At 42.5% G+C, this 288358-nt stretch overlaps 1 protein-coding gene and 1 pseudogene across 3 annotated transcripts; one reads left to right on the top strand and one right to left on the bottom strand.

The window, feature by feature from the left end:
* The first annotated feature begins 18731 nt into the window (after positions 1-18731).
* On the top strand, positions 18732-205565 carry SYNDIG1 (synapse differentiation inducing 1). 3 transcript variants are annotated; one of them, XM_047853322.1, is made up of 4 exons: positions 18732-18860; positions 99490-100049; positions 131242-131379; positions 204398-205565. In XM_047853322.1, exons 2-4 carry the CDS (start codon positions 99570-99572, stop codon positions 204554-204556), a joined length of 777 nt encoding a protein of 258 aa, XP_047709278.1. In that variant the 5' UTR covers positions 18732-18860; positions 99490-99569; the 3' UTR covers positions 204557-205565. The 3 variants fall into 3 exon arrangements, with proteins under 3 accessions (XP_047709278.1, XP_047709279.1, XP_047709280.1); XM_047853323.1 differs by lacking the exon at positions 18732-18860 and adding an exon at positions 18894-19018; XM_047853324.1 differs by lacking the exon at positions 18732-18860 and adding an exon at positions 19232-19336.
* Positions 205566-284171: 78606 nt separating this feature from the next.
* On the bottom strand, positions 284172-285202 carry LOC125162915 (transcription elongation factor A protein 3-like; annotated as a pseudogene).
* Between the last annotated feature and the right edge of the window lie 3156 nt (positions 285203-288358).

Raw genomic sequence — 288358 nt, forward strand, 5'->3', positions numbered from 1 at the left:
AAGTTAAAAAAAGGAAAAAATAAAAAAAAAAGAAATTTGAATTGATGTATGTACCTACATTTTGATGTATATTTTATATGTATATTTGATGTACCTATGTAATTGATGTATATTACCTGCGTTTCATTTTGGAAGAGCAGATGGGTGTTAGTTATTTCTTCTATATGAGTTGAGGACCAGCTGGTTGTGCCTGCTTAGGTGTAAGTTCCTTTTGTGGCAAAGGTGTATGAAGCCTTGTTTTTGCCTCAACTTCAACTCACATTCTCTGGGTCAGCTTTTACCAACAAAAAACTGAAATGTTGCTATGTACTTGGCCCCTGGGTGTCTGTCAGATGGTCCAAAAGCTAGAAGACTGGGTCCTCTTCACCAATGTTGGTCTTCCAACAAGGAATATGATACAAGGTTAAAGCAAGCTGGAAGGTCATCAAGAAACCTTAACTGTGAAAAGGAGAGATGTGATACAACCTCTGTTCACCCCCTTTCATTTGCTCACTACACTGTTCTTGGTAAGTAACTGAGACCCTACTGCGCTTTGCATGGCCAGGGCCAAGAGTGCCTGACAGCTACTGAGGTTTTCCTTCACCTTTCCCTTGTAAAACTCTGCTAGGTGTTGGAAATCATTAGAATACTTAAAATCATACTACAGATGAGGAAATGGAGGCAAAGAGAAGTTAAATGACTCCTTCAGAGTCACACAGCCTTGGATGTGAACGTGAGTCTTCTACTGTCTCCAGTATGAGGGTGTTTTCACATTCCCCATTTACAGAACTTTGGCTTTCTCACTATTAGTTCAACAATAAAATCTTTGAGTTGAAAGGGCCTGAGTACTTTCAGCCACTTAGGACAAGGACACCCTCGGTGGCCCATTCAGAACCAGACTTGCAGGTGCAGGCCTTCCCTCAGGAGCTGTTGACACTGTTGAGGCTGACTCCTTCCCTGCAGCCACTGGCACTTTTGACTCAGCTAGAAGCAGAACAGGTCCAGTCCTCAAGCTGAGCACACATGTAGATACTGCTGCCCTGCTCTTCTGGCCATGTCTCTTTTGTGGGCTAAAAGTGCCAGGTCATGTCCCTTGCCCTCCTGACCGGAGTGCTCATTTATGCATCCCTCCCACGTGTGACTACCCTCTGTACCAGAGTCAGATTTATCAGTGTCCCTCTCAACACAGAGAAGCCAGGGTTATCCTCTTAAATTTGTTCCTTTCAATTCAGGGCCAGCTTCTGGCTTTTCAAGGCCACTTTGAATCCTGCAAGGTGGTAGAGAAAATCAGCAATGCATTTCTATCCTCCATGCCCAGAATTTGTGTTTGTGTCTAAATATGGTAAGTTTGCCTCATACCAGTTGTTTGTGAAGAAGGTAGACTGGACAGACCAGGGACTGAGTCTGTGGCATGAGGCCAAAGACCTCCTTTCTGCGACCATGGCTATTACTCATGACCACCCACAATCCCCTGAATACTCACACACACCTCCAACGTTCCACCGTGGGCACTGTGCCCCCACATACTCTGTGTGCCCCTCCTGAGGGCACTCACTCCTTAATTCTTTCTGCCACCTCTGCTCTGTCTGCTGCTCCAGATCCTCTTCCAGCCTCACTCCAGATTTGTCTTGAAAAGAGTCCAACACATAACCCACTTTCCAAGGGCAGATATAGGTGGAAATAATTGCTTTTATATAGGACATGGCTCTGGTTGCACTTGGGAGATGCCCTCCTTTTAGATAGAGGCCACTATCTCTCACCCCACTGCAATGGTGTTCTGGCCTCACCCCTGCCCTGACCCTGCTGTCACCCAGGCCACAGTGACCTCTTTGAGACCCAGCTCAAAGCTGTTCATGTCCAGGGAATACCTCTCGCATGGCACTCTGGGGTGTCACAGAGAGGTGTGCTGGTGCCCCATGGAGTTGGGTAAGACAAGCGACTGGCAGGCTGCATCCTCCTTAGTCCAGGGGTCTCCTTTCTGCTTAGGTTATTCAACATTTACTGCTTGTAGAAATACTCTCTCTTCTTGGTTGTGAGGATGGCTCACCCCTGCCTCCCCCTTATCCTCATGGTCACCCACCCTCCACCTCTTCTGTTGATCTCTCATTTTCTGTCCCTCTGGAGACATGTCTATTCTAGCTCTTGGTCCCAGACCCTGTCCTGTGCCCCATCTTCATTCTTAGTCAAGGTGATGTCATCAAGCAAGATGGGTGTCAATGCATTGAGATGCCCGTGGCAACTCCCACACCTCCCATATTCCAGTCTGGTTTAGAAGGCCACCTGAATTCTCATATTAGCACCTGCCTCTCTGACACCCTCCCCCCTTGAGGTGGAAAGACACCTGGAACTCAGCCCAGATGCCCTCTGCCCCTCATCAGTGCTGACAGTCACAGTGATGGGCAGCATCAGCATCAGGTTTCTGTGGCCACAAACCCAGGATTCCTCCTGATTGTTCTCCTTCCCTCAAGCCCTGCTTTCACCATCAGCTGAGTTCCATGACTCTGCTGCATGTACATGTCAGACAGGTCCACTCTCCCTACCACCTCCACTGCCCCATCTTGGTCAATGTCCCTATCATCCCACACTGGGCCTTTGAAGTGGCCTCACGACTATTTTCACAGCTCCATCCCCTGCTCCCTCTCATCCATTCTCTGAGCAGCAACCTGTGTGGTTGCATTAGAGATGTCAGATCAGGGCACGAGCCTTGTTGAGAACCCTCCCTGAACCTGAATTTCTGCAAAGGTCTCTCACTGGACTTGCTGTACCATGCAACCTTCTTACCATGGCCTATGAGGTTCTTGTAGGCCACTTTTCTCTTGGCCCCATGTAGTCCAGCTGTATTGACCTGCTTTCTGTAAATAATCCAGGCTCACACCTGATTTAGTTTCTCCCCATGCCCTTCCTTCTGCCTGTGTGTTATCCCCAGATGTTCACATGACAGCTCCTTCTAACAGGAGGCCTCAGCTCCCAGGGTGTCTCCTCATAGAGGTTTCTGACCATGTGAGGTAGAGCAGAAGCTTACCCCACTCATCAATCACCCACCACTCTGTCTTTATTGTCCTCATAGATACTTATAACCATGGGACTGTGTTCTTTCTTCCCCCAATGTAATGTAAGTTCCTTGAGTACAGGGACTAAGCTGCTTTTGTTTAGATTTTATTTCCAGTGCCAGAAAGTGACCTGGCATGTATAAGGTAGCCACTATCATTTGTTAAGTGAATGACTCAATAATCAAGAGATAAATGTAGACCTTCTGTTTCTGTATTTCTCAACCCTGGAGGTACAAAAGAGTCAACTAGGAGCTTTACAAAAATATGAATACTAGAGCCCCATACACAGAATTGCTGATTTAATTGTTTGGGGGAAGGTCCAGGCATTAATGTCTGTTAAAGCTACAAACGTGAACCAGTTGTGCATCCAAGGCTGGAGGTTTCAGACCTGGGTCCAAATACTGTCCACTACCAACTTCTCAAAAAGCCTCCAGGAGAAGCCCTGAAACAGTAAGGCAGGCCCACTTGCATGGTGTCTGCAGCGATCTGCAGAGCAGAGTCAGGGACAGCATTTCTCCGTCTCAGGGTCTGAGCTCAGGGATTCTTAGGCAGGTCTTGAAAAGTGAGGAACTGACTGGAATTGGGCAGAGTTGACAAAACAGCCTTGGACTGTGGGCACAGCAAACAGATGGTGTTGAAGGGAGTCCTGATGAGCAGAATCTTTGTGGTGTTTTGCATTCCAGGAGGAGGAATTTCCTGGAGCACCCACCTTGTTGTCACCTGTCTGGGCTTCTTTGGCTGCCTCCACCACTCTCACATGGGACCAGAAATCATGTTGGTTTCAGTTCTCAGCATTAATCACAAGGAAGGCAAGGTTGAATGGGTGCAAAAAGAAGTCTTTTCAGAAAAGGATAAATGGCAAAAAGGATCAGAGATTCAGCAGATGTAGCTGACTCCACAGTCCCCAGGGGAGGAGACCTGAAAGACTTCTTGCTTCTCTGGGTTAGCTACTAATTTTTATTCCAATGTTAAACCATTGCATGATTAATGATATAACTCAATCTATTAAGCATAGTTTAATGAATCAATCTAATGCTTTTACAATGAGTGAAACATATTAACAATATGAATGTATTAGTGAATCAAATGATTTGTTCTAAATAATGCAACATAATGATGCTGAATCTAATTAAAAATTGAAATCAAGAAACTGATTAGAGAAAATCATAAAAAAATATTGATTTTGTTAAATACGTAGAAGGTTGAAGCTAGGAAAATACACAGTTATTTACCTAGTGTTCCGCCAAGAGAAAACACGCACAGAGGTGACCCTGTGGAAATAAGTATCATCAGCCACTTGTGCCATGTCCAGAAAGACTAGCATGAGCATGTGATGTTGTAGCTGAGAAGCCAATCGGGAAAGTTTTGGTAAATGCTTTCTCCAAATTGAGCTACAACAACAGCTAACTGACCACTTCACTGAGTCGGAGCTCCCAATCAAGTCATCTTGATTCAGACCTTTACTTTCTGTATTCATGATGCAATGAAATGGAATCTTCTTTCTGGGAAGGACATTTATATCATGAAAATATTTAAATTGATCACAAAGCTACATGAAAATAAAACAAAACACTATCTCTGCAAGAATGCATACTTTTAAAGTTTTTATGCCACATGTTGAATTAAAAGGTTCTGTGGGGAGATAAGCAGTATGACCCCAGAGGCTCCTTCCAGCTGCCTGGAAACCAGCTGGTGTGGGGGTGGGGTAGGCAGAGGTGGTGAGGTAGGGGCTGTGCACAGCCCAGCCCTCAGGTCAGGCACAACTTCCCTTTCTTTGACCCCACGTCTCCCACTTGGCAATTCCTTCATAGCACTTTCTCCCTTTACTTTGGATGTTTTGGGAGCCTCTGTTGTAGTCATCTTTATATCCTCTGTAACATTTAAGACATTTTCACCCACTAAATGTTTGAGCGAACTGAGTTTCTTGCCTGCCTACTGATCTGAAGGCAGGGTGCTTTCTGTAGATGCAGAATCTACATTCTCAAGGCATGGTTTTATGACTACTCAGGAGTTCCTGCTGATCAATAGCCAGAGATTCAGTCATCCCTTCAAAAGTGTGGCCTGACTGGGGCAAAGAAAAGAGACAGGATAGTATAGTAGAAAAAAATAGCAATTGTCTTCTGCCAATTGAAATTCAAAAGATTCCCCAGGGATTTATTTTCTAAATGGTTTCTAATTTCCCTAAGTGTTTTGTCCTTTTTTTCTCTTATATGTGAGCATCCAATGAGCAGACACTAGTGCCATAAATTTCTGACATTCCTTTCCTGGCAAAATCCTCTAATTATAAAGCACTGCTTGCTGTGTGAGCCAAAGGGAAGGGTAAATTACTTCACTTTTGTTTTTACTATTGACCCCACAGATGGATGTGTTCATGTGCCTCATAGAGCTGAAGCCATCCTTCTTCTGACCCTTTGCAAAAGCAGGTGACAGAAGCTTGTGCCCACCCCACAGCCCATGAGTTGGGTTTCTGTCTCCTTCACCCTCGGAATGGGCTGTGCATCTCCTGGCTCCCAGTGTGCCTTTACAGAATGCCAGGGACAGCATCTTCTTGATGTATGAGTCTCTCCACCTGTTCCAACCCCAGGGAATAAGACAGGGCCTCAGAGATTCATGACTGGGAGAGAGATCCCCTAGAAACATTACCAGATGCCTTCAGGCCTATGAATTCAATGGGAAAAGTGTAAAGGATAGGGTGTTTAATGCATATTGAACGCTAGCATGAGGCTCTATGCCACAGACATATTATATGGGTGATCCCATTTAATCATCCCAAATGGTGAAGATGGTATTATTATCCCCATTTTGCAGTTTAGACCGGAGGCCTGAAGAGATTAAGCAGCTTGCCCAAGATGTCTCCCTCACTCTCATAGACATAAACATACATGTATACATGTGTGCACACACTCACACACAGCAATAAGGCAGAGCAGCCTTTTGTCTTGGAGATCTACCTCCAGAGTAGGATGTTATAAGGCCTTCATAAAGCAGTCTCCTTTTATGTTCCTTAGGTGTAGAGTCTTAGGAAGTTAGAACTGGCAGACTCTAGGTCAAGTGAGAAATCTGAGCATAGCAGCGCTGAACAAAGTGCCCAAGGTCACACAGAGGAAGTTAACTAGACAGCCTTCCAGACCTTGATCCAGTCTTGAAACCCAAGTGTCTTATGCAAGCTCTTCCAGAATCAGACCCCAGGTGAGGATCAATGGGCCAGTGACTGATTATGGAAGAAGTCCCCCAGGGGAGGCAGTAAGGGATCAGGATGGGAGGCTGGAAAGGGAGGGATGCAAGCTTGTGCAGGATGTCAGGAAAATCCCAGAGAGGTTTCAGCCTGACCCTGCAGAGGGCTTTGGAGGGTAAGCAATGCCTCTGAGTCCATCCTGCCTTGAGGCAAGGGAGCTGGACTCTCACACCCCTACTGGTCTGTTACTGGTTACTGGCCACAGGGGAGGACATCAACCCATAAGCATTCCCAGCTCTCCGAGCTCCAGTGGACCAAGTTCTCTGAAGACAGTGCACATGCTGGAGTTAGGAGAAAAGCATATAGAAACTGCAGGGTGGGTACACAGGTGAGATAAAGAAGTGAGGGGTGTCTGGATGGAGACTGCTGCACTGGACCCCTGGTGATTAGTATGGTGTTTTCACATGGAGCCAGAGGCAGGCCCCATAACCACACAGCCCCACAGCCTCATGAGGGAGTGAAGGAAGGGAAAGGCATCTGAAATCATGCAGAGAAGTTGGTCAGGAATATTGGAAATAGATTTTGAAAGAAAGGTTGACAGAATTAGAATGGTTAATAGCTTCAAAAGCAGACTAATAATGATCCAGTGACATGCAAGTAAACAGAGGCTTACTACAAAGACAATAACCACTGATTCAGCAACCAAGATATATAACTGGATGTACAAGAAAATGTCTGACATTAGAATGGGCAGCCTCAGAAGGCACTAAGGAGATGGGCACTCATCACACCTGGGATCTGTTCTGCGGGTGACACGGGGTCCCTCTGAAGTGATTGGCTGTGAACATACAAAGCATGACCACAAAGACATTTCTTTTTTTTTTAAGTTTATTCATTTATTTTGAGACAGACAAAAAGAATGTGAGTAGTGGAGGGCAGAGAGCAAGAAAGAATCCCAAGCAGGCTCTACCCTGCCAGTTCAGAACCCCATGTGGGGTTTGAACCCACAAAACTGTGAGATCATGACCTGAGCTGAAACCAAGAATTGGATGCTCAACAGACTGAGCCACCCAGGTGCCCCAACAAAGACATTTCTGAGCATCTCTGAAGGATGCATATTTGGGAATAGAAGTACATGAAGACAAGGCTACAACAAAAACAGGAATAGAAGACCTTTTACACCCACCCTGGGCCCTGAGTGAGGGGAGTGGAAGCACTTTTATCCTTCCAAGCATGGGCCTGATATCAGGATGCTCCAGATCATGACCTTTGCCAGCTGAGTGACCTCAGGACATTATTTAACCTCTGTGGACCTCATTCCCCTCCATTGTGTGAGCAATGTCAGCAGCTGTGGTCCCTGCCTTGCTAGGCTTCTGCCAGATGCCATCAGTGGGCACAGACACACTTAGAGGTGGGAACAAATCACAGAACAACTAGGAGGGCTCTTTAAATGTGAATGCATGCCCATGTCTGGTGGAAAGGTGGTGTTCGTTGCTTAAAAAACTCATCTGTTAGAGCAGAATTTATTTTGATTCAATACAGTATCATCAAGGGACACCCAAGCATCCTGAATATCTGGTTCATACCCTACTTATATTTCTTCCAGCTATTGACATAGCACCTTTCATCACATCAGTGCTGTGTGGAAATGCAAGTTCATTCATCCTCCTGACGTCCTTGGATGTGAGCTAAAATCTGTAAATTAGCATCTCCATTTTGCAGATACAGAAACTGAGAAACAGATCAAGTCACCACTTCCTGAATGTGGAGCAAAAGCAGGCTTTGCTGCTGGTTTCCTTCCTTGAATCTCCAGTCTCCACTTTGTAAGCCACGCTTGCAAGGCACTTTGTTCCTCAGCCTGCTCTGATATGTATTTTTTCTTTCTTCATGTTTTCGTAAAAATGAATGGAGCTTTCTTTGATAGGAGTGACAAATGAGCATGGAGGAGAGGTATGGAAATCTCAGAACTCAGGCCAGGGATCTGGCATACAGAATCTGACACTGCGCCCTGATTTATACCCCGAGCCCTGCCCCGTGAGCAGTAAACAAATGGCATATAGCAGGTTGGGCACATTATCACCCATCCAATCAGCTCACTGGGTGCAAGAGTAGGCATCAACTGTGGGGAATTTTCAGTCTTAAGCACAGCTTTCCAAGGTGAATGGGTACACGTGCAGGCCACCTCTGAACTACAGCTGAGGATGGGAGAAAACCCATGGTCTGGAGGCCTGGATGCAATACCGTCTCTGCCTCTTTGCAAATGGGACTTTTGGCACCCCCCACTCTGGGTCCTGTGGGCCACAGGGAGGTCTGAGTGCTGCCCCCTCCCCTGCTCACACAGATTGTGCTATGAGAGTGGTTGGCCAAGGCAGGACAGCTGGTGTCCAGCATCAGATATAGGGCTGGGAGAAGCTGAGGTCTGAAACAGGGAAAACGATGTTAAGTCCAAAGACTTCCCAATGAGGATAATGGACGTAAATAACTAGGTCAGTAGCTAGGAAAGTAAAAGTCAAGAAGAGTCAGGGGCAAAAACAGGTTTTGGAGTGTGGTTCAGAGCAAAGCTTCTCGCACAGCAAGGCAGCAACCAGGAGCCAGATATCCCCTTCAAACGGGGTCAATGATACCAGTGAAAGGGGCCACCCCTGAGGAGCAGAGACAACAGGTATGAGTGGCCTCTGCTAAGTGCTGGTGGACAGGGAGGCTCTGGGTTCCTTGGAGAAGGCAGAGACTCCCCTGTCACCACCCAGCCATTCCCAGAAACTGCAGATGTTCTCAACTGTATATTGTGGGCTCTTGTACTAGTCTTACATCCTCGGATTCACTCACTCTTCACAACACAGAATGTGGGAAGGGAAAGAACTGACTCATCCAAGGTCACTCTGCAGCAGGTGGAGGTAAGATAGCATCTGGCCTGGCCCTGCTTCTGTCCACCAGGTGGCCCTTCAAGCCCCTCTTGCCCCCTCAAGGAGGATATGGCTAAGCTGTGAGGGGATCCCCACCAGATCCTTCCTTTTAAGTTATAGTGCAAGTTATCGTTGGCATTTGCATCTGAAGACACTGGTGACTCTCTTGTTACTATTTTGGTTTTGGCTAGCAGCTATTTCTGTGACAGTGAGAGCTCAGGGGTCTGCAGACTGTGTCAAGGAAAGATGTGAACATCCTTTGTTTCTCAGGCAAACAAGCTTTGTGGGTCTTGCTTCTTTAAACTTCCCATCCACTCAGCTGGGAGGATTAGCTTATTGTGCCACTGGGGGTAGGGGGTAGCAGACATAAGGCCACCTGAAAGATCCTGACTTTTCCTTTTCTTTTCTCCTTGAACTTGTCAGAAGGGCAGTGGGAGGCGGGGGGCAGTGAGGTGATCTGGAGAGGCTGGAGCGACAGAGCACTGGAGCAGAAATAATCAGACGAGATTCCAGAGAAAGACAGAGATTAGAATGCCCTAAGCACAAATTGCTGCTAGTTCTAGAAGGTGTGGGGAGGCTGCCAGCCTGCCAGCAGCTTCCTCTCAGCATGATGCCACCATGGCCTCTGGTCACCCCATATCATGCTGTGGTTTCTATGCCATGAGACTGTCGCGGGTGCCAACCTACAGCCTCCACCCTGCATGTCCCTTCCATCTGCACACCGTCTTGAGAACAGACACAGAGGAGAGGGCAGCAACGGGATGCAGGCTTACAGGTGCCACTTCCAAGCAGCTGCCTTGGCATCCTTTGCTTCTCCAGAATTTGCCTTTGTCTTGATAATTAGGGAATAGTTGATTTGCAGGAAAAAGACATGTTTCTATTAAAAAGTGTTTTCAGTGTCTTTAGTGAAGCAACAAAATGTATTTTTCTACCTGTTGACATTTTTGGTACCTAGACAGGATTTCTTGACAAGACGAAATACATTATCCTGGATGCAGCCAGTCTATGTGGGTGAGTAAGAGAGGGCGGGCTCAATTCCAGCAGGCCCCGCTGACTATTCCAGTGTCTCAGAGGTGAACTGCCTGTTGCTGGCTTAGCGGGAGATCAGTGCCCCTGCTGAAAGCCTGCAGCAACGAAAACCTTGACAAAAAATTGTTAAAATTATTGTTACAGTTTTTAATTATCAAATATATTTGTGTAGGAAAGAAAGAGCCAAGTAATATATACAAATTCTAGGAAATAAGTAATTTTGTTTGCAGTTAGAATGTCCTGCAGTTTTCAATGGTATGCACTCAGCTCTAATGCTTTGTAGGTTTTACCATAAACAGGGTTCAGGGCAGCTGCTGCTGGGAATATGCAGATACATAGCTCAAAAAGTCCAGACACCACCAAATGTTGCTGAACCAATGACAAACACACAGACTAGGAAAGACCCATCCAGTTACTTGGCTGCCCAGAGCAGTCTACTATATCAGATACTGCCGCTTTCTATTATTTGTTAAATCATTTTATTTTGTTATTCTTTCCATGTCTGTGGGGATATAATTTAAGTACATTTGGCAAGCTGCACCTTAGCTGACAAAACCTGTTTTGGCGTATATTTTGGATTGTCAGGTGGCCCTTAAACCAACGGAGCTCTTTCCTTCATGCCACCAGCCAGGGTTTATTTGTCCTGCACTTCCAAGCTGTATAGATTGTGTGTGGCCATGCTCAATCTCTGCTGTGGGAGGAGATCCTCATGGCATCCTAGTGCCCTGATATCAAAGAAACCACATTTTAGTGACCCTGGGAAGGGCTAGCTGCCAGGACAGCTGTGGCCCTGCTTCTCTGGGCCCCTACTCATGTGTAGGACAACCACCCAGGGTATACACATAGAGTGCAGAGGAGAATGCCATATGGTTTGGTTCTGGCACTTGCCTAGTAAGGTTCTTTGTTTAAGAGGTGTTCTTTTCTTGAAATATGAGTGATAAACTGGGAATCGCAAAAGTGAAATTGCTTACCTTTGTGCTTTTCCCTCCACTTCCACATCCTGCAAAATTACAGAAGTGCTTATTTTTACAATAGAACTCTTTCTTTTTGCAGAAAAAAAGAGCACATGCAGCAAAAAATATTTTTTCTTATGCCAAAAACAAGTTCTTAGACCTTTTAGAAAGTGCCAGAAATCATGCTAATAATTAATGACATGTTTAAATGCTTAGTTCTGCACCAGCAATGCTTTCAATGACCAACCTCTTAGTTCGTCATTATGTTAGAGCTGCACTAGTACATGTAGTTCTTTTGTACAGCAAGGAAAACATGCTCTCTTTCCATTTAAGTGAAGGTACATCGCTCTGTCCACTTCAGCATGTAGACTGAAGTGGACAACTGAATCTATTTTTTGAGGCTAGTGCTCTGAGCACATGCTAAAAATTCTGGCCTCATTGTTGATCCTGATAGTAAGGTTTTGCAAAGCTAACCTCTTTTCTAATTTCTCTTCTCTTTAACAGTCTTGGAAACAGCCATATTTTCCAATGTTTGACAAATACATTTTCTCAAAGATACTGATTATTCTGATACTGCACTCTGTCATAATAATAGATTTATGTTATGGATCATTAATTAGATCATAGAAATTAGTAACTAGATAAAATTCAAGTAGGAGTTGTCTGCCAAGACAGGACAGGGTTATGTCAGGAGATATGAGGGCAAGCTACATCAGGGACACAGGGAGTAAGTGCTGGAGGCTCTGGTGTGAACAGGCTGGATTGTTACCTGACATCTCCAGAAATGCCCAAGAGAATGTGTGACAGTCTAGGAAAAAGAAATGAACTGTCGAAGTCAGTAGAAGGAATAAATTCAGGGTGGGAAACAAGCAGATAACAGCGGTAAGGATCCACAATATTTGCAGTGAGCACAGAGGGAGCATTGAACTTGACCTCTCTTTACTGATTGATCTCTGGCTGCATGGTGTGTATGGCCTGTTTGCTGGGAAAGGAAGAGGGCCTATATCAACTGGATAGCGTAACCAAACCTGTCTCTGTGTTTGTCAGTTGTCACCCACAAAAATGACCAGCCTCTGGCTGAGTCTCAACACAAGGGCCACATTCAAATAAACAGCAATTTGACATCTAACATCTTGAAGTAAAAGACACATCCTTAAAGTACACACAAATGATATAAGAATTTCACACACTAAATCATGCAGCAAAATTTTCCAGGATCCTACTTAGTCACTTCTCTTGTGCCAGAGGAAGCCTGTTTGATACACAGACACCGCCCAGAAATGTGGGGTGGATGGAGGCTTCTGGACACACACATCCTCTTCATCCCTCTCCTGGGTGATTCTAAGAAATACTTTTTGTCCAAGGGGAGAGAGAGCTGGTTGCTACCTACTGTGACCACCTGAGGAATTAATTCCTCCTTAGACTGGCTCCCCCTTCCTCCCCATGGACCATGCAGGTGGTCCTTCACTTTTTGCTCCTGGGATCCATTCCCCAGTAAACTGCCTGATTGCACTGTTGGGCTCTGGTTTCCGAAAAGGAGACCCAGACCAAGGTACCTTTCTCTATATTGCAGCACCTCTGCTTTATTGAGGTGTGACAGTTTTTGTAATTCAGGTGTGTGAAATCATGAGCTCCACTGAGGAAAACTATGCCAACAGTGGATGGGCAGATTTCAGTTTCAGTGGGTCTTGAGGGAAGCGGGGAGAACTCTCTCGCCAGCACAATTCATCATGCTCACAACAACCCAGCTCTTCCTTGGCATCTCCACTCCTATAACTGCCCTGGACTAGCTCTCCATGGCAAATGTTGTCATACCCATTTTGTAGATGGAGAAACTGACATTTCAAGAGGTTGAGGAGTTGGGTGAATGTCCACTATACCATGGTCCCAGACGTGCTCAGGTGTCTCTCCAGGCTCTGGCTTTAAAGGCCTGGGGTGGAGTGGAGCAGGAAACTCATATTTTCATGCTCTTACAAGAGAAATTAAGGCTGTCTCAGGAATTGGCATAACATCAAAATATGTAGGTATGAGTCATTATCAGCAAGGTCCACAGAACTGGAGAGTGGGCAGATGGAATCAGTCAGCTAAAGGGATCTGGGAGAACCTGAAGGAATACAGCTGTGTTGGCCACACCCAGCCTCTGCCCCCTCAAAACAAGAAGAAACTTGGATGAGAGAGATAGCATCAATCACACCTCTTATGTAGCGTTTTGGGGGGCTTCCAATCACCAGCATAGGTTTTGTGTTAAAAATGTAGAATTTGGGGCGCCTGGGTGGCGCAGTCGGTTAAGCGTCCGACTTCAGCCAGGTCATGATCTCGCGGTCCGTGAGTTCGAGCCCCGCATCGGGCGCTGGGCTGATGGCTCGGAGCCTGGAGCCTGTTTCCGATTCTGTGTCTCCCTCTCTCTCTGCCCCTCCCCCGTTCATGCTCTATCTCTCTCTGTCCCAAAAATAAATAAACGTTGAAAAAAAAAAAAATTAAAAAAAAAATGTAGAATTTGCCATTCCCCTCAACTACCTTGGAAAAAAAGTACCCAGCAACTTTGTCTTCGAAGCTATCTTTAAGAATAATAACCAGGGGCGCCTGGGTGGCTCAGTCGGTTGAGCGTCTGACTTCGGCTCAGGTCATGATCTCACGGTTCGTGAGTTCGAGCCCCGCGTTGGGTTCTGTGCTGACAGCTCAGAGCCTGGAGCCTGTTTTGGATTCTGTGTCTCCCTCTCTCTCTCTGACCCTCCCCCGTTCATGCTCTGTCTCTCTCTGTCTCAAAAATAAATAAACATTAAAAAAAATTTTAAAAAAAAGAATAATAACCAGCCAACTGTGGTCAGGAAAACATGCTGAGTGCATTGAACCACATTCATGCCTCATACAATGTCAGGTGACAGATATTATAATTATGCTTATATTAGATATGCAGGAATCCAGGCTCTGGAGTAAGTGAGGACAAAGTGATAGGAAGTAGAAAATGCTTACTTGGAGCCTAGGTAAATGTCTGAGCTCATAACCTTGATGGTAAGCATTCCTCCGACTCCTAACAGACACCTTCTATTAACGTTGGCTACTAGGGAAGTAGGAGACAGGCTGGATCTGCACCTCACTCCTCCTCTCACTAGCTATATGATGACAGGTGAACTATTCAGTCCCTAACACTCAGCCTCTTCAGCTCCTGGGATCACTCCTACCAGGCCCATTGAGCTCAGATCAGAATTCAGTGAGCTTTTATGTATAAAGAACCTATCTCATTTCTAGGTGCAGTAGATAGCAAAAATGGTTCCTAATTCCTCCCATCCCTCATCACATGCCTATTTCTAATGTGACTTTATGGCTCCACCCATCAAAAGTAAAAGCTATTTCCCCATCTCCTATATCTGAGCTGGGCCACCTGACCTGCTTTGGTCAATGACACATTAGCTAATGTGAAGTCAGCTTGAAATCTGTGTGCATTGAAGCCTGTTGCCATTGAGTGTCCTGCAGCCACCACTTTGTAAGGAATGCTGGGCCAGCCTTCTGGAGGGCAGACTTATAGCCCTGTCAGCCCATCACCAAGTCCACAACCAACCTATCCCCAGACAGGTGAGTAAGGCTTTTGGCTGCCAGCTGACTACAGATGCCTAAGTGAGCCCAGGAAACATCATGTGAAAAAGAGGCAATCCATCCCAGTGGACTTAGCCCTCATTGTCAACCCTCAAAATTGTGAGCAAGTAAGTAGTTGCCATTTTAAGCCACTGAGTTTGGGGGAAGTTTGTTATGTAGCAGTAGACAAGGGATATTCTGGCACTATAGGGTTGCTTATAACACATTAACTTTGTGTTTTCTTTGATTCTTTCCAAGTGATGTAATGGATGCAGAGGCAAGACCTGCTAATATGGAAATCAGTAACCTAGATGTGGGTTGACTGTTCCTCCATGCAGCCCTTCTGGAACTGTCTCCTTACAGGAAGAATCAGAGGATGGGCCTAGGTGGTCACCAAGAATTCCTCCAGCTACAACGTTCTGACATTCTACTGCATCTTTTTTTTTTTCTTATTCTAAACTTTCATGTCAACACAGCCTCGGAAATTATCCTAGGTTTTGGTTCTTTCTCCCTTTATTTCTGATTACAGTTCATGTTTTTTTTTCTTAGAATCTTGCCCATCATGTTTACATTGAATATCTGAATGCTCATCTCCCCATCTTTCTAAGTCAGAAAGATTCTACTATCATAAGACACTGCAGCTTTTCAATTCCCAGATGTCATCAACTTAAGAAAAACAATTTAGTAATAGATTTGGGGGACAGAAAAGGGAAAAAACCGTATGATATTAATTAGATTGCTTTAAAATTGCATATACTATTCATCATCTTTAATACTACAATTGACATTTGGGGCAGACCATTTTATACATTTCATCTTACAATGGTTTCTGAATGAGCACTGTTGACCTCCAGACACCATGCACAGCACTATAGCCCCTGGGCTAATGGCTTTCAGTTTGAGACATTTTAAGAAATATTTATTATTTGAAAAACTCAAATATATATTTCCTCTCATCAAGCCCACCTATCTCTAGGGAGGTAACAGCTTCTCTGGAAAGTTGCTGAGAAGACTGACCGCTAGCTCAATGCTTTAGTGACAGCTCTTCACAACATGTGAATTGGGCCCACCGATCTTGCCTAGCTCTGAAAGTTCTAGAATCTCTTCTAAGAGGTAAGCATCGTTGAGAAGGATTCCCATTTTCCAGGAAAATTGGCAATACCTACTGTGTCCCACTGCCCAACTCTTGGCAACCCCTCATTCCCTTTCTCATTGTAATGTTACATCATGGTGTAATTGTTATGATCACACTCCAGTCAACAAGTAGGGAGGCACACTTCAAACAAACTGCCCTATGTGTGTAGCTACCATTCCAGATCAGCCAAGGTGCCCACCAGGAGCCCTGGATCCCTCCCTGAGCTGTCACATTTGCTGTAAGCAGGTGACATTCCTCTCTTCAAGTTTGAAATGCCTGGTCCTGGCAAGATCCTTTTGCAGTAAAGTGTAAGGTCAATTAGGATTGCAGAAATACTTAAGTGTGTGTGTGTGTGTGTGTGTGTGTGTGTGTGTGTGTGTGTGTAGGGGGTAGTGTCAAGAAAGAATACATCTGTAGATCTTGAAGCTCTGTGAGTGGCATGGGAGAATAAGAAGAGGCAGGGAACAGGAGGAGGAAGAGAAGAAATAAACTCACCACATTGTGAACTGTTCCTTTTTCTTTCAAATTACCCTGTTTTTTCAGACATCTGGTTTTTGACCCCACAATCCAATGTGGTTTTTTTGACAACTATCAATCATTGAGTATTTGGTCAGTATTGTGAATGCAGTAACCTATCGGAGCCCACCCATAACTTTCAGAAAGAAGTTACATATTCATTCCACAACAAAAATAAATGTGAATATTTAAATATTACACCAAATGAGGCGCATTATGAAAACCAACTCTTAGAAAATTTTAGCAAATACAAGCATACAACCCCTATACCCCCATCAATGTATCCATGCTCAATCCATCACCCAGATGAGCCAGGGCATACATATAGTTCCAAAACATCAACCTACAAAGTTTCAAAGCACCTAGGACATGAAGACAGTTCACAACACTCAATACAAAGGCATTTTCTTCTTTTAAATTCTGCAACACTCACTTTTGGAAGGAACACTTCACAGGCAACCAGCAGTGACCAGTGATCATGTTTTACACTGCAAAAGAGGATGCCTGACTACTCTATTAGGACAAACCCAATTTAAAATTCAAACATTACCTAGAGTCAGAGGCAAGTCACAGCTGCAACCCAGGCTGGTGCTCTCTTAGCAAAACAAAACTGTCCTCCAAAGCCCAACCCAAAGACCAGTAAGCAAAAGTTCACTGGCTGAAAGGCAGGAACCTGAGTTCCAGGCTACTTCTGCATATTCTGTAGCTATAGAAATCTTAGTTAACTTTTGTAAAGAAAAACCTCAGCTGCTTCATCTGATAAACGGGAATAATGATTCTCCAACTCAAATGAGTCTAACAACGTCTTCTCAGCCCAGTGGTTCAGATGAGAGAATTTTCTGTTTAGGGAAGGACTTCAGGAACAACTAGCAACGTTACTAAGGCAAGGGCAAGGGGGGGCATTTTCCTCCCATTTGAGAAGTTCTCCTAGATGAGAGAGATGCACAATGCTCTTTTCTGAGTGTTGCAGACCAGGGACTTGCAGCTCTGGGGATCTAGAGGAAGAATCCCCAGTTGTGCTTTGCCATGCTGCAGAGTTGCAGATGGAACACAGTTCAAGTTGATAAAGGGAAACCACAGATGCCCCTGGTTCGGCTGACCTGCTCCTCCACCCATTTGCCTTTTTACAGCCCCACTCTGACTTTAGCATTCTCTTTGTGGGGCTGATGCTCCACAGGTGCCAAGTCCCCCACAAAGGCAAGACAGGGTGGACCTGTGGTTCTGGCACCACCTGCAATGCTTGCCCTTTGCAAAGTCTAACAGAGGCAGCCTGGCAGTGGAAGTAGTGCTTTCTGAGGGGATGAGGGGGGCAAAGCGTTGGTTACTAGGTCAGGAGGAGGCAGGGCTCCTCACCAAGCAGGGTTTCATCGGGGTATAACCAGCCTTGATTATCAAAGCCTAGGCTGGCAAGGCTAGACTGTGGCAGGTCTGCCCCTGGGGTAGAAATGGGCTAACATTTTTTTCCTAAATCACTTTCGACCCCCTTTCTGACACACCTTTCTTTCCTGGTTCTTTCTCTATGGAATTCACACTGAAAACACTATTTCCCCCATCCCCCAACACTTGAAATTGATACTATCTTGGGAGGTGGCCTTTCCTTGGCTCTACTTCCCTCTATTCACTCTGCTCACCACAGTTATGCCCTCTACCCACCCATCCCCACAGCCCTAGCTCCTTTTAATTCCAACAGCCAAGAGGCTGCCTGGTGAGAAAAACAAACCGGTTTGGGGCTGGGCAGGGGGTCTGAGAGTCTGAGCCCGCGCCTGGTTTCTCCTGGGTAGCTGGTTGGTCAGGACGTGAACAGATGCCAGGCCTATAAAGTGGGTCCTAGGAACGTCAAAACGAACAAGAGCCTGGGGAGGCCTTTAGGACCGAGGGGAACCATCTCAGAGCCAGGCTGCAAATCCCTGTCCACTGAGTACCCAGCGGATGCTCCCCTCCCCCAGTCTCTGTCGCCTTCACAGTCCCAGACAGCGGCCCCAGGCCAACCGCCTGACGTGGTCACCCGCGGGGCCCGATAGGCCTGGGGCAAAGTTGGCGGCCGCCTTCTCACCGAGCCATTCCCTTCTCCTCCTCGCTCATTCTCCCTCGGAGCCCGTGGCCACCTCCTCCAGCACGCGTGTCGCCAGGCTTGGCCAACCAAGCGGCGCGTCCCGGGACGGCCCTTGCCCAACCAGCCCTCCAGGCGTGCGCCGCGGGAGTCTCCCCGCACCTTTTTTTTTTTTTTTTCCCCCTGGGGGCTGGAGCGCCGGGCTCCGCCCTATCGTCGCCTCGAGCGAGCTCCCCGCAGCCCCGGGCTGCCGCCGCTGCCCCTAGCCCGGCGCTCCTGCACGCTCGGGGCAGCCTGGGGAGCGGGTGGCGAGTGCAGGGCGGGGAGCGGCGCGGAGGGGAGGGGAAGGGAAAGAAGAGGAGGGCAGAGGAGGAGAGAGCTGGGGAGCTGAGGAGCAGAGGCGGGCGCCGCACCGCCCCGCGCCCCGCACGCTCACTGGCTCCGGAGACGCGCGGGCGGGCTCCTGGGCGCACTGGCTGGGTCACCTTGTCCGGGAGGTAAGTCCCGACCGTCCCGGCAGCGCCGGCTGGCGGAGGGGCTGGCAGGAGCCGGGCGGGGGCCGCGGGCGGGCGGGCGCAGGAGGCGGCTCTCACGCGGGAGGGCGCCCAGGCTCCGCCTCGGAGCGCGCAGACCCAGCGGCGGCGCGACGCCCGCGGTGAGTTGGGGTGGTCGCTGTGGCGGGACCTAGGAGGCTCGGGGTCGCCAGGATCTAGGGGAGAACGGAACTGGCGAGGAAGATGCGGAGGAAGGGGTCGGGTGCTGTGAACCCCGGCTGCAGCTTGGCGCCTCGCCACCCCAGTCGCCCCGGCGACGCGGAAGGGCTGTTGTGCAAAGTCGGTGGGAGCTAGTGAGACCTAGACCTCGGAGCGCAGTGGAGCGGGACTGCCCAAGGCCTTGACGGTGCGGGGCTGACGTTGGCTCTGCAGGTTCGGGCGACCCCCTGAAGCGACCCAAAGGAGACCAGCTGGGGCTGGTGAGCGGGGCAGCCGCGGAGCTGGGGACCGAGGTCCAACTGGGACTGGGAAGGGTAACCGGCTTGGATTGTCTTTGCCAAACCAAGGGAAAAAGGAAGGCGAGGGTGCGAGAGCATTGGGATGGGGACTCCCAACCCGAGACCGGGACGGAGGTGGGGACTCCGGGAGACCCCGTGTCCGCGAGCTGTCTGGTCCCTGGCAACCACGACAGCCCGCAGCCTTGGGAGCCGCCAGCCCCGCGCAGAAAGGGGACCGAGTGAGTGGACGCGCTTTTGGAGATCAAGTTCTAGTTTCGCATTCCCTAGGCATGATTTCTGCCCCTTGGTGTACGCTCTCCGAGCTGCTGCGGAGGAAGGAATGGATTGCAGGCAGAGTTGGGCACTTTTCTTAGGGAAGGGGCTTTGATCGCTGTGCGTTTTCTGAAAGACTCCAACAGAGTGGGTGCTTGCATCCTTGCTTTTGAGAGGCTGTCAGTGGGGTCGCTTGGCTTTTCTGAAAGACTAGAGGAAGGCGTCATCTGGTCGCCTTCATTTCCTTGTGGGGGGATCCCCTTGAATGCAGAGGCGTGGGCGCCTGGCACCCAGACTTCAGGTGAGCGCAGCCTTTCTGCGGCGTCAGATGCTCTGGCGCCTCGTGGCTAGTGGCCCGGACTCAATGTCTGTGCCTTCTCTGGCCTCGTTCCGGTGTTTAGTGCAGCAGACGCAAATCGAGGACTCGGTTGTTTTGAGGGATAGAGGGTGGATAGCTCCGTTTTCAGGTTAGAATCAGGCTCAGGCGGTGGTGCGTGCGCGCGTGTCTGTGTATCTGTCCGTTTCCCTCCTACTGGCCAGCGTGTTTAGTCAGAGCCCAAAGGGAGAGGCGTGCTGCTGCGCAGACCTGCAGCCTGTGGGGTGAGCAGCCTGGTAACGAACCCCAGAGCGGGCCAACTTTTCCTTGCCGAGGTGTGATCTCCAGGACAGTCTGCGTGGTGCTGGGATGTGGTCCTCCTCTGAGAGGGGTCCGGTTCAAAAATCCTCACAGCAGCAGAACCGAAGACGTGCCACCGAGGTGGCACCGCAGCAGTCTGATGTCCCTTCTTGCTAGGACAGGAAGTAGCAGGAGCCAAATTTTCAGATGAATTATTGCATGCTGTGTGCCTGGTGGTTGTGTGGAGTGTCTTTTTGGAGATCAGACCACAGGTGCCACCAGGTCTGTGAGAAGGTGTGAGGAAGAGCCCTCCACCTCCTTCCTTCCCTCCCTCTCTCCAACACCCCTGGCACATTTTCATGGAGCAAAAGTTGGTTTGTAGCTGGTCTGGTCGCCTCTTCCACCCCTCCCAAACCCACTGCATAAAAATGGAATTGCCATAATCAAGAGGACCTTGTTAAATAAAGGGGAAAAATAGGAAAATCTATGCTTAAAGGTTTTTTTTTTTTTTTTAAGATTGAAAATTTCAATAGTACACCAAAGTTGAGAGAATAATACACTGAACCCCAGGTGTACCCCTCATCCAGTACCACACTCACTGGCCCTTTGTCCTGGCCTCTTTTCAACCACCTCTCCTCAGAGTTTTGGAGGCCGTGTTTGATGAAATTTTAAGAACCCATTCCAAGCCCACTTCATCTCTAAATGCAACCCCAGGTATCTCCAGTTGATATTTCATTCCATTTCACCTATCACCAGAAACGACTGCTTTAAATGATTCCATTAGAACGGGTGCTATCTTAAAATAGAAATGAAGGCAACCCCATTTCCATTTTGGGGTAGTCAAACTTGCTGATGTTCCCTAAGGTATGGGGGGGGGGGTGAATTGAAGGAAGAAAAAGAAATCTAGATCCTGAGAAAAAGAGACATTTGAAACCATTAGATTTCACTTATACCAGTTGATATTCAGGGAATAAACAAGATTCCAGCTGAACTATGAGAGGCAAAATAATTTTTTTTCGTAAAAACTTTAAACTCAATTCATAAATCATAGGCAATTAATTAATTCCATATTTAGCATGACATAAATTAAAAGTGCTACACACTGGACTTGACTCATCTTCCTCATTAACTCTGACCTGTATTTTCTAGGGAATTATTTCTATTATAAGAGAATAAAAAGGTATTTTCTTATGTAAGTTTTCTATCCAAGACACTTGCCAGTGCTATTCAGGGGTTCATGAGCAGTACTGAATATTTCATCTCTCAAATAGAAAATAAATGTTTGGTCATCACACTAGCCACATCTGATACACCCTCTGGAGAGACACTAGCTTGCTCAGATTTGAGCTCAAGTGTAGTTTCTGGTGGCTGGAGGAGAATACCATGGTGAGGCCTCTAGAGACAATGGGAGGGTGCTCCCCCCACATTTGTACATGGCTCCCTCCCACCCTGCCACCTCTGTGCCTTCCCTTTATATAAAAGCTGTTCCTAAAAATTGTCAATGTTCTTAGAGGATTCAGTCAGACATTTGAATACCTTTATGAAGTGCATTATTTAAAGGCATCCTTAGTTAACCTTTCGTAATATGAATAACCATCCTGTAAGTGAGCAGTTTTAAGTAAAACCTTATCTTTCTGTGATACCAGTATGGCCCTGAGCCCCTCACTTTGGCCTTTGCAGATCCCCATGCACATTGGAGAATCTCATGACCCACATGGACTGATTGTAATAGTGTGATCTGTAGCTTGAGCAGACTTCATGTTACCAGCAAAATTATTTGAGTAAGTGGGCAAAGGTGGCAAGGATTGAAGGGTGGGGTGTTCATTTGTCAGCATCAGCAAAGCACTGGGGCAAAATGAGTAGAAAAACAGCCTGTACATTCAGTGGGAAGTCCTGAAGCTGTTTTGCTGAAACATACTGATATGAGGAGGTATTGGAGCCATAGCTTTTGACTTGGCATCACCACACTTGAGACATTGTGCCAACATGTCAAAAAAAGCAAAACGTTGAAGATGTGCATATATTAAATATCCCAAATATTGAAGGTGGACTTACCAGGTCCCTGCCTGTGTCACCAAAATTGGAATAATGAAGGTAGTAGCAGGTGGTTTTTAACAAATATGATTTTAAGCATTCTCTGTGCAAGATACTTAGACATTTCCAATTATTCCTGAGAGTTCATAAATTTGTGTGTGTTTTTTAATTTTAAGAAAGATTTATTTATTTATTTTGAGGGAGGGAGAGACAGAGAGAGAGAGAGAGAGAGAGAGAGAGAGAGAGAGAGAGAGAATGGGGGAGGGGCAGAGAAAGAGGGACAGTGGGAGAGAGAGGATCCTAAGCAGGTTCTGCATTGTCAGTGCAGAGCCCGATATGGGGCTTGAACTCACAAACTGCGAGATCATGCCCCAAGCCAAAATCAGGGGCTGAACACAACTGACTGAGCCACCCAGGTGCCCCTCATAAATGTGTTTTAAAGAGGGGCTGAGTAACTTTTTTAGTCATTGGGCTACAATCAGTGTCCCCACAGTGGTTTACTTTGCCATCCAGTGTACTGGATTTCAGCTGGATGTATAGGGGGAGACAGTGGGGGGTGATTTGGAATTTTCCCAGTCCTGTGATTGCCCACCCAACAGGCTTTTCCTGAAGGTCCTGTGAGGAGGCTTGCTTGTTGGGTGATTTTAGAGACTTCACTTAGCTTTTCTGAGCTTCTTCTGTTTCTTTTCATCTGCTTCTTTTTGGGATTTTGAAAACAATGTTTATAGTTGACACAGTGTTTTTTTTTAATGGGGAAGGCGGGACTGAGAACACTTTGATGTCTTAACTGTATGTGTCTTCAGGTGAAGTACCCCCCCCCCCCCCACCATCCCTCTGAGTCCCTCTGAGCGCTGGGAGTGAGTCCAGCCCTTGCTCTGTACCTGCAGCAAAAGTCAGAATGGGGACATTGTGCGTTCTTCCTTGTGAGCCTGCGTTCCCATGTAGGAATGTGTTTGGGTGATGTAGACATTCATGTCAGGGAATTGAAAGGGAATGTACAAGAAAAGCTTGTGAGCAGAAATATATCCTTAACACAACTCAATTTAGACTCATATCACATTTAAGAAATTACATGGTGCATGTTCTCTAGGAGAAAACATTTTGAAGCAGATTATCAACAAGCTACAAAGTACCAAACCTGTTAAGTTGCATTAAATAAAATACTGAAGACCCAAACCTGTTAAGTTTCATTAAATAAAATACTGAAGACCAACAACAACAAATAAGCATTGGGATCCAAGATAACTGTTAGAACCAAGAATAACATGACCAGGAAAAAATATACATACATAGAAAATAATGAAGATAAAGCATGCTTCTGAAAGCATGCTTCAGACCAACCCAGGGGACAGCTTTGCATATTTACTTGCATGAGAATGATTTATCTAGGAGTTCAATTAACATTATTCCAGAAAGATGGAGAGTTTTGCCCTTGAGGTTAAAATCAATGTTCAGTCAGCGTGAAACATTTTGAGTTTTTAGTTCTCAATTGATTCTCAAGTTGTTCAAAGATATTTGAAACTTAGGTCTCGATAATGCTATAATGTGATGGCATTTAGGGCGTGTGACTCCGAGGAAGAGGAAACAGAGTGATTTACTGATTGCATGGTGAGTCTCTCAGAAAGGGCCCGCCTAGTTTAAATTCTTATTTTATCTTATTAATGTTTATTTATTCTGTGTGTGTGTGTGTGTGTGTGTGAGAGAGAGAGAGAGAGAGAGAGAGAGAGAGAGCAAGCAGGAGAAGGACAGAGAGAGGATGTTGGGGGAGAGAATCCCAAGCAGGCTCCACACTATTAGTGCTGAGCCTGACTCAGGGCTTGATCTCATGAACGGTGAGATCATAACCTGAACCAAAATCAAGAGTCAGATGCTTAACCGACTTAGCTACCCAGTTGCCTCTAAATTCCTATTTAAAAAAATTTTTGCTTCTCAAACCTTCGACCTCATTGGGTAACTACTTTCACATGTATCTTCTATCTGTCCCTTTTTAATCTTCTAGAATGAGGAATGTCATTGTTGAAAACAAACCAAAAAACAAACATTTCAGATGTCAGAACTACAAGCATTGTATTCCATTGCCTCAACTTTAAATTAAAGATACTTCTGAAAGAGAAAAATATATTTTACCTCAAATATCCTAGAGCTTCACCTCTGCTTAGGGAAGCAAAGAAAAAAATGTTACATAAACTCACGTTTCTGCCATGTGTACAATATGCAGTTTTTTTACTTATTCTTATGACCTTATCCTCAGACCTTGGTGGCATAGACTTATAGCTGGTGTAGGTGTTTGAAGTAAGAGGGTTTGTTTTTGGGGTCCTAATGGGATTAAGTCCTGGGACAGGATTAGCAAACCCTGTAGTATTGCTGAGGGGTAGGCTCAGCTTCTGTGTAGCATTGGAATGGACCCCAAGGATGCCTAACTCATCCTACCATTGATGGCTACTAATTCTTTTGTTATTTGCAGTGTCTAAAATTGCCTTTAAATACAGTCCTCCCTTATCTGCAGGGGATGCGTTCCAAGACACCCAGTGGATACCTGAAACAGTGAATAGTACCAAGTCCTCTATATACTCCTTTTTTCCTATACATACATTCCATACATATCTATGGTAAAGTTTAATTTATCAGTTAGGTACAAGAAGAGATTAACAACAATAGCTAATAGTAAAACAGAAGATTTATAAAAACATACTGTAATAGCAGTTATGTGGATGTGGTCTCTCTCTCTCAAAATATCTTACCGAACTGTACTCACCCTTGTTGTGATGATGTGAGATGATAACATGCCCAGGTGATGAGATGAAGTGAGGTGAATGGTGTAGGCATTGTGATGGAGGCTACCGTTGACCTTCTCACTATGTCAGTATGAGAGGGTCATCTACTTCTGGACCTCAGTTGATGGTTTGTAAATAAAACTGCAAAAAGTGAAACCAGGGATCAGGGAGAGCATTTCTGAAGGCAACCTTAATACCTGAAATCTGAGCATTAGCCCCTAAGCGTTTCCTGTAGAAGGGACCTTATGCTTACCAGTTGGGATAATGGGGCTGTGTCCTGTATGGCAGTCAGAAAAGTTGACATGTGACAGGTAAACAGTGTGCACCGTCTAACCTCAGGGTATGGCCTGTGCTAGTAGCTCAGACATTTATGCACGTATTTTGAGAGCCACTCAGACATTCACAGATATATTTTAAGAGCCCCAGGTCTCCTGTAGCCCCTGCATGCTCACAGACAGTGGACAGGACCCTGCACTGGTCAGTCCCTTCACTCCCAGCCTAGTCCTGAAATGCGTTCCAGCATTCCTTGCCTGCATGCAATCCTATTTTCACTTTTCTCCCCCAATCTCTTTCCTTTCCCATAATGCTCTTTGGTATAAAAGCAGTTCCTCCACAAAGAACCATGAGCGGATTAATTAACGGGCATACTGTCCCACAGCTTTTCTTTCATACACTAAACCCAGAGACATAACACATTCATTATCAGTACTGCCACATAGTACAGTACTCTAAATTCCCTCACAAAGATGGATTTCCGCTGAAAGCCAATTTTAAGTAAAGGGGAATCATCTGTTTTGTTATTTCTAAGTTCATTCTCTTCCTTTTATTCTTATATTGATTTTTTTTTAAGCCGCGAACATAAGGGTCCCACCTTTGCACAGGGGCAACTGCTTTGTCTTTCTTTACTCAGAATTAGATCATTGGGGTTCTTTTTGGAAATCCCTTGTAACTGCATCTGGGCTCAGTAAGGGCCATGCTACCTGCAACCATGTCCCACTCACTAACTCAGAATAAGGAAGATGGTGGTCACTGTTTTGATGGTCTTGGTCCTTCTGTCATGCCCTGTGACCCCTCTTGTTGGGGTCCTCTTGCATAATATTCATTGGCACAATTGCTAATCTAAATGTTCTTGGTGTAGGTATATTAACTGTGAATAGGAGCATTGAATATATTTTGGAACATCACAGTCTATTCTAAAGCACAAGGAAAAATATATGTCTTGATTCAAAATGTGCACAACAATGTAGTTTCCTGTCCTGATAGTAGGCCTTGAGTAGCTGAATTGCCAAGTACCTTTCCAGGAAAAGTATGTACTTCAGATTCTTGGGTCCCAAACATATATTTGCAATCCAGATTCCAGTAATTACTCTGTTGTTCATTGCAGGCCAACAGGACCATAGTACGTATCAACACAGTGAGTGTCCCTGGTGCAAGGTGTGAACAGCATGGTGATGCCTTCTCTCGGTTAGTGTTTGGCCATGGTCCAGCCTCAAAGACCCTCTTTCTTTGCCAGAGAAGAGATGTTTTGCCATGTTTGATAACTTCATGACACCAGCATTCTATTTTGGAAAGGTCATGCTTTATAATACCACACCTGGCTTGCACTTCCTTCCTCCCTTCCTTTTTGCCTTCCCCCAATTGGAAGCTCCTTTGCAAGCAAAGACTACCTCCCGTTGATGGTCCACTGCCATTATTTCCCACTCAGAGTTCAGCACTGCCTGTCTCCAGTTGCTCTGTGTACCCAGCACTGTAGCAACCAAACTCACAGATGGTGTGAGCAAGGGACTTCCTGGTGACCCCTTGAGAAGAGATGAGTTAGCTGTGCTATAACCCATGTAGAACTCCCCTACCTCCCCATGTCTTGTTCTGTAGCTATTCTAATATCCATTGGGACCGGCAAAACTTTCTGGTGTCCTTCAGATAGTCAATTGCCTAGTCCAATTTAGAATTGCAAGTTACATCTAATTTTAGGCTTACTTCTAGGGCTGGAGAAGCTTTGCCTGGTGAGAGGGACCCTCGGCCCTCAGGCACCTAGATGAACCAGTAGATCCTTCTGGTAACTTTTGAGGGCCTTCCCATACCACAGTCCCTGACTCTAGCCCTAGGTTCCACCGTCTCAAGCTTCTCTGCTCCTGACAGGCAACCCGAAACTCAGGATTGAAGCTCCTGGGCTTGCCTTGTCAGCTCCCAGGAGAAAGCCATGTGGCCTCCCTGGGAATTTCATCCTCAGACCTGGAAGGGGTCTCTTCATATTCCAGGTGAGGGGCCAGAGGCCTATGTATGTATGTATGTATATGTGCTCTCTGCATGCCAGAGACTGGGGAGTGGCAGTGTCAAGGTGAAATGGGCCTACTTTAGGAGCAGAAGAAGTACTCCATGATGACCATGAGTTTCCAGACTGTGCTTGTGGCTGGTGGCAGAGGTCTGACCATCAGGGAGAATGGGAGACAGTGAGTCTCAATGGAGCACATAGCATTCCACTTCCCCTTGACTACAGTGTGTCTTGGGTACCAGAGGAGGAGCTGGAGGCAGCCATGGGCTCTGGGGCATTAGCACTTCAGTGGAAATTGAGGCTGTCTGGTAGTGAGGGGTGAGTGATGCAGGGGCTCATGAAAGCTGAACCCTGGACCATTCCAGACTGAGGAATGACCTCACTTCTGTATGGCTGCAGATATTCCAGATGCCAGGGGCTGGCCCATCTGGACCTATGACACCAATGCTGTCTTCTAGCCTTCCTGACTTCAGGATTTGGCTCTCAGGGCTAGATCTGGACACCACTCCACGAGTGGTGGACCTCCACTTTACATTTCTCTCTGAGGGGAGATGTTGCACCACACATAAACTGGGGCCATCTACATTGAAAGGAGAAGCCTCATCCTTCTGTTTTCCAGATGAAATTTAGGGAAGTGAATGTATTTGCAGAAGCAGAGTAAGCTCAGGTCTGAAGGGCCAGATTCAGGCTTGCAGAGCTTTTTTGGAGCTTGTCATGAGGATTATCAGGATAACCAATGGATGCCTCCTACTGCTTGTGCCTTCTTGTACTATCTGTGCCTCTCTCCCAGGAAAGAAGAGGAAGGGAAGAGAAGGGAGGGGAAGGATGAAGATTTGAAACATGTGTATTATTCCATTTCATTTCCTTAGCAACCTCCTAAGATGCCCCCATTATACACTTGGTGGGATGAGACTCGGAGGGATTACTCAACCTGCTCTGTAATGTCACTGCTGGTTGTAGGGCCTCTGGGCATGGACAGAGTTTATCAGGGTTTATTTATTTCTGTGTTTGTCTCCAAAGTTCATGTTTTCTCACGCATGATACTCAGGGATTTGTTGTTGTTGTTGTTGTTGTTTTGCATTGCTAGTATCTGATGTATTGTCCTAAGACAATAACATATCCTATGCAATAGTTGGACAGACAAACAGAGACAGAAACTTCCATTTTGCAGCAAAGACCAAGGAGGACAAAATGTAATTAGGTCATTTCTCCATCTGTGCTTTTTGATAGTTTCCTTGGAGGACAGTGCCCAGAGCATGTCAGCAAACTGTGACCCATGGTGCGGGGGAAGGGGGAGTTGGGTTGGGCCAGACCAGGGAGTTGTGTGCCTAGAAAAGTTCAGAACAGAAATCTCCTGCAGAATATACAGCAGTCAGGGTGGCGGGGGGGGGGGGGGGTGTGGGGAGAGGGGGAACCCATTCCCTCTAAATGCCATGGGCCCCAGACATTTATAGAGAACATAAAAATAAACTAAACAGGATAGCAGATTGCCTAGTGAGACCTTGTGGGCACTCAAGGCTTTTCCCAGAAGATACAACTGTCCTGTCTCCTTCGATGCTACCCAGAAATGCTGGTCTTCCTGGCATTTGTATTCAGAACTGTATATTTCAGGAATATATTTTGGTGAGTTGGACTCTATCCATTGCTTATGTTTCCCTCCTTAGGACCAAGTTGGTGCCTTTATTAGAGAATGAAACACAGATGAACTCCATTGTTTCTTGTGGCACAAATCAAAGGGACTCTGCACTGTGGTGTGGCTTAGCCCTGGAAGATGTTTTGGGAGCATAGTCCTGATGGTGCACTTCCCTCTTTTCTGACACCTCCTTTCCCTCTTTTACCCTCCTTGATTTCACTGACCAGGCCTTTTCTGGCAGAATGGCCTGAGCCCTGGCAAGAGCCCACTGTTTTTCATACTCCCCATACTCTAACTAAACTGTCCTGTGGTCTTGCTTTTGGCTGTGATTTATATGCACCTGGCTCCCAGATTTCTTTCTCTATTCCTAAACCCTCCCAAGGCTCAGCCTTGTCTATCCACATGCCCACTAGCATCTCACTTGGGGACGTCTGCCTCAGAGAACCTCCCTCTGCCTTCCCCAGGCCCTCACACTCCCTGCCCATGCCCTTCCTCTAGTGATGACACACAGCAACCTAGATATCCAGAAAATTGCTCACCTCTTAGGCTCCTACCTCTTCCTTGTCACCAGATTTCTTACCTTCTCAATATTTTTTACCTCTCCCTTGCATATCTTCCACCATTAGCTCCATCTGGACATTCACCTCCTTCCAGGTTCTCTCAGCAGCTTCCTGCAAGGTCTCATTACCTGCTCCCATGTGCTTCTCATTTCCAGTCTCCAGGACTGTTGGAAGAATTAGCTTTCTAAAATGCACATCTCATCTCGAAGGCCTTCATTGGCTTCTCATCTCCAGTTAAATAGGAAGGCTGCCTGAAGAGGATAGCAAGCTGTCCATGACAGTCCTGTCCACCCTCCAGCTTCTTCCCCAACTCCATAGGTTCCTATAACACTGGCCATTCATACCCCCACCAACATACCACATGTTTTCATGCCTCTCCCCATGTTGGTTGTCATCTCCTGCTAATCTTCTTCAAGGCTCAGCTTGGCCATACCTGGTGCCTTTCCTTCAAAGTTCAGTGTCCCTGCCTCTGGGTTCCTTGTTACCTGGGCCCACCCCATTCTGGTGTGGCATGAGCAAAACAACCAAAGTAAGAGATACCTGGAAATAATTTTGGCAAGAAATATGTGGAACCATACAAAATAACTGTAGAATTTTACTCATGGAATAAGGGAAGATTTGAATAAATGGAGAGAAATACAATGCTCTGGGATAAGAACACTCAACAGTAACAAGATGACATTATTTTCACCAAGTTAATTTACAAGTTTAATGCCATTTCAATCAGAATCCTGATGTTATAATTGCCTTTTGAACTTCACACAATTATTCAAAACCTCATGAAAGAATAATCAGGCTGTGATGCTAAGTTTATTTAAGTGTAGTGGAATGAAGGAGGGCTTATCCTCCCAGATAATGAAACTGAGCATCAAACTATACCCATTAGGATGTCTATCATAAAATTTTAAAAAAGCAAATAATAAGTGTTGGCGAGGTCGTGGAGGAACTGGAAGTCTTGTACATTGCTGGTGGGACTGTAAAATGGTGCAGTTGTTATGGAAAATAGTATGGAGGTTCCTCAAAAAAATCAACATGGAATTATAATATGATCCAGCAATCTCATTTCTAAGTATATTTCCTAAAGAATTGAAAGCACAATCTTGAAGAGATATTTGCATAATCATGTTAATAGCAGTGTTATTCATGAGAGCCAAGAGGTAGAGTCCAAGTATGCAGCCCAAATGTCCATTGATAGATGAATTGATTTAAAAGGGTGTGGTGGGTATACAATGAGATACCACCTCACACCTGTTGGAATGGCTAAAATTAACAACACAAGAAACAAGTGTTGGCAAGGATGCAGTCAAAGGGGAACCATCTTGCACTTTTGGTTGAAATGCAAACTGGTATAGCCACTCTGGAGAACAATATACAGGTTCCTTAAAAAACTGTATATATATATATATATATATACACACACACACACACAATACTGTATATATATACATATATATACATAATATATGTATATGTATATACATACATGTATGTATATACATATATATGTGTATATACATATATATATACTGTATATATATACATATATATACATAATATATGTATATGTATATACATACATATATGTATATACATATATATGTATATATACATAGGTATATACATATGTATATACATACATGTATATATACATATATATACATGTATATATACATGTATGTATATACATATATACATGTATGTATATATATACATATATGTATATATACATATACATATGTGTGTATACATATATGTATATATATAATGTATATATATACATATATATACATATATGTGTATATATATATGTATATACATATATATACATATATGTATATACATATATATGTATATATACATGTGTATATACATATGTATATATACATGTATATATGTATATATACATGTATATATGTATATATACATGTATGTATATACACATGTATATATACATATATATGTATATACATATATGTATATATATGTATATACATATATGTATATATATATACACATATATATGTATATATATTATATATATACATATATACATTATATATATACATATATGTATATATATATATACACACACACATATACATATACACACACACAATGGAATATTACTCAACCATCAGAAAGAATGAAATCTTGTCATTTGTGATGACGTGGATGGAGCTAGAATGTATTATGCTAGGAGAAATAAGTCAATCAGAGAAAGACAAATACCATATGATTTCACTGATATGTGAAATCTAAGAAACAAAACAGATGGACATATGGGATATGGGGCAGAGAGGAGCGAAGGAAACAAACCACAAGATATTCTTAATGATAGAGAACAAGCTGAGGGTTGATGGAGGGAGGTGGGTGGAGGTGGGAGGTGGGGGGGATGGGCTAGATGGGTGATGGGTATTAAGGAAGACACTTGTGATGATCACTGTGTTCTATGTAAATGATGAATCACTGAATTCTACTCCTAAAATCAATGTTGCACTGTGTGTTAACTAAAAGTTAAATTTAAAAAATTAAAAAAAATAAAAGGATATGGTATATGCATGCAATGGAATATTATTTAACCTTAAGAAGGAGGAAAATTCTGACACATGCTACAACATGGATGAACTTTGAGGATTTATAAGAAGTGAAATAAGCCAGTCGTAAAAAGACAAATATTGTATGATTCTGTTTATGTGAGGTTCCCAAAAGAGTCAAATATATAAATACAAAATATAGATCAATGGTTACTAGGACATGGGGGCAAGGAAGAGGAAGAATTGTTTAATGGATATGGAGTTACAGATTTGTGAAATGAAAAGATTCTAGAATCTCCCAAAAAGCAGAAGTCCAAGACCAGATGACTTCACTGATAATTCTACCAAACTTTAAGAATAATTAATACCAGTACTTCCCAAACTCTTCCCAAAAAAGAAGAGGGGGAATACTTCCAAACTGATTGTATAAGGCCAACACTACCCGATGCCAAAACTAGACAAGGATGCCACAAGAAGAAATTCACAATATCCCTGATGATCTTAGAGGCAAAAATCCTCAGCAGAATACTAGCAAATTGACTTCAACAATACATTAAAAGAATCATACACCATGATTGAGTGGGATTTATTTCTGGGATGCAAGGATGGTTCAGCATCTGCAAATCAATGTGATACATTACATTAACAAAATGAAGGAGAAAAATTATATGATCATCTAAATAGATGCCGAAAATGCAGATGCATTTGTCAAACTTTAACATCCATTTATGATAAAACCTCTCAACAAAATGGGTGTAGGTGGAACATATTTCAACATAATAAAGACCATATATGAGTCCACAGCTAACATCATACTTAACAGTGAAAACCTGAAAACTTTTCCTCTAAGATAAGGAACAAGACAGAGATTCCCATTCTCACCACTTTTATTCAATATAGCAGATATTCTAACAAGAGCAATTAGACAAGAAAAAGAAATAAAAGACATCCAAACTGGGAAGAAGTAAAACTGTCACTACTTGCAGGTGACATGATATCATGTATAGAAAACACTAAATCCTACACACACACACACACACACACACACAATCAGTAAAGTTGTAGGATACAAAAATTGATATACAAAAATCTGTTGCCTTTCTATGTACTAATAACAAACTATAAGAAATAGAAATTAAGAAAAAAGTTGATTTACAATTGCATCAAAAAGGATAAAATGGGGGCGCCTGGGTGGCGCAGTCGGTTAAGCGTCCGACTTCAGCCAGGTCACGATCTCGCGGTCCGTGAGTTCGAGCCCCGCGTCGGGCTCTGGGCTGATGGCTCAGAGCCTGGAGCCTGTTTCTGATTCTGTGTTTCCCTCTCTCTCTGCCCCTCCCCCGTTCATGCTCTGTCTCTCTCTGTCCCAAAAATAAATAAACGTTGAAAAAAAAAATTAAAAAAAAAAAAGGATAAAATGCCTATGAATAAATTTAAGCAAGGAGGTGAAAGACACGTACACTGAAAACTATAAGACATTGATGATAGAAATTGAAAAAGACACAAATAAATGGAAAGATAATTTGTGCACATGGATTGAAAAAATTAGTATTGTTAAAATGTCCATACTACACAAAGCAATCTACAGATTCAATGTACTCCCTATCAAATTCCAATGGCATTTTTCACATGGAGAACAAACAATCCTCAAATTTCTATGGAACTACAAAAGGCCCTAAATAGCAAAATAATCTTGAGAAAGGAACAAAGCTGGAAACATCATGCTTCCTGATTTCAAGCCCTATTACAAAATCTATAATAATTAAAACAGTATGATATTGGTACAAAATGCATAGATCAATGGAACAGAATAGAGAGCCCAGAAATAAATATTTGGTCCATTAATTATGACAAAGTAACCAAGAATATATAATGGCTAAAGAACTGTCTCTTCAGTAGGTGTTGTTGGGAAAACTAGACCACTGTCTTATGCCATACAGAGGAATTAACTCAAAATGGGCAAAAGATGTGAACATAAGACCTGAAACTACAAAATTTCTAGAATAAAATGCAGTTAGTCACCTCCTTTACATTGGTCTTGGCAATGATTTTTGGATTTGACACCAAAAGCAAAGTAAACAGAAGCAAATATTAATAAGTGGAACTATATCAAACTGAAAAGCTTCTTCACAGTAAAGGAAATCATCAACAAAATTAAAAAGAAGCCTACCAAATGGGAGAGAAGTTTCATAAATCATATATCTGATAAGGAGTTAATACTCAAAATATACAAAGGACTCATAAAATTCAACAGCAACAACAAAAACAATTTGATTAAAAATGGACATTTTTGCAAAAGACATATCACATAAAGGGTTAGTATCCAAAATCTATAAAGAACTTATCAAACTCAACACCCAAAAAGCAAATAATCCAGTGAAGAAATGGGCAAAAGACATGAATAGACACCTCTCCAAAGAAGACATCCAGACATCCAGACATCCAACACACAAGAAAATGGTCAACATCACTCATCATCAGGAAAATACAAATCAAAACCATAATGAGATACCACCTTACACCTGTCACAATGGCTAACATGAACAACTCAGGCAACAACAGATGTTGGCGAGGATGCAGAGAAAGAGGATCTCTTTTGCACTACTGGTGGAAATGCAAGCTGGTGCAGCCACTCTGGAAAACAGTGTGGAGGTTCCTCAAAAAATTAAAAATAGAACTACCCTACATCCCAGCAATTGCACTACTAGGTATTTATCCAAGAGATACAGATATACTGTTTTGAAGGGGCACATGCACTCCCATGTTTATAGCAGCACTATCAACAATAGCCAAAGTATGGAAAGAGCCCAAATATCCATCAATGGATGAATGGATAAAGAAGATGTGAGATACACACACACACACACACACACACACACACACACACACAATGGAGTATTACTTGGCAATCAAAAAGAATGAAATATTTCCGTTTGCAACTACGTGGATGAAACTAGAGGGTATTATGTTAAGCAAACTTAGAGAAAGACAAATATCATATGACTTCACTCATATGAGGACTTTAAGATACAAAACAGATGAACATAAGGGAAGGGAAGCAAAAATAATATAAAAACAGGGAGGGGGACAAAACAGAAGAGACTCTTAAATATGGAGAACAAACAGAGGGTTACTGGAGGGGTTGTGGGAAAGGGGATGGGCTGAATGGGTAAGGGGCATTAAGTAATCTACTCCTGAAATCATCGTTGCACTATATGCTAACTAATTTGGATGTAAATTTAAAAAATTTAAAAAATGGACACTTTTCCAAAGAAGAGATACAGATGATCAACAGGTACCTGAAAAGTTGCTCAACATCACTAATCATCAGGGAAATATAAATCAAATGCATTATGAGATATCACCTCACACCTAATAGAATTGCCATTACCAAAAAAACAAAAAAACAAAAAACAAAAAATAGCATGTGGAAAAGAGAACCCCTGTGCAGTATTGGTGGGAATGTAAATTAGTGCAACTACTATAGGAAGCAGTTTGGAGGTCCTCAAAAAATAAAAAATAAAAAATAAATAAATAAATAATAGAACCACATAATCCACCAATTCCACTTCTGGGTATTTGTCCAAAGAAAATTAGGTTATAACTCAAAAAGATATATGCATCTCCATGTGCATTTAAGCATTAGAAAGCAACTTAAGTGTCCATCAGTGAATAAATAATTTGTTACACACACACACACACACACACGAATATTATTCAGCCATAAAAAAGGAAATCCTGCTATTTGCAATAACATGGATAAAACTTGAGAGAATTATGGTAAGTGGAATAAGAAAAACAAATACTGTATGGTATCACTTGTATGTGAAATCTAAAAACAAAAACAAAAACTAAACTCCCTAAGAAACAAACACTGATCTTATAGATGCTAAAAACAGATTGGTGGTTGCCAGAGGAGGAGGGGGAGGGGAGTGGGGTAAATGGATGAAGAGAGTCAAAAAGTAAAAAGTTCCAGTTATAAAATCAATAAGTCCTGGGGATGTAATGTGCAGCATGGTGGCTATAGTTAATAATACCATGTTGAATATTTGAAAGTTGCTAAGACATCTTAAAAGTTCTCATCACAAGAAAATAAAGTGCAAGTATGCATGGTGATGGATGTTAACTAGACTTATTGAGGTTATTTTATAATAAATATAAATATTGAATCATTATGTTATACACCTGAAACTAACATAATGTTATATGCCAATTATATCTCAATTTAAAAACCCACAATGGTGAGACTAGTTGCTTGGCTGCTTATCAGGCTGATTACTCCATCTCTGGGCAAAATCTGTGGGCTCTCTGGTACCAAATGATCCAGATGCCTGTCACTTAAGATCCCAGGGGACAATATGAGGACATTGACTCTGGTTCTTTCTCATCTGTAAAATGGTGAGGGTACCTACCTGCGTCCTTCATGGAGTTACTACAAAATGCAAATAAAGGATAGAGTAGAGAAAAAAGTTCGGTGTGGGAAGTGGGGGGTCGGGGGGAGTCAGTGCCACAAAAATAAATTCTGGAGATCTGATTCACAATATGAATATAACACTGTTGAACTATACACATGAAAATGGTTAAGATGGTAAATTTTGTGTTATGTCTTTTTTTTATGTTTATTTTATTTATTTGAAAGAGAGAGAGAGAGCAGGGGAGGGGCAGAGAGAGACAGAGAGAGAGGATCCCAAGCAGGCTCCATACCATTAGCACAGAGACTGACACGGGGCTCAAACTCACAAGTCATGAGACTTACAAGTTACAAACTCACAAGTCATGAGACTCAAACTCACAAGTCATGAGCTGAAATCAAGAGTTGGACACTTAACTGAGTCACCCAGGTGCACCTACCGTTATGTTTTTGTCACAATAAAAACAATCTCACATTCATTGGAGCTCTAAGGTTCTAATTACTAGCAAATAATTGACAGACTGTTCTAGTTATCTATTGTTCATAACAAACTGCCTCCAGAATTTTGTGCTCATGGATACGTGGGTCAGAAATTCAGAAAAGGCACAGCACAGCAGAGATGCCTTGTATCTGCTCCATAATGTTTGGGGCTTCAGCTCTGAAGACTGATGGCTGGGGCTGAAGTCACTGGGGCTTCTTTGCTCTATATTGCAGGTGCCTGGGCTGGGCTCACTTGAAGGCTAAACCCAGATGGGACTGTCACCTGGAGTGCGTACACCTAGCCTTTGTCTGGAGCTTCCTCACAGCATGGCAGACTCAAGGTAGATTTTGTGTGCCTTAGCTGGCGCTCCAAGAGTGAGCATGAATGAGGCACAGAGTACAGGCTTATTCAGCCCAACTCCATTTTGTTTTAATAGGTGAGTGTCTAAACTAGCCCATATTAAAGAAGAGGTGAATTAGATCCAACTTCCTAAAGAGAGACATGTCAAAGAATTTGTGACCACATTCAGTTTGCCATTATAGGTAAGATAGAAAACTCTGGAATAGATTCCGATCCCAAGAGCTTATTGTATTGGCAAAGGCAGCATGGCAATCGGAAAGAGCTGGATTGATCAACAACTGGCATGTAGGAAGTTGGCTGTTTGGATATACAGTCAAATTATATCCCTCCACATTATGAAAATTTCTGAGTGAATATAAAGAGAAACATCGGTAAATAAATATAAAAAGCATAAATAAATTCAGCCTACAGTTGAATGTCTTAGTAGCATTTCCAAATGAGAATATTGATAAAGAATAACCAAATATATGTTACTCATTCTGTGCAATAAACACTGTAAGCAAAATTTAAAAAGCATAAAATAGCTTGGAAATAAACATTTATGACAAATGTAACAATGCTTAATCCTTGCAGAGTAAGCAATAAGAAACCAAACAACTTCATCGAAAACTGAGCATGTGCCATGGAGAAAAAGTTGAGATGAAATGGGAATGACTGATATATAAATATATGCAAAAGTGTTTATCCTTAGTTATAATTGTGAAAATAGAAAATTTAGTTTCGGAAGACATATCTTCCTTCGAAAACAATTGTGTAGATTCAAAGATGGTGCTGCTCAGGTCAGTAAGGATGCCTGAAGAAAACATGGGCTCTCTGATTCTCTGTGCAGGAGAGCTGAGTCAGCCCTTGTCTCAAAAGCTATTTGACATGTTCATCCAGGTCCTTCTGTTACCTCCTGGACCCCATGCATGAACCCATTAAGCTGCAGTTCTAAGGTACCTGCAAAACATGCACATGTGCACCTGAAGTAATGAAATATCAGGGAAAAAAACCCTAAATGCTTGTCATGAAGGGATTAAATATCATGTAGAAATGATGTTCTTCCAATAAATAGTAAGATAAACTCAGTACTTGGTTCATTGACCAGGGCCATGCCTGGTATCTATTTGTATGGATGCATGTCCATGATAGGCTAATAAAGATAGAAATCTAGAGAAAATATGTTAAAAAAATTGTGTGAATGTGTTATGCTGTGTGTGTGTGGTGGGGATAGTTTGTATATTCCTTCAAAAATTGCTGGAAGGCTATTTCCCAAATTATTAATAGTACATAGCTATGAGGAATAGGGCAGAAGTAGGAACTTTCATTTTTTACTTTATACATTGGTATAGTTTACATTTACAAAAGTAAATGTGTTGCCTTTACAATAAAAAATTAAACAAAAATCTATCCTATGGAAATAATAAGAGGTCTGGATAAAGTTTTTTAGTTACATGTTCATACACACTTTGGGGGAAGTGGGAAACCTAGGGCCTCCTAAGAGTGGAATAAAAGGTATGCAGAGCGAGTGATGCATGCTCAGGTTACAGTGACAAAGCAGGACTCAAAACCACATGTACTTACATGTAGAGGGAGAAAAATGCATATGTATTTGGGGAAGACTAGAGAAGAGGCCCCAACATTATATGCAGATTTTTCTTTATGTACTTTTCTAATGTTCTTATTGATTAATTATTACTGTTCGAAAAAACTAAAAAATCAGAAAAGACGTTATTTTGTATTCCTATACACTGTGCCTGGAGCCTGGCACCCAGTAGGAGGTGCTCAGTCCATGTTTGGCCTTCCTTGATTTCCACTCAACCCCATGCCCTCCTCTGGCAAAAGCTTTTCTGTTCCCCTGCCCACCATCCCCAGTTTGAGTGAGTTCTCATCCTTTCTGTGCACACTCATGCAAGCCCTCTCCCATGGCCCTATGCCCCACAACCGTGTAGACTCTTTAGAAGTAGTTCATTCAACATATCTCAAGTGCCTACCATGCACTCTATCTTGTGTTAAATGTCAGAGAGAAGAGGAACATTTGGGGACCTTCACTGTACCTTCAATGGCTTGTCTTGCTGGTGGGATGGGGCTTCATTTGCTCTAAATGCCTGCAAGTGAGATGATGCAGGTGAGTACACGGGCTGTGGGGCTTGGAAAGAGACCTCAGTCAGAGCGAGGGGTGGGGACATTCTGGCAAGGCTCAATCAAGACTGATCAGACCAGAGAAGTAGAAAGAAGGGATCTTCCAGGCAGAGAGTTCAGGATAAGGGTCAAAGATCAGATATGGCATTTCTGTATGGCCTCAGAACCTAATCTGCACCAATAGTGTTTATTGAGGTCTAGAGGACTGGATGGGAAACTGTAGACAGTCAAATTAGCTCACAAACAACTGTGGCTCTCTATTGCTGCATGCAGATTGCCCCAAAACTTACCACCATAAAATGCTCACAGTGTCTGAGGGTTGACAGTTTGGGAGAGAACAGCTGGCTGCATCCAATTCTGGTCTGTTGTTAGGGTGCAGACAGAGGGTATCTAGCACTGGGAGATTGGGGAATTTGGGCAGCTGGAGGTCAGCTGGGCAGCTCTGGAACTCTCCATGTGGCCTCTCCATGTGGGCTGTATTGGGCTTCTTTGCAGAATGGTGGCCTCAAGATGTTGGACTTCCTCAGTGACTTCTCAGCGTTCCAGTGTGAGTCTTCCAGCAGAAGACATAAGTCATGTGGACTTTTCTGCCTCAGGAGGCACATAATGGCACTCCCACCACATTTCATCAATTACACATGAATCACAAGCCCGCCTAGATTCAGGAAAGGGGACAGAGCCCCCACCTCCCAATGACAGGAGTGCCAAAGCAACATTGTGAAGTAATTGTGGGATGCAAAATACTGTTATGTCCATCTTTGGGAAATATGATCTGACACAAATACTTAAAAGCAAACTGACTTGGTAGGTCTTTAGATCACAGATAAAAGTGGAACCTTTCTCAACAGCAAATGATCCAGATCCATCTTTTTAGTATGTGGGTTCTTCCACACCTCATTACTTATTTTCCAGTATCAACATAAATTCTTAGTGTGTCAAATTATGTCTCAAAAGTATATTCTAGAGGGTGATGTTCTGTTAGGTCCATAATCATAAACTGGGGCATAGGTTAATAGCACCAATATTGCATGTTATATAGTGCATTAGTTATTGTGTAAGTGAATTCTAGGTCTTAGGAATTTTGCTCAATTCCATCATTCTCTAGTATTTTCACTCAAGAGATGGAAGGGAAAGGTGAGAAAAAGAATTAGAAGTTTCATGTCCTTGTATGTCTAATAACTTCTCTAGATTTATACAGAAATCAGTGGCAAAGCTGATTTGGATCTAGCTTTTTTGCTTTTTGATTTTTTTTGTCTTTTTTTTTTTTGAGGTGTAAAATACATAGACCTCTTTTTGCAACTGTGTGAGTACATAGGTTAGAGATTGTCAAGCTTAAAAATAAAACAGCCGGTTATTTTACCAACAACATAGGTTTATTTGAAAATGGCAGAAAAATTGTAATTTGAGACATGTAGGCTATGGCCAAACTAAAGGCAAGTCTGAAAGACAAAGGAGAGGAGCCATTACTTTATAGAGAAAAAGGAGGAAGTTGGGAGGGGCTGCTTTAATGAAAGTCCATGGAAGGAACATGAATTTAGGATAGTGATGATTTCTCATTGGCTGAGTTGTAGCAGTTTCTCATTGGCTGGACTGTTGCTGGGCAAGGAGAAAATCTTTCCTACTCCTTCTGGATCTAGTAAAGTAGGCTTCTTCCTGATGGAAAATGCAAGATACCTTCCTCCTGAGGTCTGCAATTGAGGGGTGGGAGGGCATGTGTGCTCCCCCTTCTGACTTCTTGGCTCTATTTTATTTTTATTTATTTTTTTCTTTTTTGTGATGACATGCATTCTGGCAGTTTGGCCTGTAAGTTGTCAGGCAACATGCAAGTAGTATATTACCTCATTAGAATTATAGAGTAGTTCTCTATACTTTTGTACAGTGAGCAAGTATTTATTTGTCTAGAATCTAGTTAATAACTATTAGAACTATTAAATACAGCTAAACTAAAATTATTCCTAATAGAGTGGCAATTCAGAAAGCACTGACTGTCTTGCATTGTGTTTGGTTTGTCATGATAGACATTATCACTTATAGTATTGACACTCTGGAAGAGGTAGAAGACTGGAAGGTCTCAAGCATCATGCTATGATTCTCTAACTTATCCAGGGCTTTGAGTGAAAACCATATTATTGTGTGTTTTTCACAAAGAACAAAATATTATGGAAATGATCATCTATTTGCAAGTTCAGATAGAATTATGATTATGCTACCATTTATTAGAATAATGTGGCCAGTCTGCAATTTTTTTTTACTTTTTAGATTTGATTTAATTTAATTTAATTTAATTTAATTTATTTTTTCATCATGATAAGTGTAATGTTTAATCCCCATAACATATTTCACCCATCCCTCCATTCCCCTTCCCACTGTTAACCATTAATCTGTTCTCTAAAGTGTCTCTTGTTTCTCTATTTTTTACTCTTGCTCATTTGTTTTGTTTCTTAATTCTACATATGAGTGAAATCATATGGTGTTTATCTTTTTGTAACTAACTTATTTCACTTATGATAATACTCTCTGGCTCCATCTCTGTGATTGAAAATGGCAGATTTCATTATTCTTTATGGCTGGATAATATTCCATTGCATATATATACTATATCTTCTTTATCCATTCATCTCTTGATGGACACTTGGGCTGCTTCCAAAATTTGGCTATTGTAAATAATGCTGAAATAAACATAAGGGGGCATATATCACTTTGAATTAGTGTTTTTGTATTTTGGGGTAAATACCCAGTTATGTGATTACTGGATCCGAGGACAGTTTTATTTTTAATATTTTGAGGAAACTCCATACTGTTTTCCACAGTAGCTGTACCAGTTTACATTCCCACCAACAGTGCATAAGGGTTCCTTCTTCTCCACATCCTCACCTCACTTGTTTCTTGTATTTTTGATATTAGCTCTTCTGACAGGTGTGAGGTGGTATCTCATTGTAGTTTTGATTTGCATTTCCCTGATGATGAGTGATTGAACATCCTTTCATGTGTCTGTTGGCCATCTGGATGTTTTCTTTGGAAAAATGTACATTCATGTGGTCTTCCCATATTTAAATTGAATTATTTGTTTTCAGAATGTTGAGTTTTATAAGTTCTTTATATGTTTTGGGTACTAACCCTGTATCAGATGTGATTTGCAAATATCTCCTCCCATTCCATAGTCTTTCTCTTGACCCTATTTTATTTTTTTATAATTTTTTTAAATTTTTTTAACATTTATTTATTTTTGAGACAGAGAGATACAGAGCATGAACGGGGGAGGGTCAGAGAGAGAGGGAGACACAGAATCCGAAACAGGCTCCAGGCTCTGAGTGGTCAGCACAGAGCCCGATCCGGGGCTTGAACTCACGGACCGCGAGATCATGACCTGAGCTGAAGTCGGACGCTTAACCGACTGAGTCACCCAGGCACCCCTCTTGACCCTATTTTAAATGAGGTTTCTTTTAGTTTCACAAACTGAAACAGCAAGAATAACAGAAAAGCAGGGACACAGGAGCTGAACACTGGGATTTCTTACTCTGACGAGCTACCAGCCTACTAGAGGAGGACTGCTTCTGCTATTTGGCCCAAGTGAAGGGAAGGTAGCAGTTTGTTAGCTGAAGATGCTGGAGGTGGGAGGGGCTGACTCAGCAGCTCAGTGCACTCAGGGCTGAAGCTCTGCCATCCTCCTGGGTCCCAGATGGCTGCTGCAACCCAAGACATCACATCTGAGATCAAGGCAAGGAGTGGGAGAGGTGGCCAGAGTCTCCCAAAGACATTTGTCCACAGGTTTCTTTGGCTAGACCATGTCTGCAGCCATTCTTGGTTAAAGGAATGCCTGGAGTAAGGGTGAGGAACTGCTTTTCCTGCCTCCAAGTGAAGGTGGGCCAAAGTGATATCCTAGAGTGCATTCTCCACTCAGCCTGTGATTGTCACCCACCCCAAGACACATGGGATAGATGTAAGGTGGGAAGTTCAGAACATGTGTGTTTCTGAACAAAAAAGAACAGTCACTGGTTTGCTGATGATTCTGAAATTGTGTATAGTGTGTGTGTGAGGGATGGCAGTGAGGTAGGTAAAAGAGAGGCAGTAAATCTTGAGCTTGGGTTGGGGAAGCCAAGCAGAGAACCTGGACTGAGGCCAAGCAGAACTTCTCAGCTTGAGTGAGCACATCTGGGTGCTGGTAAAGTGCAGGTTCTGAGGAAGCTGGGGTGGGGGATCCTGAACCTGCACCATGCTCCTACCTCATGATATTGCCTCATTCTAAGTAGCCCAGGTCCAGGTGGTGCTCAGACTTGACTGCACAGTAGGTTCACCTGAGGATATTGAAAAATTGGCTTGCATGCAAATCATGTAAAGAATATAAATTGATTTGGGTCAATAATATTAAAGGAGCAGCTGAATCACTTTTGCTTGCTGAAGCATCTGTTAAAGCTGTATTCCTCAAACTAATACATGCACAAAGCACCTGGGGATTTGCAGGCACACAGACCCTAGTTCATCAAGTCTGGGCTGGAGCCTGCAAGCCTGCATTCCTACCAAGTGTCAGGTGATAACAATGCTGCTGGTTCCTGGGCTGCACTTTAAGCAGCCAGGTAGCAAAGAGCTAAGGTAAAAGGAGTGGGTAGGGGGAAGAGATGGGGGTATTTGGAGCACAGAAGAGCATGACTACCTCTGTTGTCCCTGGTCTGAGCCAAGGGAGGGTAGCAGCTGTTCATCTGGAGATGCCAACAGTGTAGGCTTGCTGAAGACTCTTACATATGGTTTTACTTGTCTTAGGTAAACTTATATAACCTGGATTTGGGGTCAAGAAATATAATATGCTTAAATTTTGTCTTATGTAATACATAATAAAAATGAATTATGAGCATCCTTTTTATTTAAATCTTCAGAGATATAAAACAATGCAAGAGTTGGAGACAACTGCATCTTTGGGTTCATTGGAATGAATGTTGCAAGGAGACATAGTCAGAACCCAGGCTCAGAAGGGACCAGTCCATGACTCTCCTGACCTATTTAACCTCTATGCTCTAGTTTTTTCACTTCTAAATTGGAGACAAGTGCTGTTATCTCAAACAATGTGAAGTTTGCAGAGGGTCTAGCACACTTCTTGGTATGCATGAGGCTAAATGAATATGTACCTGCCTATATGGGTATGTTTATGCATGTATCTGCATGCACGCACATGTTCATGTATACATGTGCATGCATGCATGACCATACACATGCCAACCTCCCCTCCCTATCTTATCCCCTCTATAATATTTTGCCCTTGTGAGGTGTGGTAGATTGTTTGGAAAAATGGGTTGCAGTGACTCCTCTCATCTCCCCACATATCCTGCTTTGCACTGTGATACACTCACATCTCCCATCAAGTAGAGTCCATTTCTCCCCCCCTCGAAAATCCAGATGGCTGTATTTCTGACTTTGACCAACATAGTGAAGTGGGGGTGGCATTGCACTTTTTCTGAGTCCAAGCACCACAAAGCCTGCACAACCTGAACTCACTTGTTTGAACCTTACTCACTAGCCAGGCTGGATCATGCAAGTTGATGCATTCACACTGAAGTGGAAAACCAAAATAAACAGATATTTCTTATCCTTCCTACCTGCAAAGTGCTTAAAACAGTGCCTTGTGGAGAAACTATTCTTCTCGTCCATGCTTGATGTCCACTGTCACATAATTGCAGTTCATACTGCCTGATGGTATGTTGAGAACAAGGTAGACCAGATGTACAAGCACTTAAGCAGGGTGATGATAAATCACCACTTTGAACCCTTCTTCAGGCTCCAGACCATTCCTGGAACTCCAGTGACAAGCTGAAAAGGGGCAGGCTTCCTCTGTCCTGGTACCTATAGACATGGGTGCAAGGAGCCCTCCCCTATGCACTGCACAGGTTCCTGCTTTGGAAGATGAATTTCCATTTATGCAGCCTTTGATGAGAGCTTTCCATTCCTCAGGCAGGCCCAGGGTGTCATATCAATGAGGTAAGTGGTACCAAGGTGTGAGTGTTTTGCAGAATTGGAGGTAAATATGGAATAAGACTCTCTGCCAGGATTCTCAGCTAGAGACATCACCCCTGAACTTTCCACTGCCCTTAATGCCAGACCTGTGCCAGGGCATGACTGGGCTCTAGGATAAAAAAGAGTTGGCATTGCTTTGCTGTTCTAGAATGGGGCATTGATCTTTGGGTCAGGATTTCCCCCCTGTTGTATGTAAAAAGCCTTTTCTGTGTTAGTTCTCATTTCCCCTGCAGTGACTCAGCCCTGTTCGTGATCTTGGCAAGTCTAAGATGCCTGTGGAGGCCAAGATTCCTGCAGGTGCCCTGACCTAGAACTGGATGTCCAGCTTCTTTTATGAGACAATATTTTCTACATATGGAAGCCACCTTCCCATCCACATTCCTTCATACAGATACATAGGCAAACATGTGCATACACATGTTTACATGGGCAGTCACATACCAACATACATACATAGATACACCTACTCACACACACAGAGACATGAACACACACATTAACACTCACATGGACACACACACACACACACACATCCTGAGCAGTAAACCCAGTCACCGTGAACATCACTGCTGCCCTGGGATTCCCACTGGAAAGTCTGGCAGGCAATAAGCCAGTGTACAGCACTGGGGACACGGACAGCTGCAGGCACCTAGTCAAGGATGAGACTTTCTGTCCAGAGCCCCTGGACTGTTAAAAAGCCTCATGGCATGTTTCATGTCTTCACCAAGCAACACCCTCTGCCCTGGGGGAATCTGAGTCCCTGGTTCATCTAGCTGGCAGGATCTAAACACAGTACTCAAAGATGGGTCCACTGAACTTCTGCCTATAAATAATGGCAGAGAGGTGGCAGGGAGAGAGATAGGGCAGCCAGGAGCCTTAGAACACAAGCTGTCAGGTGAGGACCATGGGGTGAATTTGGGACCCCAGGCTTTTAATATGAGTGGATTCTTTCTATTTTGCTCCTAGTAATGACTGGGGTGGAGAGCAAAGAGGAATTCTTCTGTTGTGCCTGGTTCTTTTGGGGAGATCAGTTTGTTTCCATGACTGAATGAAAAGCACACAGGTTACAGTCCCTTGAGTACTTTAGAAAAAGCTTGTCTTTGTGGCTTCTTGATTTTTATTTATAGAGGGTTATTTCACCTAAAACTCCTATTTATGCTTTGCCTATGAGCCTGAAAGGATGGGATTTGCTTGTGGCATTTGGGACATGGAGAGAGGCAGAGAGGAGGGGAAACCAAGTCACAGCAGCTTGATGGAGGTTCAGCTGGGGCCTGGGCAGGGAGAAGGGGAAGGTATGGGGTGTAAATGAGTGTGTGCCTGGGGCCTCTGTAGTCACTCTGCCCAGGTATGAATCTGGCCTGTCCCTTGCCTTTTGGGAAATCATCATCCTCTCTGTACCTCAGTTTCTGTGTGAATGAAAAAGAGGCACCAGTTGCTCTGGTGTGTGTTGTCATGGAGATTACATGAGGTGAGAGATAAATAGCCCTTAGTAGGATCTGCCAATTTGGAGCCAGCATGCCATAGCTGTTACTACATTTGCTTGTATGGGGCCTTAGCAGAGGCAAGCTCCAGAGGATGGGCTGGTCAGAAGCCTTGGTATAGTGGATGAGGCAATGCTGCAGCATGGGAGCCAAGTTCCAGGTGGGCACAGAAGGTGAGGAGGCAGATGCCATGCCTGCATTCCATGAACTAAAACCATCTGAGTGGAAGCAGAGCCAGGGAGGAAGCAAATCCCAGAAGAGCTGGCTCAGACCAACCTTCCTGAGTCCAGCAAAGATGGCTGAGCCCCATAGTGAGGTGCCACAGGGTCATGGCCCTTCTCTCCCTAATGGGTCTAACTGCTGCAGCAGGTGAGGGTAGGTGGACCTGTTCATGTGGCTGATATCATAAAACTCACAGAAAATAAGGTTTCAATAGGCCAAATATGCTTTGTTCAACAGGCCCTGTGGATTTGCTCTTTAAGATGCCAACCAATTGGCTGGGGTGAATGTGAGGTTGGTTGCAATCAGTTTTGAGAGCTTTTTGAACATATAAGTGGTGACTAGTGGAATACTAAAAAGGTAGAGCATAATAAAGGATGCCCCTGAAGATTTGAGATCTCTACAGGCTGGGAGAATACCATTTGCAAACAGCTTGGAGAGGGCAGGACATTCGTGGGGTCTTTGTGCAGAACAAGTCATGTCAAAACAATGCACACTCACTCTCAGTAGGTTGACAGGTTGACAGGTTGACAGGTACAGTTGATTAAAGGGGGTAAGTCTCAGATGCTATTGCCTGAACATTATCAGCCCCTGATTATCACAGAGGTGGGCCCACTGCAGGGCCACAGGCAAGGCTAGTCATAGGAGCTGCTGCATGCAAAGGGGTTTTGGCATTATTCTCACAGTGGACCCAGGCAAAGTACATCAAGGATTCCTGAAACCTGGGGGTATAGACATATGTGGGGTACATCCTAGGAGTGGCTCCCAAGTGGGGACCCGACACTAACATTTATGTTAAGATTAAATGATGACACTAATCAACTGTTGGCAAAGGACATCACTTGACAGCATTTGGGAGTATTTGAAGAAAATTAGAGATATGGTTATGAGTAAAGATGTTTAATTCATTTGTTCACTGAGTGCCAAGTCATTGGGCACCCACTACGTGTTATGTGCTTTCTGGGAACACAATAAAATAAAAGATGCAGTACCTTCCCTCAGGAAGCTGATAGTTTTCTTTGATGCAAATACATTTTGGAAACAAAAACAAAAACACAAAAAGTATAAAAAGTAAGAAGAAAAAGAAATGGCAAAGATGGGTAAAAGGAACAAAAATAGAGTTAAAATAGATACTCCATTATGGGTGCGTTATGACATCCTGCTATTTCTGTTTAACAGACAGAGCACCTGATGCTCAGCGAGGCACAAGTCTGCTCAAAAGACCCAGGTAACAGGGCCCAGCTAGAGTTGATGCTGTTGACCACTGTGCTTCTCTGCCTTTGTGCTTGTGGTAAACTAGGCGCCCACACAGGCACTGAGTACCACCTTCTTCATCCACGCCCCTCAGAACATGCCCACTCCTTTTGCTGGTTCCTGGTAGACATTATGGTTTTCTGTCAGTGTCAGGGTCCTGCTAAGAGTGACACTGAACCCAGGAAGCAGCCCCCTAGCTCTGCTGTGAGAGGTCAGAGGTGGGCACTTGCTAGACAGGAGAGAGGTGAGCTGGGCAGGTGAGCGAGAGGAAGGGTAGGCTCAGCTCAGCTGCAGTGTTGGAGGCCTCTCCAATGTCTGGTCTGAGTTCTGCAGGGCCCACCCCAGGGGACATTTGTATTTCCATCCTGGCTTAGGAGACTTTGGTAAACCTCCAAGTCCCAAAGGAAAAACAAACAACAAAATGTCATCATCACCCCCTTGCAGGATAAAGGACAGCACCCACACCACTGAGTACAGAGAGTATAAGAACAGGGGCAGGTAGGACTGTTGAATAGTGCCCTCCCCCTCTCCGTGGAGGATGAAGATCCTCCCTGGTCATGGGGCTGACCAGGATGGGGCTTACTGACCAGCTCACCATCTTCAAGCAGCCCTGCCCTTCCCATAGCAGCACCTTTCCCTGCCATCCAGCAGGAACATCCTGCTGCCAGCCAGATCCTCCAAGCAAAGGGAAACCACGCATCTTGCGCAGTGGCAGGAGTACAGTGGGGATGTGGGTGACTCTGGTGTTGGCTTCATGTGAAATGGTGATTATGATAGTCCCACTGTGCTAACCCATTAGTAATGGAAGAGAACATCTATGACTTCAGGAAGGTTAGGCACTTTGCAATACAAGGCTATCCAAGTATTGAAATGTCCTCAGAAAAGTTAGGGAAGCCTTGAATACTTTGCCCCAAATCATTCTGTTTCCAATTTTTATCAAAGTCAGTTTCACTGGAAGAATTAAGTACACCAGCAAACCTAAACAACACTCTGTCATTCTTTGCTCTGAGAATTAGCACACATTTGTAATTATAATGTAAATCTTGTTAAAGATGGAATGAACTCACTTACATAGCTTTGGGTTTCTTTTTTTTTTTTTTTTTTTTTTTTTTGGCATAAAGCCCACATGTGCACCTGCACACTATTGTGAAGTTTGGTTGCTGGTTTAAGTGGACTTAAATTTTAACTGGATTTTCCCTCAATATCAAATATTCTTTGGAAACAGTAACCTCTTATATTAACACAGGTTACTGGAGATTTTCAGACCATCTTTCATAAAAGTTTCACATACAGGGCTACTTTGACTACTTTGGCTTGTGATTTTCTCACCTCCTGTGCTGGAGAAGATGCTGTGAGCTCACATTCTGTCCTGGTGGCATGCCGAGTGTGGGAGAATCGTGACAAAGTAAAGCTAGCACCACTGTCATCAAATGCTTGATGGACACTCACACTTATAACTAGACAGGTTAAGAGCAGACCCGAATGGGTGACCTCATGACCTGGGTGCCTAGTGTCCCTCTGGTCACTGCCATTTCCATGCCCACAAGTGGCTGGTCTGGATAAATCATGAACATGCCAGAGTCAATCAAAATGTTCAGAGTATGAAGTAAAAGCGGAAGTGAAAGAAGCATAGAAAAGTGTGGGCTGGTACCTTCCAAAAAGATTTAGTGTTTTCATCTGACCAACAGTCAAGTATTTTTATGTGCCAAGCTCTGTCCTGGGTGCATGGGATACAGAAGCAGTGGGTCAGACAAGGTCTCGGCTATCATGGAGTGCACACTCCCTTGGGGCAGGTAGAGAAACAGGTACAGAAAACAACCTAGAAGTTTTAGATTGTGATATGTGCTATGACGAAAAAGTGTTCAGGTGATAGGTTGACTGGGGAAGAGTGGAAAATATATGTGGTAGTCAGGGAGAGCATCTTTAAGGAAATGATTTTGGAGCTAAGATCCTGAAACAAGAAGGATCTAACCATGCCAGGATGTGTGCAAAGGGTCCAGGCACAAATACAAAGGCCTGAAGTGGGGCCCAACCAGGAACAAATGGACATTTCGGGAGCAGGTACCATGAGGCCAGTGTTGTAGATGCTGCTTTTGGAGGACCTCTAGGTGCAGGGGGTACAGAAATAGGAAGTGGGCCTGGGGCAGCTGGTAGAGGCCAGATTGTGCAGGAGTTCAGGCCAGGCTGATGGGCTTGGACTTCATTCTAAATACATATGGAGGCCCTTGCAGGCTCTAAGCAGAGGGGGGAGAAGGTCTGCTTAGCATTTCTAGAGACATCTTGTGCTCCAAGAGAACCAGATGTGGAGGCCCAAGGGGAAGCAAGTGACTTCCCTGGTCCAGGTGGGCATGGCTGTGGTTGAAGCTGGGTGTTGGGGATGCTGGAGATGGATGTGGTAGGATTGGGCTGCTGAGAATCAAGACAGAAAGAGACGAATGGAGACGAATGGAGGATGACTCTGGGGTTTGGCGTTGATGGACTTACTTATAAGATCCATGGGGCAGTGGTTCTGTCTAGCTTGCTCACTTCCCTGTGCCAGGCTGTGGGATTACATCTGGCATGTGGCATGTGCTCTAATGCTTGTGTGGAGTTGGTGAGTGGTGGAGGGAGACTGGGGTAGTGTCTATGGCTCTGAGACTGAGGGGCTCTCTCCCAGTGGGGTGCCAGGTGGCTGTATGCCCAGAGGGAGGCATGGTGGTGCTCCTGTGGACATCCACATCTGGAGGCCATTGAGCCCTAGGATTGGCTAGGCCTACTGAGACTGGAAGGGAAGAAGAAAAGATGAAGGAGGGACCCTGAAGTCATCCCAGCATGTGGAGATCTGGAAGAGGAGAATGGACCCTGGAAACTGGGAATAAAGAGCCACAGACATTGTGGGATCCCTTTGAGATCCTTTGTCCTGTGGACGCTCAGCTACGGTGTCTCAACCACAGTGTCTACTCACTCAGATGTGGGGCTTAGGGAGATGTGTTGGGGGGAGGTGAGGGAATTCAAGGGAGCTGGCCCAGCTAGAGAAGTGTATGTGGAGAGCAGAGTAGCAATGGAGGAAAAAGTCTTTAGGGTGGGAAGATAAAGCCCTTGAGAAGCCAGGGAGGAGGGTGAGCAGTAAAGTAACAAAATGGTGACATGAGTATGGGAAGGAGAAGAGATAGTGGCCAGGTGCTGACACTCTCCATGCCTATTTGTGAGTGATTCTGTTGAAGGTACTCTTGAGGTGGAGCCCTAGAGGATGGGTAGACCAGGACAGAGGAAGGAAGACCCAACTCTGGGAGGGTGGAAGTGGCAGAATAGGGACTGGCCACAGGGGTGGACCTGGGACCCTGGGGGTCCAATCTGGTTGCCCTGCTGCTTTGCCTATGGAAGGCCAGAGTGGCTGTCCCAGCAGAGCCCCCATTATGCTGGATGGTGTGACTGTGCACGTGGCAGACACCAAGTAGTCCTGGCTTTCATTCCATCCCTGAGGGAGGCACTTGGCAGCCCCTAATACCCTCTGATGTGACCCACAAATTCCCTTTTTCCTGCTGGCAGGTCCCACTGGTCACTCCATGGAGGTCCTGTTCAGTGCTCTTTCTGTGGCTGTATACGATCCCCTGATAAAAATGGTTTGCACTGTTTAATTCAAGGTCCCAGAAATGCCAATTGTCATTTGTTACATAACACTTACACTGATTAAAAAAATAGTTTTGAGGAATGCTCCAGCATATGGGGCACAGGAGATACCTGGATGGGATTTTCCAGTTAAATTTTTTTGGGGGCGGTAGGCATTTACAACATATTCTGAGACATGGAGAGATGGGATGGGTTCCTTGTCAGAAGTTTCAGACAACAGGTCTGCCCTCTGTACACAGTAAACCTACTTCAGACCATGCCTCCATGCTTGCTGAAGGTCAGCTACTTGATGACCATTACTGAGCTCCCATCTCTATCAGTGCTTTTTGGGTGGGAGGGATACAAAACACCCATCTCTGCTTGCCACACCTGCTCCTACCCCTACTTATGTCTCAGATATAACCCTGGTTTGTAATCTGAGACCATGTCTTTCTATTCCCCAAGTTGATTGATTCCCTGTAGGTTAATGGCAGTGAGGCTAGGGATGTCGCACAGGCAGGGTGGGAAGGGCAGCCCTGATACACTGCTTCTGTCTGAGACTTCCCAAATTGACAATCCAAATCCTAGATGGTGCTGGTCACACTTTCAGTAAACATGGTAGAGAGAGTCCCTCTGTAACAATGCCAGTGGGAATTTATTTGGACAGAATTAGGATCAAATCTAGGGACTTGAACCACACATTCTTTAAACATAAAATGAGTGATACAATCCTACGGATAGGGGGGGATTCAAGCAAGAACACATTGGTAGAGTGTGATAACTCCCTAGGCTAATAGTAGCTGCCTGATAAATGGGTATTGTTATTTTTTTTAATATTCAAAAGCTGTTAGGTTTAACTGCACATTGCAGGATCAGCAAGAAAGGAATCCTGTCTCTTGCATTTGTGTGAATTGTAAGGTAAGCTTGTCTTTTTCTACCAACATGCCAGCTGGGAGGTTGATAGGATTGCATTGAGTCTGTGGATCAATTTGCAGATTATTACCATCTTGGCAATGCTGTTTTCCAATTCGAGCACCCAGAATGCCTTTCCATTTATTTAACTCTTCTGTAATTTCTTTCAACAGTGTCTTAGAGTTTTTGGTGTACAAGTTTTCCATGTCTTTTTGTTAAGTGCATTCCTGAGGATTTTATTCAACTGGGTTCTGAAAGTGTGATGTTTTCAATAATGGAATGAGCATCAGCATATGACAAACCTGGGTGTAAATTCTGGCTCTGTTAATGGTCTTGTTTTGTCACCTTGGGCAAGATACTGGCTTCTCTGAACATCTGTTTCCTCATCTAAAAGGAGGCATCCCAATTCATTCTTGCTGAGGCAGGTAGGCTGCTCATGTGGGGTGATGCTCGTGAAAGCACGCAGCACAGTGCTACTGAATATTGGTTGTGTTCCTCCATTTATTAAGTCCACAGCAAGACCTATTATTTTCTCACACAGGATATCTTGTTTGCAAATGCTGCATTAAAATACCATCAACATCATTGGGGGACACACGCCTGCCTACTTTGTACTTTACATATTTAAAAATACTTTTTCACCCTTTTCAGTGATATAATTTTATCTATTTCTAATTCTCAATTTCTCCCCCTCAAAAAAATTCCCCTTGAGTTTTTTTGACCTACATCCACCTTTTGTGGGATTAGTAAAGAATTTTATCTTTCCAAAGTAGCACTAACGCAATTCACTTCATTTAATATCTCATTACTGGCTCATATGTTCTTAGAGGCATGGGATTTTATCATAATGTCATTCTTCTCTTCTTCTGTCTTTAAATATGTTTTATCATGTTTAAGAATATAATGAAATACCTGCGGTGATTGATGCCCAGTCCCTGTAAATCAAGACACCTTCTTTCCTTTCTTTTAATTCAGTGCTTTCTGTTCTGCATGAGACTCGGGTTTCAGCAGCATAGTGAAGGACTGACCCTCTGTCTTTGAAAGGACACGCCTTCTTCCCCTGTCCCACTCTACACACACCACCAGCACACAGGTGTATGGAATTGTAAAACCAGAACTTGTGCAGGAACTTTGGATCTCTTTTCCAAAATTAAATATAAATAGGGGTTTTTAACCAACACTGGGGACTGTTGCTGTTACAAAACCCATGAACTAGTGAAGAGTATCAGCAACAGGGGCTGACAAGCCAAGTTTAGCTGACCACACTGTTGAGAATTTGAAGATCATTCACTGTGCTGATTTTAAATGTAACATGTGCATTCACTTTGCTGCTGCAACTAAATGGAGAATGATGGCTAAGCACTAACAGGAATGGCTTTCCCCAAGTGCACTGTCAAAATCTGTGTTTTTTCATGGGAAATAATACACAATGTCATACAAGGTGGTGTTTGTCATCAGCCTGATACACCGACAGGTTATTGAAATAAACACCTAATGATCCTACAGCCTTTGCTCCCAGGGCTTTCCCCATGTGGTGACATCACAGCCTAGACCTTGAAGGAGCATGTTGATGGGCCTAAGCATTACCCTGTTAGGGAGAGATAGAAGGCCTTCCTGATATGATTTCACAGGCATGTGTGGTCAGAAGAGGAACAAAAGAATGAGGCGTCTCAGACCTAGTGACTCAGATTTAGTTTCAGGTAGAAGTGAAAGGTAATGGGCTCACATTCACCAGTGCTCACCTCGGCTGCTCCAGGCAAAGCTGCAGTAAACAGGCCATATGAGCACGTGAGAACTGCCAACATAAAACATTCTGTTGTGACATAAACCTCTATGTTACTTAGTGTTAATGATTAGAAATCACATGGAAAGGATGGGTCGGTACCAGTCCAGCTTTACAAGCTTTGCAGAGACTCTCAACTGTGCAAACAACAGCTCTTCCTGCCTTGGGCAGGCAGGGGCTGCTCTGGGGGCAGGAGAAAAGCAAGGGAAAGGGGTATTCCTGATAAAACAAACACTGACCACTCTCCTATCATTTAAAAAATCTGTAGAACGGTGTGCAAATCTTTACTAATATGAATGGTTGAAAAATATACAAAAAGCTGATTTCCGATTATCAGCTGAGGGAACAGGGATAATAGATGCCTGGTGAATCGTGTCATTAATTTTGATGATTCTGACCAAAGCATGTTTCTAATAGAAATACCTTAAGTTAGAAATGCCAGAGTCACACTCCCTGCATGCCCTGTCCTGTCCCGAGGTCAGGTGGGAAGGCAGAGGGCCAGACCAGCAAGTTCTCCTTTCACTATCCAGGCTGAGAAGCCAGTGTCTGTACCCCTGTACAGACAAAAGCATGGGGTCTGTGCTGTCATCCCTGCCCTCCAAGTAGTGCTTTGGTTTGCACATTTATGTCTCATGAATGGCATTTTAAAAGATGCCAAATAGTGACTGTAATGTTTCTTTAAAAATGAACAAATACTACTGGAAGGTGTTAATATAATTGGAATAAATATAATAGGAAGAAATGCCAGAAAAACTAGAAATACCTTATATACTACAAAAAAGGGACCCAGCACCTTCCTTTAAATCAAATTCTGTTTTTAATCCCTTTTCTGTGAGTTTTCACAAAATATTGGGCTATTTGGGCCTTTCTGTATCAACTTAGAGAATCAGATGTTTCTAGTTGGCAAACAGAAGCAAATATTCTTCTTCTGTTTGCTTTTGTGTTGATTGAAGTGATGTGCCCCTTCCTATTATTTATAATGCCATAGATGTGACTTTCCCGTCCAGCTCCACCACATGCTTAGTTAAAGTACAGCCTTTAAAATGCTTACCATATCAGACCTGTCTATCAGAGCATGAGACAAAGAATACAGGATTTCTACAGGAAGTCTGTGCTGTGGGAGATCTGTTTCCCATAAAGCAAAATGAATTGCACTCATGGTCTGACACTGACAGCTAGGACCTGTGCTCCAGACCCCAAGGGGGGGCCCATGGAAGGATTTTCTAATTAGTGAAGACAAATTGAAAATGGAAGCAGATAGCTTACCAAGTCTACTATATCAACATTTTAAAAAATTTTTTTTAACGTTTATTTATTTTTGAGACAGAGAGAGACAGAGCATGAACGGGGGAGGGGCAGAGAGAGAGGGAGACACAGAATCGGAAGCAGGCTCCAGGCTCTGAGCCATCAGCCCAGAGCCCGACGCGGGGCTCGAACTCACGGACTGCGAGATCATGACCTGAGCTGAAGTCAGACGCTTAACCGACTGAGCCACCCAGGTGCCCCTATCAACATTTTTAAAAGTGGAAAAAGTGAAATTTCCTCAAGCTAGCAAGAATCTGAAATAATTTGAAGCTTTAGAAAAAGAAATATATATATTTATCTACTAAATCAGGCAAATAACATACTTGCATATTTCATATATTTGATCATGTTATAAATTCTATTTTGTACTTTATATAGTAGTAGGTACTTTGCTTTGAGAACTATACTTCCATAGATGCCATATTAAGCCTCCTAAAAGTTGTTATCCCATTGTGCTATGGACAGAGTGTTTTACACACCTCCCCCACCCCCTGAAATCCTGTGTTGAAGCCCTAGCACCCAGTGTGATGGTATTTGGAAATGAAGCATTTGGAAGGTAAGTAGGGTTAGTTAAGGTCATAAGTGTGGGACCCTCACGATGGGATTGGTGCCTTATAACAAGAGGAAGGGAGAGAGCTGTTGCTGTCCCCCCACGTGCACATACCCAGGAAGGGCTATGTGAGGACAGAAGGAGAAAGAGGCCTTCTGCTAGCCAGAAAGAAAGCCCTCACCAGAAATCAAATCATCCGGCACCTTGACCTTGGACTTCCCAGCCTCCAGAACTGTGAGAAAATAAATGTATGTGGTTTAAGCCTCCTATTCTCTGGTGTTTTGATGGTAGCCCAAGAGGACTTTTGATCATCCATAGTACACTGGCCCCGGGTAGTGGCTACGGTGTTATATATGTGACACTGCTGACTAGGAGCAGCTAATGAAGGCTTTTCCCACTCATTTGCTTGATTCCACTTATTTCAGGCCCTAAGCTAAGCTGAGCAGAGCTGAGCTGTGTCCATTTGCATGGCCTACTGTGTGTGTGTGTGTGTGTGTGTATTTTTTTAAAATTTTTTAATGTTTATTTTTGAAGGAGAGAGAGACAGAGTGTGAGTGGGGGAGGGGCAGAGAGAGAGGGAGACACAGAATCGGAAGCAGGGTCCAATCTGTCAGCACACAGCTCGAGCTCTCAGCACAGAGCCCGACACGGGGCTAGAACTCACAAACCGCGAGATGATGACCTGAGCTGAAGTCGGATGCTCACCCGATTGAGCCACCCAGGCACCCCATGTATTTATAATTTTAAATGTTGATTTATTTACTTGGAGAGAGAGATAGAGAGAGAGCAGGGGAGGGACAGAGAGAGAGAAGGAGACAGAATCCCAACCAGGTTCCATGCTGTCAGTGCAGAGCCCGATGCAGGGCTTGAACCCACAAACTGTGAGATCGTGACCTGAGCCAAAATGAAGAGTCAGATACTTAATTGACTAAGCCACCCAGGCACCCCAGCCTACTGTATTTCTGATGGGGAGCAGTAAGGAGCAGAGGCTGGGGCAGCAGGTCTGAGGCCAGGCTGATTGGGTTCAAATTCCAGCTTTCCCACTTACTAGCTGTCTAACCATCAGATATGACTTTACCTCTATGTAACTAAGTTTCCTCTTCAGAAAATATCAGTGGTAATAACAAAAACCACTTTATAGGATGCTTGTGACATCCTGAATTGTGAGGTGTTTGGTCCATGTTGCCTCAGATATTATCCATCCATCACACTGTACCTTATGGAGTTAAAGAATTCCACCCATCGTGTCTCATCCAGGAGTTTTATGTGCAGTGTATCTTCTGCACACTTGCCTCTGTAAGCCCAAACTTCTTACAGCTAATGCCTGCGACTTTCTACCATTTTTCCAGAAGTGGAAACCCACTCAGCATACACCAGGGTAAGCTGCAAGGTCCAGGGAGTGAATGCCCTGGGATCAACTCTTGAACAATGATGGACAGGGAGTTGGCATACAAATGCCCCAGTTCCCTTGCCCCTTAGGTCAGATTACTCTGAGTGCACATTCAACACATTCTCTCAGACTTCCCCAGCAAGCCTGAGTCCCAGTTGCCTGCAGCAGAAACTGGCTTAATAGCACATAGTTTCTTGGCTTCTCTCTGTTCCTCACCTTACTTGCCATTACCTGTCCACCTCTTCCTGGAACTACCTCCCAAATAAACAATTTATATTCCAATCCTTGATTCAGAGCCTGCTAATGGGAAGTTGGGGATCACCGTGGACATAAGAATCATAGCCTTACTGAAATGATAGGACTGTTCTGCATATGTGCTTCTCTCCTACTCACTAAGTGAGTTCTGTCCCAGAACCAGTGGAAAACAGGGACTGGTGTCACACTGGGAGACAGTGTCATGTGGGAAGTGGCTTTGCTCATGAATCGATACTGCTCTGATCCACAGAGTGTCAAATCTCTTCAGGGTAAATCATATCCCAGGAATAAACAAGAGTGAATCTCAGGGAGGTAGAATCTCTCTGGATCTTCACAAATGAATGTTCTCCTGTAGAGTCTAATAAGAAAGAATATGACTTGGAGACAATCATTCATTTGGCCTCAGCAGCTATTTTAATAACTTTTAAGTGTCATTCCATGGATATCTCATCCAAAATCTGTTAAGAACTGCTTATTTGCTTTTCCAGATCAAATGCATATCCACCACAGTGTATTGCCATTTGGCTTCTGATCAGAAAAAAGTGAAGGCCTGTAGAACTGTGCTAGTTCTCCTGTGCTAGTAGAACTGTGCTAGTAAAGGTAATAATATACAAAGATCATTGAAGTAAGATAGCATGCCAGCAACCATGTTATAAAGTATCATCAGATCTATGTTTCTGATGTATCTGGAAAGCACCTTCAGGAGAGTTTTATCTGTATTTATATGTATTCTACTTTAAATTCTGACTAAGATCTTCAGTGGAGATGGACTTTTACAAAACTATGTTCAATGCTCATTTGGAAGTCATAGCATTTGTTTCTAGATTTCAAAGGTCCTTCATCCCAGATATGTGAATGGTCCTTTACCCAAGATTCATGGTCAGGTCTCGGAAGCAATGTGGCCAAGTGAGACTGGTGAGTGAACCAGGGCCTCTTCCCTTCCTCTCAGTGGCTGGGAGGACCTTCCTGAGGACCATGGAAGAAGGCTGGCTTCTGCTGCTAGAAGAAGGGCTGCTGATGTATGGAAATCTACCTCAGGAGTGGGTTGCTAACACATAGTATTTATCATCCAGGACATGACAAAGACATGTGGCAATATAATAAGATGGGTTAACCAATTAACTAAATAAATAGGTAATTCCAAAAAGGCTAAGGGAAAAGATGAGAGAAAAAATGAAATAAAACCAGGACAGAGGTGATACTCCAAATATATATTTTGAGGTCCAGAACTGGCTGTAAGCTCACCAGCAGCAATGCAAAGAGGGAGACACAATCAGAAACATGACTCACAGTGTCCAAGTGGTAAAAATAGACCAAGGACTCATGAGAAGCTCATCTATTTCTGTTCCTGAGATGAGATGCAAAGTTCTCATTGAAGCAACACTGCACTGCAATAAGCAGCATCCCCCAAAATACCCTAGCGGGAATACCTTCCCCAATTCTCCAGTCTCCCTAACCCTGCTCTAGCTTTCCATGACCCTTATCTACATAACTCACTAACTAAATTCATGGTCTGCATCCCATCCTTATGTAGAACATAAGCTTGGCAAGGACAGAGGCTTTAACTGGCTCCCTGATGCACCCCCAGCATGGGTAACAGCATCTGGTACAGGGCAGGTGGTCAGGGCATGTTTGTAGAATAATTGAACTGAAGAAATTTCATTTCATTAGGAATTTTCCTTACAGAGTGGATCCATGGGATTTGGCAAGGGTAGTTTTATGCTCTGCAGACATTCTTGGTGTGTAGGTCTCTGATGGCTTGTTTCAGTGCAATGTGGATTGTGGTGTATCTAGTCCAAGGATCAAATAAAAATGCACATGTGTAAATGGAGCACATAAATAACAAAAATGTTTAAAGAAGCCCCTTGAAAGAAAATGGGGGGTGGGTTTGGAGATTGAGAAAGGGAAGGGACCCACGCAAGCTGGACTGGGTAACTGTCAGGTACCTGTGTGCCAACCAGCCCTAGCCTTGGCTGTGGATCTCCATCTATGGCTATGAAGCTACTGGGGGCTGGGTCCTGGGGTTTATTTGCCCTGTTGTGAAGCATAGAAACTCTTAATTTTCAGTTTTCTTCAGGGTAGATCAAGCTCTAAACTTGGAAACTGTAGTTCATATGAAAAAGCTTTTACTTCAGAGTAGTAAAAGAAGGCCAGTGGGACCAACAGAAAGTTGCGGATGGAGATGGTGTCTAGGGGGTGGGGATGGAGGTAGAAAAACAGGGGTTGGCTTATTATGGGCCTCCTAAGCTACACTGAGGCCTTTGGACTGTACCCCAGGAGCACTGTCTCTAAAGGAACATGCACAGGGGTGTCACAAGATCAATTATATGTCTGAAAGACATAGGGGTAGATGTTGTGGAGGAGCTAAGAGATGTTGAGGTGGTCTGGGTGAGAGATGGTAACAGCTGGCTCTAGGGTGACAAGGGAGATGAGTGAAAGGATCAGCAGGACTTGTTGATGACACTATTTTGGTGGTGAGGAGGAGGTGGTGGTAATAGAGACTCCAAGGTTTGGGATTTAGATCAATAGTGATTCGTGGACACAGGGAGTGGGGAAGGGAACAAGTTAGGTTTTGGTGTGCATTGAATCTGATTCTTTTGAGAAGTCCTAGTGGGGATTCCAGTGGGTCTGGTGGTCATTGGCACATGGGCAGTAGTTGGCACCATGGGTTACAGGGAGACTGATGAGTGATAAAGGATCTAAACACAACACTTAAAGGCTGGACAGAGAAGGATGACCTGGTGGAGAATGGGTGGGAAGACCTGAGGAGGGGGCAGGAGAAGCAGGAAAAAGTGCAGCCAGAGAAGCCATGGGAAAAATTATCTGGAGGAGAAGGAAGTTGCCAAGGGGTCATATGTTTCTGAGAACTCAAGCATTGAGGAGGTGAGAACATATCCTCTTGGCTCATTGACATCTAGGCCATGGGTTTTCTCGGTGGAATGGCCAGGAGGGCACCAGATTGGTTCCTGCACACCCCTGCCCCAGATTTGCCCTCTTCACTCAACCTTGCAGCTCAATTTGGGTGGATCTGGTGCATCCACATTGGTTTCTTAAACCATGGGATTTGGTTTTCGGTGGCACTGCAAGATTTTTAACAGAATTTAAATTTAGTAGAATCCCAGGTGTTCTCCATGCATACTTGTTTCATAGTTTACTCCATCCACCAGGTTAAGGCATATCTGCTGATGGCTAATCAAAGCATCATCCTGAAGAACCAGACCATAGACATCAGAGCATAGGGAGGCTAGAGCTTACTGAGTGGGTCAGAAATCACAACACAGGAAGTAAGAGGCTAGATATTACCTTGTAACACCTGAAGCGAGTTTTTAAGTGTGTAGCTAGTGACATGTCACTAAAGTTTCATCCTTTCTTGGTGGTCTCACTGTCTCTATCCTGCTGAATGCCATGGCTTAGTGGTAACCAGCCAGAGGCTGGCCTCAGAACAGTGTTGCTACAGGGAAATGACTTATTTTAACCAGTCCAGAATAAGTGTGCCAGCATGACAGTAAATAAGAGAGTGCTATGACATAATCTCAATGCTGACCCTGAGGTTTGGGGTATGACTTAGTCCCTCCATACCATCAATTTAACTCAAGTGTTTCATTTTGGTACTACACGGTTCCATTTATCAGTAACCTCCCCCCACTGTGACTGGAAGGATTCCCAGCAAGGGGTCTGTCTTCTAGGCATCCTTATCTTCAGCAGGTTTTAAGACCAAGGACACATGGAATAAGGTAAAGTGAAATCTTTATGCGAAAACATGCCACACATCCAAACAGCAGCAGACCCACATACCCAGAAAAGAAAATGTAAGTGAGGGAGTACATCCAAGTCATCAGCAAACCAAGTCATCTTTGAGAGAAAGAAATCCTCCTGAAGATATGGACATTGTGATAGCAGTCCTGATGCCACCAGAGTGACCAATGGCCTGGTATATTGTCACCTTATTTTTCCTTGAAAGCTGGAGAAATGAGATCTCAACATATAAACTTTCTAAAATTCAAGTCTCTGGAAGTCACATAACATTAACACCCACCAGAAAAGGCCCTTATCTGGAAGCTCCAGACTGGCCTCTTTGTTGCAGCAGATCTGTGGCCAGCAATCCAGAAATTGTACTCCCCTAAACTAAAATGCTTACTGGTTTCATTCTGGCTTGTTTAAAGTCTGCTATGCTGTGATTTTCAGGGCAGTGGATCTTCCTTGACCTACTAAGCCAAATTAGCATGGCCCACAGCAGACCACACAGTTCCCAGAACTGACAGAGATGGCACCTTGTCACCCACATCACATGGGAGGGGCAGGTGCAAGTCCACTATACAAAGAGAGCAGCTGGGCAGAGGGCAAGACAGCCTGTAGCCTGGCCCCTCATTCAGTCCAGGGGAGAGATTGGGCTAAAGGGTTTGGGTGTGTGTGGCTTTCTTGGGAAATGATTAGGGTGAGAGTAGAAAAGTGAGAAGGGAAGAGAGGGCCAAATAATGGCTCTTTATCAAGAGTCACCACAGGCATGGGTGAGTGGTGGCTGGGGTCAGTCCTGCTGGGTGAGTTCTGGAAGACAGAGTAGGACCTCTTCAGAATTTTGACACCTGCAGTCCAGGGCTGGTGGATTCATTCTCCACCTCAGTCCACAGTGGCCAAGGCTGCTTCTGGGGACACTGACTCCCTCCTGAGCTTGCCAGCATGTGGACCAAGACAGCACCTTCATTTGCTTGCAGTAGGATGCATCAGTGCATGCTATGGGGATGAGTGCAAAGGGTATACAGGCAGGGACCATCACATCTGCAATGCCAGAAATGCCTCAACTTTCTGATTAATCATCTATATTCCCTAGAAGTTCCAGAGGGAGGAGCAAATAATAGTCATTATCATTTTGTCCCTGCTATTGAGACCCCTGGCTTTTCTGGAAGATGCTGTTGGAGCTCACTACTTAGGCTCTTCCTTTGTACAAAGGCATGTTCCCACTCCACCCCTGGGCACCAGCAGGAACACAAATCTTGCCATTATTGGGCTACTTTGAGCAGTACAGGAGCCCAGAGGGAGGAGAGCTGTAGGGCCCATGAGAAGGCACCTACTCAGCACACAGAGCAGGTGTCCACAGGGCTGTAGGTTCCTCCTGTAGCTTCTGAGGATTTCCCTGATGGAGAAAAGAAAGTGGACCGTCACAGGCATAAGCAGGACACCAGTGACTAAGCCAAGCCTTCTCCATCATCTGAACATGAGAGAAGCAGCCTCCAGTGGTCTCCTGCTGCTTGTCTGTCTCCTCCTTGTCCAGGACACGCTGTGGGCACAGTTTGCCCACAACCTGTGGATCCCACGCAAGGAACTCATTGCCAAGAAGAGCCAAGGGGGTTGGTTGGGAGGTGCACTGTTCACAAATACAAGAACCACTAAGTATGGAAGTAGGGAAGTAGGTCAGTGGACCCTCATAAGAGCCCCAGTCTGAAGTGGTCACTTGGGCAGAAGTAAAGAGAAGGATCTGCATCTTAATGTGTGCTTTAAAAAAAGCTAGAAAAAAAAAGAAAGAAAACTGCTAGAGAGGAAGAGGGCATAAAGAAAGGTGGGAGAAAGTTAAGAGATTAACACACAATAATGGGTGAGTAGAAAGTTAATATTAAGAGGGATAATATTTAAATGTCAGATGATTTAAAAGCTCCAAAGAAGAAAAAGATATATGAAATAAAAAAGATTAAAATGTAAAAAAGAAACCACAGAACCAGCAAAGGGGAAAGCCCAGAAGTTAAAGATTGTGTTTTAAAGAAAAAACAAAAATGAAACGAACAGGTAAATGTTAAAACAAGACTAGGAATTGGTAACAAAATGCATACAGTTCTTTAAAATGATAAAAAAAAAGTGTGATTTCTCTGGCTCCCAACTCACCTGCCTACAGGCACACAGTGGAATAATTGTGGGTATTGAAGGATAAAGGAAATAAATAGAGGTAGAAGGAAGGAGCCTGAAGATTAAATTAAGAGTATTGATATCAGGTCAATAAGAAATAAAAACCACAATTGCCTAGATTCCAAGTCCTACAACATAATGAATTTGTAGTTATTTAAGAAACCAATACAGTGTAAAAAGATAATACATAAAATATATGTAGTGTTTCACTGGCTTGATGTGTAAATCTCTCTGGAGTGAGTTATCAGTTTCCCATGAGATGTCCTTGGGTCCTTGTAACTTTTGCAGGAACTCTTGGCACAGACAACTGTCACTCAGAGTTTATGACCTGATGCTCTATAGACATGTTTTATTTAGTCCCTAGAGGGATTTAGGGGATTCACATGAATGCATGTGCACACACACACACACACACACACACACACACTTCAGCTGTCATTTTAAAATAAACCTGGATCCAAGTTTCTCTTGAGCTCTCTATTGTTTTCTTCTCTCTCAACTTACTTAAAATGTACACTTTTTATTTATATCATTAGTTATTAGTCTTAATTTTTTAATATGTGTTCCTTAATGTGCAAATTCCAGAATTAATGCTATCACCATCCTTCTCAGGAATATAAGGATCTTAGAATCCCCTTTCTGAGTTACATTATTGTTCAGTATTTTAGTTCCTTCTTACTTTTGTCACACCAGAATTCATCCTTGTTATTGTCATTATTGTTGCTATTTATATATTCAGTGCTTATTAAAGATGACTCATATTCCTCAATTACCTTATATTTGCATCTATTTCTGCCTTCTGTGATGGATCTCCTCTTGTCCAGAGAATATGGTTTAGCAATCCTTTTAGTGAAAATCTCTTAGTGGTTCATTCTTTCAGTCTTTGGCCAAATGCATTTTGTTCTTATTGGTGAATTAATAGTTCAACTAGGTATAGAATTCTAGGTTGAAAGTGTTTTTACCCTCAGGAAATTCGAAAGTATTTTTTTAATGTTTATTTATTTTGGAGAGAGAGGGAGAAAGAAAGCACAAGTAGGGGCTTGAACTCCTGAAACGTGAGAGATCATGACCTGAGCTGAAGTCAGATACTTAACCTATTGAGGCATCCAGACGCCCCTTTGAAACTACTTTTCATTTTTGTATGGTTTACATGGCAGTTACTGAGAAATCTATTCTTGGTTTGCTTTTTTCAAATAGGGAATGTACATATTTTTTCTTTAAGTCATATTTTTATATAGTTTTAATATAAGATCTATAGGTGTGGAATCCCTTTTGTTTAATTTGTATTATGTGTTTTTGGGTCTGCAAATTCACATCTTTCATTAGTTCTGATAAATTCTCAAATCTCTTTAGACATTGCCTCTTCCCCAATTTTAGTGTTATCTCATTCAGGAATCCCCAGTCTATTCTTCTAGAATTTCTATTGGTTGATTAAGAGACATTGCCATTTTTATCTTCATGCTTTTTACATTGTCTTTCATGTTTTCCATTTTATGCTGAATTCCAAGTAATAGCATTAGTTCCACATTCCAGTTCATTTATTCCCTCATGGGATAGTTCCAGTTTGCTCATTCACTTGTCCATCATGTTTTAAATTAAGTATATATTTTTATTTCAGGAAATTCCAATTTACCTTGACTCTTTTGATAGCATTTTCCCCTAGGTGGGTTTAGTTCCTTCCTGTATTCCTTGAAAAAAATCTTCAGAGAGACTTATTTTGTTACCTCTGTCTTAATGTTTATTATCTGAAGTTCTTGGGCAGCTGCTTAATCTGTTAACCCAGGCTCATGGTGGATTGTTTCTTAGTAAACTTTAGATTTCTGAATTGTGACCCTCTTAACCGGAACTCTAGCTGAAAATTTGGTTGATATCCTGAGGTGAAGGTGTGTCACACAGGTACCCCAGGGGTTCACTGACCTGAGCTTAGTTTTTCATGGGAGTTTCTCTGCTGTCCAGATCATGACATTAAAATCTCAAACCTCAGCTCCCCCTGGGGTTGAATTTCCAGCAGAGAACTTTCTCCAGTCTCAGGCCAAGTGGACCAAGCCCTGTTTTCTCCCTCATTGCACTGATGGGGCAGAGTGAGCACTTTTACTTGGGGTCCCATCTTTATGTGGGGTCTCAATTCCTGCTCCTTCTCTGAGGAGACCCAAGGCCTGTCTCCTCTCTCTACATGACCACTACAACCCAAGGCTTGTTTACTGAGACTTACCTCTCTCTTCAAAGATGCAGCAACATCAGTTTACATTTCTGGCTCTGTATTTCACTTCTCTCTTTAATTTTTGTCCCTGAATATTTCCCTAGCTTTCTTGTGAGCTCATCTATACCTTTAAAGGAATCTTTGCTGTATTATGCAACATGCTTAGATACTGTGTTTCAGGAGGCTTTCACATTGTATAGTCAGACTCCATGATTAAAGCAGATTTCTCCAGAGAGATCTGAAGATCTGGCAATACCAGGTCTGTTTCAGCAGGACTGAAATAGGCTAGAACCTTAAGCGGGGGAGTGTGCTCTGTTCAGTCTCTAAGTTATAACTTGCAATATTTTTCTCATCCCTGTGTTGGCATTTATGATCCAGCATTATATGGTGCCTACGTTGCCTAACTTTGAGGCTTCTTCTGTCAAAGCCCACCTGCTAAAGACCAACATGAGCACCTGTAGTCAAATGAAATTTCTTGTATTTAGCCCCCACAGCAAGCCAAATGGGCAACGTGGGATCTTGGGAGCATCCTCAGTAGGGAGGAAAAGGTCCTTAAAGGATTAGAGCTGTGCTAAATTATTCTTAGGAGCATTTGGGGCAGGAGCAGCCATAGGTGTGATACAGTGGAGAAGCATAAATACAGTTCAGTAATTGGATGTTTCAGTAACCTGTGTTCAAGAGGCAGAGGAACTAAGCAGAGTTGGAGCCACCACTGGTAAGAAGGGCACTTGCTCAGAAGCAAAGTTTGAAAGCACTTTTATAGCTGCAGTAGGTTTCTTGTGCAAGAACATGATTTGTGGGGTTTTTCCTGTCCTGTTGGAAACATTATATCAGTAGCAATCAGCAGGGTTGATTTTCAGTTTTCTTACTTCTTAGGGCTTAACTAACCTTTAAGTGAACTGTTTTTGTCAAAGAGAAATCCCTTGTTCCAAAAGAAACCTCAGTTCTTCTGAAGCTCCTGCAGAAGGGGTAGCTAGGTGCTTGGACCTTCCAGTGTCCCAGTCTCTGGTTTCCTGCCGGGTTGATTCATAAGGACCATAAAGCTGTCATATATGTGACTCACCACATTTCACCTCTTGAGTATATCTCTTAACACTGTTTTCACTCTTTAAAGCTCATTAAGGAATACACCTAAGAAAAAGCCAGCTCCCATCTGTTGACAATGTAATGAAATCAAGGAACCATCCCCACCCTATTCTTCTAAAGCCTTTATTCACCCTTTATCCGTCTAAACACCCCAGTATGAACCAAGGCTGGCCCAGCCTGTCCTTGGAGCATGCGCCTCATTCCAATTTGTACCCCTTGACCTTCACTAGGTTTGTGAAAGCCATCACTGATGGGCAGAGAATAACTGAAGAGTAAATGGCCATGGGAATAAACTTGAGATATTAGCCTAGGAATGCTGGGTTGAAATGTGACTCATTTTCTATGTCAGAGCTCTGATGAATTAATTTCAGCTGTTGATTTTTCTTATGTGTTTCTCAGGCTGAGCTTGTCCTCTGTCACATGAAAGTTCAAGAAGCAGCCTGAGAGTTTATTTTGCTAATTAATTCAAAGGTAGGCCATGTATGCCACCCATGAGATTGTGCATTCATTTCTGAATCTTTGTTATAAAGAAACCATGTTTCTATATTGAAGAAGCACTTGGTTATTGGAAAACTCTGGGGGGATATCATTTTTTAGTTTTTATACCTTCAGTTTATTTTAGCAAATCTGAGGTTTAGAAAAACCAATGCATGGGGAATAGCAAATCACTTCACTGTTTTGTTTTTGTGGATATTTGAGATCTCATGTTGTATCCTAAGTACCTTTTGGTAGATGATTTATGATGTGGATGATGACCTTGACCTGGCCATGTTTTCACTTTTGGGTTCATTTATGTGAACTTGGAAAAGTATAAAGCATATTACTCTTTTTTAAAATTAAATATATTTATTTATTTTGAGAGAGAGAGAGTGCAAGCCGAGGAGGGGCAGAGAAAGAGGAAGACAGAATCTGAAGCAGGCTCCAGGCTCTGAGCTGTCAGCACAGAGCCTTCGCGGGGCTCAAACCCACAAACTGTGAGACCATGACCTGAGCCAAAGTCAGACACTTAACCAACTGAGCCTCCCAGGCACCCCTGAAGCATATTATTCTTGTGAAATTCTCCAATTGTAGCATGCACATTCCTTTCACATTTTAACATTTCTTAAATTCTGAAATAGGGATGCATCTTACAATCAAAGCCTACTGAGACTTGATGAAATATGGCAAGGTTTTCCCCTGAACAAATCTTTATGTAAGTGAGTAAATCTAAATGAATATTGACTGTATAAAGCAATAACAATAAATTATTATGGGGCCTAACTATATGTATTAAATACAATTATATATATCTATTTAATAATATTTTATATATTATATACCATTTAAAATAAGGACAACAGCAGTGCTAGATTGAAAGACTGTGGTCAGACTTAACATGTAAGTTTCTTGTATTTTTCAGGAAATGGTGAAAGAACCAATTTATATTAAACCCAAATCAGTTCAAAGGTACCATATCTCATTGGCTTGGACACCAAAGTTATTGCTTATGTTTTTAAAGAAAGTCATTTTTTTATTATGGTAAAATATACATCACTTAAAATTTATCATTTTAGCTATTTTAAAGTATACAGTGAAATGACATTAAGTGCATTCACATTGCCCACAAACCATCTCTAGAACTTTTTCATCATTTCAAACTGAAACTGTGTACTCATTTCTCCCTTGCTTTGGTCCCAGGCAACCACCATTCTGTTTTCTCTCTTATAAATTTGATTATTCTAGGTACCTCATGTAAGTGGAATCATATAGTATTTGTTTTGTGTCTGGCTTATTTCACTTAGCATAATATTTTCACGGTTCATCAATATTGTAGCAAGTTGCTACATAAGCTGTGCTACATAGCAAGTTGTAGCATAAGTTGCTTCCTTTTTGAAACTGAATAATAATATTCCATTGTATGGGTAGCTCACATTTTGTTTATCCCTGAATCTGTTGGTAGGCAGTTAGGTCACTTCCATCTTGTGGCTATTGTGAATAATGCTGCTATGAACATGGGTCTACAAATACGTCTTTGAGACCTTGCTTTCAGTTCTTTGGGGTATATACCCAGAATGGAATTACTGGATCTTCTGGAAATTCTATGTCTGATGTTTAAGGAACCACCAAGCTGTTTTCCACAGGGGCCATGACATTTTATATTTCTACCAGAAATATATGAGGCTTCCAGTTTCTCCATGATGAAATTATTAAAAAATATTTTTGTTTGTGGTTATTTTGACTAGGATAAGAAGCTTAGGTAAAATATTAAGTAGTATGCAAAAATCAATAATGAAAATTCCAAACCTCTCACCTCGACTCCTAACATATTGTGCCATATCCCCAACCTGCTTCCCAGAGGCAACTCCTTTTCGCCTTTCTCTTTTGACAGTTATGCCATGCCTTGACTGCTATGTTCATCCAGTTATTTCTTGATCTGTTGAGTTTATATTCTGTCCAATGGGTTTCCTGCTTTGAAAAGGTAGAATTTAGGTCACTCAAGGTTAGCATTTAGTTCACTAACACTATTCCCCATCTCCTCCCCTCCTCTAACTTTCTGGCGTTGTATAATTTTGACTTCTCCCATAGGTTCCTATTATATCTTAAACTTCCATATCCTGTCTTCCTATGAGGCAGGATGAGGCTGTGGGTGGCAGTTTTTTTTCACGCTGCTTCCCTTGTTCCCATTTACCTTCCCATGGAGGTTGGCTATGTCCTCACTTTTACATTAGAAGTGAGTCTAGCTTAATGGCTATGAGTCAGACCCTAAAATCAGACTTCCAGGACATGATTCCGGCTCTGCTGCTTACAGGGGGAAGGCATTGTGCAGGTTACTTAGGTTTTTGGTGCCCCAGTTTGCACATCAGTGAAGTGAAGTAACAGCAATACCTACTTCACAGGGTTATTTAGAAAATTAAACATGATAAGCCTCATAAAGATCTTAGCACAGTGTCTGGCATTTAGGTGTCTGGTCAAAATGACAATTATGACTATGGAGTTGATGGTGACTTTGTCAGGACTGGTAACCTTTAAAATCTGCTTTTTAATTGTATAGATTCCAAATGTTAAATTATTAAACAGTTATTATCATGCTTCTATAAATGCTAGGACTATAAACCCAAGTTGTAGTGATAAAACAGTATTTCTTCTCTTCTGGTTTCCTGTATCATGACCACCTGTACTAGAAGAAAGAAAATATTTTTAGTATCTAGATCAAGTGCATTCTTTTATATTTCATAGCTGCTTAAAATAATGGGAAATTTTGTTTTGCTTTTGCGTTTAGATCCGTGGAATTCTTATACAATTTTTCTGCTGTGTGGAGTTTTTTCCCGGAGTTTCTAAATGACTTTCCTTTAATATTGAGGGAAGAAACCTGCATCTTCCTCCCAGAATAGCTGGTATCTTCCAGCTTTGTATTTGATCTTTCCTCCTCAGAAATATGGCCTTTGTGAAGCCCACACATGTTTGTTATAAATTGGACAGATTGTTGATGGACAGCTGCCATACGGGGATTTTTTTTATTCATTTCCGGAATTATTCACTGTATCTTTTGTCCCTGATTATCCACTTCCTTGGTGTCCATTATCATTTGTTTTTCCCTAGAGTGAATTTGTAAGTTACTTAATTAGGGAGAGTATATGTGAGAAAATTTTTATGAGTGCTGAAAATATTTGTTGTTGTTGTTTGATTTCCTTTTTTTGCTTTTGCTCACACTTGAATGATTGGTTGGGTGCATAAATTAAAAAGTGTTTTCTGCTTGCATGTTCATACATTGTGGAAGGATCACCACAGTCCAGCTAAATGACTTACCCACCACCTCTACTGGGTTACCTTTGTATGGTGTGTGCATGTGCACACATATGCGCACATATGCTGGGAAGATTTAAGATTTATCTTCTTAGAAAATTTCCAAAAAGTACAATACAGTATCATTAGCTGTCATCACCACCCTGTATTTAGATCTCCAAAACCTACTCACGCTCTAAACTGAAACTTTGCAACCTTTGACCAACATCTCCCCATTTCCCCCACACCTTCCATCCTTGACAACCATCATTCTACTCTCTGCTTTTATGAGTTCAACTTGTTTATATTTCACATGTAAGAGAGATCATGCAGAAATTAATGTAACATGTGTGTCAACTATACTCAAATTAAAAAGTTTTTTAATTAAAAATGTTAACCAAAAAATAGGAAAAAAAAGTTTTTTTTTTCTTCCAGCTCTCAAGGCATTTGCTGGTTATCTTTCCAACATGTGTTGTTGTAGTGGAAAGTTCAATGTCAGCCTGTATGCCTCTGCCCCCTTGGCCACCATCTACCTCCCCCACCAAGTCCTGGCTGCAGCTTCCACTGACTTTCCTTCAGCAATTTGAACCACTCCTCATCTACTGTGGCTTTTTAAGTCTTTATTTTCTTAAGTATTTGTTACTACTTTCACTTCTATTAAAATCTTTTTTTATTCTTTTGGAAACATTTTAATGAGGTCTTCTTCAAGAGACAGAAGAAAAATAATGTGTGCTCAGTGCTTCCTCTTGCATCAGAAGTAGGGCCCCATTATGGATGTATTCTCTGTCTCTCTGGTTAGTCTTATTAGAGCCTTGCTTTTAGAGAGCAAACTTCTGGCTTTGTTGTTTCTCCATGTTGTATCTTTGCTTTCTATTTCACTAGTTTCTGCTCTTATCTTTATTACCACCTGTCACATATATTACTTCCTTTTACTATTACTTTAGCTAATGTATTTATTTAGATGTCAACCCCTTACTTTTTGGCCTTTATTTCCCTGATAAATGAATTTAAGCCTCTATGTTTCTCTCTTGTATTGCTTCAGCTGCATCCCTTGGTTTTGACCCGTATTTTGTGTGGTTTGGTTTGGTTTTATTTTTTTTTTAATTTTTATTATTTAAAAAATATTTTAGTTAACATACAGTGCAATGTTGGTTTCAGGAGTAGAATTCAGTGACTCCTCACTTCTACACAACACCCAGTGCTCCTCACAAGTTCCCATCCTTACTACCCATCACCCATCTAGCCCATCCCCCACCCACCTCCCTCCATCAACCCTCAGTTCTCTATCATTTAGAGTCTCATGTGGTTTGTTTCCCTTTATTCTCTTCCCCCCTCTTCCCATATGTTCATCTGTTTTGCTTCTTAAATTCCACATATGAATGAAATAATAGGATATTTGTCTTTCCTTGATTGACTTATTATGCTTAGCATAATACATTCTAGCTCCATCCATATCATTTCAAATGGCAATATTTCTTTTTCTTTTTTTTTTTTTTTTTTTGGTGGCTGAGTAATACTTCATTGTATATAGTTTTGATGTGTAGTTGTTCAGTATGATTCATTTCTAAAAATTTTTTTTTCAACGTTTTTATTTATTTTTGGGACAGAGAGAGACAGAGCATGAACGGGGGAGGGGCAGAGAGAGAGGGAGACACAAAATCGGAAACAGGCTCCAGGCTCCGAGCCATCAGCCCAGAGCCTGACGCGGGGCTCAAACTCACGGACCGCGAGATCGTGACCTGGCTGAAGTCGGATGCTTAACCGACTGCACCACCCAGGCGCCCCAGTATGATTCATTTCTAAATAAGTTTTCATTTTGTTTTAATTCTTCTTTGGTCCCAACTAGGAAAGTATTATTACTACTACTAGGAAAGGTTACTCAGTTGGTTAAGCATCCGACTTCAGCTCAGGTCATGATCTCATGGCTCATGGGTTCAAGCCCTGTGTCAGGCTCTGTGCTGACAGCTCTGAGCCTTGGAGTCTGCTTCAGATTTTGTGTTTCCCTCTCTCTCTCTGCTCCTCCCTTGCTTGTGCTCTCTCTCTATCTTTCTCTCTCTTTCAAAAATAAATAAGTAAACATTTTTAAAAAGATATTAAAATTCCTTTGGTTTAAGTCTCAGTTTTTTTATTGATCTTTAAATGTCTTATTTCACTTTGTGAAAGATAGTTTTGTTGTACACTCTTCAAAGTCAACAGGTGATTTATCTCAATATAGTGAAGATGTTAGTCCATTGTCCTCTGGCTTCAATGATCGTCCATGTCTGTCACCATTTTCATCTTTATTGCTGTGTAAATTATCTTCCCTTTACCTTTCACCACATTTAGGATTGCCTTTCAATTCTGTGTGCATCAATTTAATGACAGCATGTCGATGTGGTGTTTATCAGTAAGTTTTTGTTACCTATCAGTTCTGAAAATATCATAGGTGACATTCCTTCAAGCATTACTTCTCTTTTCCCCAAGATTCTTCTCTTTTTCTGGAACTCCTCTGAGAAGTAGGTTAAATCTTCTTATTCCAAACTCCATTCTTTTAACTACCAATTCAATTTTTCTATTTTTTTTTCTGCTAATGATACATTCTGAATACAAGAATACCTCATTTTCTTGTTCTTCATAGGTACTGCATTTTTTTGCAGATTGATGGCTTGTGCCAACTCTGTGTCAAGAAAGTCTATTGGCACATTTTTCCAACACCATTTTCTCATTTTGTGTCTCTGTGTCACATTTTGGTAATTCTTACAATATTTCAAACTTTTTCTTTATTATATCTTCCCTTGAGCCAAAGCCTAATTCAGAGCAAAGCAAAGTAAATTCTGTGAAAGTTGAGAGAGGTGAGGAAGCTGCAAAAGAAAAGTTTGTAGTTCACAGGGGTTGGTTCATAAGGTTTAAAGAAAGAGTTGTCTCCATAACGTAAAAGTGCAAGGTGAAGCAGCAAGCTTTGCTATAGAAGCTTCAGCAAGTTCTCCAGAAGATGTAATGAAGATAATTAATAAAGATGGCTCCAATAACAATATATTTTAATATAGATAAAAATAGTATTTTATTGGAAGAAGATGCCATCTAGAATTTTCATAGCTAGAGAGGAGAAGTCAATGCCTGGGCTTCAAAGCTTCAAAGGTCAGGCTGACTTTATTAATGCAGCTGGGGACGTAAGTTTAAACCAATGCTCATTTAGCATTCCAAACCTCTAGGGCCCTTAAGATTTATGCTAAATCTGCTTGTTCTATCTAAATGAAACAAGAAAGCCTGGATAACAGCACATCTTTCACAACATGGTTTATTTTAAACACACTGTTGAGAACTACTGCTCAGAAAAAAAGATTCCTCTCAAAATACTATTGCTCACTGGCAGTGCACCTGACCACCCAAGACCTCTGATGGAGATATACAACAAGATCGATGTTTTTGTGCATGCTCACCCAACATCCATGGATCAAGAAGTAATTTCAACTTTTAAGTTTTATTATTTAAGAAATATTTCAGTAGGCTATAGCTGCCATAGAAGGTGATTCCTCTGATGGATCTGGGCAAAGTAAATAGCAAACCTTCTGGAAAGACTTGATCACTATAGATGCCACTAAAAACATTTGTGAGATTCATGGAAAGAGGTCAAAATATCAACATTATTGGGAGTTAGAAGAAGTTGATTTCAACTCTCATGGATGACTTTGAGGGGTTCAGGACTTTTAACAGAGGAGGTGACTGCAGATGTGGTGGAAACAGTGAGAGAAGTGGAAGCCTGAAGATGAGACTGAATTGCTACAATCTCGTGGTAAACTTTCACAGATAAGGAGTTGCTTCTTTTGAATAAACAAAGAAAGTTATACCTTGAGGTGGATACTACTCCTGGTGTAGAAGCTGTGAAGACTTTTGAAATGACAACAGAGGATTTAGAATATTACATAAACTTAGTTGATAAAGCAGCAGCAGGGTTTGAGAGGATTGATTCCAGTTGTTAGAAGTTCTGTATGTAAAATGCTATCAAATAGCATCATCTGCTACAGAGAAATCATTCATAGAAGAGTCAATCAATGTGACAAACTTCACTGTTGTCTTATTTTAAGAAATTGCCGCAGCCATCGTAGCTTTCAACACCCACCACCCTGTTCAGTCAGCAGCCATCAGCATTGAGGCAAAACCCTCTACTAGCAAAATGATTAAAACTCACTGAAAGCACAGATTATGGTTAGCATTTTTTATCAATAAATTATTGTTTAATTAAGGTATGTACATTGTTGTTTGCTTAAACATAATGCTGTTGCACACTTAATAGACTACAGTATAGTGTAAACATAACTTTTGTATGCACTGGGAAACAAAAATATTCACTTGACTCACTTTATTGCACATTCACTTTCTTTTTTTTTTTAATTTTTTTTTCAACGTTTATTTATTTTTGGGACAGAGAGAGACAGAGCATGAACGGGGGAGGGGCAGAGAGAGAGGGAGACACAGAATCAGAAACAGGTTCCAGGCTCTGAGCCATCAGCCCAGAGCCTGACGTGGGGCTCGAACTGCCAGACCGCGAGATCGTGACCTGGCTGAAGTCGGACGCTCAACCAACTGCGCCACCCAGGCGCCCCTGCACATTCACTTTCTTGCAGTGGTCTGGAACAAACCCACGATATCTCTGAGGTATCCCTATATTTTTCTTGAGTCCACCTTCTAGATTATCTTTTTTTCCCTCCATCTGTGTCTTTTTGCTCTATAAATTTTAGTTCTTCTTTTATATTTTTATTTCAATTGAATTTTTTTTCAGTTTTTGAAGTTCAATCCATTTTCATTTTTCTACTTATAGTCTCTTGCTACTTGCTCATTTTAAAATATTTCTATTTATCTGTTTCTGTAAATATTTTATAAATCATTTTTATATTTCTATCTCTTCTATATTTCCATAAATATTTTATAAATAATTGTTCTATATTCTTATGATTTCATTACCTAAAATCTTTGATTGCCCAAAGCTATTTTTTACCTACTGATTCTCACTCACAGTGACATGCATGCAGTCTTTTGTGCATGCTGATCTTTAATAGTCAGCTCATTGAGTGATTCGATTATGTGGTTAAATATGGGGATCTTTTCACCACAGAGGTTTGAATCTATATCTGCTGGTAGCCAGGGCTCATCACTTACTTGAAACTATGTCAGAACCTACAGAATGGCAGCTCTCAGAGCGTGATCTTTGGATCAGCATCATCAGCATCACCCAGGAACTGCTTAGCTATGAAAAATTTTTGATACCCTTCCACAGTGAATAAGAAACTGTTGGTGGAGCCTAGAAATCTATACTTAACAAGCCCTCCAGGCGATTCTAAGGCATGCTTAAATTTGAGAACTTTTATGAAGAATCGTAGCTGAGAATGAGGGTTCAGTCTCAACTTCTTCATCTTGTTTCTCTACCAAGCCTGTATAATTTACTATCAGTTACCGTTGGCATTGTAAATCAATGTAATTCTGCCCCTTCTAGAAATGTTTTATAGGATGGTGGTAATTTTGATGTTTTCCTTCACAACGAACAGTATCTCAAAGTATATTCTAATCCAGGGTCTTATTTTGTAGTAAGAGAAGCCCTCAGAGCCTCTAGTCATCTTTAATGCTAAAAGTGACACTCTGCCATTAAGGTTTTAATTTGACAAATGTATTTTTTTGTTTCTAAAGTTGTAAGTCCTTCATTTTTAAACATATTAAGCACATTTATTTTATAACCTTTATCTGATAATATCAATAGCTGCAGTCATTGAGACCTAATCTGGGTAATTTTACTCACCCTTACTAATTGTGACTTATTTCCTTATGTGTTTAATTTCAAACTGAGGTTTCTTTTAACATCGTCTATGGACATCTTCTGAAGCCTGTCTTTAACACATTCTTCCAGAAAGGATTTGCATTTGCCTCTGCCAAGAATCCAGGTGTGAGGTTTCAGCCCCAAACTCTCCAAAATAAGAGTTCAACTGCATTTTTCAAGGCACATTGAGAGTGGGAAATCTGAGTGTGAGTGCAGACTTGTGGTTAGAAATTCTCAGAGATAAAGTCATCCTAGCACCCTCTAGAAGCATCGGGTTACCCACAAGAATTTTAGAGACAAGAATACCTTCAAGGCTTTCTGTCTCTGTCACTCACTGATGGGGAGGAAGAATCTTGCTTGAGTCTGTGTCCACATTCAGTCTTCTCATTGAATTCGTTGATCACATGGGCAGCCTGTATATCTCCAAACCATAGAGTGGTATTTGAGTTGGAGGTGGGGGTGTCACTGCTGTTGATGGTAATGGTAGAGGTGGCATTATTTGTGCTAATGATAGTGGTGGTGTTAATGGTGGTGGCATGATGGTACTGATTGTGGGTGGTGGTGATGGTGATATTGGAGGGGTTATGGAATTAGTAAACTTTTTCTGTGAAAAGCCAGATAATAAATATTTCAGGCTTTACAAGCCATATGGCCTCTGCACAACTACTCAACTCTGCCTTTTTAGTGCAGAATAGCCATAGGCACATATGAATGAATGAATTTGGATGTGATTCAACAAAAATTGATTTATTGACACTGACATTTGAATATTTTATGGTTTTCATGTGTGTTGGAAAATACTTCTTTTCAGCCACTTGAAAATTTACAAAAATCATTCTTAGCTTTTGGGCAATACAAACAAGCTGGATTTGTCCTGTGGGCTAGTTTGCCAGTTCCTGGTGGTAGTATAGTGTTGAGAATGATGATGATGATGGTGGTAATGGTGGCTGTGATGACAGTGGTAGTGATAAAGGTTGTGAAGGTAGTAGTGAAGAAGGTGGTAAAGGTAGAGGTGGTGATGGTGGTGATGGAGATGATGGTAGTATTGATGATGGTGCTGAAGGTAGTGGTGATGGCAGTGGTAGGCAGATTGTGGTGGTGGTGGTGGTGGTGGTGGTGGTGGTGGTGATGATGATGGGTGGTCATGAAGATGATGGTGGTGGTGGTGATGGTGGTAGTGGTAAAGTGGTGGCAGTGAAGGTACTGGTAGTGACTGTAGGATGAGGATGTTCCTAAAGTGGTGGAATTGGTAGAAGTGGGTATGTAGGTTCTGTTGGTGAAGAAGTCACTTCCCACATCTTTCTTAAAACTGAGATGGGATTTCACAAAACTAAAGCAAGTTGGCAGAACTTTTATAGGCAGCAGTGGCCCTAATACACAGGTTTTTCTTATTTCCAGTACCACAGCATTTCCTCTGCACTTCTCTGACCATTAATGAATAAGATTTAGAATTCCTGCGGATCCTTTCCCGGAGGTATGGTAACAAAGCCTTGCTCACCAGAAGTTTGGATTGGCTTTGTGCACAGGAAGTCCCAGGTCACCAAAAGTGATAAGTTCGATGATGCAGCATTTTGCAATTGTAATGTTCCATTTAAATGTTAAATAACAATAACTGATCTGGTTCTGAATGCTTCATTAACTGTCTCCACTGCCAAATCACAGGCTTTTCTATGAGTTTCTGCCAAAGGCAAACTTTAATTGTTTTAATGAGGATTTGCAAGCAGCTCTTTTCTCTCAACACTTGGGCACTGGCGGAAACACATACATCATTTGCTTAGCAGGAGGGAAGTATTTCTGTTTACACAAAAGGCTTCTAACAGTGCTGGGGTTTAGGGAAGACCCAGCACCTGGTGCCCTAATGGTTTCCTTAATTGAGCTGTATGAGAAGGGATTAAAAGTGTTAGGAGCAATCCATGCCTGTCACACATCCCAAGCGTTCTGGCTAAACTAATCTGCTAATTAGTTAATTTTCCACATCAGTTGCATAGTTTGCTCTGTTCCGTTTTTACTTGGAGATGCTGCTCTAAAGGTTGTTTTATGTGTTAAATGTAACTGTTACTACACAAAATCCTTGGCATATAAAGGTTCTTAATCAGCCACAGAAGTACAGATATTAGATACTGCTTTGTAAAACTCCTTCTACTCCTCACTAAACATATCCTAAGCCCACAGTGCAGATGGTTCAATCTTCCTGTGGGAGGGGTGTGTGTGGGGGTGGGGTGGGGCAGGAGACAGAATCATTAAACATATAGAATTTTTCACAGACTCAGAAAAAAGAAAAATACGAGACAGAGTACTTCCGTTTGTCTCTGCTTCTGTGTTGATGCCTTTGTTTGGAAATCACTATACTTACAACACTGGTTCCCAAAATTTATATTTGATTTTTTCTAGTTATTTCCTCAGAGCAAAGCATCTATTAAACATTAGAGACAATCCCAATTTCTCCACGGATAGGTCCATGTGTAAGTCTGCTGTATTGATAGTACGTAATTCCTGGTGGAGCATGCTAGAATTCTTTTAAAAGGGTGTATGTTGTAGGGGCTAGAAGCAGACAGAACATAAAATTGCTCAGATCCTGTTCTTATTGAGGAAGAGGGAGGCTTTGGCTGCAGCATGGGCTGCCTTATTCTGACGAAACTCTGATATGTGTTTGGGTATCTGAGTATTCCATTTCACAGGGAGAAGGCAGGCTCAGTCTGCAGTGTTTTCTCCATTAGCAGGTCACATGGCCTGCCTGTCAGTGGGACTTCTCTGGTCCAGCTAGTGTTTGAGAGACTCCATCTCTACTTACCAAACATCTATGGCACCTGTCACTCTGTGTTCCCAGCCATACATGAAATGCCTTTTCCTGCAGAGGTGCAGACTGAAGGTTTTTGTTTTGTTTTGTTTTGTTCTTAAGACAATTTCATTCTCACTATATATTTGCCAGAAAAATAATGTACTATTTTATCAACCATTCAATAAGAGAGATGCAATAAGAATTAGCCCAGTAGCACATAGGAGCTCAGTGGTAACAACCATACCCCAATGAAAGCAATAAATAAAATGCAGTATATCCCTAAAATGGATTATTATTCAGGCATAAAAGGAGTGAAGTGCTGATACATACAGCAACATTGAAAGCATTATGCTAAGTGGAAGAAGGCAGACACAAATACCACATATTGCATGATTCCATTTATGTAAAATGTCCAGAATAATCAAATCCATAGAGACAGAAGGTAGATTAGTGGCTGCCAAGGGCCAGGGAAGGGAGGAATGGGGGAGGGGAGGGACTGCCTAATGGATATGAAATGATGAAAATATTCTGGAATCAGATAACAATGAGGCTTGCACAACTCTGTGAATATACTACAAGCCACAGAATTATGCACTTTAAAAGGTAGTGAATTTTATAGCGTGCAATATATCTGAATAATGCTGTTATTTTTTAAATGAATGAAACTACTAATGAAAACAAAAAAGAGCAACAGAACCAGGATCTTCCTGAAATATTGCATACTCTTCAGATATGAGAGCTGATGATGCAGGCCCACAGTCTGACATGCTTCCCAGCTTCTCAGGTGATGCATCACTATGACTCCACCTGGACACAGATATACCTGGGTTCAAATCCTACCTATTCCTTTGCCTCACTGGAGTATCCTCTCTGTATGTATTTAGATCATTCACTGTTAGGATTTAGGATCTTGTAGAATTTGAAAGACACCACCAGAGACATGACCCCGGAATTGCTGAGGCCGCTGGGGGCTTTATTTTTCTTGGTGAAGAGTTGGTGAATCAGTCTTAACCTGTGCATTAGAGGCCAGAAAACCTGATCCCCAACTCATTGTGAGAGAATCCATCTTTTAGAGGGCAGGCTTATATTATCCTACCTGAGACTGCTCTATGGACCCACATTGCCAATTTATCAATTAGTAGTGAGGAATCACTCTCTTGGGGACCAAGGGCATGAAGCTTGTATGACCCCACACATGCTGTCCCTGGAATAAGGCAGCTTATGAATTTTCAAAGAGAATTAACAGTCTCATAGGCTTGTTTTTAATTTTTGTTTTAAAATGTGTTAATCCGGGGTGTCTGGGTGGCTCAGTTGATTAAGCATCCAACTCTTGATTTCTGCTGAGATCGTGATTTCATTCTTCATAGAATTGAGCCTCATGTTGGACTTGTACTAACAGCGTGGAGCCTGCTTGGATTCTCTCTCTCCCTCTCTCTCTGTCCCTGCCTTGCTTGTGTGCTCTCTCTCTCTCTCAAAAAAAAGAATAAACTTAAAAAAATAAAATTAAAAATAAATAAATAGTATTTATCAATAAAATATTCATCTAAGCCAGCATGTTATTCTTTGCTGTGGCTGGCCTAGGAGGGTTTCCATCTCTTTAGATGGCTTCTGTTTGGGTATGTTAAGGCAAATAGGTACCTCTTCTCTAAGTTCTGACAAGAGAACCGAGTTCAGTCATTCAATAATATCATAGTGTTGTGAGCTTGTAGACATATAAGCTGGTTTACTTGGTTCCCTTTTCTCTATAGAAATGGTGCTAGCACCTCACAGGCTTGTGGGATATTAGTCTGATGCCTTGGGTTCCTTCTCCAAGAAGCAGGTCCCAAGACAAGAATTCAAGAGCACCAGTAGCAGAGAAGGGAAACGAGATGGTTAGGGAAGGTGCCAACAAATGTCATGTTGGCCAGTAAGATAATCTCTGGGAAATTGAGGGGGCAGGCCTTCTGGGGCCTTAATAGAGTATGGAGAACACCTGCCTCAGACTGTCCCACTAAGGGACAAAGAGGCAGGGCATTCATCCATCAACTTCCCATCTCTCATTAATGGAAGCTACACCAGGGGCCTTAACCCCTCTGACCTGGCCTGTGACAGCCAAGATAGCATGGTCAGTTCCTGGAATGGTGGGACTCAGGGCAGGGGTAGGAGCAGGGGCACCCATGGATTTAGCTCACCTGGTATATGTGAACTCATCATCATCATCCCTCAACTTTTCCAGATCCATCCCTTACCCATTGTTTCCTACTTTGGTGACATCCCGTCCACCAGGGGCCTAGGTCAGAAGGAGGGGTGCTTCATCTGCACATTCTCCACTCCTCTGCCTCATTATACATATTCAAGAGAGCACCCAGGCCTATTGACTCTGCCTCCTACTTGCCTCCTGGACTGCACACATCTCTCCATTCATGGGCCTTCTTGAAGTCACCTCAGTCAGGATTCCTGCCTCCAGCCTTCCCAGATACACATATGAAGGCTCCTCATTTCCATCCTGCTGCTCCTCACTGGATGCTTGAGGTTGTTAGGACAGGCTCCAGTGCTCCTGCCACCATTCCCACCCTCTTGTCTCTCCCAGACCTCTGCTCCATCCAGCTACACTGTCCTTTGTGCTGCTTGTTCCCTGCCTCAGAGCCCTAAAGCATTTGACAGCTAGAAACACTTTCTTCCCATCTTGACCCTGAAATCCTCCTCACCCTTTAGGTCTTATCTTTAATGACACCTCCACAGGAGGCTCTTTCCCAATCCCCTGGCCAGGTTATTGCACCCAGTTTCTTGTGTATTCACAAAAGGAAGGCTTCTCCTTGTCTAGAGTACTGGGTATACTTTAGTGCTTATTCAAAGACAGTGTTTCTCCTGTGCCCACAAAATGTCTGTCAGGTGGATGCATGGAAGTCCCTGGTACGTGCTTACCATGTGCTAGTGCTGGATACATGCCGTTTTCCTTCCTTTCTGGTTTTGGGGGAGGAAGTTCAAATTATTTTGAAACTTTTCAGGTGATGTTGCATTAGGGGCTGAGGCTACCTCTGCTCTGGAGATCTGGCTTTTGTCCCCCTGGAGCCTGATTCTCCAACCCCAGGGTGAATTTCAGTTGCACTGAGAGATCACTGTCACTTGGGGTGGGGAACATTTGCTGGTCCAGATTAGAAAGCCTTCAGGATCCAGACTCATGCGGAAAAAGTGCTTCTATTATCTGTAGACATCATTCTCTTTAATTAAAATAATGATGGGATGGGAATAATTACCTGTTTGGGAGCAGGATCATAGTAGTTTGCTGATTTACCACTGGCTCATGTGCACAAACTTTCTAGATGAGAACAAAATGCTTGCTATTTGTGCCAAAGGAAGTACTGGGAAATTGCTTGATGAAAGTCCAACCCTCATCACCACATATATGGAAATATGCTCTCTCCCTATATGATATAGAATTTCTGGCTGGAATAGCTTCTTCCTAAGTAAAAAGATTATTTGTGAATCAAAAAAAAGTCATAGCATTCAATAACTGAATCTAACATAGGTGAGCTTTTAAATGACCCACCTCTCTAGGCTAATGGCTAAACAGGTAATTTCCCTTAATTGATAAAAAAAAGAATGTTTTGTTTTCATCAGTGCAGTTCTTGTCACATGTATTTGAGGGTTCATTTGTAGCCTATAGTAGCAAAACATCATTAGCTATTCATCAAGCCCTCGTGGACTCGATGGATGATCCAGGACGCATCTTCTGAGTTGCAAGGATGATAGAACTGGTTCCTGACCTGGAGGAACTTGCAAACCAGTTGAGGCAAAGCCCTGTCCCACGTGAATCCCAGAGGGAGCATGGCAGGTGTTGTCACAGACGTCTGACCTAGACATTCCTCCATGGGGGAGGTGATGTGTAGCAAAGACTGCTTCTGGAGTGAGCAGAAAGCCAGGGACAAGAGAGGAGGGACAGGAGAATGAGATAGATGCAGTGCGCTCAGCACATGCAGACACCAGCTCAGAGCATAAATTTGTCTTCAGGAAAATGAGACATGGGGCATCAGGCCTTGTAGTCCAACCTGAAGTCTGCAGTGTGGACAGTGGGCCTACATGACCCTCTCCAGAAAGATATAATCACGAGCCCCAGTGTAATCCTGGCCCTCACACCAGTGACCCTGGGGAGGGACTTGGTGAGCAACAGTATCTGTCCACTCAGAGAGCACCATTCATAGTTTTTCTACAAAAATGCAACAATGTGAATAATTTTGGGAGATTTTTCATAAACATTTCTATTTACCATGTCTTTTGAAAAATTAGAAATGGCAACGTGGAAACAATTCAGCATGGGCAGAGGCAGCAGGTGTCAGGGGCCAGCGGCTGCCCCCAAGCTGGACGGCGGTGCACCCTGCCAGGTCTGGGGGCTAGGGGCAGTGACATGGAGACCTTTGGTCTGACCACCAGCTGAAGAGGGCTCTCTGGGTGGCCTGAATCTGAGGGATGTGTCAGGTATAACAGAACTGGTGATTGCAGGGGACAGAGGGGTGTAGTAAAAGTTGAGAATGGCTTCTGAAGGGATGACCTGTATGAAGAGTGATTTTGAAATTTAGTTTGTTGTCAACAGAAGCACCAAGAATCAAATACCAAATCACACACACACACACACACACACACACACACACACACAAAAGAGTAGGAGGACCAAGAACTCTATCCTGAGCCCTGCTCCCAACTTTTGTGCCCCCACCTTCCTCATTATTACCTGCTTTAGCTGTTTCTCTTCCTGGGTGGATTCTCTGTCGGGGAGGCTGTTCACAGCTCTTTTTCCATGAATTATTCAGAAATGGTTTTGGGTTAATCCTGTCTCTTGGACCCGAGGAGCAATAGATGTTGAGGCCAGCTGTTGTTGCCTTCATCTCCTCCCGGCTGACCCCCACTCTGCCTCCAAACCAGTGAATGAGCTGCACTTAGTACTCAGCTTGTGATCCTCAGAGACCCCTGAGCAAGTGAGGTTTCCAGCTGCCCTGTCTCTCAGGGCCCTGGGGGCCCCATCTCAGTGTTCCTGGGTCATGGGGGCTGTGCTCTGAGCACTGTGTCCCTAGCCCAGAGCTCTCCCCCTGCTTCTGGGAGTCAGTCTCAGGCCATCTCAGTGTTAGAAACCCCATCTGTCATCCACAATCCTACCTAAACACAGTCTTCTGAAAAGTGAAAAACTACCCACAGCTGGAAGAATGGTTGTACTTATGATGAGTAAGTGAGAGGGACACAGGTCACCTGTGTTTCTCACCCCTACCTTCCAGACACCCCCACACAGACCCCCACAGTTAAATAGGAAGTACTCACTGTGAGGAGCACATGCTTTCTAGCAGGGTCTCTAAGTACCTGTACTCCTCGGGAAGGCCTCCATCATCTGCTGTGACAGCAGCACAGGAACTGCTGGTTGAGAATGCTCTGGCCACTGATGTCACTACTCATGTGGCCTCTTTATGATCGGTTTGTCAGAGATGGAATATGCAAAACTCAGGAATCATAGTGCTCTCATGGCTCATGCCACCCTAAAGGTTCCTGCAGGGCTTTGGTCCTTCCCCACTGCACTGACACTGGCTGAACGTGCACACAGTGCTCTGTGCATCAGAGCCAGGCCCCCAGTGTTGGCAGTGTTTTCTCCTCCACCCACACCCCATGCTGTCCGCAGACCCACCTGCCTCTGAAATTGTCATATTCCACTCAAGGGCCTTTCTTCCACAATGCCCATTGATTGTCAAAGTAAAGTTTTTCTGTACATTAGCATTCAAGATCCTTGTAATAAAGCCTCTGCCCCCTTAAACTTATCTCCTGGCCCTACTCTGCCAGAATTGCCCCAACACCACCCGTACATGTCCCTGCCACTTTGCCTGGTCTCGTGCACTTCACTCTACCTAGAACATCTTTCTTATATCTTCACCTGTTGATTTAAAGAAAACAAAACAAAACAAAACTTTTTGTTATAGAAAATTTCAAACCCAGATGAAAGTGGAGAGAAGTAGACAACGGACCCCATGTTCACACCAACCAACTTCACTGATTATCAACCCATGGCCAACCTGTTTTCTCTGTACTCCACCCACTCCTCCTCCCAAAACAGATGGTTTTTAAACAAATCCCAGCCATCACATCCTTTATTAAATCTGTAAATATTTCAGTATGAATCTCTAGAAGTTGGTAGCTCTTTTTTTTAGGTAGCTCTTTTTAATCCTCATCATATACCCTCAAAAATTAAAAATACCTAAAAAAAATTACAAGAACTCCTTAATGTCATCAACTACCTAGCTAATGCTCTCATTTCTCCAAAGTCTCAACATGTTTGTGAATATATGCATAAATGTAGAGATGTATATAAATATGTGTATGAATGTTTCTGTGTATACATATGTGTATACATATACATGTACATACATATGTACATATAAAAACATGTCAGTTCATTTGTTTGATTAGATCCAAATAAGATTAATATATTCAACTAGTTGCTATATCTTCTGAGTCTCTTTAGTACATAGAATCTTTCTTTATTCATTGCATGTGTGTGCTCTCTCGCTCTCTCTCTCTGTTTCTTAATTCTTAAATTTTCTGGTCATTCTTCCTGTAGATTGTCCACATTCTGGATTTTACTGATTGCATACAGCTATGATGTCATTTGGCATGTTCCCCTAACCTCTGAATTTCCTATAATTGGTAGTTAGGTACAGAGATTTGATGAAAATAAGGCTATGTTTTGTTTCATTTTGCTTTGTTTTGGCAAGAAGACTTTTGTGGATGTTGACGCAAAATGAACAAAGCTTTTAAAACATTTTAAAGAGAAAGGAAAAGAGTTTTATTTGAGTCCAAGTGAGGACAGCTGCCAGGGATATACAATCTTCATAAAGAAGAGAGTGATCTGGGGAAAGAATGGTTGGTGCAGGGTTATACATGTTTTTACATAAAGAGTTACAAATCATCATGACAAAGGACATTCCAGAAAAGTATAGACTTTATCTTATGTGTTTAGTATGTGTAGGGCTGTAGAACTCTAATCTTATGGGAACTAGGGAGGATATGTGTGTGTGTGTGTGTGTGTGTGTGTGTGTGTGTGTGTGTGTTATATTTATGCTTGGAATACTCCTTTTGGTTATTTATTTATTTTACTTTTTTTTGTAACAAAGCAGATGTACAATGTGTTCTGGAGGCAGAAATAGAGCACATGCTTTGAGGTTTTGCCAAGTCATTTTGCCCTTGGTAAATGTTAAATTATAGCTTCCCTGGGAGCCCAGGAGCAGAGCTCACAAACATTAAAAGTTGGAAATTTCCTTTATAATGGGTGATGGCATGCATTTCCAACAGAAAGCATGTAATGTCCCATTGTCCTTATTTTTGTCCTGCTCACAGCCATCAATAGCTACTAGCCCTTATGTAACATCTGCTGGTCATTTTGATTGTAGCTTATATTCATTTAGATTCCACAGGAAGATCTTGTATGAACATTTCTGTGGTTCTTTGTTAGCTTACCTACAGCCTTTAAACCTGGAGGTCAGTTTGGCTAGATATAAAATCCTTGATGCATGTTTTAGTACATTGAGTATCCAGTACTTCACTCCACTGACTTCTGTTATTAAGCATTTTTGTTGACAAGTCTAATGATAATCTGGTTTTCTTATCTTTTTTAGTGGCTCAGGCTGTTCTGTTTTTTTAATTTCTGGATAACCAAAGGCGTTTTTATATTTGTTTTCCTTTAAAGTTTAGTAGATTTACTATAATTTATATTGGAGTTGGTCATTCTGGGTCAGTTTTCCCAGGTACTTAGTGTACCCTTTCAACATTAATTACAGGAAAATTTTCTTAAATCATAGTTTTATACTATTTGCTTTTATCCATTATTTTCTACTCTAAGGTCTCCCTTTATATACATATGGTGCTTTCCTTATTATATATTTGTTACTTTCTTTCAAAATGTTTTCAGCACTTCAAATGCACACAGTGCAATGCAGGTCTTTTGTGTTACAGTTTGATCAGCTCTGGAAAATGCATATGTCTGTGTAACCTCTGCTCCCCCAAGACGCAGTGTGTGTGCATCACCTGAGGATGTCCCCCATGCCCTGTCCATGCAGAGCTCTTCCCACCCTGAGCCAGACAACCTTGCCTTTTCTTCTGTAATACAAAACTGTCTGCTCTTGAATTTTATATAAACTAAAGTATTCATGCTTTTTAAATTTAACACATTTTTTTATTTTCCATATTCTCTTTCCTTTAAGGTGTGACCCACTGTGCTTATTCACTCATGTATCCCTTCTGCTTTAGACTTGATTTCTGAAATTACTTTATTTCTAATTTTTCCAAGTTCTGTTCACATCTCTTTCTATTCACAAATTATATTGCTTCTGATTTGTTCGCCAGTTCTGATATATGTTGTTCTCTCATAATTTATATCTTTTCTCAATTGCCTTTAGCTCATTTTGAAATATCAGATTCTGGTTTCACATGACCATGACTTTCTGGTATGTTTATTGTCCAACTGCTATTACAGTGACTTATGTAATTGCTTTCCTTCTCATTTATTTGACCTTTAATATTATAAATGCATCTTTTTATTTCCAGCAAGCACCTAACATAGTGTCTTACAATAATAAACCATTGATAAATATATATTTTATTGAAATTAAACCTAGCATATTCTGATCAATGTGAGATTTTTCACCACCTTTTGGAAAAGCTGTATCTAATCCCATGAAACCCAAGACTCATGGGCCAAGAGGTACAAATCATGGAGCTGAAAAGCACCTACCTTAAAGTTTCTCTTGCTTAACTGCTTAATTAATAATTCCACTCTCATAAGCAACTTGCCCAAGGTTATGTAAACATTTAGTAGCAAAGCTGGAGCTAATCCTTTTTTTCCTGGTTCTTAGTATAGTGCTTTTTATATCATGACTTACTCAAAGTAAGGAAAACCTGTTTCTATATGATACGAAGTTTGTATGGATGTTGCATAACTACTTTCTGTTTGTCTTTTCTTCTTCCTAATTGTTGTTTTCTTATCTGCCTGATATTCATTAAACTTGTGGGTAGGAGGATTCTTTGAGCAGTGGTACAGAGAGTAAGAACCAGGGAAGAATGAATAACTGGGGATTATAGGCAGAGACATGGGGGCCCCTCCCCCTTTCACCTGCCAGCAGCTGTAAAAGCAGCAGGTGTAGCATGACTCACATGATGCCCTTTTAGTAGCTTTCTCTGCTAGACTCACAGAAACAACTTCCAAGACTTCACCCAGAGAACAAAATTGGGAGCTTGGCCATTAATGCAGTCCAAAAAGAGTTTTATCAATAGGAGGCAGCATCTGAGACATAGCAAAGTCTGGTTAAGCAAAGGATCAAGTGAGAGGCAACCACTGGTTCTGAATATCATGAACTGAGAAAAAAATACAAAATAAGCAAAATATTATTTGTTATACAATATAACCAATTATAGTGTGTATATATATATATATATGTGTGTGTGTGTGTGTGTATACATATATGTGTGTATATATATATGTATATGTGTGTGTGTATATATATATATATGTATATATGTGTATATATATGTATGTGTTGTAAGGATAGCATTTTCTATCCTTAAATGTGGCAGCATTTTCTTTCTGTTTTATTTCTGAGGTGCTAAACTCTGGCTGGGGGAAAGCTGTTATCAGATAGGAGGTGGTAGAAGTAACAGAGGAAATAAGCTATTAGGAATTATTATGTGAAATACAATATTGACGGATGCTGCAGTAACAAAAGTAAAATTCCACTAATTTTGGCCTCTTTTATTCAAATTTAATAATAACTTATGATGCCCAAAGTTGAAAAAGTCTACTTCAGGGAAAAAAACAAAACTTCTTGGGGCACCTGGCTGGCTCAGTGGGTAGAGCATGTGACTCTTGATCTCAAGGTTGTAAATTCAAGCCCCATGTTGGGTGTAGAGATTACTTAAAAATAAAATGTTGAGGAGAAGTCAAGATGGTGGAACAGCATGGAAGTTTTTTGTGTGTCTCACATCCATGAAATACAGCCAGACCAACACTAAACCATCCTACACACCTAGAAAACTTATTGGAGGATTAACACAACAATCTGCACAACCTGAACCACAGAGTCCAGCAGAAAGAGAAAAAATTCATTTTTATTTTCAATTTTTATTAAAAATGTTTTTATTTATTTTTTTACTCTACTTTTTACTTTTGTGTAATTTTTTTTTCAAATTCTATCTTACTTCCATCATTCTATTTTAGTTTACTTCAGTGTATTCACCTTTTCAAATTTTCAAATGATTTCCTTGGTTTTTTTTCTTTTTCTTTTTTCTCTTTTTTGTTTCTTTTCTTTTTCTTGAATACAGAAAGTGAAAAACTTTATTTTTACTTTAAATTTCTATTAAAAATATTTCTCTTTAATTTTTTTACTATATTTTTTGCTTTTATGTAAATTTTTTTCAAATTCTATTTTACTTCCATCATTTTATTTTAGTCTACTACAGTGTATTCACTTTTTCAAATTTGCAAATGATTTCTTTTTTTTCTCTTTTTTCTCTCTTTTGTTTCTTTTTGTTGAATACAGAAAGAGAAAAAAATCATTATTATTACAAATATTTTTCTTTAATTTTTTTCCTACTATATTCTTTACTTTTGTGTAAGATTTTTCAAATTCTATTTTACCCACATCATGTCATTGTAGTCTACTTCAGTGTATTCATTTTTTCAAATTATCAAATGATTTCCTTTTTTTCTCCCCCTTTTTTTTTCTCTAATCTGTCAAACGACTTTCAACACCCAGACGAAAACACACCTAGGATCTAGCGTCATTTATTAGATTTGTGTGTGTGTGTGCTTTTTCAAATTTTTAATTTTAATTTATTAACTTTAATTTTTCTACCTCAAAAATTCCTTTTCTCCCTTCAAACTGACAAAACAAGGGAATTCACCCCAAAAGAAAGAGCACGAATAAACGACAGCCAGGGATTTAACCAACACAGATACAAGCAAGATGTCTGAGCCAGAATTTAGAATCATGATAATAAGAACACTAGCTGGAGTCAAAAATAGACTAGAATCCCTTTCAACAGAGATAAAAGAAGTAAAAAATAGAATGAAATTAAAAATGCTATAACTGAGCTGCAATCACGGATGGATGCAGTGGCGGCAAGGATGGATGAAGCAAAACAGAGAATCAGTGATATAGAGGACAAACTTACAGAGAATAATGAAGCAGAAAAAAAGAGGGGATTAAGGCAAAAGATCACTATTTAAGAATTAGAGAAATCAGTGACTCATTAAAAAGGAACAACATCAGAATCATAGGGATCCCTGGAGAGAAAGAGAGAGAAATAGGGTTAGAAGGGTTATGTGAGCAAATCATAGGGAAAACTTTCCTAACCTGGGGAAAGGCACAGACATCAAAATCCAGGAAGCACAGGGAACCCTCATTATATTAAAAAAAAAACAAAAAACAACTATCAACAAGGCGTATCATAGTCAAATTAACAAAATACTCAGATGAGAGAATCATGAAAGCAGCACGGGGGAAATAAAGTCCCTTACCTACAAGGGGAGACAGATCAGGTTTGCAGCAGACCTATCCACAGAAACTTGGCAGGCCAGAAAGGAGTGGTAGGATATATTCAGTGTGCTGAACCAGGAAAATATGCAGCCAAGAATTCTTTATCCAGCAAGGTTGTCATTCAAAATAGAAGGAGATATAAAAAGTTTCCCAGAGAAACAAAAATTAAAGGAATTTGTGACCACTAAAACAGCCCGGCAAAAAATTTTAAGGGGGACTCTTGGGAGAAAAATGGGAGAAATATATATATATATATATATATATATATATATATAGCAACAAAGATTAGAAAGGATCATAATGGCAATAAATTCATATTTTTCAGTACTCACTCTAAAGGTCAATGGACTCAATGATCCAATCAAAAGACATAGGGTAACAGAATGGATAAGAAAACAAGATCCATCTATATGCTATTTACAAGAGACCCACTTTAGACCTAAAGACACCTTCAGATTAAAAATAAGGGCATGGAGAACCATCTATCATGATAATGGCCAACAAAAGAAAGCCAGAGTAGCCATACTTATATCAGACAATCTAGACTTCAAAATAAAGACTGGATCAAGAGATTCAGAAAGGCATTATATCATAATCAAGGGATCTATCCACCAAGAATACCTAACAATTGTAAACATTTATGTGCCAAATGTGGGAACACCCAAATATATAAATCAATTAATCACAAACATAAAGAAACTCATTGATAGTAATACCATAATAGTAGGAGACTTCAACACTGCACTAACAGTGATGGACAGAACATCTAATCAAAAAATCAACAAGGAAACAATGGCTTTGAATGACACACTGGACCAGATGGACTTAACAGATATATTCAGAACATTTCATCCTAAAGCAGCAGAATATACATTCTTCTCCAGTGCACATGGAACATTCTCCAGAATAAAACATATACTGGGACACAAATAAGCCCTAAGTAAGTACAAAAAGATTGAGATCATACTGTGCATATTTTCAGACCACAACGCTATGAAACTCAAAATCAATCACAAGAAAACATTTGGAAAGGTAACAAATACTTGGAGATTGAAGAACATCATACTAAAGAATGAATGGACTAAGCAAGAAGTTAAAGAGGGAATTAAAAAGTATATGGAAGCCAATGAAAATGATAACACCACAACCCAAAACCTCTAGGATGCAGCAAAGGTGGTCATAAGAGGACAGTATATAGCAATCCAGGCCTGCCTAAAGAAGGAAAGATCTCAGATACACAACCTAACCTTACGCCTTAAGGAGCTGGAAAAAGAAGAATAAATAAAACCCGAAACCAGCAGAAGACAGGAAATAATAAAATTAGAACATAAATTAATGCTATCAAAACAACAACAAAAAAACAGTGGAACAGATTAATGAAACCAGAAGCTTGTTCTTTGAAAGAATTGACAAAATTGATAAACCACTAGCCAGTTTGATCAAAAAGAAAAAGGAAAGGACCCAAATAAATACAATCAAGAATGAAAGAGGAGAGATCACAACGAACACAGCTGAAATAAAAACAATAATAAGAGAATATTATGAGCCATTATATGCCAATAAAATGGGCAAACTGGAAGAAATGGAAAAATTCCTAGAAATATATACACTACCAAAACGGAAACAAGAAGAAATAGAAAATTTGAACAGACCCATATCCAGTAAGGAAATCGAATTAGTAATCAAAAATCTGCCAAAAAACAAGAGTCCAGGGCCAGATGGTTTTCCAGGGGAATTCTACCAAACATTTAAGGAAGAGTTAACACCTATTCTCTTGAAACTGTTCCAAAAAATAGAAATGGAAGGAAAACTTCCAAACTCTTTATATGTAGCCAGCATTATCTTGATTCCAAAACCAGACAAAGACCCACTACAAAGGAGAACTATATACCAATTTCCTTGATGAACATTGATGCAAAAATCCTCAACAAGGTATTAACCAACCAGATCCAACAATACATTAAAAAAATTATTCACCACAGCCAAGTGGGATTTATACCTGGGATGCAGGACTGGTTCAATATCCACAAAACAATTAATGTGATTCCTCACATCAATAAAAGAAAGGACAAGAACCATATGATCCCCTCAATAGATGCAGAGAAAGCATTTGACAAAATACAGCATCCTTTCTTGATAAAAACCCTCAAGAAAGTAGGGATGGAAGGAGCATACATCGAGATCATAAAAGTCATATATGAATGCCCCAATGCTAATATCATCCTCAGTGGGGAAAAACTGAGAGCTTTCCCCCTAAGGTCAGGAATAAGACAGGGGTGTCCACTATCGCCACTGTTATTCAACGTAGTATTGGAAGTTTTAGCCTCTGCAATCAGACAAAACAAAGAAGAAAAGGCATCCAAATCAGCCAGGAGGAGGTCAAACTTTCACTCTTCGCAGATGACATGATACTCTATATGGAAAACCCAAAAGATTCCACCAAAACAAACTGCTAGAATTGATTCATTAATTCAGCAAAGTTGCCATAAATAAAATCAATGCACAGAAATCGGTTGCATTCCTATACACCAACGATGAAGTGACAGAAAGAGAATTCAAGGAATTGATCCCATTTACAGTTGCACCAAAAACCATAAAATACCTAGGAATAAATCTAACCAAAGAGGTAAAAAATCTGTATGCTGAAAACTATAGAAAGCTTATGAAAGAAATTGAAGAAGACAAAAAAAAATGGAAAAAAGATTCCATGCTCCTGGATAGGAAGAACAAATATTGTTAAAATGTAGATACTTTCCAAGGCAATCTACATATTTAATGCAATCCCTATCAAAATAACTCCAGCATTCTTCACAGAGCTAGAACAAATAATCCTAAAATTTGTATCGAATCAGAAAAGACCTCGAATAGCCAAAACGATCTTGAAAAAGAAAACCAAAGCAGGAGGCATCACAATTCCAGACATCAAGCTATACTACAAAGCTTTAATCACTGAGACAGTATTGGTACTGGCACAAAAACAGACACTCAGATCAATGGACAGACTAGAGAACCCAGAAATAGACCCACAAATGTATGGCCAACTAATCTTTGATAAAGCAGGAAAGAATATCCAATGGAATAAAGACAGTCTCTTCAGCAAATGGTGCTGGGAAAAATGGACAGCGACATGCAGAAGAATGGACCTGGACTACTTTCTTACACTATACACAAAAATAAACTCAAAATGGATGAAAGACTCAATGGAAGACAGGAAGCCATCAAAATCCTTGAGGAGAAAGCAGGCAAAAATCTCTTTGATCTTGGCTGCAGCAACTTCTTACTCAACACGTCTCCAGTGGCAAGGGAAACAAAAGCAAAAATGAACTACTGGGACCTCATCAAAATAAAAAGCTTCTGCACAACGAAGGAAATAATCAACAAAAGTAAAAGGCAACCGACAGAATGGGAGAAGATATTTGCAAATGACTTATCAGATAAAGGGTTAGTATCCAAAATCTATAAAGAACTTATCAAACTCAACACCCAAAACCAAATAATCCAGTGAAGAAATGGGCAAAAGACATGAATAGACACTTCTCCAAAGAAGACATCCAGATGGCCAACTGACACATGAAAAAATGTTCAACATCACTCGTCATCAGGGAACTACAAATCAAAACCACAATGAGATACCACCTTACCCCTGTCAGAATGAGTAACATTAACAACTCAGGCAACAACAGATGTTGGTGAGGATGCAGAGAAAGAGGATCTCTTTTGCATTGTTGGTGGGAATGCAAGCTGGTGTAGCCACTCTGGAAAACAGTATGGAGGTTCCTCAAAAAACTAAAAATAGAACTATCCTACGACCCAGCAATTGCATTACTAGGCATTTATCCAAGGGATACAGGTGTGCTGTTTTGAAGGGACCCATGCACCCCCATATTTATAGCAGCACTATCAACAATAGCCAAAGTATGGAAAGCGCCCAAATGTCCATCGATGGATGAATGGATAAAGAAGATGTGGTATATATATACAATGGAGTATTACTTGGCAATCAAAAAGAATGAAATCTTGCCATTTGCAACTGCGTGGATGGAACAAGAGGGGATTATGCTAAGTGAAATTAGTCAGAGAAAGACAAAAATCATATGGCTTCACTCATATGAGGACGTTAAGAGTCAAAACAGGGGCGCCTGGGTGGCTCAGTCGGTTAAGCCTCCGACTTCGGCTCAGGTCATGATCTCACGGTTCATGAGTTCGAGCCCCGCGTCCGGGCTCTGTGCTGACAGCTCAGAGCCTGGAGCTTGTTTCAGATTCTGTGTCTCCCTCTCTCTCTGACCCTCCCCCATTCATGCTCTGGCTCTCTGCCTCAAAAATAAAAACGTTAAAAAAAATTGTAAAAAAAAAAAAAGAGTCAAAACAGATGAACATAAGGGAAGGGAAACAAAAATAATATAAAAACGGGGGGGAGCAAAACAGAAGAGACTAATAAATGTGGAGAGAAAACTGAGGGTAATGGGAAGGGTGTTGGGAGGGGGGGTGGGCTAAATGGGTAAGAGGCACTAAGGAATGTACTCCTGAAATCATTGTTGCACTAAATGCTAACCAATTTGGATGTAAATTTAAAAAAATAAAAAAATAAAACAAGTTAATAAAAAAAAGAAACTATGAAAAAGAAAAAAGAAAAAACAATCTGCCCATAAATGAACCCATTCAATTCAATCCCACGTTGTCAAGGATCAACAGTAGTTTTCAATAGAAACATAGGAGTGTGCAAGATAAGCCAAACTAGCTGCAATTTGCACTCGCCATAAATGTAAGATTCCCATGAAAAGCTGGTTCATTGTGGGTTAGGGACACTTTGAATTCCAAGTGTTGAAATAAAGTAGACCTCTAAGCTCTATCTCCATACACACAAAATAAAATAAAATAAAATAAAATAAAATATAAAAAAAGAAAACAAAACCCTTAAGAATATTTGATATATTAATTTGAATACTTTTTTAAAAGATAGTATATAATCCATTGTATAGTCAACCCAACTGTGCAACTAGCCAAAACTTGCACTATATATGATAGAACAGCACCCCTCTGTTTTATGTGCAAAATAATCACTTGGAATGGTGTTAAAATGCAGATTATGATTCAGTAGTTCAAGGTGTACTGAAGATTCCACCTTCTAACAAACTTCCAGGTGGTGCTCATGTTTCCAGTTCTCAGCTAAGCATTATAGGTGTCAAACTGTGGACAGCACCTCAGAGACCTAAGCTGTGCATGCCTCAAGATGCTGTAATATCAGATTCACATTTGGGGCTTGTGCAGCTCAAGGTGAACTGCCTCTTGCAGGGGCAAGGGCTGGAGGAAGATGTTGACATTAGCAGTTTTGATGTTTGCAGAAGAGGATGTAACAGCACCCATAACAGAAATTGTAGCACAGTGTCTGAGAACACACCAGAAAAGGGGAGATCCTTCGTCTGAGCAAGAGCCTGTGACTCCATTGAAGAGATGGGGTTTGAACACATGCAACCACATGTCTTTTGTAAGATAATACATATTTGAGAAGAAGGAGCTCAGTCTGAGAAGTGAACTATACTTCAAGAAGGTTATTCTAAGCTTGGTGGTACATCTGGCCTTCACAAACCATACAAGGGGCCCAATTCTGAGATCAACCCAGTGACTTCTCTGTAGAAGGAGAAGATTAGAGAAGCTGAGGGTTTGGACCACAAGTACTTCAATGAGCATATTATTCTGCCTTGGAAGAAGAACAGTCCCAAAGATGATGCTTAGACATATATTGTGCCTCACATGTTGCAGGTACTCAAAAGATCTTGTCCAAATAGTTTCACGGTTTCAGTCTTAAGATGTTAAATGCCAGAGCTAAATCAGCAGAAGTGGCAGTGAGTTTTTTGACCTGTCTTAAATCTGACACAGTGTCACATAAATAATACCCACCATCTCTCTGTGCTTATGCTGTAGTTTCACTAGTCATTTGTCAACTCTACTAAAATGTTATTTTCTACTTAGTCACAAAGGTATCCTCCCTATTTCTCGGTTGGTCTAAAATTTTGAATTCTTGTAGCTACCACCAAATAAAGCAGTTATAATATGAGAAAATTCTGAAATCTCATAGAAAGCCAGAGTTCTCAAAGTCCCAACACTCAAAGTGTTTTCATACATAATAGCTATTAACTTGCAAACAGAAAATGCCTGAGGAAATTTATTCTTTTTGTTGTTAGGAAAAACCTTAAGCATTCATAAAATCTTGAGAAAAGGTGCAAGTGTTCTTAAATCATTATTATTTTTTTTTTTTACTTCTAGGAAAATTACTCAAATACTTCTAAATTATTCTATTTAAATTTTTTAAATGTTTGTTTAATTTTTTATTTAACTGTAGTTGACATACCACATAGTTTCAGGTATATAACATAGTGATTCAACAAATCTATACATTTTTCAGTGCTCACCATGATAAGTGTAATCACCATCTGTCACCATATGTTACTACAATATTGACTATATTCTCTATGCTGTACTTTTCATCCCTGTGACTTACTTATTTCATAACTGGAAGTTTGTACCTCCTAATCCCCTTCACTTGTTTTGCCCACCTCCCCATCCTTCTTCCCCTCGGCAACCACCAGTTTTTTTCTCTGTATTTAGGAGTCTGTTGGGTTTTTGAGTGTGTCTGTTCTCTTGTTGTGTTTTTTAGATCCCACATATAAGTAAAATCATATAGTATTTGTCTTTACCTGACTTATTTCACTTAGCATAATACCTTCTAGGTCCATCCATGTTGTCAAAAATGGCAAGATCTCATTCTTTTTTATGGCTGAATAATATTCCATTATATACATATAATATATGTATATATACACCTATATTCACCACATCTTCTTATCTATTCATCTATTCATCTATAAATGGACACTTGGATCATCTCCATATCTTGGCTATTGTAATTAATGCTTCAATAAACATAGGGGTGTATATACCATTTCAAATAGCATTTTCATTTTTGTGGGGTAAATACCCAGTAGTGGAATTACTGGATCATATGGTATTTTTATTTTTAACTCTTTGAGGAACCTACATACTGTTTTCCACAGTGGCTGCAGCAGTTTACATTCCCACCTCCAGTGCACAAGTGTTCCTTTTTCTCCACATCTTCACCAACACTTTATTTCTAGTCTTTTTTATACTAGTTATTCTGACTGGTGTGAGGTTATATGTCATCATGGCTTTGATTTACATCTTCCTGATGATAAGTTATGTCCAGTATCTTTTCATATGTCTCTTGGCCATCTGTATGTCTTCTTTGGAAAAATGTCTATTTAGGTCCTCTGCCCATTTTTAAATCAGATTGTCTTTTGTTTTGTTTTATTCTTTGGTGTGAGTTGTATAAGTTCTTTGTATATTAACTTCTTATCAGATATATCATTTGTAAATATCATCATCCATTCCATAGGTTGCCTTTTTGTTTGTTGATGGCTTCCTTTGCTGTTCAAGGATATTCATTATCTCCAAAACCTTAATCTTTGGTATCTTTCTTTCTTTTCCTCCTCCTCCTTCCCCTCCCTTTTTTTTTTTTAAATATTCAAAACCCTAGAAAGGAACATGATCTAGCTAGAAACAATTTAGAAGCCTTCTTAATTGTATCCCAAATATGTAGGTGTTTCTCTAAGTTGAGGGCTATTAAGGCAGGGGAATTTCTAGTTCAATTCCTGGGCCCGTGTTGGAAGACCAGTAGGCATTTCTCATACATACATTAGAATGTACTTGAATATACATGTGAGTGTTTCCTCAGTTGGGGAATTTTGTCCATACGTGGTACTAATAAAGTGGGTTTTCCTGTCATTTAACTTCTAAATCTGTGTGGGACATTATTTCTTCCTTGAGCATGTGTTTTCTGCTCGAATAAATAGCCATGGACCTGGGAAGAGTCAATCCCCATTACAGATTTACAGCCTTATTTTCCCTCTGGCCTGGCCCAATGCTAATGTGATTGGATTTACCCAAGGATTTCAAGATGTCTGCCGGCAATCACAGGTTTCTCTAGAGCTACAGTGGTTCCAATTCCTGCAAAGTCTCCTTTATTTGGAAGCAAAGTCTTTATAGAGATGTGAGTAATCAATATCTGGCTTTCTCTGATTGGCTGCTCAGATAGAGCCTTTTTAAAATTGGTAGAATAGGTAGGACTAGAATATCATCTGACTCCCCCAGTTTCTGTGCATATTGGCTGACTAGTACATGCTGAAACAGCGACGGTCCGGGTAATTAGCTTTTTGTCAGGTGTGATTTTCTTGTCTCATCTCTGTTTCCTCTGCCTTCAGGAGAAATGGGTCCCATGAGGCAAGTGTGACCCTGGAGTGCAGCCTGCCAGCCTTACACCCAGTTGAGGAGGGAGAGCACCATGGATGGCATAACTGAACAGAAGAGTGTGCTGGTGCACAGTAAAATCAGTGATGCTGGCAAGAGGAATGGCTTAATTAACACCAGAAACTTCATGGCTGAGAGCAGAGATGGCCTGGTGTCTGTTTACCCAGCACCACAGTACCAGAGCTGCCGGGTGGTGGGCAGTGCAGCGCCAGCCACCCTGGACAGCAGCAGGAGTGAGCCAGTACAGCAGCTGCTGGATCCCAACACCCTTCCGCAGTCTGTGGAGTCCCATTTCCGTCCCAACATCATCCTCTACTCAGAGGGTGTGCTGCGCTCCTGGGGGGATGGCGTGGCTGCCGACTGTTGTGAGACCACCTTCATTGAGGACCGGTCGCCCACCAAAGAGAGCCTGGAGTACCCTGATGGGAAGTTCATTGACCTCTCGCCTGACGACATCAAAATCCACACACTGTCCTACGACGTGGAGGAGGAGGAGGAATTCCAGGAGCTGGAGGTCAGAGGATGTGTTTATCATAAGCCTTTGGGAATGGGGAATGGGGATTGGGTGGGGACCCATGAGCGCCTAGCAAAAGTTAGGGAATGAAACTTGTGTGTGAAAATGCAGAGAAACGGAATCATCCTTAAATATACATTGAAAATGGAGTAGAGAAAGTCTAGGTGACCAACACCCAGTGGGGGCTTCAGCAGGGATGCCGGCAGAGACAGCACAAGGTAATGGCCATAAGACTGGAGCTACTGGTGGATTTAAAGATTGCCAGCACTGGAAATCAACTGGGTATTCCTGCTCACCCCACACTCATGAGAGAGGGGTTATTGGCAACAGTGATCAAGGTGAGAGGGAGGCTTATGGTCCTAGAGCCACATTAGGCTGAAAAGGCATGTGTAGGGACAATTTGAGAAGTGTTTTTGCTGCCACATGTAGTTTCCTTAATTTGGCATTCTAGAGTTTCTTCTAAGGGAGGCTTGATATAGCTAAAGCCTGCTGGAAGAAATAAGTAGGAGTACTAGCCTAAAGGGAAGATGAGTTGAGTTGTTTCAAGAGTCACTTCTTCAGGAGACTGGAGGGCAGGTAAGGGCATTTGGATTACATTCTCTGAAACATTCATTTTGGACATATTGTAACACAGCACAGCAGCCAAGCAGACCAGAAGCATCAGGCCTGGAAGTGCACTGAGAACCAGAAGCAGCTGGAGAAAGACGGGTTTAATCGGAAGGGAAATTCAGAAATGAGAAATGTCATGTAGCAATCCTTGTGAATAGAGCCCATGAAAACCAACTGTAAGGGAGTACAGAGAAGTCAAGTTGCGCGAGAGGCCATCAGAGCGAACCTTCACACCCTCTGGTGGCACCTGTTAAGGGGAGGAGGAGGATATCATCTCTGGCCATTCTAAAGTTTTGAGAAAGCTGCAAGAAGTACTTTGGCTTGCATTCACAAGCCACTGTCAATTGTCCACTCTTTTCTAAGACCTGACGGTTTTGTCGAATGCAAACATATAGATGACACTTGAACTGCTTGAAGTTCAGGAAGCAGATATACAAAAGTGCAGTTGCCACATAACACAGGAGTTATGATGGTAGAGTACTCAGTCTGCTCTGAAAGCATCCAAAGTAAGGGTGATGGGACTCCAAGCATAATGTGGCGGGTCAGCAGTCATTACAGAGGAAGCACTCCCTGCACTGCATCATGAGGTAAAGAACCAGACTCTAAGCAAGAGGGCTCGTGGGGAGTTAGCAAGAGAATTCTGGTCAAAGAGGACATCATGAGCAGATAAAGCACAGAAGCATCCAACCTAGGTCAGCAGGAGATAGTAACTGATTATACTTGTAAGACCTATGGATCATGGTGAAGTCGGGACACAGGACCAAAAGGAAAGTCCTGTAACTGAGGACTGTACCAGCCTTCCAAGGGAGGCTGGATTTTAGGTGAGGTCACAAACCCATATGCTTACAAGAAGGAAGGACATGTAATAACATCAAGAGAGAGCCCTGGGGGGGGGTGTGACCCGAGACTAGCCCTGGCCCAACCATCTACAGCTTCAGCCCTCCTCAGCTACCACCCCATAGGCCATGCTGCTAGATACCTTGAAGGATGCTGTGGCCATGGAAACCACTGAGGAGTTTCAGGCAGGAGAGCTGGGGTCAGATTCAAGTTTTTGGAAGCTGCTATGGTTGCAGAGTGGGACAGTGGGACAGAATGGAGAGATGGAGGGGTGAGGGGAGGGACATGGGGCTAGGACCAAACTGGATGCACAGAGCTTTTGGGAATTGTCATACGACACAGTGAGGGAGAGAATCAGGATAGCAGTAGAACTGAAGAAATACTTAAAAAGTGAAGTGTGCCATTGTTTGGAGATGGCGCAAAGGAAGGGGGCAGGCCTATCCTGTGCAGAGATGTCCTTAAGCCTCCAAGTGGCCAAGCTGGCTAGCAGAGGATTTTCAGCTTTGTTAAGAATATTTGGAAAATAAGCTCCAATATATAATATCCATTAGAATTTACAATTTTGGGATTCTTGAATGTCTCTTTCATTACTCTGTTACTTGTGTGGGCTTCATTCCTCCCTCCCTTTCCTTGTATCCATGCACTTAAAAGTCCATATCCTTGAATAACTACATTACATCAGTATCAGTGAAGATGAACAAGTGAATAATACATCTTCTTGGTCTTTAGTCCACTTCCATTCTGTGGCTTCACAACAAACTACACTGAAGGGAATCTTACTCCTTTTCCTTTAAGACTTGCATTGGCTTCAGATTGAGCTTGCAAATAAATACAACCATTATTTAAATGCAAGTGTTCTTTCCATAGTATGTCTTAATCCACATTTTTGTCAATCAATTACTGAATCCATTTTTTTGCAATAATTTTCACAAAGTGACCTCAGCCAGTAGATGTGGTTTTAGAACTTTGCAAAGGACCACAACCTACTTAGAGTCAATATTTTAAATTAAATGTTAGGATATGGGTGGCTGGGGCAACAGGATTTTTTATCTGGTTAGTCTAAGACTTTGACAGGTAGTGCAGGCTTCTGGGGAGGTGAGCTCTGCCGCCCAGTTTGTTTCCCTGTCCTGGCAACAGTAGAGGCAGCCCATCAGAAACAATTATTTTAATGATGCAGCAGCTGGAATCTTCAGTCATGATTATAGTGCCTACTGTGTACTAATATTTTTGTAGTCACCTTTGACTGTAGGGGTAAGGCAGAGCATGTTGGCATTTGTGCCTTTGCCAGAAAGGGTCCACCCAAAGACATCAGTGGAACAAGTACTTTAAAAGCTGGGCTGTCTCTTACAAGACTTTCTGTTTGATATCCAGGGAACAAATCCAAACCAAGAGATGGATCTTCCCACAGGCTCTGAGGGGAAGGTATCAAGGCACAGTTATGGCAGTTGGCACTCCTTCATTGCTGTCTAGCATAGCCATAGAGTATTCTAGAGGGTCATTCAAAGTGGCAGATTTGGTCCATTAGGAATTCTGTAAAAATAAGGTATTCTCTCAGCAACATTCTTATGGTGTGGCCATTGCACTCTTTATTCATGAAAACAAACAAACAAGCAAACAAACAAATAAACAAACAAACAAGCAACTAGTGAGTGGTTAGAAGTGTCAGCATGCAAGGGCACCTGAGTGGCTCAGTCGGTGAAGTGTCCAACTTCAGCTCAGGTCATGATCTTGCAGTTCATGGGTTAGAGCCCCTCCTCTGGCTCTGTGATGACAGCTCAGAGCCTGGAGCCTGCTTTGGATTCTGTGTCTCCCTATCTCTCTGTTCCTCCCCCACTTGCACGCTCTCTCTCTCTCTCAAAAATAAATAAAGATTTAAAAAAAAGTGTCAGCATGCATGGAGCAACTGTTCTAAGGTTGACTGTTTTTCTATTTCATGAAATAATAAAGGGGCCTGTATCAGTTAGCATTTGCTGCATTACAAATCCCCAAAAACAGTGGCTTAAAACAACTATTTATTTAGGTCATGATTCTCAGGGTCAGCAACTGGGATGAGTCTCAGCTGGATGGTTCTTGCTCTGCTAGTCTTACCTGTGTCTCCTCACTGGTCTGTGGGTAGCTGCTGCTCAGCTACCCAGCTGTACTTGAGAATGCTGGCTGGCCATTAGCTGGGATGACAGAAGTGGCTTGACCACATGACTCTCATCCAGCAGGTCACTCCATCACATAGCAGTCATGGTAGAGATTCCAAGAGCAGCAAGAGAGGGTGAGTCTCAATGTGCAAGGGCTTTCCAAGTCTTTGCTTGTGTTAGGCATGTTGCTGTCTTATTGGCCAAAGAAAGACACACAGCTAAGCCCAAAGTCAGTGTGGGAAGGACTTTTTAGGGTGGCAATATAGGAAAGTGCCAACAAATTGGTTGCCAATTATTGCAGTCTATAGTCTATCATAGAGAAAAAAAGTTTGCCTTTTTGACATATATATATTTTTAAGATCATCTAATTGAACAGAGTGACAACAGTCATGGTTATATTGTCACTTAAACAGAAAATACAATAGTTATTGATTTGGAGCTCATCCCAGAAGGCAGTACTACTTCAGATAAAACAACAACAAAAAATGACAATTTAACTTCTCAGGGAATTCTATAGCTTCACTTGGTCTATAGCAAGTTGATACCATTTCCTGAAAATTGTACTTTTCAGAAAGCCATTGCCCTGGTAAAGATAAGGGGTTCTTGTCCTTGAAGTTTCTGTGTACAAGGAAACCTTCCTCTTACCTGCTCCCTTCTCACTCTACCTGGAGAGGTTTGCCCCTGACATTTATAATGGAGAGTCCCTGATCCAGAGAGGTTTGCTCACCTGACACAAATTTCTACAAGAACATGTGAAGTTTTCAGTTAGCCTTTGAGGTCATACTTATGCAAATAGGTTCTGTAGCTAATTTCAAGAATCTTTATGTAAGGGCCTCAGAAATTGAGATTTGCTCTGCTCTACCCAAGAGGGAGTTGCTAGTCATGGTGAATTGTCAGGGCTCCAAATCAGACAGGGAGATCTCAGGGGGCCTCCTGAGGGGTTGCAGGAATGCAGAGGTGGCTGCTCATCTTTCGGTGTCATTGCACTCAGTGTAACCAGACAAGCCTCCCCGTGGGCACCCTCAGGGCACTCTGGGTGTATGATGCTGGGCCTGGTGCTCTACAGCTCCAGGGCCTCTTCCCTGGAGTTTGACCACTGCTTCATCTAGTGCCCAGACTGCAGTGAAACTACATCTTTTAGGAACATCAATAGCAGGAAAACACTTCTCCTTTTCATACACAGACACTCAGAGACTTCAGGCACCAGTGATAAAGCAGTTGTATGAAATATAAAATTTGGGTTTAAAGCTATGAAATGAAGTAGGTGAAGTTCAGGGCTAGAGAGTCCTAAGAGCCCCCTTGCTGTTAGAGATGCTTATCAAATGCTGAAAGGCCAATTATGACCCATTTATTTGTGATAATGCAACTCCTTCAGGATCCTAGAGCACATGGAACATCATCACTTAGAAAGAGTGACCAAGGTGGGTGAGCCTTTTCTTTGCAGCGGGAAGGAAGGAGACGTCAGGCACCTACTGGTGGAGCATCTATGTCAGGCTCTTCATGCACCCTCTGCCATGTAACCCCACAGCAACACTGGGCCACAAGTGTTAATCCTGCCTCATCCTGTGCAAATGACACTGAAGCTTGGGTGGTGTCCAAAGTCACACAGTTGGATGTACCGGCAGCTCTTGGATCTGAGACATGCTGACTTCAGACTCCTGCCTCCTAATGGTGATGCTGTTCCTCCAACATTAGGAAGGGGGAAAAGTTTGTGTTACAGTGAACTGCGGTTTCAGAATCCACAGGTAAAGTATGAAGAGGCAGAGCTGGGGCAGTCACAGACCACTCCCTCGCTGCCCTGAGCTGCAGCTGGGCCTCCCCAAGATCAGGAGTCTGCCCTCCCGTTACACACTTGAAGCCTGTCAGGAGATTCAGGATTTCACAACTGCAGTTTAGCACTGAGGTGCTCCATTCATAAACATGAGCAAAGAGGGAGGACTCAACAAACACTTGAAGAAAACTCAAAAGAGTGAATGAGACAGAAAAACAATAGAGAAATTGACCCAGAGGAAATAAATAATTCAGAAAATAATCGATAATATAGAAAATATTTTTAGTCTCCCCTAGAGAGGTTTGGGGTGGGCGATTTGAGGTTTGATTTTCTTTGTTTTCTCCATTGCCACTGGCTAGAACCTCAAATATGATGTTGAAGGGAGATGGCAAGCAGGAGGCATCCTTGCCTTGCTCCTAATCCTGGGAAAGCACTCAGACTTTCCTGATGAAAGATAATGTTGTTCATGTTCTTAAGCAGGAGTAGGAAATTCCCTTCCATCACAACTTTGTTGAACAGTTTTTTTTTAATAAGAAAATAGGTGTTGCATTTCATCAAATGCATTTTCTCTATTTAGATGATCATGTGTAAATTTTTCTTTTGTCCTTTATTCTATTAATGTGATCCATTACATGAACTGATTTTCAGATATAAAAGTGTCCTTACTTTGGGGGATTAATCCCCCTTGGTCATGGTATATACTCCTCTTTAAAGATTGCTAGATTTGACTCACTAATAATTTGTTAAGAATTTTTATGTTTGTGTCCATGAGGGATATTGGTCTGTAGTTCCTTTCTTGTGATATTTCTTCCTGGTTTTGGTATCAGGGTAATACTGGCCTTATAGAATGAGTAAAGAAGTGTTCCCTCCTGTTTTCTGAAAGAATCTGCATAGTATTGGGGGGCGTTGTTTGTTAAATATTTGTTCAAAGTCATCACTAAAGACATCTGGGCCTTGGCTATTCTTTGTGGGAAGAATTTTTATTACTGATCTGAAATCAGTATCAAATCAATAAGAAATAAGATGATTTCTTTATTGTTTTAAATCTATTATTTTAAAGAAAAGCTTCAGATTTTCCTTTCTTCTTGATGCAGTTTTAGTAATTTGTGTCATTCTAGGAATTTGTCCATTTTATCCAAATTTTGTAATTTGCTGGCATAGAGTTGTTCATAATATTCCACTTAAATCTTTCTATTTTCTGTATGGTTGGTGGTGTCGCCTCTTTTATGTATACTTTTGGTAATTCAAGGCTTTATGTTTCTTCCTTGGTCAGTCTAGCCAAAGGTTTATAAATTTTGTTGATCATTTCAAGTAGCTGACTTCTGGTTCCACTGATTGTTCTCTTGTTTTTTGGTTTTCCATTTCACCGATTTTCATTTAGGTGTTTATGATACCCTTCTGTCTGTTTCCTTTGGGTTAAATTTGCTCTTCTTTAGTTTCTTTACATGGGAGCTTAGTTTCCATTTGAGATTTTTTCCCCTTTATGATATATATGTTTAAATTTATACTTTCTCTCAAATACTGTTTTAACTACAAATTTTTGATAGGTTGTGTTCATTTTTAATTGAGTTCAAAATATTTTCTAATATCGATTGTGCTTTCTTTTTTTTTAACTTGTTTTATTTTTTATTTTTTTTTAATTTATATCCCAATTAGTTAGCATATAGTACAACAATGATTTCAGGAGTACATTCCTTAGTGCCTCTTACCCATTTAGCACACCCCCCCACAACCCCTCCCATAACCCTCAGTTTGTTCTCCATATTTATGAGTCTCTTCTATTTTGTCCCCCTCCCTGTTTTTATATTATTTTTGTTTCCCTTCCTTTATGTTCATCTGTTTTGTCTCTTAAAGTCCTCATATGAGTGAAATCATATGATTTTTGTCTTTCTCTGACTAATTTCACTTAGCATAATCCCCTCCAGTTCCATCCACACGGTTGCAAATGGCAAGATTTCATTCTTTTTGATTGCCAAGTAATACTCCACTGTGCTTTCTTAAAGTGGGTTATTTATAAAAGTATTTAATTTTTCTGGGGAGCCTGGGTGGCTCAGTCGGTTAAGCATCCGACTTCACCTCAGGTCACGATCTCCCGGTCCATGAGTTCGAGCCCCACATGGGGCTCTGGGCTGATGGCTCAGAGCCTGGAGCCTGCTTCCGATTCTGTGTCTCCCTCTCTCTCTGCCCCTCCCCCGTTCATGCTCTGTCTCTCTCTGTCTCAAAAATAAATAAACGTTAAAAAAATAAATAAATAAATAAATAAAGTATTTAATTTTTCAAATATTCATAGATGTCCCAATTTTTTAAATTATTTACTCCTCAATTAATTTAATGTGGTTGAAAAATGTAGTGTGTATAATTTCTCTCTTAAATTTATTGAGAATTGATATGAGGCATAGCATATAATGTGCTCTGGGAAATGTGCTATGCACACTTGTGAAAGAATGTATATTTTGTCATTATGTGAAGTATCCTATAAATGTTTGTTAGGTCAGGTTGACTGATGATGCTATTCATGTCTTTTGTTTTTGCTGTTTATCCATTAATTTTGTCAGTTTTTGCTTTATGTATTTTGGGGCTCCATTGGTAGGTACATGCACATTGATGATAATGATGATGTTGATGATGATGATGATTACTGTTATATCATGCTAAAGTATTGACCATTTTATCATCATAAAATGTTCCTTTTTATGTCTAATAATATTTCTTGTCTTTAGGTCTATTTTGTGTGACATTAATATGCCACTCCCATGTTTTTATTATTACATTTTCCATGATACATCTTTTTCTATCTTTTTGCTTAGAATTTATTTTTATGTTAGAATTTAAAGTATGTCTCTTATAGAAAGCATGTAGTTAATCTCATTTCTTTTCTTTTTTTTTTTGTTGTCTTACAGTCTTTCATTTGATTGGAATATTAATCCATTTGTATTAAATGTAATTTTTATATGATTGGCTTTATGTCTGCCATTTTGATTTTTGTTTTCTATGTGTTTCTTGTTTTTGTTATTGTTGTTTTCTTTTTATCTTTTCTTGTGTTAGCCACCATGTCAGCCAGGGATGTGAGGAGAGCTTACCAAGTCCCTCTGTAGTTCTCTCATTTCCAGGAGCTCCCTTTTAAATTCCTGGGTTATTCTCCCATCTGCCACTTGACCCAACCAGGACTATAGCCATTGGTTGGGAGAGCTTCAGACTTTTCCCATTCATAGCTAGGAATGGATTTTCTACTCCCAATCAATTAATCCCCTTTCAATAATAAAGCAAATGGTTTCCATGGCTAGGTCCACCCTAGCAGAAATACTGCATGGGCCAAGCTGGCGTGAAGCATGGTAACAACATCACAGATACTCACTTTTCTTACTCAAATTTCATCAGTTGTTGGTAAGTAAATACTTTTCAATATACTGACCTTTGGTCAGTGTATAAGGCTGTATAAGGCTGTGTTGATATTTTTTTCCAGTTATTTCTGGAAGACAAGATATGCCTACCTCCTGACACTATCATATAAGAAATCTTGCCAAGATACTGCCTGAAGTCCTAGATGTGCATTTTCCAGCATCACTAGATTCAAACAAAGAATGTGTTCACATGTCCATAGATGGCTTATGGTTAAGAATTTTAATCAAATTAATTACTTCAAATAATATGACATATATTTGCTTATAGCATTAGAAAATCAAATTATCATTTTCCTCCCTTGGGATAGTCTATAAAGAATTATATTTAGATATTCCAGTTTCTTGTGGATCTACCTGTGGATCAGTCACACAAGGGAATAGTTTTACTCCTTATAGTCATAGCCCATTTTGTGTTGCCCAAACTGCAGCAACCACCTTATTCTGTAAAGAGGCAATGTATGAGTAACTTTTATTCATCTAGAAATTAAATTTACGTACATGAAATAAGTAATAGTTACCAGTAAGGGCATTCTAAATACAATTTCCAAAGAAAAATTCAAAAATATTTTGTGAAACATAAACATGATTGGCATAATAGTATGCCATTTATTGTTTTAATTTTCTGTATCAAGGCTAACTCTCATCTAAATGTGGAATTCAAGGCATGTTTCTTAAAAATCGATCTCTTATGTTCTCATCTAACATATTCTCATCTTATATATAAATAAAAGGCACTGAAGTGTGTAACTATAACCATTTGATGGGGAAAGTGTCTCCCAAGATCATAAATCCATCTGTCATAATAATACAGACTGATAATTTTTCATATTCCTCTGAAACACTTTTTGATAAGTAAAAGGGAAGAGGCATCAAACCAAATTCATGTGTCAAATAAATAAAAGCCTTTTTAATTTTTCAAATTTGTGCTGAAAAGATTTCTTGACTGGGGCTTCTGAGCCACTAGTCATAATTGTAGGTGAGGAGGGGCCTGTTGTATCTACAGCTGCCTTAATGAAGGGAATCAGTGCCAGAGAACTGGAATCTTCTGTCATTGTAAGACTATTTCTTGTAATGAAATCTGCTTTGATACATTTACATGTTGCTGTGAGCTAAGTGCTTTCTAACATGCGTAAATATAGTCTGAATAATAGTGAAGAGAAGGCCCAAAAGCCTCTGATGAATATGTTCCATACTCAGTTTTGAACAAATATCAGCAAAATGTTTATTCTAAACCCAATTTTACTTTAATAAAGTTTCCCCAAGCTTAGCCGAAGGGCCACTTATCTCCCCTCATATTCATTTGAATGAAATCCAGTACAGATAGGATACTTTAGAGTTGTATAATGTAGATGTACACAATGGTTTATGAAAACATTTCTCCTCGGCCTCCACCAAGTTCAGTGTCCTGGTGACTCTTTAATAGGTGTGTGTAAGTAAGTAAGTCAGTCTGCATTGGTGCCAACATGTCAGAAGACCAATAACTAGACATCTCATGCTTGGGAAGGTGAGAACTACCAAGGGGTATGGTGGAAGTCTTTTCCATCATAAAACAAATAGAATGTGTGGAGTCAGGGAATATTCCTAACAGTTGTGAGAAACATATTTAGAAACATAATACATTGCTTGGAACCTTATAACCTTATATAAGGTTATTATCCATTGAGGTCTAGATTGTGAAATATAGATTCAGGAATGGGTTAGCAGAGATAAGGGTGTTTTGGGGAGGCTTTCTGGTGGAGGGTCCATCTAAACTGAGATCAAATCCCAGAGGATAGCCCTCTTTTCAACAAACTGCCCATGCTGTGCTGGCCTAGGCTGGATGCAATCAGGATGTGTTTCAATATGGTATATTATATGGAATTTTACTCTGATGCTTCTAGAAAATAGAGGAAAAGTAAAGTCTTTGGATAGATTCATTAATCATTGAGCCTCCTGTTCTAGGACTTTTGCTTTTATCTCTTTTAAGTAATCACTAGGTAGCAGATCACCCAAACAGAGTTCAATAAAATGAACGCCCTGTGGGCTTTCAGGGACACCATGAGCAGAGCTCCTCTCCCACAGCCTCCACACCACTCATGCCCTCCCTACCATCTCAAACCTCAGGGGCCTCCTTCAGTCTCTCAACCTCCATTTGGGCTTTTGTAGCCATCCCTGATGCCTGAAATGTTCTCTTCCTTGCCCTTCACTGGGCTGGCTTCTCAGAATCAATGTTGCCATTTCAATTCATTGTCTGTTTGCTTACTTATTTTCTGACTTCTTTGCCACAGTTGTCTTAGGTTGAGTTCACCAGAAACAGACAACAATGTGAGGATTCATGAACAAGAGACTAAGGAAATGCACTCAGGAAACACTGACTGGCCAGCCAGATGGAGGACCGAGCCTAGGAAGGGAGTTTCAGGCTAAGTTCCACAGAGGAGGCCTCAGTATGGCCCTTTGGGGACCTGAGTGTAAGTTATGTGCTGGTGGTCTGAAGACCACTTCTCCCACACGGGCTGTAGGTGAGTGGTTTGCAGCCTCCAAGGTGAGAAACAGAGGCATAAACTCCTGCAGATGTCTCCAGTGCTTAGGCCATAGCTCCACAGTCTAGGCATGCAGTTAATATTTGTGCTCATTAATTTATTAATGAATAAATGAATCTGTCAGAGGCAGAAGAACTCCAGGATCAATTTCTAAAGATTTTTTTAATAGAAATGAAGCCAAACTGTGTGAGCAGCCAAGCTCGTTGAGAGTCTTCTTGGTGAGAATTTTATATGACCTTGACTTGGTTTAATAAGTTCTTTACAAAGACACCTGTGTCAAGTGCAAGAAACAGAAATAGAACAGGGGGCCTCCTGGTACATGGTGAGCTGCTCTGCAGTAGCATCCCTGTATCTTCCTGTCTTGGGGACTGCTGGTTAGTGGCACATGTTAAATTGCTCCCAAGCAACGTTCAGCACTGTGTTGCAACACGAGAGCAGATTGTGTTTTTCACAAACCACAAAAACAAAGACAGACTCCACATAAGGAATAAGGAGAAATCATGACATGAGGAGTATTATAAATGACACACCATTGGTATTTTATTAAAAAAAGAAATCCCGCAGTCATTTTACCCAGATAGATCTCTCTCTGTGCGCTGTAGAGTAGGAAGAAGGAACGGAAAACCTGGAGCAACCAGAAGGCACTGGGGGCCCAGACAGTACCCACCCTGTCCCCGGGCCTGTGCTCAGCCCAGAGCCCTTCCCTCAGCTGGCATCTGTGTCCTCTTTGGCTTTTAAACTCAGTAATTCAGAGGTCACACCCCAAAACCAATTAAATCACAATCTCCAAGGTCAATATTTTTCTTTAATGCCTGTAGGTGGCTGTAATTTAAGACATCCCCCCCCCCCCACCAGTCGGATATGGCATTCATATGTTCTCATATGCCACGATCTTAGCCAGACCAGCTGTTCTTGGTCATCTTGTCACATGAACTGTGAGCTTTTTCTGAGTAGATGTGGAGGCAGTCAGAACCCTGGCACAGGTTCCCTAAAGTGTGTCCCATGGAACACTCATATGGGAAAATAGAAAGGGTTTGGCAAACCCTTGGAAACTCCAGATACTCCCTACAGAGTTACAGCCCCACAAGTTCTACAGGTCAGTTTTGGCTTAGCCGGAATTCACATGCTGACTTTAATTCAGTGATTCCTGGGTTAATTTGACTCTGAGCCCTTGGTTTTCAAAACACCATTTATTTTGACCTCCTGAACCAGTGTGCCACAGCACACACTGACCTAGCTGTTCCCAAGCAGATTGGTACCACGCCAGATGAGTTAAGTGGCAGCGAAGAACCTAGTGACAGCTGGGCTAGCCCCTGTCATGAGGACCTGCATCATGTCGCAGGATGAAGTCAGTGCGGACAAGCTCCAGAGGGCCACTGTCACCTGGAGAGACTCCATCTGGAACAAGATGCAGAAACTCATGGGGTCTGAGGATCCTGAAGGAAGAATGGAACAGAGAACAAGGGGAGTGGCTATTAGTTTGTTGCACCATTGTTGCTGCTATTTGTTTGCCAAAGTGGAGGCTGGACAAAAAAGTAGCTCAGGCAGAAAGCTGGGGAGAGTGCCAGCTAGGGGACTCCCTGCAGCTCTATGCTGGAGAGGAGCTCCCAGGAAAGGAGCCATCCCTGGTGACTCCTCATCTACCTTAGCACTTTTCCTAAGCCTTGCCCAGTTTGAGTGTGTGAGCAAATCACTTCCTGAAATTGAAGGGCTTGAAATTGAAGGTGTGGGTTCAGGCTGTCCAGGGTATGGCCTTAGGGTCTGTATTTCTAACATCTCCCAGTGGATGCTGCTGCTGCCCCTAGACCACACTCAGCATCAAGGACAGAGACCTTCCCTGACCAGTGATCCAGACAGCTTCTTCTAATCCTCTTACTGTCAGAGAAGATTCAAGATCAACCCTTACTGGAAACATTTTCCATCTCTAGAGGTGGACTTGCCCCTTATGGCCCCTTCTGAAAGCCCAGGGACCCATGTCTACCTTCTTCTAAGAAGGGCCCCTTACACCCTTCTCCTTCCCCAGCAAGACTGCCAGGCCCTGGATGGAACACTGCCAGTGTCTCCACTTTTCCTGGTATGATGGTATTCTACTCTTCTGGCCATCTAGGTCACTCTGGATCCCCTATGAAATGAGCCGAGAAATGGATAATCCAGAAGCCGACTGAAGCCCCCTGCCTCTCCTGGTTACTTCCCTCCTTGGAACACCTCCTGCTCTGTGACCTGTGAGCTCTGCCAGGACCTTGTGCTCATCTGGGTGGGATCTGCTTCCATCATTGCCTCCCTCTGCATCCCACTGTGGCTCTGGAACAAGGGTGGATATCTCACACTGCTTTACAGTCAGTCTCCAAGTTGAGGTATTGAGTGTAACTGGGACTGGGATCTTCTACACCTTATGTCCTCTGTGTGCTTCTAAAAATGCAGCCACTGGTCCAGTTTTATGGAAGATGAGATCCTTGCACAGTGGCTCCTAGAGGCTTGAGCTTTCTTGTTGCTTCAGGCAGTGACCTGGAGGAGATAGATGCACTCATGAAAAGGACTTACACAGCTCTCTTTGCTTTGCTAGCAGATTGGGCCATATTGTTCCAGCTGGAATTGTCCCCTGTAACAGCCCCATCTGTCTGTTGTTAGCATGCACTGGGCAAGAGGTGTGAATATCAGGCTTCTAGAACTGGATGCCCTTGGCAAGCTATCTCTTCAGCAGGCCAAATACTGATCTGACCATTTTGATGTCCTTCTTATAGCACCTGGAATCACTCTGGCTGGCAGGACTTCAGTATTTGGAAGACCTAACATAAAGTGATATGGACTTTGAGGAAAGTTTTGAAAGAGGCAGCTGCCAGACAAATGAGAGGCACATGCCATCCCAGTCATCTCCATTTCCATAAATACTCAAAATGTGCTCTCATAAGTAAAAGGTAGCCTTAAAAACATTTGTTGTATCTCTAAGAACTAGTCTTCAAGATGGGGACGAAATAAGACAATGGTACATTTTTTTTTTCAATCAGAAGATTCAATGCAGCTTAAACTGGTTCAGTTGAACAGATGGTCATCCTGGACCCACTGGTCACACCTCTTAGAAGTGTCAGGAGTCACCAAGTCCACTACTTCATAAACTGTAGTTCTCTGAGATAGTATAAGTACATAACTCACTGTAAAGACTGAAGACACTGTGACAAGGGTGGGAGATAGGTGTATGGCAGAATTAATATGTACTAGCTTATCACAGAATCTACTTATCTCACCCCCTGTCAGGAGGCAGAAAGTATATGTGCTCTGTAAGAGCCAACCTGTTGAAAGAGAAATGGGTGCTTGTCAGTATCAGAAATATAAACAAGGTAAATTATTACTCAGGAGGTGCTGGAATGTCTTCAAACTGACAGTTAACCCTCTTCCTTACTCTTAAATTTTTAAGGGTATTTATGATTGGACCATATGAGGAGAATTTCTATATGGGGCAAAAAAGGCAAGAAGAAACAAGTCAATACTCAGGTACTATGTAGCAGGAAGAGGAACTCATGCCCCATATGTTTCCATCCCTAGTTCTTTCACTAGCTTGATCAGGAAGATGTAGCCACGTCTATTTTATAGATCATGAATTTGAGGTTCCAGCCAGTGGTTTTCCATCTTGGCTGCATATTAGAATCACATATAAAACTTACAATGAAGTATAAAACACTTACAAAATCCCTGATGGTTAGAGCATCAGCAGACCCAAGCATCAGGAATCTTAGAGCCCCTAAGTGAGCCCCCAAGGATAGCCAAACCCCAGGACATTGGTGACTTGCCCAAGGTCACACAGCTAGGAGGGATAGACCAAATGTTAGCTCTAATTCCTGTATTTTTTCTATTCTACCATAATAAGTAACTTGTATCTCTGGGTCATGTTGATTGAATTATCTAAATTAGATCTAGAAACTCCAGTTTTCTATTAAAATCAATTTTTGTCGTTTTTACTCTGGAAAACAAATCTGAACCTCAGCTGATGACATGCATGCTTCAGTGTCTAGGGGGAGTGTACTGATATCTGCAGCTTACTTTGAAATGCATCCCAAAGAGGGTTAGACGAAGTAACAGATGGACAGAAGGATGAGCAACTTGGTAAATATCTGATAAAGTCAGTATAGTAGCTATGCTAACAATAGAGTCTGAGTGAAGGATACGTGAGCATTCACTATATGCTTATTTTCAGTCGTGTATGTTTTATCTATTTGAGTGCATATTGATGCAAGGAATAGGAAAGGTGTTATCACTGCACCATTTATGAGCTAATCCATTTTTAACCTTCTGTTTTGCAATTATCATACACCAGCCCCAGTGTTGTATTTCATTTCTGGAGTTTGTGTTGACAAGCATGTGTTCTTGTAGCTGACTTAATTTACTGCACAAATGGTAGCAACGTTGCTCTGAAAAAGAAGTGGTCATCACATTCACATTTACATTTAAATGTAAAGTGTATAACTATAACACATTTAGAGGAAAATGTAGGAAATCTCTGTAACCTAAAGTTAGGTGAAGAATTTCTAGGGGCGCATGGGTGGCTCAGTAGGTTAAGCATACAATTCAGCTCAGGTCATGATCTCGCGGTCCATGAGGTGGAGCCCCATGTTGGGCTCTGTGCTGACAGCTCAGAGCCTGGATCCTGCTTTGGATTCTGCATCTCCTTCTCTCTCTTTCCCATTCACACTCTGTCTCTCTCTCTCTCTTTCAAAAGTAAGTAAACATTAATTTTTTTTTAAGTTTTTAGATGTGAAGTTAGAAGGACAATCCATAAAAGAACAGATAGATAAATTTGACTTCATCAAAGTTAAAATTTTACTCTGCAAAATACATGTAAAATAATGAAAAGACAAGATGCTGCAGAGTGAGAGAAAAATATTTGCAAGTCACATGTCTGACAAATAATGTGTATCCAAAGTATATTTAAAAATTCTCTAAACTCAAAAGTAGGAAAATAAACAAACCAACTTCTAAAATGGCAAAAGATTTGAACAGATACTTCACCAAATAGGGTGTGCAGATGGTGGGTAAGCACACAAGAACATTCAACATCATTAGCCATCGGGGAAATGCAGATTAAAACCATGGTAAGATAGCAGGGCACACCTCTTAACAATGGCTGAAATCCAAAAAACAGACACTACCAAGTGTTGGTGAAAATGCAAAGCAACTAATTCTCATTCATTGCTGGTAGGAATGCAGAAGGGTACAGCCACTCTGGAAAAGGCTGTCACTTTCTCACAAAGCTGAACAATTACCATATGACACAGCAATCCCACTCCTGGGCATTTGCTCTAAAGAAATGAAAACTTACATCCACACAGAAACCTGTTCCTGTACATCGCAGCATTTACTTGTAATAACTCAAACCTAGAAACTAATGTCCTCCAGTGGATGAATGGATGAGCTTCATTCATGGAGGGTGGCACTTCCTCATCATGCAATATTACTCAGGAATAAAATGAATGCGTTGCTGATACACCCAGGTATTGTACTGGGTATTGTGCTGAGCAGAAAAGGTGGGTCTCTAACAGTCACATACTGTCTGATTCCATTGCTCTGACATTCTCCAAAAGACAAAAGTGTAGCAACAGGCAGCAGCTCTGTGGTTGCCCGGGGTCAAAGGTGAAGGAAGGGAGGTAACTATAAAAAGGCAGCAATAACATGAAGGAGCTTTTTAAGGCTATAGGACCTTCCTGTATCCTGATTGTTGTACTGGTTTTATAAGTCACACATGCAGCAAACCCATAGACCTTTAGACAACAAACAATCAAACAAAAGCGAGGGCATGGTTAAGCTGTGAGATCTGATTTAGGTCTGTGGTTTAGCCTTGTTCTCCGTGTCAATGTCCTGGTTTTGATCATGTGCTGTGCTTATGTAAGAGGCACTCTAGGGTATGTGGGAACTCTCTGTTCTATCTTTGCAATTTCTACAGGAACTCTGTTCTATTTCTGAAACTTTTATGTGAGTCTAAAATTGTCTCAATTGCACACACACTGAAATAGTTTATACATATATACACATATACATATTTCATGAGGTTCTTTAATGAATTTTAACATTCTTTTTATAGGATGTTAATACAACTTAAATATATTCTTTCCCCTCAATAAAGCAGAATACTTTAGAATAAAGAAAATTGGGAAGTTAACAATTTTTTTAAATAGTTGATATCTGATTACCTAGAACACCCCGGTCAGTCCCTTGATATGTAGCCAGATATTTACTGTAATTGGATTTTGCACAGAAGCAACCTTTTGATTTGGAAAAAATTCTAATTCTTAAAAACTAGGGAGCCCACTTGGGCCACAGGTGCTTCCAGATGTGTGGGGCTGTATTCCATGGACCAGCAGTGAACTAAGAGAGACTGGACAGGTGACTTCTGGAACCGCCTACACACAAGGTTCTCCTTGATCCCCTGTTTCAGGAAGTTGTTTTTTATTGTAGAGATGGAAGATGTGGATTCAGGGATCTGACAGTGTATAGGGGCTGGTGGCTTTGGCCAGTGACTGAAACTCTGAGAGGACAAAAAAGACATTGAACAAGTCGGGTAGGGGATCTACACTCTGCCCATTCTGGAGCAAGGTGGACATGCCTCTCACTCAAGCAAAAGAGGTTTCTGGTTTACTCTGTGATGGGACACAGGGCTGGACAGGGTATGGGAAGCAGAGATGACCACTGATCTCTTAAGAAAGGGCACTGTGATGTTCACCTGCACCCCTCCCCCAGTATCTAGAATAATCTCTGGCACTTATTAGAGCTTATAGACTATTTTCTGGGTACATGGATAGTTGTGGATGGGTGATATCACATTCCCCCAAGCTTGCCCATAGTTCTTAGGAGGGCTCACATTCTGCTAGGCTCCTCTGGCTTCTAGCCTGTCCCTCCTCATACTTCTCAGCCTGAACTTTCATGCATTGTTTTTCTCTGAGCTCCTGAGGTTGTGCATTGTGTGAATAGCATTGGCACTCATGAGCCATCCTCTGCCAGATTCTTCCAGGAACCCTTTGCTACATGGGCCCTTGGAGGTGGCACTCAGTTGCCCTGTCCTGTGAGATGATACCTCTGACTATGCATGGCATCCATGCTTTATTCTGGAAGCCCCCTTAGGTTTGTTTAGCTCAGGCACACCTCTCTGTGTGAGCTCTCTGAGCTCCTGTGGGCAGGTGTGTGATATCAAATGCCACCAAGTAGCTTCTCTGTGGAAACATGAAAAGGACAGGTTTCATGGAATACTAAATTGCAACGTAAAATGAATTATTCATATTTCATGAAGAAAGTAAATTCAGTATTTTCCTCCCTGTTTTCCCCATAATGTTCACAGTGTTTTCATTAAAACACAATCAAGAAAAGAAAACAGGGGTGTTTGGGTGGCTCAGGTGATTAAGCGTCTGACTCTTGGTTTCAGCTCAGGTCATGATCTCAGGGTTTGTAGATAGAGCCCCATGTTGGGCTCTGCGCTGACAGCACAAACCCTGCTTGGGATTCTCTCCCCACCAACTCCTATCCCATTTGCATGGGCACATGCTCTCTCTCTTTCAAAATAAATAAACTTAACAACAAAAGGAAAGCAATATACAAAAAAGGAAAAAAATCAATTTAAAGTAAATTTTTTGCCTTCTACAATGGTGTATGTAGGAGGGATTTTTTTTTAACTTTTTATTTTTAAAATAATTTGAGACATTCAGAAAAGTTGCAAGACCAGTACAAAGAACTTCTGTATGTTTGTCACCCGTTTTCTTCAGCCTCAATAGTTTACTACACTTGCTTTATCATTCTATCTATATACAGGTGGTCCTTGAACATTGCAGGGAGTAGGAGCACTGGCTCCACACCGTCAAAAATTTATAGCTTTTGACTCCACCAAAACTTAACTGCTAATAGCCTGCTGTTGGCCAGAAGGCTTACCAATAACATAAACAACACATGTTTTATGTGCTATATGTATTATATACTGTATTCTTACAATAAAGGAAGCTAGAGAAAACATTATTAAGAAAATCATAAGGAAGAGAAAATATATTTACAATACTGTTTTATTGAAATAAATTCACCTGTAAGTGGACCTATACAATTCAAACCCAGATTGTTCAAGGGTCAGCTGTACACAAGTTTTTCTGAGATATTTGCAGTTAAGTTACACACATGAATTTCCTTTACCACTAAATGAACCATATGTGTTTTCTAAAAAAGTCACTTATAAAAGGAAATTAAAATTATTACAATACTATCATCTGTTCTATAGATTTATTCAAATTTTTCTAATTCTTTCAATATTGTTCTTTGTAGTAAAAGAAAAAAATTGGGTTCAAAATCCCATATTCCCGTTTTTTTGCCATGCCTCATTAGTCTTCTGTAATCTGGAATCTTCTTCTGTCTCTCTTTCTCTTTCGTAACCTTGACATTGTTGCAGAGTACAGGTCAGTTATTTTACAGACAGACCCAGGTTTGGGTTTGTCTGACAATTCGTGTGGCTGCATTTTTGTCAGGACCACCACAGAAGTGAGGCTGTGCCCTTCCTAGTGCAGTGCATCAGGAGGCCACGGTGTCAGTGTGACCCATAACTTTAGTCACTTGTTGACAATGGTGCTGGCCAAGTTTCTCACTGGCCAAGAGATGGTGTTTCTTTGCAATTAATTAGTATCTTGTAGGTAGGTAGATACTCTGAGACTGTGGGGGCACCCTATGTCCCAGTAGTTATCCATCTAGGTTTAGCATTCTCTGACACATTGGAAACCCCATAGTTCGTTCTGTATTTATTACTTGGCATTCCACTATGAAGCAGAGTTTTCCCTTCCCCCATATTTATTGTTTCCCTCATTTAGAACTTTATTTCAGGCTGGGCCAATTGGTTCTTATTTTATTCAGTGGATTACTGTTCCATTTATTACATTATCTATTGTGGTACTTACTTTGTTATGTACTCGACAGCCCCTTTCAATTTGGCTTCTGTGCACTTTGGACGTAACTCATCATTCTTTAATCATCGTCATCATTCCCTGGTACAGCAAGCTATTCTAGATATATCCTGTTGTGTTGGCAATCCTACCCCTGAAATCAGCCATTTCTCCAAAGAACCCTGGGTGCTTTTATTGGAGAACGGTATTTAAAAACTAACATTTGGGTGCTAAGTCTGCTCACTGCCCCTGGGGATGGAGATCACTGTTTCCAGGCACTCTCAGCAAACCTAGATGGAAAACACCTATGTGCACATGTCACATATCAGTGTAACTGTGTGTATCCATATTATACACACATTTTATCTATTTATAGATAGGTAGAAACAGATACCCTCAATTCCAGTCCAGCCAGCTCACAGTGGAGCACTTCATATGTTTGTAAGCTGCATTGTATTCCATTGTGTAGATGTATCACAGTTTATGTGAACACTCTCCTTTGAATGAGCACTTCAGTCATTTCTAGTAGTTGGGAATTACATATAATGCTGCAGCAAATAACCTCATGCATATGTATTTCCATATTATTGGAGGTGAATCTTCCGGATAAATTCCTAGAAATGAGATTACAGGGCCAAAAATAAACACATATTTAATTATGTTATATTGACAAATATGCTTCCTAAGGCTGCACCCATTTGCATATCAATCAGCCTGTTTCCCCACAACCTAATAATATCGTTGATTGTGTTTTTTAATTTTTGACAATAGGTGAAAAGTGGTGTCTTGGTGTAGTTTTCCTTGTCCTTTCTGTGAATGTGATTGAGTATGATTCCACCTGGACTCGTGAGGCAGGCACAGAGCCCAGGCCATGTAACTCAGGAGGCTTTCCATCTAGATACTTCTGTTGATGAGGGACTCTGGGAGTGAGACACACCACAGTGGCAAGAAGGCTGGACTAAGATTTCAGCCCTTGTTTCCCTCTTTACCTTCAAACCAGTCCAAATTCACCTTGTTACAACTACTTGGACTTCTCACCTGAAAACAGTGAGGAACTGGGTAGATTATGTGTTGAGTTCCTCAGACAAATGTAACATAAACTGGAAGCAAGAAAATCTAAAAAGGACAATCGTTACCTTATGCAATAATGAATCATACTAAAGCAGGGATGCACGTTTAGAAACTGGATCAACAATTAGTGATAACTCGACATGCTAGGGCTGGTTAGTTGTAAACCAGCCCTCTGGGTTGGCCATAAAAGAATAGGTCCCTGTTTATTTCCTGGTCACTTGGTTGATGTAAGGTAAGACCTGGTTTTCTCAAGCAGTGGAAAGTGACCAGGACTCTGCATGGTCTGGCTGTGAGCACCTCTCTGCTCCCACTTCACACCATTTTCTTTCTAGAGCCTTATGCATGTACAGTATTCCTCACCTAGGCCTTTGTACATGCTGCGCCCAGGTCCTTAACTGAGCAAGGGACCTTCAGATGGAAATCTCAATTTCTTCACAAAATCTGAAGTTCAGTGTACAACTCAGCTGCATCCACACTGTGGATTAAAAACAAAAACATGAGTGAAAAAGTAACCTAATTACCAACACACAATGATTACTTGCTATGCCTAGATCAGTTTTACCTCATTTGTGTGGTGTTATTTTACATCAAGTCTTACACACATGATGCATGTTTTTTCTTTGTGCTTATTTACCTGGTAGGGATGGGGTTTATCATCCTGGATGCCCACGTACCTTGTGGGCCCCCATTTGCTCACCCTTCCCAGGTGTTCACTGAGTGTGGTTCTTGCTCCACGTAGCATTGCCCTGATTCAAGCTTTTAGGGTGTCTAACACTCCCAGTTTCTCCCTGGGCTCTGTAGCACTTGCTATCAGTAGTCCTCAGGAGAAGGTCCCCTGGCCTGGCCTCCACCTACCTGAGGACTTTCTCTGGGGACCTGAGAGACCATCTGCAAAGTGTAGGAGAACCTTTGGCCCCAGGAACAATCCTCATCCACTAACCAGCAGGAGGTAGTTTGGGAATGATCTCACTCTGGCCCCTTGAGGTCCCAGCAGGACCAAGCCCCAGAGGTCTCATAGAGGTGCCTGCCTCAATACACATCCTTTATTGGTGGTGTATTGGTGGTGTTCCCAGACATGTCCCACTTCTCTGCCCTGTGATATTTCCTGTGCTCATCTCCCAGGAAAACAACACACCCCAATTCTATACTCAAAGTCTGTTTCTAAGAGGAGTTATGCTACCGCGGGTCTTAAGCATTTTGCTAAGCATTCTTTCCCAGGGCCCCTGAGCACTTTCAGACTGCAAGAAGACCTGACCTGGTAGGGGAAGTCATAGAGGGAGCTGGTTCTCCTAACCTAACCATTGGATTAAATACTCACACCTAGTGGGGTGTCTGGGTGGCTCAGTCAGTTAAGCATCCAACTCTTGGTTTCAGCTCAGGTAGCGATCTCACAGTTTGTGGGATTGAGCCCCACGTCAGGCTCCGTGCTGACAGTGCAGAGCCTGCTCGGGATTTTCTCTCCCTCTCTCTCTGCTCCTCCCCAGCTTGCTATAAATAAATAAATAAATAAATAAATAAAACATTTAAAAACATAATATAAATACCCATATCTAGTTAGAAAACAAGCACTTAAATTAATACAGGCATATGGAATAGCCCTGTAGTGTGCTCATGTGTTACCATCACACCCCACTTTCATAAGCAGTGATAAACCAGGAGTGACCCCCAGACATAAATCTTAATGAACCTTGCTTCATTTGCTCCTGCTTCCAGAACATTACAGGTCCTAAGGCTACAACCACCCCTAGATGATAATTAGACAGTTCTCAGATAAGAGATGATTTTGCACTTTGTCCATTACAAGTAACCAGCAGCAGAAGTTTCTGTCTTGAGAGCTTCTCTGTGTGAAGGAATGCCTGTCTCCCCAGAATGCTGCAGACCTGGCCCTGAAAACCTTGTTTGTGTGTTCCCAGCCTCATCAGGTCAACCTCCACTGAGTTTGCTTTCTGAAGGTAATGAATGCAGGATGCAGCCTGGCAGGGGCTCCTCCTGAAGCCCTCCTGGAACCTGATGTGTAGAAGCTTAGCCTTTTTAAAAGGAAATTAAAGTGGGGTGCCTGGGGGGCTCAGTTGGTTAAGTGTCTGACTTCAGCTCAGGTCATGGTCTCACAGTTCATGGGTTTGAGCCCACTTCTGATCCTCTGTCCAAAGTAAACATTTAAATAATAATAAAAATAGATAAATAAAAGGAAATTAAAGTCACAGATTAATCAGATCTATTGATTATGGGAATGTAGCCTTCATGGGACTATACTAGGAACTAAGACAGGAAGCCCCCACCACAAAGGAAAAAACAAACTTGGAAGCAATAGAAAGAAGAACACAGTTACTGGAGGTGACCCACCAAGCAGTGTCTGTTTGGTTTCCACTATCCCATGTTTGTACACCATGTTGGTCTATTCCATACAGTCTCCTTGCAAATAATCTCCTCACATATTAACTCACTCACTCATCCACTCGATACCCAGAATCAAGCTGGGAGCTTCCCAAAGAGAAGGACGAGGTGCGAAATGAGTACTGCGGCATGGTTGGCCCAGTGTTGCATGCGCCTGTTTATACAGATTGGGGACTGGGTCTCATTCATTCTGGAAAACATAAGATGCTTATGTGGTATTTGATATCCCTTCTGAGTTAACTTTATTCTCCCCCATCTTTGGAAATTTTTCATATTTTTACTCTCTTAATTGGATTATTGTCTTCTAAAAATACCTCCCTCCTCAAGGAATATAAAATCATTTAGGGAATATTATGCCAGATATTACCAGGAGGCAAAAAAAAATTATTTCTGAGTGATGCATTAACTCTCTCATTTTCAACCTTTCTTTGTTCCTTTCTTTTTTTCTTTCTCTCTCCCTTTCTTCCTCTCCTTCCTCCCTTTCTTTCTTCCTCTCTTCTTTCTTTCTTTCTTTCTTTCTTTCTTTCTTCCTTCTTTCACTGAGTGTCATTTGTTTTACCAAAGTTTGCCTGGGAACCCAACACGCACACAGAAAACAGTGGAGCGTTTATGCATAAGCAGGGGGTTTGGGTCTGAGGGCTTCCACCCCTCCCCTGCCCTTCAGGAGGCCCCTGGCACACTGCATGAACTGCAGCATGGAAACACGCCCCCTCCCAATTAAGTGAAAATGATGCAACCTGCATTGTCATGCAAACTGTGATGTTCCTCCAAAGAATAAATGCATAGGTTGTCATTATTGGCGGAAAATTGAACATGTTGTGAAAAATACATATATATTAGGAAACCTTGTGTTTCTATTCATTGAACTTCCTGACCAATGGGGAGTTAATTAACAGAAAAAATGGAATTCCCAGGTTTTAGGAACTAGAGAGTGAAATGCATGTGATACTTTACTGACATTGCACATAGTTTCATTGTCTGATGATGATGCAGGGCATGAGTTTGGGAGCGATGGTTATTGAGAGTTGCTGAGGGGAAATCCGGTCATACCTGCTTTGGGCTGTATTCACTTGGGACACTAGGGAGCATGTGCTCCAAGCATCCCATACTTGAAAGAGATTAGGGCAAAGGCCAAGGCTCTGGCTTCATAATCTGCTTTGCTCCTTGTCTGGTCTGATTCCCAAATTCTGAAGTCACAATTTCCTTGGCCCTCACCAAGCACCAGGAAGGGGTGACATACATGAACTTGGGATTCTTTCTGGGATTGTCTCTACTCCTGTGAGGAAGAATACAATTGCTCCCATCCTAAGACCATGCCAGATGCTGCTGCTCTCCCTTAATAGCGCCCCAGGCTCCTGACACCCTAATCTCTCACCCCCTCCCTTCCCATCCCCCTTCCACCCCTCCTACACAGGCTTTTGAGGAAACCCCCAAACAGTGGAGTCCCTTCCACAATCTCCACCTGGGCCATCCAAATGTACCAACACGGTCCACAAACAAGCTCTTTCAAAGTGTCCCAAAGAGGCAGTTTCAGTGTTCAAGTAGATTTTGTTGGTTTTTTTCTTGCCCCCATTGCACTGATATAGCAAATAATCTCTGTCTACAAGACAATTACTACCTAGTAGGAGAAACTAAATTACATGCCCAAAATAATTACTTAATAATTTAGGACAAAGTGTGTTTAGATACTAACATATTCTGTGTTACTGATCTGATTCCAGGTGTCTATATACCTTGTCATCTGTAAGCTATGTGTACATTACACAGAATGAGTACTCAGCATGCATCTGTCGTTTTTATGTAATCTGATGTCAATACAGGAGAGGCCAGTGGACCTCAATGTGCCAGGGAAAGCCTGGTTCAGAGATGAGTTGACTGAATGATGAAGGGATTAGGTTCTTCCACAGACAAGTTGGCCATGGAAAACCCTTAAGTGGACACAGGTGGATCCCTGGGACCCACCTGATAGTGCAGGTGAGGGCAGGTGGTCCCAGTTCTGGCCCTGCAAGGACTTCGGGAATTAAAACCTAGCATTGACCTTGCCAACATAGCTCACTAAGAGCTATTTCCTCCTTTAGAAGTAGAAGCTTTGTTGGATATTGACTTTTCTGGGGTATCAAAGGCACTCACCCACACTTCACTCCTCTCATATAGGCAGGGGATCTCACAATCCATGCTGGCTACAAGACCACAGAACATTGGGTGTGCCTCTTACAGACACACACGGAGGTTGAGGGAGCTGTGTCCATCTGCCTACATCCTCATAGTGGCTTATCCTTATCATCAGCTGTCCTAAGACAGCCTTGAACCTGACCGTGTCATCATTCTTCCCCACCTTCCCTGTGGTCTCACCTAAATGGATGGTTAGGATGTGCATTCTGGAGGGCACTAGGGAAGGCACTTCCAGTGGAGAAGGAGAGGAGACAAGGTAGAGCAAATCCCCTGGTTACTCCAGTGCACTCTGGGAAAACTCTGGGAGTTTTGCTGCTTCCGCTGGTACTGTCCATGTTGGCTTCATGTACATGTGAATTCTTTCTTTCAGCACATGTGCTTTGGGTGCCTACTATGTGCAAGACACTGTTCTGGGCACATAGGGTGCAGCTGTGACCAAAACATGCAAAATTGCCTTCTTAGTGCTTAGAGGAAGAGAGACAGTAAACAAACTAGTGCCACCTGTAGTGCAAAGGAGACAGGTAAGGGGATAGTAATGGGGGACAGCAGTGACAGCCTTATGGGGTATCTGGGAAAGGCTATAATGACAAGTGACATTTGAGAAAAGCCCCAGATGAAGTTGGGAAGCCAGTCATATGTGTCTCTGGCGTAGAGAATTCTAGGCTGAGAGAACAGCAAGTGCAAAACCCTGAGGCATGTTGCAGGAATATCAGAGTGTTGCCTGTGGGTGGAGGACAATGAAGTCAAACTTAATAGGGGTCAGATCCTAGAAGACAGTGTTATCCAATAGAATTTTCTGAGATACTGCAAATGTTCTACATCTGTGCTCAGTGTGATAGGCATTAACTACCTGTGGCAGCCGAATACTTGGAATGTGGTAGTTTGGCTGAGGAACTAATTGTTGGGTGTGTTTGATTTTAGGTAATTCAAGTTTAAATAGATCCACGTGGCTACAGCTGCCATGCTAGTCAACACAGAGGAGTGTCATGGGCTGCTCTGAGGGCTCTGGTCTTGACCCTCAGTGAGATAAGGCCGAGGGACCAGTGGCAAGGTCAGGTCTGACCTGTGTCTCAGTGAGTGAGCTCAGGTGTTGTGTTGAGCTCCAGTCCTGATCCAGCAGCTGCTCTTCAGGCTACAGGCCCATGTTATGTGATTTCTCTGTACCTAGTCTCGTTGAAACCATAGTCCACAGGGTTCTAAGTGAGGATGAAGGAATGGTGGAAGCTCCCGCACCCGTTAGCACATCTGCACCTTGATAATTTTCATTGTTAAATGAACTTACTTAGTATAGAAAAATGCTAAAACCCAGAAATGCAGAGAGAAAAAAAAATAACCAATATCCTGGCCATCCAGAAGCACATTCTGACATCCTGGAGGGATATGACTTATTCCACTTTCTACTCTAGTTTTTCACCTAAGTTCTTATAAACATCTTTCTAAGGAAATAAACATTTATATTATCATTTTCCATGATTATATAGATTTCTTTTTTTCTCCTTTTGAAATCTTTTTTCCATGATTATATAGAATTATACGTAGAATTATTTTGTAATTTTGGTGTTTTTAAACAGTGCTGTCAGGAATACTCTAGAACCAACCCCCTACATGCCTGGGAAGTAAGCCTCCATGGGGAACCCTGCATTCAAGCCGCCCAAGGCCTGCTGCTGTACCATCCTGCTTAATGCACCTACACTCTCTCCTTGGGGCCACGTGGAGCCACACTGCAGATGAGCAAGCTATACCTGGGGGTGGGGGAAGGAAGGCAGTGTGAGACCCAGAGGGGGTGGGCAGGGGATGTGGGAGGCCTTGAGTGACACCAAGTGACATGGCTGAGCCCAGCTTTGCATCCCTAAGATGGCATCCTCACAGCCCAGGCTCACATAGCTGAGTGAATCGTTATGTGCAAAACACTGGGCATTGTGCCTGGCATTATGATTGTTTTATTGAAGTATCCTAAGGGAAAAAAAAAACAAGGGGACAACTTCTGAGTGGAGGTGGTAGAAATGGGCAGAGAATGGGTCCTTTGTGTGGGGCACCAGTGGGCCAGCAAGGCACAGCAGAGGGACCAAGCAGCCCCTTCCTCTGCCCACCCAGCATTGGCTGCCTCAGAAGGGGCGTCTGCAGGAATTGTAAGTCCCCTTGGAATGCTTTTAGTCTGCCTTGCAATTCTCCAATCTGATGACCCATGAAAAGGATTTTTAGAAGCAGCTGCTGTGCATGATGAATTTCTTGGTACTGGTGGTTGTGTGTTTTCCCTGTTTGGTTTATTGGTATCTACGCAGCCTTGCCCAGGCTGGACTCATCTCCTCTCCTCTCCTCCCTGTTTAATGGCAAGATGTACACGCTGCTTATACCCACAAAACAGCCGCCGGTGGAAGACAGAACATAAAATGAACTGGGCTGTTTTTGTCTGCCCTGTAATTTGTCTGAATATTTAAAATCTATTTTGATCAAAATTGACTAATTACTTTGGTACCGTGTAGCCACAACTTTGCAATTTACAGAGTGTGGTTCCCTTATGCTTCTAAATAAAAGTCTGTGAAGATTTTGGGGGAGTGCCCTGAAATTTAATTCTTTGCTTCGTGGGGATAGCAGTGTAATTCTAAGCAGGTTCCAAAAATAGAAGCCAGAGCTCAGCGTACCTGTGTGGTCTGCAGCAATTCACATGCTCTGGCAACGTGATTGAGAAGGCTCTTACTGGCCACTACTGCCACTGGCCATCCACTGCTGCCATCAAACATATCAGTCCAGAAGCAGTCATTGTAATCACTGGGGCAGGCGAGGCAGAAAAGACATCTCACATTTGCGCAAGAAGCAAATTTAGCCAAAATGGGGTTTGCTTTGAGCCAAGTGGTTACTGCCCAGCACAGTTAACAGTATAGAGTTCTGGAAGGAGTGGCCACTGACTGGGCAGTTCTGTGATTTGGCAAGGCTTTTAGCTCTCAGAGCCCAGCTTTGTCCTTCATAAAATAAAAAGAACAACAACCACAAAAATAGTAACAACACTTATTTCCAGAGTTGCTGTGAGAATCCAGAGTGCTGGTATATAAAACTCTTAGTAAAATAAAACAAACAAGAAGTCCCACAAAAGCCAAAAAACTAAAATACTCATAGACAAAGTTGTTGGTTGTGTGCAAGCATATCCACCTGCAGCACGCTGACTCATTGGTGTGAAGATTATTAGCTCAGGGTCTGGGTTGAGGGCTGGAAGAAGTGGCTGTCCTTTTATCCCTGGTCCTCTACCTCTCTCAGGGGCTCTCTGCTCACGAGTTGCCCTGGGATTGTCACTGTAGGTGCCTCCCTTCCCAGAGATCACCAGCATCTCATGCAAAGGCCCATTCATGGTATGGCTCAGCCACATACACAGTGCTGACAGCCAACTCCTGTTTCCAAAGTGAAGGTCTGGAGGCCAAGCATTGTCTGGAGATGCACAGCTGTGAAGACACTCAGGCTCTGCCTAAAACATTGCACATCCTTCATTCAGATCAAAGATATCGGCATCCCAGCAGGTACATCTCTCCCTGGCTAGCCCTCTGGGCCCAGGTCTCACCCATGATTTGTGCATTCCTGGGGCTGCTCAGTGCCCTCCCCAGACAGACATAAGGACAGTGATTTTCATTTCCCATCATTGTTTAGGAGACCACATGGAAAGCACTGCTGCAGAGTGAAAAGAATAGAATTTCACAGACAGGGCTCTACGGAGGAGAAGCCATACAGTCCCAAACTCACGGAGGGGATGTTGCCCCAGTGGCAGGTGACTCCCCAGGGCAGAGAGCCTGCCTAGTGGAAAGGAGCCAGCCCTCTGTGAGAAGTGATGCCTTCCAGTCCTTGACCCGCCGGGGTGTGTAGGTGTGTGCGCATGTGTGAGAGTGTGTCCACACCCACACTCTAGCGCATCACCCACTTCAGTCACAGGCCCTATGGAGAAGGTCCTTGTTTGTGATTTGAATGAGATCATCAGAATTTGCCTGTTCTTCAACTACATAGAAACAGAGTCCTAACGGGAAGTTTCCATTAGTTCCCTGCAGCTCCTCGTCTGTCTGCACGCTGACTAGAGGCTCTGATTGGCAGTGATATGTGCATTTAGTTAACCAAGAGAAGGACCATGGTCCCACGTGGGCTTTGTGTGTGCATGCGAATGTCAGGGGAGGCACATGGGGGCACTGCTGGAGGTGGACCGGGCAGCGATGCCAGCAGCACAGCGCTCACATGGGGTATCCACCGGAGTGTTTGGTGCCTCAGGTCACTGCCTGCCCCTAAAGCCACCTGAGGAAGTAGCCAGCATGGCTGCATTGAGCACTGAATGTCTCCAGCCTGCATCCAGAGGCTGCATGTTTAACAACCTCTGTCTCTGGCAAAGAGAGTGAGGAAGCTAATGACCCTCTTTCAGAAAGAAATGCTCCATTTCTTTTTTAGGAAACAAAATCTGGAGTAAAATGAGATTTTAGCTTTGCATAAAATAAGCAGTTAGAGAGGCTGGCCTTGGATTTTGGATGAGTCAGCGTGAGTGTGCCATGTTTTGATGAGGAGAGAAAATTCATGATGGGGGCCCAGCAAATGGAATAACCAATTGGCAAAAAGCATCCTCTAGTCATAACATCTAGACCTGGAGGTGCTGACAGGACAGCAGCCATTTAGTGCGTGGAGCTAATAGTGAGATTTTCTGCAGGGAGGTTTGGTCCATGGCTGTCATTGCTTAGTGAGGGATGGAGTCTTCCATGGATTTTTACAAAGCCCTGTGCCAGTCCCTGACCCCCTACCTCAGACTCCCTAGGAGGCTCTGGCAGGCCTGTGCTGAGCTCACAGGCCCACTAAGTGGGCTCATCACAGAGAAACTTCCAAACAAAGCAGCCATCAGCTCCTCTGGAGACAGCACTTTCACCCGGGGTTGACACCAGGCCCAGCAGTGTCCTAACTCAGATCAAAGTCTAGGGAAATGAAGAGGGCTCAGAGACGGTGTCCCCTTGCCCAACACCAGCCCTCCTTGTCCTATAAACCTGTTTGAAGTCTTAGAATAAAGAGAGGAGTCCCATCCTTGTGTGGCCTTCTGAGAGTGCCTGTCCCATCCTCGCATAGATTAAAACTTTATCCCCACTGTGTGTCACTAGGTCCCAAAGATCTGTGAAATAATGGACTTCTGTAGGATTTGATCTTCAATGGAATGACTCAAGAGCGAAGTACTTAGTATTTTTTTCTTTTGTTCTTGATAAGGATCTCCTCAACTGGGGGCTTCCTTTCTTGGGGGAAATCTACTTGTAGGCAATAACAACAGTGACCTTCCCAGAGGGGCTTTCTCCATTCCAGACTCAGCACCCATGTCTAGGGGCATCGTACAGTGATTCCACTAGTGATGCTCTCTTCTTCTGTACCATCCCTGTCCTCTTCTGTCTTGCAGAGTGACTACTCGAGTGACACAGAGAGTGAGGACAACTTCCTCATGATGCCCCCAAGGGACCACCTGGGCCTCAGCGTCTTCTCCATGCTCTGCTGCTTCTGGCCTTTGGGCATTGCAGCCTTCTACTTGTCCCACGAGGTAAGCCTGTCTCTGTCGGCCACACACACAGCCTACCCGGGTCACTGAGGAGGAGAGCCCGAGAAGCCTGTTCAGCTCTTGCTATCTGAGGGGCCTGCAGTTTATAGTTGGAGGACAGGCCCATGAGGGAGGTCATGGGCCTCACCTCAGGCTGCTGGGACTGGTGAGTGCTGGAGTCTTCTGCTGCTTTTTACAAATCTGGGACCGAAGCTGCCTGTGAGCGGGAGCCTGGGTTGTGCCAGCAGGACCGACCCAGCGCTGAGAGACGCTGTGCCCAGGGCAAGGACAGCAGGTGAGGAGTGGTTCTGTCTGTGACAGGCTCATTCATATAAAACAGGTTATAGTGTCTGCTGCCTGTACTTCAGTACTCCTCAGCTGAAATTCGGTGAGAGGAATGGCCCATCACAGGGTGAATCACACCCTCCCTCCTCCAGTGTGAAGGTTTCTGGAGGCATTGGTTCCCAGGTCTTTTTCATGCAAAGCATTTGCCCTGTTGTGCCTTCATGGAAGCCAGGCTTTGGAAGATATTCTCTAGCAAATGAAGACTATTCATGCAGAAACAGTTTCCGTTCCCATTTTTATTAATCAAATTGACACATACCTGCCAGTTACAGTGTGTTCCAGTGTTACCACACCCAAAACCTCAGCCCAGCCCAACCAGAGGAAGACAAGGTGGTTCCCTGGGTCGGCAAGGTGGAGAGTGTGGTGCCCACACTTATGTGTGTCCTCTGGGTGCGCAGCGCTCAGGGCTTCCTCTCCAGCATCCAGGGTTCTGGAGCTCAGGCTGAAAACAGCAGATTCAGGCAGGCTTGGTGTCTGAAACATTTATTTCTCCTGGCTTGAAAACAGGTGTCCTGGCTGACCCCAGCATGGCCTCTCACTGCTTCTTACTGGTTTCTGTGTTGATCTCATTTTGTTTGGGGAGAGAAGAGTCCCTTGATACATTGTCCTTTCTCCCTCCCCCCTTTCATGACATCACAGAGGAACAGGGGAGAGCAGTGGACCAGCTAATAATGCTGGAGCCCCTGAAAGCAGGTGCTTCTTAGCAGGAACTCTCAAGAGGCCCTTCCAGGCAGGGATGAGGCAGAGCCCTGCTCAGTCAGCACTGCTCTGCTGTCCTGGTTCTAAAGGATAATGGGGCAGTGGGGGGTATGTTGGCAGCCAGTCCTGCACTGCTGCGGTTGGGCTAAGTGGCTGTTCCATATTGTTCCAGCTTGGCCTGGAAGGTCTGTCTGAGCTTCACTTTTGTGAGTTTATCCCACAAATGCCAAAGACCCCCTTCTCTGGGGGAACAAGCATGGGACAGGAAGCAAGACTCCAGGTCTGGCAGAGGTCAGCCTGGCTATGGGGCAGAGTCAGGCCTAGGTGTACCCAGACCCCAGGAAGGGGACATGGGCACTACATGGGCTAAGGACACACAGTGGGACCTGGAGAAAAGCATGTGGACAGATGCCCTCTGTGTGTAGAACATAGAGCCTGCCTGCTCCTGTGTAAACTGCACTCTGAACCTGGGTTAGCATGCTACAAATAGGCCATGATAGTTTCACTAAGAAAAGGAAGGTCAGGAGGGCAGAGCAAAGAGAAACAGCTTCTCACACATCACAGGCCATTCAGATTTTCCCTTAAGCTCAACTTAAGCCCTCCCCCCATATTCCAGTCCTGCTACCTGCAGTGGTGAGGCAGGGTGGGTCACTCCCAGTCTCCTGGGTCAACCCTGCCAAGAAAGCCCTTTACCTACCCTGGCTGGGAGGTGGGGGGAGTACTCAGAGCTATATTTTGGTTGCCAAATTTTAGATGGGGACAGATGTGTTCAAAGGGACAACATCCAACATTGACATAAACATGTAGGCAGGGTGCTGGATGAAATGAGCACCGAATAAATGGCTGGGCACAGGGAAAGGAGGGAGAGGCTGCCTCTGTCTTGGCTGCTCCACATCCTGGGTGATCCTCTCTGGAGCAGGGCAAGCTGTGCACAGCACCTTTGTCTGAAAAACCGAGGCCACAGTTGCCAAGGCTGGCATTTAGATCCTTTCTTGGAGAGTAATTTTATTCTCCACACCTTAAGAACCTCTTACTTGGGCCTGATGCATCAGACGTTTAATACCTTCAGTGGTAAAGACAATTCTGAGTATTTGTTTAATAGTGAATGTGAAATATAGTGTCTATGGAGGCCTCTGCTCACACTGCTCTGAGGTGAAGAGCAGACATTGTTGAGGAGTTTAGGGGTTTCTTGCAGCACTGGAATTAGAAGAGGGTTTCCAGGGGATCCCGGGCTCTCAGTCCCCCTTTTCATTATGCTGTGAGCATGGATTTCCTTCAGGGGAACCCCAACAGAGAAGAGGTGCCACATTTCATAGAGAACTCTGCAGGTGAGTGCCCTTCACAAGGCCTGTGTCCAGATCCTTCTCCCTGGGCTGAGACCCATGCCCTCAAAGCTCACTGCTTATAGCCCACAGCTGTGGCACTTTGGGGCTCTCCTGCAGACCTGGGAGACAACCAGCCTGGGCACACAGCACTCCAGTCCAGCCATCAGGCTGCCCGGCATTCTGTTTGTGTCTCTTCGGCCCAATTGCAGACACAAAGTCTGCAGCAGGTATTGGAGGGGAGCTTCCAAGGGGAGAGCACTCGGTTCGCAGTAGAACAGACACACTCCGAGAGTCATTACACTAAATTAAATCAGTGCTTTCCTGGGCAAGGCCAGCTGGGAGCTCTCCCTGGGGCACTGGAGAGAGGAGAGCCCAGAGCTGGTTTCTGCAGGGTCCTTTGTTGGTGGCCATAGGCACCTTCTGCTGCCCTCAGGGGCTGGGGGGCTGGGATGGTGATGTCAGAGTAGAGCAAACAGCCTATCTATGAAGCCAGGAGACCTCTAGGTTCCAAACGCTGGTTCACAAGGAAATATTTGACATCTAAGTGTGACTTAGGGTATTCTTTTTCTTTTTATCATAGATCATACCTCAGCGTAGTCACTGACAATTAGATGATGTCTGTACATTGTCAAAATATCCACTCAATGGACTACTCAGTAACATGTGAGTCCATTCCAGGAAAACACAACAAAGCAAATTTCAGTGGTTAGATGACATAGAGCAGTGGGAAGGAGAATTAATAGGATCCCTGGACTTACAAAACCCAGTTTTTGTTTTTGTTTTTCTGCCTTATTTCGGCTGGGTCCAGGTCAGCAGGCAACTTTGCCAGGCCTGTTTCCTGATCCATAAAACAGTATTGAAATAACCTACAGCATGCAGCTAGCTGAGTCAGAGAAGTGAGGTTAGAGAGAAAGTCCCCAGAAGGTTCCTGTAAAGAAGCAGGTGCTGATCATGCTCTACTGGAAATCCCACTTGTCTGTATACATGTGGGTCTCTAGGTGAAAGGATACCTTGAAGGAGACAGGATATTTTCTCTAACAGTTTTTATAATTAAAAAGGTGTTAATTAAGTACCAGTAACAATAGTACTGAAAGTGTTAGTAAAGCAGGTGACATCTGCTGAGCACCTATTAAGTCCTATGTTAAATACTGCGCACCTGGCTGCTTGGGGAGTGGTCCTGACCAGCAGCATCAACAAACCCAGAGCTGTCAAAAATGCACACTGTCTGGCCCCAGCACAGACCTGCTTGATCAGAGCATCTGGGGGTAGAGCCCACGAATCTGCATTTGAACATAGGAAGACTGTGAGGCAGCAGTGCCATCATATGGTACCCACTCTGTGGGTCGTAAAACCGGGGTCCAGTGAAGTCAGATGGTGTCCTAAGGCCAAAGGTGGCTGACAGTGAGCTGGGATTACCAGAATGGCCTGGCTCGGAGCCACCTTTGGAAGAGGCAGCTGGCGGGGCCTGATCAGGAAGGAGGGCTCGATGTGGAGGCCAGTGGGGGGATGAGCATGGCATTCATCACAACCTTATTTTACTCCAGCAACATTAATTGTTTGATCCAGCCCCCAATGCAAGCAGATTTTGTAAACCAGTTTATAGAGGGGAAAGTGTTGTATGCAATTTTGGCAGATTCGTCTAGGAACTAATGCTTCTCAATGATGTGGAGGATGGAAATGAATCCATAATTTGCCAAGTGACTGCTGTGAGCTACTTATTGCACACATTTTTTCTTATTTAACCTTTGCAATGAGTCTGAAAGGTGGACAGTTATTATCCTCACTTTGTGGATGACAAAACTGAAGTTTCAATGGATTAAATGACAGATAGAAATCAGAGAGGTAGCAAGTATGGGTACATGATGCAAATATCAGTATTTCTAACCCTTAAAATGCAATCTTCTACAACATAATATTGACTTTTATCTGTTAGCAGACAAAATTAGAAGCACAGGTCTTGCTTCTAAATCCACCATCCCTCACCCCACTTATAGCAGGGTAAAGTGAGAAAGACACATCCACTCTAGTGGACCCTCAGTGCCTCACTCAGTCCCATGGGGCAGGTGCTAACAAGGCAGAGGCTGGGGGCCCTCCCCAAGGAGTCCTTGGATCTGGGCTCAAGTGCTGGGCAGGCCGGAGGTTTGTATGTGCTGCGTCTGCTGCAAATGTCTCCTGAATTCGAGTATTTATTATGTCTTGATTTCATTTCATTTCATAAAATGTTTCTTTCTTTTACTAACTGAAATATCATAACAGTAATTAAATGAAAAATGGGTATTAAGAATAAGATTATGAATCTTATGAATAGCACCAGCAAAGGGAATTGGACAAATTAGGGGGAGGAAAGAGGAATCTCTTTATAGTATAAAACCAAGAAGAACGAGAGTCCAACCTGGCATATGATAGTGCCCTTAAAATCCAGTCATTCATCTGACATTTATTGAGCTCCTACTATGTGCCAGGCCATCCTCTGGGTGCAGGGATATAGCAGTGACCAAAACAGAACTCCAGCTTCACAGAACTGACATTCTCATGATGAGAAGCAAAGAACATACAAAAGTAAACTTATAGCATATCCAATAGTGTTATGTTATAAAAGAGAAAAATTAAGTTGGAAATGGATATGGGCATACATTTATAATTAGGGTGGCCATGGAAGGACTTGCTGAGGGGGTGACATTTAATAATGAAACTACAGGCTGATCCATGAGGATCACTTGAGGAAGAGCTTCTGGGAAGAGGGACAGCCAGTGCAAAGCCCTGAGTGAGGAACATGCCTGGTACATACAGGGAATGATTTGGAAGCCAGTGTGGCTGCAGCAGGTGACCTTTGATTGTGGAAGAGTAAATAAGACAAGAGAGGGGTGAGGTTGGGCAGAGCCCACAGGGGCTTTTAGGTTGTAACAGTGACTTGGGCTTTTTCTTTGGGCTGAGAAGCTACTGGGATGTTTGAGCAGAGGAAAGACACCATCTGTCTACACTCTATCAGGGGAGCATGTGGAACATAAGGATAGGAGACACCATGTTGGAGTCTGGTATAACCATCCAGGAGTAGACCATCCAGTAGTGATCTGGACCACTGTCATGGTTGGGAATTTAGTGAGAGGTAGAGACACAGGATGGCTTTTGGAAGAATGACCAACAGATTTCAGTTGTGGGTGTGAGACAGAGAGAAGGGAAGGAACTACTGGATGATGGGTTCCACTGGCTGGGGGGACATGCTGGCTGTGTGCCACAGGAGCAGATGGAACCAGACTTTAACCCTGTCAGGTTTTCATTGCCTGCTGGCATCCAAGTGGAGACACTAAGAAGGCAGCTTGTTGTGTGCTGCCTTCTGTGAATTTGGGATTCAAGAGAGAAGTCTGGGCTGGGGACGGGAATGGAGGATGAGGTCTAAACATTGAGGTCTCACCAATGAGGAGGCTGGTGGTAGCATTGGCAAGAGCAGTTTCCAGAGTGCTGGAAGTGAAAGGCTATGTCTGTGGGCTCAAGAGGGAACAGGAAAGAACAATCCCTGAGTTGTGCTGCTGGGAACTAGAATGTCAGGCACTGTGCAGGGGGCATGGGAGGTGGTCATGGATGCTGGGGATGTTCCATTTCTTGACCCAGGTGCTAGTTACACACTTGCCAGTATTCCCACAAAGGTAAAGCTCAGTAAGTGAAAAATGGTCATTTATTAAGCATTGCATTTAATGATTTGTGCACTTTTCTGTAGGTATATTTTAACCAAAAAAAAAAAATTTTTAAAGATTATGGGAAGAAAGCCATTGGATATGATGCATCAAGTTATCTTTTTTGAAGAAATTTGCTGTAAACAGAAAGAGAAAGGGGGAATAGTTAATAGGAGAGGTCATGTTAAGAAAAGTTATTCTAAGTGGAAGAAATCATAGCACATCTGTATGCTGAAGAACATGATCCAACAGAGAGGGGAAATTGACTTGGCACTCGAGGGGAAGGGGGAGCTGGTGAAAGAGAATTTCTGGAGAGATGATCTTGAGTGGATAGGCAGAGTAAGTGGAAGCAGTTGTCTTTCTTTGAAAAAAATATTTATTTATTTTGAGAGAGACAGAGACAGCACGAGTAAGGGAGGGGCAGAGAGAGGAGACGGAGAATACCAAGTAGGTTCTTCTGTGAGCACAGAGCCTGATGCAAGGCTTGAAGCCACAAAACTGTGAGATCATGACCTGAGCCAAAACCAAGAGTCAGACACTTAGCCCACTGAGCCACCCAGTCACCCCGAAGCAGTTGTTGCCTTTAAGAGTTCCCTAGTTCATGCAGAGCCAAGGAGGCAGGTGGGGTGCAGAGCCCTCATCTTAGGACTCCAGGTTCCTGAGTTACACAGGAAGCTCCTAAGGTAGAAGGGGTTGAAGTCCTAGAAGGAAGGAGGAGCTGAGGGCCAGGGAGAGCATGCAGGATTGTGGCCCCTGATGCCCCTGTGCATGTCTTGGCAGCAAGACCCTCTGCAGGGCTCCCCTGCCTAATTCTTTGGGGCCCAGGCAGAGGGGATGCACCAGGGCTGCCAACTTGCCTGAAGAAGACCACAAGCAAGGGATGCAGGGACTCAGTAGATAGGCAAAGGAGTAGGTGTGGGGATGGGCTGCAGAATTTGGACAAAATAAGAAGGGAAGGAAGGATTCGAGGGCAGTGGGGAGTGGGCAGTGATAAGTGCCCTAGTAATACACATTTGCTATGCTCAGGCACTATGCCCTCACTCACTCCCTGTGCCTCTGAGGAGAGTCCTCCTGTCCCCATTTTCAGGTGATAAAATAGGCCCAGAGAAATCAAGTAGGTCACATCTCCAGGGGCAGAGCCAGGATCAGCCCCCAGCCCCTCACCCAACATCACTGTCCAGGTTGCTGCTCAGTAATTATGTACTTGATTACTGATTCCACCCAAATAGCACTCAAGTGTTAGAGAAACTCTGGGCCTTGCTTTAGACATTATGAATACTTATATAGGGGAAAATATCTGAGTCTTAGATCTTTTCCTCTTGTTTTCTCAGTGAAATAACAACCCTGATTATAGCTCCTAGGGATATGCCTGTCCTTCCCCCATCTGACTCCAGTAGGACTGATAATATTAAATTATAGGAGAGAACAAAGCAGTCCTGAATAATAATATATACTAAAGGTACTTGTTCTTTTTCCTGAATTTGACTTTCTCTAGCAGAGTAGAAACATAAGTCAAGTACATTGCAGGCTGTCTTCTTCCCTCTGAATAAGTGGCTGTACAAATTCTGCAAAGGTGGAGGGAGACAATTATGGCATTTGGGGTGTGAAAACCTGTCACTCAGATAAGCCCTGGTAGAAGACATGGGGAACATCTTTACTGTCCAATGGGAATTAAATGCTTCCCTCCTGAATCTCCACCTTGGATGTTAACACTAATTGATTATGGCTTATTTGTAGGATTCTTGACAATATTTTCACCCAATTTCCCAGAAAGAACCCAAACTTTTCTGTAGTCACTCAAGACATTGTGCCACTCAAAGAGAGTGAGGGGGGGGCGCCTGGGTGGCGCAGTCGGTTAAGCGTCCGACTTCAGCCAGGTCACGATCTCGCGGTCCGTGAGTTCGAGCCCCGCGTCAGGCTCTGGGCTGATGGCTCAGAGCCTGGAGCCTGTTTCTGATTCTGTGTCTCCCTCTCTCTCTGACCCTCCCCCGTTCATGCTCTGTCTCTCTCTGTCCCAAAAAAATAAATAAACGTTGAAAAAAAATTAAAAAATAAAAAGAGTGAGGGAATGGTTTCCTTGGAGATTGCCAAATAATGCCATTTTCTGGATTTGCTGTTGTAGTTGGTTCTTGAGCCACCACATTATTGGTACTAAAAAGAACCAACCCATGGGGCCATTGGGACATTGGGCCATAGATGACTTGCCCCATCTTCCTATGTATTGATATGGAAAGAACAAACTGATCTGCTCTTAGAAAAATGTGATATTGGTAAGATGATTTGAAAATAGGGAGCAGGAAACTGTTAGGGACTTCTGCTCATTACCTAGACTTTTGATGTCTTGCAGCTGGAATAATTCATGTGTGTGTGTGTGTGTGTGTGTGTGTGTGTGTGTGTGTTTATTTTGCTAAGAGCAACTTGGAGAGATGATTAAATGTGAAGAAATCTTTTTCCTTGCAACATTGCTTCTTCACAGCACCCACATATGTGTTTTTCTACATGAGGTTTCTGAGTCCTTGCCCTTCCCCCAAGTCACCCTCAGATGTCAATGACCATCAACTGGACACCTTCACATTTATGTGGTTAGTCTGTGTGCCAACCACAGGGGTGTCACTCACTGCCCACAGGTGTTGTGACTTGTGCAAGAGGCAAAGGAGCATCTGACTTTGAGCATCTGCTATTCTTGTTGCTGAGGTGCAGAGCTTCCTGGCACCACAGAGAGGTACATGCAGTGTCTGGGGGTGCTGAGGCAATGGGATTATTTCCTCCATGGGGGATCAGGGAAGAGATGGACCCTAAATTTCCTCCTCCTTCCTTCCTTACCCCCAGCCTACCACTCAAATCCTTCTCATGGTCTTCCACAATGCATTCAGAGGAGCTGTCTTGGCAGCACTGCTCAGGAGACAGATGATGGATATCCACTGTGCATTTGTCTGCAGCTAAAAGTGCAAGCTAAGAAGGAAGAAATAGTGTGAGCACAAGAGATTCTGTCTTTATATTATGGGAATGGCTGCATGTGCTTTTCCTTATTTCTGTTCTAATATTTCAGAACACATTTTACCTCCCCAGGGACTGCCCCATTCCATGTTATGTATGATTGTGAAAGAGCTATAGTTATTACAGAGTGTACAAATTTTGGCCTTATTCATCAGGAGCTGCTGGGCTGGGAGAGGGAGAGCCCTAGCTGCAGTGGCTGAGTGTGGCCCTGGCCCAGCCTGTGGGGGCTGGGACGGGGGTCACTGCCTCCCCTGTGGGACCCTAGGAGATGCCTAACGCCATAGCAGCAAACTAATGAGCACCGAGAATAAAGATTTTCCAGCCTCTTGGACTTTCCCTAGGTTCCCTAGAACATGGAACCTGCAGCAAGGTTGGGGTTCTAATGCTTTATTTGGAGGTACAACCCCAGGTCAACGAAAGTGAAGGGAAATGGAAATGGTGCATGGAAGGGAAGAAAGAAATGCAAGTGGGTGCCTTACCATGCTGGCCACCACCTCCCAGTGGAGGAATGCTGGCTGCTCAGCACTCAGGACCTCTCTGGCAGGGGCCACTGGAGAGGAAACTTCGTCCTGCTTCCATGGCCCTGCACAGGTAGAGTGATGTGCCTGCCTGGGATGTAGTGGAGGAGAGGCCTGGGGCAGAGGAGGCAGTGACCAGCCAGAGGCATGAGCCTGAGGGGCTCTGAGACACAGGAGATGTGTCTCATGTCTCTCCTCCTGAAAGCACTGAGCTAATCACCTGGGCATCCAGCAACGTGAAGCTTTAGCTCCTGTTATCCTCCAAGGACTGCCCCTCCTCCAAGGACACAGGAGTATTGAAAAACGTAGCAGGAACACTTGTGGCCCAAACCAGACCGACACCAAAAGTAAAGTGTAATAGGTAATAAGGTAACATCCAACCTTTATTCTTTACAAGGCAAGAGCAGCAACACTCCATAGAACCAGAACTACAGTAGGAGCATTGCCTTAAATGTGCAAAGTACTTTATGGGCACCTAATTATTACAATGGCCCTATTAAATGAGGTACCAGTATTATCACCATTTCACAGATGAAAAAGGTGGGTAGACCCTGTTCACATCAGGGTATGTGCTATTTATGAATCCTTCAGATACACTCAGAGCCACTTCAGAACAAGTTTACAGTGGATCACCTTTCATCCTCATGAGGACCACTGGCTGAGAGGCAGTTTCCCTCTGGCCCCACAAGTGAGGAAGCTGAAGCTCAACAAGGCTGTTTAACTTATTCAGGATCACACAGCAGGTTAAATGCACAGTAGTGTGGGGCTCACAGGGGGTGAGGTTCCAAGGAAACACCGCAATACCAGTAAAGTCCCTCTGTGCCCACCTTTGGCTCCTAGAAGTTCTAATACAGTCTCATCTATGATCACTTTTTGTTTTCAATTTAATGCAGATTGATTTGGGTTTACTACTTTTCTCTTGTAGAAATTGTTTTTTATTAACTTTCTTATCAGTCCCCTTTTGTTCTTTCAACAAAGAGCCAGTTTGTGGCTTCAAAATTAATCCCATGGTCATTTGTTGGAAGAATCAGTCAAATGATTTCTTTTTATGTCTTCAGTTTTTAAAATGTTGCACTCTCCAGATGTGGGATATATTGTTATACATTTTTTAAAGTCAGAAAAACAGAAAGGGACTGGAAAGAAAATAACCCCCCAAATAGGCAATGACTGGCTTTTCTATCCTTTCCACACATGTGTTTTTATTTGTTTGCATTGTTGGTTTTTTGTGTGTTGTGGTTTTTTTAATATTTTATTTTTAAGTAGTCTCTATCTCCAACGTGGGGCTCAAACCCACAACCTGAGTTCAAGAGCTTCATGTTCTATCCACTGAGCCAGCCAGCTACTCCTATTTGTGTGTTTGTTTTAACACCATTAATCTGAAGATGATTTTTCAATCCAATTTTAGTTTGAAAATAATACTCACACACATAATTGTATAGCTTAACAAATTATTATAAAACACACAGCCAAGTAACCATCACCTAGGTCAAGAAATAGAATATCCAGTGTCCTCTGCCATACTGCCCCCTGATCACCGCCCCTGTCCCCACCAGTGAGCACTGTGGAGACTTCCACAGGACTCACTTCTTTGAATACCTTTATGATATTACTCCCTGAGCTTGCATCCCCAAGCCCTCATTGCTTTATCTTTCCTGACTGGACTTGCAAGAGTTACACTGAATATAAGTGACATTCTTATCATGTCTTGGGTATCTAAGGGGACATTTCCAACCTTAATAGTACATGGAACCTTCCATATACCTTATTATTTGATCAAGAAAGGATGTTGAATTTCTCAAAGGCTTTTTGTGCAAATGAAACCTATGTGAATGTTTTCCTTCAATCTACAATGAGAGGAGTTGCATTGGCTGATTCAAAAATGTTAAACCGACCTTGAATTTTCTTTCTTTTCTCTGAAAGTTTATATAAAACTGAAATTATTTAGTTGTTGAAACTTTTATGGCACTCACTGTTGGTGTCATCTTGGACTGGAGCTTTCTTTATAGGGAGATTTTTAATTACTAATTGAATGTATTTAATATTGATAAGTCTAATTAATTTGCATTTGGGTACATTGTATTTTTCTAGAATTTTGTCAGTTTCATCTAAATCATCAGTTTTATAAATCTTCTCAAATTATAAATTTAGGCCTTTTTTATTTCCTTTTTAAATATAAATATAAGGGTAGATAGACAGATATAGATACCACCAAGAAGACATTATTGTTACCATCTTATATTGTTAGTATCTATCTGCATATACTTGCAAAATCCACTTACTCCATTCCTTATTCCTTCCTGAATCCTTGACCTTATGGCTTGAATAACTTTCCTCTTATCTAAAGAATTTCCTTTAGTATGAGTCTGCTGGTGAAATTCTATCTGTTTTGTGTCATTGGAAATGCCATTTTATTACTTTTATTCTTGAAGGTGTTTTCACTAGATATGGAATTGTGAGTGGAAGTTCTCTCCTCAGTTGTGTTGAGGCTTCTGATAAACCCATTCACTGTTTATACTTTTTATAGAAATTACCTGCCAACATTTCAAACCTTTTTCTTTTGTTTTCTTGAACATCATAAGCAGAGGTGTTTTACGGTCCATAACTGATGCTTATAATGTTGGGTACTCCTGCAAGTCTATTTTTTTGTTTCCCTCTCACTTATGACATATTTTCTTAGATTTTTGTTGTATATGGGTCATTGTTTTGTGGTGTGTTTGTTTGTTTGTTTGTTTGTTTGTTTGTTTGTTTTGAGAGAGAGAGAGAGAGAGAGAGAGAGAGAGAGAGAGTGGGGGAGAGGAGCAGAGGGAGAGAGAGAGAGAATCTTAAGCAGGCTCCATGTTAAGCACGGAGCCTGACATGGGGCTTGATCCCACAACCCTGGGATCATGACCTGAGCTGAAATCAAAAGTTGGATGTTCAACCAGCTGAATTACCCAGGCATCCCATGCTGGTCATTGTTTGGGGGATAACAAGTATTCATGGAATAGTTTGAGGTATTTCTTTGCTTTTGCTGGGATGTGGGGCACAGAGAATTCAGGGTCACCTTAGTCCAAGCTCAAGTTTTGAGCAGATGCAAAGCCAGCCTGTAATTCAAGGGAGGGTGGGTATACATCTACTTCACTGTTTATTCTATGGCTTAGGTCTGTGCTGCTCGGTCCTGTGGCAGCAGCTAGTTTGCTAGGATATTCCTCTTTGGTGGACTTTGTGCCCCAAAAGTAACCCCAAACGCTGCCTCTCAGCCACCTCTTTTGGGTCAGCACACATCACCCAGGCAGAAGTGTCTCCTTGTGCCTGTCCTGTACCACAAGATTCTTTTCTTCTCCTGGGCCTTGGCCTAATAGCCGCTCATTTTCTTATCTTTTTGATGCTTTTAAAAATGTTCTTTAATATTTGCTCTAGGGTTTTTAGCTGTCTTTCTGCAGGGAAGTTACTAGAAGCATTACCATAAGCATAAGTGTACATGTCTCTTTCCTTAATTGTTTATATGGGGAATATAATTATTTCATAATAGGAATTTTTTATTAGAAAGTCAAAGGCTTGGTTTAAGAACTCAGATTATCCATTGCTCGAATTCCCCCTTCCTTCTGGTGCTAACAGAAAGTTGAATGGGCTCTTTGCTGTGCATGAGTGACCAAGTACAAAGTTACCAAGGTTGACAGGTGTGTGAGAAAATGGGGCAGAGACCATATATGCCTCATTCACTCTCATAGGAATCAGCATCCCTGTGTAAATGATACCAAGCACACAGTCTGGCACTTCTTAGATGCTCACTAAGTCCTGGTTGTATTTGTGCCTGATGCAGAGATGTGCATACCCATGTTCCACTTGGTCATTTCCTAAAGATGAGCCATGTGGCTTATAAATGAGTTTCCAGACAGCTGGAAGAAGTTGGCAATGACTGAGATCAAATCAGTCCTCCAAACAAATACTCTGGGAACATGACCCATGAAGGACTGTGGACAACTGGTACTAAGCCCAGGGGGATCCTCTGGGTCACAGAACCCATCTCATTCCTCCAAGGTGCTCCACCTACAGAGGGAGGTGCCATCAGTCATGGGTTGAGGTCTCCTACTGTCCTCTGGACCATCTGGCTTGTTCCTGCATCATAGTTGGAAATGATAAAGACAGAGGTGACCTGAGGGTGAGGGGAGGAGTAAATCACACTGATGTAAACTTTATGCTGCAGAAGGAAGTAGACTGACATAGGACAGTCAGCCTGGAATGCCAGAGATCCTTGAACATGGAACAGAGAGTCTGTCTTGAATACAGAGAGTCCACCTATTAACAGAGAATTTTAAACCAGAGAATAGCAGGTTAGAAGCAGAACACCATGAAAACTAGTCAGGAAGCACAGTATGGAAACAGTATGTTCTAAAATAAACTTATCTTTAGATTAAAAAATCTTTTCACAAGAAAATGAGCAGACATACTTTTCAGGCACTGTGGGGTGTCTGTGGATGCCTCCTGTACACCCTTAGGGTCACTGAAGGTACATGGAGGAAGACCCAAGACTGTTCATTTTCCTCCACCCTCCCATCAGCCAGAAGCGTAGTTACAGTAAATCTTTTGTGTGAAAATTAACTAGGACCTTTTCAGATGGTTGAAGAAAAATGCTCTGGGTGTTTTCAGAAGCTGTCACTTGTCCATCTTTCTAGCCACTTCTTTTCCCAAAACAAACCAGCATTTTCATGTTCTCCCATATAAACTTTGTCACAGGGGCAGACTTCCAAAATTGTCACTATTCTTTTTGCTTCAAAACTGTGTGTTTAGAACAGGTGCATTTACATAAAACCAGAACCTTGTGTATTCCACACACTGAGTGGTGTTGTTCATAATCATCAACACGTCCTGGAGTTCATGTTTTATGTACTTCACCATCCCCCTCTCTTTTGTCATCAAGTTCATGATCTCAAATGTCCCCTGATTCATAGTAAACTGAAGAGAGTTAGAGAGTTAGAGGCAGAGAGTTAGAGATTTTCTGGTCCAGCAAGGTAACAACTCTGTGGCTGGAGTCTGGGAAAAAGACCTGGCAAAGCATGTCCCAGACCTGGGAGGTGCAGAGAAACAGGAGTGAAGGGACCACATGGGGAGGAATATGCTACCAAGGGACCAAGGGCATGGGAGGGGCTTGGAACAGGTCCATCTCAGCCTCCCAAGGTGAGTGTCGTGTCAGTTAATATTTTGGGGAGGGAGCTTCAGGGCTGCAAAAGCCCAGGTAGGCACAGAAACAGAGTTGACTTGCAGACAATGATTTAAAAACATGGCTGAGGGATGAGCTGACTAAGCTGGATATATTTTAACCTGTATCAGAAAATGTGCAATGGCAGCTGGGTGTACATCAAAAGATCAGATCTCCCCCTCTCTCCCCCTCTCCCCCTCTCTCCCCCTCTCCCCCTCTCTCCCCCTCTCTTTCCCTCTCTCTCCCTGTCTCCCCCTTCTCTCCCTCTCTCTCCCTCTCTCTCCCTCTCCCCCCTCCTCCTTGGATATCTCTATCTCCATGTGCACATTTAATTGCTGATTGTAGCTTTTGAGAGTTGTTTTGCAACTTCTGGATTTAAACAACTCCATATAAATATTAATGATCTGGGGCAGCCAAGACAAATCAGATTTCTGATATGTTTTTTTTTTTTTTGCCATCTGGAATCTATGCTGGATGTAAGTTACTGATTTTAACTAGTTTTGGTATATAAATGAACAAATACATCATGTCTGTTTTGTTCCCTGGAGTGTATTGTATGGATTTTTTTTTCAGTTATAGGTGATGCTTTGTTTCAGTAATTAGTATCTTGACTTTGTGATTATTTGTCTGTAGCTTAGAAACCCACATGTTGATTGATTGTGCAGGAGCAGAGCCCAGGAATTGCCTGCAAATCCCCAATCTAAGGATAAAATCTCAATGTATTAAATTTTACATTCTTCCATCTGGCCTTATGGGTCACCTCAAATTACATTTCCAAATGTGTGAACTTTTAGGATATAGCATGCCTCTAAAAGCAAGGTTGTTCATGTTTCTTTTGCATCTCTTTTAAGATTAAAGCCCCCACACAGGTCCTGTGACATCCTGAGAACCAAACAGAGGTGCAGTGCCAGGAGCTCCTGGTTCTGTGCAGTGGCCCTTGGCCCCTGGCTATGCTTATAAAAGCTGAGTCCAGCCTGGCTAGGCATGCACTGGTTTATAACAGAAGCAACGAAGGGTCATCACAAGTGTCTCTGGGTACAGCTACATGGACAGCCCCTGTTAGCCTCAGATGGCCTCAAGTCAGATCTCAGGGCTCCCCGTGTGTTGGGGATATGACTGTGACAGTTAGTGGGACACTCCTGCCTTCCCTCAGAACTACGGACAGGCCAAGGCCACTAATCCACCTTCCTAGCATAGCATTAAGTGCCACTTTGCATGAAGGATAGCAATTGCATATATTTTGACTCATGTGCATATTGATGCAAGCTGAACATACAAATTCAAGAAGGATTGTGATACATCATTGGTTGATGAGTACATTATACATTCTCATAGGAATCTAGGCCCATATTTGGTACATCTCTGATATTTTCATTTTGCCATCAGTGGAACTCAGTCTTTCTCACTGATAGAGACCCTCTCACTGGGCTACCTCACCCATCAGGCCAACTCTCTGTGGGTGTTCAAAAATAATTTTTAATGGTTATTTTTTATTTTTGAGAGAGAGAGAGAGAGAGAAAGAGAGAGAGACAGACAGACAGAGCATGAGTGGGGGAGGGGCAGAGAGAGAGGGATACACAGAATCCCTGAAGGAGGCTTCAGGCTGTGAGCTGTCAGCACAGAGCCCGACACCTGAGCTGAAATTGGCTGCTTAACTGACTGAGCAACCCAGGCACCTCATCTCTGTGGTTATTTTAAAGGTACTTATAACATTGCCATCTGCACCTCTGCATAAAAAAATGGTCCAGCAAGAGGACAGGGCCCTGCCTGACAACTCTGGAGGTGGCTATTTTTGGCAATCCCCTTGTTTTCTTGCTTCCTTGATAAGCGTTACCTTTTCCTGGAACATGGAGAGTTCTATGAACCCCATACAAAGAGCTTAGCAGATGCTGAATTTAGAGCTGAAAAAATTATTTTGAGCACAGCATGTAGTATGACCTGCAGAGCATGTGTGTTATACTCCTTGTTTTTATTTTCCTTCCCTACTTTTATATGGAGAACTCTTTATTTTTAACCTGTTGAGGCTATGTATAAGATAATAAGGAGTGTCTGAAATGCAACTACAGAATGTGTTTACATTGGTCTGTATCTCTGTCCACCTGAGCTTTGTGTGGCAGCAATGTTCCAGCCAACACATAAGCAGAGAGCCCACGTCTTCAGCTTGTGAGCTTGCAGGGAAGAGCTGGAGGGCTGGTTGTCCCAGAAATAATTCAAAGATAAATGATGAAGCAATGAATTCTTGGATGACATGATTGTGGTTTATTTAGGGGACTAGGCAACAGCAAGACATGCAGGGAGAGAGAGGTGTCTTCTAGAACTGGTCGTGCACTGGGACATACTTAAATGCAAGTGGTGAATTTCTGAGTATGAGTCAGCTGCTGTTGGTGCCAGTCACCTCCTTGGACCCCTGCTATCCTCCATCTCAGCACAGCTGTGGCTCTCCAGAAAGTCCCATCATTTGGGACACTTTGACTTTCTTATTTGAGCTCCCCTTATAAGGCCCACTTAAACAGTAGCATTCTTCAACAGTCTCCCTGGTACTGTTCCCTCCATCCAAACTGGGTATTTTCAAAGTAAGCGTGAACCCCATGGCTTCTTCATTATCCCCCAGCCTCCTGCTATGTTGCTACCCTCCAAGGCCACCTACCCCCTTCCAGGCCCATGTTGCCTACCATTACCACCTGGGGTCTCTGGTGGTCTCTTCTTTATCAACGAAAGAGCCATAGGAGCTTCCAGGCTGTCCTGGGCCAGTTCACAGGCACAGAAAGCATCAAAAACAGACTGGCAGTACTTCATGGTCATCCCAGATATCCTTCTAAATGCAGTGGAGACATAATAGGTTGGTGAAACAGATGAGACATTTTGAGACTGTCCCTAGAGCTCAATTTAAAATAATTCTCTGCATTCCTGAGATGATTTTGAATATTTTGCTCAGTGCCTTGCATTCCTTTGGAAATGACATGCAGAGTTCGAAAACCAAAATGAATCTTGTAAGTGACAAATCTTCCTCCCAGAGCCATCTGTGTCCATACAACGATTTGGGGTTACCCTGTCAAGGGCATTTGGGAGCATGTTTATGCATATAACATTGCACATGAGGGAGCCAAGCGCTAATCAGCCAGACCTTGGGTAATAGCCCCATCTCTGATTCCACTGCAGGGTGCCTGAGTCATGCACACCACCCACAAAAGAAGCTCAGATTTATGCAGCGCCTGATTGCTCCTGCCCTTAAGCTGGTTTTTAGGTAATTGGCAAGGTAGCTCACAAGGAACACTCACAGTGTGGCATGATTTATTATGCATGAATATTGAATCATGAGAAATGGAGTTGCCTGAAGTTCAGCTGACATGCTCAAGTCTGAAGGAAGCCAGAGCCCCAAACTGAATGTAGGGGCCTGGCCTGTCCCACAGGTGCTGTATATTAGCTCAGATACCTGTGCTGTTTGCCAGAGGTGGGCTTATCGCTTCCCAGGAAGGGGAGGATGTGCCCATGAATGAAAGTAAGTTGCTCCAAGAAGCCTGGCCTTCTAGAGAAGGCCTATCTCTTTCCTGCATGCCCTTCTGCCCAGTTACAGCAACGGGGAAGATCTGGCATCTCAGTTCTTGAGTTAGAGGGACGTTTTCTGTCCACAGTGGGTTGTCAGGCACAAATCATCTAGAATCTGCTCCCATGTGTGAATCATGAGATGCTTAGGATATTCTGGGTGCCGCCTGAGTGTTCTCTGGATTTCTGTTCATGGAAGTAACATTTGCCATCATACAAGGCCCTTCCCCTCTGCTCAGTACATCCTCTTTGCTGGGAATCCTCAAAGCCTCTCTGTACAAAGGTCTTGTCGGCACTGTGCCTCCCTCAGTCCCTTTGCCCAACTCTAAAGCCTAGTGAGCTGTTTTCTGAGAATGAAACATATTCCAACTCACAGTCCTGTTCCAAAGTCTCCCTTTCTAATATATCTGCCAACGCCCTGAGTTAATATTCCTTAGGCAGATAGGCCCAGTTCACAGACTGCCTGGGCTCCCACTAGTCTTCAGGGCAGACTGGAACCCTTGTGGACTCAGGTCTCTTCCTCCAACAGCCTGTCCTTCCCTCAGCCCTAAGACCTGCTCGTGACCCCCATGCCACCTCCCCAGGAACCCTTGGCTCTCCTACCTTGGGGACTTCCATTTGGTCTGCAAAAATGTGTGTAGGGTGCTCTCTCTCAGCCTCTTCCTGTACAGCGCCTCCAGGGAAACACCGTGGTCCTTTCTGGCTCTTTCTGTTCCCTGGCACCCATCTCAGTCACATGAGGGGACCAGCTTGGCTCAAGACTTACAGGGAATTGGGCCAGACCCACCTTCCTGTGGGTGTCAGATGTGATCAGGAGGGAATGGGCCTATAATTCAGGAGTTCTAAAATAAAATCCAGGGAATACACGGAACTCTCACTGTTGTCCTGTAATTACACATCTTCCTGGGAGTATTCTGCTTCATCCAAGTCCGTTGCATAACTATGCTAATGGGTACATAAACACTTGATGGCAATGGGAAGAAAATATTGCCCAGGTGAATATTGCATTAATTTATCCATCAAGTTCTCTGGGCGCATGACTGGTTAAGTGCAGGTGAGTTCTGCTTGACTCCATTCTTGGTGTAAGAGCCTTTCATGAGAAAGACTAATTTTTTCCAACATTCTTTGTTATTCCTTATCACTTCAGGAGCAGGGAGGCCCCAAAGTGACTTGGTACATCTCACCAGCGAGTGATCTCTTCCCCAGAATAAATTCTGCTTCTTTATTACATAGAAACAATCTGACTCCAGGTGAAGATGAGGAGGAGGTGGTGGCTTTGATTTAGGATTTTTACCTTTTGTGGCCAAGACAGAAATCCAGCACACCCCAAACACCAGCCCGAGTCTTGTTGGGAAGATGGTGACTAGCCCTCTGATGTAGACCTCCTGGTGTTCTTGTTTTAGAGCAGGGGAGGAAAGAAGTGCGAGCCCATCCCGTGTGGCATGGAGTGTCACATGCCAGAAAACCAAAGAAGGGCTTTCAGAGCTGGGCTTAAAAGCAATGTTAGCACAGCCTCTTGCTACCCTGTAGAATGACTGATCTTATGTCCCAGGAACTTAACAGAACTCAAAAGCTAGGGGAAAGGCTTAAAGCAGAGTCAATCTTAACTGTGCTTCTAACTACATCTTAATTCAGAATGAGTCCCCTTCAGCTCCCAACATAGAATCAAAATAATAATTTGTGACCATAAAGAAGGAGGAATTAAGGGTTTCAGCTCATGGGGGTCGAGAAAGAGATAATCATACAAGTCAGGTACTCGGTGTCTGGGAGGTTCCCTGAACTAGGAACATCGCTGTCGGCCACTCAGGGACAGGACATGTCCCCCACCACCCACTGCAGGGGCAGTAATAGTGACAGTGGCTATTGTTTCCCAGGTGTTTGCATGTTCACTATCACATATGTCCCCCAACGATTCTGAGGTGACAAGGAAGAGCACTTTGCAGACAAGGGAACTGAGACTCAGAGAGATCGGGTAACCTGTCTGAGGCCCCAGCCATAAAGGCAGGTGCACAGGACACAGACCTGGACTGGAAATCTGCCTCAGAGCAAACACTTCCAACATGTCTCTACCCAGCCTCCCTGCAAAGCAAACCAGAAGGTAACATATCTCCATGCTATTCAGATAAAAGATCTGGGTGATTGGGGTTGGGATTTTGGAGACCATCTCAGTGACATTTGCTCCCAGCTGGGTGATCCAGAGCAAGTTACCCCTCTGTGGCCTTCTAGGTAAGACAAGACTAGGTCAGATAAGGCTATGGGTCCCATCTGGCACCACAGCCAGTGTTGTATGCACTGGGTGACAGCAGGTGAACATGCTCTGCATAGTCAGTGGAATGGCACCATCTCATACCTGGACAACCTCTCCGCATCCACATATGCCTCTCAGAACAGAGTGACATCCCCAAGCCCCAAGAAATCTGCTTGCTGGCCCCATGTTCAGCTTCCTAAGATACACACCTGTCAGTGGGACCCCTGCTTAGGAGCATTGGGTCTCTGCAGAGCCAACAGGATAGAACACTTGCCCCACAAACACCTGCCAGGGTGAGGCCATGTCTGCAGCCGTGTCTTGCCTACACCCAGCCTAGTACTCCCACCCATTGAAATTGCCAAGGCCACCTGCCCCACCTGCCTTTGAGTCCCCACCAGGAGGCTCTCCCTTCTTGCCTGCTTTCCTATCTTCATGTAGGAGCAGCTGCTTATATAAGAGTGAGAGTAACCTCCTTGCTACCATCCTTCCAAAGATCCTCTGACTGCTGAGTTCTGCTGCCTGCCTTACTCTGTAGCCCGTTGGACAGCAAGGTCTTCTCCAGTTACGTGATGGGACCATGACCCCCAGATGACAAGGATGTAAATAAGATTTGGAGTCTGAATTCTTAGCATCTTGAGGCAGGAGAGGATGGGCTTTTGAGACTTTGGGGGTGGCTTGGTGGAGAGGGTGTGCTGCCTCCCAGGTTGGGCTAGTCACCGTGCCGATTAAAGTTGACAAAGGAGAGCATACTGGTGATCAATGAGGTCGTGCATCCTTTCACAACCCTAACGTGTATTATTAAAGTGTTTAGTATTCATGGGATCTGTGGCCTGGTAAAGGAGTGTGATAAATACACTTTCAGGTGTTTGATTGGTTTGTGTAAACAGTAAGACATGGAAGCAACATCTAAGAAAAAAAGACCTGGCATGAAAGAGCACTTTTCTCAAAAGCCATCCACGCTCATTGGTTGAAAAAGGCAATCTTGGGGAACTAATTTAAGGCCCCTAATTTAAGATTCTGGAGTGATCAAGGCAATATATTCAATTAGACCTTAGAAACTGGGGCTAGGGGAATGCAATGAGAAAGGATCACTTACATGCAGGAAATGAGCTAACCCTCTGCTGGAATCATTTTGGAGGTTGTCAGAGTATAAATAAGATATAAATATGATTAAAGTACTAATTGACAAATTGTCATCAAGGATAAGTCCTGCTTTTCCTGTTAAATGCTCAGAATATAGAGTATTTATCATGTGTACATTAATGTAACCCAAAGGCACAAGCTGTCCTTTCCAACAAGGGTGGGCATGTTGGGGAAAGAAAGGAAAAGAATGTAGTAATAGCTTAGATTTGGGCTATGTGTGGGGGAAAGTCCTAAAAGATGTGAATGGTGAATTTTAATGCAGCATTATTACTTTCAAGGACTTCTGTCACCTGGAAATTAACTAGTTTATAATTCAAAGGAGTATTTTCAGTGGCCGACTTTAATAAATGAAAGCTAATCTTTGAAATTAACAAATGATTTGTACATGTTAATCAAATTCCTACAGACTGTGGTGTCAAGTAGGTAAGGCAGCTTCCTTGCTAATATTTTAACATTCATTTAATGGGTCGCCATAGTTTTTTTCTATCCTAATAGTTTGCCCCTCCCATGCGATGCTCTTACAAAGCTGCAGGTATCCTAACACCCATCTGAAATGAGCCAGGGGACAGGCATCACTCCAGTGTGGCAGGAGACACATCTCTGAGAATCAGAGATACTGCATGACCCATCAGAAATCCCTACTCATGACTCAGGCCAGGTCTTCTTAACTCTACATCCTGCCTCCTCAAGGTTCTTCTCTGCAGCCCCTTCCTTTTCCTGAATTGACCTCCTATCCCTGTGTGGGAGGCCACTTTTCCTGAATTACCTGACACTTTTGGGGGGCCTGCTGTGCCCACTTTGTCCTCCCCATGGCCCAGATCTAAGCAGCCTTACTCCCCATGCAGAACACACTCCAGCCTCTCTCCAGGTGGTCTTTCCTCACAGGCACCTTTGCAGAGGGGACACAGGTCCTCAGTTTACCACACACTGCTGTTCCTGAGACAGAGGGTCATCAGGGTCTTCTGTCTTCCACCTCATCCACCCAACATGGTGCTCCCCAGAGCATAGGCTTGTCCCCCTTCTCCTTTCTTGTCCAGAGGGGAGGTCCCTGGATCCCTAAGAGGTCGGTGGAGATCATTTGGAGCACCCAGGAGCTTAGATGGGAAATGAGGTACGTCATGATTTTTACCAACCTCTAACTGAAATGTTGCATTTCCTTCTACTATGAATGCAGGCAACAAACACATTGTTGTGGGTGCATCAGGGGAACTCACATGATAGAGATCTCAAAATATTACTTACGTTTCTCACTACTTTGAAAACCTAAACCCAAGTACGAGTTACTATTTAGTTCCTTAATAAAGTAGCACATATGTTAATATAATCACAATTATGACTTTTTCCACCGTATATTTCAGTAATTTGGCTCCTATTGTAACCTTTTGCATTTTATTTTGTGAATTTAAAAGCCCCAAGGGAAGGCCCATTAACCATAAGGGAACCGGAGGAGATGAGAGTCCCAGGGCTCGCCCAGGAAAGCCATTCAGTTCCTTCTAACCAAAGGTGGAGGGGAGCTCCAGACAGGGGTCCTACAGCATCTCTGCAAGTCAGAGCCCCAGGCCTCCCTGCCACTGAGGGCCCAACCTGCCTCTCCTCTTGCCAGGGCTATTTCTGACCCGTCAAATTATGCTCCCGTTAGCATGTTACTCTGCCAGCCTGCAAAGCCCCTGAAGAGAAAAAGACATCACCCCTACAGCAATTTCATTACCTTTATATTTTACTCTTGTCTTTTGAAACTAGGAAAAGATGTTCTGTATTAAAATGTTCCTTCCCGCCGTGCATAATGCTAATGTCCTCCACATAATAAAGCTAATGGAATATTTTACAGACTGAAAATAGACGCAGTGACCTTTTCTTCTCTCTGGAAGAGCCTCTTATTTTTTTTTTTACTCTCTCACTCCTTCCCTCCACTTTTTTCTTTTTCATCTTAGATGTCAGACCCCTATAGCCAAATGACCAGGACATCTTCTGGAATTAGTGTTTCCTCAATTTAAGCAACAACAACAAAGAAAATCATCAGATAATAGGGGAACAAAAGCACTCATTTCCTTCAGTTATGGCCTCTGCAAAATATCAGGCTCTTGGATGAGAGTATTCACATCTTGGGGAGAGCTGGGAGTGCACTTCACACCCCAGATGGGGAGGCTTTTGTTTCAATCAGCTTCCTGTAGTTTAGATCTGTCAAAAGGGTCTAAAGGGAGGCTATTGTCTTGAGTTTATCTTTCTTTTTCTTTCCAGTTTAATTGAAGTATAGTTGACAAATAAAATTCACACAAAGTATACAGTGTATCACTTTGTTTGAATGCTGGAAAAGCATAAAAGTCTGTATTAAGCCTGGAAATCTGACTTACTGGAACCCCAGCTGAACATGATCATTATTGGGTGTGAAGGATCCTTAACCAGGATGAGAAGGAAGGATGTGGACGGGGTAGGGGCAGTGTATCCTTACAAGCTCCTCACAGGGCAGCAGCCTGGACTGCACCCCCTTCTGAAGAACAGGAACCCCAGGGCTGTTCTGTGTTCAACTGTCACTTGTTAGAGTTAAGTCTGTTCTTTCAATGTTGCCATTACTAAGGGAACTGGAGGCAGCAAGTCACTTGTACAGCATAAATCATGCCTCCTTTGTTCTTCAGCATTCGGGAGGTGACAAGAGAAACAAGACAGAGGTTGGCTTGTTTATATCTGGCCCCAGCATGGGATTCACCAAAAGGAATGGTCTGGAAGTCAGTAAGAAGTAGGAAGGAGCAAAGTGTCGAGTATTCCGTCCTTAATAATTCTCCAGCCAGAAAGGGCCTTTTCTTCTGGATATTTTGCTTTTTTCTTACAATGGGGAAGCGAGTGGCAAGGATATTGAGGCTTCCAAAAAGGGCAGCCACACACCAAAGAAGAACAGGGAGAAAGTTTCATGGGCCAAAAACAGCTCTCAGATCCTCCTTTCCAATGCCTTCCCCATCCACCTGCTATCCAGGTGTTCCTGTTCGTAGATGAGTCTCATGGGAGCTGATATCTATTTGACATAAAAAGGAACATGCATTTGCATGTGCACATACACCCCTCCCCCCCACACACACACAATTTAAGAATCTTACCATATGGTTTGCTTCCTTCCCTCTCTGTAACTTTTTTTTTCTGAGAACAAACTAAGTGTTGAAAGTGGATGGAGGAGAGGGAAAAGTGGGTGATGAGCATTAAGGAGGGCACCTGTTGGGATGAGCACTGGGTGTTGTATGGAAACCAATTTGACAATGAATTACATTTAATATAAAAAAGACAAAAAATTTATTCCTCTACATTTCCTGGAAATGATTCATTTTTAATATTCAATGCATGTTGGAAAAAAAAGAATCTTACCATATATTGTATTTATTTTTAATGTTTATAAGTCAAATAAATGTATCATTGTGATCATATAATAGTATATCCCTTACTGTTTATATTTTTATCAGCTTACCAGATGACAAGTCTCCAGGGGTAAAAGGGAAGCCATCTCCTAAATAGTCACCAGAACATGCCATATCCCTGACACTGTGTGGTATGACCCAACCCAGCCTCCCTTTCTCAACTACACAGTTCATTATTGTCTAGTTCAGACCATCCTTGGTATGGAGGAGAAGGGGTGGAGCCAAGCCTTGTGTGTTCATGAAGTCTGCATGAGCCAAGATATGTTTTCAGGTTCCATGTGAGGCAGCTGAGAGCCAGGCAATTTAAATATGGACTCAAAAGCCTACCCACTAATAAGAGGAGAATTGCCCTCAGGAGGAGGTGAATTCTGCTACCTCAAGAACCTCGTATCATTTCCTGCAAACTTCTACAGTCTATGTAATTCTTCCTGGTTTTACAGTGAAAGGTGAGTTTTGCATGCAACAACTGCTTCCAGTTTTCTGGTAAACCTCTAAATTTTATAATCCAGTTACTTCTAGAAAACAAGCCACCTTATACGTAGTGGCAGAAAAATGACTGTTTCGTTACACTTACAGTCTCTGTGTGTTGGGAGTTCAGGAGGCACCGTTTGGACAGTTTGTCTCTATTCCTAAATGTCTGAGAAGGCTGGGCTGGAAACATTTGTGGTATCTTCACACCCATGTCTGGTAATTGATGACTTTAACCAGACTGTCCACAGGAGTACCCCTTTCATGGTGTTTCCATGTGGTCTCTCCACATGGACTAATTTGAACTCACAGCATGGCAGGAGCAAGTGTCTCAAGTTATCAAGGTAGAGCATGAGACCTTGTATGATCCAGGCTTAAAAACCATGTGGCATCACTTCTGCCAGGCTCTACTTGAAGAAGAATTTGTAAAAGTCCATCCAGACTCATGAGAGAAAACGTAGACCTCAAGGCTCTAGAAGAATAAGAGGGATGGGAAATATTGCAGCAGCCATTTTGGGTAAAACATAGTCTGTCAGAGCTGCATCTGTAAGGATGAAGAAAATTATACTCACAACACATTTGTATTATTAATTTTATAGGAAAATGATTAATGACAGACAAATTTCTTTCCTAAATACTGTATTCAAGAAGAATATATCAAACTAACACTTCTGAGACCTAAAATGCCTTCTAATTTCTGAGGTCATGGCGTTATTACAGGCATCTTTACTCAGAAGCTATTATACTTAGCACAGGTCGGCATGTGTAACAATGATGATAAACACATTGCTTAATGAAGACAGAAGGGCTAAAAATCAGCCCTTCTTTGGACATTGTGAATCTCCAATCAGCAAGGCAAACAGCATTATGTTGGTTAGGCTAAATAATAGCATTAAATATTTTAAATGATTTTTAAAACTAAAGTTGGAATATTTCTTTAAATATATACTACCTTTCTCTGTATGACTTATCTCACTTAGCATAACACTCTCCAAGTCCATCCACGTTGCTACAAAAGGCCAGATTTCATTCTTTCTCATTGCCAAGTAATATTCCATTGTATATATAAACCACAGCTTCTTTATCCATTCATCATTTGATGGACATTTAGGCTCTTTCCATAATTTGGCTATTGTTGAAAGTGCTGCTATAAACATTGGGGTACACGTGCCCCTATGCATCAGTACTCCTGTATCCCTTGCGTAAATTCCTAGTAGTGCTATTCCTGGGTCATAGGGTAGATCTAGTTTTAATTTTTTGAAGAACCTCCACACTGTTTTCCAGAGTGGCTGCACCAGTTTGCATTCCCACCAACAGTGCAAGAGTGTTCCCGTTTCTTCACATCCTCGCCAGCATCTATACTCTCCTGATTTGTTCATTTTTGCCACTCTGATTGGCGTGAGGTGGTATCTCAGTGTGGTTTTGATTTGTATTTCGTTGATGAGGAGTGACGTTCAGCATCTTTTCATGTGCGTGTTGGCCATCTGGATGTCTTCTTTAGAGAAGTGCCTATTCATGTTTTCTGCCCATTTCTTCACTGGATTGTTTTTTGGGTGTGGAGTTTGGTGAGCTCTTTATAGATTTTGGATACTAGCCCTTTGATATGTCATTTGCAAATATCTTTTCCCATTCCGTTGGTTGCCTTTAGTTTTGATTATTGTTTCCTTTGCAGTGCAGAAGCTTTTTATCTTCATGAGGTCCCAATAGTTCATCTTTGCTTTTAATTCTCTTGCCTTTGGAGATGTGTCAAGTAGGAAATTGCTACAGCTGAGGTCAGAGAGGTTTTCTCCTGCTTTCTCTTCTAGGCTTTTGATGGCTTCCGGTCTCACATTCAGGTCCTTTATCCATTTTGAGTTTATTTTTGTGAATGGTGTAAGAAAGTAGTCTGGTTTCATTCTTCTGCATGTTGCTGTCTAGTTCTCCCAGCACCATTTGTTAAAGAGACTGTCTTTCTTCCACTGGATGCTCTTTCCTACTTTGTCAAAGATTAGTTGGCCATACTTTTGTGGGTCCAATTCTGGGTTCTCTATTCTATTCCATTGATCTATGTGCCTATTTTTTTGCCAATACCATGCTGTCTTGATTATCACAGCTTTGTAGTAGAGGCTAAAGTCGGGGATTGTGATGCCTCCCGCTTCGGTCTTCTTCTTCAATATTGCTTTGGCTATTCGGGGTCTTTTGTGGTTCCATACATATTTTAGAATTGCTTGTTCTAGCCTCAAGAAGAATGCTAGTGCAATTTTGATTGGGATTGCATTGAATGTGTAGATAGCTTTGGGTAGTATTGACATTTTAACAATATTTACTCTTCCAATCCATGAGCATGGAATGTTTTTCCATTTCTTTGTATCTTCTTCAATTTCCTTCATAAGCTTTCTATGGCTTTCAGATAACAGATCTTTTACATCTTTGGTTAGGTTTATTCCTAGGTATTTTATGCTTCTGGTGCAATTGTGAGTGGGATCAGTTTCTTTATTTGTCTTTCTGTTGCTTCAGTGTTAGTGTATAAGAATGCAACTGATTTCTGTACATTGATTCTGTATCCTGTGACTTTGCTGAATTCATGTATCCGTTCTGGAAGACTTTTGGTGGAGTCTATCGGGTTTTCCATGTATAATATCATGTCATCTGCAAAAAGTGAAAGCTTGACATCATATTTGCCAGTTATGATGTCTTTGATTTCCTTTTGTTGTCTGATTGCTGATGCTAGAACTTCCAACACTATGTTAAACGACAGCAATGAGAGTGGACATCCCTGTCATGTTCCCAATCTCAGGGGGAAAGCTTTCAGTTTTTCCCCATTGAGGATGATATTAGTTGTGGGCTTTTCATAAATAACTTCTATGATGTTTAAGTATGTTCCTTCTTTCCAGACTTTCTCAAGAGCTTTTAATTAATAAAAGATGCTGAATTTTGTTAAATGCTTTTTCTGCATCGATTGACAGGATTATATGGACAGACACCATATGATTTCACTCTTATGTGGATCCTGAGAAACTTAACAGAAGACCATGGAGGAGGGGAAGGGTAAAAAAAGTTAGAGAAGGAGGGAGGAACACCATAAGAGACTATTAAAAACAGAGTAAACTGAGGGTTGATGGGGGGTGGAAGGGAGGGGAAAGTGGGTGATGGATATTGAGGAGGGTACCTGTTGGGATAAGCACTGGGTGTTGTATGGAAACCAATTTTACAATAAATTTCATATTAAAAAATAAAAATAAATATCTACTATGTGATGCTATGTGTATGTAGACAAAAGAAATGGAAATGTATCGGCGGCAAGATGGCGGCTTAGGAGGACGCTGGGCTCACCGCACGTCCTGCTGATCACTTAGATTCCATCTACACCTGCCTAAATAACCCAGAAAACCGCCAGAGGATTAGCAGAACAGAGTCGCCGGAGCCAAACGCAGACGAGAGGCCCACGGAAGAGGGTAGGAAGGGCGGCGAGGCGGTGCGCGCTCCACGGACTGGCGGGAGGGAGCCGGGGCGGAGGGGCGGCTCGCCGGCCAAGCAGAGCCCCCGAGTCTGGCTTGCAAAAGCGGAGGGGCCGGGCGGACTGTGTTCCGACAGCAAGCGCGACTTAGCGTCTGGGAGGTCATAAATTAACAGCTCTGCTCGGAAAGCGGGAAGGCTGGAGGACAAAGGGAGGGAGAGCTGCTGAGCCCCCTGACAACAGAGCTCAGTTTGGTGGGGAACAAAGGCGCTCGCCAGCGCCATCTCCCCCACCCATCCCCCAGCCGAAATCCCAAAGGGAACCGGTTCCTGCCAGGGAACTTGCTCCGCGCAAACACCCAACTCTGCGCTTCTGCGGAGCCAAACCTCCGGCAGCGGATCTGACTCCCTCCCGCTGCCACAGGGCCCCTCCTGAAGTGGATCACCTAAGGAGAAGTGATCTAAGCCTGCCCCTCCTGCCCCCGAGCACCTTGCCTACCCACCCCAGCTAATACGCCAGATCCCCAGCATCACAAGCCTGGCAGGGTGCAAGTAGCCCAGACGAGCCACACCACTCCACAGTGAATCCCGCCCCTAGGAGAGGGGAAGAGAAGGCACACACCAGTCTGACTGTGGCCCCAGCGGTGGGCTGGGGGCAGACATCAGGTCTGACTGCGGCCCCGCCCACCAACTCCAGTTATACACCACAGCACAGGGGAAGTGCCCTGCAGGTCCTCACCACGCCAGGGACTATCCAAAATGACCAAGCGGAAGAACTCCCCTCAGAAGAATCTCCAGGAAATAACAACAACTAATGAGCTGATCAAAAAGGATTTAAATAATATAACAGAAAGTGAATTTAGAATAATAGTCATAAAATTAATCGCTGGGCTTGAAAACAGTATACAGGACAGCAGAGAATCTCTTGCTACAGAGATCAAGGGACTAAGGAACAGTCACGAGGAGCTGAAAAACGCTTTAAACGAAATGCATAACAAAATGGAAACCACCACAGCTCGGCTTGAAGAGGCAGAGGAGAGAATAGGTGAACTAGAAGATAAAGTTATGGAAAAAGAGGAAGCTGAGAAAAAGAGAGATAAAAAAATCCAGGAGTATGAGGGGAAAATTAGAGAATTAAGTGATACACTAAAAAGAAATAATATACGCATAATTGGTATCCCAGAGGAGGAAGAGAGAGGGAAAGGTGCTGAAGGGGTACTTGAAGAAATCATAGCTGAGAACTTCCCTGAACTGGGGAAGGAAAAAGGCATTGAAATCCAAGAGGCACAGAGAACTCCCTTCAGACGTAACTTGAATCGATCTTCTGCACGACATATCATAGTGAAACTGGCAAAATACAAGGATAAAGAGAAAATTCTGAAAGCAGCAAGGGGTAAACGTGCCCTCACATATAAAGGGAGACCTATAAGACTCATGACTGATCTCTCTTTTGAAACTTGGCAGGCCAGAAAGAATTGGCACGAGATTTTCAGGGTGCTAGACAGAAAAAATATGCAGCCAAGAATCCTTTATACAGCAAGTCTGTCATTTAGAATAGAAGGAGAGATAAAGGTCTTCCCAAACAAACAAAAACTGAAGGAATTTGTCACCACTAAACCAGCCCTACAAGAGATCCTAAGGGGGACCCTGTGAGACAAAGTCCCAGAGACATCACTATAAGCATAAAACATACAGACATCACAATGACTCTAAACCCGTATCTTTCTATAATAACACTGAATGTAAATGGATTAAATGCGCCAACCAAAAGACATAGGGTATCAGAATGGATAAAAAAACAAGACCCATCTATTTGCTGTCTACAAGAGACTCATTTTAGACGTGAGGACACCTTTAGATTGAGAGTGAGGGGATGGAGAACTATTTATCATGCGACTGGAAGCCAAAAGAAAGCTGGAGTAGCCATACTTATATCAGACAAACTAGACTTTAAATTAAAGGCTGTAACAAGAGATGAAGAAGGACATTATATAATAGTTACAGGGTCTATCCATCAGGAAGAGCTAACAATTATAAATGTCTATGCACCGAATACCGGAGCCCCCAAATATATAAAACAATTACTCATAAACATAAGCAACCTTATTGATAAGAATGTGGTAATTGCAGGGGACTTTAATACACCACTTACAGAAATGGATAGATCATCTAGACACACGGTCAATAAAGAAACAAGGGCCCTGAATGAGACATTGGATCAGATGGACTTGACAGATATATTTAGAACTCTGCATCCCAAAGCAACAGAATATACTTTCTTCTCGAGTGCACATGGAACATTCTCCAAGATAGATCATATACTGGGTCACAAAACAGCCCTTCATAAGTTTACAAGAATTGAAATTATACCATGCTTACTTTCAGACCACAATGCTATGAAGCTTGAAATCAACCACAGAAAAAAGTCTGGAAAACCTCCAAAAGCATGGAGGTTAAAGAACACCCTACTAACGAATGAGTGGGTCAACCAGGCAATTAGAGAAGAAATTAAAAAATATATGGAAACAAACGAAAATGAAAATACAACAATCCAAACGCTTTGGGACGCAGCAAAGGCAGTCCTGAGAGGAAAATACATTGCAATCCAGGCCTATCTCCAGAAACAAGAAAAATCCCAAATACAAAATCTAACAGCACACCTAAAGGAACTAGAAGCAGAACAGCAAAGGCAGCCTAAGCCCAGCAGAAGAAGATAAATAATAAAGATCAGAGCAGAAATAAACAATATAGAAACTAAAAAAACTGTAGAGCAGATCAACGAAAACAAGAGTTGGTTTTTTGAAAAAATAAACAAAATTGACAAACCTCTAGCCAGGCTTCTCAAAAAGAAAAGGGAGATGACCCAAATAGATAAAATCATGAATGAAAATGGAATTATTACAACCAATCCCTCAGAGATACAAACAATTATCAGGGAATACTATGAAAAATTGTATGCCAACAAATTGGACAACCTGGAAGAAATGGACAAATTCCTGAACACCCACACTCTTCCAAAACTCAATCAGGAGGAAATAGAAAGCTTGAACAGACCCATAACCAGCGAAGAAATTGAATCGGTTATCAAAAATCTCCCAACAAATAAGAGTCCAGGACCAGATGGCTTCCCAGGGGAGTTCTACCAGACGTTTAAAGCAGACATAATACCTATCCTTCTCAAGCTATTCCAAGAAATAGAAAGGGAAGGAAAACTTCCAGACTCATTCTATGAAGCCAGTATTACTTTGATTCCTAAACCAGACAGAGACCCAGTAAAAAAAGAGAACTACAGGCCAATATCCCTGATGAATATGGATGCAAAAATTCTCAATAAGATACTAGCAAATCGAATTCAACGGCATATAAAAAGAATTATTCACCATGATCAAGTGGGATTCATTCCTGGGCTGCAGGGCTGGTTCAACATTCGCAAATCAATCAACGTGATACATCACATTAACAAAAAAAGAGAGAAGAACCATATGATCCTGTCAATCGATGCAGAAAAGGCCTTCGACAAAATCCAGCACCCTTTCTTAATAAAAACCCTTGAGAAAGTCGGGATAGAAGGAACATACTTACAGATCATAAAAGCCATTTATGAAAAGCCCACAGCTAACATCATCCTCAACGGGGAAAAACTGAAAGCTTTTTCCCTGAGATCAGGAACACGACAAGGATGCCCACTCTCACCGCTGCTGTTTAACATAGTGCTGGAAGTTCTAGCATCAGCAATCAGACAACAAAAGGAAATCAAAGGCATCAAAATTGGCAAAGATGAAGTCAAGCTTTCGCTTTTTGCAGATGACATGATATTATACATGGAAAATCCGATAGACTCCACCAAAAGTCTGCTAGAACTGATACAGGAATTCAGCAAAGTTGCAGGATACAAAATCAATGTACAGAAATCAGTTGCATTCTTATACACTAACAATGAAGCAACAGAAAGACAAATAAAGAAACTGATCCCATTCACAATTGCACCAAGAAGCATAAAATACCTAGGAATAAATCTAACCAAAGATGTAAAGGATCTGTATGCTGAAAACTATAGAAAGCTTCTGAAGGAAATTGAAGAAGATTTAAATAAATGGAAAGACATTCCCTGCTCATGGATTGGAAAAAGAAATATTGTCAAAATGTCAATACTACCCAAAGCTATCTACACATTCAATGCAATCCCAATCAAAATTGCACCAGCATTCTTCTCGAAACTAGAACAAGCAATCCTAAAATTCATATGGAACCACAAAAGGCCCCGAATAGCCAAAGGAATTTTGAAGAAGAAGACCAAAGCAGGAGGCATCACAATCCCAGACTTTAGCCTCTACTACAAAGCTGTCATCATCAAGACAGCATGGTATTGGCACCAAAACAGACACATAGACCAATGGAATAGAATAGAAACCCCAGAACTAGACCCACAAACGTATGGCCAACTCATCTTTGACAAAGCAGGAAAGAACATCCAATGGAAAAAAGACAGCCTCTTTAACAAATGGTGCTGGGAGAACTGGACAGCAACATGCAGAAGGTTGAAACTGGACCACTTTCTCACACCATTCACAAAAATAAACTCAAAATGGATAAAGGACCTAAATGTGAGACAGGAAACCATCAAAACCTTAGAGGAGAAAGCAGGAAAAGACCTCTCTGACCTCAGCCGTAGCAATCTCTTACTCGACACATCCCCAAAGGCAAGGGAGTTAAAAGCAAAAGTGAATTACTGGGACCTTATGAAGATAAAAAGCTTCTGCACAGCAAAGGAAACAACCAACAAAACTAAAAGGCAACCAACGGAATGGGAAAAGATATTCGCAAATGACATATCGGACAAAGGGCTAGTATCCAAAATCTATAAAGAGCTCACCAAACTCCACACCCGAAAAACAAATAACCCAGTGAAGAAATGGGCAGAAAACATGAATAGACACTTCTCTAAAGAAGACATCCCGGATGGCCAACAGGCACATGAAAAGATGTTCAGCATCGCTCCTTATCAGGGAAATACAAATCAAAACCACACTCAGGTATCACCTCACGCCAGTCAGAGTGGCCAAAATGAACAAATCAGGAGACTATAGATGCTGGAGAGGATGTGGAGAAACGGGAACCCTCTTGCACTGTTGGTGGGAATGCAAATTGGTGCAGCCGCTCTGGAAAGCAGTGTGGAGGTTCCTCAGAAAATTAAAAATAGACTTACCCTATGACCCAGCAATAGCACTGCTAGGAATTTATCCAAGGGATACAGGAGTACTGATGCATAGGGCCACTTGTACCCCAATGTTCATAGCAGCACTCTCAACAATAGCCAAATTATGGAAAGAGCCTAAATGTCCATCAACTGATGAATGGATAAAGAAATTGTGGTTTATATACACAATGGAATATTACGTGGCAATGAGAAAAAATGAAATCTGGCCTTTTGTAGCAACGTGGATGTAACTGGAGAGTGTGATACTAAGTGAAATAAGCCATACAGAGAAAGACAGATACCATATGGTTTCACTCTTATGTGGATCCTGAGAAACTTACCAGGAACCCATGGGGGAGGGGAAGGAAAAAAAAAAAAAGAGGTTAGAATGGGAGGGAGCCAAAGCATAAGAGACTGTTAAAAACTGAGAACAAACTGAGGGTTGATGGGGGGTGGGAGGGAGGAGAGGGTGGGTGATGGGTATTGAGGAGGGCACCTTTTGGGATGAGCACTGGGTGTTGTATGGAAACCAATTTGTCAATAAATTTCAGAAAAAAAAAAAAAGAAAAAGTTAAAAAAAAAAGAAAGAAATGGAAATGTATCAACAAAAGAACGACATTAAAGCATTTATTCATCTTCAACATGAATCTCATTTGTTATTCTAAAATCAAAGTGCCAGGAAAACCTATAATATTTGCTTTTGCTACTTAAGTAAATAATTTATCACATCAAAGTGCATTTTGCTTCAAAGGTTTGAGCTTGGCTTAGCACAAGGTTAACACCAATTTGGCACACTCTCTTGTTTTTAAATGGCCATTTACACAATGTATCATCTCAGATTTGCTGAAATACTGCATTTCTAAGTCAACACCCTGCTTGTTCATATTTTTAAATAACTCTTTTGCAATTTGGTCCCAAGCCCCTTTGGTGTCTGTGAGGATATCATTACCTCCTCTGTATTCATATCTGCTGCAAGGTGGTCTCTGGCTTTTTTTTTTTTTTGATAGGGTGAAATCTCTACCCTAGAAAGGGTTACAGAGTTTATCACTCTTTGTGCAGTGTACTCCAGGTCCATTATGCACTCCAAAAAAATGAGACTTAATCAGAAGATCAGAGAACACCCCTCCCCCATACCCTGTCATTGCTGCATAAGCCTCCAGTACAATAACCATGGATATGAGCAGGGAAAGATGCGCTTTAAACTCTGTTTAAAGAGCAGTACATAGGGAAGCCCCAAAGCCAAGAGGGAAGATGAAAATGAGGACTTTGAAGCTTTTTGTGCCTAAGCCTACAACAAAAATCAAAGATGTTCCATTCCTGGGCAAATTAACAAAAACTGTCACACTAAAGGCTTATTTACCTCAGTATCTACTGCCCTGTACAACAAAATATTGCAAAGAATGATGGAAGTCAAGAAAAGACTGAAGAGACAAAGCAATCATAAAAACCAAACTCAAATGTGACTCCAATCTTGGTCGGTTGGAATTATCAGAGAATTTAAAACTGTGATCAGTGTGTTAAATCTGTAATGGAAAAGGTAGACAACATGCAAGAACAGATGAGTAATGAGAACAGAGAGATGAAAACTGTAAAAAGGGTAGAAGTTAAAAACAGTAACAGAAATGAAGAGCATTTTTGTTAGTAGGCTTAACACAGCTGATGAAAGAATCAATGAACTAGATGACAAGTCACCTAAACTAAAACATAACGAGGAAAAAAGAATGGGGGAAAGAAGAAACCAAACACCCAAGAAATGTGGGACTGTATGAAGAAGTGGTGTGACATGTGTAATGTAATTGAAATATTAAAAAAAGGAGAAACAAAAGAAATATTTAAAGAAATAATGGCCAGGAGTTTTTCAGTATCAGTGACAGACACCAAACCACTGTTGCAAGAAATATACAGAGACCATCAAGCAAAACTGAACAAAAACCAAAACCAAACAAACAAAAACATAGATATGACATATTTAAACTACAAATTTGAAAACAGAAAAATCTTGAAGATCCCTTAAAGTGAATAAAACACCTGAGCTCTAGAGAAACAAGGATAAAAATTGCAGCAGACTTGTCATCAGCAATCATGCAACTAAGAATTCAGTTGAGTGCAATCTTTTAAAGTGTTGAATGACTAAAACAAATAAACAGAACTTGTAAATCTAGAATTGTATATCCTTCAATGAGAAGAGTATCTGTGAGAATAACCTTCAAAAGTCAAAGGTAAATAAAAACTACTTCAGACAATTGGAGGAATTAATTGACAGCAGACCTGGAGTCCACAGGAAAGTTCTTCAGGCAGCAGGAAGATGATACAGGTTAGAAAATTACATCTATATTAAAAAAAAAAAGAAACAGCAAAAAAGGGGATAAATAGAAGTTAAATGTAGTCTTTTACTTTTCTGAATTTATCTCAAAGTTTATTGTCCATTTAAAGCAAGAATAGTAACAGTGCATCAGATGATTATAGCACACATGAAAGTGAAAAGTAACACCAGTGTCATGAGGGAGCAGAGGAAAGGTTTGGGAGTGTTCTGTCATAAGGTACCTGCACTGCACATTAGACAATGTGGTGTTATTTGAAAGTAGACTTAAGATTGGTTTAAAGTGTTATTATGAACCCAGAGACAACCACCGAAATATATGTATTTTAAAAAGAAGTATAAATGATAAATCAATAGAGGATATTAAATGGAATCCTAAAAAAAGTGGTCAATTAAAACCAGGAAGCCTAAAAAATAGAGGAAAATAGAAACAACAGATACAACAGATATGCAAAGATGGCAGATATTAATCCAATTATATCAATAATCACTTAGATGTAAGTGGTTTAAACACACCAGTTGAAAAACAGATTGTCAAAGTGGTTTAAAAAAATAAAAATGAGAGGCTCCTGGGTGGCTGAGTTGGTTCAGCATCTGATTTCAGCCCAGGTCCTGATCTCATGGTTCATGATTTCGAGCCCCACATTGGTCTCTTTGCTGACAGATCAGAGCCTGGAGCCTGTTTCAGATTCTGTTTCTTCCTCTTTCTGCCCCTACCCTGCTCACACTCTCTCTGTGTCAAAAATAAATAAACATTAAAAAAAAATTATAGAAAAATGAGACCCAACTGTATGTTGTCCACAGTATCAATTATGTATCATCTACATTTAAAGAAACCTACTTTAAAGGTAAAGACCCAGATAGATTAAAAGTAAATATTTAAAATAATAATACAGAGAAAGCTATACCATGCTAACACAAATCAAGATAAAGCTGGAGTGTCTGTATTAATTTCAGACAAAGCCAACTTCAGAACAAGGAAGATTATCAGAGATAAAGAGATACACCACTTAGTGATAAAAAGGTCAGTTCTCCAGGAAACATCACAATCCTAAATGTGTATGCATCTAAGCACAGAACCAAAATATGAGGCAAAAACTGGTAGAACTGAAAGGAGAACTGGATACCATCACAGCAGGATACTTCAACACCCTCATCAGTACTGAATAGACCAACCAGACAGATCAGTAAAGGCACAGATGGCCTGAACACTATCAAACAACTTCACCCAACTGACATTAAAAGGACAGCCCATCCAACATCAGCAGAAAACCTCTTCTCAAGTGTGCATGGTGCATTCACCAAGATAGCCCACATTCTGGACTACAGAACAACCCCTAAAAATTTTTAAAGAATACAAATAATACAAAGTGCATTCTAGATCACACAGAAACCAAAATAGAAACCAAGAAGATAAAGATAGCTGGGTATTTCCTAGATGATTGAAACTTCACAATATACACTTCTCAATAACCCAAGGGATCATAAAAAAGAGAAATTTTAAAATATTCTGACTAAAAATGAAAATAAAACCAAAATTTGTGGGATGTAGTTAGAGGAGTGCTTAGAGGGAAATTTATAGCATTAAATTCATATATTAGCAAAGAAAATGGATCTAAAATTCATAACCTAAACTTTGACCTTAGAAAATTAGAGAAAGAAGAATAAATTAAGGCAAGAAGAATGAAGAAAACAATTAAAATTCGGGAAGAGAAAAATAACACTGAAAACAGGCAAACAGTAGGAAAAATCAACAAAATTAAAAGTCAGTCCTATGAAAAGATTTGAAAAGAAAAATCAATAAAATTTTTAAATATCAGGAGTGCCTGGGTGGTTCAGTCAGTTGAGCATCCAACTTTGGCTCAGGTCATGATTTCATGGTTCGTGGGTTTGAGCCCTGCGTCGGGCTCTGTGCTGACAGCACAGAGTCTGAAGCCTGCTTCCAATTCTGTCTCCCTCTCTCTGCCCCTCCCCCACTTGCACTCTGTCTCTGTCTCTTAAAGATGAGTAAACATTAAAAAAATTTAAAGATCAAGGGGTGCCTGGGTGGCTCAGTTGGTTAAGCATCCGACTGTTGATTTCAGCTTCAGGTCATGATCTCATAGTTTGTTGGTTTGAGCCCCGAGTTAGGATTTGCAGTGACAGCACAGAGCCTGCTTGAGATTCTCTCTCTCTATCTCTCTCTCTCTCTGTAAATAAATAAACATTAAATTTTGTTTTAATTTTAAAGATCAATAAAATTGATAAACTTCTATGCTGGCATGCTAAGAAAGAAAGAACGAGAACCCAAATGATCTGTGTCAGGAGTGAAAGGTCATGGCTACTGATGCTTTGGATATTAAAAAGAGAACAAGAGAATTCACTGAGAGTGAATTCAATAACTTAGAGGAAAGGGACCAAGTCCTTGAAAGCAAACTGCCAAAACTAACTGAAGGACTGATGGATAATCTGAATTACCCTACAGCTGTGAAAGCCATGGTTCTTAGGCTTGGATGCATGTTAGAACTACCTGGAAAACTAAAACCTACTGATGCCTGGGTTCTGCTCTCAGCAATCTTTATATGGCTGGGGTGGGGCCTGAGCACCTAGGTGCTAGGACCCATCCCCGTGTAACTGAGATGCCCAACCAAACTACTGCTGCCTTATGTCTCCACATTCTGAGGTCCATTGAGCAAAATGGTGTCTCCCCACTCTTCATATGCCTTTCTCTTCATGGCTATTTGAAGAGTTAAAAGCATGAAGTCTCTCCCCAATTCCTGTGATTAGAGCTGATTTTTGTACCCAGCCTTAGAAATGGGAAATAGTTCATCCTCAGCAACAAAATTCTCTGCTGCCAAACTACAAATGAGGCCCTTGGTGAGCCTGTGTTTGACTCTATAGTCTCACAGCCACACTGAGCACACCTCTTCAGGACTCCCTGTGAGCAGGCCCTCTTCACACAGACGTGCATAAACATGGCATTATGGAATTAAGTGTTCACAATTGCTTGGCGTGGAATCCTCAGGGCCTGGAGAGCAAAGGTGGTGATAAAAAATTGAAGAGTACCCACTCTTGTCTGTGACAGTATCTTCAGATCTTTTATTCATGTCATGGGTGTACAATGTGGATGTGAAATCATTTTTGATCATTTGTAGTTAGGGCACTCAGATGACAGAGGGCTGGTCCCCAGCCAAGAATGAGGAAACTGTGTAGAGAACATTGGGCAGTCTGTCTGCACAACTCCCCACCAGGCTGTCCTTGGTGTGTTCAGTCCCTGCTTCCTCATGTAAAAATCTGTAGGAGAATAAAGCAGAAGAATTAGCACCCTGATGTGAGTCTTTATTTGAGGCTGCCTCACTCAAGGGTTCATTGCTGTACAGCAGAAGGGATGAAATGACTTTCAAGTGAAGAAAGCTCTCTATGGCTCACTGACATGTATATGAAACAGTTTCCAGCCTTCCTTTGGTCATCCCAGAACCAAAAGTGAAAGCCAGTCTCATCTGTCAGAGCTCAGGCAGGAGGGAGATCAAGTCCATGTTGTATCCTCTTCAAAGTCCCCATATGGACTATAAGATCTGGACCTTGAAAGGTGAGGGATCTTCTGGATGCAGTGGTCATCGTGAGCAAGGGAGCACTTCTCTGCGGCTTTGGAATCCCCCCAGAGCACACTTCCACACCTGCTAGGGGAGACCCTGGCAGGCAGGGTGGGGCCCACAGCCATCATATGGAAGGAGATCCCAGCAGGTGACATCAGTGACTGCCCAAGGCCACATGACCAGAGATACTCTGACACAGCATCTGCTCTGCCCTTCCTCCGCTGCTCCTTCTCACAGAGCTGCAGACGTTGGCAACAGCCCTTGGGGACCTGCTGGCCTGACATTATACACAAAGGTTGACTTCCTGCCTGAAATGGAGTCAGCACAAGTACTGAACAGAGGCTGAAATACTCTTTAGAAATACAACTCTGATCAAATTGATAAGGAAACGTCTGCCATTCCTCAGAAAACAACTATGGGATTTAGAGATTTAGCAGAGTTGTGCCCACCACTGCTCTCTGTATCCGTCTCCATCAAACATCATGCAAACGGCCCAGTGGGGCTAAATGAAAGCACTGTTTGAACAGTTTTGAACAAGTGATGGTAGTGGGCATCCTGATGACAGACTGATGACAGGCACATAGCACATGGATGAGAAAGAGGGATTCCAGCCTGTTACACATGAGCCACTCTAATGGCAGGGTAGGCAAGGACTCACTCTGCCATATACCTATGGGTGTGCATCTCCCCACTAAAGCCAGAAAGAACTCTCCAGAGTAAGGGAAGTGTTCCTCTAGAATTACACAGATGGCACATGCTACCTCCCTTGGTGAGACTTCCTGAGCCATGTCCTGAGATGAAGACAGGTCCCATGTCCAATTTCTTAGGCAAGACAGTAAAAAATGATGCCTTTGACTTCAAGGCCTTTCAAAGAGTGATGGCAATTTTAAAATAACAGTATACCAAAGAGAAAGATAGAGATAGGAAGGAGGAAGATAGAAAAAGGAGGGAGAAAGTGGAGGAGGAAAAAAATCAGGCAGGAAGAAAAATAGAGATCACAGGAAAAAGGCATGGACATGTACCCTAGCTTTTCCAGTGTTCCTAAACTTTCTAGAGTCCACAGTGTATAAACACGCCACAGAACAAGCTCACCGCTGTCTTTACCATGCTGTATGTTGGGAACACATGCAATCTGGGGCCTTTCCATGCATTTGCAAAGCACTGGGTCATAAAAACTGAAAGTGATTTACATAGCCCAGCATAATACCAGCAAAGGGAAATCAATATAGTGGAGGTTTGGCAAAATCATGTTAAAGCACCCTTTCCAGGGAGTTTGATGACAGTGAGGGACACAGGCAGCTTCCAAGAGCTGACAGCACCAGCAGCCAAGGTAGACAATGCAGCTACTCGTCCCCCTGCCTCACTCCTCACCAGACACTCTGCTGTGCAGTCAGAAGGGCCGCACTTTGGGCCACACACAATTACACAGTCAGAAGCTGGATCCCACTGCACATAGACAAGCTGCATGGATGCTTCACCTCTCCATGTCTCATTTGACTCATCCATGAAATGGGAGATGTTACCTATACCAAAGCAGTAATATGGAGACTATAGAAAGAATGGCAACAACTCAATAATAAGACAAATCTTTATAGTTCATTCACAAAGGAAGATACATGAAGGACCAAGTAGCACAAGAGAAGGTGCTATAACCATTTATCATCAGGGGAGTACAAATGAAAACCATCATTGCTTACCCAGTGGAACAGTAAACATTAAAAATGCTGACATCACACCACTGGGGAGGGGCTGGAGGCCTGGGACCCAAACCTACTGCGGTACAAGTGTAAAATGCTACAACCACTGCAGAAAATGGTCTACATTTTCCTTACAAATGTAAACATTGATCTCCCTATTTCACACCCAGATATTTGCCTATGAGAAATGGACTGAGGGATACACAGAAATACCTGTACAAGATTGTTCATAGCAGCTTCCATAGCCCCAAACTGGAAACAGCCTGGAGGCCCAAGAACAGCCAGAGACCTAAGGGCTCCTGTGACTAGAGAATGGTTTACTTGATGGGGTAACCTGAGCCCTTCTGTTTCAAAAACACAGAATCCCTTCTGGGGCTGCTGCAGTGCCCATGCTCTTGAGATACTGGTTCCTGGAAGCCCTTGTATTCTATTCTTCAGAGCTGGCATCAACTTTGTCCATTGGCACCTTGGTTGTTACCACTTTGAGCCACCTATGCTGTGAGTTCCATTTCCCTTCCATTGCTTTTCTAGAATAACCCCTGAGTTATGGAGTTTCTTGTCTAGGAGCTATGTGGCTCTGAAGGATCCAGCTGCAGTGATGTTAATACCAGACAAATAAACTCTAAGGAAAAAGCTGTGAAGAATGACAAAAATAACACTATAAAGATTAGAAGACAGCCCATCAAGCAATGACAAGGTCCGGAAGTTTTACTTGCTTGGCTGCTGTTATGAAGTAGGGTAAGTTTTTAAACAGGGAGGTCACAGATCCCTATGTCATCTACAGGGCATTACTGTTCCCTAGGATGATGTTGAGAATTCACTACTGCCCCTAAAAGCCCCACCTGGTGAGCCTCTACCTGTCTATAGGTAGAAGCCATGAGAAATCCAGGAAGGGGCTATGGTGCAGGTGGCTTCGAATCAACATTGAGGGAAATTGGAGAACAGGTTCATAGAATGTCCAGGCAGTAGACCCAGGTGAGGTTGAAACCATGCTGTGGCATTACCATAGCTTAGCTGCCCTGGTGTGGAGCACAAATCACCCAGGGTGGGTGTGAGGGCTGTGGAGGGTGGATGGACAGCAGAGGGTCATGGAGGGCCATGGAAGGCCTCAGCAGCCACAACTGCCCACTCCTGCAGCCACTGTGGACTTATTGTCTCATCCAGAAAAAGAACGCAATTGGCCACATCTCCCCAGGACTGCCAGCTTCCAACACAACATTCCTCCTTCTTAAACAAATTTCCTAAAACTTTTATTTTCAAAGAAAAGAGAGATTTATACATTATGGACAAGGTGGAACAACATAGTTTATCAGTATATTGGAAAGGACTTCAAAGTGTAATTTCATGATGTAAGATGTGTTGGGGTATCTGGACCTTTAAGGGTCTCACCTGGAAACAAAGTAAAAATTGTAGAAAAGAGCCTAATGATTCCCCTTGCCTCTCTTGGTAAATAATATGCAAAAGCAAACCCTGTGAAGTCAGTCTTATTTTCAATGACAGTTTAAGGAATTGTAATAAAATAAACCTCCTTGGCAGTTTCTATACCCCACCATCACCTGACTTTTGTTTTAATAGTGGGCTTGCAGTATTGATGGTTTCTGGAATCAGGGGCCCAACATTTGGATGACAGCTTAGATTTCTGGTAGTTATGCTAACCAGGACTCTGGAAAATTGTGGGCAAAAGGTCAGTACTATCTACCTCACATGTCTCTGTGGTCTGTCCTCTGTCCTCAGACCAGACCAGAATGGTGCTTCATTTTCTAAATGTACAGCTGGAATGCAGGCGGCTGGCCATGGGGTGAGGGCAGCGTGGACAGTGAGGAGCTCAAAAATCCATTCATTTTAAACCTTTCTAGCCATGTGAAACCCTTGCTGCCTGGACTTAGCGCCTAATTTACAGCATTGCAACCCCAGTGAAAATACACAGGAGATTCTAATTGCACCATTTCAATGAGATTTTTATCAAAACTGTCCAGGGACTCTAGTCCCTCTTCTTCTTTGTAAGGAGTCCAGATACCAAAAGGGTAATTGAGCCACTGGTGGGGTGAGCCAGGAAAAGCAGCAGAAAACTGCCTTTTCTGTCAGGTATTTCATGAGTGTTTTGGGGAAGAGGGCAGTAAATAGTTGTGCCTTTACCAGGAAACAGGTCCTTTGGAGCTGAGCACTGAGAAAGGAGGTAGGCGTGGGAAAGAGTCACAGCCTTTGAGAGACAGAGCCTCGCAAACCGTTTTCTTCCTTCTGGAATAAATTTGTGAGAAGCTAAAACAATGTGAAAGAAACCATGGCATTTCAAAGTCCCTAGAGGATACTGCCATGGATGATGAGATGTTTCTTATTTTTTCTTGGCCAATGAATTTACTGTCAACTTCCTCATCACAGAGTAATCTCTCCATCATTTCCAGTGGCTCTTCATGTTCTGTTCTGGTCCTTGTCTCCTCAGGGCAATCAGAAGTGATGAATGGATTGTGTTTAATGTGAACACAATGTGGTTTGGTAGCCTGTGGCAAGTTTGCTGCTATTATAAATATTCGGTGAGTAGGCAGGCCTGGAAATTGTCTCTTGCTGATCAAAGATCATCTCCAGACCAAAGATCATCTCCAAGGGCATCTCCAGAATGCTCTTGCCTTGCTAATTTGAGCAGATGTTACAGCCCTAAATGCAAACATGGGACCACTGGCATCTGCCTTCCTCTCCAACATCACCCCTTGGCATTCCCCTTGTGCCCAACCTGGAAGTTTCTGAGCCAGATGTCAGGCCAGCCAGACCTTCCCTCACCTCCAGACTTTCTCAGTACACTGTGTTCTGGAATGCCTTCTATCCCTCATCACCAGGTTGTTCCTTATGACAATGGTGAGAAGTCTTCCCACCCCACCCCCAACCCCAACTGAGTCAGGTGTCCCCACCACCTGCTCCGTGATGGTCTGCACAGGCTCCTGTGAAGGCCCCTTCACATAGGGTGTGGTTCTCTGCTCTCACCTGTGGGCTGAGATGGGGTGGGCTCCCATCTGTTCAGGTGTCTTGTCATCTCTTCCTATGGCTGGTACATGATTGGGACTCAGTTCAGTATTGAGTTGGAGAGATGAGTTCTAACAGGCAGTTTTCTTAGTTATATGGTGGAGGGAAGTGATGTAAGTTTACCTTTCTAGCTGAACAGATTGCCTAAAAGTGGAAGGAAAGAAAGAAAGAAAGAAAGAAAGAAAGAAACCAGTGTGTTATGAAAAAAATAAAAACCAAAGTTTAAGTCATAGATGAGGCTTTGAGTAGGACAGGTTTGCTCTGCTTCTGCATTTCGCCACAAGGAAATGGGGAGCTGAGTGCTTGATACCCTGCACCAGTTGCCCTGTTTTGGGACATGGTTGAGGACTCCCATTATCACAGTCAGTTGTCATCTCCTTTAAGTTCATCAGCACCCCTTACCCTATGCCTCGTATTCCTTTAACTATCAGGGAACCCCATGGACATATGGCACCATTCATTCATTGCCTTTGTTACCTACCTGACTACACTCTCTGGTAAACAGAAGGAGCAAGAAATCAAAGAAACAAGGACAAAAGTGAATCTCCCTTTCTCTTCCCCTTCCTCAAAGCCTCCCCCAAGGGGACCTACTCACAGTGAGTTTATAAACCTGTGCATGCATGTAGTTTGGGTTTAAAAATAAACCAACATGCATTGCAACTTTCTTTTTCACATAATGTAAATACTTTTGGTATCAATATGTAGAGATCAACAATTTTAGTGATTCTGTGGTGTTATGTATGAATGTTCACTGTCTAATCATTTCCCTAAAATGAGCATACAACTTGTTTCAGTTTCTCCTTTTGCAAGCACACCCACAGGTGAAATCCCATTGAACCAAAGATTATGCACATGCAAACTTGGTAGATACTATAAATTGACCTCCAGGAATCTGTGCCAATTTTTACCCTCGCTAAGAAAATTTATCCTTGCTACTGTCTTCTCCACTAGGGCTCAGAGTTCAATTTTTCCTCATCTGGTATATAAAAATAGAGATCTTGTCACTTCAATTTGCATTTCATCGATTACTATGATGTTAAATATCTTTGCTATTTTTATTATTTCTTCTATAAATTGCTGGTTCATACTCTTACCTATTTTTATTGGGTTTTTGTATTTTACTGATTTGTAGGCAGTCTTTGTATATTGTAGCTATTATCCTGTTGGCCATTAGCTTTATCATATTTTCTTCCAGTGGACTTGTCAGTAGTGGTGTTTGCCATACACAGAAGTCCTGGGATCTCTCTGTGGTTGTTGGAAGGGAATCAGAAAGCATGGGGTCCATGTATAGCTGATATGAGCATCTCACCACAACCTAGCAGAAAGCAGAAGGCAGTGCCCGTGTTCAAAGACCCTATCTGAATGAGAGTCTCCCACAGAGCAGCCTCAAGAGCAGTCTACCTGTGTGACTCAGTGGCCTCCTATTTTTCCCAGACGGGAAGAAAGCATGGGCTTCCAAATGCCCCCTGCCACCAGCAGGAAGCCCTCCTGGAAAGAAAAGTAGTAAAGACCACCACTTGTTCCATGTTGGACTCTGGGGCCGGGTGCTCTCCTGACATTGGTGAGTCATGAACTCATGTGGAATTCCCACCATGAGATGAGGGCAGAAAAGGAGAAAGTTGTGTATGGAAGAGCCCTGTCATCCTGACATAAAACCCACTGCTCAGCTCACATTTTATTTCTATATGTACCTCCTGTATATGCTTCACAGAACCTCCTACCAAAGCAGCTTTATCTTGTTCACTGGTTTTGTAACTTTCTGCTTTTCTGGCTGGCCTTTTCATTCCCTGATAGTCTTTTATGGTTTTGCAGCTGGGATATTGAAGAATGGATGCAATGAGCATGATAAAAGCTACTTGGAGACGTGGTTGGACATTGTCCACTTTCCTAAATGGATAATGTGGTATCTTCTAGGGGCTGCATGGTCTTTTCTCCAGTTCTCCTGCTTCCTGATAAAAATTTGTGTTTCTAAATTGGAAAAACATCTTAATGAGGAGGCCAAAGGAATACCTTTTTTATAGTTTTTGTTTTTAATTTTTTTTAATTTTTTACTTTTTTAAAATTTATATCCAAATTACTAAGCATATAGTGCAACAGTGGTTTCAGGAGTAGATTCCTTAGTTCCCCTTACCCATTTAGCCCATCCCCTCTCCCACAACCCCTCCCGTAACCCTCAGTTTGTTCTCCATATTTATGAGTCTCTTCCCTTTTGTCCCCCTCCCTGTTTTTATATTATTTTTGTTTCCCTTCCCTTATGTTCATCTGTTTTGTCTCTTAAAGTCCTCATATGAGTGAAATCATATGATTTTTGTCTTTCTCTGACTAATTTCACTTAACATAATCCCCTCCAGTTCCATCCATGTGGTTACAAATGGCAAGATTTCATTCTTTTTGATTGCTGAGTAACACTCCATTGTGTGTGTGTGTGTTGTATATATATATATATATATATATATATATATATATACCACATCTTCTTTATCCATTCATCCATCGATGGACATTTGGGCGCTTTCCATACTTTGGCTATTGTTGATAGTGCTGCTATAATTGTGGGGGTGCATGTGTCCCTTCAAAACAGTACACCTTTATCCCTTAGATAAATGCCTAGTAGTGCAATTGCAAGGTCATAAGGTAGTTATATTTTTAGTTTTTTGAGAAACCTCCATACTGTTTTCCAGAGTGGCTGTACCAGCTTCCATTCCCACCAACAATGCAAAAGAGATCCCCTTTCTCTGCATCCTCACCAACATCTGCTGTTGCCTGAGTTGTTAATGTTAGCCATTCTGACAGGGGTAAGGTGGTATCTCATTGTGGTTTTGATTTGTAGTTCCCTGATGATGAGTGATATTGAGCATATTTTCATGTATCAGTTGGCCATCTGGATGTCTTCTTGGGAGAAGTGTCTGTCTATTCATGTCTTTTGCCCATTGCTTCACTGGATTATTTGGGGTTTTTTGGGTGTTGAGTTTGATATGTTCTTTATAGATTTTGGATACTAACCCTTTATCTGATAAGTCATTTGCAAATATCTTCTCCCATTCTGTTGGTTGCCTTTTACTTTTGCTGATTGTTTCCTTCGCTGTGCAGAAGCTTTTCATTTTGATGAGGTCCCAGTAGTTCATTTTTGTTTTTGTTTCCCTTGCCACTGGAGACGTGTTGAGTAAGAATTTGCTGCGGCCAAGATCAAAGAGGTTTTGCCTGCTTTCTCCTTGAGGATTTTGATGGCTTCCTGTCTTCCATTGATGTCTTTCATCCATTTTGAGTTTATTTTTGTGTATGGTGTAAGAAAGTGGTCCAGGTTCATTCTTCTGCATGTCACTGTCCACTTTTCCCAGCACCATTTGCTGAAGAGACTGTCTTTATTCCATTGGATATTCTTTCCTGCTTTATCAAAGATTAGTTGGCCATACATTTGTGGGTCCATTTCTGGGTTCTCTAGTCTGTCCATTGATCTGTCTGTTCTTGTGCCAGTACCATACTGTCTTAATGATTACAGCTTTGTAGTATAGCTTGATGTCTGGGATTGTGATGCCTCCTGCTTTGGTTTTCTTTTTCAAGATCGTTTTGGCTATTCGAGGTCTTTTCTGCTTTGATACAAATTTTAGGATTATTTGTTCTAGTTCTGTGAAGAATGCTGATGTTATTTTGATAGGGATTGCATTGAATATGTCGATTGCCTTGGGAAGTATCCACATTTTAACACTATTTGTTCTTCCTATCCAGGAGCATGGAATCTTTTTTCCATTTTTTTGTGTCTTCTTCAATTTCTTTCATAAACCTTTCTATAGTTTTCAGCGTATAGATTTTCACCTCTTTGGTTAGATTTATTCCTAGGTATTTTATGGTTTTTGGTGCAACTATAAATGGGATCGATTCCTGGATTTCTCTTTCTGTTGCTTCATCGTTGGTGTATAGGAATTCAACCGATTTCTGTGTGTTGATTTTATACCCTGCAACTTTGCTGAATTCATGAATCAATTCTAGCAGTTTTTTGGTGCAGCCTTTTTGGTTTTCCATATAGAGTATCATGTCATCTGTGAAGAGTGAAAGTTTGACCTCCTCCTGGCCGATCTGGATACCTTTTTATGAGCTTTATTTCTTTATGCATTAAAAAAAACATACATAATTGTGCACAATGCACAAATCCAATTATTCACACATGCTTCTTATTTTTTAGTGCAATCTTTTCTCCCTCCATGTTCTGCTTGGGTCCCCACATTAGTTCCCTCATTGGGTGCCTATGTTAACCACCTCAACTGCCCATCATTGCCCCTCTATCTTCAGCCATTTGCATGTGCACATCTATGTACTTTTGCACCAAGCACATCTACCTATGTGTGTGTCCTATCATATTTTTTTAAATTGGACAAGATTTGACACACTTACTGCATCTCATTGTTTTCCCTGACACTATTTCCCAACACTTTTGAAGTTTCTTACTTAACCCATATTGCTTGTCTAAATGCCCATGAAGTAATCAACTTGAAGATGATTACAATTTGTTCAGCTGTCTTCCATCACTGTGAATTTACTCTTTCTGGGTTTGGGGAGAAACTGTGAACAAAGATTCAGTCAAACGTGACCTTTAGTGAAAGCTTATATCTCTATTTACTGCTTCATAAGACTAGAGTGCAAGTAAGATCCTTCCATTATTGTGGGAAAAAATTAATTCCTTTTCAACCTACATACTTGGAAAACAATTTTAATGTAGCATTATAAGGGAACCCTATCTTGATTACACAAATAAACCTAGATGGGCTCTGGAATGCAGCAGCAAATCTTAAATTGCCACTGAGGCCCCAGTCAATCCTACAGGCAACTCTTTCGAGAACATCCCCTTCTACATCTAGCAGTCATTGGTGGACTTTTTGCTGAAAGGGAACCTATGGCAGGAGAGTTCCTGAAGCCACAGACAGTGCCCTGGGAGCCACTGGCAGCTTGTCCTTTGGAGCATTGGTCTTGATGAGGGGTTGAAGGGTCAGGGCACAGCACCAACAGGATTCACCACACACAGCATAGGTGGCCAATACATAGCGAACAAGCCAGTGAGAGAAAAGCAAGCAACCAAATGCACTATGCATGTGTGCGTCTCATATGCTAACTTAAAATTCCTTCCACCCAGAGCAACATTTTCCTCGAGATCCTCCCTCTGCCCCTCCCCCTTCCCTCCTTCAAATAATCTCTTCCCAGCAAAAAGCAAGCATGCTGGAGAAATGAGAAACTAGACTTGCAGTGGAAATCCCCCAATTAAGAGAAGCATGTCCTCACATCCAACCTGGTCATCAAATATTCTTCAAGAGCCTCTTCCTAACCTGGAAGACCCCAGAAAAATGCAGGCCCCCCTAACCTCCTGCCACAGGGGAGAGCTTTCTCAAATGCTGATATCCCTTGATGTGATACATACCAAGTCATTAAAGTCCTAAATTTCAAATCAAGAAAAAGAAGACAGATGTTCCAGAAGCAAAACAAACAAGCAAAGAGCAGAACAGATGCTTCCCCAGCAGGCACCATCCAGAGATCTGACCCCAAAGGCAGCAGGTCTCTCCCCAGGAAGAGGGGGCACAAGAACAGAGATGATAGCAGGCGGGCTGCATTCTCTACACACCAAGGTGGCCGGGTACATTCTCTACCTACCTGGTGCACCTTGCACTTCCCCCACCCCTTCTCCCAGAAAACTTCTCCATTTCCTGTGGACTCTCTGGACTTCCTGCAGAAACATCTTAGACACTGCTGAGACCCTGTGGGATTAAATGCTTTGACAAAGCCCACAGCTGGTTAATGGCCAAGCCAAGACTATTACATGCCTATCCAGTGCCAGAGAGTGCTCCCTCCAGATGTCACATTTCCTAACCTCACAAGGATCATAAAACGTGAAGGCGAACAGGTCCCCTAAGTGAAGAAGAAAAGCCACCAGCACAGTGCAGCACTGCCACCTCGTACAGGAGCTAAGCCCCTCAGTGACATTGTAGGCTGAAAGTAACAGATAGTGACAGAGAACCCAGACGAAGCTGGAACAAGCAAGCCAGCTCCCATGGAAAGCAGGGTGGATGGGTAAGGCTGGACAACTTGGTGGAAATATTCACCCAGTGAAAGGCTTGGCCAAAGAGCTGGACCCTGCATGTGTAGAAGCCTGAGCTGGTCCCTGACCCAATGCTGCTTGCCAGGGGGAGTGGGGCTTCAGAGGAAGAGACTCTCTGAGCTTCAGAAGGCAAAACCTGGCCTCACCTCATCTCACAGGACACAGAAGTGGGAGCCAGTTGCCAAGTTTGTCAAAGGCCTTGTGTTGCCATAACAACATCCTACGTGTAAAACACCCCTCCCCACTCAGCTTGGGAAGAGCAGGAGCTGAAAGGGAAGGGATAGATAACCCAATGTGGTGCAGAAAGTCTGAGAGGCCGCAGAGCAGCTCGTGCCCTGGCACACAGGTGAGGTCACCCCCCAGAGCACAGGCACCTGCTCACCAGTCCTCCTCTTTCTGCTGCAGTTGCAAAATGGAATGTTTTACCAGACAGGACAATAACTGACAAATGTGCAAATATATTGAGAACAGCAATATGGCAGAAGGTAAAAATAGAATTGGTGTTTTGTTTTGTTTTTTATGTGCCCCTGGGTGATTGTCTATAGATGTGATTGGTACTGAAAACAAACCAATCAACCCACAGAAAATGGCAGAGCAGTTGTCAAGATAAATAGTGTAGTAAATGTGAAACCAAAGCCCAGGATGCTGATACAAAAGGCTCACTGTTCAGGGCTGTGATCCTTTCTTTTTCTAAGCGCACAGAGTTGTTTATGAAATATCCCCTCAGTGACCCACAAATGCACAAGGTCAAAGTCCAGGCTTTCAGGCCTTACACTGAATCAGCAGGCAGTGGGGGCCTGGAAAGCCACCCTGTTCTCCTCACAGGACTCCTGTCTCCAGGGGTAGCTGGTGCAGAAAGATGAACAGGGGCCCAGGAAGTAGAGGTGAGGGAGGCGTGGTCCTCAGGCAGGAGTAACAGAGGTCCTCACATGATTACTACATGTGTTGCAATCTGAAATGTGGAGACAGAAGAGGTTGATACCGAGCAGCACAGAATGGCTCTCTATGAGGTGAGTGGTGACCAAGGAGAGTGTAACCAAGTTCAGGAGAGAGTTGTCAGATGGCCAATGAGGGATTTACATCCCCCAGGGAATCACGCCCAGGATCCAGCCAGGTGCTGTGCATCAGAGTCAGAAAAGGACAGTCATACCAAGGTAAGTTACCCTCACACAGACACCCAGATATCAGGGCACTGGGTCTGTGCCATGTCCCAGCATCCAGTGCTGGAGGAATATTTAGGGTCACTGTACTTGAGTTTCCCTGACCCAAAGGACCTCACTAACACCTCTCCACTACATTCATTTAGAAACAAATTGAGTGGCCAGCCTGATGTTGTCTAGGAGAAAATGTCATCTGCAGTATCAATATGCACTTTCTGTTTACCACCATTGAAATGTTGGAATAACTATGAAAACAATAGGGTAAACTTTAAAAACAACTACATTTAAGAATTTAGTGTGTTCCTTCCAATCCTTTTTTATTCTATGCATTATTCTGTATGTAGGTAAGATTATGTCTTAAAATATGCCATTTTATAACTGATATTGAGAGCATTTTTCATGTAATTAGCAATGCTCAGAAAGTGTAATATTTACCAGATAGCCCACCATAGGTAGATAGCATGATTATTTAGTTACTCACCTTTTAAGGCACTTACACTTCCCCCAACTTTCCACTCTAATAAGTAATACTGTGGGTTTTTTTTTTTCATTTTTTACTTAAATCTGTGCTAGTTTTTACTGTCACTTCTTAAGAAACAAGCTTTTCTTAATATCATTAATTCATGGTTATCTAGTAGCCCTTCTGTAGGAAGACTTTTAAAAATGATTTGTTTTCTTTATTATGTAATTGGTTTTCTGTGAAATGGACTGGAAGGAGGGAATAAAGAGGAGAACAAAAGAACTGACATGTCACCCATACTATAGCAATTATGAGAAAGTTTAATGTGCACACAAATTCAAGTTCAAGGGGTCTCTTCTGTAAACATCATGGGGTGGACGCCCTACTCCATGGTGACACTGAACTGGCTCCCTCACAGATTTTCACAGGCACAAAACAGCTGTTGCCCAGGTGTCAGGGAGGCACCGCACACAGAGGAGCACCCTGGTGCACGGGGCAGACATTGGCCAGTGTGCACCCACACAGTGCCAAAACATTCATTTTTGTTCCTAAGAATTTTTTAAAGTTTATTTACTTATTTTGAGAGAGAGAGAGAGAGAGAGAGAGAGAGAGAATGCATACAAGCAGGGGAGGGGCAGAGAAAAAGGGAGAGAGAGTCCCAAGCAAGCTCCAAGCTGTCAGCACAGATCTGGACACAGGGCTCAATCCTATGAACCATAAGAACATGACCTGGGCCGAAACCAAGAGTTGGACACTTAACCAACTGAGCCACCCAGATGCCCCAGTTCCTAAGAATGTTTATATGTTCCCCATGAGTATTTAAGAAAAATATCTGTTATTCCTCTCCTAGCTTTTAGAATCTCCTATCTCCTCCCCATTTATTTTCAGGAAAGAAGAGGGACTTTTGCCTAGAGACTGAGAATGAGAGCAGTGGTTTCCATAGATAAGCACGTGTTATATAGTTCTGAGGTGAAAGCTGTCACTCACCAGCTATGTGATTTTGGATAAGTTCACCTCACAAAACCTTAATTCTGTGTTTCCAGGGTCTCATTAGTGGATTCTCATGCAGACGTGTTTAACAGGAAGTATCTTCAACTTACATTGAAATGTACCCCAGAAAAGATAGATTGATGGATGAATAGAGAGTTATATAGATGAATAGACATCTAATAACATAAATATAGTAATATCCTAATGGCCAGCTAAGGTGGTGGATATCTGGGTATTCACTGTAGTTTCTTTAACTTCTCTGTGTGCTTGATAATTTTCATAAAACATTGTTAGAAAAGAGTATTAATAATGGTGTGTACTTCAGGTTCTGTGCAAAGGAGTAATGAGATGAGACAAGTAGAATTTCAGTGTGGAGTCTCACATAAAGCAGAAGTAATGTGTTATTGTTGCTAATATTTGTCACAACGACCAGCCAGATGGGTATCATAACTCTGTTTTACAGAGAAAAGTAAAATTAGATATTCAAAAAATAGTGAGTAGTTCAAGGGCTGAGCTAGTTTATGTCAGCCCTGGATTTGAGCCAGGAGTACCTTTCCCAAAGTCCTGCCCTGCCCTCAAGGTCCTCCAAGACAGAGCACAGGAGGGTGGGCCTGCATCTGTGGTCACTGTTCCTGGTCTCCCACGTGCTTACATCCAGTACCCTGACCGTTTTTTAAATAAATTTTTACTTTATAATACTTTTATACTTACAAAACATTACAAAGGCAGTACAGAGAGTTCCCATCTGCCCCTTGTCCGGTGTTTTCTTTTGAAGACATCTTAGGGTGTAGTTCCTTTGTCACAACTAATAAATAAAATACATTGTACAAAAGGTTTGAAGTGTCACCAGTACTTCCCAGCTTCCAAGTCCTTTCCCAAAGACACCTCTTGAACATTTTAGTAAGTCTGTCTGGTATTTAGTAATTTCTTAAAAAGTTATAAAATTTATGGGGTGCGTGGGTAGCTCAGTATGTTAAGCATCCAACTCTTGGTTTCTGCTCAGGTCATGATCTCAGGGTCATGGGATCAAGCCCCACTTCAGGCTCTGTGCTGGGCATGGAGCCTGCTTGGGATTCTCTCTCTCCTTCTGCCCCTCCCCGGCTCATGTGTGCTCTCTCTCTCTCTCTCTAAAAGTTAAAAACTAAATTTAAGGTATATATTTTCTTAATTTCTTAATCTATCGGTTTACCATTTATTTATCACAGGCCAATTATTGTGATGGATGAAGACTCACTTTCTTATAAAAGTTCTCTGTCCCTGTGGCCTCCCTCCCCCCTGCCCCATGTCACCTCTGCCCATCCCCATCCTCTCAATATGGTCATCACAGCATCTTATTAATTCATTATCTGGCTACAGATGCCCAGTCACTGCTAAGCCAAGTGCATGGGTATTGTTGTTTTTCAATTCTATTCAATTCTATTCAGTTCAATTAGTATAGTTCATGGACTTAAGCTTTCTCTTTACTGTACTCATCAATAGCCTCTAGATATAATTTTTCATGATGTGACCAGACCAAATGTATCATATAAGCTATGGACTCTTTTTTATTGTCCTGGAGACCACACTCCTGGGGTCTTCTGTCTCCCTGCTCCAATTTAAGTTGACTGCTCTTTGATGCCATCCCTTTAACCTTTTGATCCCCTTGTAGTTTTGGCTCCTTTTTATTCCCTGTGTTTTTGTTTCTTGGATCTCGGGCCTGCTCTCAAGAATATTTATCTCTGCAACACCTGTTATTGCCATTGGTGTATCCATGAAAGACAATATGTCTTGCATTCCAGAAAGATGGCAAGCTGCCAACATGGCAGACCAAGGGTAATTCATTTCCAGGAGATGGGTCTGGGAGCTGTGGCTGGGCTTCTCATTCTTTTGAGGGGAGAGAGAACATGGTGTTTGACCAGGGAGGACCATGTACAAATCCCATAGCCTCAGAGTGTGCCATCTATGAAAGAGGCTAGAAAATTCTCCCCCAGGCTTCAGAAACCAGGAAGTAAGCTCTCTGTCTGTTCTGGACCATCAGAGCACAGTCAGAACCTCAGGGCCAGGCTAATCCTAGGTGTGGGCCCTCAATTTACATATAAGCATGGTGCAGGATACCCACTGAAAAATTAAAATATACGTACATTCAGGATTCACGCTGTGGACAATAAAAAGATGCTTCCTAAGGACAATGAAAGTTTTGCAAACCAGCGAAGAGGAAAATAATTAATCCTAGCTCTCAATAAAAACACAAAAGAAATGTATAATCTATATGAAGGGGAAAGACATACAAGAGGGTCGTCAGTGGATTTTCTTCCTAAAGCAGAACTATTACTTCCAGAATTCAATTAACAAAAACAATTCATTTTTAATCTCTTTGAGATTATTATAGAACTCTACAATAATCCCAAGGAGATTAAAATAATTAAAATAATTTAAGTGATTAAGAAGGAATAGAGATCCATAGTGAAAAAATGAGAGATCATAGTTAAAAATATTTTAAAAATCCAAACTTGGAAAATTCACAACTAGAATTTTTAGAATTGGGAAATATAGAGTACCTGTAATAATAATAACAACAAAAAAAAACATTTTTGGTTTAAGCAGCAGATTGACTGGATGCAACTGAAGAAAGAATTTATATACCAGGAGATAGATACATGGGAATCACCCAGATTAGCACAGAAAGAGAGATGGAAAACAGGAAAGAGACATGGCACACAGAAAGAAGAGGTCCAACATGCAACCAATAGAAATTCCAGAGAGACAGAAATGAGGACAAAATGGAATAGTAGTGATATTTAAAGTCATAATGGCTGAAAATTGTCCAAAGTGAAGACAGGTATACATCATCAGATGGAGTAGCTCACTTCCTGAGTCCTGAGCAGAGGAAAGTAAGCTTAATGACAAATAAGGATACATCATGGTGGGTCTGTAGAGCAGGAATTGGAAGAATCAACAAAAGGCTTAGCGATTAGCCCTTCATAGCCCTGTTTTACTATTTTACCCCTGGCCATCTCATTGTTACAGCTTTGACTCTTACCTACATATAGGTAACTTCTGGTTCCTAACTCCAGTGCAGATGCATATGGACAAATACATGTCTTTGCTTGGATATCTGAAAGGTAACCTTGAATCCTAGGCCAAAGGCCAACTTTGTCATCACCTTGCTCCTGCTCCACTAAATATACATACTTCCCTTTGTTTCACTGGTGTCACCTTTGACTTGCCACAGTCTCCTATCCCTGTCCCTCACTTGGGCTGTCTGGAAGAGGCATGGGGAACATCTGAAATATGCACATCTCTTGCTCTCCCACCCATACTCTCTTCTTTCTTCTGCAAGCAGACCCTCAGTATCTTCCATTCTTAAGGAGCACACCAGACCTGGGTGGTCTATGCCTCCCTACCTCTTCATTTTTTTTTCTCCTCTCCAGCCCCACCAGTCCCTTCTCCCTATACTCCACCCTCATTCGAAGTGCACCTTCCCCTAGTCCCACAACAGGACATCTCCAAGCTCAAGCCCTGAGTCTCCAAGGAAGGCTTCCCTGGCCCCCAAGTCCGATCATGCTTCTCTGAGGCATGCCTTCATGGAAGCATTTACAACATTAATGTCAGCTCCCCACTAGACCATAAGCTCCAGGAAAACAAAGGCTGCCTTCTCACTGACTTTTTTATCTTCAGCACTTAACACAGAACCCTGCAGGAGGATGACACTAAAAAACATTCCTTTAATGAATGAAGAGTGTTAAGGAATAATTTTGAGATATATCCCAAACACTTGAGTGAACTGGTGCCTTTTCCAACATTAATTCAAACTGTGTGCTGACTTGTGAATGAAACAATGATGTGTCCTGCAGACACGCCCTTCCCCCTTCAAGCTATGAGCATCACAGTGTTTACTGCTGAGATTGCATCTGGCTCTGGTGGTTTGGTCTCTGTATTGCTGAACTTGGTTTTCTCACTCATTTCTAATATTCAGTCTTCCCTCTTATGATGACTTGCTTAGCAAAGGAGCTGGATTTGAACTTGTCAAATTTGTTTAGTATCTGCTGTCAGTGAGTAGCCCATGCTGGTCCCTGTTTTGGGCTTACTCCTGGCCGTCTGTCCTCTTCGTGGGGAACCTCGCTGCCTTCTGGTTGGCTGCACAGCCTGCCAGCTGGGGGTGGGGGGGTGGGGTGCACTTTCCAATTCTACTCCCTAAGGGGCCTGTAATTTGTTTTATTTTCCTGCTAAAGAATTCCTGACCTGAAGCAACCTCAAATGTGCAATGACTTAGTGGGAAAGAGGGAGTTAGGTCTCAGAATTTACCTTTAAGTCAAGTGGAATAAAGGTGAGGTGGTCATGGCAGGAGTCACTCGGATGCGACACTGGGGAACTCCCCAAGGGACACACAGGAGCCTTCACAAACCACCTCTGCTAGAAGGAAAAGTGTCCACTTCAAGACAGGGGCTTCAGTTCAGTTGACTTTGCTTCTTTGTCCTTCAGAATCATGCCTGTGAACCAGACTGCCAAAGACTGTGTCCCCAAATCCAAATGTGAAAACCCTGACCCCCAATGCAATGGCATTAGGAGGTGAGGCCTTCTGGAGGTATTGGGTTGGGATGAAGCCATGATGGGATTAGTTCACTCATACGGGGATAAAGGGACCACTGTGCTATTGCTCAATCATGTGAGAACACAGCAAGAAGGCAGCTGTCTGCAAACCAGGAAGAGAGTTCACACCAGAACCCGACCCTGTTGACACCCTGATCTGACCTCCAGCCTCCAGAACCATTAGAAAGATGAGTTTGTTGCTTAAGCTCCCCTACTAAGGTAGTTTGCCAAACTAAGATATAAACTTCCCAGTGCATCCCCAACCTCCCATAGGGCTCCATTGCATGTACCTAATTACAAGTATAAAATACTCATTTCTCAAGTTTTGTTGTTTATCTCAAATGAAAAAAGACATTTCTATTTGGAAGCCAGGTTCCAGTGGGGCCAGCCATAATAAGTAGGATTATTTTCTGAAATGTGTCCAGGCGACTCCTGCTGCCCCTGTCCTTGGGAGATGTCATTTGAGAAGTATCCTGATATTTCAACCTAAAGTGAACAATGCCTGTTCTTTTCCACAAATGCCTGTTGGGCCACATCCCCTGTGCCACATTTTGGGAAACATTTCATTCAAAAAGGATGTTTCTCTAATGCTACTTTTCCTTCCCCTGCTTGGTTTGATGTGATATTAATGCACAACATACAGATTCCCCTTGATTCCACTGCATCTGTTGTGCCATTTCAGCTCAGATGCATGGATTTCAAGCTACAGAGAAAGCACTGTTGTTCACTCTGCCGTGTGTGTACAAACTACTCCACATTGGTCCCCAAGGTCCACCGATTGGGAGCAGAGTGCAAAATCACAAATATGCCTATGCTGACTTCTTTATTAGACCTTCTAATGATGTGCCAGATGTCAGATGCAAGCTAATGAGAAGCTGCTTGGGTCGAATGAATTCAAAAGTAAACACAAGAAATTTTCTTTTATTGGTTTTAAAAGAATAGAAGAAATTTTTAAATGTCCTCTAATGCCCTGGGGCAGTAATTAAAAACCACCCTTGTAAGCAGGCAATGCGGCTTGGTCGTGTGCTGGAGTGTGTACACATTCCCTGGTCTGTCCATGGGCTCTCCCAGATCGGAGGGGAAATATGGGTTCCTCAGAATGGCATTTAGACAAGAATTTGGGGTTTCAAAATGAGATGCTGGGTGTCAGAGGACAGATTTCTACTCTCACATCAAATATGATTGGAAAAGAGCTCAGACGTGGATGGGGGAGCTTCCTGGAGGCTAAAAAGGATGGAAGCAGCTCTGTGTGCAACAAGGTTACATGCTAGGATCCATCCCCAGCCAAGCCTCCAGCTTGGCTTTTGTCCAGGTGAGAGAGCGTGCCTCAATTCCTGCCAGCCACTGTTGGAGAAAAAAGCCTGTCCTTTGCAGCTGGCCAGAACCAGGAGCTCTCACTATAGCCCACTGAGTTAAGGAGGAGGGAACCAGGATCTGAATATTTTCATTCCTAAAACTCTTGAGATGGTATCACATGAGGATTTGCTGAGAATGCCTATCCTTGCAAATATAAGATAAATTCAGTGGTAGCCATATATACTGGTGGTATCAGGTTCTCTCTCCCCAGCTTCCACCATTCTCAGCCCAGGTGTAGACCTGCAGCTTGTAGGCCAAACAGGCAGCAGAACCATCTGGTAATGCAGACATTTAATTTGCCAGAGATCCTTCTCAAAGCTGAAGGCTTGCCTCACGCACTAGCAAGAGCTTTCTTCCTCCTACTTCCTTTCCTCCCTGTTCCATCACCCCCCTCTCCCTCCTTTCTCTGAAGCCCTGAGCTGGTTTTCCTTGCTGAGCTACTCCAGTGCGAGCTACAGCCACAGGAACAGACGGTGCCTATTCAGCCATCAGAATCCTGACTGACAGCGTGGGAAAGCTGGCTAGTGGTTGGAAAGCTGACTACTTGGTCTGTTTATGCTGTGTTTTGGGTAAATGGGATGATGTTCCTATTCAGATGATCCACATCCAACAGGATGCAGATACTTTCAATTGAAACAATAATGATAACTGTAATGAACAAGCATGTTCAAAGACAGTTTGGCTTACTTGTTCTAACAAGAGGCTCAGTCCACCAACCAGGAGAGAACTACGCTGACACAGCATCATCCATCTGACTACAGTGATCTCAGGTGGTATGGCTGATGACTTTTAATTTTTCTACAGTTTCCTTCTCAAAGTGCCTCCCAAGCATTTTTGAGAGGCAGCATGGCTTAATGCAAGATCAATTTTCTAGAGTCAGACCTACAGGTTTCTGATCTATTGCTGAATAGTGGTATGACTTTGAACAAGTTACTGCCCCTCCTGTGCTTCGTTTTCCTCATCTGTAACTGAAGATAAGCAAAGTCACTGTGTCACGAGGTCTTGATACTAAAACACAGTACCTAGGACAGAGTAGTGAACATTCTAGCAATCTATTGCCCTTTAGCTAAGTACCCAAACAGTTTGAGACAACTACTAGATGCTCATGGATATAGATAGATAGATAGATAATAGATAGATGATACATAGATTTGAAATTTCCTAACTCTATAGTGAGAAAGCCCATAATCAATGGCACTTCTATAGTGACAAGCATACCCAGTGCCCAGATCTTTGTTTCTAACACCAATTTTCCAATAAAAGCAATCAGGGGTCCATGGGGAAATGGCTAATTATAGGATTTGGGCAGGAAATATACAAGATGAGCCTGAAGCAGCATCCTACAGTACAAAAAGGGAAAAGTGCTCCAAAATCAAAAGGATGGGGGCATGTCAAGGGGACATAGGAGCCAGCCTGAAAAATCTTTTCATGGTCAAAGTGACAAATAGTATTGAATTATAAGCCAAAGTATAATGTATAATATCAGGGTCCATACTGATATAAATAAATGACTGGATGAATTGATTCATGGGGGAGAACACACAAATCTCCCTTACAGATGAATTCCAAATGATTTATGTAGATACTCCACCCTGAAGGAAGAAAAGCACATATCTCATATCATGTGTGGGCTATTCAGTGACCTCCTTTGACAGAGGACAGTATGCAAAGGTAGAAAGAAGAGTGACTTTAGAATAGGGAAACCTGATAAATACTACTTCTGCCAGACAATCAAGGTCTGTATGCCCAGTGATAAGTCCTGTTGATAGGATGTACTCTTGACATGAAGTGATTAGAAGGGCACTTTACCACTGTGGTATTCCTCCCTCAAATCCATTAGACAACTGTCAGTAGAGGAGCATCCTACAATATGTATGACCAGTGCTCCTCAACATTGTCAAGGTCATCCAAAGCAAGGAAAGCCTGGGAAGCTATCATAGCCAAGAAGAGCCTAAAGAGACATGATATCTGAATGCAATATGGTATCTTGGACGGGATCCCAGGACAGAAGGTGGAGAGTAAGCTTAAAACATGGACTTTAGTTTATGATAATGTGTTAACATTGGTTTATTAGAAACCTGCATGCATATTACTGTGAGTATAAAATCTATTTTACAGACTGAGCCTTATTATGCATACCTTATTATCAACAAGTCTACTCCTAGCTGCATACCAACAAAAATAAGTATATATGTTCATTAAAAAGTACTAGAATGTTTGTAGCAGGCTTATTTATAATAGCCTGAAACTGGAAATTATATTTGCACAAGAAAATGGGCAAATTAGTTACAGAATATTCATACAGTAGGACACTAGACAATAAATTATCTATATAACCAACAGGGATGAATCTCACAGGTGAAGGAAGCCACACACACTAGTGTCTACACTCTAGGATCTGTTATAGGAAGTTCTGAAGTGATAACTGCTGGGGGAGAGTGACAGCAAGGGGCCAGAGAAGGCTTCCAGGAGCTGACTCGGTTCTGCTCTCCAACCAGTAACCCGCTGGTTACACAGGTATGTGCATGTTGTAAAAATTTACCAAGTTGTATGCTTATGAATTGTGCACTTTCCCTATGAATGTCATATTTGGGGAAGGCGTGCATGTAAAAAAAAAATATATATATATATATGGTATGTGTGTGTCTATGTATATATAATATATGGTATGTGTGTGTCTATGTATATACAGATACACATATATATTTATATAGCACATATTTTTAAAATAATGAAAGATACAGAATAAGCGAATAGCCAAATGTATAGCCATTTATAGCTGTTCAAATTTGAGAAATGGGGAGGGTGACAATTTTCAGTCCTGCTAATTTTGTCTCTAATTCTTATTTAATAATAGAACTTCCTATGATCTCATGATCACTTTTATTCCCTAACAATCTGCTTTCTGACCACATGTGACCCTGGAAGAAGCAGGTGGGGCTGGGGGCACTGGGCAGGAGCACAGAGAGGGTGGCCTGGGCAAGGAGGTGGCAGTGGGAGACACCAGGAGACAGTGCAGAGTGGAGGTCTCCTCACCCTCCCCAGGGGCTCCCATTTTGCCTAGGTTCCACTCAGGTTCCCTGGACTCTCACTTGAGGAGTCCCAGCCTTCCAGCCCTCCCCTCACAGGCAAACAAACAAGTGTGTGGAGAAACTAAGGCAGTCTTCTCTCTGGATGGGGCCAGAGGCCAGCCTGTGGGGGAGAAAGGGTGTGAACGAGTTGGCAACCTCGGCCACAGGGTGGAAGTCCCTTTGGGAAGCACTTGCAGGAGCTGAGTGCCCTCTAGGGTTTGGTGGCTTCTCTAAGCCCTCATGGAGAATGCGAGGTGGCAGTAGCTCATACATCCCACATGAGCGTGGCACAGTGGCCACTGTTGATGTGTGTGTGTAGATGCAGTTGTGTTCTCTGTGAAATGAGATCCGCAGAAATGATTTTGATGACATCTCTACAGGATGTTCCCTCCCCCCTGAGTTCAGGGGCCCAGACCAAAGTCAGGTGGAGTGGCTCCTGGAAGGCCGGTGCTCAGTGCCCATGCCCAGGTGACTGAGGTTTGAGTCAGGTTTTACCCAAACACAATCGGTATATTTGTTTCCTAACGGGTCTCTTTTCTGCTGTTCGGACCTAATTAGCAATAGAAGATCTGTTGTTTTAAATGGCTTAAAATAGGGGAAATCATAAAAATGCATGTGAAAATAAATACATGTGAGGAAAGAAACACGCGTGTTGAGGATTGGTGTGAGAGCACCTGCCTCTGAGAGGTCTTCCATTCTTGTGGCTTATGTCCCAATTATCTTGCTGTTCTCCTTCAGAATGTTACATGGAGTCTGCCTCTTCTTTGAGTACAGCTCTGAGTACCTTAGTACATACCAAATGTTAACTGTAATGAATAATGGAAATAACCTTTGCAATAATGCAAAGCAATGTAATCCAGCCAGACAGATATTGGTACTAGAGGAAAAATGAGTCATAAAATATCCAAAGTTCTATAAATTTCCAAAGAGATGATTCTGGAGGCAGCAGGTGTCTTCAGGAGCCTGTCACAAATCTTGGAGGTTGGTGTTAGGTGCTGGCATTTTCTGCTCAGGCCCTCCCAGCTGTGCCTGGACCCAGCTCCTCTACGGGAATGGAATGAATGTGTCCGTGGATGATGTGGAACGTAGAAACATCCAACCTTACCTATTCTTCCCCTCAAAATGAGTGTAAGAGAACCAAAGCAGCAGGGTGTCTCTAAGAGAAAATCATGATTTTACTAGACGCTCAAACAATACTTCTAGCCAAGGGAAGTGAAGACTTTGACAAAGATTGTGAGAAACTCAACCCAGAGCTAAGACAAATGTTGGCCCATGGTTCCTGGCCCATGTGTGAAGGACCAGAGTCCAGACCCTTTCAAACATTCCAGATCATCTCAAGAAGGGGAGATGGTGTCCTAGCAGGGGTATGGAGCTTGGCATAGAGAACCTTGCCAAAGTGACACGAGGTCTGGGGCTAGTGTATGTCCCCATGAGAGATTCCACAGTCACATGAGGCACATATTCTAGTGGCCACCATGCTGGACAGCACGGACATAGAACACCTCCATCCTCATAGAAAGCTCTCCTGCATGGCACACACTAGACAGTCCCTCTCTGACCCACCTTCTGACCCTCTTCCTGGCTCTTCTCTTCCCCTCCTCTCCTGGATTCCCTGAGGAGCAGCAAACCCTTCTCCCTCTGTCACGCAGAGCATTGCATCATGCCCAAACTTAAAAAGCCAAGTCCTTTCCTGTGCTCAGCCGCAGAGCCAAGTAGGCTTCACCTTACACAGAAAGGGGTCATGATTATAAATATTTCCTTTGTGGATACCCCTGATTTATATCTTCCTTATCAGCTTGTAGACTCTATATAAGGCCAGTGACTGTCAGCCACAGGGATGCCCCAGAGGGTTCCTGTTGTAGTGGAAATGTTTCTGACCAAAGTGTGTTTGCACTCAGAAACCATGGTAGAAAAGGCTGTACTGTCATCTGTTCTATATTCATGGAGTAAACTGTGCTGAACCCATCCAGGCTCCTAAAACATGCAGCTACAAGGCACCAGAGTGGTGAGTGCTGGACCCCCAGCAGCCCCTCCCTCAGCAGGGGCAGGTAAGGCTCTCTGAGGATATAGTAGGTGAGTTAAGAATTTAAAAGGCCACTGCAAATACAGAGCTAGAGAGCAGTCTGTAGAGAGAAGCCAGGGCATACCTTCACTTGATTTGCATCTGTGTGTATAGAGAATTTAGCATCTCCTTTCCTTCCCTCTTCTCTGGTTTGGATATCAAGGTTTTACTAGTTTCATAAAATGAGTTTCTCTATTCTTTATGAATAGTTCTCATATGGTCATTTAATTTTTGGTAGAATCACTTCTAAAATTATCTTGGGTGCAAGAGTAGATTTTTTAAACTATGCTTTCTTCCAGTTACTGACCCTCTCCAAAGATATCCACTAACCTACTTCTATGCCAACAGCATAGACTACTTTAGCCTGTTTTTTACTTATGTAAATAGAATCCTGTGTCCAGCTTCTGTTCCACATTATGTTTCTGAGATTTATTTCCTTACCATTACTGGGTATCATTATTGTTTATCCTTTCTACTGCTGTTGGACATTTGTCTGGCTTCCTGTTTGGAGCTATTATTATGGTCATTGTTACAAACATTCTTGTAGATGTTCTTTGGTGAACATATAAGTAATATTTAAGTATTTACTAACAGTAGGTTTGTTGTTGTATAATGTGCTCATATGTTCAGCTGTGAGAAGACTGATAGTTTCCTCAAGTAGTGATAAGAATTTACACTCCTACCAGGGCTGTGTGAGAATTTTTTTCCACATTCTCACTAGTAATTGGTACCGTGTCCCTTTCCCACTTGAGCCTGGTGCGGGGGGGCGGGGTTGTACAGCACAGTTCTTTCAAGATGTGCTTGGCTGGGGCATGGCTGCACGCCTGGGAAGGAGGGGAGCAGTATCTCCCCCACTCCCCTCCTCCCTGCTTGCCAGCCATGGTGTCTTCCCCTTTCACATGGTAGACATGGCCAGATAGAGGGTAGAGCAGTCTTACCCAACTCAGGCTGTCATGTGAGGGCTCATGATTTCTGGGCCTGGAGGATGTATACAGCTTTTTTCTCATCTAGGCATTCTTGTGGGTTCTTTGCAGATCCCACATGCATTCTGCATCCTCAACTACAGTTTGCATGAGACAAGCCATGCATCTTTGTCAGCATTTTCTGTGGAGGTCTGCTTGCCCCTCAGTTGGCCTCTGTTTGGCATGATCTAAGACAGTCCCAGTGGCAGCCCACCATGTCTAGTTCTTGGTGGGAGGGCCTGGCCTGTCCCCACAGAGCAGCACTTCTTTCAGCCTTGACCCTGAAGCCACTGGCAAGCCCACATCTGCCTTTTATATTCTCCAGACAGGAATTGGTCATGTTCCCTCAGTGCAAGGAACATACATGAGAACCCCAGTGCCCATTTAACCTGCTCACCCTGGGCCTACAGTGAAAGGCAAACACCTGCCCTCCTAATGGAGTGGGCCTGGGTCTCACAGCATGCTTTAAGATTCCTTAAAATTCCCTTCCCTGCCTCCAAACACCCAACCCTTTTGTCCTTTCCGTGGGGACACAGGGCTTCAGACATCTGATTTGGTTCTCCTCTCCTGTTTTGAAAATTGGGAAATGTTCAGCGACTATATAGCTATCCAGCACCATGTCTCTTATGATATTTAGCCTCAAACAGAACTTCTAGCTATTGTGAGTGAGCAGAAGAAGAAAGGTAGGTAACATCAGACAAATATGGTCAAGGGCTTATATATCTCAGGTAAACCCAGGACCTGGGTGGGCAACAAGAAGGGGAGCCACATTGGAAAGTGGGTAAGAATTGGACAGCCTGGCTGATCTCCAGCTGTCGCAAGATCTGGACACACAGGAAGCATCAGAGGAAAGCAGGGCCTAGAATCTAGTCAGAGATTATGTGAAGAAGCCAGTCCCTGCAGATGAAACCGCTAAAAGTTACGACTAGGAAAGTTCTGTCACCACCAACAGAGAGACGTTTCTGTGGATAAATAAGCAAAGGTATTAATAAGTGCCACCCAAGGAATGTAAATTTAACTAATTCTCTGCAAGATGGACTGTCTCATCATGAAAACCTGAGCAAATTTAAATTGTTAAATGAGTATAAGAAGCTTCCTGCCTTGTGATAGATGACGTGTGCCCCTAACGTGGTGGTCTGATTTGGTGCCTGGCCTCACCTCAGGAGGTGTGACCCCAGTGGCACAGCTGACTGACCTCACACTCAGCCACAGTGTGTTTGTCCTGGTTGTGCATTCTTTGTTTATATGATTTTTAATTCCTCAGTTTAAATCCCTTCACTCAAGAGAGAGGAGAAGAAGCCAGTGGTTTTCAGGAATTTTAGCACTGTTTTCCTTTTGCTCTTCAGTTTAAAAGTCAGGTTTTCTATGTATCTTCACAACCAGATAAATGAGGGTAGTTGTGTAACCAAAGAACCAGAGTGCCCATTTAGTGTTTCAGTGTGAAATGTTCCAACAGGCTGTTGAAGAACTCAGCGCCTCCAAGGTGTAGGGGGGAGGGGGACATTTCCCCAGTCAGGCCTGTAGCTGAGCCAGGCCCCCAAGGTGCCCTGTGGAGTCTGAGGCTTCTTGCTTTCTGATTGGAGATTCTTTATGCCCCAGTGTTTTAAGGCTCCCCACTCCCTTATGACTTTATCCACCTTCCAGAGGGTGCAAGTCTGGGTCCCACAGAAGGTACAGCTAGGTGCTGATCAAGAACTTGCTAGCCACCTGTACTTTCTGTCTTCTAAGCAAAAGGCCCCCAAAAGAAAGTAAAAAATTCACTCATGACCTGTTGGAGGAAGGGCAGGGAAGGAAAACCCAGTCCCAAGGGAGAAGTTTCCCACCCCAAATCAGGAGCAGGTGGATTTCCTATCCTGTTCATGGGTACAAATGGGAATAGCTGCTTATAGATTGGGCCAGAGGGCCTGGCTTACAGTGTCATGCTTCTTTCTGTCCAGTTGGCCCTCCCAGTTCTGCCTTCAGGGGTGACAGAGGTGATGCTGAGGGAAAGCTGCCTGTAGGCAACCACCCTGTGAATATGAGCTCCATGGGAGGACTGCCTCTCAGCCTAGTCCCAGGAGCCAGAATTGTCACTGCCCCAAGAGTTGGCACAGATTTGATTCTGATCTGACTGGAGGAGCTCCTGACTGTGACACCATGAGTGCATCCCTTGGCCTCATGGGAGTTCACATTCACCTGTGCAAGCAGGAGCCAATCTGAGCCATAGCTACTTTCATGAAAGGGTCCCCAGGAGCAGATCCTGAGATGCCCAAAGACAGGCCATCTGTCTAGGAGGAGAGTCCGGGCAGACTGGAGGTGAACAAGGCCACGAGGAAGGAGCCAGAAACTTCCAGTAAGGGGACACTGAGCCAGTGAGACCTGCCTTTCCCCAGCCCTGTGGCCTGCCTCAGCCCATAACTCAGTAAGGATGTTGAGGAAAGAGGAGATGCAGCCCAAGCCCCACTTAGGTCAGGACAGAGCCACCTCACTGAGCAGTTCTCAAACTCCTGACCCTCAGAAACTGGTAGACATGGAAGGGCTTATTCTTGTTTGAAGCCAAAGCTGGGGATGATGTGTTCCTCAGCAATGGATGATAAACACAGCCATCAGGAGAGAGAAGGCTGCCCAGAATGGGTGCCTGGAAGCCTGCTGGCCTCTCACAGGCAACAAAAAGCCTGCAGGTCAGGTCCTCAGGGAGCCTGCCCCAGGCCCACAGCCACGTCACAGCTGATGCAAACATTTTATTGCTGTCTTAGCTGTAGCTGGTCAGTCAAGAAATAGATGACTCACCCCAATTAGATCATTTGCAGAGGGCTGATTTACAAAGATGGCTGGCATGGGGACCACAAGGGACAGGGATGTGACTGGAGTGGGCATGTCAGAGAAGCCACAATGAGGAGGCCTGGAGAGAATAGGATGGAGGGTTTGAACCTGCAGGAGTCATCGGTTCTGCAGCCCTCACAGGTGGTGAGCCCTGTCCCCCTCTTCTAATCTCCCTGAGAGGCCCTTAGGGAGAAGGAACCAGGGCAGCCTCCCAGCCACAGGCAGGTAAATGTGGGAAGAGCGTGGGTCTGGAGAGTGAAGGGCAGGAGCCAGTGTCAGAGCTTCCACTGACCAAGCGTCATGCCCATTGGTCCACTGCACAGATGGGAACACCAACTCTCAGACTCCCTCTTCCCCTTTTAAAGTAGGTAGAGTACATGATTTTAAGTAAAGTCACACGCACACTCCCAGGGGCTGGCAGTATCCTTGACCCCACAGTGGGAGGGCCTTGGTGGCAGGTCACCCCACTGTGGGAGAAGATGAGGCTGGGCAGTATTGGAGTTCAGGGTCAAGAAGGCCATGCATGCTGTGCTGCAGGGCGTGGGGACTATAGCAGGCACTGCTGGAGACAATGTGAGTGGGTCCACCTGTGGAAAGGTCTGTAGCTGGCAGCTAGAGAAAGTGGGAAAGGTGTAGGCAAGTCAGGAGGAAGGGGCCCCCGACAAGCACAAGACGACTCAAGTAAGTTATTTGAATGCCTAAGAACAAAGTGCGAGAGGGAGTTTAAGCTGTCCATTTCCTTTGGCACACATCACCTTCCACAGCAGAAGGCATTTTCCAGGAGGACAGACTAGGATCAAGGATGGGGCTCCCACCTGCAGGGTATGTTGGCCCCACAAAAACAGAGGTCAATCCCATGTTGCCATTATAAAGGAGGCTATTAGGAGGTAAAATGCCAGCCAATACTCCTTAGGGCCATAAACCAGAGGGAATGAGGTTTAGAAATAACACCCCACAAGCTAAAAACAAAAGTGTGAGAGCTGAGGGTGTGAGTGGCTTCCATTTCTGCAAATGCCCACATGCAGGAATCAAAGAAGTGCCTTGCATGGTGAATGGACAGGCCATCAGGGCACACAGCTGCCACGACCTCAGGTGGGGACACGCAGGAGGCTGAGTTCACCCCCTGAGCTCCAACTCTCCCAGTTTCATTCCTTCTATTGCCAACATGGAAAGGTGATTCTGTTGGGAAAATGTGGGTCATCAGGATGCTCTCCACGCCAGACCAGGGCTGCCTTCTTGCAAAGCAGTGAGTCTCATCCCAGTTTGCCTGAACTGTCCCTATTGCAGCACCGAGTGTCCCAAGTCCTGGGAATCCCCTCAGTACTGAGCAAACTGGGACAGTTGGCCACCCTGGTCTCGACCTTGCCTGCACACTGGAATCACCTGGAAGCATGAAAGGCACAGAAGCCAGGTCCCAACCCAGAGCCTCTGACTTCCCTGGCCCAGGGTGTGGCCTGGGCATCAGGAGTTTTCAAAGCTTCCTGGCAATTGGAATGTGCCCCAAGTTTGAGAAGTCCTGCTGCAGAGCCATCTGACATGGTGCAGTCTGTGCTGATGAGACCCACATGCCATTCCAAGTAAGGCCTCTCAGCATGCCTGCAGCACACTCACTTATAAACCATGGGCTGCATGTGCACACTGGGGTGTAGACAAGTCTAGATCCCCAGTTAGGGCAAACAAACAACATCTGCTTATTCCAGCCAAGAAGCATCTGCAATGTCCTCCTGTCCCTACCAGGAGATGCCAGGTTGGCTCTGTTCCTTGGTATCTCCTTTCCTTCCCCGCCCACCCCAATGTAGCAGTCAGAGCAGCTGGAAACGTGGCTGCTGGGGGAATCCAGTAGGCCTGGCTGACCCTCAGCTCATAAAAATGCACATGCACACAGTCCTGCTTTCAGCATCAGGGCTTCACAGACCCCTGGATCCAGGACCAGACCCCTGCACTCCTGCATAGCAAGAAAAGCCTGGAGACTTAGCCCAGAAGTTTTCAGTATGGAAATATTTCTTCAAGGTTGCACCTCAAAGGAGATACAAGCTGATTTGTAGCCACAGGATCCATTTTCTGAAACAAAGGATGTGTGTCAGGGACCACCTTTGTTAGACCAGGATGCCCAGTCTGTGGAGTGTAAACAGCATCACTACCTCACAGGAGCTTCCGCAAAATGCAGATGCTGAGTGGCATTGCTGAAAAGCAGCCTGCTTGCCAATGAGGCTCTATCTGTTTGCTGTTTCTGATACATCTCAGCAGATAGCATCTCCAACACAACACACTTCCTGTTGGAACAGTTGTCCTATAACCAAACAAAACGTAGAGGGTGTTCCCAGCTTGCACTGTGAGAGTAAACCATGGAGCTTGATTCCCCAGCCGACACTTCTGGGCTCCTGGGGACTAGAGCACTCGCACCATGGGCTCAGAACCTGCCAGAGGGGATGTCTGCAGAGTTGGGCCAGAGCTTAGGTCAAGGCTGCCCAGTGCCACTACCTTCCTCACACAGACCACCAGAGAACCCAGGAGGGTGCACCTGGTGCCAGTACCACCTGGAAGCATTTGAAGGGAGCTGATCTTGTACAGCCCACTCGGTCATTCATGAAATGTTCAGTGAGTTCCTACCATCCACCCAGGCTTCAGGCAGACGGTGTGGACAAGGCAGGCATGGACCTGTCTCTGGAGCTTAAAGCTGAGCCAGGAAGGCAACTACTAAACATAGTTACTGAAACATGTGAGCCTTGATGAGATGGGTCAGTTGGGACACAGGCACTCCCGGCAGGGCCTGTTTTCAGGGGGAGGGAGTGCCCAGTGTGCCCTGCCTTCCTGTCTGTCCTCTCCTGTAGCAAGTCCCAGGGCAGATTGCCTTAAGGGTAGTGGTAATGAGAGATAGTAGCAAAGCCCCATTCTGATGGAATGTGGCCGCCTGGCTAAGGATGGGCATTTCTAGGGAATCATGTTATGAGACACTGGGGTGTTTGGGAGTGCTGCTAGAGAAAATGAAACACAGCTAATTGAGGCTTAATTAATTAATTAGCATTGTCCTAGGAGGCTTCTCATTCAGCATTCCCTTAGCTCTGCTTCATCAAGAATTATCAGCAGTGAGCTCCCAAGCTCCCTTCCAAGAAAGAAAATCAGGAGAGGAAGGCAAAAACTGACCTCCAGGATCCAACAGGTAGGAAAAAGAGAGATCCCAAGCAGACCAGAGTCCCTTCTCAACCAGACACAGAGCTCCATATTTCATCAGTCAGGGTCAGGACTGTGCAGGGTGGAACTTCATCTCATGAGTTACTTCTGAGTCTAACCCTTTGTGGTCTGTTGCAAAGGTTTTGGCATACCTTAGTTTGAGTAAACAACATACCACACCCATACCTGCCTACACAATGCAGAAATACCACTGATGATACATGGAGATAGGACCCAGGGAAGATCTGGTTTTCTGGAGATGGGCCAGAGAGTGAGTTAGGACATTGACCTGGACAGTGGGCTCTGCCTTTCCCCGACCACAAAGAATCCCCAGCCATCTTGGGGTTAACCCTTGTCAGCATCACTTGACCCTCCCAGGGGTTAGGGGGTCCTGGTAGCTTCTACCCCCATCAGCCAATTTCATCATTTTCCTCAAGTGGTCCTTTTAGGATGGTTACAGCTGAAACTCATGACAGTCCCCATGCTCTTGTGTAACATTTCTAGTCTCACTTGTGGAGAGGGACAGCAAAGGAAGGGGTTGGGGATGAGTACATAGGGTCTGCTGCAAAATACCCAACCAGATACAACATCCCAAGCCTTCACATTCCTATCCATCTTGTGATCCCAAGAAACATGAATTTTATCAAAGCAACACCTCATTAGGCACCTGAGTGACCAGAAATGTGGGTATTGGTCTTACATCATAATTTTATTGATGGTTGAATTTTACTAACTGCAGCTATGGTGAAGAAAGTCAATGGTCAGGAATGCTGGGTTCCATGGCCACCAGCTGAAGACTAAAGTGTTAAGTATCCTGAAATTGCTTTAACAGCCTTATGCCATAGTATCCTCTCTGGGAAATGAGAACTATAATTTCCTTCCTCACACCCCTACTATGTTTTAAAGTTAAATCAGGTAAGTGTGAACATATTCTAGTGTTATTTGGGGTGCCTGGGGACTCAGTCAATTAAGCGTCTGACTCCTGGTTTTGGCTCACGTCATGATCTCAAAATTCATGAGTTCAAGCCCCACGTCAGGCTCTATGCTGAAACGGTGAAGCCTGCTTGGGATTTCTCTCTCCCTTTCTCTGTACCTCCCTGGCTTGCTCACTCTCTCAAAAAAATAAATAAATAAAAATTTAAAAAAAGGAAATTCAGTGTTTTCCAAATAAAATAAACTATCATCTATGGGTAGAAAAAAGGGTGCTGAGGCTGTAATATCTACTCTATCCCTCACATCCTGGTTCCCAAGACGCTGGACCCCACATTGGTGGTGGAGTACTGCCAGCCATGGGTATTCCTGGGGACACTTTTCTTTTTTTAAGCTTTAACTGCCTTGCAGTCTGGGGGAGCAATACCTCCCTATTTCTTCCTTGCCAGTTATAGAACAGCTGCATCACACCTGGGAGTACACCCAGTTACCCCTTGGCAAGTCCTCCCTGTCTGTTGTCAGCTAAGTTCAAAGTTGGAAAGGCACCAGAGGTGAACACTACAGTCACTTCATTTGCTCTGACTTGCTCATCTTGACTTCCTTTTTTCCTCTCTCTTTTCTCTCCAACAGACGAACAAAGCCGTGGCCAAGGGCGACTTCCACCAGGCCAGCACTAGCTCCCGGCGGGCCCTGTTCCTGGCTGTGCTATCCATCACGATTGGAACTGGTATCTACGTGGGCGTGGCTGTGGCCCTCATCGCCTACCTCTCCAAGAACAACCACCTATGAGCTTCCTCCAGGCACATAGGAGAAGAATCTGGGGCCAGTTGTGCAGATGCACAGAAGGCAGGGCTGGCAAGGGGAGGACACACAGATACACCTGTGTGATGCTGTACACTATAAATTATTGCCAAACGACTCCATAAAGCCCTGGGATTTTCTACCCATGGGTTTCTTTTGTTTTTACCCTTTAATTTCATTTTCACAGCACTGTGTAGAGCACGAGGCACATGGGCACTGCTGACCCTTCCAAAGGGAAGCTCCAAAGATCCTGACCCTCAAGGCCGTCTCTGGATGGATTCTGGTGGATTCATGACAGTGCAGCTCTCTCTGCAGCCTGCCAGTGCCTGGAATGCCATAGCATTAGCAATACACAACAATTCAAATGTGTTTATTTTTTATGGAATATGGTGCAATAGGCAGAGGGCAGAGGACTCGTCACTTCTGTCTGTGGCCCTGCTTCACTCCTCCGTCATTTTCCCTGTCCACGATCCTTCCCTGCAGGAAGAAAATGGGGCTGGCAGGAAGAGAGACAGAACTGCTCGCAGTCCTCCCAGCTGCCACTGGTCTTCAGATGGGTCCAGCCCTAAAAATGGAAGTCCAGAATCACATGGGGTCTGTCTCCAGGCCCAGTGGACACTCCCTCCATGCTGCCCCCAGCCTAGGAACATTGGGCCTCCTTTGGATATGTCCAAATTCAGCAGCCACCACGCAGCAATATGCAGTCTTGGGGCCTCGTTGATCTAGGGTGGGGGGCAGGCCACAGTCCCTCCCGAGACCCCTCCCAGAAAGACCCTGAAATTTGCTCCAGGAACTGTAGGCAAAGGAGCTGTGGATACCATCTCAGCATAAAGATGCCTGTGTTGACACTCACCCTGGTGATGAGCAGTGACACCAGTGATCTTTAAAAGGAAATGAACCTTCCCTGTCGACTAAATGAATAGCTATTTTCTTGTCATTTTTTTAAGTGCAACTACTGCTTCATGCTGCTTAAGTTATCCGATGAATGCTGAGAAATAAGTAATCAGACATTTTAATACCATTTCAGTGCTGTTTTACGAGTGTTCATTATTTAACAAAAATTATCTTTTAGCTTTTTTGCTTATGACTTTTTTTTCTGATGAATATCAATTCTTGGGTTTCATTTCTACTTTTCACTTGTTTTAAATAACCACAGAGTGACCAAAGACTTAGCTGGTGGAAAAGTGGGAGTGTCTCCTAAGATAAGGGTCACAATAGCCCTGGCTGCTTACACTTTTACTTTGAATACCATTAATATTATCATCCTAATAATATTAGAGGACACAGGGGCCATCTCTCTAGGACAGTAGTTCCTTCCACAGCACTTACAAAATACATGCTGTCTGGGTCCCAGCCCCAGAAATTCTGATGTCATTGAGCAGGGCCACAACCTGGTAATGCCAGTGTCCAGCACAAGTTAGGAACCACTGTCCTGGAATAAGGACTTGGGTTTGATCTCCTTCACCTGCCCCTCTCCCCCTTGAACTTAAATGCTTAATATTCTGAAAATTTGTAGCACTGCCTTCCTGGATCAAATCCAAGATCCATCTAGAATTTGTCCTTAGCGGATGCTCCAAAAACATATTCTAAGACCCTAACCTGAAGAAGAATATATGAAAGAAGCCCAAACATCCCTGTAAGAGTCAGAATAACCTGGTGATAGAGTGCATGGATTGGGATCAAACCAGCTGTGTGATCCATATGGGTGCATGTCTCTGAACCTCATCTCTAAGAGATGACAGTTAAGGCCCACTTCTGAGGACTTCTGGGGAATGCACGGGCACAGAGTCCAATGCCTGGCCCGGGTTGGTGTGCTGGACATGGGGTGGCTGTGGTCACTCTCAGTGTCCTGGATAGCCCATCCCACAACTTGTTCATGCCCTTCCATTTTTTCTGCCCAGTACCTCAGGGTTTATTCATCATGAGCCATTGTGTGAAATGATCTTTTTACTTGTCCTAAATTAGCCACTTTTAAGTGCAAGAGGTGCTCAAAGTTCCATATCTTTGGATTTAGTTAAGAAGTAGAATCTACTCCCTATGTCCTCCCCACTGTCTCCACTGCCACCAATATGCCAGCCCCTTAGTGCCCAGGTGCTCTGTCTCCTGCTAGACCACCTTCCCATCTTCTCTCAGCCCCTGTCTTTCCACATGGAAAAGCTTCAGGTTAAAGGGATTCAGGCCTCTCTGTGGTTTCTCAAGCTCTGCCAAGACTTTCCCAAGGACCAGCACAAGAGCATATGGTGCAGATGGCCCTATGGGTGTTAGGGTCAGGGCCAAACCATTCAGAGGACAACTAATAAGGCATGTGTGGCCTTGAAGCTCATATGACAAGTAGACCCAGTGTGGCCCCATCCTATGACTGGCTTGGCCTTGCTATCAGAGGAAGTGGTTGAATGTGATCTTCAATAGCTGTGTTAGTGACTGCTGCACAACACAATAGTCTTCTAAGCATGTCTGTGGCCCATATGCCTTTCTAGACCTTAATTTTTCTAGTTGGTGCAGCCACAGATGAGGCACTATGCTCTGTAGGCCCTGCCCTGGGCACTGGACCCACAATATCTCATGTAGTCCCAAGAACCCCGGCAGGCAGGTGACAGAACTGAGGTTCCGAGAAGGTAACTCCCCCAGCACCACACTAAGTGGCAGCTGTAGAGTGAGGATGGGAACCACAGTCTGGTGCCACAACCCCCAGACAACAGGTAAAACCTGCTACCTCTCCCCTGACTGCAAAGTTCCCCAGTCCACAGCAACTCATTTCATTCCTGTAAAAATTCTTTATTACAAGCATTTTGTTGACAGAGACCTGGAGTGTGTAATTTTCCTAAAATCATGCACCAGGGAAACAGCAAATTAAGATGAAACCCCCACCATCATATACTAAGCCTGTTCAGCTTCCTCTTATAAACCATGCTGCCTTGGATGTGGGTCTACAAAGCAAGAAAAATTGCATCGATGCCTAGATCACATTTTGGGGGGCAAGACTCTTAGGAATTTAAAAGGTATTTTGGTTTGTGTTTCACAACGTGTCTTTACCAGCAGGTGATGGGAACAAGTTGGGGGAAGGTTGGGGGCCTGAGGCGACTTCTGTGGCACTGGTGGTTAGGGCAGGGCCTAATCCTCTACACATCTCCATCCTGCATCCTTAGAGATGTCCCTGCCTACCTATCTCCATCTCCCTCAAGCTCTTCTCTGCCTCTGCTTCACTAGGCATCCCTGCCCATGTCCCCTATTCACCAAGGATTGCCACTTCACCAGGTGTCCTCAAGTTGACCAGCCATCTTGTCCTCACCTGGTTTCTCCACATCACCAGGTAGTCTAGCTACAGTGGCTCCTGGGGAGACCATGGTGAGAGAGGTTGCACCTGTCCATCACTGTGCCCTCAGCAGCTGCCCAAGATGCCACAGTCAAGCCACAGAGCTAACTAGGAACAGGACTCCACTGGAAACAGGACCAACCTCTCCAAAAGCTGAGACAGGACATTCTTCAGGCCTAGCCAGTCACTCTGTACCTCCCAAGATGCTAGAGGAAATTTTATCCAGAGAAGCCTCTGGGTTTAAAATGCATCAATGGGAGAGTCTGTCCATTTGCCAAGAATTTCTGTTGCTCCAGTATATGAATGTCAAATGGTTATGTCAGCTGATGCCATGGCCAAAGCTGCTTTTCAGAGGCCCTGGCCTGAGTTTCAAAGCCTTGTCTTTGAGGTTTTATTGGGTCTCTTAGAGGCCCCTTGTGGACAGGCTTGAGCACCAACTCTTATGAGGACAATTTTATGCACCTGAAAGTTCACTTGTATTTGTTGTCATGGGTGTTGACATCTGTTGACCCATTTTCCCAATAAACCATTAAGTGTAAAATTCACACCCTGAGCTGAGGTTTCCCACTTGTAAAATGCAGCTGTCCCAGCTCTTATCTGCAGGACACATTCCCACCTGTTCTACTTTTGAAGTTGGGAGCTTCAGACAGACCCAGTGGTAGGAGGCTGTGGCTGTGATGTCCCCCATGACCCCTTGAAAGCCCTTCTTCAGGATGAGCTGAGCTTCCCAAGAAGTGATTACCTCACTCCCAAGAGGTTCTAATCCAAAGATTCTACTAAACCTAGCAAAGCAGTGGTGGACGCCAAGCCCGCAGATGCTTGGGGCCAGCACACTGCTGGCTCCCTTCCAGATAAACATATAAAACGAGTAATGAATTTGTTGTCTTGCTGATCCGCTAAGAATGAGGTCAGAGCTCCACATACATGGGCAAGGAAGGAAGGGGCAGGAGCTGGCAGCCCCATGTTTAGGGCACAGCAGGCTTCTGTGGACCAGCGGCTTCCCTGTGCTGCAAGGATGACAGGTGTGGCATGGCCCACTGCAGCCTCTAAACAGACTCCAGGGAGATGAGAAGAGTAAGTTCAGTGGGCCCACACAGCAGGACATGGTGACCACTGGGAGTGAAATGTCACATGGGTCTCGGTAGTAGAGAACACGTCTTAAGTAATTCACAGGGCAGGGAAAGACCTTCAGGGGCTCAAAAGATTTAATCAAACCCACCAGGAAGAAAAGACAGTGGGCTGACTGAGGTGGCATCTCTGGGGTGATAGAGAAGAATGTGGGTGCCTCCAGGGAGAAGCATCAGGCTTTCCAAACCTAGACAGTGCTGAGAGGAGCAAGGCATGGTCTGACACATGGTCTCAGCTTTTCTGCCTCCACTGAATTCAGTAACAGGGTTGCGATTGCTCTGGCCTTTGGGCCATGTTCCTTACTGCTGCTTCACCAGGCCCTGCTATGTAGATCCAGGATACAGGCATCAAGATGACTGTTCTTTTAGCTGAGTACTGCCATCAGTTCCCTCTGTTGCCCAGATGTCCTTTCTTCTAGCACACAATGAGCTCGGTTTACCCAGGCCAGTGAGATAGGTTCACTTGTCTTAATTCAGCCTTCAACCATGTGCCTGACTGACTACCAAGAATTAATTGAATGCAAGACACTCTTCTAGGGGCTGGTCAAGTGCCAGGGGGTCATCCACTGCATCCTTATGGCCTCCTGGGGACAGGGGCTGGTGTTTCATGAAATCAGGTCATTTGGGGGCCAATCTGAAATATAGGTAGGTTGGCAGGTAGGTAGATAGATGATGGATAGATAGATGATGATGATAGATTGATATAGATAGATAGATAGATAGATAATAGATAGAGAGGTGATAGATAGATGATAGATAGATAGAGATAAAATTTCTCTACATCTACAAGAGAGAGAAGACTCAGGACATCACAGGGCTGCACCACATACAGCTCTCCATTCTCTTGGGCCTTTGGCTATGTCACCTGATCCAGCTCATGACTCAGCTGAAAAACAGTGATTTGCATCTGTTGTCAGTCTACACTAGAGAATCTGTATTTAGATTCAAACAACTTTATTAAGATAATCAAGATTTGTAGATAGGACAAGATGGGAAATAGCATTCTTCTAAATCAGCTCATGTCTTCATTCCCTGGATATGGTCCCAGCACATTTTTTAAATATACATTTTCTACTTGGCGTGGTACATGATGTATCCCTGGTAAGTAGGAAGAGCCTGCTAAAGTCAACTAGTGCTGAGAGGCTGGATTAGGGAGGACTGATGAAGAGCTGTACAATCTCCCCATTGGGCACCTTGAGGCGGGTCTTTCATTTATTCTCTCAAGAGTTCCTTGGGTAATTAGAAGCAAGAGATGATCACTTTCCAGTGACTGTGCATGATTAGAAACATAAATCAGACCACTTCAGTATCCCTCACCCTTCATTTTTGTCCCTGATGGAGTTAAGTGTGGAGGACCCCAGATGATGCCCCCTCATTATCATTCCTAAATTGATCCAGTTGTTCAAGCAACCCAAACCAACTCTCCATCTGGCACCTTGTGGATTCTCAAAGAATAGGTCTTTACAAAATAACATGAACCTCAAATTTGAAGTGAGTGTTGCAGATGGATCCAGCTTCATATTCACAGCAGTGCTGTGCCAGGCCTTATATGATGAGGAAACCGAACTCAGGAAGACCATTTAGGGAAGTAGGGACAGCAGTGGGTGAGGCCAGAGGCATATCGGCTGGGGAGAGTGAAGCCAGAGCCCTGGACCACTCACCATGAGCACAGTGATAGTCTAATAAATGAATGAACACAACAGGGACAGTTCCCCTCTCCCCACCCTCTGTGGGCAATTATCAATGTCTGAAGACATTTTTGTCTGTCACAACTGCCCATCTATTGGGTAGAGGCCAGGGATGCTGCCAACTCTTACAAAGCACAGGACAGTCCTGCACAACAGAGAATCCACCAGTCCCAAACATAAGTAGGGCCAAGAACCCTGCACTCCATTATTCATCCTGACCACCTGCAGCATAAACATTAGAAAACCAAGTCTGAGTTAGATACCACCCAGGTGGAACACCAACCATCCAGGTGAGCTTGGAACCACTCACAGAACAGTCACATGTCACTGGCAATCCCTTATCATAGTCACACTAGGAGAGAAAGGAAAAGGCAGGGGGAAAGGAACAGGAAGGCACCCCCTATTTTCTGGAAGGAGACTCCAGAGTCAGCCCCACTGCAGCTGCCCAGCCACACTCCCACCGGCCTCTATCGCCCTGTTCAGTCTTAGTAAAATAGTCACAGGACAGTAATAATGCCCTTCCCACCTCACAGGACTTAGGGCTTTGTAAAGGAAGCTTTCCTGTACACTCAATCTCTGAGTGCTGCTGAAATCCTCTGGTTCACAAGAGGCTGTGGGCCCCTTCATGAGTGATGGAGTCAGGGCTCCATGTGGAGGGGACTTAAGTCATCATGGACAGTTTGTGGTAAAGGAGACTCGGGTCTCCCCATCAGGATGCAGTCACACCAGGCCATGTGCACTGTCATTTCCATGACACACGGGTCCAGATGCTGTCAGGGAGCCACCTGCCGCCTCTCTTCAGCTCACTGCTGGGAAGTTAGATCCACACAGTTAGAGCTGGTCATGGAAAGGGTGCTGTTTCTTCTCAGCAAAGAAGGGAAGAGCAAGTTTGAAGATGGAGGTTCAACAGGGGCCATGGGGAGCTGTAGGCTTTAATCTGGTTATCCACAGGATTCATCCATTCAGAGTCCCTCGACATGGCTTTGGAATAGAACCAGAGGCTCAATGCCTTGCGACACCTGTTTCACCTCAGGGCAGTTCCACAAGCATTTGCTGAGCACCTACTGCGTACAAAGTTTGTGATGGGCCCTTGGGTGACAAAGACAGAAAACGATCACACCTGGGCAAGTGCACAGGCTCACAGGAGAAAATGCAAGAGTAGAAACCAAGACTATAGGTACCAGTGCCCAAGGAGATGGGTTACAGGATCTGGTGGGTGGATGTCTGAGCAGGAAAACATCTGGGTCCAAAAGCATGTGGCAGTGGGGGTGTTACTCAGGCCCAGAGCAGCAACCTCAATGAAGGCCCGACTTCCATCCTGACTTCTGTCTGGTAGTTCACTCAGTTCTTACACTTGCACTGACATTGTTCACAAATGCAGAACTTGGCCCAGGGTACATGGTCATAAACACTTGTGCAGGTGGTAGATTTGTCACCTGCTCTTGCCCAGCCTTGAGGACAAGATGGACAACATTCTCTAAGTCTAACTGAAACTGGGTGATGGTCTCACCTCCCAAATGCGGTCAGTGAGTGGCCACAGTATTTTCATCTTCTCTTCAGACAGACTCTTCAACACATCTCTTGGAGCTGGGCTTGGCTGAATGCTTAAGCCTCATTTCCTACAGACCAGAAAAGCCAGCTTCAAAATAATACTCTGGTGGCTGAAGAATTGGTTCGGGTCCTCCCCTTTTGGTCAAGAGAAGTACATCAATTCAAGACTAAGGATTAGGTAATGGTGACACTGAGGATATCAGGGCATTATGAAGGGTGGGCCATCTTCCAGTCACCAAGCTCTAGGGATGTAATTTCTGCCCATGCCAGGGGCTATGTGCTACATACCACTGTTACTCCCATATCTGGCAGGAAAACCAAAGCTTAGAGAGGGGAAGAATTTGTCCCAGGTCACACAGCTAACAAAAATCTGAATTATGCTTCAGTTCTACTTGAATCTAAGGTTCATGGTCTTAACCACCTCAACACATGCCTTATGGTTTAATTGGGTTTATTTGCCACTGGTGCTCAGGACAAACACAGTGTGGCCTTTCTGGTTTTCCAATAGTATCAACTGTCAGATGTGAAGTCCAAGGACCAACTTGCTCTCTCCACTGCCCTGGTCCTCTCCCCTTCCTTGCATAGAATGGGTCATATTTTATTCTGAGCCTGGGGAAATCAAAGGCATGTCCCTACATCCCTGGAATGATGGTGGTGGTCCTAGGGAAGAAGGAAGGGCATGTCCTCAAGGCCAGCACATGTTCAGTGGATAGTAGATGCCACCTTGTGCCCCTTCCTCTGAAATCTCATCCCAGCCCTTCAAGGTGGTCACAGTTTCCTCATTCCTACTTCACAGATGGGGAAACTGAGGGTCTGAGAACCAGGACCTTACCTGTTAGACAGCAGGTTCACAACAAGCCAGATTTCAGATGAAAGAACCTGTCTCTTCCCCAGCAGCATCTCTACTTGTGTGTCAGTTATAGAACAAACCCCAGAAGGCTCCTGGGGGCCCTGCCCAGGCCAGGAGCAGAGGTAAGGATGCACAGAAGACCCGGGCATCCTGCAGGAACAAGGCATCACAGAGAACATACACACCAGGCTGAAATCCTGTGTCTGGGATAGTAAATGTATTTTCTGGAAGAGTCACCACCTAAATTAGTGTTCCTAGGGCCACAATGACAAAGCATCACAGACACTTACTCCTCATAGATCTGCAGGGCAAAGTCCAACAGCAAGGAGCTGTGGCCTCTCTCGTTTTGCAGATGTCTGTCTTCTCTCTGTGTCTACACATGGTCCTCCTCTGTATGCGTCTGTGTCCTAATCTCCCCTTTTTATATGGACACCAGTCATATTGGGTTAGGGCCCACCCTAAAGATCTCATTTTAACTTATTTACCTCTTTAAGGGCCTTATCTCCACATATAGTCACATTCTGAGGTACTGGGGATTAGGGTTACAATACATGGACATGGCGGGGGCAGGTACACAGTGCAGCCCATATACCACCGAAGCTGGCAGGTCTCCCATCCCTGTGACTGCTGCCCCTCGATCACATACACTACCCACAGTCATTTGGAACTCACTGCCCCTCCCCTCCATCGCTGCCCTCAGCCCCAGCTATGTTTGCCTATCTGTGCATCTGTGCTTGTGGGTCCCAACCAAATCTGTGTTTGATGGACATTCAGTATCCTAGACCCCACTTCCTCCATGGCAGGAACTGTGTGGGATCTTGAAGACCCTGTGTGGCTGAGGCAGGCCCCCAGAATCCTGAAGATAGAGGGCACACTAGCATCTGAGGGGAGGAGCCAGACTGTACTCAGGACACAGGTTTAAATCTTCCGAGGCTGGAAGCCACACATCTCTCAGCCTGCCTTCAGTCCAGCCACAGCTGAGCCCTGACAGGGGCTCCCAGTAAAACTCAGAGATCCCAGCCTGGAGCTCTTCTCCCCTCAGTGATTTCCCTGGCACTCCTCAGGTCAGGTGGGAAGCCTAGACAGAGGGCATCCCCCAGGTGGGGCAGAGAGGAGAATTGGAAATGATCCCCAGCTGCAGGTGCTGGCACAAGATGGTGTCCCTGAGGAATGCCCAAAATATTTTGCAAGCCAAAGTTTCAGAGTGATGAAGTCCTACCTGAACCTTCTGAGAGTAGGAGCCAAGCCCCCTTCAGCTGCTCTTACATGGCCCTGTGTATGACACAGCTGTTATACCAAGACCCTGGCTGCCTGCTGTGAGGAGCGTGGCCGGCTGGCAGCCTGTGGCAGTGGAGCTATGGCCATGTGATTCCCAGGACAGCCCTGGCCAACAGCTGAGCCAGGTGGTGGCAGAGAGCCTGGCCATTTCCACCCAACACCCATGTCTCCTACCAGCACTTGACATGGCCACATGTGCCTGATGGATGCCCAGTCCAACTTCCTCCATTATTCACACACAAACGTTCACTCCCCCAATAAACATCTTTACCCCCCACCTTAGAATCACTTCCAGGAGAACCCAGCCTGCAGCAATCCCTACTGCTGAGTTCTGGGAAACAACACAAATTTTAGGAAGCTGAAGCCTAAAGAAGTGAAATGGTATGCCCAGAACTCATGAGCCATCACAGACTAACCACAGGTGCCTCTCTCTTCCCACCATCATACTCCCAATCCACACTGCCATTTGTGAAGTGACTTCACATCCCTTGCCTTGCCCCCCCCCCCACAGCCCAGGCTCCCCTCTTGCCATGAATGAGACTCAGGTGATGAGCTGGTGATAACTGCTCCAGGACTCATTCCATGGTGTGCCCTACCTTCTCCTGGGCTCCTGCCGCACTATGCTGCTAGCAGCTGTAGTCAGTGTTCAGCACACACACATTCACTTTGATTGAGACAAGTTTGACAGACTTAGCAAATCTACTCAGACTCCACAGCAAAATTCAAGCTTCTGTCTCTCTATCCCCAAGACAGTAGGCCTGTGTTTCTTTTCAGAGGCCGCTATTAGCAGAACTGAAGAAAGGGTACAGCCAATGTTCAGTGTAAATGTTTGCTGAACCATGATTTGCAGAGCCATGGCAGTTTATACTGTTTTTCTTTCTATGGTTCCTTGTGCAATTAAACTGACTCAATTTTCACTTACTTATCAACATGAAGGAGATCCCCTCCTGGACTAAAACCCAGCTCAATGTTCTGGGAGCAGAGCTAGATTACCGTGGTACAGCCGGGAAAACCCTCATCCTCTCTAAGTTGTGTGCCAAAGAGAAAAATAAATATGCTTTTCAGCTTAAAAGTTAGAAAATCAAATTTGATTTTTGGAAAATGAACCAGACCAGATGTTCCACCCACAGCTGAGCCACAGAGCCTGGAAGATGGACCTTGGGGAATGTGCAAAAACAGAGAAGCCATGAGCAAGTGGACTGCCCTGGCCTCTGTTTCCCACACCTCCCCAGCAGCCCAAGAGCATTTTCTGCACCTTCATTGAGCAACCTTAAATGCAAGGAGCCCCCCGTTGGTCCTCTGGATAATGCCTACCCCCACACACAAATGTTGGGGCTTTCCCTTAGGATCCAATGGGGCCTCTCCTGACCTAAACTTCCAGTAGAGATTTTGTACTCTGGCCCATATTTAAAAATACAAAGCTTTGCACCAACCCGGGTAGCACCCTGCATACCACTGCCCTGGAGTCAAAAGTCAACTCAGAATTCTTCCCATCCCAGACACAGCTGGAAGGTGTCTGATGGTGGTCCAGCCACACTGGCCTTTGGTACACCTGAAGCATCTTCCTGGCTCATCCAATGCCCATGAACCATTCTGCCCATCTTTCAAGGCCAGCCAAGTCCCACCTTCTCCAAAAGCCTTCTCTGACCACTCTCATAGCCCACACAGATCCCACCCTATGTGAACTGCAGAACATTTAAATTAGTCCCCAGAACTCATTCCCAAATGATTGGTGTATATAACTATCTGTGCATGCATTCATCCAAAACACTTTTCATTTCAGTCCTCAGTGCTATTTTGAGCTCATAGGTTATGGTGCTCAATAAGAGAAAGACCCAGTCTTTGCAGGGGACAGACAATGATCAAGCAAACCAACAGCTGATAAAGTAACTGAAGGACATGTGGACGTCATGAAGAAACAAAGGCAGGTGACAGAATGGGCATGAAGGGGGCCAAGCAGAGGTGGTCAAGGATATCAGGGATGGTCAATCCAAGAGGGTGACACTGAGATGCCCTGAAGCCAGGTCAGGTGCCACCACATACACAGAAGTCCTAGGATAGTGAGAGGCTGAGAGCCTGGTGACTGGCATATTCCAACCTGTTCTTGAACCTCATGTGTCATCAGTTATGAGGACATCACACAGATGTGCCTGAGGTCAGCTCAGGTTCATTCACAGCCTCTGACCCAGGCTGGTGTCCTTCCTGGTGTACAAAGTCATGGACATAACTCACTGTCCCTGTCCCTCTTTCTGTAGTCATCAGCAAAGGATGTGGGAGGCTTCTGGAGAAGAGATAGGATGGCAAGGATGAGGGGTGAGTTCCGGTTGTCACACCAGAGTGGTGACAAATGCCAGCTCTGCTAATAATCACTGATAACATAGATGATGAAGATGGCTCTATTTGGGTGTTACAAGATCTCAGGTGATGCCCTGGAGATGCATCTTAAAATAGTTTCTGAAAAAGCATAAAGTGAAAACCTCATGCAGTTAAAATTACTCTTGAAATTTTGTAATGCAAAATGTAAACATCCTATACATTAAGAATGTAATGTAAGAGGTTTCCATTATTTTAATTGATACTGTGAACTGGGGTTCCCAGCCCTGCATAGCAACACTCCAGTACTGTGTGCACTACCTGGTCACTTGGTTTATCTCATCACACAGAGGGACCCAATTCATCAAAGGGGTCATCATGTGTGTCACTGCTGGTAACAGTGCAGCAAGTACATGAAGATTCCAACTTGCCAGCCTTTCCTGTTGGTCACTGGCCTTCACCTGGAGACAGTGTATCAGAAGGTCCTCTGAGTGTCCCTTAGCCAGTCTTCTGTCAGACCACCAGTTGCTTCTTTGATTCTTCCTTGAGAATATTAAAATAACCATCACCTCACATACATTGTCCATCCCCTCAGGAACCTCTTTCAACCCTTCATCAGTGGCAGAAAACCTTACAATCACTCATGTATTCTTCGCCTGAGTTGGCTTTAAATGCGTTGATTTTTTTTTCAGGCTTGATTGCATTTGTGGCCTCTAGATAAATGCTCATTGATGGAAACACTTATTTAAGGAGTGTCCCTCCCTCTGCCCTCCCTTCAGAGCTCTCTATTTCTTTGCATTCGTGGAGTGCAGGTCAATTAAATACCTTGATGATAGAAGTCTGCTGTAATGTCTAGAATGATGTGGAGGGAAGGCTTCCTTTAAACGTTTGTTGAATTTAATTAAACTGAATTTGTGATTTTATGCATACCCATCCTCTCCAGGTGAATGATGTGCTAAGCCTGTCTAACCCAAAATGAGAGGCCCATCTTAAAGTGAGTAAGAGCTGGGAGCTCAAGAATGAAGGTCACGGATCTCGGTAATAGAAGATTGTGTGAAATGTCACTGGATCATCAATCACCTGGGCTGTCTCCATGGCCCTTTCCATCATCCCTGTCATGAAAGTTAGTCCTCTGGGCCAACATCTTCTAGTCAGAATGCTGGGGGGTGAGCTGGAAGCACCCTATGCTCTGGGGTTATCCTAGGGTCCCACTTTCAGCCCTGGTTTGTCAGAGTTTGAATCTTGGTACTTCCAAGCCCTTTGATTACAATAACATGAACTTCTTCTAAGACCTCTAGGAAGGGACTTCCGTTTCAGGCTCTCCAAGGCAGCTCTTCACCAACCTGAGTGGCCCTTTGGCAAAAGTAGAGCATGTGAATGTGATCCTACCTGGCTGAGAAACTCAGAGAACAAGGGACATTGTGAGGGCGAGTGCAGAGGTATGGGTTTTTTACATTTCTCTTTCTGATGTGCACACATTGGGGAGAGAGGATGTAATATAATTATGGAGGAAGGTGGGCGAGATGGGACCACCATACAGTGAGATTAATTTCCTGCCACTGTGTGTGGACTCTGCCTGTGACCACAGCTGTACTCTGTACGTACATGTGAAAATAGGTGATGAGGATGCCCAACACCTGAACACCCCTCCTAAATGTGCAGCACATGTCTTTCCTGCCTCCTCTCACATCTCCCAAGAGCCGTTCTCTCCAAGTTTTGTTGAGCTTGAACAGTGAGAACAAAGGAAAGTGACTTTGACCTCCTCTGACTTTTCAGTTGATAAACACTTACAGCCAGCTCACTGAGCCACCAATTTGTTCCTTAACTTTAGTCAAGTTTGAGGTTAATTATTTTTTACTTAATAAGTGACTCAAAAGTGGATATTTCCCTGGGGCCCAGAACCAAACTGCCTCTCTTTCTCTCCCTGACAGGCACACACAAAATAATAGAATTATGCACATAGGTATCACATTTCTGCCTGAAAACCTTCTACTGTTCCTGCAGAGTGGAGTCCTATCTCTTCAGCCTGAGGGGCAAGTCCATCCCATCCGACCTTAAGCCAGTCTGTGGCTTACCCTTTCTAGGACATACTCTGACCTCAGAAACACCAAGCTGGAATGGAGCCTAAAGCAGAAACCACCCCATAGGAAAAACAGAGAGAGCCACAGAGTTTGGGGACATGTGGCTCAGGAGGCTGTATTCCAAAGGACCTCACCTGCTAGCACTGACCAGGGCCACACTGAATTTTTGTCAGTTTGTATCTGTGGACAGGTATCCTGGGGAAACTCATGGATTGGCAAAAGGCTGGGGACCCAGAGAGCATGCAGGAAGAGTCTCTCTATGCCTTGTGAATGGCCACATCAGGGGTCCCACCTACCAATACTGGCAATTGGTGTCTCAGAGCTCATCAGTGAGCAGTAAGTATGCACCTCATCCCTCCTGTTCTGAGGTAGGAGAGACTGTGGAATCAGGATGTATTCAGGGCCTAGCTTTTCTCCCCTTGTAGTGTGCATCTAGGAGACTTCTCCCAGGTGAGGGTGAGGACCAGTGTCTGTGCAGGGAACTGAAATCCTAACTTTGGCCCCCAGGAGTCTCCTATCACTGAGCTTTTCCCTATCTCTGCCCTTGGTCATGCTGATCCCCAAGTGTGGCACACCCTGTCCCACCCAGGTCTCCCACCATCCCCTCATCTCGCCCCCATCCCACACAGGTACACATCAGAGATGGGCCAGAGGTCCAGGCAAATGCTGATCCCCACCAAGCCTTGCCTTCAGGCTGTCTGTGGACTCAGAACTTCTCTCTCCTTCCTCTTTGAACAGCACAGGTAGACTTTTATCCATTCATTTACTCAACAGCTGTTTATTGCAGACTCACTGCCCTGGAGGGACTCTGGGGCCCTGAAAACAAAGGAACAACAGTTTAACAAATCTCAAAACATGACAGTAAGCAAAAAAAGCAAGTCACAGAAGATACGGTTTGTGTTTCATTTAGATCTGGTTCAAAGGGAAAACCAACCATAATGAAGGATACCTAAGTGATAAAACGAAAAGTTGGAGCATAAAATCACACAATTCATGGTACTGGTAATTCTCATGGTGGGGTGGGGGATGGTCAGCAGAGGGAATGGGCACCAATCTATTTCTCAGGCTGGCTGGGGTTGCATGGGTGATTGCTCTTTAGCTGTGAGTCTACATTACATATATTGCTTGTATATATGGTATGATTCATGTTTTTTTAAAAAGTCACAGATCTAGTTTGTGCCTGGCATATTGCTGGTTTGAGGCATGAAGAGGTTAAGAAGGCAAAGCCCCTCTGCTCAAGGGCTCCCTGTCTCCACTCCCATGAACTTCCACTCATAGGTGTCAGGGTCAGCAGAATGTGCTGGGGTCCTGGGTGGCATGGTCTTGAACACCCCTGAGCCTCAATTTCCTCATCACTAAGGTGGGGGACCTGTGGTCTTGCACAGAATTGCTGTGAGTTGCTGATGAGGTGAGGCAGGTAACAGGCCCAGCGCAGCACAGACTTTAGGGAGAAAGCAGGTATCATGCTATCATTGTTGTCATTATGATTACTAACTCAGCCCTACATCGTGGTTGTTGACATGACTGTAACTACTCTGTATGTTGACAATTTTTTTTGAGAACAGATGTCTTATTTTATGCATTTCTTTATTTTGCTCTGCATTTGTCATTTGGTAAATGAAGTATTCTACACATATATTTGAATCTGACTAAATTTAATCCTCTCAAAAAATGCCCTTGTGAAGCAGGCGGGACATTAATTCTTTAAATTATGAGTGGGGAAATTGAGACTCAGAGAGGCCAAATGGAGGCTCCTCTCAGCAGACAAGGCAGTTCCTCTCATGAAAAAGGAAAATGTAGAAACAGGAAGCTTACTTTAAAGAGTATGGATTTTCTCTGCATCTGAGAATTCAACCACAAACTAAAAAAAAAAAAAAAAAAAAAACAGGTTCAAAGTGTTGGGGGAGATAGTCCAGCATTGCTGTCCACCCACCATGAAAGCCAACCCTTCAGCATCATCAGAAACCTCAGTTTCCTAAAAGGGAAACTGCAGATACTAGCTTCACTTAGAAAATACTTTGCTTAAAAACTAAAAAGAAAAGTCTCCTTGGAGGTGCTTTGCTTTATGACTTTGCTATAACAAACTTCTTCCTTTAGTCTACAGGAAAAAGAAAAGTATGCTCACTGGAACTAAAGCAGAAATGAGCGAACTTCTCCAACACAGCTGTTCCCAGAAGCATATGTCCTGGTTGACTTTCTTGGGCAGTGAGGACACAGGGAAGGAGTCAAATGTAAGTCCTTGAGTCTGATATGTGGATGTTATCAAACAGCTGACCTCTCTGCTTGCAAGAATGATGTTCATCATGAGGATTATGGAGTGGGGGTGGGAATGAGAAATGGCATCTTCCTCTTTCTGCTTCACATGAATGTTGCTGAGGTTAAAACAAAACCAAGCAAGAGCTAAAGCAATTTTCATTTCCTAATAACAAGACTTAAGGCCTGACCTTGTTACTTCTGTCTCTAATCTTTGATTTTCATAAAAATTCCTTACATGACTGGCTTGTTCCAGTTCCCCAACTGTCACAGACTTTGAGTCTGGAGTTCTTTCTTGTCCAGCAAGAGAGTGGATGCAGAAATGAATATGAGAGAGGCTAACGTCTGGGAGGAGACAAGAGCCCTGAGTAAGCATCCTTTCTCTGTATTTATTAGGATCAGAAGGCTTACATACATGATGGATGTGCAGAAAGAAACAATAAAACAGTAACCATTAACTCATGTGTGTGAGAGAAAAGGGGTTTTCAAAGACATGCGGTGTTAGGGGTTAGGGTCAAGACAAATCAAAATCACAGTGCCAAGCAGGCAGTATTTACTGCAGGCACAGCCATTTAATGCAGGCATTGTGTCTGTTTATCTTAACTTTTCTGGGGACTAAGAAGAATGGGGCATGCCACCTCAGGGTTAATAAGGCATTTTCCTCACTAGCTAATCTGGGGTGCTTTCACCCTGTGGTGGCTTTCTACCCTATGCTTTGTTTTACTTAATGACTAACCCTGGATGCTTTCAATCTGCAGCTATGGCTTTCCTGTTCTCAGAAGCTTTCATCCTGTGGAAATGGCTTTGTGCTCTATGCTTTGTTCTATCCTGGGTGTTTTTGCCTTGTGCTGGCTTTCCACCCTAAGCCTTGTTAACTCATTGGTGTAAGCTCAGAGAATTCTTAAACTCATCCCCCACACCCAACCAGCACTGAGATCACTACATGATGCAGTGCTAAGCATTGATGTAATCAGGCATGGTCTGCTGGCTGTAACATAATTTTACTCAGATGCCAACCCAATGGCCAAAATTGTATTTTCCTCTAAAGCCAAGCATAGGAAAATGCACAAAATGTATAGTGAATAACAGTTTAAATATACCTCTGATGGCTGAGTCACAGTTGGATATTAAAATAGAGTTAAAAACACATTGATTCTTGGCAAGTTCATTCATTCATTCATTCATTCATTCATTCTTGTATCGTCTCATTCAACAAACATTACAGAGCACCTGCCATGTCCCAGGCACTGTGCTAGGTGGATTCCACCAGAGAGGAAAGAGGAGGAATGGTCAGTCTTTTGTGTATGAGTGAGTGTGTGTGGTATGATTATATATGAATTATATAATATATACATGGTGAAGCAAACATGAAGGACTATCTAGGCCAAAAGAGATTGTTTCTTAAGAGATATGCTTGGGATGTTCTGTGGGAAATGGAAGCGGTCCAGAAGGACTCTAAGCAGTCCGCAAGACAAACATGGTAGATGCCCAAAGTAGAATGATGGGAACAGCCAGGAGCAGAAGCCAGAGGGAGGATATAGTCCATCAGTAACCACCATCAGTCCTCCAAATTAAGCCTTAACCATTAGCCATTTATCTTGCCCCCAAATGTCCTAGAGCTGGAACCAGAGCCCTATGGTATGGTTTAATGGAAGCCACAGTAATTGGATTCTGCACATCAGCGGCTATGGTTCCTGCATGTGCTGAACATGCAGTGTGGCCTGTATTCTGGGGCATACATGTAGTGAATATATGGTCCTGACCCACTCTCAGCTGAAAGAAGTGACAGGGGCCATGGGAAGGGGGCAGGTGAGTAGTAGGGTCTTAGTAGGGCAGGAGACCCTCCTAAGGGGAAGTCCAGGGCAGGCTTCATGGAGGAGGAAAGAAGGGAATCAGAACTGACTAGTGGTGAGAGATGGGGGGTGGTTAACGTGGGGTACTTGCCAGGATGGGAGAAGCATGGGGGAAATGCAGGGATGAAGTGGGAGACACAGGGGGAAGGGGGGAGGGGGGGAGGCCTGGAGCATGAGCAATGGCTCTAAGCTGGACTCCAAGAAGGTGAGGGCCATGTGCAGTGCAGTGGAGGGAGTGGTGAGGGCAAAGTGGTTCTCAGGCACAGGAAGAAGTCCGGGGGTGGGAGAGCAGGCACAGTCAGGCACATGTTCCCTTTCCACTCAGTGTCTGAACTGGGAAGATGCAGTGCTGTGTGGGTCTCACCCCTGCAGACAGCCTCATGGCCTCACAGGGACATTCTGAGGAGGCAGAGGGACTAGAGGGCTCAGGGAGGGAGCCACATCAGCTCAGCCTCTGGAACAATCAGCCTGGTTGCCCACCTCCAACATCCTGCTCTCAGGGACTTCCCACCTTCGAGATGGGCCACCCAGGGAGATCCGTTTGCCTATCTTGAATTATTTAGGCACCAGAAGCAACGAACTGGATTTGTGCTAACTTCGGTGATTCAGACTTTTGGTTGTACAAGGGATACAGGCTGAACAACGGGACTGTCCTGCCTCCACAAGTGGACAGGTGCCCTGAATCTATAGGCTGTCACAGTCCAGAAAGAGGACATCCAAATCCCACTCTGCCACTTCTAGCTGTATGATCTCAGACAGCTCTCTGAACTTTGTGTCTTCCGTGGACAGAGAGACATTCTGAGTTCCTGTCTAGCGGGTTGTGAAGAAAGGAGGAGGTGCAAGGCAAAGAGATGAGAGCAGCTTGTCCCCATCAGGCATCAATGAGGCACCTTCCTCCATCCTGCTCTTCTTCACTCACACCTGTGCTGTGAGGAGCTCTTGAGGGCCTGCCCACCTGTCTGTCAGGTGTTTTCCTTCTTCCTGAGTGCCTAGCAAACTGAATGCTGCCTTTCTTGCAGGCAGGTGCAGCCAGGTGACCACAGAGTTCCTGCCAATGGGATGTGGGTGAGGGAGGTGAGCCAATTTCTGGTCCAGGACTTAAGAAGTGGCTATGTCTTCTCCACACTCCTTCCCTTTCTGCAGCTGGATACAGGTATGGACAATGAACCTCTAGGGAATGGAATACATTGAGGACAGATCCCTGGGAGGAACCTTCAGATGGAGGTGAGCTAACCGCCAACCAGGAAGTCACCATCGTGAACTTTTCAATGAAGAGGCAATTAACTTCTGTCTTTGAGACTTGGACATTTGTGGTTCTTTTTTCTATAGCAGCCAGCAACCCTAACTGAGGCAGACCCAAATTATCTGCAGAACTTCTTAGAAGTAGAGTGGCATATGGAAGATCTGTGAGAACAAAGCAAGGGGATTCAGAAAAGCATAAAAGGCTGTGCTTCTCAGATCTGGTCAAGTCCGAGACAAGCACATGCCTCAGACAAGAGAACAAGTCCTGTGCCTGCTCAGCCCAGGGCTCATGGCCTTCCTTAAGATTGGCAGGTTCAGCCCATAACACAGAGGCAGGGCAGTAAGCCATAGATCCACACTCTGAAGATCTAACTTCCCAGAATAAATGTCTGACCACATGTAACCCATAATCATCTAATGTGATTAGGTCTAACAGCCCTACTTAGCCTGATGAAGAAAAAATCTGAAAAAGCAGCAGCAGAATGCTCTAATTAGGAGGCTAGAACAGCAGGACAAGCAACATTTATTATAGGGACCCAGACCCAGCTGTCGTTGCCACTCCTAACAGCTGCAGGCCACTCGCTGCTCCCCTGCATGCCCCTCAGCATATCTGCAGCTGGTGCAAGACCCATCACACATCTGGCCTGGCTCTTGTGTAGTCCCCATGTGCTGGCACAAGCCAGAAAAACTCTCCCTTTTGAAGGAGACATGGCAAGCTTCTGGACAGAATTCACTTCTGAACCAGGGGACTCCTGGTTGGGATATTTAACTGACTGGAACATGCTCCAGGATGTGCTCTCAAAGCCCAGACACACCTGTGCATGGAACATGGTAAAATCTCCCTCCCCTCCTTTCCCCGCCTTCCTGCTCCAGTGCCAGAGTCATGGCACTGCAACACACTGCAGGTGGGAGGGGGGGCGTGCAGGTGACTAAACCACAGACAGGAAACAGCACACCCTGGGCCCTGCCCCTGCTCTCTAGCATGGGCACTGGCAGCTCTGGAATCCCAGCTCAGCCATTCACTTGCTCTGTGGCCTGAGGCAAGATACTCAGCATTCCTGGGCCTCTCTCCTCAGCTGAAAAGCAACCATGCAATTTGCACTTATTTCACACGTTGCTGGGATACCAGGTGGACAATGTGCTCCGATATGGCTCAGCACCGATGCCATAGAACTGCCCATATCATCAGCATCCTCATGAGGCATGAAGCCTTGACAAATCATAGCTGAGCTCATGTGAGTCACAGAGCTTCTTTGAAACTCCGTTTTATTTTCTGAGGGGTGATGGAAGAGCCTCTGCCCTGCTGTCCCTGGTGGTGGTGCAGCGAAGCACACAGGATGCACAGAAACCGGCTACAAATGCGCCATGACCACCTGCTGTCACTGATTCCTAGCCATGGGACACCAGGGCAATTCTCAGGATGTCAGAAGGCACAGGCACTTGCAGTAACTGCTGTAGGTGGCCAGTGCTCAGAGCGTGAACTGCCTGAACTCCATGTGAGTATGGAGTGACTATGTGAAAGCATGAAGCGTTTTTCACTCATGACCCAGTGGTCAGGGCAATCTTACCAACAGCTCCATTTGAGGATGAGTAAAGAACATTTAAATTAATTAAGAGTACGAACATTTCCGTGTCCAGGCAGGGACATGGCTTTAACAGGCCTCTATCCTACAATTTGGCTCAGCTCTGGGCAAGGTTGCTGGGTCTGCAGGCAGAGCTCTGGCTTTGCTCCCCAGGCTTCTCAGCTGGGGGCGTGGGGATTCTCAGAAACGTGTGTTGACATGCTCCTGCCTCCCTGCTTCCTACTGCCAACCCTTCTAAGTGAGCCACCAGAGTCCTTTACCCACACCATTCACCTGCTTCCCTCACAAAGCTGTCACTGGTAGACTTGCGCTGGAGCCACCTTCCCTTTTCTACATCATGATCAAGGGTTGCTGCTTTGTTCGAATAAAAATTGTGCAGAGTTTCAGAGTAACTTCTAGTAACAAGAGAACATGTGACATCCTAGAAGTTGGAACAAAAGCCAAACCTCATGAAGAAGCCACAGATGACTGTAGTAAGCATGGGCATGTGGGGACCCAGGTGGAGCCTGGGGACTAGAGGGTGGAAGTGTGCAGAGACTCAGGCCAGGGAGCAGCCCCCATGGCTCCAGGAGGGCGGGCTGTTCTTTGCAGAGAAAGTAACTCCAACAATGTGTGTGTTTACAAGGACATCTTTGCTTGGGCCTGTGGCCTGTGAGGAAGCACTGGGTGGTGAGCGAGGATGGGGTTGTAGTGGATTCTCATAGGGGTTGAGGGGAGGCAGCAGCTCCTCTCTCAGGCAGCTCTGTCAGTCCTTGTTTCACATCTCTGAATCCAAATGTGACTGGGCTCTTCTTTGGGTCACTGAGTCCTCAATGGTCAATAACAGCAAAACAGCAAATGTGCAAAACTGGACAAGAAATTCATGGCATGATGTGCGTGGCTTGTAGCAAATAATGGGAGCAAGTTTGCACCTGCGTGCTATCCCCTCAGATTCTCCTCAAGGTGGGGTTTGCCCCTGGGGGACATAGATGCCAGCAAGGAGCCAGCCCGGGGTCCTGGGATCTCCTACTAACTCTCCATATGGACTTCTAGATTTGAGGTGTACTGGCTTGGAAAGCAGCACAGTACCTGCAAGTGGGAAGTGAGATGCAAGAGGCCTCCCAGTAGGGACTGATTAAACACACTGGAAATAAACCACAGGCATTCATTCAAGGGCACACCATTGGCCCTTGAAAGCCTTAGGGTGCACATGCTCAAATGCCTCTGGAAAACTCTCTGAGACTAGCGGTTAAGGAAATCTGAGGCTGCAAAAGTCTGATCACTTCATATTATATAGGCATACATAAATTATTGAGAACAGCTGTAGCAAAACATTTACTATACCACCAGTGTGATTCTCTCCAGGCAAAATTATAGAGAACATTTTTCTTACAACTTAAGAACTTTCTTCCTAAGCAGGGAGGTCTTTCTTCCTAAGAACCTTTTAATATCATCTCAAAGTCCCAGCTTCCCAAATACATACATATAATTATTATTTATGTATGTATTTGGGAAACTGGAACTATATAATATATACCATGTTATATACTACATAAATATATACTAGACCTTAATGTGTTATAAAATTAAATATCACATGTTATTATATAATTATATACATTTATATAGTAAATATATTTGGATAGCTGAGATATTGAAAAGTTATTAAAAAGCCTCTTAGGAAGAAAGACTTCTTTGCCTCAGTCAGTTTCCCAGTCTGGGACTTTCAGGAGTGGGCTGGATTTTTGCTTTCCCAGCTCCTGAAGCTCGGTCCTGCCAGAGGTGGGATCAGGCTGCTTGACAAGGGGTGACTGGCCAGAGCAGGTTCACTAACTCTGTGAAGTCCCTACATCATTACCAGGGAGAAGGGAGCCTGATGACCCAGCAGGCACAAATTTATGCCCCCAGTAAAACCACACTGATTTGGAATTGGAATTGATCTTAATCTCTGTCCCTATAAAGCAGAGCCTGAAACAAAAGTGTCCCTGCTAACACTTCCCTGGGAAATCCAACCTGATGGAAACAGGCATGAGCAGGGAGGACAGTGAGGTAGGGAAGGTCAGAACCAAGGGGCTGTATTACTGGGCTGGCCACAGGTCACAGGTCTCTGGACTTCCTCAGGGAGACATCTGATCTGCTGTCTTAGAAGAGTTTGTAGAGGTGGGACAGACACAGAGGAAAGGAGAAATCATCCTCTGGCTTCTATATCCCATTGATCAAAAGTCATGCCATGACACAGCCACCCTTTCATACATATAGGCTGCATCATCTGGCCATCGCTAGCAGCCACCAGGGAGGGAAACCAAATCCCAAGAAAACTCTGGGCCCTCCACTGAGCCTTGGACACTACAGCCCCACCACCAGGAGGCAAGGGAGCTCCAGATAGAGACCTCCATTCTGAGGTCTACAAAGATGAGGTAGGAGCCAGATGATCTTCCTGGAGGGTCAGCAGTGCCATAGAGAGGAAAACCAAGGCCAGGACTCGGTCACTGAGTGGGGGACCAATCCTGGGAGCATGAATTAAGCCTAAACTTCCTTCATTCTCCCTGCCCCGCCTAGGCTGTTGTCAGGGACAGGGGAGGGAGAGGAGGTGTGTAAGCTGCCTAGCCCACAGTGAGCAGGTTGGTAACATTAGGGTTACTATCAGCATTAATATTGCAATAAGAAAAATGGCTCTTGTACATGTTTTATTTGGGTAAGTCTGAGAGCCAACTGTTACATAGGCAGCAATTTCGGGGAGCTGATTGTTAAACTGTTGGAAGGGGTGTTTACATCAACCACAGAAGTCAGAAGACACTACAGGTCAGGGTTTCTTTGTCAGTTATTTTCCTTCTGGATTGCTGGTTTACTGCCTGGTATAGTCAAATTTCTTTACTTCTCAAATTAAATTAGAAAAGATGGTCCTGGAGTCACCTGCATGGACTTTGTCACTGTGTGTCTATTAACATGTAGATTCTCATGTTGCACTCCACACCTCCAGGGGCTTGAAGACTGTGAAGACTCCTTTCCACTCTCCTCAAGCCTCTGCTCAGGTGGGGTCACTTTTGCCTTCACCTCCTTTTCATGCTCAATACAGTGTCTCTGTTTGAACAGTTAAAAAAGAGCCCCATTTACTGATTTTGTCTAAGGATGGACACAGTGGCCTGGTATGTTAATGATTATAAGTTTAAAATGTAAAAAGCTGATTGTTTGATGTATAGGTGGCAGTGAGACCTTCAGCAGATGACTCACTCCCTTTCAAAGGCCTCCAAAGGAGACAGACATGTCAAAAACATGTGTGTGCAGGGAGTCACAATCTTCCGCCTGCGTGCTGCTCAGAACAAGGCATTCCTGGGGGCTCACAGAAATGGGGATCCAGGCCCACACTGCTATGCTTTTATCCAGACCAGCATGTCTCAGACCTGAACATGTACATGAAACACCTGGAAATTTTGTGAAGGGGCAAGTTCTGATTTGGCAGGTCTGGGGTAGGGCCTGAACTATTCATTCATTCATTCATTCATTCATTTATTCATTGAAATAAACAAGCCACCAGACATGTTGATGCTGCTGGTGTGGGGATGACACTTTCATGGTAAGGATCTGTGCTACACTATAACCCACAGAATCTTCGTGAAGTAGGTAGTTGGTGTTCCAACCCCATTACTGATAAAAGTATTATCACTCTTTATGTATTAATTGTTGGTGCTTGCTACCTTTTTCTCATGGTGTCTCAGCTCAGACCCCTAGTCCTCTGTTTCAGTTATCTGTTGCTGCGTACTTCAAAACTTTTCAGCTTAAGTCATAATAACAAATTTGAACTGGGCTCATCTGGGCAGTTCTCCTGTGCTGATAGTTTATGCTAGAGCTGTGGCACCTGATGTTCATCTATCTGATACTGCAGTTAGGAGAGAGAGAACCACTAGGAAGTGAGCATGCATAGCTCTCTCTCTAGGTGACCTTACCTCCCACTAGCTTAGGCTCTTTGACAACACAGTGGCTTCAGTCCACTTGGACCTCTTACGTGGCAGCTGGCTTCCATGAGAGAGTGTTCCAAGAAGACAAACCTTAATGTGCAAGTATTTATCAAACCTCTGCTGGCATCACATTTGCTAATAACCCACCTTGAACAAGTCAGATTCGCAAGCCCAGGGCCAAGGGGAGGTGGGCCATGCAAGGACAAGGTCACCAGGCAGGGTGGTTCTTGAGCCACAAATGCAACAGTCTGCCATCACCTCTAACCTCTGATTCCCTTCTTCATTCATCCTCATTCATCAATCCTTATCTCAAAAAACAGTTCCCTTAATAATTATCTTACAAATAGCTCACTTAGGAGAGTATTAGATCTTAACAATTATCATTAGAGAGCTGCTTTTTGAATTCAGCTTCATTTTAACATTTTAAACAGTTCATTACAAGTTCAGAAACTCTCATTGTCATGCAAGATTTGCTTGCTTAAGTTATTACATTGAAAATTAATTAATTCTTTTAGTCATATTTTTTAATGGAAGATGAATTTAATTCTTTCTATAATATGACAAATTTCTGCTAAAGACTGACAGAAAGGGATATTAATCACTGTTCTCATTTCAGAAACCATCCTGCCAACCCAATTTTATTACTTTGTGGTGAAAGAATGGGTTAGCATTGCCACTGGCAAAAAGAGAATCAGGGCCTCACAGCTAGGGTTATTATTATTACCGAAAGGGGACGTGACTAGTGGGACACTCAGAGGTCATCACAGGAGACCAACAGTCATAGCACCTGTAAGTAGCTGTCAGCATCCTTGGCTTACATTTCAATGTTCTGCAGTTGTACCTGGGGTGTTTATAAGGAATAGGTGTGGGGATATCCCTCTGGCATTTTCCATAAAACCCATTTTGTGCTCACTTTTTTTTCATTAGAAAATAATAATATTTTTCACTACAAAGTAAAAATGACTCGGATGGAAAGAATGAAATGAAAAATCAGCTTCTCTTACCTCACATGCTTAAGTGCCAAACCTCAATCTTCCAGAGTCCAGGTTCTTGGGTGCTCAAAAAATGTGCATGTAACACAACAATGCTCATTTGTGTGCACATGTTCATGATTTGCACTAATGGCAGCCCACCCTAAATGTGGGTGTGCACCTGCATGCCCTTGAAGGATCAACTTGACAAAGCACCTTGGAGACCTTTCCATGTTGATGCATGCAACTCCTTCCTGGTCATAATCTCCTTTCTCATTGGTGATGCTTCTTGAAGATAATCTGAGCAATTTCTCAGCTGCAGACATGGCCATTGGCCATTGATCTGTTTAGATTTCTTGGGTCTTCTGGAATCAATCATCTAGTTTATATGAATTTTCAAATTTATTCATATAGAGTTAAGCAAAGTATTCTTTTGAATTTGAATTTGAAACATGTTTTCTCTATCTGTGGCTTCTTCCACTTCCTCCTTTTGAATTGTCCTTATTTTAATCTGCTGAATTGTGTGTCTATGCATGTAGTTACATACATATAGCATACGTGCTCATGGGAGCACATTATGAATGTGCACGTACGTGTAAATTCAAATCAGCTCCTGAGATTATATTCTACTTCTCATATTCTGTTTTCAACAATTTCTGCTTTCATTTTACTAAATTTCCCGCCTTATCTTTTCTAAGCCTAACATTGTTGGATTTTTTTCTTTGTCCAAATTGCTTAGTTTATTTTCTTTACTTTTGTGAACAAGACACATATTGAAGGCTAAAATAAATTTATCTGAGCACAGCTTCAGCTACATGACATTATTTTTACTATTATCTAGAGAGTCATCAAAGTTTATTTTATTTAATTATGTTAAAAGAATGTGGTTTTTGATTTTTTAAAGAACAAAAAGGGGGGCACCTGGGTGGCTCAGTCGGTTAAGCGTCTAACTTAAGCTCAGGTCATGATCTCACAGCCTGTGAGTTCAAGCCCCACGTTGGGCTCTGTACTGACAGCTCAGAGCCTGGAGCCTGCTTTGAACATGAATCTCCCTCTCTCTCTGCCTCTCCCCTGCTCATGCTCTGTCTCTTTCTTGTGCTCTCAAAAATAAATAAACATTAATTAAAAAAAAAAAAAAGAACAAAAAGGTAAAAAGGAAGACAGAACTTTTGATGTATACAGTGCTTTTCTAGCAGTTTAACAGACAGAAGGATTTTGTAAATCCTTCAAAAATAATTGGAAATAATGGTCTTCTCTGTTTTCAGTATATAAAGTTTCTAAAACCCGCACATTCTTTGCTATTCCTGATATTGGTTTATTTTTTGATCAATCTCACCGGGGTTTATAAATTTTATTAAACTTTCAACAAAACAACTTCAATTTTGTTGACTATTTCTATTATATATATGTTTCCTACTTTAGTAGTTGCTGCATTTTTAGTTATTTTGTCCCTTTCATTTATTTTGGGTTTAGTTTGCTATTCCTTTTATAATTTCTTGATATTTATATCATAAATTTCAGCCTTTCTTCCTTTTTAACATATACAATTAAAGCTATAAATTCCCCGCTAATCATATTTTTAGCTTTACCTCACAAGTTTTAATATGTTATAAATTTTAAATTATTTTAAAATATTTCCAAATTTTTATTTTGATTTCTTCTTGTTCCTATGGATTGCTTTAGAAATAGATTAACTTCTATACATATGGGGATTCTCTAGATGTCATTTTTTTTGTTTTCTATCTTAATTCAGCTGCTGTCATAAAACATACTTTGAATGATCTCAATCCCTCAAATTTAGGAGGCATGCTGTGCCTCAGCAGCAAACCATGTTAATGCTCTCTATGAATATGAATGTTAATTGTATCTGAAAAGTTTAGTTCAACATCTAGACATACAATTTGGGTCAGGTTTCTCAATGTTGTTCAAACTTTCTATTTCCCTACTGCCTTTTTTGTTGTTGTTGTCTGCTTATTCTATCAACAGTTGAGAGAAGGGTGTTGAATTCTCCCACTAAATTGTGGGTTTGTATTTTTTTCCTTTTAGTTCTATCAATTTTGCCCTATATTTTGATGTTACATTATTAGGTGAATATAAATTTAGAATAATTATATATTCCCTTATTATCATTATGTCCATTATTATTATTATGAAAAGATTCTCTTTTATAAGTGTTTTGTGCCTTAAAGCGCATATTGACTGATATAACTATACAAGATTTCTTCTGGTTATGATTTCATTTATATACTTTATTTCTTTTTGTTTTCAACTTTTTCTTTCTCTATATTTAAAGTCAGTCTATTATAAGCAATGTGTGCTATATTTTCCTCACACAACATAAAATTATTCATCTTCCAATTAGAGAATTTTTCCATTTATATTTAATGAAATAATTGATATGTTTGGATGTGATCTACACATTTCTAGTCTCTGTATTGCCTGTCTGTTCTATGTTAATTTCTTGCCTTTTTGGGATTATGTTTATCATTCCACTATCATATTTTTATTAGTTTGTTAATTAATTATATATTTTTTGCTATGTTTGTGTAATGATTACCATAGAAATTACAATAGCAAATTCTCATATTTTTGTTGTTTTTACTTCTTCCCAGAAAATTCTAGGAACTTGAACATTTAAATTTTAGTTACCCCAACCTATAATTATACTCACTATGTATATTAATTCACTATATATTTTAAACCCCACAAGACATTCTTATACAGTCAATACTTATTTAAATTTCCATAAATTTACCTATTCTGTGTTTGTTCCTCATCAAATTTATAAATCTTCACCAGGGATTATTTTTCTCTTCCCTTCAGTATTTATCTTACTGTAGGTCTGCACTTGACTTATTCTCTCACTTGTGTGTGGGTGTTTCTGAATGCATCTTTCACACTAATTTTTGAATGATATTTTCACTAAGCGTAGAATTAAATACTGTAATTTTTTTTTCAGTACCTTAAATTTTATTGTTACATTGCATACTAACTTCCTTCGTGTCTGTTGGGAAGTCAGATTGAAGTATTTCTTTTTTCTCTGAATACTTTAAAGGTTTTGACTTAGTTTTAGTTTCTCAATAGTTTTACTATTATCTGCCTAGATGTGGTTTTCTTTATATAGATCGTACATATTGTTTATACTTCTTGAATCTGTGGGTTGATGACTAACCAATTCTGCAAAGTTTTCAACAATTATCTCTTTAATATTATTTTTACCCTATTTTTTTGTTCTTTGTTGCAGTCTCTAATTAAACATGTGTTAGATCTTTTCCATATGCCCTGTCTCCTAAAATCTTTTCTCTATTTTTAATTCCTTTCACTCTATGTATCAGTCTAGATATTTTCCTTGAATTTATCTTTCAATTGACTAATTCTCTTTTAACTGTGTCTAGTCTGCCATTAAACTCATTCATTAAGGTCTTAATTTTAGTTATTTTAATGTTACAATAATAAAATTTGAATTTTATTCCTTTTATAACTTCTGATTTTTGGCTAAAAGTTTCATGCTAAGGGCACCTGGGTGGCTCAGTCAGTTAAGCATCTGACTTCGGCTTAGGTCATGATCTTGTGGTTTGTGAGTTTGAGCCCTGCATCAGGCTCTGTGCTAACAGCTCAGAGCCTGGAGCCTGCTTCAGACGCTGTGTCTCCTCTCTCTGACCCTCCCTTGATCATGCTTTGTCTCTGTATGTCTCTCAATAACAAATAAACGTTAAAAAATTAAAAGTCTCATGCTATTCTTTTATCTTCTGTAACATAACAAATAATTTTATTTTAAAGTCTATATCTAATAACTTCAATATCTGGGTCCCCTGTGGATCTGATCCTATTGTTTTGTGAATATTATTGTTATTGTTGTCTTTCATTCATGTTATCTGGTCTTATTGTATCATTTTTATAAAAGCTTCCACTTTTAGTTGAAGGTTACTTTTTCAGGAGTGGTTGATGTATGAATGCTGTTCCTCAAGTTTTGGTATATTTGAAAACGTCTACTTTTAAATTTATATCAGAAAAATTTTCCAGAAATTTAACTCTTGGGTTTTTTTCATCTAATAAATTCAAACATATTGCATTGTAATCTACTTGCATTCACTCTTCCTTTAGGGAAGACTGGAACAAAACTGATTTTACCCATTTTCTATTAACTGTATATTTTGTGTAAGACCCTGAAAAATTATTTATCTTCAAATACTGAAATGTTCACCAAGATACTTTTTGGAAGATATTCTTTCTGTATCGGTTTTTCTTAAGTCATGACATTCCTTCTCATTCTGTTCAATCAGGTTACTTTATTCTAGGAGTATTTTCTTGTGTTCTACTTTAATATTTTTGTCTCTTCCACTTCTTGAATTCTTGTGTTCTTGACCACCATTTATATGTATATATGGTTGTATCTTTTTTAATTTTTCCCATTATTTGTATCTCTTTGTTATTTTCCAAGTATATGATCCATACCTCTGCTTATACTTTTAATGTTGGCTTTTTTTTAACAGTTTGTGCTTCTAATGAGACTTTATTTTTACCATTTTACTTTTATTTTCTTCCTTAACTCATCCAGTCTAATATTATCCCTCCATTATCTTACCTCTTCTCTTATTTCTAGTATATTTTCTTTGTGTTATTTTTCCTTACAACTTATTTCATCAGCCAGTGTCCAATTTAAAAATAAGCCTCCTCAGGCATGTTAACAGAAAGAATCAATATAAAACATGATCAATCAAGTACTGGAGAACTGAAAAGGAAAAAGAGAAACACTGAGGTATCATGAAAATAATGACTGTTGAAAGCCACTACCATCCTTAGGCCAGAGAATCAAAGTAAAATGTGGGAATATTAAGGTATATAACTTTAGCAAATGGACATCCTCAAGCTGGAAACTAGACTTTTGAGTAGGGGTTGCTGCTTGGTTATGCTGGTGTTTCCAAGCTCCGTGGAAGTTTCCCAAGGGTCTGTGGCCCAAATATCTCTGGGTGGGACTAATTGGCCAGTGGTAGTATATCAGGAACTGAGAGGAATATACTGGAGCTAAGACTCCTGATGAGGGGGTGCTACCTGTCCGATACTTGTCTCTCTAACCTCAGAGGGAGAGGTCCAAGGAGTTGAGACCAAGAACAAGAGAAGAGGCAATGCTTGGCTGGTCATGATACATCAGGATCTCAAGGAGGGGTCTCATAGTACTATGACCCAGACTCAAAGGAGGGGTCCCAGCTGAATGCTGCCTGTGTCTCTGAATGACAGGAGGTGACTGGGTTCTATGAATGTGAGAAAACTGTAAATAGGATTCAGCTGCTGCTATAAGAAGAAATTGCCACCGCTGGAGTGAAGAAGAATTACTCCAGTAATGCTGACAGGGACAGGAAGTGTTCAGGAGGGAAATAGTGGGTTGTCCCTCTTACAGCCTTGAAGTCTCCCTCTAACATCCCCCTCTTGGAAAAGCACAATGGGGAGCCATTAAGAGATCAGGATGTGTCTGCAGAGTCCCAGACCTTGTATCAAAGAGCAGAGAGGAGGGCAACAGCCAGGAGGAGACAGCTTGGTAGCCAACATACTTCACAAATGTTTGTCCAAAATTTCTTTCTATTTATAGCTCAAGCCTTCAGACATGTATTTTTTTTTAAGTTCTTTCCTCTTTTGGGGGTAGTATCACTGCATTAGTTGCTGGTTCCTGTCTGAGTGTGAAGGGAAAGGAAATAAACTGGGTTGGTAAAACATCTTAACACAAGTGCATTGTTTCATGTTATAGTCACTTAGTTTTTACTTAACTTTAGCTAATCTGATCTATTGATGGTTGTGTGTGCTCCCACTTTACCCCACCTGGGTAGTCATCATTACTTTGTACTTTTTTATTTTTGATTAGGTACAAATTATACCTTATTTTCCAGCCATTCTTCACAGTGTGTGGTTTGAGGTAGTGGCTTTTTTTTCTAGCTTAGTTGAACATGGAGACTTCCTCTTCATTTTTTCATTCCTTTGGGATCTTTTTGGTTGGTAAGTAATAAAATATAAATAACTTTACATTGGTATTTTCAACTAGAAACCATAAAATTAGTATTGAAGCCATTATGCATCATAGTTGTTCAAGGTCCATTGTAATTAAACACTTTGAATTTGAGTTCAAAAAAAGACCGCTGTTCTTCTCTAACTCATTATGTTTCCTTTTTACTAACTTGGCTCTTAATAAACTCAAAACAATATATAAAGGTCAATTTTAGTAACTCTAGTTTTTATATTCACTCTCCAAATGCTTCTTTTGATTCCTTTATGATGTAGATATCTACTTGAAGTCTCTATGCCACTTGAAATTCTGTCTGCAAGCAGATAATGTATAAATGATAATTTTTAAGGTTCAATAGGATCAATTAGTTCAGATGTGGATATCATGCTGCAGCATTTGAATGAATTCTCCAGACATTTTTCTAAGAGGGTCCCCCACTGCTAATAAGGTTTCTCAGTAGTAGCATTTTAGGCATTTTGGGGCAAGATTAGGCCAGGTGCAGGGAAAGTGACACTGATGAGCTTTGGTTTGTGCACCTTACTCTGCTTGGCCAGGACTAGTGAGTGCCACTTGCTGCACTGGGACTGAAACCTATGGCTGGGTGGTCTTGTGAAGGTCTGCAAGTCACCCTGGGTCTTCCAGCCCTCACTTGTAGAGTGATAATGAGTAATGATATCTTCCTCATAGGATGTTGTGGGGAGTTGTGTGCTTGTATATATTTCCTGTCCTTTCCCCAGATTAGAAAATGTCACCATTCCCACCCATGCTGGTGTGCACATGATGGCATATGAAACTTTACCTTTATGCAGAGTGGACAAAGTTCTTACATAGGAGTCATAGTCAACAGAGCATTGAACTTAGGAGGTCTGAGTCCTCAGTAATCAATTGGTAATTGTTGGCTTATGTACTTCAGTGATAGAGGCCCACAGGTTCTTCTGGAATCCCTTCTTCTTCGTATTGGCCCAATGAGTCTGAGCTATACTTGCCCAGGTCCCAGGACATGTATTTTAATGTCCACCATGATCATGATTTTTACTCACTTTAACTTTACTCATTTTAACAGACAAATATCTTTAGTCTGTAACTGCCTACCCTTCTTTAGTTATGAGCCACTAGAGGGTCTCATTTCTGCTTTCATTGTACTCCCTGACCACCCCCACCAGATGTTTTATCTGGTATATAATGGGTGCTTCAATAAATTTTGGCCGAATTTAATTAAAATGGCAGTGCTTGGCACATAATGTGTGTTAAAGACACGAAATGTATGAGTGAGGAAGGATGGAGCAAATGAGTAAATGAATGAATGCTGTGAAGACATCTGGTAAGTTACCTGCAATTAAGCACCCACTCTGTGCCAGATAACATGCAGGGTACTGCTTAAAGGAGAAATAGAGATGGGCATGTCCTCCTTTTTCAAAATAAAGAATATTCTCTCAGGTCTGAGACAAAGTGGTTTACTCACAGAAGCGTAGGATGATTTCCCAGCGTTGGGCTTAGAGCCCTTTCAAGAGAAAATGACATATGGTCAAAGAGAAAAGTAATCATAAATCTTTCTATTATATATCCTTCTGGAGCCTAGGCAAGCCAAGCTCCTTACTGAGAAAAGCAACTCAGGATATGTAATTTGGCATCATCACAACATGCAGAGATTTTCTTTTGGTGGTATAAAATTTTATGCAACATAAAATTCACTTGAAGTGTAAAATTCAGGTGGTTTCAATATATTCACAATATTTTATAACCAGAGTCACTACCCAATTCCAGAATATTTTCATCACTTCCCCTCCAAAGAAACACATATTCATTACCTGTCATTTCTATTGCTCCCTTACCCCAGTCTCTGGCAACCACTCATCTACTTTCTGTATTTATGGATTTACCTTGTGGACATTTTATATAAATGCCATACATATTGTGAGTTTTACATAATGGTGGCCTTTTGTATCTGCCATCTTTAATTTAGCATAGTATTTTCAAGGTTCATCCATGATAGCATGTATCAATACTCTCTTCCTTTCGTAGCTAAATAATACTTCATTGAATGGGCATACCACATTTGTGTGTCCATTACACTTGAAGGTCTTTGGGTTGTTTCAACCTTCTTTATATTGTGAATAATGCTGTTCTAAACATTTGTTTACAAAGCATTTGGGGAAATATGTGTTTTCAAATCTTTTGGATATATACTTTCAAGTGGAATACCTGAGTCATAGATAACCCCATGTATAATTTTTTCAGGAACTTCCAAACTGTCTTCCACAGAAGTTGAATTTTTTTACGTTCCTACCACCAGCGTGTAAGGGTTCTAATTTCTCCACATCTTTATCAATACTTGTCATTGTCTTTCTGATTATATCCATTCTAGTGTGTAGGAAGTGGTATCTTAACATGGTTTTGATTTGCATTTCCATGATGGCTAATGATGTTGAGTATCTTTGCATATGCTTGTTGGCTATTTGTAGATCTTCTTGGAGAAATGGCTATTTAAGCCCTTTGCCCATTTTTTAAATTATTGTCTTTTTACTTGATCTTTTTATATTCCAGATACTAGATCCTTATCAGATATATAATTTGCAAATATTTTCTCCCATTTTGTGGGTTGTCTTTCCACTTTATAGGTAGTGTCTTGCAATGCCCGTAATTCTTAATTTTTATAAAGTCCAGTTTATTTTTTGTTTGTCTTTTTTATGATTTTTATATCATATCTAAAAAAACTATTGCTTAATCTAAGGTCACAATGATTTATAGCTATGTTTTCTTCTGTACATTTTATGGATTTGGCTCTTACATCAGGATCTTTGGTCCATTTTGAGCTATTTTTTTCTATATTGTTTGAAGTAAAGTCTAACTTCATTCTTTTGCCTAAATCCAATTGTCCCAGTACTATTTGTGGTAAAGACTATTCTTTCTTCATTCAATCATTGTGGCACTTTTATTGACAATCAATTGATCATAGATGCATAGGTTTATTTCTGGACTCCAATTCTATTCCACTGATCTATAGGTTTGTCTTATGCCAATACCACATTATCTTGATTACTATGTTTGTAGTAAGTTTTGAATTAAGAAAGTATGAATCTTCTAATTTTGTTCTTTTTCAAGACTGTTTTGACTATTCTAGGTCCTGTTTCCATAAATATTTTAGATCAGTTTGTTCATTTCTGAAAAAAAATTTGATTAAGAAGGCATATAATCTGCAAATCAATTTGAAGAGTATTGCCATCTTAACATATTTATCCAATCCATGATATGGGATGCTTTTTCATTTACTTAGGTGTTCTTTAATTTCTTTCAGCAATGTTTTGTAGTTTTCAGCATACAAGCCTTACAGTTCTTTGGTTAAATTCATTAGTTTTGATGATATCACAAATGAAACTATTTACTTAACTTTATTTTCAGATTGTTTATTAGCAACATATGGGAATACAACTGATTTTGTATATTGATTTTGTATCCTGAAACTTGGCTGAAGTCTCTCATTAGCTCTAATACTTTCTTTGTGAATTCTTTAGGATTTTCTATGTAAAAGATCATGTCAGCTGCAAATGCATGTAGTTTTACATCTTCATTTCCAATCTGCATTTTTTTTTAATTTCTTCTTCTGGCCTAATGGGCTTGGATAGAACTTCTATTACAATGTTGAGAAGTGGTGAAAGGAGACATCCTTATATTATCCCTAATCTTAGGGGAAAGTTTTCAATCCTTTGCCTTTAAGTATGAAGTTGGCCATGTGTTTTTCATAGATGCTGTTATCAGCTTGAGGAAATTCCCTTCCATTCCTAGTCTATTGAGTGTTTTTTTTTTTTTTATCATGAAAGGGTTTTGGATTCTGTCAAGAGTTTGTATCATTGAGAAGATCATGTGATTATTACACTTTTTTTCTATCAATATTACGTATTATGTTGATTGATTTTTGTATATTAACCAACCTGGCATTCCTGGGACAAATCACACATGGTGAATGATAATTTTTAGATGCTGCTAGATTTGGTTTGCTAGTATTTTGTTGAGGATTTTGTGGTATATTTGGTTTTGATATCAGGGTAATACTGGCTTTGTAGAATGAGTTGAGATTTCTTTTTCCCTCCTCTACTTTTTGGAAGACTTTGTGAAGAATTGGTGTTACTTCTTTAAGGGTTTGATATAATTTATCAGTGAATCTATCTGGTTCTGGGTTGTTCTTTGTGGGAAGTTTTTTTATTGCTAACATAATATCTTTGTTATGAATATATTCAGATTCTCTGTTTACTCTTAAGTAGGTTACATTACATTGTGTCTTTCTGGCAATTTTTCCATTTTATATAGGTAATCTAAATGTCGGCCCTCAATCATTTCATGGTGTTTCCTTATCACCTATTTTACTTCTGTGTGGTACATAGTAATGTCCCCCTTTCCATTCCTGATTTAGTAATTGAGTCAATTCTCTTTCTTCCTTAATCAGTCTAGCTACAGGTTTGTCAATTTTGTTAATCTTTTCAAAGAACCAACATTTGGTTTTGTATATTTTCTCTGTTGTTTTTCTGCTGTTTCATTTATTTCCATTTTTTCTGTATTTCCCACTATTGTTTTGGGTTTAGTGCTCTTTTGTGCCTAGTTTCTTAAGGTAGATAGCTACATTATTGACTTTAGATACTTCTTCATTTTAAATGTAGTCATTTACAGCTATAAATTTCCCTGTGAGCACTGCTTTCACTGTGTCCCATATATTCTGATATGTTGTGTTTTCATTTTCATTTATCTCAAAATATTTTTGAATTTCTTGTGATTTTCTTCTGACCTATTGATCACTTAGGAGTGTAATGTTTACTTCTAATATATGTGAATTTCAAATTTTCAATTTTCAAATTTTCAGATTCCTTTGTGATATTAATTCCTAACTTATCTTACTGTAGCCAGAGAACAGACTTTGTATGATTTCAATCCTTTTAAATTTATTAAGAGTTATTTCACAACTTAGTATGTGGTCTATCCCAGAAAATGTTCCATGTGCACTTGGGAAAAATGTTTTCTGCTGTTAGATTGTCTTATTAGGTACCAGCTTTTATAGTGTTGTGAGTCTTTTGCTATTTGCTGATCTTCTGTCTATCCATCTTCTATCCATCAGTGAAAATGGGGTATTGAAGTTTCCAACTATTATTTTGAATTTTCTATTTCTCTCTGTCAGTTTTGGTTCATGTATTTTGGGACTCTGTTGTTACGTTTATAGTTACAACTTCTTGGAGGATTTTCTATTTTATTATTATAAAATGTCCTTTGTTTCTAATCTCTTCTTGTTTTAATTTCCATTTTGTCTTATATTAGTACAACCATTTCATCTCTCTTTAGGTTACTATTTGCCTGGAATGTCTTTTCCCATACTTTATTTTCAACCTATTTATGTCTCTGAATCTCGAATGTGTCTTTTAGTTATCATATGGCCGCATCATGCTTCTTGATCTATTCTTCCATTCTCTGCCTTTTAATTAGAAAGTTTGAACCAGTTGAAACTTGCTTTCTTCAATAGAGATAACAGAAGCAAAGCACTTATTTTACCTTCTACCCACACAGTATGAACCATTATCCATTCTACTCCTTGCCAAGGCATCTTGAAGAAAACTGCCAACCAAATGGTTATTAATTTTGTCCATCACATTCTCTCTCTGTCTCAGCTTCCTCATCTATAAAATAATACAGACTTTTACTATTCTTTCGACACCCAACATGAAAATAGCACACTGCACACCTGTCCATAGAGGAGCCAAATTCCAGACTTCTTCCCCTGGTTCCATAACTTAGAGTCAGTTGAGAGACTGAAAAGCACATTTTTTTTTCATCTTTGGAAAAATAAGGGTAACAAGGATGAGATTTTTTTTCCTTTAATCCCAAAATAGTTTAAGGTATCATCTAATGACCTCATGTTACTTCTGATATCCACCCCCCCCACCCCCCCACCCCCCCACACACACAGTATTTGTGCCCAGAGAATCAGTCAGAAACCTGAGACTGGATCCCCCTTTCTTTTATCTGCACCCCATTTTGGTGAGTCACAAACACCTGTCATTTCTACTTGCCAAATATGTGTCCTCCCACCTCCTTTCCTCCCTGCTGCCACCCCTGCCTAATGTCTGCCTTTCTCAGTTCTCAGATCCTAATTTCTCACATCCCTGCTTCCTGTCCCTCTGTCCTCTCCATATGCCAGATAATGCACTGTCACAGCACCAAACAAACTTTCTAAAATGGCCCTCACCATCCCTAGTCTGCTATTTAAATATCCTTTGAAACTCCAGAATCCTTGGCTTCTCACCCAAGACCTCTGTGATTAGATGCCTCTCCACCCACAAGCTCACCACATTTCCCTCTCCTGACTCAGTCATTCCACTGTACCTAAATAGACAGCTTCAAGCAGTTTTCTGGAAACAGTGGGCTCTCCCCAACTTCTGTCTCAGCAGCTCCCCCACCATTTCACACACTCAACAGAATTTTAACACAAGTGTGATGCTCCTCTCACATAGTTTTAAAGTTGCATCTAACTTTTTCACACAAATATACAATTTCTTATATATTGTAAATATTGACACCTAAAAAAGAAACTCTTAGGTCTCTCTTTAGAATTTATGCAATAGGAAAAAAACTACCAAGACAAGTTAAAACCCACTATTATCCATTTTTAAAATGTCTATTTATTTTGAGAGAGAATGTGAGGGGCAGAGAGAGAGAGAGAGAGAGTCCCAAGAAGGCTCCACACCATTAGCATGGAGCCTGACCTGGGGCTTCATCCCACAAACCATGAGGTCATGACCTGAGCTGAAATCAAGAGTCAGGTGCTTACCCAACTGAGCTACCCAGGTGCCTCTCCATTTTTAAAAAATACATGAACAACAACAAAAATAACATGGATAATATCCACTTTAACAGAAATCTTACCACTTTATTTTCTTCTTGAACATAGTTTCACTCTACTTACTTCATAGAATTTTATTCTAATGTCATAAAATTTTATGCTTGAAAGTGCTTTATTATCCTCATAAAACTCTGCAACAGAAACATGTATATAAAGTGAAATTATTTTATTTCTTATGAACTAAAGGCTCTGGGTGTTTGAAATTTTTTTCTAGATTGAGTTATTGCAATTATTCTTGATATATAATTGATCAATTCAAGATAATAGAATAGAGATGTTGATAAATTATTATATATGTATAAAGTGAAATTATATTGGGAATGCTTCTCTTAAGGAGTTGATTTTGGAGTTGTTCTGTTTCCTGAGGATCTTTCCCTTGTATGTGTGCCTTATATCAGGAAAGAAAAGGGAGGTACAGCATGACTGGTCCACCTGTCCAGAGGTCATTGCAGGCCCTCCTCTTGTGTTTCATACAGAAACAAATTCACCTTGCTGGGGTAACTTGTCTTTTCAATTGGGGTGTGGGGGGAGGTGGAGTGGGGCTTGCCATGGATAAACTTTGCTTATTTCTAGAATTCAGCAAGGCAGATTTGGCCTGAATTTTATTGTCACCGTTTGTTTTTTGTGTTTTTTGTTTTATACCTGTAAGCACATAGAAATTTTGTTCACTTCTGAGAGTAGGTGAGGATTTTGTTATACCAACAACTATTACTCAGTTCTTAGAACTCCTTCTGAGGTATAGCAGTTATATCTCCTTTTGACTTTGTCGAAAACAAAGAATTAGAAACAACCTGCCTTAAAAAGGGGATATGTCATCAAGTCGTTCAGATCATACTAGTCAGTGTCTGGGACATCTTCACTAAGGCCCCATTACAAAACTTGCAGAAGACCATCAAACAGGCCTGACTGCTTCCATTCAGAGGCACTGGGTTCAACCTATGAAGAGAAAGAGTTAGATTTTATTTTATTATATGCTTTAAATATATATTCATCAAGATCTTGAGGCTGAGGCTTAGCCAGCCCAAATGACAGAGAGCCACTGACGGCGTGCTTAGAAAGCTGGGGATGGCAGCTTCCACGGACTTGAATTAACTGCCAGATGGGACTTCCTGCTGGGTGAAGGCACATGCCATTTCTCAGCTCAACCAAACATGTGCATGTGTGTTTCAAGAAATAGTATAAAAATCACTGACAAATAAATTTGGATATGTATCTTGTGCAATCAAGATTAAACTTATATGATACTCTTAATCTAATAAAAGATCAGTATCTAAAATATATACAGAACTCCTAAAACTCAGCAATAACAACAAAAATAACCCAATTCAAAAACGAGCAAAAGACGTTGAATAGACATTTATCCAAAGAAGACATACAAATGGCCAATTAGCACATGAAAAGATGCTCAACATCACTTGTCATCAGGGAAATACAAATCAAAATTATGAGGTAACACCACACACCATTTAGGACAGCTACTTTCGAAGAAAAAAAAAAACAGAAAACAAGTGTTGGCCAGGATGTGGAGAAATGGGAATTAACACTGCTAGTCAGAATGCCAAATGGACAGCCACTGTCAAAAAACAATACAGAGAGTCCTCAAAAACTTGAAAATAGAATTACCACATGATCTGGCAACTTTACTTCTGGATGTATGCTTTCCCCCCCAAAAAAATTGAAAGCAGACTCTTTAAGAGATATCTGTACACACCTGCTCCTATCCTCATTCACAATGGCTAAAATGTAGAAGCAGCCCAAGTGTCCACTAATGGATGAATTAATAAGCAAACTGTAGCATTACAGTCAATGGACTATTGTTCAGCCTTCAAAAGGAAGGAATGTCTGTGATAAGCTACAATATTAATGAGGACATAACAGTAAGTGAAATAAATCCATCACAGAAAGATTAATACTGTGTGATTCTTCTTCTATGAGGTACTTGGAGTAGTCAAATTCCAGTGGCTTGGAGGAGGAGAGAATAGGGAGTTATCATTTAACAGATACAGAGTTTCAGCTTTACAAGATGAAAAGAAAGGCAGACGGTGGTGGTGGCTGCACAACAGTGTAAATGTATTTAATGCCCCAGAACTGTACACCTTAACAATATTTAGGATGGTGCAAATGCCAAATAACTGTACATTTTAAAAATATTTAGGATGGTACATTTTGTGTGATGTGTATCTTACCACAATAAAATATTAATGCATATTTTTAAAGCATAATGTATAATACTTAAGGTACATTAAAAAACAAAGAAGACTTAAAAATTGATACAGTTAATTCCATACTTATGCTATAACATTATAAAAACAAGATAAGTATAAATGCTGTTTCTCATTGTAGAACTTGTTATAATGTAATATGATATGTAGGAAAGATTATTTACAAAATAAAATATAAGATAAAAGCCTTGTGAATAATTAAGAACCCACTATTAAAATAATAAATGGCCTCATCAGCTTTATGAGACATAATAATTGAAGTTTCTCTTGTATTCAAGAAAAGAGATGGTAAAAGTGGTAAAAACCTAAGGGTATGGCAGTTGCATATAATTTTTTTGTTAATAAAAATAAGAAAGTAGTAAATATTTATTTTGATAAAGATAAGGACTGACTGTAATTTGAACAAATATTTCACTCTCTGATTTGATAAAATGGGTTTTAACATCCTTTTGAATAAGGCACACAAAATTCTAATCAACAAATTTTTGTTTGTGTATCTTGAAAAAAAAAACTGGTGATTCCTCCCAAATTTTGAATTATGTTTAAACTATAATTTTTATTAAGCTGTAAGCAGTACTACTCTGGCTGTTCAGAGATACTTTCTTTCTGGCAAAATGACATATCCAGATGACAAGCATTGGCAAGATTAGAGAGAAAGCTGTTACTTTTAAACTCATGAAAAAAATTGATTGCAATGTTTCTTATTGATGTTCTCTCTGCTCCCACAGGGCTGTCTGCCAAGAGCATTGCAGTCTTTGGCTACAGTCTAGGCATGGAAGGGACATGGTCATTAAATGAACATTAAGTGAAAAATTTACCAATCCCTCTGCTGCACTCTGTGACACCTCTAGATTCCGAGCATTCCAACACTTCACCCCAACACTGAAGGTTTGATGCAGGGAAAATCTCTGTTGGGCTTGGATCCCACATTCACCTGCAATCTTCCAATGGTCCTGCTTTCCAGAATAGGAGACATGAGGAATCTGTGGGCATCGCTGACAGGGAATGGCAGAGGGAACCTGCATGTGTCCCGATCTGACTTAGTGAGATCATGTAGACTCTAGGCATGTGTAACTGTTGCCAAGAACCCCAGCAAAGTCTGTGTACCCCAGGGCTCAGGTGTCCAAGTGAAAAGTCACATCATCTGTTTGTTTCCAAATTAATTTGGAGTCCCTATTTCTCTCCAGGCCATGATTGTCTCAATGTCTGACCCGCAACTCAGCCAACATTCAAGACCTGTGTTGAGTTGATACATATTAAACAGGTCGCCCCTTGCTAAGAGGCCAAGACAGGCCCACCTAGCCATGGGCAGAGGTATGGGCTGGGGGCTAGAAGTCACTTCAGCTCTAAGGAAAAAAGGTAGACATACTTTTCTGTCAGGACAAGCTCTGACCCCACAAATAGAATCTGGTTTCCAAGGCCCAAGTCTCCAGGGAGGCTGGGTGATATCCCTCACTCCTCCCTGAAAGCCACTCAGTGCCCCAGAAATCCTCTTTTCTTACCACCACGTTGCAGGCTGTAGGCTTACCAAACTGTACTTTTCTAGCAAATCACTCACAAGCTTGTGTCTCCACTGGTATTTGCTCTTCCGTAATTGAATAATTAGACATGATTAATAACCTCATGCATTAGCATAATCCTAACATTATAGGTGTCAGGAGGATATAAGTTAACTGGAGGTTAACATTTTTGGCTCTGAATCAGATGCTTAAATTGTATGTTATGTTCTCATCAGCTGAGGAAGCATGAACTGTGCCCCCTTGACTAATTTGGCTATGTTTCTAGGGTCTGGAACAGCAAATAAGGAAAACACTGATGTCTTGGAATTTGGTAATTTAAGAGCAATTCCCAGATAACCACATTGATGTTTGTGTGTCAGCATTTATTGAAGACCTACCTTATGTGGGACTACATGCTATCCACTGTGGAGGATATGAAAGATGCAGACCCCATCTTTATCCCTACAGCCATGAAGATAAAATAAGGCATATAAATAGGTCCCTATGACAGTCACTTTCGGCCACTTCTGGCCCGCCTGTGTGTACCCAAGGAAAGAGAGTGCTTTCAGGCAGACAGCCAAGGAGACATTGGCTTTCAGAACAACAGTGTGTGGGTCACTTCCAGAGGGCCCTAAGGAGACAATAGGAAGGTGTTCCCAGCACTCTGATCCATGGGAAAAGACTGAATGGGGAGCTAGGAAGAGTACCTGGAAGGCTAGCCAGCTGTCTTAGATGTGTTGTCAGGGTAGAGTCTGGTCCTGGTCACTAGGGGCTCTGACATCACTCATGGTAGACATGAGGCTCACCTTCAGATGAAGCCACAGGTGCAGAGTTACAGCATGGTTTGTTCACATTACCACGCTTGGAAGGGAGGCTTCACTCACATGCCCTGGGACCTCTTCCTCCACATTCATACTCAGGATTCCCTAGAAGGTCTGATCCACCAGGCTGTTCCTTCACTTGACTTTCCTACAGACCCCGGTGTGCTGGCACCACTTGGGGTGCATGTGGGCAAAGGTAAGGTGTGGCCCTAGTGCACTTGAATTGTTGGAAAGGATGAGGCTCTGTGATGCCCAGGCGGCAACCTGCTCCATGCTCTGCTCACCACCAGCCAAGGATCTTGCTCTGTGCTCAGGGGTTTGGCTCCCCTCAAAATGAACTTGGACATGGATAGCTTCTAAGACCTTTGAGGTTTATGGATGTACAATCAAGTGTGCATGTGTAAGAACCTGTGTGCCAGGTAAAAATAAGTCACTCAGCACAAAGTCTTGTTTGTTCATATAACACCATTGGGGAGACTTGAAAATGCATTTATGCCAAGCTGAGAGGTGGTATTTCTACATTGTTGGTTCAGGGTGGTCAGGGAACGTTGAGTTGATTGACAGCCTTCTCCCCAGGGCTTCCAAGGAAGAATATGCCTGCTTCCAGTGAGGTTGGGGCCCTGTGCCCAGAGCCAGAACCCTAACCCTAACCCTAACCCTAACCCTGGGCTGGACTGCAGGGAATATGAAGCACAGCTAGTGACCAAGGTTCAGCAGCATCTGAGAAACAATTCTAGCAACAGGCAGACTCCAGGTGGCTCTGACCATAAATGCTGACCTCAAAGCTCTTTCATGGACAAGCCAGTACCAAGGCTCTGCTTGTCCTGCAAGGCTAGAATCATGACACAAACCTGCTGGCTGCAGCTACACCCAACCTCATTAAATTCTGTCTGTCAGGAAGGTTCAACAACAGCACCTTATTCCGAACAACAAAAAAGTGAAAATAGAAAAAGAAGAAAGAAAGGAAAACCAACATGGCCAAGATTTTGTCAGTAACTGACTCATGGTCCTGTTTCTGCAGGAGAATTGAAACATGTCTCATTGCCCTGAGTCACTGATGTTGTTGGACATGGAAGCCTGGGGGACCTCATACGTAGGAGCTTCAGGGGGCTGGAGACATTCTGCGTCTTGATCTATGTCCTACTTACAAGGTGAGAGGTGAATCAGCTTGTAAAAAGTTTATGAGCTGTTCATTTATGATTTGGACTTCATACAACTTCAGTTTAAAGTTTTTAAAGTTTGTTTTCTGTTTGTTCTTGTTCTTGATTTTGTTATTTTTAGCAGAGCAGGATACATCATGGCATAGAAGAGTATTATCTCTGGGGCAAACATTTAACAATAGATAGGAAAGGAAGTGAGAAGTATGCCAAGTGAAAATCATCATTGCTTCTTTGTGTCGAGATTTCTGGTGTTTTGATACTTTCTAAATGCTTTATGGGCATTTATCATGATTTGGTAATTTAAAAAATAAGCTAATTACACTAGAAGCCAGATAAAGGCCCCAGTGGCTGAGCCTCATAAACTGACATAAAAGAGACCGTCTGTGTCTTCAAGGGCATGTGCTGTCCTATGGAAGACTGCTGGGAAAACAGTAAAAGCTGTTTGGCCTCTAGATGCTTCTGAGGAGTGGGGTCAGTGGAGGGGAAGTTATCTTTAACAACCAAAAAGTCCTGAAGGAAAGAGACTTCTATGAATTAGCTTCACCTTGGGCTGTTTGTTTCATGCTTTAAAGTATGAATTTGTGCACTAAACCACATGGTACTTATCTCTCAGAGCTGCTGCTTGGATCCCAGACTCAGTCTCAGAGAAAGCAGCCTCTGCCTTGCTTCCTGCATCCAGAGTTCATGAACACTCACCGCTTCCCTCCACACAGTGGGCACTCATTTAAATGTGTATTGTGGGGTTTACCTCCTAAGATGCTGATGTGTGCTCATCCTAAGTAAATGTGTTTTTTTTTTTATGAAATTTATTGACAAATTGGTTTCCATACAACACCCAGTGCTCATCCCAAAAGGTGCCCTCCTCAATACCCATCACCCACCCTCTCCTCCCTCCCACCCCCCATCAACCCTCAGATTGTTCTCAGTTTTTAAGTCTCTTATGTTTTGGCTCTCTCCCATTCTAACCTCTTTTTTTTTTTTTTTCCTTCCCCTCCCCCATGGGTTCCTGTGAAGTTTCTCAGGATCCACATAAGAGTGAAACCATATGGTATCTGTCTTTCTCTGTATGGCTTATTTCACTTACCATCACACTCTCCAGTTCCATCCACGTTGCTACGAAAGGCCATATTTCATTTTTTCTCATTGCCACGTAATATTCCATTGTGTATATAAACCACAATTTCTTTATCCATTCATCAGTTGATGGACATTTAGGCTCTTTCCATACTTTGGCTATTGTTGAGAGTGCTGCTATGAACATTGGGGTACAAGTGGCCGTATGCATCAGTGCTCCTGTATCCCTTGGATAAATTCCTAGCAGTGCTATTGCTGGGTCATAGGGTAGGTCTATTTTTAATTTTCTGAGGAACCTCCACACTGCTTTCCAGAGCGGCTGCACCAATTTGCATTCCCACCAACAGTGCAAGAGGGTTCCCGTTTCTCCACATCCTCTCCAGCATCTATAGTCTCCTGATTTGCTCATTTTGGCCACTCTGACTGGCGTGAGGTGATACCTGAGTGTGGTTTTGATTTGTATTTCCCTGATAAGGAGCGACGCTGAACATCTTTTCATGTGCCTGTTGGCCATCCGGATGTCTTCTTTAGAGAAGTGTCTATTCATGTTTTCTGCCCATTTCTTCACTGGGTTATTTGTTTGTCGGGTGTGGAGTTTGGTGAGCTCTTTATAGATTTTGGATACTAGCCCTTTGTCCGATATGTCATTTGCAAATATCTTTTCCCATTCCGTTGGTTGCCTTTTAGTTTTGTTGGTTGTTTCCTTTGCTGTGCAGAAGCTTTTTATCTTCATAAGGTCCCAGTAATTCACTTTTGCTTTTAATTCCCTTGCCTTTGGGGATGTGTCGAGTAAGAGATTGCTACGGCTGAGGTCAGAGAGGTCTTTTCCTGCTTTCTCCTCTAAGGTTTTGATGGTTTCCTGTCTCACATTTAGGTCCTTTATCCATTTTGAGTTTATTTTTGTGAATGGTGTGAGAAAGTGGTCTAGTTTCAACCTTCTGCATGTTGCTGTCCAGTTCTCCCAGCACCATTTGTTAAAGAGGCTGTCTTTTTTCCATTGGATGTTCTTTCCTGCTTTGTCAAAGATGAGTTGGCCATACGTTTGTGGGTCTAGTTCTGGGGTTTCTATTCTATTCCATTGGTCTATGTGTCTGTTTTTGTGCCAATACCATGCTGTCTTGATGATGACAGCTTTGTAGTGGAGGCTAAAGTCTGGGATTGTGATGCCTCCTGCTTTGGTCTTCTTCTTCAAAATTCCTTTGGCTATTCGGGGCCTTTTGTGGTTCCATATGAATTTTAGGATTGCTTGTTCTAGTTTCGAGAAGAATGCTGGTGCAATTTTGATTGGGATTGCATTGAATGTGTAGATAGCTTTGGGTAGTATTGACATTTTGACAATATTTATTTTTCCAATCCATGAGCAGGGAATGTCTTTCCATTTCTTTAAATCTTCTTCAATTTCCTTCATAAGCTTTCTATAATTTTCAGCATACAGATCCTTTACATCTTTGGTTAGATTTATTCCTAGGTATTTTATGCTTCTTGGTGCAATTGTGAATGGGATCAGTTTCTTTATTTGTCTTTCTGTTGCTTCATTGTTAGTGTATAAGAATGCAACTGATTTCTGTACATTGATTTTGTATCCTGCAACTTTGCTGAATTCCTGTATCAGTTCTAGCAGACTTTTGGTGGAGTCTATCGGATTTTCCATGTATAATATCATGTCATCTGCAAAAAGCGAAAGCTTGACTTCATCTTTGCCAATTTTGATGCCTTTGATTTCCTTTTGTTGTCTGATTGCTGATGCTAGAACTTCCAGCACTATGTTAAACAGCAGCGGTGAGAGTGGGCATCCTTGTCGTGTTCCTGATCTCAGGGAAAAAGCTCTCAGTTTTTCCCCGTTGAGGATGATGTTAGCTGTGGGCTTTTCATAAATGGCTTTTATGATCTTTAAGTATGTTCCTTCTATCCCGACTTTCTCAAGGGTTTTTATTAAGAAAGGGTGCTGGATTTTGTCGAAGGCCTTTTCTGCATCGATTGACAGGATCATATGGTTCTTCTCTTTTTTTGGTTAATGTGATGTATCACGTTGATTGATTTGCGAATGTTGAACCAGCCCTGCATCCCAGGAATGAATCCCACTTGATCATGGTGAATAATTCTTTTTATATGCCGTTGAATTCGATTTGCTAGTACCTTATTGAGAATTTTTGCATCCATATTCATCAGGGATATTGGCCTGTAGTTCTCTTTTTTTACTGGGTCTCTTTCTGGTTTAGGAATCAAAGTAATACTGGCTTCATAGAATGAGTCTGGAAGTTTTCCTTCCCTTTCTATTTCTTGGAATAGCTTGAGAAGGATAGGTATTATCTCTGCTTTAAACGTCTGGTAGAACTCCCCTGGGAAGCCATCTGGTCCTGGACTCTTATTTGTTGGGAGATTTTTGATAACCGATTCAATTTCTTCGCTGGTTATGGGTCTGTTCAAGCTTTCTATTTCCTCCTGATTGAGTTTTGGAAGAGTGTGGTTGTTCAGGAATTTGTCCATTTCTTCCAGGTTGTCCAGTTTGTTGGCATATAATTTTTCATAGTATTCCCTGATAATTGTTTGTATCTCTGAGGGATTGGTTGTAATAATTCCATTTTCATTCATGATTTTATCTATTTGGGTCATCTCCCTTTTCTTTTTGAGAAGCCTGGCTAGAGGTTTGTCAATTTTGTTTATTTTTTCAAAAAACCAACTCTTGGTTTCGTTGATCTGCTCTACAGTTTTTTTAGTTTCTATATTGTTTATTTCTGCCCTGATCTTTATTATTTCTCTTCTTCTGCTGGGCTTAGGCTGCCTTTGCTGTTCTGCTTCTAGTTCCTTTAGGTGTGCTGTTAGATTTTGTATTTGGGATTTTTCTTGTTTCTTGAGATAGGCCTGGATTGCAATGTATTTTCCTCTCAGGACTGCCTTTGCTGCGTCCCAAAGCGTTTGGATTGTTGTATTTTCATTTTCGTTTGTTTCCATATATTTTTTAATTTCTTCTCTAATTGCCTGGTTGACCCACTCATTCGTTAGTAGGGTGTTCTTTAACCTCCATGCTTTTGGAGGTTTTCCAGACTTTTTTCTGTGGTTGATTTCAAGCTTCATAGCATTGTGGTCTGAAAGTAAGCATGGTATAATTTCAATTCTTGTAAACTTATGAAGGGCTGTTTTGTGACCCAGTATATGATCTATCTTGGAGAATGTTCCATGTGCACTCGAGAAGAAAGTATATTCTGTTGCTTTGGGATGCAGAGTTCTAAATATATCTGTCAAGTCCATCTGATCCAATGTCTCATTCAGGGCCCTTGTTTCTTTATTGACCGTGTGTCTAGATGATCTATCCATTTCTGTAAGTGGTGTATTAAAGTCCCCTGCAATTACCACATTCTTATCAATAAGGTTGCTTATGTTTATGAGTAATTGTTTTATATATTTGGGGGCTCCGGTATTCGGTGCATAGACATTTATAATTGTTAGCTCTTCCTGATGGATAGACCCTGTAACTATTATATAATGTCCTTCTTCATCTCTTGTTACAGCCTTTAATTTAAAGTCTAGTTTGTCTGATATAAGTATGGCTACTCCAGCTTTCTTTTGGCTTCCAGTCGCATGATAAATAGTTCTCCATCCCCTCACTCTCAATCTAAAGGTGTCCTCACGTCTAAAATGAGTCTCTTGTAGACAGCAAATAGATGGGTCTTGTTTTTTTATCCATTCTGATACCCTATGTCTTTTGGTTGGCGCATTTAATCCATTTACATTCAGTGTTATTATAGAAAGATACGGGTTTAGAGTCATTGTGATGTCTGTATGTTTTATGCTTATAGTGATGTCTCTGGGACTTTGTCTCACAGGGTCCCCCTTAGGATCTCTTGTAGGGCTGGTTTAGTGGTGACAAATTCCTTCAGTTTTTGTTTGTTTGGGAAGACCTTTATCTCTCCTTCTATTCTAAATGACAGACTTGCTGGATAAAGGATTCTCGGCTGCATATTTTTTCTGTCTAGCACCCTGAAAATCTCGTGCCAATTCTTTCTGGCCTGCCAAGTTTCAAAAGAGAGATCAGTCACGAGTCTTATAGGTCTCCCTTTATATGTGAGGGCACGTTTACCCCTTGCTGCTTTCAGAATTTTCTCTTTATCCTTGTATTTTGCCAGTTTCACTATGATATGTCGTGCAGAAGATCGATTCAAGTTACGTCTGAAGGGAGTTCTCTGTTCCTCTTGGATTTCAATGCCTTTTTCCTTCCCCAGTTCAGGGAAGTTCTCAGCTATGATTTCTTCAAGTACCCCTTCAGCACCTTTCCCTCTCTCTTCCTCCTCTGGGATACCAATTATGCGTATATTATTTCTTTTTAGTGTATCACTTAGTTCTCTAATTTTCCCCTCATACTCCTGGATTTTTTTATCTCTCTTTTTCTCAGCTTCCTCTTTTTCCATAACTTTATCTTCTAGTTCACCTATTCTCTCCTCTGCCTCTTCAAGCCGAGCTGTGGTGGTTTCCATTTTGTTATGCATTTCGTTTAAAGCGTTTTTCAGCTCCTCGTGACTGTTCCTTAGTCCCTTGATCTCTGTAGCAAGAGATTCTCTGCTGTCCTGTATACTGTTTTCAAGCCCAGCGATTAATTTTATGACTATTATTCTAAATTCACTTTCTGTTATGTTATTTAAGTCCTTTTTGATCAGCTCATTAGCTGTTGTTATTTCCTGGAGATTCTTCTGAGGGGAATTCTTCCGCTTGGTCATTTTGGATAGTCCCTGGCGTGGTGAGGACCTGCAGGGCACTTCCCCTGTGCTGTGGTGTATAACTGGAGTTGGTGGGCGGGGCCGCAGTCAGACCTGATGTCTGCCCCCAGCCCACCGCTGGGGCCACAGTCAGACTGGTGTGTGCCTTCTCTTCCCCTCTCCTAGGGGCGGGATTCACTGTGGGGTGGTGTGGCTCGTCTGGGCTACTTGCACCGTGCCAGGCTTGTGATGCTGGGGATCTGGCGTATTAGCTGGGGTGGGTAGGCAAGGTGCTCGGGGGCAGGAGGGGCAGGCTTAGATCGCTTCTCCTTAGGTGATCCACTTCAGGAGGGGCCCCTCTTCCGTGGGCCTCTCGTCTGCGTTTGGCTCCAGCGACTCCGTTCTGCTAATCCTCTGGCGGTTTTCTGGGTTATTTAGGCAGATGTAGATGGAATCTAAGTGATCAGCAGGACGTGCGGTGAGCCCAGCGTCCTCCTAAGCCGCCATCTTGCCGCCTCCCCAAATGTGTTTTTTTTAAAGCATGCCTTTGTCAGGTTCTGACAAAGCTTTACCACTGAAGCTGAAGTCCAATGTATGGAGCACTCTTGGTCTTCCAGGCTAGTTTAAGTGCTAGGAAGAAACTGTAAGGCAGAAAACGCAGGTGCCAAAAAGAAGTTTGGAAGACAAGTAGAATAGAGTAGGTCTGGCAAGGTTCATCTCAAGATATCCACATAATAAAATGGGATGATGGGAATACATACATACATACATAAGGAAATAAGATGGCAAGAAAAATAAGGTCAGCAGAACACTTATTTTCTTAAATTGTTGGCTGATCATCCAATTAAAAACGATGAACTGAATGCATAGTTTATCTCTGCTCTTTTCCCAAAGTCCAATAGGTGATATAAAGAGAATAAACATACATAAGCCCCCCAGTAATAAGAGAAATATGGGTTTAGTCCCTTGAAAGCTGGTGAAGAGTGCAGCCTGTAGATGCAGACGCTGGGACCCCAGGGAAACAGCCTCTGTCTGCTGCACCCTCAGGAAACCATCAGCGAAAGGCCAACACAAGCCAACGGCACTTCTTTTTACATTCATAAAAAGATAGCGAGGGTCACCAGACATTGGAGGAAAACCACAAAAATGAACTCAGAGACTAATAATTAAATGAACTAAGAATAGCTTCAAAGCATTTTACACGAGTCTTGTGAATTCTCATTACATTTCATAATTCGGATATAAAGAAAAGACTTAACAGTTTCAAAGAGGAATAAAAAAGCCCAGGTCCACACGTAAGACCAGCTATTTGAATGTCATTAGAATGTGGCAGCCACCTCCAGAAGGTAAGAAGACCAAGAACAAAAATTGAGAAACTGGAGGGAAACTTACACCTAATCTAGTATTTATTTCTTTATTTTGAGAAAGAGAGAAAGAGAGAGAAAACCAGTGGGGGAGGGAGAGAGAGAGAGAGAGAGAGAGAGAGAGAATCCCAAGCAGGATCCATGCTGTCAGCACAGAGCCTGATGTGCGTCTCAGTCTCATGAACTGTGAGATCATGTCCTGAGCCAAAGTCAAGAGTCAGATGCTTAACCGACTGAGCCATCCAAGTGCCCCTAGATTATGTGTCTAAGGAAGTTACTAGAACATAGCCTTCAGGAAAATGAGCTTGTGAACCAAGACAGGGGAAGATTGAGAAGCAGGAAACAGGGCATGGAAACAGAGGGTGAATAAGAAACCAAGGACACAGCCTGGGTCCTGAGCTCTCCTAACTGAGGAAGTAAAAGAAAAGGAGAACAAGTAGAGGTGATTTACCCACAACTTGCTATGTACTACTGACAATATTGAACTTTACCTGAGCCCAATGCTCCTGGAAAACAGGGAAGGTAAAGAATCCCCCACCCTTTGTGTTCTTAGAGGGTTTACTACGAAGGACTACTTCCTTGGACAGCTTAGATAAGACCCAGGTTGCCCCCCTCTTACCTGTGACAAAGACAGCACTGGCCCTCCAGATCCCCATTCTTTGCCTCTTCACTTGTTAGCTGAACTGTGTGGTACCTACTAACCACTCTGAACAAATTGTTTATCAGTCAAACTCAGATTAGCAGTCACTCCTTCACTCAGACCTTAAACTTTGCCCACCTCCAGCCTGAGCCAGCATACAGCCCACTATGAGGCCCCTTCTGAGAACAGGCAGATGTTGGGGTGACATATTCCTGGCTGTGCCATTGGGTCACCTCTTGCCACCTCCACTTATTCACCTTACTGCATTGCTGTTTCTTCCCAGCCTTGTCCACTTCTCCCTATGAAAGGAAGACATGGACATGCTACAGCCTCAGGTCACAGTGGTCTCCCTAAGGCAGTCATCCTTCACCCCCTATTACCATGGTCCTTCTCCCAGTATGCCAATAGTCCTCTTGAAGTAATCACTTCAAATAAAATCTTTCCTTTCCTATGTCAGGAGTTTGGCATCACTTGCATTTGGCAGATATTCAAAAGCAGTCAGGGGACAGGAAAGATTTATGGTGGGAAAAAGGAGAAGATTTCAGGTACAGTTAGATTAAAAGTTGTTGGCTTCAGGGAGGGCTGGATGCTGGGTAAGTAGAAATAGGGTATCTATTTCTGATAGGTGGTTTATTTGGGTATCATGTTTAGGTCTCTCTGGTTGGTCATGAGTCAGAAGCAAAGACAAGATTCAGTGAAGCTGGCAGTTATTTGCCAAATTCTGACCACCCTGGCACTGATTGTTGCCCCAGGTTGTGGTTGCTGCAGAGCATGGGTCAGGTTCTGTTGTTATGTATGGTCTGGACATTGTTCATTTGCATAATCAGTCCCTCAGTCCCCCCTTAGGCTATTCTCTCACTTGCAAGTGGTTGACCAATTCTGAGAGGCTAGAGATCCAGAGCTATGCTGCCTGGGGGTGTCCAGTCCTCTCCACCATGAATTGTATTTCAAGAACTTCTCAAACTTTTTGTTGCTGTATCATAAAGGTCATCACCTAATGAGAGCTGGACTGAACAGAGGCTTAATATTCTGAACAGAACACAATGAATCAGTGCTGTGACCAGTAAAACAAAACTAAAAACAATGAATAGTGTCTGTAAGATGCTTAAGAACCAGGTGTTTTAATGTGTTCTATATTATGTAGTTATGGCAAAGCCACAGACCAGGATATGACTACTACTAAAAAGATAGTTCATTATACTTATAGTTCTCAAGAGAGGGAGTACACATAACACCACAAAGAACTCACATAGGGAATCACCCACCAAGAGTGAGGACACAGAGCCAGGGGACAAGAGAGAGAGGACATGTGAGTTCAAGCCTTTCCTGTGGTTTCTGCACATAGCATAGAAGAGGAGATATTACCCTTATTGGTTGTTGGGGGTGGTGTAGACACTGGGTGGGATAGTTTGTATTTGAAAAGTACACCCCTGGGAGAAGAATACTCAGGGAGTGGGGGTGGACCAAGGCATGATACTCAAAAGGAGAGATGACTGAGTCATATTGTGGTGTTGTTCAGAAAAAGGAGTATCTGGTATATTCATGCAGGGCATATGTTAAACCATCAAGTTTACAGGAGCTAGAAACCTGGTCAGCACACCAGGAAACTCAACTGCCCAACTCAGGGCAAGAAAAGAATCCCATAGGCCATGAGGTTCAACCTTACAGAGTCAAGTACTTCTTCTTTGAAGCATATAGCCTATTCCATCAGACTTTTTTATTGATTCAAGAACAGAAGGAAGTATTAGCAGTAGCAGTCACAACATTATAGCCAAAAGAATCTAGAACAGAGTTCCGCACTACTGCAGGCACTATCCAAAAGGACGAAATGGAAGAATTCCCCTCAAAAAAATGACCAGGAAATAACAACAGATAACGAACTGATCAAAAACGATTTAAACAATATAACAGAAATTGAATTTAGAATAATAGTCATAAAATTAATCACTGGGCTTGAAAACAGTATAAACGACAGCAGAGAATCTCTTGCTACAGAGATCAATGGACTAAGGAACAGCCAGGAGGAATTAAAAAAATGCTATCAATGAAACTGCAAAATAAAATGGAGACAACCACGGCTCAGATTGAAGAGGCAGAGGAGAGAATAGGTGAACTAGAAGATAAAATTATGGAAAAAGAAGAAGCTGAGAAAAAGAGAGATAAAAAAAAATCCAGGAGTATGAGGGGAAAATTAGAGAACTAAGTGATGCACTAAAGAGAAATAATATACGCATAATTGGTATTCCAGAGGAGGAAGAGAGAGGGAAAGATGCTGAAGGTGTACTTGAAAAAATAATACCTGAGAACTTCCCTGATCTGGGGAAGGAAAAAGGCATTAAAATCCAAGAGGCACAGAGAACTCCCTTCAGACGTAACTTGAATCGATCTTCTGCACGACATATCATAGTAACACTGGCAAAATACAAGGATAAAGAGAAAATTCTGAAAGCAGCTAGAGATAAACATGCTCTAACATATAAAGGGAGACCTATAAGACTCGTGACCGATCTCTCTACTGAAACTTGGCAGGCCAGAAAGGAATGGCAGGAGATATTCAATGTGATAAACAGAAAAAATATGCAGCCGAGAATCCTTTCTCCAGCAAGTCTGTCATTTAGAATAGAAGGAGAGATAAAGGTCTTCCCAAACAAACAAAAACTGAAGAATTCGTCACCACTAAACCAGCCCTACAAGAGATCCTAAAGGGGATCCTGTGAGACAAACTACCAGAGACATCGCTACCAGCATGAAACCTACGGACATCACAATGACTCTAAACCCATATCTTTCTATAATAACACTGGATGTAAATGGACTAAATGTGCCAAACAAAAGACATAGGGTATCAGGATGGACAAAAAAAACAAGACCCATCTATTTGCTGTTTACAAGAGACTCATTTTAGATCTGAGGACACCTTCAGATTGAGAGTGAGGGGATGGAAAACTATTTATCATGCCACTGGAAGTCAAAAGAAAGCTGGAGTAGCCATACTGATATCACACAAACTAGACTTTAAATTAAAGGCTGTAACAAGAGATGAAGAAGGGCATTATATAATAATCACAGGATCTATCCATCAGGAAGAGCTAACAATTATAAATGTTTATGCACCGAATACAGAAGCCCCCAAATATATAAAACAATTGCTCACAAACATAAACACCTTATTGATAAGAATGTGGTAATTGCAGGGGACTTTAACACTCCACTTACAACATTGGATAGATCATCTAGACACACAGTCAATAAAGAAACAAGGGCCCTGAATGATACATTGGATCAGATGGACTTGACAGATATATTTAGAACTCTGCATCCCAAAGCAACAGAATATACTTTCTTCTCGAGTGCACATGGAACATTCTCCAAGATAGATCACATACTGGGTCACAAAATAGCCCTTCATAAGTATACAAGAATTGAAGTCATACCATGCATACTTTCATTCCACAATGCTATGAAGCTTGAAATCAACCGCAGGAAAAAGTCTGGAAAACCTCCAAAAGCATGGAGCTTAAAGACACCCTAGTAAAGAATGAATGGGTCAACCAGGCAATTAGAGAAGAAATTAAAAAATATATGGAAACAAACGAAAATGAAAATACAACAATCCAAACACTTTGGGAAGCAGTGAAGGCAGTCCTGAGAGGAAAATACATTGCAATCCAGACCTATCTCAAGAAACAAGAAAAATCCCAAATACAAAATCTAACAGCACACCTAAAGGAAACAGAAGTGGAACAGCAAAGACAGCCTAGACCCAGCAGAAGAAGAGAAATAATAAAGATCAGAGCAGAAATAAACAATATAGAATCTAAAAAAACTGTAGAGCAGATGAATGAAACCAAGAGTTGGTTTTTTGAAAAAATAAACAAAATTGATAAACCTCTAGCCAGGCTTCTCAAAAAGAAAAGGGAGATGATCCAAATAGAAATAATCATGAATGAAAATGGAATTATTACAACCAATCCCTCAGAGATACAACCAATTAGGAATACTATGAAAATACTATGAAAAATTATATACCAACAAACTGGACAACCTGAAAGAAATGGACAAATTCCTAAACACCCACACACTTCTAAAACTCAATCAGGAGGAAATAGAAAGCTTGAACAGACCCATAACCAGAGAAGAAATTGAATCAGTCATCAAAAATCTCCCAACAAATAAGAGTCCAGGACCAGATGGCTTTCCAGGGGAGTTCTACCAGACGTTTAAAGCAGAGATAATACCTATCCTTCTCAAGCTATTCCAAAAAATAGAAAGGGAAGGAAAACTTCCAGACTCATTCTATGAAGCCAGTATTACTTTGATTCCTAAACCAGACAGAGACCCAGTATAAAAAGAGAACTACAGGCCAATATCCCTGATGAATATGGATGCAAAAATTCTCAATAAGATACTAGCAAATAGAATTCAACAGCATATAAAAAGAATTATTCACCATGATCAAGTGGGATTCATTCCTGGGATGCAGGGCTGGTTCAACATTTGCAAATCAATCACTGTGATACATCACATTAATAAAAGAAAAGAGAAGAACCATATGATCCTGTCAATTGATGCAGAAAAGGCCTTTGACAAAATTCAGCCAACTTTCTTAATAAAAACCCTCGAGAAAGTCGGGATAGAAGGAACATACTTAAAGATCATAAAAGCCATTTATGAAAAGCCCACAGCTAACATCATCCTCAATGGGGAAAAACTGAGAACTTTTTCCCTGAGATCAGGAACACGACAGGGATGTCCCTCTCACCGCTATTGTTTAACATAGTGTTGGAAGTTCTAGCATCAGCAATCAGACAACAAAAGGAAATCAAAGGCATCACAATTGGCAAAGATGAAGTTAAGCTTTCACTTTTTGCAGATGACATGATATTTTACATGGAAAAATCCGATAGACTCCACCAGAAGTCTGCCAGAACTGATACACAAATTCAGCAAAGTTGCAGGATACAAAGTCAGTGGAGAGAAATCAGTTGCATTCTTATACACTAACAATGAAGCAACAGAAAGACAAATAAAGAAACGAATCCCATTCACAATTGCACCAAGAAGCATAAAATACCTAGGAATAAATCTAACCAAAGATGTAAAAGATCTGTATGCTGAAAAATATAGAAAGCTTATGAAGGAAATTGAAGAAGATATAAAGAAATGGAAAAACATTCTGTGCTTATGGATTGGAAGAATAAATATTGTCAAAATGTCAATGCTACCCAAAGCTATCTACACATTCAATGCAATCCCCATAAAAATTGCACCAGCATTCTTCTCAAAACTAGAACAAGCAATCCTAAAATTTGTATGGAACTACAAAGGTCCCAAATAGCCAAAGTAATTTCAAAGGAGAAGACCAAAGAAAACAGGAGGCATCACAATCCCAGACTTTAGCCTGTACTCCAAAGCTGTAATCATCAAGACAGCATGGTATTGGCACAAAAACAGACACATAGACCAATGGAATAGAATAGAAACCCCAGAATTAGACCCACAAACGTATGGGCAACTAATCTTTGACAAAGCAGGAAAGAACATCCAATGGGAAAAAAAGACAGTCTCTTTAACAAATGGTGCTGGGAGAACTGGACAGCAACATGCAGAAGGTTGAAACTAGACCACTTTCTCACACCATTCACAAAAATAAACTCAGAATGGATAAAGGACCTGAATGTGAGACAGGAAACCATCAAAACCCTAGAGGAGAAAGCGGGAAAAGACCTCTCTGACCTCAGCACAGCAATCTCTTACTCGAAACATCCCCAAAGGCAAGGGAATTAAAAGCAAAAATGAACTACTGGGACCTTATGAAGATAAAAAGCTTCTGCACAGCAAAGGAAACAACCAACAAAACTAAAAGGCAACCAATGGAATGGGAAAAGATATTTGCAAACGACATATCGGACAAAAGGCTAGTATCCAAAACCTATAAAGAGCTCACCAAACTCCACACCCGAAAAACAAATAACCTAGTGGAGAAATGGGCAGAAAACATGAATAGACACTTCTCAGAAGACATCTGGATGGCCAACAGGCACATGAAAAGATGCTCAACGTCGCTCCTCATCAGGGAAATACAAATCAAAACCACACCCAGGTATCACCTCACGCCAGTCAGAGTGGCCAAAATGAACAAATCAGGAGACTATAGATGCTGGAGAGGATGTGGAAAACAGGAACCCTCTTGCACTGTTGGTGGGAATGCAAATTGGTGCAGCCACTCTGGAAAACCGTGTGGAGGTTCCTCAAAAAATTAAAAATAGACCTACCCTATGACCCAGCAATAGCACTGCTAGGAATTTACCCAAGGGATACAGGAGTACTGATGCATAGGGTCACTTGTACCCCAATGTTTATAGCAGCACTCTCAACAATAGCCAAATTGTGGAAAGAGCCGAAATGTCCATCAACTGATGAATGGATAAAGAAATCGTGGTTTATATACACAATGGAGTACTACGTGGCATTGAGAAATAATGAAATATGGCCCTTTGTAGCAACATGGATGGAACTGGAGAGTGTAATGCTAAGTGAAATAAGTGATACAGAGAAAGACAGATACCATATGTGTTCACTCTGATGTTGATCCTGAGAAACTTAACAGAAACCCATGGGGGAGGGGAAGGAAAAAAAAAAGGAGGTTAGAGTGGGAGAGAGCCAAAGCATAAGAGACTCTTAAAAACTGAGAACAAACTGAGCATTGATGGGGGGTAGGAGGGAGGGAGGGTGGGTGATGGATATTGAGGAGGGCACCTTTTGGGATGAGCACTGGTTGTTGTATGAAAACCAATTTGACAAACTTCATATATTGAAAAAAATAAACATTAAAAAATAAATAAATAAATAAATAAATAGGTAGATTAATAATCACCACCTATTGCAAATATATTTTCTCATAGTATAGTGCAATTCCTGATCTACTTTCTTTCCTTCCCTCCCACCTTTCTTCATTCCTTCCTCCTTTCGTCCTTTTCTTTTTTTCTTTTTAATGCAATTTCCTGACTTAACTTTTTATTGCTCAGGAATTAAAAAATGGTTAAAGGACCAAAGAAGACCTACAAAAGATCAATAGGTACATGAAAAGTTGCTCAATATCACTAGTCATTAAGGAATGCAAACTAAAACCTCACGCCTGTTAGAATGACCATAATCAAAAAGATAAGAGATAGTAAATGCTGGCATGACTGTGGAGAAAGGGAGCCCTTGGGCACCGTTGGTGGGATTGTAATTTGGTGCATCCACTGTGGAAAACAGTATGGAAGATCCTCAAAAAATTAAACACAGAACTACCATATGATCCAGCTATTCCACTTCTGGGAATATATCTAAAGGAAACAAAAACACTAACATGAAAAGGTATCTGTTGGGTGCCTGGGTGGCTCACTGCATTAAGCATCCGACTTCAGCTCAGGTCATGATCTCACAGTTTGTGGGTTCGAGACCCATGTTAGACTCTGTGCTGGCAGCTCCAAGCCTGGAGCCTGCTTGGGATTCTGTGTTTCTCTCTGCCCCTCCCTGGCTTGTGCTCTCTCTATCTCCAAAAAAAATTAGTGTCAAAAAAATTAAATATATATATGTATATATATGTGTGTATATATATGTATATATATATATATATATATATATATATATAAGAATCTAGAACAATGTGATTGTGATTGCTACCAGTGTGCATGCCTATGAGTTGAGACTGATCAGTATTCCATGTAGGGCAGAGGTGGCACCATTTATAACTGCTAGAGTTAGTGACTTCTATTTGTATAATCCCCAATGTTGGAACTTTACTCTGATTTTTTGCATAAGCAATTAGTAAGGTGCCTGAATAATCAAGGAGGCCTTATTTTGAAGTTGCATGTGAGTTGGAATTTGCAGGCTTGGTAATTTATAGAATGAAAGTATTTTCCCATCACCACATCAAGGTTGTTGAATTCAGACTTAGGATTATCCAGGCTCTGATCTATATATTGTAAGGGACAGAGGGATCCTAGCAAAGTCACAGGTTTATTTTGTTAAGGTTATTTGTCCAGATGGGTACAATCTGAAACACCATTGGCTATAATTTCCTATAGTCTTATTTAATGAGGTCAGAATTGCCAAAAGTTTTCATCATGGGGTCTGTGATGGATGGCATATTCAACAATAGGTAGGATTTAGGGCTGTGCTGTTTGGGATAACCTAAGAATGGTATTAGAATGAGTATGTCCTGACCTAACATTGTAACAAGAAGGGAAGAATACAGAAGTAGGAGACTATGGTAACGGCCAGGAAATCAATAGAAAATGAAAATGATTATAAGCAAGAAGATTTTAAAAAAACCAGGAATTAGACAGAGATCCTGATCTTATGTCTCAGGCAGAAGCTGTCCATTATCTGAAGTCATCAGTTGGTTCTAAAGTTCTTGGGTCTTCTGCCAGCTTCCAATTATCAACTGCTTCTGAAAATCTTTGGTTTGAGGTCCCTTATTGGAGTAGTCTTCCAAATTGTGTGGGATTTTCAATTGCTTCTTTAGTTGTGAAACCTGAATCCAAGGATGGACTCCCTGGAATTTCCAGCTGTATTTGTTTTCAACAGTTCCTGATACGGTCTCTTCCAATGAGATTAAAGAATGATTTTTCTAGTAGTATACACAGTGCTCCTCCAGGTAGAAGCTTTCACAGAGGAATAGCATACCGTGGTAAGAGCTTCCCTTCTAACAAGGGGTTTGTGAGAACATTCGCCCACCTTTGGCATGGCTCAAACTCCCATATTGATTAAGTGGTATGGCTACTAGGGGCAGAGGAGCACCCTGTCTACCAGTTTACTGTCTCTAAAAGTGTGGGTGCTACCAAGCCCTGAAGAGCATATAGATTCTTCAAATCAGTCTACCCCTATTCCTGTGATGACCCCTATGGCCTGTAGGGAAGGAGTAGGGGAAATGCCCGCTGATGCCTGGTATGCAGATGCTGGAAACAGGAAGGAACCACAGAAGTCAGTAGACTGAACTCAGGGGGGTTTGGCTGGTGACGACTCATGAACCCTGGCCATCAAACCTTTGTTTTGATATCTGGGCTGTTCTAACAGGATTACCCCTACAGCTTAGACAGTAAGAAGGTGCATAATCATAAATAAACCTTCATGGGGTCAAGATAGGTAGAAAGACATTTGGGTTCACCTGCAAAAGTCTGAGGTAATTTTCACTGTTTTCCACGTAATTGTTCATAATGTGCTAACATCCTCTGGCAATCAGGAAACTGATGCCCCCAGTCAGGTATACGCTTTTATAACTGACCCTTCAGTGGAAACAGAGAATGAGTGTCCAGGTGGGATGGCCTATTAGTGAAGATGGTGGACTGCCTTTGAAATACAGTGACTTGATGAATGCAGTAACAACACACCCTGTGTTTTTGTTTTTGTTTTTTGTTTTTGGTGGAAGCTTCATTTACATTTTTTATATTAAATATAAATTATTGTCAAATTGGTTTCCATACAACACCCAGTGCTCATCAGAACTTCCAACAATAGCCAAATTATGGAAAGAGCTTAAATGTCCTTCAACTGACAAATGGATAAAGAAGATGTGGTTTGTATATACAATGGAATACTACTTGCCAATGAAAAAAATGAAATCTGGCTATTTGTATCAATGTGGATGGAACTGGAGGATATTATGCTAAGTGAAATAAGTCAGGCAGAGAAAGACAGATACTGTATGTTTTCACACATATGTGGATCCTGAGAAACTTAACAGAAGACCATGGGGGAGTGGAAAGGGGGGGAGTTACAGAGCGGGAAGGAGGCAGACCATAAGAGACTCAAATACTGAGAACATCCTGTGTGTTTTAAACAGTGCCTAGGGACACCGCCAAAGAAATCTGGGAACATTCACTCTATTTACCAACCAGGAGCAAATGGCAAATTGCTCATATTGGCCCCCTCCCTCAAGTGAGGATTCTAAACATGCCTTGGTTTGTGTGGATACTGCTTCCATCCTAAACCAAGTTTTCCCTGTTCCCAAGAAAACCAAGCTCCATCATTAGGGGATTAGAGAGGTTGAGTATCATGTACAGATACCCTCATCAAATAGAGAGTGAGTGGGGGTCATATTTCATAGGTCACGATGTGCAAGACTAGGCACAAAAAATATGACATTGAATGGAGGTCCCATCTCCCCTCTAACCCGTAAGAAGCAAGATTTGTGGAAAGGAACAATGGGAGATTAAAGCAGCAGATTAAATTACTAACAGACAAAAGCACCTTGGCCAGGTGAACTGCCTTACTGTCCCAGACAGTAATGCATTTCAATGACCAACCAAGGGCTTACTGCCCCATATGCCAGACCAGAGACCCCTGCCAAAACACCCAATGCCATAAGGTATGGAAGTCATGGGAAATAGCCTTTGCCCAAACTCCCATTGTGTGCCAACGTGCTAGGCTGCTGAGAACACCAAGTCCCATCGCACTAGGGAAACAGATTATCTAATGGAACTTTCAATGAAATACTGATCCAGAGCTTGCAATGAGACATCCCACCCAGCTGTTAAGTTACTTGGCACCCTGAGGGGGAACTACTCAATCTCCACTGAGATCCCATTGTCCTGCTGAAAGCCAGACCCATTGAAATGCACTATCCTTGGAATGGAACATGCACCACCGAAAGAGGGGAGGCAGTGGGCGTTCTGGTCTGGCATAACCTGACCCCACTCCATCTCCTCAGACCTGACAGTGCTGCCTCCCCTTGGCCAACATGTGTGGTATGTACAAACAGGTTAACTTGCTAAAGCTGCAACCTCCCTCTCCTCAAAGCCAGAATGACACATTCTGTTTTCCACTGGTACAGTCATCTGACCACTATGTTTGTTCCCTCCATTGGCCTGGAGGAGAATATAGCACATAGAGAAGCTCTTATTAAATTCACCCAGAAAGGCTTAAAGCCAACAAGCTGATAAAGCCTGTATTAACTGAACTTTGAAATGTCTCTAATGAGATAAGCCATACTTCAGAATAGAATGGCCTTGGACATGATTATTGAGTCAGAGAGACACCTGTGCCATTATCAGCCAAATTTGTGTGTTCATACATGATGAGTCTCATAATGTGCCATTTTTATGAAATCACATGAGGACACAAAGGAACACCATGAGTGACACGACACCTAGGCTAGGAGACTTATTAAATTGGTGGTTCGGATCATGGGGCTCTTGGTTGAAGAAATTGCTACTTATTTTGGGATCATTAGCTAAATCTTTTTTTTTCCATGTACATATACTATTGCTGTGGTATCTTATGCAGCCAGATAGCTGCCAAAGGACCACCTCCATGCTAGTGGAATCCCTTGCTGACCACTAAAGACCCAGTGGGGAAAAGAGGGTCATATAAGATTGTAAGGTCACCAGAGGTGGAATGCTGAGGGAGGTCATCAAGAAGCCATGACCATCAATTCACCTGAGAGCTGGCCCCAGGCCACCCCATTTCTGTCCTTGGAATTCTGTCCTTGGAATCCCACCTTTCCCACAATGGGAGATTTTCCCTCCTTCATCTATTTCACCCATCCCCACACCCACCTCCCTTCTGGTAACCATCAGTTTATTCTTTATAGTTAAAAGTATGTTTTTTGTTGTTTTTTCTTTGTTCATTTGTTTTGTTTCTTAAATTCCACACATGAGTGAAATCACATGCTATTTGTGTTTCTCTAACTTATTTATCTAGCATTAAACTCTATGGATCCATCCAATCTGCAAATGGCAAGATTTCATTCTTTTTTATGGTTGAGCTATATTCCACTATATGTATAACTCACATCTTCTTTATCCATTCATCAGTTGATGGATATCTGGGCTGCTCCCATAATTTGGCTATTATAAATAATGCTGCAGTAAACATAAGGGTACATATATCTTTTTAAATTAGGGTTTTTTAATTATTTGGGTAAATTTCCAGCAGTGGAAGTGGTGGGTCATAGAGTAGCTCTATTTTTAATTTTTTGAGGAAACTTCATACTATTTTCCACAGTGGCCTCACCAGTTTGCATTCCAGAATGAGAGCTGTTTTATAGGACAAAGCTCTGAGATAGTGATGTGATGTTGAGACCATCTGGAAGTATACATGACTAAACCCAGTTAAGGCCTTAATATTTGGCGAGCATGTGCTACCACGCAAGACAAGCCTCTTATATAAGTTCCTTTACTTATTAGACCTACCACCTACCAACCCAGAGTGCCTGCCTCTTTCATCTACCTCTCCTTGCCCTCCGTGCATAGAAGCCAGTTTCAGATTCCACCTAGGAAGCTCATAAGGGCGCTAGCCAACAAGAGGCCCGTCCAGATCACTTATGCACAAATAGATGAAGTGGATTTTTGTAGTTGAGGATGCCTCATGAAGGAGGCTGTTGAGGAGCCTTCAAATTCCAGAGCTTGTTCATGTTTTGGGTCTCTGAGCAGAATTCTCTCATGGGGGACTTAGCCAATTGATGAAGAGGTGTTGCAATCTCAGAAAAATTTGTCTTCCAGTGTCAGCAGTGTCCAGTTAGACTAGAAATCCCCCCAACTGCCATTTGTAACAGGTCTATGATAAACTTGGATGGCCTTTTGTCTATCACAGAGTGTTTTTCCCTCTTTAGGTAGGTCATGTCCTAAATAATGGATTGCGATCTAGCAAAATTGTAATTTATCTTTTGGAACTTTTTGTCCCTTTTCTGCCATGGCTAGAACAAATAAATGGAAGCTTTTATAGGCTTCTCTTCTTTTCCTTTCTCTGAAAACAAAAAAAAGAAACAAAACAGGAAATTATCCACATATTGTATCAGACCTAAATTACAAGAAAAATTTATATCTTTAAATTCTTGATTGAGGACCTGAGAAAAGTAGGGGGGGCCTCAGTGAGCCCCTGGCACATGACTATCAGGGGAACTGTTTTCCTCCCCAGTTCCCAACCTAGAGGCAACTGAAAAAGGCAGAGCAAAGATCCACTTCAGTGAAGCAAGCGAGTTACTTCAGGAGGAATTGATGGCAGGATGGTATTTAAGTTAGGTACCACAGGGTTTGGTTAGGTACCACAAGGAAGCAAGTGATAACAGCTTTGTTGATGACCCTGAGATCTTGAACAAATTGATATCCTCATCCATTTGGTTTATTTACTAGTGGACAGGAGTGTTTAAGGCTAGTGCAGTGTACAAGAAGGCTTTATATATCAACTTTCTTTCAACCCTAGTTTTGAGCTTTTCCTTTGTTTCTTGCTTCATGTGACATTGGGTAAATTTGGGTAACCATTCTGTAGAATATATATGAATTTTAGTAGGTTCTACTCAAATTAATTTCCTTTTGTCAGTGGAACTTATAGCCCATAGAGTGTCAGGCACAGTGCACATCAAGATGTCAGGCACATCTTTATCAGGGTCATGCATCAAACATGATAGAAGAGGCAAAGGTGTATCCAGAGAAGACACTTGTCTATGAATAAAGGAGTCCTCTGAAATCTCAACAAATAGTCCCTCTGGTGTGCATTTAATATCACAATTCCATAGCATACTAAGTCTCTCCCTATTAAATTGGCAGAGGTAGAATCATGCAGCAGGAAGAAACCTTTTTTGGTCAGATGCCCAAGGGTTACAGTTAAGCCTGGGAAACAGGGAAAGTCTTTGAGTTATCTAAAATTTCTACCACCTTGTGTTGTTTACTCTTAGGAGGTTGAGCAAAGGTGGCAAGGTTGAACACAAAATAAATAGCACCCACAGCTACCAGGAACAATGAGGTGGACCATCTATATTTCTAGTATAAACACTTTAAGTGTTTAAGTGTATGGCAGGATATTGGGTGCTTTGCGTTTTATGATTTTTCTTTCTCTCAGTTTTTCCTTTGTAAAACAGAACAATCGCTATTCCAGTGTCCCTTCTGTTTACACATCTGCAGTGTCCTTGTCAGCTAGTGCTTGGTTGTAGCTGTTGGGTCCTAGGATAATACGTTTATTTAGGGTTCTGTTGTTTTTGTTCTGAAGCCCTTCCCACATGCTCTGCCAGGTGCTATATTTCAGGTGAAGGATTGCTTCCTATTCTATTTTCTGTTTCTTTTTTAATTAAGCCTCCAATTTCAGTTTAACTCCACTGACAAAATGAGGTGAAAGCCTTGCCCTTTAAAATCGGCACCTTCTTTAATTCTCAAATGTTGAAGCAATGTATTTCCTAGTCTATCCTTAAAATCTCCTGTACTTTTATCTTCTCTTTGTTTGCATTGTACAGTTATGGTCCAATAGACTTTTACTGAAAACATTTCAAGCATGGCTTTTAGGAGGATTTACCCTAATTAATAAGCTTTTTGTTGACCCTCTGATTTAGTGTGGAAAGAAGGATTTTTGTGGGTCCCTTTCCAGATTAGTCCAATCAGCTTTTGCCATACAGGGTTTAGCATCTGAAGTTCTGATTAATATGAGCACACATTCATATAGGTCAAGTAACTGTATTAGTCAGCATTCTTTAGGGAAACAGAAACAATTGTGTGTGTGTGTGTGTGTGTGTAGACATGTAGCTTAAGGAATAGACTCATAATAATGGGGGTGGGCAAGTCCAAAATTTGCAGGGTGGACCAGCAGGCTGGAGACCCCAGGAAGAACCAATGTTGTACTTCAAGACCATCTGCTGTAGCATTCTTCTTGATGGGAGTAGTAGATTTTATGTTCTATTCAAGCCTTCAACTTATTGTGTGAGGTTCACCCACATTATGGGCAGCAGTCCATAATAAAGCACTCTGCTTTATTCAAAGTCCACCAATTTAAATGTTAATCACACCCATAAACACCCTCATAGACATGTCCAGAATAATGTTTAATCACATATCTGGGCAAGTTGGGCCAGTCAGGTTGACACATAAAATCACAGTAACCCTGGGTCATATGTACCCAAAAGAATTCTAAATTATTCTATAAATAACTGGCCTTGTCTGGGATTATGTAAATCCTTAATTATAGCTCTTGGGGTGCCTGGGTGGCTCGGTCAGTTAAGCATTCGACTTTGGCTCAGGTCATGATCTCACAGTTCGTGAGTTCAAGCCCCATGACGATATCTGTGCTGACAGCTCAGAGCCTGGAGCCTGCTTTGGATTCTGTGTCTCCCTCTCTCTCTGTCCCTCCCCCTTTCACTGTCCCTCCTCCACTTGTGCTCTCTCTCTCTCAAAAATAAATAAACATCAAAAAAATTGTTTTAATTATACATCTTAATTCAACCTGGGTCCAAAGTTTAAACTCTGTCATTGCCTGCATCCCTGGCTTATGGGAGGGATGGATTTTTAGAGGCAACAGGAATTCCGAAGTCTTAGGAGAGTCCTGAGTAAAAGTAGGGAGTCTGGACAAAGGAAGGAGAGAGATGAGTGGTGGAAGGTGCAGAGGGACAGGGATCAGAAGGAGAGGGGCAGAGGGGGAACTGGATACAGGTAGGCAAGTGGAGGACAAGGAGAGGAGGATTTACTAGGGAAATGAGACTAGCTTATTAAGTTTATCAAATTGTGTATTAGCTTTGGCCAAAGAATCTTTCAGCAAAGAAATTTTTGAATCAGAATTTCATTTGGTGGCCCTTACATACCAATAAAAATACACTGTCTACTGAACCTGAGAAAAATCCTCTCCTTTCTTTCCCAAGGGATAGGGACCAAAGCACATTAACCCAGACATGGACCACAAGTGTGAGCTGATGTAAAGCTCATTGTGGTGCCACATGCACTGGCCCCACAGCTTTGCTCACAGTGCCCTTCCACCTTGTGCCCCCATATTCTCCAAGCCTAGTCTGTCCTATCATGCAAGAACATGTTCAAGTGCACTTCCTCATACTCCCTGTCCTCGTGCCCTTTCTCAATCTCCTCCTCTCTTCTTCCCACCCTCTCACCCCCCAAAAGAAACATTTTCTTTCTTCACTGAACTCTCAAAATGCTGTTGGGCTATAGATCATGCACACACACATCTATCTTCCTTAGATAGTGGTGGGCCTTGAGGGCAGGGGATGTCTCCAAATTATTTTTCTAACAGCTACAATCTCAATTCCAGAGACTTACTACAGTAGGCATTCAAGAGCTGCCTGCTCACATCTGCAGCAGATAAATATGCACTACCCTCCAACCCAGATACTCTGCTCCAGTGTGCTTGAAATAAGGGCCTTTTGTTTGCTGAAAGCCATGGACAAGAACATCTGCAGAGGTCCATGGACAAGAACATCTGCAGAGGTTGTAGTCATAAGCACTACAAACTGGAACCAACTTAAATGTCCACCTACAAGGGAATGGACAAATACATTATGGTATATTTTATACAACGGAATACTGTCCAGCAATAAAAAGAAATAAGCCACTCTACACACTGCAACATTATGAACCTCACTTATACTAGTGGAGCAAAATAAGTTGTACACTAACAAGAACTTATTGTATTATTCTATTTAGATGAAGACCAAAGCCAGTAAACCTACACTAAGGTGAGAAACGTCAGAACAGTAGCTACCTTATGGGAAGTAGGTGGTATAGGCTAGGCAAGGGCATGAGGGATTCTCTTGGGGCCTGCAGAAAACACTCTACATCTTGAGCTGGGCAATGGTCACACAGGGGTACAGCACTTAAGTTTTGTACACTCCATGTTTGTCATTCCCCATGGTGTGCTGGCAAATGTTTAACAACCAGATGTCTGGGCAGAAAAGCTCTAATTTGCAGTATTTGCCAAATTCTGTGGATAAATATCCCCAACAAAGGCTACTTTCAAGCTACTAATAAGGTGCCCACAAACAGAGTTAGGAGGAGTAGTAAATACAACAGATGTAAGTACCCTCAAGAGAAAAGATATCAGCAAATGTAGTAAAACAAATAGGAAGTGACAAGTTTTGAGTGTTTATTACTTTATTTTTACTATAACATTTAATTGTAAGTTTTACACAATTTAATATTTAATAATAGTTGTTAACAACCAGGTCCTAAGATTCCTAAAAATTTAACAATCAAGCCTCAGGAATTTATACAAGCTGGCTCTGGCATACACTGGTTATTTTTCAATGAAATTATTTACAAAAACAAAACAAAACAAAGCTCTGTTTGCTCCAGAACTGAAAGAACAAAGGGAAAACCAGAGATAAAAGAGGGAGTAGGCGGTTAGCTCTTGGAAGGGAAAGGGAGGCATACAATGTGGTGAATAGGAGTCAGGAATGAGAGCCAGAGACTTGTTTTAAATTAAAAAAAATTGTTTTAAGTAAGTTCCACACCCAACTTGAAGCTTGAACTCACGGTCCGGAGATCAAGATTTGCACACCCCACCAACTGAGCCAGCTGGGCATCCCCAGAGACTTGCTTTAAATTCCAGTTTGTCCTCTTCCATCTTCTCGAAGATGGCTTGACATCTCTGAGGCTCAGCCTCACCATCCTTGCAGCAGGAGTAACATGTCTTGCTCAGAGAGTTGCCTGGTGGAGCCAGATGAGGTCACTTCAGCCAGTTATGTGACCCTAGTAGGCCCAAATGTGCCTCATAAAGATTGGCTATTCACTTGACCAATTACTTGTAGCAACAAAGATGACAAGGATCATGCACCCAGAGAAGTAGTCAGCTCAGACTTTTAAAACGTGCAGCACATCAAATACTCCCCTTTGCTGTCCCAGAAATTTTAATCCAATATTTTGAGGTCCAAATATCATCTTTAATACAGGATCTTGAATGATCTTAAAACAAAATAAAAGTCTTCTGTAAGACATCTGTCAGTATTAACATGAGGAGCACAAGAAAGGTCCACATCCCTCAAGGTGGCCAGTGCTGCTGAGTGACAGTCTGTTGTTACTGGCAGGGTCCACAGTGCTATGATGGCCAAGGCAGGCCTGACTGCAAGGCCAGCCACAGGGCAACACCTGAGTGTCCGTATCCTTTAATGATGTGCACTGATTTTTCTGCCTGCACCTGCCCATGCTGCCTCATCATCTCTCATCTCACAAATGTAGTGAGGATAATGTTGCCTACTTTCTGCTGCTAACCTTCCTGAGACATAACTTCCTCACTGCAAAAATGGTAATTTAATGACTGGCTAAAGGAGACTAGTAGCCATCACAGCTTGGGGAGGACAAGTCACTGGGAGGGTTCTGGGCATTTCAGGCAGAATTTTAACCAGCTCCTCTATGTGATCATGTCACAATGACATTCCAGCTGGAGGGGCTGGGATGCAATGAAACACAGAGATTTTCCTGTCCTGGAAAAGAAAGATGCCCGATAAAATAGTTTTGACTGTACACGGAAGCAAATTCCCTTTATCCATATTAAAATACTAAATATTAAATACTCATGACAGCAAAATAAAGCCCTCATGTGCTCTGTACTGGCCATCCTCATATAGTCAACTTCCAAAGGCAGGCAGCCTGCTGCTCAGAAAAGCAGCAGATAAGCAGGCAGAAAGCACATTTAGGCACCATCAAGAAAGATAATTGGACATTTGCTTAATGGCTTCAACTTCTATTTCTGGCTCATGGATGCTTTTTCTATTTTTTTTTCTCAGCAGAGAAACCAACAAAGGCTCCACCTGAGTGATAGTAGGGCAGGAACATGATGACATTCCCACACCAATACCAACCAACTGGAAGCAGCTGTCTTGAGCATTGTTGGAAAGGGTTCTGAAGCAAGCTGTGTGACAATAGGAAATAGAGTGGTAAATTAGCATCGTCAGACTGTGAGTTAGGTGAGGTGCCCACATGAGGTTGTCTGTCAGCTTGGGTCCAAAAGGCAAGGTCAAAATTCTTTATTTTGGAATTCAAAGGTCTCCACAAGTGTGGCCTCATTCAACCCTCAGACTTCCTCTTTCAGTGTTGCCCCACTGGCTGGCCCTTTAAGACCATCTGAGAAACACTCAGGTTACTGCAAAAGTGAAGATGGTGGGGCATTTCCAAGACAAGCTCAGTCAGAATATCTGAGCAGCATGGCTCAGACACCTGCATGGGAACAATGCCTGGGGAGACCTGAGTTTGACCAAAACTGGGCACCACACTACAACAAAAGCATCATGAAGAGAGGGACTTTGCTTTGTTCAATGCTTTCTCTTTAGCAGTCAGTATGTGTCTGTTAAATATTTCTAGAATGAAGAAAGGCATTCTCCAGATGATAATTCCGTAACTTTTACTATGAAATGTTTGCAATCAAGTTTCAGCTGCCAATTATGTTACACTCATCTTTTCATCCCTGGCTCTCTCCTTCTTAAACCATACATCCCTAGCCAATCACAGCACTCAATGCACCAAAAGCCTGAACAACACAACCTAGCATTTCACGCCACCACAGAAAATCTGAGAGAGATACTTTCCAACCAGGATTTAGTAATTGTCCATGTCTCTTCCTGTTTCATAACCACAGGAAGGTTGAATGAGGCTCCAAAATGGACTCAACCACAAGGGGCCCCACCTAGTGGGAACCTGTGCACAGCTCTGACCAGTGTTCTTCTTGGCCTTTGCTATGCAAAGGATGCTTCTTTGTTGTCAAAGGATAATGCACAGTGAGGTGCATGGACTCAGAGAAAAGTGTGTGACCCCAGAGAGCCTTTCCACCTGGCCTCGGGTGGTGTCCTCAAGATAGATATGTTTACATCATAGAGAATCTTTGACCAAGAGTTCAAGGCAAGTGAGCACAATTACCGATCATGGATGTTTGCTCAACATCACTTGACAGCCTTGGATTATAATGTGCCAGACACTGTTCTCAGTGCGGGGAATACCGTGGTGAGCATGACAGAAAGCTCGCAGCCTAGGGAGTAATAAACAGGAGCACTAACTGATTCCCTAATATGCAGTGACCTAAGTGAGAAACCTGAAAACAGGTGATCAGTCAGCACATCAGCCATCAAACCTTTATAGGTTGTTTACTATTTGCTTCTTTAGACTTTTAGCTTTATTCTTAATAGCAACTTATGTGAGGTGGAAAAGACTCTACCACATGAAGTGGTAAGATTGGCTCTCCCTTCAACCTGATTTGTGAGAACTGGGCTCTCATTGGCTTCTCCCATCTGTCTTCTCTCTGGGAAATAAGAGTGAGAATGTCTGCCTCCAGGGGAACTGAGGAAATCAATGTACATAATGAGTGTGAAACATTTTAAAATGCACTATCCTTCCCAAAAGAATGAGGTCACTTAAAACTAATGATGTCAGTAAAACAGAGCTAGAATATAGAAAATCAAGACTTGGGGAAGAAAGACAGAAAAACAAATGGTCATTAAGACATCAAGCAAGAAACCTACTGAGGTAGCAGTGCCCTGGTCTTAATCTTCCTGTGATCCTGGCATTGGGGAGGACGTGATATGACATGAAATGATGAGCATCCAAATATGAAGAAGGGAGAGATTGTGACAACATGTCCAGACCAGGAAAGGTTATTTTCCTTCCAAAGGAAAACGATTTCATAGAGCTCATGGGGGATAGCTTTGTCTCCACAAGTGTCTGCATTTGCATAGCACCCCACGGTGGCAAATGGGAGTAGAAATATCTAGAACTCTGAAGATGACTGCAGAAGGCACAGAGTGTTATAGTCTGAACCAGGAGAAATGGTGGAAAGGGAATCTTGGTTTGTCAGAACTAACCCAGGGCAGCAATCAGTCTCAAGTGAGCTGCCTTGATGCTGCAGAGGAACGGATTTTCATTGCAGCCATTAGAACAAATTCTGTTTCAGAATACCTTGGAAGAAGAGGGATGAAGTCTGAGTTCAGTAGAATGTGAAGGGATGGGCTTTGTGGGGGTGGAAGGCGGGAGGCAGAGACAGTCATCAGGGCTCCTATGTCCTGGCTCTGCTTTACCCCTGTCCCACCTTTTACTGGATATTGTCTTCTAGATGTTGTCTTTGGTTCTAGAACTGTGAGTACCAGCATTTGGTGAACAACCCCTAACACTTACATGCATGGCCAGGTAGTGTAGCATCTCTTGGAAGGTGCTGCATCCATTGGGCTCTCCCTGCTAACTTGTTAGACTTCCAGGGTGTCCCTGCCACATATGTGTCAGGGCGATCTAAATGTGTAAGACATTGTTCAAATAACTAGCCTGTTCTCCTAAAAAATGTCAAGGTGATGAAAGACAAAGACTGAAAAGCTGCTCCAGAGTAAGAGAGAGAGAAGCATGACAAGTAAATGTAACACATCCCCCATGCTTGGATCCAGATGGAGGATAAAGATTGATAATGAGTAGTGTTGAAGACATTGACATTTACTAGACAATGGTATTAATATTAAATTTCCTATTTTTCCCATTGATCTATGTGTCTATTTTGTGCCAGTGAACCCATGCATATATAGTTGATTTATCTATGACAAAGTAGGCAAGAATATACAATGGGGGAAAAGATTCTCTTCAACAAATGTTGCTGGAAAAACTGAACAGCTACACATAGAAGAAAAAAACTGCACCACTTTTTTTTTAACGTTTATTTATTTTTGAAACAGAGAGAGACAGAGCATGAACGGGGGAGGGGCAGAGAGAGAGGGAGACACAGAATCGGAAGCAGGCTCCAGGCTCTCAGCCATCAGCCCAGAGCCCAACGCAGGGCTCGACGCAGGGCTTGAACTCACAGATCACGAGATCGTGACCTGAGCCGAAGTCGGACACTTAACCGACTGAGCCACCCCGGCGCCCCCTGCACCACTTTCTTATACCCTATATACATTATTTATACAAAAATAAACTCCAGATGAATTAAAGACCTAAATGTGAGACCTGAAACCATACTATTCCTACAAGAAAACATAAGCAGTAATTTCTTTGACATTGGCAGTAGAAACATTTTTCTAGATATGTCTCCTCAGGCAAAGGAAACAAAAGCAAAATTAAACTATTGAGATTAGAGCAAAATAAAAACCTTTTGCACAGCGAAGGAAACTATCAACAAAACAAGAAAAGGCAACCTATTGAATGGTAAATGTTTGCAAATGATATATTCAATAAAAGAGGTTAATATCCAAACTTTATAAAAAGAAAACTTACACAACTCAACATGAGTGGGGGTGGTAGGAAATAATCTGATTAAAATGAGCAGAAGAAAAAAACAACCGGCAGGAGACCTGAATAGACATTTATCCAAAGACATACACATGGTCAACAGACATATGAAAAGATGCTCAGCTTCACTAATCATCAGGGAAATGCAAGTCAAAACTACAATGAGATATCACCTCACAACCATCAGAGTGACTATTATAAAAAAGAAAAAATAACAGGGGTTGAGAAAGAGGTGGATAAAGGGGAACCCTCATGCATGGATGGTGGGAACACAATATGAGGCAATCACTGCAAAAAAAATAGTACGGAGGTGGGAATGCAAGCTAGTGCAACCACTCTGGAAAACAGTATGGAGGTTTCTCAAAAAACTAAAAATAGAACTACCCTATGACCCTGCAATTGCACTACTAGGCATTTATCCAAGAGACACAGGTGTGCTGTTTCAAAGGGGCACATGCACCCCCATGTTTATAGCAGCACTATCAACAATAGCCAAAGTATGGAAAGAGCCCAAATGTCCATCGATGGATGAATGGATAAAGATGTGGTATATGTATATATGATGGAGTAATACTCAGCAATGAAAAAGAATGAAATCTTGCCATTTGCAACCACATGGATGGAACTGGAGGGTATAGGCTAAGAAAGACAATGACTTCACTCATATGAGGACTTTATGAGACAAAAAAGATGAACATCAGGGAAGGGAAACAAAAATAATATAATAACAGGGAGAGAGACAAAATGTGAGAGACTCATAAATATAGAGAACAAACTGAGTTATTGGAGGGGTTCTGGGAGGGGGTGATGGGCTAAATGGGAAAGGGGCACTAAGGAATCTACTCCTGAAATCTTTTTTGCACTATATGCTAACTAATTTGGATGTAAATTAAAATAATAATAATAAACAAACAAACAAACACCATATTCAGACTGCTAGACACCAAATATAATATGAAAATCTTGAAGGAACCAGAGGAAAAAAGACATATTACATAAAAGGAAAAAAAGATATTAATTACAAAAAGCCTCTTATCAAAAGCTATATTAATTAGAAGACAACAAAAGGACATCTTTTTAAGCAAGATACAATTTTATTTCTCTATTACAAACAGAATTTTGGAGGTAGTCAATACAAAGATGTATGGTGGGTTCATATTTACAATTAGGACATAGTTTGTCATCTTTCTTTTCCACTGTCCTCCATCTATGGCTTTCATTCTTAAGAAAGCCAAAGAAACAAAAAATAAATGTTAGAGCTCCAGCCACTAGATCTACAAATTGGAAGAATAAGAAAATTCTCTTTCTTTTAAAGATATCTCCATGAAACTCCCCTCACAACACATCCACTACAAATCACTGGCAGAATGCAATCATATATAGCTGCAAAGGAGGCAGAGAATGTATTTTTTTAAGCTTAATTGGAATGAGTGTAAGTAAAAATTATTTTCTATTGCTGAGATAGAATAAAAGAATATATCATTGTGAGAAACAGATTTCTGTCTTTCGTATCTGAAAATATCTTTACTTTGATCTCACAATTGTTTTATATTTTGGCAGAGTATAGAATTGTAAGTTAAAAATCATTTTCATCAGAACTTTGAAAGTATGTTTCTACAATCATCTAGCACTCAATATTATTATAGCAGGTTACTCCTTTGGAAATGTCATACTCAACTGATTTACTTTTTTTTAACTTAACTTTATTTTTTATTTTTTAAAATTTATATCCAAATTAGTGTATAGTGAAGCAATGATTTCAGTACATTCCTTAATGTCACTTACCCATTTAGCCCATCCCCCCTACCACAAACCCTCCCGTAACCCTCAGTTTGTTCTCCATATTTATGAGACTCTTCCCTTTTGTCCCCCTCCCTGCTATTATATTATTTTTGTTTCCCTTCCCTTATATTCATCTGTTTTGTCTCTTAAAGTCCTCATATGAGTGAAGATATATGATTTTTGTATTTCTCTGACTGACTAATTTCACTTAGCACAATCCCCTCCAGTTCCATCCATGTGGTTGCAAATGGCAAGATTTCATTCTTTTTCATTGCTGAGTAATATTCCATTATATATATATATATATATATATATATATATATATATATACCACTTCTTCTTTATCCATTCATCCATTGATGGACATTTGGGCTCTTTCCATACTTTGGCTATTGTTGATAGTGCTGCTATAAACATGGGGGTGCATGTGTCCTTTCGAAACAGCACACCTGTGTCTCTCGGATAAATGCCTAGTAGTGCAATTGCAGGGTCATAGGGTAGTTCTATTTTTAGTTTTTTGAGAAACCTCCATACTGTTTTCCAGAGTGGCTGCACCAGCTTGCATTCCCACCAACAATGCAAAAGAGATCCTCTTTCTTCACATCCTCGCCAACATCTGTCATTGCCTGATTTGTTAATGTTAGCCATTCTGACAGGGGTAAGGTGGTATCTCATTGTGGTTTTGATCTGTAGTTCCCTGATGATGAATGATGTTGAGCATTTTTTCATGTGTCAGTTGGCCATCTGGATGTCTTCTTTGGGGAAGTGTCTATTCATGTCTTTTGCCCATTTCTTCACTGGATTATTTGGGTTTTGGGTGTTGAGTTTGATAAGTTCTTTGTAGATTTTGGATACTAACCCTTTATCTGATAAGTCATTTGCAAATATCTTCTCCCATTCTATTGGTTGTCTTTTACTTTTGCTGATTTTTTCCGTTGCTGTGCAGAAGCTTTTTATTTTGATGAGGTCCCAGTAGTTCATTTTTGCTTTTGTTTCCCTTGCCACTGGAGATGTGTTGAGTAAGAATTTGCTGCGGCCAAGATCAAAGAGGTTTTTGCGTGCTTTCTCCTTGAAGATTTTGATGGCTTCCTGTCTTACATTGAGGTCTTTCATCCACTTTGAGTTTATTTTTGTGTATGGTATAAGAAAGTGGTCTAGGTTCATTCTTCTGCCTGTCGCTGTCCAGTTTTCCCAGCACCACTTGCTGAAGAGACTGTCTTTATTCCATTGGATATTCTTTCCTGCTTTATCAAAGATTAGTTGGCCAGTTACTTACAAAGCTAATAATAGTATTACCATATGATTCAGCAATCAAGCTCACTGGTATTTACTCAAAGGGATTGAAAAATGTCCACACAAAACCTGGACACTTATGTTTATCATAGCTTTATTGATAATTCCAAACAGCAGGAAGCAACCAAGATGTCCTTCAGTGGGTAAATAAACAAACTGTGGTAAACACAAAATTTGTCAGACACCTAAATGTAAACCCCAAAACTATAAAATTTTTAGAATGAAAAGAGAAAATATTTATGATCTTGGGTTAGGCAAAAACATCTTAGCAACACTAAGTTCATGTTGTCATTCATTCATCCATTTAAAAACTTAATAAATTATGAAATTGGATTAGTCAAAATTTTAGACTTCTTTATAAAAGACACAGTTAAGAGAATGAACAGGCAAGCCACAGACCAAGAGAAAATGTTTGCAGAAGACACATCTGTAAAAGTACTTGCTTCCAGAATACATAACCAGAATATATAAAGAACTCTCAAAACTCAAAAAGGCAAACACAACAGAAAAATTATAGAAGATATGAACAGACACTTCACTAAAGAAGATATAAGACAGCAAATAATCTCTAAATGTGCCCAATGTTATTAGTCATTATGAAAATGCAAATTAGGGGCGCCTGGGTGGCGCAGTCGGTTAAGTGTCTGACTTCAGCCAGGTCACGATCTCGCGGTCCGTGAGTTCGAGCCCCGCATCGGGCTCTGGGCTGATGGCTCAGAGCCTGGAGCCTGTTTCCGATTCTGTGTCTCCCTCTCTCTCTGCCCCTCCCCTGTTCATGCTCTGTCTCTCTCTGTCCCAAAAATAAAAACGTTGAAAAAAAATTAAAAAAAAAAGAAAATGCAAATTAATAACATAATGAGTCGCCTCACACCTGCCAAAATGGCTATTATCAGAAAGACCAGAAATATCAGACGAGGATGTGGAGAAAAGATAACGTTCGTGCATTGTTTGTGGAAGTGTAAATTGGTGCAGCCACTATGTAAAACAGTAGAGAGGTTCTTAAAAAAATTAGAACTCTAAAGATTCTAGGAATTTTACCTCTGGGCATTTATCCAAAGGAGAGGAAAACACTAACTCAGATCTTTTCATCTCCATGTTCATTGCAGCATTATTTACAATAGCCAAGACATGAAATGACCTAAGAGGCCATGGTTTGATGAATGCATAAATATTTTATACATAAAGGAATATTATTTGGCCACAAAAAGAAAGAAATCTTGCCATTTGCCACAAAATGGATGTAACTTCAGGGCATTATTCTAAGTAAAAATAAGTCAGAGAGACAAATATTATATGACTTCACTTACATATCGAATCTCAGAAACAATCAATCAAAAAATAAACTCATAGATACAGAGAACAAACTGGTGGCTGCCAAATGTGGGAAATGGGGGATAAAAGAAACGGGTGAAGGTGATAAAAATGTATAAACTTCCAGTTACAAAATAAATAAGCCCATGAATATACTGTACAGCATGGTGACTGTAGTTAATAACACTATACTGATATTTTAAAGCTGCTTAGAGAATAGATCTTAGAAGTTCTCATCTCAAGAAGAAATAAATTTTTAACTCTGTGTTGTGAGGGATGTTAACTAGACTTATTGTGATAATAATTTTATGATATATGCATACATCAAATAATTAGGTTGTACACCTGAAATTAACAGGCTGTATGTCAATTATATCTCAATAAAATACAAAAACAAACAACGTAATGAGATAAAATGCCAAGTGATGACAAATATGTGCTTGGGGCTCTCATAAATTGCTAACAGAAATGCAAACTGTACAGCCACTTTGGAGAAATTTGGCAATCTAATAAATTAAACATACACATACAAAAAAATAGTATGGAGGTTCCCCAAAATATTAAAAATTAAATTTAGTTACCATACTACTGGGTATTTTCTCAAAGAAAATGAAAACACTAATTTGAAAAGATATATGCACCTCTATGTTTATTGCAGCAACAGTTACAATAGCAAAGATATGGAAGCAACCCATGTGCCCATTGACAAATGAGTGGATAAAGAAGACGTGGTATATAAATACAATGGAATATTATTCAGCCATAAAAAGGATAATATCTTGCCATTTGCAATGGCATAGAGAGATCTATAGGTATAATGCTAAGTGAAATACTTTCTGTTTGTTCTTCCTCATCTTGTTCAGTGAAATTGTGGCTGGCAGTTCCATCAGAAACTCCAGTGACTGCCGTATTCATTACATAAGACAAAGGTATTCATGGGCTCAGCACTGCATGTCTGCACCTAGTTTTGGGTACAGTTCTTCCATCTACTGCACTGGAAGAGGTCAGTGGTGGTGCCACCCATCTTGGCCATCTGATGCTCACAGGTAACCTTCTGGGTCATGGAATTTCTCAATTCTCTCAGCTCATCACTGGCCATTTCCTCTGTCATCATCCTGGCAATAAGCACAACAGAGATGGCCCCACTGAGAACATTATTCCTCAGACTGGATTCCTGGAGTCCACAAGTTTGTTTATTTGTCTGTGAACCTGGTTCCAGTACTTCATGTCATTGCTCTTGAGCTCCTAATAGATATGATCTTCAATTTCTGATGACTTCTTGTCACAGTTGGCTCCATAGTCCTTGCAATTGTCATCAGCCTTCAGGGCTGCTGAGGGCATTTCCACACACTTATCCTGCACAGAGTACCCTATGGGATAGTAGGGTGCCAGGAGATAGATGGAGGGGGCAAAAGTAAGGATTGAGGTGCTGCTGGATGTTTTTGGAGTCTCTGCTTTTGATTTGCTGCTGTTTGATCTTTCCATCGATGGCCTTTTTGTAGAGGAGTTGGCTGAAGACTTGGAGTCCACAGAGTCTCTCCTGTCTTTGGGCTCTTGTCCTTGTTTTTTTCCTTGGTGGAAAAAGTCCTGCCTCTGGTTTCTGATGGGAACAGTCAAGTCCTTTTTCTTTCCTTGCTTTGTCTCTTTCTTCTCCTTTTTATTCTTTGGGAGGTCCAGGGGAGTTCAATAGCTCCAGTTTCTGATGAGGACTCTGACCAAGGACACCACCTTTTTGTCTTAGCAGTGCTTGTGGACCCCATTAGCAGCAATTCCAATCCTGGTTGTCTGGAATAGGTGGATGGACATCTGACAGCAGTTCAGTTCTTCAGAAGGTCAAGGACCCCTTCTGTGTTATTTATGGCCACAACCTTCTCCAAGCTTTCTGGCAATACTCAGCAGTTCCTCTTCCTGGCCCATGTTATCACACAAAACCTGGCAGGGCATGCTAAAATAAAGAGAATTAAGAGTACACTTATCTTGATGAGCACTGAGTAATGTATACAGCTGTTGAATCTTCATATTATATACCTGAGACTAATAAAATGCTGGATGTTAGTTATACTTGAATAAATTTTTTTTAATTCCTAATTTTTTATAATTATACTGTGAGTAACAATGTGTATGCTTTGGCTCTTGAGAACATATACAGAAATATGTAGAGGTAAATCACACAATAATTGCATCCTTCTCTCATGCGGGTCAGAAGAATAACATTAAATATGCATACATAAAATGATGATGTGGCGAATGTAAACAATTGGTGAATCAGGGTAAGGGGTTTTAAAGGAGTTCACCACCCTAAACCTGTAATTTTCTGTAAGTTTGAAATTTTGTCAAGGTTAAAATCTACAAAAGAAAAAAGAATTGGGCTATCCAAATCTGGCAAGACCTTACCACGACTGGAGTGCCATGTGCAGCTATGTGCCTCCAAGGATTCTGGGTCCAAGCAAAGGTATGTGGAAACACACAGACTACATCCTCCATCCCATGGCTGCCTCACCTCTGATAAAGTGTTGTATCCTTGGCTAATTAAATAAGGACTTTAATCTAACACTCCTGTGTGTATGAGTATAGGTGAGAATGTGTGTGTGTATAAGAGAGAGAGTGTGTGCATGTGTGGGTTATGTGTTCTCATCCCCAAAATTCATGACGCATCTCAAATATGGCAGAAACAGACCCTGTGAGGTGTTATAGCCCATGAACGTCCTGGAAGCAGAGCCATAAGAGGACGAACACTTTAAATATTCTAATTATTCTTTAATAAAGTTGGAGAAAAATGGAAAAAATAAAAATGAAAGGGCCACAATGAAGACACTTCCCTTACCTGCCCCACACTCACAGTTCCATGTGCAGGGATTTGTCAGGTTCACACAAGGACCATATTAATGAGATCTGCATGCCTTTTTGTGTCATATCCATTAACAATTGATTTTAAGTAGTTTATTCAATCATGTGGCTTGAGTACTTCCCAATTAGTCTTCAGTGATGTCTTTATAAACACTTATGTCAAAACAATACTGAGCCAGACTACTCCCCAGACCCAGTCTCAGGACCCATCCTGTGAAACCCTGGGGTCATGATGCTGGGTCCCTGCTGCCATAGTTGCTGCAGGCTGTAGCAGTGGCTTCAGTCCCTTTTTTGGGGGGAGCACAAAAGGGCAGCATGCCACTTCCACCCACAACTTGCTCCTCAGCCACTCTCTCCAAAAATTCCCAATTGTTGATGAGGGGTGAGGCCATCTGATGCCATTCAAACATCTCTCTTTGAAAGTTTGGAATGACAATGCATAGAAAGGTTGGGGCTGGACAGGGGGAATTTGACCCATGGGTGATGGGAGATATGGGTACATTCCTCTCCTGTCCCTCTTCAGAGTCAAGAGTGCAGAGGCACAGAGGCTTCCTAAGACCTCTCTGAACTTGCCAGCCACACCCAGAAATCAGCTGACATTGTTCTATTCACTCCCCCCTTTCCTGCCCAACCTCCCAATTTCCTCATTTCTCTGGATGGTACTCACAGTAAAAGGTGAGCACATGTTCTGTATATCTCGGGATCTGTTTGCTAGGGAGCCCAGGCTAAGATAAACCCTGTCAAGAATTGACTAAAAGCAATACCAGACTGGGAGGATGAACTTATACAGAGGGTCACCATCACAGGCAGAGGAAATGAGCAATAAGGTGTTTAACTAAGCACTTCTGCCTGGGTGTGGCAAGTGTGCTTCTCTTAAACCACAAAGCAGGGGGCTGTGACTGCCCACCAAACACATCTCTGGCCTCCTACTTTCTTTAATGTTATAAAAATGGCAGGTGCTGTGCAGATGCAAGTGTCGTTATGAGAATAACCCATGAGCCTCCAAGCTTCCAAAACATGTGGTTTGCTGCTATGAATTCTGGCCCATGCAAATTCAGGGCCTGGCAAAGAAGTCATCCAAAACCCCCAGAAAAAGGGAGCAGGCTTAAAGAGGATTTTATGAGATAGAATTTAAATCAATCATTTGAATGTTAAATCCTAAAATTACAGAGAACTCAAGTTATTTTTATTATGCCTTGGGAGCTGAATATTTTGACATATTAATCAGTTCTCCAAAATGGCATTTACATCAAAATTTTGGTTGCTTTTGATGGGTCTCTGTCCCTATTGTTACAGTATAATCTCAGGTGAGTTGGGTGAGGCAAGGATGCCTCTGGTGATTTGTGACTCATGCACCATCTACCCCTGAATGGGAAAAATCATCAATTCCCTAGAGAACTTTATTAGAAAAGTTTCCAAGAAGTCTGCTTGTTTACACCTTGGGAATGGCAGTTAGATACAACTATTCCCCACAGGCCTATGAAACAGAGGTTCTTGTGACTGCTGGAGGGGTGCGGCCTCATATAATTGGGAAATGGCCCCAGGAGCTTTGACTTTGGCAGAGCTGGACATGTTGCTGCTAGTTTCTGCCTCAGTACACATTGCTAGTGGAAATGAAGGTCGTGGCGGCTGGGCTGGCATCATCTGCTCTGTGCTGCTCTCCAGTCACAAGCTGGTATGTCTCAGAAGTCAGCCAGCCCACCACTATATGCCATCAGCCACAAGAAAAGCTGGAAAAGAAACCACAGCTCTCATGGGTTGTTTTGAGAAGGATCAATAAATCATGGCTCTCTGTTTCATACTCAAGTTCATAACCAACAGAGACATACTAATTACCAATTTCAAAGATAATTGAGATATATCAAATGCAAGTGGAGTCATACCAACTCATCCAAGTCATCAGAAACCTTCGGGTGCCTGGATGGCTCAGTCGCCCTTCGGCTAGGTCATGATCTCACGTCTCATGAGTTCAAGCCTGGTATCAGGCTTTGTGCTGACAGCTCAGGCCTGGAGACTGTTTTGGATTCTGTGTCTCCCTCTCTCTCTCTGATCCTCCCTCACTCACACATGGTCTCTCTCTCTCAAAAATAAATAAATATTTAAAAAATATTTTAAAAAAGAAACCAAATGTCTGCTTTATAAACAAAGCAGCTGACCCTGGACAATGTAGCAAGGTGCATGGAAGCAGGGGCTTCCCAATTCTGTTCCCTCGAAGAGGCACTTCAC

The sequence above is a fragment of the Prionailurus viverrinus genome, chromosome A3, assembly GCF_022837055.1.
Source record: "Prionailurus viverrinus isolate Anna chromosome A3, UM_Priviv_1.0, whole genome shotgun sequence".
Lineage (NCBI taxonomy): Eukaryota > Metazoa > Chordata > Mammalia > Carnivora > Felidae > Prionailurus > Prionailurus viverrinus.

Coding starts and splice junctions, on each gene's coding strand:
- SYNDIG1 (XM_047853322.1), top strand. CDS start 99,570: ATGGATGGCATAACTGAACAGAAGAGTGTGCTGGTGCACAGTAAAATC. Junction 100,050..131,241: donor AGGAATTCCAGGAGCTGGAG/GTCAGAGGATGT, acceptor TCTGTCTTGCAG/AGTGACTACTCGAGTGACAC. Junction 131,380..204,397: donor CCTTCTACTTGTCCCACGAG/GTAAGCCTGTCT, acceptor TCTCTCCAACAG/ACGAACAAAGCCGTGGCCAA.